General features: G+C 37.3%; 1 protein-coding gene across 3 annotated transcripts; it reads left to right on the top strand.

Moving 5' to 3' along the window:
- Positions 1 to 71286: 71286 nt before the first annotated feature.
- Hecw2 (HECT, C2 and WW domain containing E3 ubiquitin protein ligase 2) lies at positions 71287 to 283730 on the top strand. Of its 3 annotated transcripts, none has more exons than XM_026408846.2 (28): positions 71287 to 71578; positions 139342 to 139449; positions 147296 to 147390; positions 159080 to 159155; positions 163444 to 163613; positions 166492 to 166634; positions 170805 to 170905; positions 171348 to 172706; positions 173783 to 173878; positions 183418 to 183568; positions 184227 to 184330; positions 184791 to 184915; positions 194718 to 194903; positions 208541 to 208675; positions 212111 to 212213; positions 214151 to 214247; positions 227953 to 228036; positions 231103 to 231212; positions 240488 to 240608; positions 242063 to 242176; positions 251218 to 251370; positions 253045 to 253143; positions 256936 to 257065; positions 258035 to 258181; positions 258934 to 259048; positions 261744 to 261829; positions 262787 to 262899; positions 277117 to 283730. In XM_026408846.2, exons 1-28 carry the CDS (start codon positions 71287 to 71289, stop codon positions 277226 to 277228), a joined length of 4725 nt encoding a protein of 1574 aa, XP_026264631.2. In that variant the 3' UTR covers positions 277229 to 283730. The 3 variants fall into 3 exon arrangements, with proteins under 3 accessions (XP_026264631.2, XP_026264632.2, XP_077659191.1); XM_026408847.2 differs by lacking the exon at positions 71287 to 71578 and adding an exon at positions 127462 to 127794; XM_077803065.1 differs by lacking the exons at positions 71287 to 71578; positions 139342 to 139449; positions 147296 to 147390; positions 163444 to 163613 and having other exon boundaries at positions 159132 to 159155.
- The last annotated feature ends 4628 nt before the right edge of the window (positions 283731 to 288358 follow it).

Raw genomic sequence — 288358 nt, 5'->3', positions numbered from 1 at the left:
TGATTACTTTTTTGGTGACTTGGTATACTTACTGTTTTTGAACTTTTAAGTTTACTATGAAGGTACAGCATACTATCTTAAAAAAAATAGACATTTAAAAAAAGAAGTGGTCAGTACCCAATACTCAGGCATCCCTATTTTATTCTTCGAAAAATAATTGGATTGAGAATTTAGATACCCAGAGATTCATTAGTTTAAAAAAAAAAGGTCGGGGGGGTTGGGGGAGCTGCAATTGTGGCTCAGTGGTAGAGTGCTTACCTAGCATGTGTGAGGCACTGAGTTTGATCCTCAGCAGCACATAAAAATAAAGATATTGTGTACCTACAACCAAAAAATTAAAAAAAAAGGATTTCCTTTAATGTTTACTCAGTGGCAAAGATATCTGAATTTCTAAATTTCTGTTTATTATATGTCATCTAATTCTGATCTTATTGGAAACATTCAGGCAGATTCATTTGAAGTAACTTCACTGTGCTCATTTAATCATTCATCCTTATTTTTTCCCCTTGTAACTTTACAGAAGGGTTTTTTCTTTTTTTCTTTTTTTTTGAGTCAAGATCTTATTTTAGTTACATTGTTGCTCTTCAGCTTCACAAACTTGAGAAGTCTTTGTTGTTTTTGTCAATAAAATTAATCTGCTGAATTTTTTAAATAAAACTTTTGTTGAAGTCACAATTTCTCTACCAACTTCAAAGGTGTGTAACGCAAGATCAAAGATGACAAGAGCAGTAACAGGAGTGACAACTCTTACTTGCTGCTACTGATGTTCATCTCTTTTGAGTAGACTTTTCTCCCCCCAATTTTTCTTTTAAATTCAAGATAGAGAACACTTTGATAATAAAAAAATGACATTAATCTTGAATCTTTTGGCATCTTTTCCATTGAATCAGAATTGCTTTCTCATAGCTTATATTAGAAAGATGTCCAATACACTAAAGCAAACCAGAAAAACAAAATGTCCTGGGAAGTTGCAGCAGTCTCAAACTTTTGGATTTCATACATCCACTTGTGTATCTGACATCTCAAGCTTCCAAAAGCATCTTAGTTCTCTTGCATTAGCACCTGAGATAAAAAATACATTTTATCTGCGTTCCTTCCCCTACTACTTCTTTTGTCCCCAGTCCTTTGGCCTCTAAGGATGAATTGGTAGAGTTTAATACTAATTTCATTTTGATAATCTAGTCTGACATTTTATGGACTATGTAATTTTTTTCCTATTTAGTTTTTTATAAGTTGCTTGTAGGCTTGGGCATTCCGATGGCACTGGACATTCCCCAGTGGTTTGTGGAGTAACTTTCACTTGACATTTTTAGTAAGGGGCAGAGATCATAACTGCATTTAGTGGTCCTGCATCATGGGAAGCAATGGTCTGGGAAGGTGGTCCATCCTATGTCTTGCCTGTTTGGTAACAAAGGGACACTCAACCTTGCTGATCATGGTAGACCCTTTGGATCCTGAACATTCTGTGATGATCTGCAAGTTTTGTACTAAGTTATATACTTTGAAACATAAATGTTTGCTTCATTCTCTTTACTTTGAAACATTTTTGACAATGCTAAATAGTTTTTCTTGAGAGATTACATATTTTTATTTTAAGCATTAATTGTATACTACTTTCAAATAAGGTTTTATTTTAGGCTTGAAATATTAAAATTTCACTTAGATTTGGAGCTATATCCCACCTATTTCAGAAAAAAAATTTTCACAAAGATCTCTCTTAGTTCTGTTAATATCATATTGACCTCTTGGGAGAGGCTAATCTGGAATCATCATGTATTTATTTCTTATAATTATTACCTTTGCTTTAAAAGTCAATCATTTAATTTTTTGTTTGTTTCATTTGGTTTTAGTTGTAGGCTTTTCAGAGTTTAAATAGAATATTTTCCAAGGAGGGTCCACCCTGAAAGGCAAATGAAGTGTGCCAGGTCATGGACACCTCTGTCATTTTTTGGTTTGGGCATCTCCCTTAGTGTAGGGCTGCTAACGTTCTCTTGCTTTGCCATGGTTGGAGTGGAGAGTGGTGTGGACAAAAGAGCTCCTGTGTGGAAATCACACATCTTTGGCTTTGAAATTTGTGTTTGCCCTGGTTGTGTAAACCTGTTGGAGTCTCTTGGCCACCTGCTCCTCAATTATCACATTCGCCTTGGCTCCCTGGATCCTCTCTCTTTGTAGTATTCTCTGCTGATGATTCTTAGATACAATAATGGAGTATCATCCAGGAACAGAAGAAAGCAGGAGCTAATGCACACCAGTTTACCTTTTCCTGTGCCAGGTCCCCATGTTACCTGGGTACATGTCTTCATTAACAAGACCCAGTCCCCAAAGCTGGGGACCAAATGGATGAGCCATCCTAGACTTAAAATAGCCATGGCAAAGGAGTATGTGAGAGGTATGTTTGGGACAGGCTTTGAGGTTGGCCCCCTAACACTCTGGAATATTTTATTAATGGTTTAGAGGAAAGGATTGAATTTGGGATATGTTAACCTTGTGGGACTTTCATTACAGCATGGATCCCTGATGTGGGTACTTTTGATCTTTTTTCTGGTCACTCATTAGTCTCTGTTGAATTTAACTGTGTTCTTCCAACACACCACTGAATTATCACAGTGTCTTTGAGAATAAATAGCTTTGAGACCTTAAAAGAAAAGTAGTACTTTGTTCCAGAAAATGATAGCTTTGTTATGATAGGGTGATTATATCTCCCTCTTTCAGTTCTTGGAAAAACTTCTCACAGCTTCTAGCATAGCCTAAAAACAAAGCACCATTTAAAGAAGTATGTTCAGTATTCCTATCTAAAGCCCTACCTATTTACAGCCTCGTGCTGTCCTCCGGGTAATGAAGCAAACCAATGCCAGGGACTCATCACTTCTGTGAATTCCATGTTTCTTGAGATTATCTCCCTGTATTAGTATACCAAAAAAACTTTTTAAAAATTAGAATAAAATATAACTAACTCTTAAATTCCTAAACCTCTTAAGTTTATTTTACTTAATATACAAGTTTGGATACAATGTAGTCTGTAATATTTTACCCTTTAGTTTTTAACCTAATTCTGTATGTATGAATTTTCATGCATTGAATTTTTTTTAAAGAGAGAGAGAGAGAGAGAGAGAGAGAGAGAGAGAGAGAGAGAGAGAATTTTAATATTTATTTTTTAGTTATCGGCGGGCACAACATCTTTGTATGTGGTGCTGAGGATCGAACCCGGGCCGCACGCATGCCAGGTGAGCGTGCTACCGCTTGAGCCACATCCCCAGCCCTCATGCATTGAATTTTTAAGCTTCTGTTTATTGAATGATTACTTTGTGTTGGCACTGAGTTTTTGTATTATACCCAATTATCATCTTATTTGATTTAATTTCTATAGTAGTCTATATAAGGTTAGATACCATTTTGACCTTAAAAGTCTTGGTTATTGTATAAAAATAGGAAAATTCTGAAAAAAAAAAAAGAAAAAGAAAATAAAAACTTTCGGAATACAATCATTTAGAGACAATATTTCAGAGCATTAATTTTACTCATTTCCCCAGGGTTTTACAGAGACAGGTAGGTTTAATGTGGACAGCAAATGAATGGGAGGGGAGTATTCTCTGTGGCAAAATTACGATCTTTTTGTGTATGTCATTTTGAAATGTACCTTTTATTGTTTGAAAATGTGTGGTGGAATAAACATTCTTCTCATGCCATTAAATAATCTTCTACCACATTATTTTAATAACGTCTCCTGCTTATTTTAAAGAGAATAAGCCTCAGTCATTCAGTTAGCCAATTCAGAAAGATAAGGAAGAAATAGCGTGTCACTATTTTGTGTCTACGCTTTGAAATTTTTTCCTTCTATTCTTGATCGGCTTTAAAGGAGCTCTTTACATGGAGGTGGAGATATTTAAAAGGATTATAAGCTGACAAGCTTTAACTTCGTAGTTTTTAGTATAAGTGAGGAAGTATTTTGTTGTTTTGAATATAAGAAAGATTTAATCCTGTTTCTTATATAATGTGCTCTAGAGGAATGGGATTATAAGAGATCCATGGAGAAGCTGATTTGTATGCACGTAGGTCTGTTGCTCAATGTGATAATAACTCTGTTGAAAACTTCCCAATCTCAGAATATGCGCATATAATTCCTCCTTTTGAAAAGGAAAAAAAAACATTAAATGGGGTTTCAGAAACTTCAGTCTTTGAAGCTATCTCAATTGTTAATTTGTAGTTCTAAGACTATGACTTATTATAATTCAAAACTAAAATTTGTTCATGTCTCCTAGCCAGTTAATGGAAGAATAAAAAATGTCCCACAAGACCTGAGGACTCCTGTTAGGGGTGGTGCACTCAGGGCAAATGTTACTGATACTGTGCTTTTGGGAATACACCCTGGTAAATGCATTGATCTGATAGACTGTTATTTTTCATGTGGAAATTTTATCTCATAGCAATATCAAAATGTTTGAGCTGCATTTAGGATCAGTGCTACATTTTTGAGATGATTAAACTCATCAAGTCTTTGGCCTCCATGTGTGTCAAAGCAAATTCTCTGACAGCATTGCTTGGTGTGGGATTATACAGTTTTCTGGAGACCCTTCTTCTGGGGTGATGTCCCAGTGGGCCAGCTTTCTTCTCTGGAGAGAGGTATGGTTCCACATCAGGGTTAAGGTCTTGATATCAGTGCATAGGAAAATTAGTAAGAAAGGTCTGGATAGGGTTAAATTTTTCCAGAAATAAATAGGGGGCCTTTCTTGATGCTGACCTAGTATTATCACCCAGAGATAGATGACTTAGTTATAATTACCCATCTGATGTGACACCACTTCAGCAATAATAGCAATTTATTTATCCTTATTTGAGGATTTAATGCCAGCCTTGCTTTCCTAATGTTAGTGAGTAGAGGTGAAGCTGCTTAAATTTCTTTGTATTTATATTTGGAATCACACAGATGAGAAGTGGACACCACAGATTTCTATTCTTGTGTAATAGGATGATGGGTCCTAGTCTTTGTTACCAGGTTAAAATATTCTATTCATTAAGTCTCTCTAAAAATAGAGCAGAGTTTGCAATAATAATCAAGGGTGCTTCGTCTTGTGTGTCCTCTTCCCATTTCTGTCCCTTCCAGGGCTGCCACCCATCCTGGGGGCTCGAGATGATGCTCACTGTTGCCACTTGTTTTATTTTTCCTGCTAGGAACACTCAGGTGTGTAATGCTGGCAGATGCTTGAGCCTGAGGGTTTTCTAGAATCATGGTTTTTCTCTGAGGCTGCTGCAGGGGTTTCATCTGCAGCATATGACTATGTGAAGCTTGGCCACCCGCACTGCACTGTGACCTCATGAGAAGCTCTCTCTACCTGCTCAGCACCACTGGCCAACATTAAAGTGAGGAAGTAAGCACACAGCTCAACGGGGAGGCTCTGGAAAGGCAGATGATGCCGTTCACTCTGCACACAACAATGTCAGGATCCCATGTGAGGCTCCTGCTGGAACTTCCAGGGCCGCTTCTCACTTCTTGAGCTGCTCTTTGTCCTTTTGTGAAGTGTCTCTCCTCTCTGTATCTCCCACCGTCACCCCACTTTCTCTCTCTCAACAAAAGACCATAGGCACTAAGGTCTGGGCTGGTGTTTGCCCTCAAAAAAAGATGAATTACCACGGGGATGGCAGAACTCCATGGGGTCACAATCTCCATGTAGAATATCACCAGGTCCTTTAGAAAATCCATAAGAACTGCATGTTGGCCATGCTCTTTCTGTGTGATGTGGATGGGGAGATTTTATTTTCCGTTGGTAAGAGATGGAAATAGTGTGGTGTGATGGAAGACAGCTCATTCTGAATTACTCCTTCCGTGTTTGAGAGTTTCTTCTTTTTACCCCTTTTACTAATTTTTGGACTTTTTCTTTCATTTTCCTAGTTATCTTTCTCCCTCACAGTTTTGGTCACTTTTTTTCTTCTTAAAATTCATTTTTAATTTTTTAATTAACTAGTTTTTTAAACGTTGATTTTTATGATGATGAGTCATCTCCTTACTTTCCTTATTATCATCTCCCTGGACAGTTTCTGCCCATTGGCTTTCCCAGACACATCTTTCTTAGTCCCCTTGTTACGTGTTGATGTTTGCTCTGGTCTTAAGTGTTGAAAATTTATCACCAGTGTGACAGTGTGAAGAGGTGGGGCCCTTGGAGATGGAACACATATAACTGGATTATTGTCATATAAAAGAGCTGGAGGGACTGACTTGGGCCCCCTTTCTCTTTTATTCTTTTGTCTTTTGCTGGGTGAAGACACAGCTATAGAGTGTCATCTTAGAAGCAGAGAGATATAAGACCCTCACCAGACACCAATTTTGCCATCACTTTAATCTTGGACTTTGAGCCTCCGTGACTGTGAGAAATGAAATATTTTTTTAAATTAACAATCCAGTCTTGATATTTTGTTATAAAAGAACAGATGGACTAAGATGGTGTTCTGCCCTCTTCTGTCCTTGACCTCATCCTTTTCTCCTCCTGGTTTCAACTCTGTGTTGTGCTCCCATTTCAGTTTTTCTTATACCACACCTCTCTTACACTCAACATGCCCCAGGTGAAGCTCATCATTTTCTCTTTTTCAATTGCTATGTCTCTTGTGATCTTGCTCTTTAAAAAATGGGGAGTTGTTCTGGACTCTTCCTCCTCTCAGTGACTACACACTATCACTTGGCTTTTCCTCCTTAATAACAGATGATTGTCTTCTATCCCCAACCTCCATGCTGAATTGAACCCCACTGCCCCACTTATAACTTAGAATCCTGAGATAGAACTTCTGATACTTTCTGCTCTTGCCACCCACCCAAAGTACAGCCAGAGGACTGCTTATCACATTGAGTATATAACTTTCATACTTGAATCCCTCAATTGCTCCTATAGTTTTCAAGATGAAATTGGAGCTCTGGAACGTACATTTAAAGCCCTTTAGACTTGGTTTCTTGTGTGTTTCATCAGTCTCCTAGGTTGCTATTTTGCTACCCACTTCCCCTCATCCCACAGTCTCTACATATGCACATGTACACACACAGGTGCTCACACGTAGATGCAGAAATGCATACGTACATGTGAGCACACACACACACATGCTCTCACTCCATTGCCAATGTACCCTGTATACTTTCCTAAATATACCATACTTTCTTATTTCCTTGTTTCTGATTGCTTTTCCTTTACTTTTCCACCTGGCTATCTTCCCTTAAAACTCAGAATAGGCATTGTTTCTTTTGGGAAAAAATTACCCAATATTCTGAGTTTGATTCTCTTTATTTTGTGCATCCGTACTTCCATCACTATGGCCACAGCCCCTTTATAACATCTGTCATTCTGCCTTGTAGTGATTTTCGTACTTGTTTGTTCCGTATCTCCACTGACTTTAAATTCATCGAGGGAATAGTCCTCCTCATTCATTCAACAAATATTTGAGTGCCTACTATGTTCCTGACCTTGAACTAGTTACTATAACGTAATGGGTAGTGACTGGCAAATAGTCGAATATCAGTGAATGTTTTGCAAATTACAGTCTGGAAAAAGATTCTCATCCTCAGAAGTAAAAATGATCTGGACAAATATATCAAACTCATAGCAGTGTTAATCTTTTGAGCTCATAGCAGGGATTACTATTTTATTTATACTTTTCCTGTTTATCTTTCATGTTTATAGTAATCATGTTACTTTCATAATTAGGCAAAAAAACCTTTAAAATGATAAAACGAATTGTAAGGGAAAATGGTCATCAATTATATATTTTTAAATGATAAAACAAGCAGATTACAAAACAATACATACAGAAAGAATTCAGTTTTGTTTTACAGATATTAAAAAAGAGGACCTTAGAAAGAAATTAACCCTTGCCTATATGGACAAATGATTATTGATAAAAGTGCCAAAGCCATCAATGGAGAAAAGAATAGTCTTCAAAAAATGGCAATAAGGCTGGATATCTAGTGTTTGAGAAAACTAGGTATCCATATGCAAAAGAATGAAGTTGGACCCATAAATACCGCATCATATGCAAAAATTGCAAAATGTGTTAAAGATTTAAATATGAGACCTGAAACATAAGACATAGGGAAAGCTTTGTGACATTGATTTCTTGGATATGACATCAAATGCATAGACAACACGAGCAAAAATAGACAGATGGGACTTAAAACTTTAAAATCTTTTAAATTTTTTTTTTTTAACATCAAGCTTGAAACCTTCTATGCAGCAAGGGAAGCAATACAGTAAAAAGGCAGCCAAGGGTCTGGGGTTGTGGCTCAGTGGTAGAGCGCTCACCTAGCATGTGCAAGGCCCTGGGTCCAATGCTCAGCACCACATAAAAATAAATAAAATAAGGGTATAGTTTTTTTTTTTTTTTTAAAAAAAAAAACGCAGCCTATGGAATGGGAGAAAGTATTTACAAACCATGTATCTGATAAAGGTTTAATATCCAGACTATAAAACAAACTTGTAACTGAACAACATACAATTTGATTAAAAATGAACAAAGGGCATGAATGGACATTTGTCCAAAGAATATACATAAATGGCCAAAAAGCATATGAAAGGATGCTCAATATCACCAATCATCAGGGAAAAGCAAATCAAAACCACAGTGAGGTATCACCTTCTGCTTATTAGGATGGCCACTATTAAAAACAAAACAAAACAATTACAGCAACCCAGAAAACAGCAAATGCTGATGAGGATGTGAGAAATTGGAACACTTTTGCACTGTTGGTGAGAATGTAAAATGGTGCAGCTATGGAAAATGCTATGAGTATTTCTCAAAAAAATAAAAATAAATTACCAAATGATCCAACAATCCTACTTCAGGGTATATATACATCCAGTAGAATGGAAAACAGAATCTAAAAGGGGTATTTGCACACCCATGTTCATTGCAGTATTAGTTTCAATAGCCAAGAGGTAGAAGCAACCTAAATGTCCACTGATTGACAAATGGATAAAGAAAATGTTGCATTTACACATAATAGAATAGTATGTAGCATTAAGAAGAAGTAAATCCTTTCACATTTTATAACAAATGAGCCTTGTGAATATTATGCTAAGTTTAATAAGTGAATCACAAAAAGATAAATATGCAATGATTCCTTTTCCATGAGGAATTTAATACAGTCAAACTCTTAGAAAATAGAATGGTGTTACCAGGGACTAGGGGATCAATGGGTATAGAGTTTCAGTTTTACAAAATGAAAAAGTATTAGAGATCTGTCATACACAATATACTTAGGGTTAATGCTCCTTTACAAAACACTTAAATTGGTAAAGATGGTAAATTTTATGTTATATGTTTTTAAAATCACAATAAAAGGGGTTCTTAGGTAATGTTCTTCAAATTTAGAGTAATAATTGACTAGAGTTGTTCTAAGAAAGACTCATCAAGTCTAGGAACACCCCGTTCTCTAAGGATCCAAATACTTGGGGTTCCTTCACTTCTCCTCCATGGACAGACACACCTGCACTAATCCAAGGAGGAACCACAAGAGATCAAGGACTGATCACCCCTCTTGAGGAGAAAAAGAATGTGGGGCTTTAGGCATATAAATGCCCATATGAGAGAATCCAGTTCTAATACTCACTCTCCTGTGGAACTGGATGGACTGAGAGTTCTGAGCCAGACCCAAGTAGAAGGTGTGTTTTGTTGTATAGCCTTCTGATACAATGCTGCCTGCCTATTCAGGAGGCTGTAAGTAGTGGGCTGAATCTCCTGTCTTTCATTACAAAGAGCTTTGTCCTGGGGTTGCAAACTGATGGATAATTCCTGGTTTGGTTGCTCTTCATGGAATTCGTACATCATTATACTCTTTGCACCATATTTTTGAGCCAAACAGCCATTCTCTGAATCCTGCTTACCAGGCTGGCTACCTGCTTATGTCTTGCCGAAACGTGCCATCTGTTATCATTCATACTACATAAAGTTTAGGATTGCTGACATGAAGAAAATGTGGCCTGATTCATAGAGAATGTCTGTCTTCTTCCTCTTTTGTGGCCTGGTATATAGTGTAGACAGGACTCAGAGTTGACCTGAATGCAGCTACACAAGAATGGCTCTGTGACTTCAGTGGTAGGTCAAGTTCTTGGTCCTTCTTGCCCCCTCCCAGTCAAAGATTACTAGAAATTATTTATAAACCTGTGGTTTGTCCTGGAGTTTAGGCCATTCCAAAATCTGACACCATGCAGTTAGCATAAGTAGTAGTCTTGATGGCTTTCTAGTGGTGTGGTGTACAATTGTGCTACTCTCTTAAGAATCCTCAGTAATTAGACAAGGACAGCTTTCCACAAACTGAACTGATCTCTTCTTCCAGAATTTTCCTATCTGCTTCTCTTATTTCCTGCTTTAAACCTGTGATTCTCAGGCTGCACTGTGCACTAAACCACCTTAGAATCTTTAAAACCCCACAGATACCCAGGTTCAATCCTGAACAACCCGTTTTAATGGGTCCGAAGTGAGTCCATCTTCTGTTCCTCAAGCCCCTGCCTTGGAATTCTTAGGTGCAGCCAGTATGAGAACCACTGCTTTTTGCACCTGTTGTGCTTCATGCCCACTAGAAGGAATGACTTACTCTTCTTTGAACTCGAACACTGAACCTGCCATAGCCCCCAACAAATAGCAAATAGCTACCACTTCAAAATCTGCATATTAGTGACTAAAAGTGGCTGTTAGGGAAATGCAAGGGCCCAGATGCCATTACAAAATTTATAATGCAATTGGCATTCTTGCTGGAATCATTGTAACATGTGCAGGTGTGCTACTGAGAGAGAACATGCTGAACAGTAAGATCCATAATCCTCAGTCTTTACCCATTTCAGCATCTGTGCTTTCGATGACTTCATGAACTATTGGATGCAAACAAGCTGATTTATTAAATTTGGCGGGGGGTAGGGCACTGAGGATTGAACTCAGTGGCCACTGAGCTACATCCCCAGCCCTATTTTGTATTTATTTAGAGACAGGGTCTCACTGAGTTGCTTAGTGCCTGACTTTTGCTGAGACAATCCTCCCACCACAGACTCCTGAGCCGCTGGGATTATATACATGTACCACTGGGTTAGGCTCAAACAATTTGATTTATAAGGAAAGATTTAAGTAACTAATAGTATTAATAATAATAATGATAGCTACATTTGTTGAGTGCTGTTTGCTACATTGTTTAAAAGCATTGTATACTTTCATATGTGCAATATTTAAAAGGTACTTTATACCAATTATCTCATTTAATCCCCACAAAAACCCAGTATTAGATACTGTTACCTTCATTTTACAAATGAGATGCTGTCATACACTCTCATATATGTATGTATATATATATATATTTATATACATATATATACTTATATATGTATATAAATATATTCATATATATATTAATATATTTGTATTTATTTTATTCATATATATTTATTCATTTTATTTATGTTTATATATATATATACACATATATATATATATATTTGTATATACACTCACATATTCCTTCCTGCGTATAATCAGTTAAAATAGCCATAAATCATTTAAAGGAGCAGAAAAAGGTATTTAATTTTTTTAAAATAAATTTTTTTAGTTGTAGATGGATATGATACCTTTATTTTTTTGTTTTTATATGGTGCTGAAGATTGAACTTAGTGTCTCGTGCATGCTAAGAAACACTGCACCATTGAGCCACATCCCCAAACCCCTTAATTCTTCAATGTGATAATATTGATGATATTAACACATTCATCCAAAAGACCATGAGATAAATGAAAACATTTTTTTTATATGATCTAGAGTTAGATGTTGAAATTCATATTCTGGCTTTGAATTTAGCTTAGTAAACTTTTAGCAAGTGTTTTAACCCCTCTAAGCTCAGTTTCCTCATTAGCAAAATAGAGACAACAATGTCTAGTCATTGGTTTGTTGAAAGCACAAAATATGATTACATTGGTAAAACTTTTTGAACAATGAATGGCATATAACATCAGCTGATTTATTGTTGTTATTAAATGCTGTGTCTCATCCCCAGGTGCTTATTTATCTTTAGCAACTGAACACATTATTTTAATTTATAGTTTTTCTTCCAACAATCTCTCTGTTGTGCCTGACATTGGGCTCCCATCTATTGACTGTTGAGCTCTAGGGTGGCAGCTTGCTTTACCCAAGAATCACAGAGCAATATGGCTGGATGGGGAAGGGTACAATGTCATGTCAGATGATGGTGATCAGAAACTATCAAGTAGGTTAAAAAAAAAGGGAAGGTTTTTGAAATGTTGGGTTTTGCACATATTCTTTGGAAAACAAACCAGTTTATCAAGAATAACAGGCCTAAAACCTCATTTTTGCTTCAGAGAAAAAGTTATCCTTTGAAGCTAATTTTTTTTAGCTTCTTTTTCATCCACCCCTAAGTACCCATTGATTTCAGAAGAGTAAATTGTAGCATTCTATCATTTCTGCTAATAGGTGATTATGTTAGGGTTTGTAACTGAAGAGCTTTTTGTAATGAACTCTTGATTTGCATATCAGGCCTGTTTTATGGAGCTAGCTGGATGCTGAATTGACCTGAAGCCTTATAAATGTAATGAACATTTATTTAGCATTTCCTAACTGGCAGATCCTCTGCTTCAGTACCTTGCATGTTATTTCATTCAAACTTTAGAAAGACTCAGTGATAAGAGTGTAGTTTTCAACATTTGACCAAGGAGAAAGGTGAGCCTCAACAAGGTTAAAGGGTTTGTCTAGAGCCACACAGTCCATATTTGCAGAGCTGGGACTCAAATTAGGGCTGTCTGTCCTCAGATCACATGCTTTTAACCATTATAACAGACTGCAATTCAACATATATTCATGTATTAAAAGTTTGAAAATGGAAAATAAAATTGTAAACTGGTTATGTCTCTTCCTTTGTAAATAAACTAGTATGATTTTTATAATGCTAAAGTAGAAAATCATCTATTATTGTCAAAAGACTTTGATCTTTTAACTAAGATAGCCTTGAAGGTGTTTTTAATTGCTAAATTATGTGAATTATATGAATATGAGATCTAGTGGATACACAAGATTGTAATTTGCATTATAATAAGATGGTCAGAATATTTCCTTTCAAACTACCTCACTCACCCTGAAATCAGTTTTCTGATCACATCTCAGTGAAAAGCAGTACCTTGGATCCACTACTACCAGCTGCATGAGACATTATCTGTGAATTGAAGATTCTTTTACTTACATCCCAGGTTTGTTGAGAAGATCCAGTAGTTAGTAGAAACTAACTACTACTAGTTAGTAGAAACGAACTTCTCGTAGAATACTTGGGTGTGCCCGACATGTCATTCACATTCCCTGAATGTTGGTTTATAGAACAAGGAGACAGACTGTATGAAGGGAGGAGTAATTCTAAGAGCAGGCCTTCAAGAGATGTCACATTGGCTGCAGTCTGAAGACCCCTTCACGTATAGAAGCGTTAACTTGAAAATGCTAGATAAAGGAGCTGTTGCTTAGTTTGATTTCCTTGTAATGTGCTCAGATGTAATAGGGGAGCAAATAGTCTTATCTCTTATTTTTAAAATAATATTTTCTTCTGATTTAAGATAATTGTTGTAATAAAGTATGATACAGTAATATGTTAACCTAGAATCCCACCACTGGTCTGATATTTATTTAGCCAGGCCTTTTTAAAGAAAGGTATGTCCTCTATATCAATATAAATGTACCTATAGATAGAATAGTCATTGGGCATTAAGTCAAAGTATGCACCTTCCCCAAATCCCTTGACTCAGTCATAAAAGAAGATATTAGAAGATTCTATGTGTGTAACATGGGACAGAGTGTTTAGTGCACATAAAAGAGAACCACAGAGGTAGCCAGAAGCAAAAAAAACAAAAAAACAAAACAAACAAAAAACAAAGGGAAAGTAGCTGCCTTGGCATGCAAACCATCCTGCTTTAGAGAGAGCTCAAAATCAAGGTGAATTCTAGAATGTTCCAGTTCACCTTCAGGATTTACTCATTTTATTTTACTATCAAGATTTAATAACTTTCAAATATTTTGACAGATTTATTGTGTGCAACTTCATCTTAAGTAAAGATTATATTCTAAAATGAGGTCATAAGTGAAAGTCACATCTGAAATAGATGCTATGTAGTTAAAAACTGTGTGGTCATTGTAATACTGCTTTGGACAATTTTGTGCTTGAAACTTAATTATAGAATTTAACAATTTCCTCTATCATTAAGTATTTTTAGTGAGTATTTAGTATCCTCTCTTTGGAATGTGCCATAAGTTCTTTAACAAGGGTCTTGGGAGTTAAGGTTGCCTCCATATTTTGGTGTTATAAATCCTGTCATGAATATAAGAGTACTCAATTTGTTACACACATCTTTGAGGGAAATTCCTACTCATGGAATTAGAGGTCAGAAAAGTAATATTTTGAGGTGAATAATTTGGCTTGAATTACTAGATTGCCTTCAGAAATGTACTGTGTTCCCTTACTTTGATCATTATTGATATTTTAAAAGTAATTAAATCATTGTTTTCATGACATTAAGTTTGGGGTTGGTTTATAATGTAATTAAATAACTTAATATCCCCGTCCCCCTGAGTCTACAATGAATACAATGCAGGGCTTACTGGAGAAATAAAAGGAATAAGGAAATTCAAGGCTATTGAGTTTCAGGACTGAGAGGATATTAACGAGGGCCTTAACATGATTTTTATGACCTGGGCATTCTGGTAATGTGTTTACTGACACGACACTCCCTGGGACCTGGAAATGTGTAATTAACACTAGATGGCCACAGGTCCAAGTGGTTAAGCCTACTTCCTAAAAGAAGGAAATAACACAACCTTACAGTAGATTTAGAGTATGGAGAACAACTGGAGCTTTCTTTCAGGTATTGCTTGGATTGATCTAAATTGTGTGTGTTTGGTGCTGTTCAGTGGCCTCATTGCTATCAAAGCCTGTGAGTTTCTAGGTGGGAGACTGAAATGGTGGGTAGTGACTGGGATGAAGACTGGTCGTTCATTGTGCAAGATGGAAGCTCTAGGATACAGTCTTAGAGACTGAGGTTTACGTTCCTTCTTATACGGCTTCTTTCTTTCCTGTTTTCCACTCTTTTCTTTCAAAATGGTTGCATGATTTATCAGGTATTGTTCATGGTTCATTAGACTTGATATCTATTAATTTTTTTCCTTCATTTGCTACACATACGTGACTAACATGTGAAAATCATGATGAAAAATGAAGTACAGTGAGATTCATGAAGCAATGATGGTGTTCCAGTGTCTTTAGTATTTCTTTTTTCTTTTTATTATTTTTTGGGGGGTCCTGGGGATTGAATTCAGGGGCACTCTACCATTGAGTTATATCCCCAGCACTATTTTGTATTTTATTTAGAGATGGGTTCTCACTGAGTTGTTTCGTGCCTCTTTAGTATTTCTAATGCCCATCCTAGTGCCTGGCCCAGAGTAGGTATATGTTCTGGGCTGAATGGTGTCCTCCCCAAATTCATATGTTGAAGTCCTAAGCCCCAAAACCTCAGAATGGGCTGTATTTGGAGAGAGGTCTAAAAGAATTGAGTTACAAAGTTCACTAAGGTGGACACATACATACACAGAGGGATGAATGGGAAGGGAGAAGATGGCCATCTGCAAACCAAGGTGAGAAGCCTCAAAAGAAACCAACCCTGCTGATACCTGTCTTGTAGCCTTTAGAAATGTAAGAAGATGTATTTCTGTTGTTCAAGCCACCTAGTCTGTGGGACTTTGCTGAGGTGCCCTGAGCAAATTAAAATGGTTTGCTGTGAACATTTGTTGAATTAATGATTATTTTTTGAATTCCTTTGCTGAATTTTGAAAAAAAAATTACCACTTTCTGAATGGCTTTAATTGGGTTGTGACATTTCTTAGTGAAAATTTTCAATATGGCAAGGCAGTCATCTTGCTTATTCTAGAAAGGTATAGATAAACCTTGCCAATAGGGATTCAATGAAGAAACTGAGGGATAAAGAGACAGCTCTTCACTGAAGGCCTTATATCAGCCTTAGCTTGGTAAACTCTTTGCTTCAATGACCTTTCCTTCGGTTCAAGTCCAACATACATTCCATTGATTTGTTTGTGCTTTCTTTTTTCTTCCCTGACTTTCTTCTGGCTATTAGCCTGCTTTTATTTGAGAATTCTCTTAAGATTTGCATCTTCAATTTAAAAGGATTAAATTTATTCTGAAAGGTATTGCCCATTAGGTAATTTAAAAAAAATACATTAATGTAAATGTGAAATAAGCACCCACCTAAGGGAAATGATAGGCATTTCAATTAACACTATGAAAACATTAATTTCTTTTCCTGACTTTACAAGAAGTTTTTTCTGTCTCCATTTCCTAAAGGAGTGATATGAGAGCACTCTGTGTATTATGAGGTGTTCAGTGCGTTCTGCTCATTTTTTCAAATGACCTTAACCCCTCACTTGGCTGTCCTCTGCCCTGCACACCATTTCTATGTTAAGAATTTGTCTCATTTTGTTCCAGTCACTGGTGGACTTACCTGTAGGCTCCTTGATGATGAGAATGGCACTCTGTTGGAATTTCAGCTCACCCTTGACTCTGCCCAGTACCTCCCATGTTCAGTAGCTTTCTGTGTACTTAAATGAGTGAAGGAGATGTTTGGGAGATGTGCAAATACTTTGGGTCATGAAGGTGAGTCTCTGTGTAAATTGCTTCATAAGCACTCTATATAGTAGCCAAGTTGTCTGAAATAGTTTAGAAGTGTTAGATCATTATAGACGCTATATTAGATTTTCTCCAGTAAAAATAGAACCAATTGGATATATATTTATAGATTAGATTTTTCATAAGGTATTGATTCACAGGATTGCAGAAGCTGAGAAGTCTTGTCTTCTGCCATTTATATCCTGTAAAACCAGGGAAACCTGTGGTTTTACACAAGACAGTAGACCTTAGAACATGGTGAGGGTTGGTGAGGGCAGGAGAAGCCGAAGCCCCAGCTTAATGAGACTGAGAGATAGAATTTACCCTTCTTCCACCTTTGTTCTATTTGAGCCCTCAACAGACTGCATCATGCCCACTCACATTGGTAGGGGGGATTATCTTGATTCAGTCCACTGATTCAAATGCCAATCTTTTCCAGAAAAAAAAAATCACAGATATTTTCCAAAATAAGGCTTTACCAACTATTTTATCCCAATCAAGTTGACAAAGTAAAATTATCCATAACAGATATATTTGTATGTTAAAATGAGGTTCATTTAACTGAGAAAGTTTAAATAACCAGTGTAAAGACACATTGTAAACTTACTCTGAGATTTATGAATAGGGTGTAAGGTAATTATGCTGTACTTGCGGCTAAGTATTTTAAAAATGAAATGAAATTATCTCAGTGCTCATAAGATTATCTCTTTTATTCTATAATAACAGGCATCCTTGCTCTCACAATAATATGAAAATATTTAGTATGAGTCAAAAAACGACACTTATTATAAACTGCTTACTTACAGCTTGCTCTGGCAATGTCTTAAAAAGACAATAATACAAACCTCTCTCTTTAATAGGCTGACCTTGACTGATAATTAGATATCTTTAATACTCCCATCAGATCCTCAGCTTAATTATAGGAGACCTAATATATATATATACACACACACACAACATCTGTGATAATGCCAGAGGCAAGATGCCACAGTTGTGAGACATTCTAACACACATATAGGATATTTACAGATACTAAATTTGAAGTACTAGAACAAAGGAGAAGTGAATATTGTCTTCATAGGTGAGGAAGTTGATGCTCATGGAGACGGTGACATGCTCAAGTGCACATAGCTAGCAGCTGGTGGACTAGGAGCCTGAACTTGTTTTCTTGTTTTTAGTGCCCTGACCTTTCCACCAGCCTTACCTTTCTAAAATAAATAACTTATTTATAAGAAGAATAGTTCCTGAATTGAATCCCTGAGTGGAATTATATATATAGTCACTGCATTAATGTTAGTCATGGATTAGATTAATGCAGTGATTACATACCCAATTCCATTAACATTAGGAGCTAACACCAGTAGCTTCTAAATTATCAAGATAGGCTTTAACCTAGATGAAATAACAAAGTGCATAATAATGAGATTTTAATTCATTTTATATTAAAATAAATTGATTTGAAAATTATAAACAAATCTCCCAACCTATGAAACCTTCTCCACTCCTCCCTCCTTCAAATATTGCTGTATAACCAGGATGGTGAACAAGATAGCTTAGTTCACATGGTTGTCCTGTGTTTTACCTTAACCCTGAACTAACAAAAGCCACCCCCAAAAATCTTCCTTCTTAAACTTCAAGGTGGAGTTGAATGGAATAAATTATTATTGTTTTTATTTAAAGGGAGTATGTTGCTATTGCTATTATTTAAATGCTTAGATTTCAAAGCTCTTAGAAATGATTTTTACCAGGTTGGGGATGTGGTTCAGTGACAGAGCATTTGCCTAGCAAGCATGTGCAAGGCCCTGGGTTCAGTCCCGAGTACTATAAGAAAAAAGAAAATGGTCTGTAACTTACAGAAGTATATGGCATAAAAAGGAAAATTGAAGTCCATGAAATGTTTTGACTTTTAGTATTTTAATGAATTGTATGGTGGGTATGAGGGACAAGTGGAATTGGATGTTTGTTTCAATTTTCAAGTCCTTATGGAGGATGTGGGTCTGAGTTGTGGATAAGTATTATGGTAGCAGGGAGATGGCATAAGTGCTCTGGAGTCTGACTTCCCATATTGAAATCCCAACACTGCCCCATACTAACTGTTCAACATTTAAGTTACTTAAACTCACTGGGTTTCAGTTTTCTTGTCTACAAAATGGTAAAAATCATTCGTGATACCACTCATGGATTGTGAAGGTGGAAGGCAGGGAGAATAATTCAGAGTGCCCTATAGCTATCATGATGTACAATGTTGAGATAGAATTGTTGTATGGCAGATAATTTAGGGAAGCTGATAACAGCCAGCTTCTGGTTATCAGGTTGTGGTGACAATAACTCAATTCCCAGGAAGACAACTGATGACTTGTTTTGGGCTTTTGGAATATTGGACAGAATCAGACCTACCTGGGTGCATACCTTGCCATTTACCTAAGCTTCAGTTTCTTTGTAGGTCATTGTGAGACCTAAACAAGACCCTTCAGTTCAACAAATAAATATTGAGAGTCTACTGTGCACATTGATTGGTTTCAATACTTTCTGCCCTAGAGGAGTTTGAGTAAATATCACTGCTTCAGGACAAAGTACGTAAAAAGCCAGCATGGTGCTTAACAAATAGTAGTTCTTCAATAGATACTAATTATCATCTTTTCTTCAGGGTCTTTCTTTATCCAGGGATCTTTATAAGACCAGATTAGTGCTGTGTTTGCCGTGTATCTATCAGGGCAGGGGTTGGAAAACTTCTTCTGTAAAGGGCTAAATAGTAAATACGGTCGGCTTTGCTGGTCATATTGTCTCTTTTGCAATTACTTAGCTCTGCTGTTGCAGGGAGAAAGCAGCAGTAGACAATACAAAAATGGGTACATAGGACTGCATTTCACTAAAATTTTTATTTACAACAACAGGCAGCTAGGAGATAACTGAGTTGAGCTGACCCTTTCCAGGTTGAATTATAGTGGGTAGGCCTATGAGGAATCTGGATTTTGACCACTGACCTGAATGTGCTTTATTCACAGTATGTCAACTCATAAAAAACAATGCCTGGCGCTGGGGTGGTGGCATGCCTAGCTTGTGGGAGGCCTAGGGTTCGATTCTCAGCACTGCATATAATAAAATAAAGGTCCATTAACAACTAAAAAAATATTAAAAACAAAAAATACTGCCTGGAGGAGGAAGGAATTTTATTTTTAAAAAATTCATATGTATAAGCCTTCCTGAAATGGGGTAAACCTGGGTGTGTGAGAGATGAGACAGGCAGAGTGGTGGGGTCCTACAGGGGGGTGATATAGAGTCTAATATGCTGGGAAGCTTTGTAGGAGAGTTGTAAGAAAGGGGGTGAAGTGGTAAGAGCAGATAGGATAGCTATAAATGCCAACCACATTAAAGAAGTTGACATGAAGGTAGGTGAAAGAAAGAGGAAGGGTTTTTCTAAGTAGAAATGGTAAAATGGATCAAAATGGCAACCCAGACATTTGACTGAATGTTACAGATTCATGGGTGTTGGGTTCACAAAGGATTTTAGAGGTTGGATAGTTTAGTCCTATTTTAGTGATAAGGTTATTGAGGCTCAGAGAGTGGCAGTGGTTTGAGTGAATTTCAACCTCCCTTAGTGGAGAGCTGGCTCTCCAGATTTCCTCTCCATTGTACATTTCAGCTACAGGATCTTAGGGCTTGAAGGACTGAGATGATGATTTTCTGCATCTCCAGTGCTACTTTCCTAAATTGCAGTTAACCTCCCTGTCCCATTTCCAGGGTAGTGTTTCTATAGCCAGTGAGGAGGCATGACAGCAGTTTTAGCCTGATTATCTTTTGAGACCACCCTTTCGGCTTTGATATGGTTGGGGCTGACATTTGCTGGGACTTCTAACAAACACTTGTCTTTATATGCTATGGCAATTAGCATGGAGTTTCTAGGACAGGTAGAAGCCCAGGCTCCAAACAGGTCTCACTTGTCAGCATGCTGAGCTGAAGTCCTGCTTATGTGCAGGCTGTACTTTTGTGATATTTATCTACAGATGTGGATTTCAATCTTTTTCAGTTTTCTGAAAACTCTTCTGCCTCTAGATGCATTTTTATAGCCCTGACTGTCATCCACGACGTGGTTTAAAGTGGGTCATCCTTCAACACAAATGGCTAATGACTCAATTTTACAGTTAAATTTCAGAGAATAGAATTGAAGAAAGGAAAGGAATTGAAGGAGTGCTCTGGCTTGGCTAAGGGTATCTCATCTAACATGTTACAGTCTCTAAAGCCTGTACAGAGTATTGTCTGTAGCAGAATTCTTAACGAAATGAATGAATTTGGCAGATATTGAATTGGCTCATGTACAAACACCAACTATGCTAGAATAAAAGATCATATTTAGCCTTTAAGAATGTGCTGGACCTTATGCTAATAGATTATGAATATCAACATCACTATTGTTATTTAACTAGATGTTAGATAATAATAACCTGTGGCTCTTGTACATACAATTTAAATGTCTGTTTGGCAACTCAAATTTGTGTTATAATAATATTAGAATTTATAGTAGCATTAGTCCTTTGAGTATCCAATTTAATAGTCTTGAAACATTTTGAATAATTATTACTGTGAAAATAGTGTCAGGAACTCTAAGTCCACTGCCTTAGGATGGTATCTGATGGTTTTCTCTCTTCTATTTAAAATCATGCCTTTTAAGCTAAAAGGGTCTTTAGAGATTTTATAATTCAGCCTCTTGACATTTCAGATTAAGAAGTTGGGGCCTGGAGAGGTTAGGTCATTTAGCTGGAATCTTACATTGGTAATTAGTAGTAGAACTGTAAGAAACCACCCAGGTCTTTTCTTAAGAAGTCAGGAGTAATCAGGATTTCTGGGTTGAAAGGAACAGGTTTTAAGAATAGTGTCACTTTCTCTACACTAGTTTGCCCAAGTCTGTCTTTGTATTTTCTCCAGATCCTGACATTAAGCCAGCCTTACTTGCTGTTCCTAATCATTATTTTTTTTGTAAGAATTAAATGTGCAGAGCACCAAGTAGGTGGCCTTGGAGGAATCAAAAAAGTGCAAGGAAGTCTCTGGTCTTAAGAATTTTCCAAGTGCTCCACCTTCTCTCTCCTGAAAGGGAGAAAGGGTCAGGATTCCAGCAGAAGACTTGCAAGGTGCTTCTGTAGCCTGCAGGCCAGGATCAGTAGGAGACAGTGAATCCTACTTGAATTTTTGTTGAATCCCAGAACCCACAGCACAAACTTGGAGTAGAAGAAGCAGAAGCATAGACTTGCTGTTCCTTGGAGTTGGGGAGTGCCTGGATCCTTCAGGGGTGAATTAAGAAGTGACTGTATGAATCAAAGAGATTTTATTCAAAAAGGCTTAGCCAAAGCCAGGCATGGTGGCTGTTATGGTTTAGATGTGCTGTCCCCCAAAAGCCAATGTGTGAGACAACACAAGAAGGTTTGGAGGAGAAATGATTAGGTTATACTCTTAACCTAATCACTCAATTAATCCCCCATTATGGATCAACATCTGCTTATCAGAGGAAACATTTGGCTTTTGGTTTTTTTGGGTTTGGCTTATTTCACTTAGCATGATATTCTCCAGCTCTATCCATTTACCGGCAAATGCCATGATTTCATTCATCTTTATCCATTGTGGATATGTACCACATTTTCTTTATCCATTCATCTGTTGAAGGGCACCTAGGTTGGTTCCATAGCTTAGCTATGGTGAATTAGGCTGCTATAAACATTGCTGTGGCTGCATCACTGTAGTATGCTGATTTTAAGTCCCTTTATTATAAACTGAGGAGTGTGATAACTGCGTCAAATGGTAGTTCCACTCCAAATTTTCTAAGGAATCTCCATACTGCTTTCCAGAGTTGTTGCACTAGCCATGTATGGGTGTACCTTTTCCCCCACATCCTTGCTAACACTTATTATTGCTTGTATTCTTGATAATTGCCATTCTAACTGGAGTGAGATGGAATCTTAGAGTAGTTTTGATTTGCACTTGCAATGGACTTCTTAATCTGTCCGAAAAAAAGTCTAGGCAGCATAGGATTCAGGTGGTGGCATGGATATTGCTGGTGGGTTTTAGCAAAATTTATTGTGATAATCAGGAGCAGAATGCAGAGTAGAAAGATTAGAAAAACTTGAACTTGAAAGACAGAAGTAAAACTGGGGTTAAGGAAGCTGTAGTTGTTAAAGACATTACTGCCACTAAAGAAATGCTAAAGACTGTGCTCAGAGACAATAGGAAAGATGGCTTGAGGGCATCTCAGGAGCTGGCAAGGCCACACTCATCTCTGGCTTGAGGGAGTAAAAGTGAAAATTCTGCCTTTCCTATCAAAGGTAGCAGGATACAACATACATTAGTATGGCAGTATGTAAAAAATGGATGTGTAACCGATGTGATTCTGCAATATGTATATGGGGTAAAAATGGGAGTTCATAATCCGTTTGAATCAAATGTATGAAATATGTCAAGAGCTTTGTAATGTTTTGAACAACTAATAATAAAAAAAAGACAAAAAAAAGTGAAAATTCTCTTGAGAAGAGACCAGTAAAGGAGTATAGGAAGTTTTTGTCAATGTCCTCTGCCACCCAGACACTCAGAAGGAGATGCTGCACCCAAGGGTCCCTAGAGGCTTGGCAGGATGCTGGAGTTAAGGGATTATGGAAGCTTCCCCGGAGATTTCAAAGGAAGGCTTTGGAAGGCAGGCAAAGTGCATCATGGTGGGAGTCCTTGCAGGCACTCCCTGAAAAGTCAAGGTGTAAAGATTTGAGGAGAAATCTGAAGCTGCAATGGAGACTCCCAAGATTAAGAACAAATGGCAGTAATGTGGGACATTGTCCTAGGAAAGCTTCAGGAATTGAGCAGAGACAAGCCAACAGAGAGTCACTTGGGCTGCAACCAATAAGGCCATGGGGATGGAGCTTTGGAGAGAGCATCACGATGCCATGTGCCCCAGATGCCAGACATGGAGCTACAAGACTTGTTTTCCCAGCTGGATTTTGGTCTTGCTTTTGTCTTATCCCTTCTTTCTATACCCATAATTTTGTGAATGGAAATGTTTGTTCTGTACCTTTATATATTCGATAATTGTAAATTACTTTTAATTTTATAGGAGCGCACAATTTGAGACTGCCTTGAGCCTCAGAGAAGACTTTGGACTTGGACTTTGAGCAATCTTGGAACTGCTGAGACTAAGGGACTCTCAGGAATGGACTAAATGTGTTTGGCATTGTCAGATGAGTGTGAGTTTTGCGGGGCCAGAGGCAGAATGTTATAGTTTGGACATGAGGTATCCCTCAAAAGCTCATGTGTGAGACAATGCAAGAAGGTTTAGAGGAGAAATGATTGGGTTACAGCCTTAACCTAATCACTGAATTAAGCCCTTTAACTGAGTGGTGACTGGAGGCAGATGGGGTGTGGCTGGAGGAAGTGTTCATTGCTGGCGTGGCTATGGGGCATATATTTGCATCTGGCACAAGGAGTCTCTCTCTGCTTCTTGATCACCATGTGAACTGCTTCCCTCTGCCACACTCCTCTACCATGATGTTTGACATCACCTTGAGCCCCAAGGAATGGAACATGCCTTCCATGGACTAAGACCTCTGAAATTGTGATCCCTAAATAAACCTTTCCTCCTTTACAGTTGTTCCGGTTGGGTCCTTTCATCACAGCAGCAAAAAAGCTGACTAAAACAGTGGCACATACCTGTAATCTCAGAGAATAGGGAGGCTGAGGTAGGAGGATTACAAATTCCAGGCCTGCCTTGGGAACTTAGTGAGGCCCTCAATTAATTAGCAGGTAATTTGGCAAGCCCTTGTCTCAAAATAAATAAATAAATAAATAAATAAATAAATAAATAAATAAATAAATAAATAATTTTAAAAGGAGGGAGGCTGGGGATGTAGCTCAGTGGTGAGTACCCCTGGGCCCAGTCCCCAGTACCAAAAAAAAAAAAAAAGAAAGAAAAAGAAAGAAATATAGCTTAGCCTAGGAGATGAATCTTTTTTTTGGTATTCCTTGATTCTTGGGATATACTACTCTTCAAGTCCATAGGGTAATATAGGACAGGAACAGGGATTTGTGAATTTGGTAGCTGGTCGAATGGTAGCAGCATAGAGTGATTATTTGAGCAAGGATTGAGGATGTGAGTGGTGAGTTCCTAATAAGCGCTGTCTTGCAGGCTTCACGGTGTGTTAGGCAGCCTTGGAACCAGGCTGGCATTTCATGCAGATTCTGTGCAGGGTCAGGGATAGAACCTAAGGCCTCATGCATGCTGGGCAAGCATTCTAACACTGCACTACATCTCCAGCCCCTTAAATTCTAAAGGAAAAGCTAAGTCTTGGTCACATAAAAGTGTGTGGTATATGGAAGAGATAAGAGTGACCTGGTTAACCATGAGTTGACCATGCTGAATGAGATCGCTACAAGGCTTTAAGCAGTTCCTCATCAGCTTACTAGTGACAGACATTGAATAGGTGCTTACTGGGAGCCAGACACTTTCTCATGTCACCTCTCATCATCTTCTGATAATTTAATGAAGTTCCAAATATTATATAATAATAATAATAAATATTATTATTTCCCACTTTAGAGAAAGAACATGCAATCATTAGAGCCTATCCCAGTTTTTGGTACCTAGTTGCACAAGATATTTGGAATCATACGATATGATCCCAAAGCTCATATTCTTTATCCTTATGCAAGGTACATGCCTAGCTTGGGCTCCACACCTCGGGCCTGGGCATTTTCAGTCCAGTAGCTGGTGGCAGGGGGAGCCCTATGCCTGTGGATGCTGCACACTTAGACCAAGTCATGGACAAGGTCCTTTGGTGCCTAAGAAGGGCTGTACTGTCTTGGTGAGTATTCTTGTGCTCTGGAGAGTGTGATATTAAAAAGCAAACAAAAAAGCACCATGACTAGGTAAGAGAAAGATCAGGGAAGAAGGGGGGAAATTTTTATACAATGTTTCCTCCCCCTCTGCAGAAAATACCAAGACCCACAGATGTCTGAAACCACAGAGTATACCAATCTTATGTTTTTCCTGTTCATCCAGAACAAGGAGGAATACTCAGCCTTTCACTGAAAGAAAGCACTATACAGCCTCTCTCTGGAATATTGGAATTGTCAGATTGCTACTCTTGTTCTTTGGTGTCATTATAAGTAAAAAGAAGAGTTCTGAACAAAAGCACAGAACCCTGGAGGTTGATCTGGTAGCTGAGATAGCTCCTAAGACACTATGGGGTGGATAGCGTGTGTAGCTTGTAAATACAGTGCCGCAAAAAGAGGTGATTCACACCCTGGGCAGGATGGAGTGGGACAGTGTGAGATTTCATCACACTATTTAGAACAGCCTGAAGTTTAAGTTTTATGAATTGTTTATTTCTGGAATTTTCCATTTAATAGTTTTGGACCACGACTGACCATAGGTAACTAACACTTCAGAAAGCAAAACTGTGGGTCAAGGGGATGGCTATTGTACCTTTAATGGCACTTTCCCCCACTGGTTGAACAAGGAACCCCATGTTTTTATTTTGTATCAAGTTCTGCAGAGCCCTGAGGAGAAGGCATAGAGAGGGAAGGAAATTGCCACTGTGCAGAGGGCTTTCTCCACAGGGAGGGAAATGTGGTCAGTTTACTTGGATTCTTATAGGAACAAAGACTGCTTCAGCTGTCTCAGCTCAGGTTCTGTCCATGTTGTAAAGTCATCCAAATCCTATTTTCTTTGATTTCAGGGTTCACCACAATAATCTTCAGATTATGATTTGTCTTTCTTGTAGTTTAGCTATGGGAGAGAGAATGTGGTGATCAGGTGAACTTTGTTTTCTAATTCCTACTGTAGTTTTTTTTTTTTTTAAAGTCATCTAGCTAATTGGTATTTTGATTTTTCTGTATGCTTGTTTTATGAAATGCCAACTTTGAAAACACACCCTGCTTGGAATGCCACAAATCGCTTTTCCGAGCTTGCAAAGCCTGAGGCCGAAAACCATGGTCAGTTAATCCCAGAGTGAGTAGCACCCTGTAGGTCTCCCTGGAGATGATCTGCTGCTGGTTTCTGTCATAGGAAAGAAGGGAGCTGAAACTCCAAACCTTGGTTCTTGTGTTCTAATGAAAGAAAATTTAAAGTAAGACACCAAAAGTCATGCAAGAGAACTTAAGTGAAAGTAAAGTAAAAGCAAAGTGAGGCTCCAGCAGGGCGCTCTCTCTCTCTCTCTCTCTCTCTCTCTCTCTCTCTCTCTCTCTCTCTCTCTCATCTCTGAGAAGAGAATGACAAAGGAAACAACATTTTGATGTTTACCTTCTATACTCTTTGCCATCAGATGTTTAACTCCCCCTTCATGTTGAGCAGTAGTTTTTGACCTTAGTTGGTCCTCTCTGGAACTATCATGGTGACCATTCTATTTAGGGGGCTTCATCTACAAGTCAATCTCATGTTAATGTGGGCCTGGGGTCAATAGTTGGTCAGAAGTTACCTTAGTGTGCCTGCAATACTAAAGGAATCTTCCTTCCCAGACAAATGGAGACACTCATAGCTATAGTTCCTTACTTCACATCAACCTCAGTGGACCCTGTCAAGAGTTAGTCCCATTAATCCTTTTCTCTTGACATGATTTCCAAATAGCTCCTTTGCTTTTGTTTATTTTATTTATTTATTTATTTATTTTACAAATTAACTACTACCCTTTGTTTTCTTGTGTACTCTAAACATAGTTTAAAAAAGGACCCTAAAGTAATTTAACACAAAGAACACTTTGTGATCTTATGATGCAAGTCGAATTTCACTGCTCATTGCTAGCTACTACCTAACAGTTTCCACAAGGACTGAGTCCCCAGCATTGCAGTGTGGTGGGGCACATCTGTGCTTACTTTTCCAGAGTATTTATGCTCTGGGCACAAAGAGCAACTGTGAAGCTCACTTGGACCTAGAATAGAGCAAGGCTAACCACATCTCTTTTGGCTGCACCTAATAAGCCTGTGACTTCTAAATAGGATGGAATTAATGTGCATTCGAGAGGGTCGGGGAAGCCAAGCTAAAATTATGATATTCTTCCTAATTTTAGAATGAGAAACAAGTTTGTGGTCTTTAAAAGATGTTTTAAAAAACATTTGCTGCCAAACACCTGCTTTAACATATGCCATGAGTACTTAGGTAATCCTGAAAGCCGAGATGGGTTTTCACCGAAGAGTTTAATTATGAATCCAAAACCTTCTTGAAACTTGGTAATGAAAGCTTTTCAGTGTCTACTGACTACAAGGGATAAAGTAGTGACTGGAGAGACTGCAAAGGGCTAAAATTAAATCCTTATTTCCTCCCAAAGAAAATATTTATTCCCAAATTCCTGTCCAAACTATTCTTGAGGACAACTGCTTTGTAAGTTCAGGCACATATGTTTATAAATGTACACATAGAAATGTACAGTGACCCAGTGGAGCTAAGCATGGAGGAAAATGTAAGGGTCAGACATTCTGCTTAGGTAGCCAAAAGAAATAGAAACATCGTTAAGGGTAGGACTCTGTGGTCTGTGATGGCTCTCAAATCAAACTGGCTTAAGCAGGAAGAGAATATGTTTAACTCATGTCATTGAAAACTCCAAGGATAGTGCTCGGTTTCATGTGGCAGGGTGCAGGCCTCAGACAGTGTGTTGAGGTGGGGGTCTCTCACTTTTTATCTGTGTCCTGAAGCTGGTCAGCTTTCCATTCTCCCGGTTCAGTTCTTTCCTCAGCCCCTTAAGAAAAGCTAAGGGCCAAATTGTGACTCAGACTAAGCACTGTGGTCTTGTCTTTTAGGATGCACACCCCAAAACCCCTCACTGTGACTGGGGAGGGGATGTGCTGCCTTCCTGAGGCTCAGAGCCTCTGCTCTACCCTTGAGGCCTCACTCAGTTCTAATGGACTGAGCCCAGGCAGAAATCAGGCCTGTCTGCATGGCAAAGAACTCCAACAGGACATTTTTTCCTTATGGTGGATAAGTTAGTATAAAAATAAGTAACAGGATAAGAAAGTATAGAGTACTTGGGAGAAGGCAAATAAAATAAGAATAAATCTTATGTTTGGGAAGTTGGAAAAGCTATGTGAGAGGAACTCACCAAACCAATGTGATTTGACTAGAAATATAGAAAGAAAGCCATTTTCAGGCAGACATCTCTGTACTTAAGTGAGATAGAGAAAGCATGTGGCTGAGATAGGGACCTGGTTGGGGAAGAATATATAGATTGGAGAACAGATATTTTTGGAGGGGTGGTGGGTGTGATGAGAAAAGGCATTAAGGGTCGTGCTATCAGAGGTCTCAAGTGCCAGGTCAAGGTATTTAATTTAGCAGGCAGTAAGGAGTTCTTGAAATAATTCAAAGCGTGGGTGATGCACCAATAGAGCTGCAGTTAAGACAGACCAGCAGCAGCTGGAGGACATGCTGAAGCCGGGAGACCAGTTAAGAGTTCTTCATACAAGTGGAGTCAGTGGCTCATGCCTATAATCTCAGTGACTTGGGAGGTTGAGGCAGGAGGATTGCAAGTTCAAGGCCAGCCTCTGTAATTTAGCAAGACCCAGTCTTAAAATCAAAAACAAAAGAGAGTGGGGATGTAGCTCAGTGGTAAAATCCTCAGTACAAAACAAAACTTCTTCAGGTCAGAGGATGCTACAGGGACTGGAAAGGCAGAGCAAGATGGAAAGAAAATACAGCATGGGGCTTGAAGGAAGAGAGTCAAACAAATCACAGCTTTTGAGTCTAGGTTTTAGTTATAGGAATAAGGAAGTCTAGAAGGTCGCTGTGGAGGAGAGGAGTGAGATCCCAAGTTTGTCCTGGGAAATACTGACTGCCGTGTAACTTGGTGTACTGTTCTTGGTTAAACACTGGATGGAGACTCAACCGTGGAACAGCTTTGGTTCAGTGACCCAGTGATTCGCAGTCGAGGCAATCTAGGAAATGCTTTGGGGTAATTTTGATTGTGACTGGAAGGGGCTGCTGGAATTTAGTGGAAATTGCCCTGTACTCCTGGTGACTGCCTGACAAGAAAGGGCTGTTTCATCCAAATGTCAGTAGTACTTTCTGTCCAGAAGATTGAGCATTCCTCAGGACCTTGGCAAAGAACAGACATTCTTGTTGGCAAGCACAAATTCTTAGTCCTTATTATGTTTATAATGAGTGATGAGCATGGCAAGAACTATTGGTAATTTGGGGATTTTTAGATAAGAAATTTCCTTTTGGGAGAAAGGGTAAAGGCATTTGGCTGAGATAGAGCTAGAAGTTATGAGAAACTCCCGTGTTCTTTTCTTTTTCTCTTTTTGGTACTAGGAATTGAACCCAGGGGTGTTTTCCCACTGAGTTACATCCCTAGCCCTATTATTTATTTTTTAATATTTTAAGGCAGGGTCTTGCCAAGTTGCCAAGGCTGGTCTCCAACTTGCAATCCTCTTGCCGTAGCCTCTCAAGTTGCTGGGACTTACAGGTGTGTGCCACTGTGACTGGCTTCACTTTCTTACCTGCCACCTTGATGTGCTCACAGTGGTCAGACTTACAGTTTTTTTTTATCCATTACCAGGAAAAGGAGGGGGTGATTTTGTACCTGAGGAGTCATATCCTGGTCATATGAGCTCATGCTCTACTACACTGTTCCCAGTTCTTGTTATGTATCCCTCTCTTTGGTCCTGACCTTAGCTGTGTTTCTTTTCACTAAGTGGGGTTTTAGTGGGTGCTGCTTGACCCCTTCTCCCTCTTGAGATGAAATTCCATAATTAAGTTTGTTGGAAAGTGGCCCCTCTTCTGTATCCCGCAGTGCAGAGGTTGTCTGTGCCCTAGCCTTGGTTGCCACCTGCGTTTACAGATTCTGTGAATGTGTTTCCATTTGGGGAGACAGAACAGTGTGGAATTTCCCATGAAACTGAGAAAGTGGAAACCAAGGCAGCTCTTTTGTGTCTTGATCTGCCCTGTTCTCAGTTGCAGGACTGGATTTCTTCTCCTGGTAGGAGTTGTGCTTTTCTGATACTGATCTTTATGAAAAAAAATTACAGGGTGCAAGTAAAAAGGAACTATTGGGAGTCAAAAAATGAATAGTGATAAGAACAATTCCTCCTCCACATACCTTCTTTTTATCTATTTGTGTTGCTGAGTATAAGCAACAGAATATTCAAACATGCTTTAAAGAACTATATAGTCAAACAGTAGTGACTCCACGGCTCTTGGGTTTGTTTTTTTTTTTTTTTTTTTTTTAAGATGAGCTCTTGATGTGTAACTCGGGTTGGTCTTGAACTCCTGGGCTCAAGTGTTTCTTTCACTTCTGCTTCCCAAGTGCAGCCTCCTGAGAAAAAACTAAAGCTGCCTTTTACATTACTGAACACTGGGAAAGTAATGACATTCGTACCAGGCAGCCAGGGGATGTGTCTGTGAAAATGTGTTTGTCATCACAAAAACTATGATGAATTAGTCAAACAGGGACTTGGGTGGCATGTTTTGTTCCTCTCCATTCTCCCTGACTAAATCCTGCTGGTCTTCAGGGTCTAGGACATGTCCCCCTCTTGGCCAGAAGCCACTTCTAATGATGGGGATGCGCTGATTTCTCCTTTTGAATTTCCTGTTGCTTTGGTGCCAGCGTCTAAAGTGTCACTGGAGACTTGTTTCATTAGAGGGACCTGTGTCCTCTATGGGGTGCTGGGCTCCTGGAAGATAGGGTGGTCCTTGTACAGCCCACCCTTCAAGCCCTCAGGTATGCAATGGGAGCTTAGGATGCTCCTATCAGATTTCATTTCAAAGAAGTATGGGTAGTCACTCATAGTTTTGGACAACAAGCATTTGAAAAGAACTAAAGGGAAATAAATTAGTAGCACAGGCTTTGTGTTAAATTATGCCACTATTGAAAATGAAATCACCTGTGACATTTGAAGGGATTTTGAGGGTAAATGCTGTCTGTATTCCATTTGGCATTTTTCTCCTCAAACACTTGGAAGCTGAGAACTGCTTGGAAAAAGTGTTTTCTTCATTCAAAAGGATAAAAAATTTTCCTAATTTCTTATTTTCCATTTAATACCATGGCCCATTAATTTCTACCTTTAACAAAGAAACTCAGATTGGGCTTAATTTTTTTTTTAATAGCAATTTGATGAATCGAGTAGATGAAAAGTCTTCTTAGACAACTGTTGGAAAAATATTTATTACATTCTTCCACACATCAATTATGGCTAATTTCTATTTTGCACATATTAATTTTAGCTTTTACTTTTAATGAGTTGAGGATATAATATTATTTCTATGTAGATTTTTTGGCTTTTCTTTCAGGGGGAAAAAAAGCTCAATCTTTTACAGTTCAGAACTCCAATCACTGTTCTATGTGTTCCAAATTTTTCAGTTCTTTGTTCTCTGGGTTTATCAGTAACCAAATTAGATAATATATAGAATATAAAACCAGCAAGAGCACTGGATGAAATGTAAATTAACTACCGTGTTTTAGGAGTTTAATGTTTTGTAGATTGAAATAAAATGTGCTTGATGGTTGTTAACTGAATTTTTTTTAAAAAAATCATATTTTTTTATTTGTTTGATGTTGTTTTTATTTAATTTTATTTTTATATGGTGCTGAGGATTGAAACCATTGCCTCACACATGCTAGGCAAGTGCTCTACCACTGAGCAATAACTGCAGCCTGTTAACTGAATTTTTTCATTATGGCCTTGTGAAAAGGATTAAAAATATAACACCCAGTTTGCTAAGGAGGAAGGGGAACAGGTACCTTCATACACTGATGGAGAGACTTTGGAAATATGACCTTAGAAAACACTCTTCTTGTATGTATGTCCTATGTTTATGTTATATGTGTTTCCCTAAGTGATAGCTTTTTATACATTGCATTTACAAGATGTTTCACATATAACAGAAATGAGGCAGTGAACTGTTGAACCACCATTTGTCATTGAATAATATAATATCCCCCCTTTTTTTTAGAGGTAACTTGGTGCCAAACACTGTTTTTAACATATATCTTCCTGTTTATCTGTCCCAACAGCTTACTTACTGTTGTTGTCAATTGCCCATTTTTTTATTTGTTTGTTTTTGATGAGGAAACTGAGTAAACAGAGAAATTGTACAACTTGCTCAAGTGATGGAGTCAGAATTAGAACCCATGTCATTTGACTCTAGGGTCATTCACTATAGCACACAGGAATTGCTTGTGTCAGAGAAACACATGGAGAAGTCCTGTGCTGGACACACGTGCTGAGGGATGGAGACTGAGGAAATACCTGAGCAGATTTATAGATAATAAGAGTCCTGAGGTGGTCTGTGGGCTGCTGAGTGGTCTTCATAGCAGGTGCCTAGCTCACCCTCTAAGACTCCTTCCTCCTATGTTTGGGTGGGTGTACAATCCAGCCTGGGCCCATCAGAGATTCCTTCCCGTCTCAGACTATAATGATGGGTTGGCAGATTGACCACAAGAGGTCAATTAGAGCTGATGAGTTTTCACCAGAAAATTTATTGCAATTCTTATGTAAGAGATGCCTTTTCACTGGACTTAAAGCTGGGAAGGTGTGAGCTGGCAGCTAGCTGCTGGTGGATGTGTTGCTCCTACTACAGTGAGAGCTGCTAGGAAATGGGGACCATGCAGAGCAAAGCAGAAGTGAGAAGTGAAGAAAAAGAGATCCAGTTCTGATGAGACCTCTAGATTCAGCTGTGTCTGAAAATGTGCAATCCACCCTTAGATATTTTTTGAGCCTCTTTTCTTTTTCCCTTCCTGCCCTCTCATTCTCCTCCCCTTCCCCCTCTCCTTTGGCTTTCTCTCCTTTTCTCCTCTTCCCCTTTCTTCCCATCCCATTATTTGCATCTGAAAGAATTCTAGCACAAAAAGTGAACAGATTTCAGGAACTGTCCAGCCTAGACAGTGGCTAGTCTCTGCCTCTGTCCTGAAGGAGGAACTGTACAATTGCATCAAGGGACACAGAGCCAGGTGGATGGGGGCAGTGATGTTCAGGATACTCCTGAGCATCTCAGAGAAAATCACTGACAAGGGTTTGGACACGAATGGTCTCTGGGAAGAGGAGCCATGGGTCCATGGACCAAGCCATTGTTGTGCACCAGAGAAACATGTAAGCCCCTTATGTGGTAAGACCCTTATCCCTGGACCCAAAGGGTTGAGGATAGGGTGTGGGACAGACCATGTTTTCTATATTAAACATATTCTAACTAATAAGCCTCTACTTTAGGCGTCTGGATGTTAGGGTAATTAATTTACTTTGTCTAATGTGCTTGAGGGAAGAAATTAGAAACCCTAGCAAACGCTTTCATGCAAAACTTCCTATGTTGGGATGATCTTTTACATTCTATACTGCATACGCTTTGTAGGAATCAATTCTAAAAAAAAAGGAGACATCAATGGAGATAGGATGAGAACTGTTGTCATTATCAGATATAAAATGGCAGCTAGTGCCTTTTGTAGATGTGAGAGCTGCCTTAAACAAATTACAAAGTAGATGTCTGTATTAATTGCTACTACGGGACCTTTAGAGAAATTTTCTTAGCTGGTATCCAAATGAATGTGAAGGATCTTTTGAGATGTCTTTCTTTTGCCTGGTATGAAAATATTAACTTCCCTTAATTTCTGCTTTAATGAGATTCGTAGTATCTACCCACCTCTATTTCTGCTTCTGTCAAAATGCAGGCCTTTATGATAGCTGGTGATGTGCACTTTCTTACTTTGTCTGCCCATTGTTAAATAGATAAGTGGTATGTGTTGAATAGTCATTTCATTTTTGCTGAAAGCTATATTTAAGTGCTTATTTTCACCAGTGGTATATTTATAATACCTTATGAAACATTTAGTAAATAAAACTATATACTTTTTATTATAAATGTAATTGGTGGTAACTAAGATCAATAACCTAAAGGCTGCATTTTATATTTCTCTTGTTTTGTTTTTGCTGTGCTGGGGATCAAACCCAGGGCTTCACGCATGCTAGGCAAGTGCTGTATCATTGAGATACACCCCACCCCCAGCACAGAAAGCTGTATTTTAAAATACAGCTTCTTTGAAGAGTTATTTATAGTAAGATGATACTGTGTGATTTCATATTCTTTTATTGGAGGATTACACTGTAATCGAAAGGGTTTGTGAAACAGATTTTCTTTTCTGGCTCCTGAGGTTGGTTTTGGAAAAATTCTAGCTGCATTGTATTAGGCAAAGTCCCACACCCTCACCCACATTTTCTGGTGATGTGCCATTTTCTAAATATGTTCTCCCTGTTCCAAAAAGAATATCAATAGCTGGAAGCAGTTGCAGAATGTTAATTTAGCACTTGTGTTGAAGAGTGGCACTCGGTTTCCTAGATTGTGCCCTGTTCCCGCACGAGTTGTTCAAATGACTTATTTTTTTTCTTTTCCTTTCCTTTTCTATCAAAAACAACAAAAAACATTGACATTAATAAAACCAGACCTGGTGCTGCACTGGTTGGCATTTATATCAACTTTTGTCTTGAAGTAAAATTCTGTAGAAAGTTGGCAGAGACAGGCTGTTTTTAGACTGCAGTTTTAGTCATCTGGTTCAAGATATTTTTCTCTAATAAATTCTCTCTTAAAAATCCAGTCCTCTAAAATCTCTGTCACCTCCAAGGCCTGGGTATAGGTTAATTGGATAGGTGGTTTGTAAAGTCAGTTAATGGTCATCTTGAGCAGTGGTTTCTGAACTCCTTTGATCTAGCATATTGATCATTAAAAGCTGATTTATAATGGGTCAAAGACCTAGGAATTAGATCAGAAACAATTGTAAATGCTAGAAGAAAATGTTGGGCCAACACTTAAGCCTATAGGCACAGTCAATGACTTCTTCAATAGGACCCCTAAAGCTCAGGAAATAATTTCAAAAATTAATACATGGAATGATATCAAATTAAAAAACTTCTGCACAGCAAAGGAAATAAGAATGTGAAGAGAGAATATAAGGAATGGGAGAAAAATCTTTGCTAGCTACTCTTCTGACAGAGAATTAATATCTGGAATAAAGAACTCAAAAAACTTACCACCATAAAAACAAATAACCCAGCTGACAAATGGGCAAATGAACTAAACAGACACTTCTCAAAAGAAGAAATACAAATGACCAACAAATATATGGGAAAAAAAATGTTCAGCATCTTTTGTAATTAGGGAATCAAAACTACACTGAAATTTCATCTCCAGTTAGAATGGCAGTCATCAAGAATACCAAGAGCAAGGAATGCAGGAGAGGATGTGGAGGAAAAGGAACACTTTTTCAGTGTTAGTGGGATTGTAAATTAGTACAACCACTATGGAAATCAGTATGGAGGTTCCTTAGAAAAACAAAACAAACTAGGAATGGAAGCATATAGTCCATCAACCTCATCCCTTGATCTCTATCCAAAAGATCTAAAATAAGCATTCTATAGGGATATGGCCACATCAATGTTTGTAGCAGCACAATTCACAATAACCAAGTTATGGAACCATCCTAGATGCTCATCAACAGATGAAGGGTTAAAGAAAATGTGGTGTATATACCTGATGGACTTTTACTCAATTATAAAGAAAAATGGAATTATGGCATTTTCTGGTAAATGGATACAATCAGTGAGAATCATGCTAAGTGAAGTAAGCCAAACCCCCCAAAATCAAGGGTCAAATGATCTCTCTCATATGCAGAAGGTAGACCAAAATAAGGGGAAAAGAGAGAAGGAGATGGGGATCCCATGAAAATAGAAGAGAGATCAGTGGAGTAAATAAAGGAAGGGGACTGAGGGGCAGAAAGGGAGGATAGGAAAAAGGAAGGAATGGTGGAATGAAAGTGACCAACCCATCCTATGTGCACATATGAATATACCACGGTGAGTTTCATCTGTGTGTGTATCTATAATGCAGTGATTTCAAAAAGAAACTATAATTAAATAGAAGAATACCTGTATAACACAGGAAAGAGCAGGGGAAGGGAGGAGGCAGGGAAGTACTGAGGACTGACCTGGAACAAATTAAATTCTATGCTTGTATAATGGTATCAAGAAGAACTCTGATATTATGTAAAATTATAATGCCCTAGTTAAAAAAAAACTAGGAATGGAACCACCTATGACCCACCTCAGTATCTATCCTAAAGAATTAAAGTCAATGATACATACATACTCATGTTTATAGCAACACAATTCACAGTAACCAAATTATGGAACCAGCCTGGGTTCATGAGTGGATATAGAAAATGTGATACACACACACACAACACACACACACACACACACAATGGAGTTTTATTCAGTAATGGAAAAAAATGAAATTGTGTCATTTGCTGGTAAATGGATGGAAATGGAGAAAATCATGCTGAGTAAAATAAGCAAACTCAGAAAGTCAAGGGTTAAATGTTTTCTCTCATATGTGCCAGTTAGAGAGAGAAAAGGAACAAAAAGAAAGTATTGGTAGGGATCTCATGAAAATAGAAGGGAGATAGTGGGTTGGAAGGAAGGAAGGAACCAGGGGAGGGAGATAGGACAGAGAGAGGGGAGGTACTGGGGAACGAAATAGACCAAATTATATTGTTATATTGTGTGCTTGTAGAAATATGTAACAACAAATCCTATTGTCATGTATAATTATAGTACACCAATCAAAAGAAAAATAAAGAACTGTAGCAGTACCAAAAAAAGTTAATTTATAAATGGCATATACCTACTGTTGTGCATGTATATATTTTATAAATTAAATCACATATTTGTGTTTGTTATGTACATCATACAACAGGGCTAAAGATGTACCTCAGTGGTAGAGCACTTCCCAACATGTGCAAGGCCTTGGGTTGGATTTTCAGCACCACCAAAAAAAAAAAAAAAAAAGGAAGAAAGGTAATAGATTATTAAATCTAGCAAGTAAAAGATTTTATGAAAACAAAACAAAGAAACCATGTAAGTTCCAATATTTTCTTCCTTTAGTCTAATGCACTCTAGAGGGCATTGATTTAGAAAGCAAAAGATCATTCAGTGCACCCAAATGGTTCCTTTTGAGCTAGAATACTAATACCAATTTGTTATTTTTGAAAGATGTAATTGTTAGTACACTTTAGAATGAATATGAGTTGAAGATAACTTCTGGTCCCATCAATTGCTATTAATTATCTACTAAAGGAAGGTGGTTACCAATTTACCAGGACAAGGTCTTAAAATTTTATTATGAAATATTTAAGGCATGTAAAAAGTATAAAATATAATATGGCACATAATCATGTCTTTATTTCCCCTTGTCTTTGCAAAGAATTGTTGCTTTTTCTACAAGCATACACTCTAGTGCAAGTAAGGTATCATTAGCTTGCTAAAAGACATTTTGCAACATAAAGGCTGAACAGGTACATGTAGGAATGAACAACTCCGGCTTTTTGTCATTCTCTTCACACCTGCAGGCTTGGTTTAGTCAACTGTATGCATTTATATAGCCCTTCCCTTTTGCTTCCTTTGCTCCCATTCCAGTTCCCTTCTTACAGATTTTTGCTTCTCTCTAGTTTTTGTGAAGAAAGATTTTATGCCTTCACACACCTAGAAAATCTGTAACTCTGGAAGTGGAGCAATTAACCAGCAATGAATGAATGGACTGTCTGAGAAACCCACATAAATATAGTTATATCATACCAGACAAAGGTAAACATAAACATACATTGGAGAAAAGATAGCCTCTTCGACAAACGTAAAAACCAATGTAATAAAATGAAATTAGACCCCTCTTTCTCACCCTGCCCAAAACTCAATGCTAAGTGGATCAGGGACCTAGGCATTAGACCAGATATGCTGTGCTTACTAGAAGAAAATGTAGGCCCAAATCTTCATCATGTTGGCTTAGGAAACAAATTCCTCAGCAAGACTCCTAAAGCGCAAGAAGTAAAATCAAGAATTGATAAATGGGATTGTATCAGACTAAAAAGCTTCTTTACAGTAAAGGGGAAAAATCAAGAACATGAAGAGAGAGAATCTTTGGAATGGAGAAAATCTTTGCCACCTGCACCTCAGAGAGAGCCTTAATCTCCAGGATAAATAAAACTCAACCCCCCCCCCCAATAAACAAAAAACAAATAACAAATAACCCAATCAATAAATGGGCTAAGGAGCTGAATTGGCACTTCACAGAAGAAATATGATGGTCAACAAATATATGAAAAAATGTTCAATATCATCAGCCATTAGAGAAGTGCAAATTAAAACTATACTGAGGTTTCATCTCACTCCAGTCAGAATGGCAATTATCAAGAATACAAGCAAAAATAAATGTTGGCAAGGATGTTGGGGGAAAAGGTACACCTAGACATGGCTGGTGGAACTGCAAATCAGTGCAACCATTATGGAAAGCAGTATGCAGATTCCTCAGAAAACTTGGAATGGAACCACCATTTGACCCACTTATCCCACTCTTTGGCATATACCCAAAGGACTTAAAATCAGCATATTATAGTGATGCGCCCACATCAATGTTCATAGCAGTTCAATTCACAATAGCTAAGCTATGGAACCAACCAAGGTTGGATGAATGGATAAGGAAAATGTGGTACATATCCACAATGGAATATTACTCGGCCATAAAGAATAATGAAATTATGGCATTTGCCAGTAAATGGATGGAACTGGAGACCATCATGCTAAGTGAAATAAGCCATTTCCCAAAACCCAAAGGCCAAATGTTTTATCTGACATGTGGATGCTGACTCACAATTGACTCGTGATTGGGGGGTGGGACAGGAGTGAAAGTTCATCTGATTGTACTGGGGAAAATGAGGGGAAGGAAAGGGGGATAGGAATGGGAAAGACAGTAGAACGATTCAGACATAACTTTCCTATGTTCATGCATGAGTACATGACCACTGTAACTCCATATCATGTACAACCACAGGAACGGGAAGTTATCCTCCAAGTATGTATGATATGTTAGAATACATTCTTCTGTCATGTATAAATAAAAAGAATAAATAATGAAAAAGTGGACTAGAACAATTCTGCTTCAAGTGACATCATCATTCCTTGATGGTTTGCTAGAAATGCAGATTCTTGAGTTCCACACCAATCCTACCAAATCAGAGGCTAATTTTAATAAGTGAAATTTTGCAGCCCAAATCAGAAGCCTTGTCAAGGTTGACCTGTCTCACAATTGGCTCCTACTACTCCATTTTTCTTTGAAAATACCTGAAGCCTGGTGGTGGTTGGGTGTTGACAACCTGTATATACCTCATATCAGTGAAAGATTCAGTGTAGTTAATTAATCCGAACATTCTTTAAAGAAACAACTGTAATAATTTAGAGGTTACTAGTGTTTTTGGATATTGATGGTTTTTAGATTTTGTTTATGCTTTTGATATTTGCTAGTATATAAAAACATTTAGCAAGAGATGAAAAATTTTGTAACATGGACATTTTAGGTCAGACTTGAATTAGAGGCAAATCTAAGGAAGCATAAAATTTATTTCGTAAAAAGAGGACTACGGAGGTGGGATGAAGACAGCATGGGGATTTTGCTCAGAAATGGGGAAAAAAATTCTTCCCTTTCTTGTTTTTATGTTGTAATAATTTGTATAAATAAAAAGAACAAATAACCAAAAAGTGGACTAGAGCAATTCTGCTTCAAGTGACATCATCATTCCTTGATGGTTTGCTAGGAATGCAGATTCTGAGTCTGTCAAGACCCAGAGTTACTATTTTACTATAACTTTTCAAGTTTAACCTGGAAAGTGAATTACCATTTCTAACAATTGAACAACTTTCTGTTGAACACCATGGTGGCCATATAGCAAGCTGGGGTTATACATACACATGGCAGGCATTTCCTGCATGTAGGGTCCTTAGAGCGTAAGAAGGAGTCACATGCTGAAGCTCAAATTGGAATGATCGTAAGTGCAATGATCAAAGTATTGGACGTGAGCCCCATATTCTTCCTGTCTCATGAATTGCTGTGAGGTTTAAATGTGATCTGCAGAAGGTCCAGAGGAAGCTCTCCACGAATAGGAGCAACTCCTCCTCCCCTTCTGCCTCCTCTCTCTCCATCTCTCCCAGGTAGTGTGATCACACAGTCTGTAGCGGCTAGGAGTACTACTGTGGAGACCAGTAGTTGTAGAATATGTATCAATATGCATAAAGATTAAGAGGAAATGATTTTCTATAAGAAGAGATATTTGAGGTTTCCATTCTAGTGAATGGCTTCAAGCATGTTTTAAAGCATGTATATGGACAGTTTTTCTAAAGGTTGAAGTTGAGGATTGCCTTCATTTATTGCAATGATTTATAGTTTGCTGAAAACAAAGGCTAGGCTGAAGTTGACCCTAAACTTTTTTTTTTTAATGCTAGCAGGAGGCTCAGAGTCACTAAGTGACATGCCAGCTTTCTTGGAACCAGTGTAAGTTATAGTTTAGGAAGTCTGAAAACAAAGGGGTTTCAGGTTATCAGAGATCAGAAAGGAGTTAAACGTCAAAAAAACAAGGAGTTGAGCAAAATTTGAAAGAATATTTCTAAAATATTTCCTTATCACTCTTTTCATAGAACTTCGGTAGCTCCGTTGGACTATCAGGCTCTGCGGGAGACCCCATTCTGGCCCAAAGTTCATTTTCAGCTCATCTTATTCTTTTATCTATTTTTCTATCTATTCTTTTAGCAGTTCTGTATCTTTCACTCTTTCCAGCTGACTGGTATCATAACCACCAATTATTATCTGCTTCAAATCCTACTTCTCCAAACTTTCCAAATGATGGGATTCCTGCTGTCCATTCATCTTGCCAGGGGGTGGTATTGAATGCACCTACTGCTTATTTCCCATGTCTTGTCCCTCTGAATACTCTGGAAGTTCCCCTACAATTGGAAATCTTGTAATTTTTACAAAGTTTTACTGTTTCTTACAAGTAATAATTTCTTAACATACAAGGTAACCCAGACTAGCTAACCTTGGACTATCTAAACCCAAGAACAGAATAGATTTGAAGATGGAAATATTTGGAGAAAAGTCACACAAGTATAAATACTTTAATCATGGCTTGTTTAAGTTGGCAATTTTTGGTCTCTGAAGGTTGGGAAGAGATGGCTCCTGAGCTGTTGATAGAGCCAGCTTAAAGGGATTCCCTCTTAAAGAGAGTCCCCCACTTTTGAACATATTACCCAATATCACAAACTAAATATTAATAGATTTTGATAACATGATTTCCCTCACAATCAACCTCATGGGTAGGGTGGGGAGGGTCATTTGTACTTGATCACTGGATTCTTCTGGTATATGGGTGTAGAGAAAAGAATTAGTAGCCATTAGCTTGGCTATCCATTTTTTTTTTTTAAATTCTTTTAAGATACTATGTTAGAGAGTCAATTAAGAGATTTTGGTATTGTATCTGTACAAAGATTTGTATATATATTTGGGTAACCTGTTAAAGTAATTTTTGGAAGTATTGCACAGACCCAGATTGTTTAATAAATATTGGCCAAATGATTGATCTAAAGAAAGAGCCAAAGAAAAAAGAATAGTTCCATTGTATTTCCAGTGGAATTGAGCAAGGCCAAAGTGATATAGAGTAATAAACTGCAAAACTTCCTTTTCATAAATGTCTTTTTGGACCAGTGGTCAACCAGAATGGCCAGGCGTTTACCTGAGCCCATGTTGTCTAGGCACATGGTTATTTTTTAATTCATTCTTCATACTTTGAAGGACTAAGGACACTGAATCCAGCATGATTTTAATTATTTGAACTTTATTTCCCAATTTAAGCTATTGCTTCACAGATCAATCTAGATAAGAAAGTTAAAGCCATGTCTGTTGCCTTTAATAAACACTGCTGAATTTGGAAGAAGACTACATTAGCCAAAATCATATTTTTAAAACTTGAGGTTCTAAAAAGCAATAGCAAACAGCCCCTTAGCATTTCCCAAAATATTCCAATCCATCTGCTTAAAAAAATTATCGCCAAATTCTTTAATTTGTTAGTAAGAAATAAAACATGCTTACTCTAAAGCCGTGCTTGGGTTGTTCCTTTTCCACTGAAGGGTTCATTAAACTACCTATCCGATTATAGATGACTACTTGCATCTCCTTTAAGCTAATGCTTTACAAGCATGTGATCTTATCCTATTTGGAGATTTGTCATCCTTTTTCCTAACAAGTGCATAAACAAAAATGATCACGGCAGTGACCTTTTGCCTCCCCTGAATTCTTACATGTTTTAGTGTGACCAGTGAGATAACGATGGACTATGTTTTTACCTGTTGTTTGCAAAATCCTAGGAATTATACTTCAGGTTATCCTTGGACTTTTTCTCTTTCTTGGTTGTTTTGCTATGGAAAGAGGATTGAATGTCTGAGCTTAGTCACCCAAAACCTGTCATCTGATATCTTGAAAAGAAATAGGGCCTGCTTTCATTTTGGTGGAGTCTTCATGCTTAGTAAAAGGGAACAAAACAAAAATACTGATGGGATTTGGATTGTGATTCTGACGCCCAGCATTGTCATGGGGTCCGGGTCCTATGCTAATTTTTTGCCTTCTATCTAAGATGCAGTTCTTCAGATGGGAGTTCTGGTGGGTGTTCAAGGCCTAAGGCAGGGGTTGAGATGAGGCAGCAGCACCTGGTGCTGAAGTAGCAGCACGTACTTTGTTAGGTTAATGTTTCACTTTGAAAGATCCAAATCGAAATTGGAAGCAGTAGAGATGATAATGCCCCCCCAAAGTGGGTGGCAGTTTTAATGTATCCTTCTTCAAAAGTATTGGAAAAGAGCTTTGGAAAAGCTTCAACATGGATGTGAAAGTAAAATAAAAGGACCTGACTCTTCATAGATGGAGGAAGGAGGATGGGGAGGGAGCTCAAAATAGTATAAACTCCTGGATCCTTTATGTGAAGCTTTCAGCTCGTTTAGGTTTTTATTTCCTGGGTCCATATGAAGCCCTGATAATGAACATTGCTGGTTGGTTTCAGGTGCCCCTTTGGATCTTCAGAGGAAGGAGCGTCACTGGGCAGGCTACTGGCTCGCCTTATCAATATAAAGGAAGTCTCGGGGCGAAGAGAGAGCACTATGGCAAGGAACTATTTTGTCTAATAGAATTCAAAGAACAAAGGGATCAGGCGGTTCATTTAATTATCTTGGAAGTGGTTTCACTTTGTAATATAAAATAGAATATTATATAAGCACTTTTAAAACAATGATGAAAAAATTAGCCCTCTCTCTGCCATTACTACAGTTTTAGTCATAATGCAGACTGATGCCAGGCTCCATTATTAGTATTCTGAAGAAACCCAGCCGCCCCGTAGTTTTCAACTTTCATTTCGATTAAAATTTCCCCTTTGCAGGTGTAATTTTTATTTTCTTTTATTGCAGGGTGGGGGGTGGGGGTGGCTGGCGTGCCGCCCGAGTCAGAATGATGAATCTTCTTTGGGTCCTGGATCCCAAATATTCCAGGCACTAACACGTCTCTTCTTTTTTCAGACAGCTCATCCCTCACTCAGTAGCTCATGCTCACAAGTACAATTGGTAGCAAAAATGCCTGTAACTACTGCTACTTTTTCTTTCTAATCTCATGGGATAGAGGTGAGACACCCTTTTTACTCCCACATGACTGCTGGTGCTATTACTGGTGACCATGAGGGAAGACAGCGCTGGGATCTGGAAGTTTGTCCATGCCCTGTGACTAATTGCTACTTGTTATAGAACTTAGGAGTCCAACTAATATGAGGACTCAGAAGTCCTGGAATCATAGAATAGCAGAATTTGCAGCTTCTTTTTCTTAGCCTTTCTAATGCATGTGAAATAGTATTTTAGTGTGGTTTCAATAGTTCCCTGTACTCAAGGTTTTAATATTACCGTTTTCTTTGGGGCATTTTTCTCCTGTGTTGGAGTCTCCCTAGAGCAGGGGAGAGCAGTAGGAGAGAGCTGGTTTCCCTTGTCTGGAGCTCATGTCTGTGTGTTTGCTTTTAGGGCACTCCCTTAAGCCTCCTCCTTCTGTTTTATTTTCTAATCCTTGTTGTTGAGATGAAAGAGTGCAGTTGTTTTGACCTGATTTATTTCCAGTGTTACTCAGAAATATTAAGTGTGATGAAAAATCCTTTTATTTATTATCTATTTTGGCAGGGAGGGTGTTTTGGTTGGGTTCAGAAATTTATAAATTTATCATTTACTAAAAAAATTCAAACCCATTTGTGTGTAAGTTAAGTAGCCTTAAAGGAAGAACTATTGGTAGAATGATAAGAAGCCTCTTTTGTTTTTTTCTGGGAAGGAATGATAGTATTAAGTTTTAAGATTTTATTTGGTTGAGACCTGATTAAAAAATAACTAGGAATTGACCATCTGGAAAGTACTATTAATGGATCCAGAGATGTCTTTGCATCTTGATCACATAATAGAGTTTGCACTGAGGAAAGATACGATAGGGTGCACAGAAACCAGTCTATGAAAACGTCTGATATCCTTAATTGTATTTTTATTTGGGCAAATTTATTTTGCACATAATTTTCAATTAATATTTTCCTCTTTGGTTTTATCCTCTCCACATATTTTTCTAAATTTGTTTTATATAATAGACTGCTTTTCAACATGATTTCAATTCTAAATATAACCATTTCATCAAGAATAATAATCCAGGTTTTATTGTTATAATTTTTTCCCTTTAATATGATTCAATTAAATGTTACAAAAAAGGAAGCGTTTTTACCTTTGCCTAAATGTCTTTATAAATATATATAAGGGTACAGAAAAGATCTGCTAGGATGATCACCTACTGATTATATTTGGGACTTTTCCAGGTTTGGGTTACTATAAATAAAGTTTCTAGAGAACACTCATATATAAAGTTTTTTTTTCTTTCTTTTCTTTTTTTTTTTAAGCTGAATTCTCATTATTTTGCCCAGGCTGGCCTTAAACGCCTGGGCACCAGTGATTCTTCTGCCTCTGCCTCCCAAGTAGTGGGACAGGCACATGGTAGCACACCTAACTTGAATATAAGTATTTATATGGATGTGAGTTTTTATTTTTTTTGAATACATAATTGGGAATAGAATAGTTAAATGGCATGGTATGCTTAAAAATTTTTTTCCCCAGAATGTTTGCACCATTTTATATTCTGATTAGCCATGTGTGAGAATTCCAGTTGTTTATGTCTTACATAATTGTCTGCCATTCTAATGGATATGAAGTAGTATTTTAGTGTGGTTTTAGTAGTTCCCTGTGCTCTTGGTATTAGTATTGGGATTTTCTTTGGTTTCATCTCCTTATAATTCTTCTGACATATGTTTCTCTTTCTCTGTTGCTTGCCTCCTCCTTTCTTTTCTTCCTTTTTTCTGTTGGTGCATTTATCTATGTTGTCATTTTGTTATTACTCATCTTTAAAGGAGGGCCATTTTATCTCTGCCACCTGTTCCCTCAAGTCTATAAACTGGGCAGGAGATGGAGGAGGGAGTTGGGCCAACATTAGCATTAGTTCAGGTATTTTGCCTCAGAATACTTTCCTGTCTTATTCATTCGACTGGACTGTGTGGTTGTGGCAAGTCCATTTAGGAATCTCTAGATGAGTATGATCAGGGGTAGGCCTGAGGCCTGGTGGCATTCTAGGAAGCCCTTGAAATGACAGGCCTGCGGTGTCATTATTTGGTGTGTATCCATTGCCACACCCTCACTCCAAGAAGGAGAGTATCCGCAGCTTTGGTTCTGCTTCTTCTGCTCTGGAGCAAGGGAGGGCCCGAGGGATGGGCCTGTGGACCCTGACTGGACATGCCTTCCAGGTCTTTCTCTTACATTTTGGAGATTAGTGGGTCCCTGTGTTTTGTTGTATAATTATTCAATTTAGTTCAATGTTTATTTTATTTGAAGTAATTTCTTATGATTTGTAGATGAGGTGGTCTTTTAATTAGATCGAATATTGAATCCTCCCTCTTTTGAGTTCTTTCAAACACTTGTGAGTGGTTCCTGCTTCCTAATGGGTCAAGGCTGCCTCCTCTTCTTGCTGGCAGATTTTCCTCCTCTGGCCTCACTGTACTTCTACAACTTAGTTTTTCTTCAGATCCCAATCTAGTCCTTTATTCTCTAATACTCTAAGCTGGACTTTCCCCCTTGAACTGTTTTCTTTTTGTGCTAAAGCCTCCTTGGGTTTCTAAACCCACTCCTATGTTCCTCCCAGCCCAGAACATCTCTTGTCTTGCCCAGATGTCTTCTCTAGCTGTAAGACTCAGCTCAACTCAGTGTTATTATCTCAGGGATGCCTTCCCTGTCTAATCTGAACAGAATTGGCCCTCTTTTTCTCTGAACTCCTCCATTACCATGTGCAGAATAACATTTACTTATTTGCAATGTTAGACTGTTTTTTTTTTTCCCCAAAATGTTCTCTCCCCAACTGGACTGTAAGTAATCAGAGAACATGGACTAAATTATTCCTTTGTCTGTATACTCTGCAGTGCCTAACACAGTACTAGACATATCGTGAATGCTGAATAAGCAGCTAGTAGTTAATTAGTCATCTGCATATATGGTTATTAGGTCAGTTGGTTTACAAAACTTGTCAATTTTATCATCTGGTTTTAGTTTCCCATCTGGGGCTTTTGAGAGTTTTATATGAGGTGCCTCAATTGACATTACCCAGAAATGCCAAGTCACAGATTTTCATCCCAAGAGCAGAGATATGTGTGCATGCGTGTAAATTAACAGTTAAAGCCAGATATTCCAAGCATTGTAAAACCTTTTCATTGTAAGAGCCTGGGCAATTCAGGCATAGTATATAAGGCCCTGTGGAAGGAATGGGAAAGAGAAGTAGTTCCTAGTTTGTTGGACCATGTTGGCTTGTAAGAATTGTGGCTACTGTCCCTGCTGATTTTTTGTTTGGATCAAATACGACAATGTTTAAAGATAAACACCTTGGAATAAGATAACACCCTAAAGATATGCCAGCTTGGCATATTTTGTCATATTTCTTACGTAGAGAAAGCTTCTGTATTTTGGCCTTTCTAGGTTTCATGGTAACAGTGGAGTTGAGTGTTCTGTAATGGAAAAGAGAACAGAAGTGGGAGACATGATCATATTGATTTGCAAATGAATCATCAACACAAAATTTGTAGAGCTGGATGGAGTTATCTTGAAGATCATACAGCCCACTTCATTTTTATAGGTGAGAAAATCAAGGACCAGTGTGATTTGGCAACCTATATATGGTCACAGTCAGTAGAAGTGTCAGGAGTGGAGCAATGCTGTGAACAGGTTGAGATAATTTCTAGTATTTCTGGATTTTCTGACGTATTTTTTAGAAAGTACCATTCTATAGGTAAATATCTGAGAAACCTACACATTCTTAAAAAGTACAATTTTTTAAAAAGAAAATCTTTCCAAAGATTTCACATGATAATATGTTGAACAACTCTGTAAGATAATTTTGTACCCGAATATAGTGGAGATATAAAATACCATTGTGTGGGGCATGTAATTAAGAAATCTAAGTCCTGATTCTAGGACCATTGCTTACAAGGTGCTTGACCTTGGAAAAAGTCATCCAGCACTGAGATAGTGAGGCAGTGGTGTCATTCATAAACTAATGGACTAGGCTAGATTCTATCTGAGGGCTCTTTTCATCCTCAAATTCTGTGAAAAAGTGAAGCAATAGGAAGACGTTGAGACATAACATGATAAAACCTATATGACATCAGAGCAGAGACTGACGTATCTAATGTCTCTCTGAAGCATGTCTGCAGCTCAACATTTATCTTAATTTTATGCCATCCACTCAGTAAGCACTAATGGAGCTTTTTCAGATATTTTCTATTTTTTTTAGGCTTACTTTAGATATCCTTTCGGTACTTAGAACTTGATATAGGAATAGGAAGCCTATTATTTGGAAATCTTTTGGCTCTTCAAGTGAATAGTTCATACATATAGCAGACATTTGGTGTATTAAAGAACAAAGAAAACTGGATTGCTTGAATTTGTAGCATCTTTTATTGAAAATCTCTATAAGTGCTCTGAGGGCTAATTTTATCGAATTAGTGTGTTTATCCAATACATTTCCATCATTTGACATTCTGGACATTCTGTAGAGGAGTAATTCCAGTTTCTTAGCCACGCTCACCCTTATTCAAGGAAAGTGTCCCACAAGGGCAATACATAGGAAGACCATCTGGTCAATCTGGTCATTCTTGAGTGTCATTGTTCCTTGTCCCCTATCACCATGGTGGTATATGGTTACTCTTATTTGCTGACTGCAGTGACCTCTCAATAATCTTTAGCCAGCCCAAGTCTAAACTGTGTCTGCGGAGCCTGACACCTGAAGTTTTCCCCACCTTTCTTCATCGGACAAATGGTCAGTCATGACTCCCACAGTGCCATTTGCATTCTCTTCATTGAAAGGGTGTTTGAAAGACTGTGTGGCAAAGGCAGTGGGAGCCAGTGGTGTGGTAATATTTTCCTTGCTGGGATAAAGTAAATTGGTGGATCTGTCTTAGGATCTGTCTCATTTTAAGTGGTCAGTAAATATGTTCTTATTCTGATTTATAGTTTTGCCTTTAGATTTATAACCTCAGGCAGTCATGCATTTTGTGATGGTTAGGGAAAGATCTTTGAGAATATTTGATTTATTATAGAGTTTTAATATAATTTTTTAACTAAAAACAATATTTAAATATTTTGTGACTTCACTATCCCTCATTTTGAGAATTAGCAATTAGGGGCCTGATTTGTACTAACGACTTTCATATGCAGAAATAATTCATATTCCTTCTCAGGGCTTGGGATCATAGGGATCATTTTGAGAAATGGAGTCTTTCTTCTGAAATTTATATGCTATTTTAGGATGAAAATATAGGGAATCAAAAGTACTAGACCAAAGTATATCCTTTAAAGTTGAAAGGCTCAATAGTTTGGTTTCAAATGGTGGTCTAATTTTTTTTTCTTTTTTTGAGAGAGAGAGAGAGGGAATTTTTTAATATTTATTTTTTAGTTTTCGGCGGACACAACATCTTTGTTTGTGGTGCTGAGGATCGAACCCTGGCCAAATGAGTGCCAGGCGAGCGCACTACCTCTTGAGCCACATCCCCAGCCCTTTTTTCCCTCTTACTTATGATACATTTACTTAAGAATAATTGATTTTGGGTCATTGGACAAAATATACTATTCTTTTTACCTGGCAAATTGGTAGTATAATACTTTAAAATTTTACCCTTTGTATTCCCAGTATGAAAAAAGATTGTTTAAATTAAAATATTGAGGTAATTTTCCCCCAAAGAGAACACCACAATTTGGAAACAATACAGGATTTGTATTTAAAGGATACATTATATAAAAAAAAATAGAAGTTGTCTATACTATCACATTATGTAATTTGAAATTTGAAATATTTAAAATGCTTTTATAAAGTCATAAATGCTTTTATAAAGTCATAAATGAGATAATGATGATTTATAACTACTACTAGTGTTACTCTCTTTTGTTTTAGAAGTTCTAATCCATGAACTTATCTTAGAAAAATAAGTCAGAAAAACAATTACTTGTGATTAAGAAATAGGCCTAGGAAATGAAAATGGCTAATAAAAATTGAGTAAAAGGATTGTTATATTGTGTATATGTGTAAATATGTAACAGTAAATCCCACTATTATGTATAAATATAAAGCACCAATAAAATATGGAAAAATATAAATAATAGGGTCTGCAATCCCAGAAAGAATCAAATAAATGTAAATTAAACCAAAAGAAAGGAAATTTGTTTTTACCTTTCAGGCGAACACCATCTAATGCAATAAAAGTACTTATTTATTGAGTGTTTACTGTGTCAGGTATTTTACTGACTCATTTAATTCTCATAATTACCCTTTCAGGTAGATGCAATGATACAAATCCTGTTTTATAGAAATCTGCAGAAAACTTTGAATGTCCTTCCAGAGGTTACAGAATCAGTTCAGGCTTCTAGCACTAGAAACTACTACTTTATCAATGGCCCCTAAAGAAGGAAAACATTCAGCATTGAGGCAGGTATCAGGAAGAATATAGCCCCCTCTTCTGTACTGCTGAGGTGGGGAATGCTACTGTGCCTCTTTTCTAAAAAAAAAAAAAACAGTCTAGGAAAACTGGTCAATAGCTTAGGATCCTGCAGTTCCAAGTCTAAGAACTTATCCTAAGGAAATAATCAGGCACACGTGCGATAATGAAAGTATGAGGATGTGTTTGCAGCACAATTTGTAGCAATGATCTAAATAACCATATCTTTAGGGAATCGTTTAAATTGTGCTGTACCATATAATGTAAAGTTAATGGCTATGAAAAAGAATGATACACTTCTTTGTTTATTAACATGAATGCTTGTATTGCATTTGTGTGAAAAGCAGGCTACAAAAACAGTTTTGCTCTGTAGTATGATCTCATCTTATCTATACATCTAAATAGCTACGTGTGTATTTATAGACCAAAATGCTGTGGGCTGTCATCTCTGGGTGCTAGCCTTATGGGTGATATTTAGATTCTTCTTTATCTTTTCTCTTCTATTTTTGAAATTTCATAGTGGGTGTGTGTTATTTTTATACCAGGGAAAACACCCTATAAATGTATTTCTTTCCCTGTCCCCCAATTCTTATTTTGTGATAAAATCAAATTGGCAAATTTTAACTTGGCTTCATGCTTTCTGAATATGAAGCAATCTTATATGCACTTTTTCATGAAACTTTGAGTTATAATTTTGTTTTTAAAGCTTTAGCTTCCAAGAGTGCTCCATAAACCTAGGTATGCTGTAATCTGGTAGGGCACATGAGCTTTAGATCAGCTCTAAACTGCAGTCCCCATCCTAGTTGACCTGAGCATCTTGATTAAAACATGACTTGTCTGCAATATAATTTATATAAAAATAGGATTCAGGGCTGGGGATGTGGCTCAAGCCATAGCGCGCTCGCCTGGCATGCGTGTGGCCCGGGTTCGATCCTCAGCACCACATACCAACAAAGATGTTGTGTCCGCCTAGAACTAGAAAATAAATATTAAAAATTCTCTCTCTCTCTCTCTCCTCTCTCACTCTCTCTTTAAAAAAAATAGGATTCAAATTAATGTAAGTTAGCACTAAACCTTAAAGCAGATAATATTTGAAGTTGCATTTAAAATCCACAAATGTCATTAAAATCAGAAATCTTTTGTCAGTCAGTCAGAATGTTTCTCTCAGGATCATCTACGTGGGTCCTGATGAGAATACTCCCCCCCACTCCTGGGCAACATGGTGACAAAACAACTTCAAAAATGTGAAACCTAGACCTGACTGTGGGGAAAAGCTTGATATAAAACTTCCTACAGCCTGTTCTCCAGGGCACATCTCACCTGGGGATTGAAGTACTTTAGTCGGTTCCTTTTGCATTCAGACCCTTGCTTCAAGCTAGTTTAGGTCAGCTGCATTCTTTTAAAGTCTTCTTTAGAAGTAATCAATTGTCTGACAGATTTTAGCATCACCCTTAATCCAGAACCCCAAATCCTAGGTGATAAGAGATCTTTCAACTAAACAAAGGTTGTTTTTTTTCAAGAGCAATGATTTCCTCCTTCTATGTGAGTGGATTAACTTGCTTACATGGTCTATAAAGTCAGCATAAAGACACTGACTTGCCTAAATGCATAATGTAAAATAGACCTCATTATAAAAAGTAAATCTCCCCAAAATATGCTAGTTTTGCTGGAGGCCACAATTTTATCACAGATTCTCCCTGGTCCTTGTGAATGGGCTTAGTCTTATTTTATTTATTTATTATTATATCATGCTGAGGCTCAAACCCAGTGCCTCACACATACTAGGCAAGTGCTTCACCATGGAGCTACAATCCCAATATCTATTCTTACTTTTTTTTCCATTTATTTATTTTCGCAGTACTGAGGATTGAACCTAGGGCCTTACACATGCTAGGAAAGCACTCTAACAGTGATTTATACCTGCAGCCCTCATTTGTTTTTATTTCCTAGTCCTGGAATTGACTTGCTAAAATCAGGATTATCTCACAGGGCAGTAACCGCCTGATAAACCATGTTCTGAAAGTAAATGAAGCTAATTTATAGGTCCCTGTGTTTTCCTTAGAGCTTTGGTATCTGACACTCATTTGGACAAAGCCCAGAATTGTTTTCTGAGGAAGATCTTGCCGGGGAATGCTCCCACCACTAATCTGCATGCAGAGAGGAGTAGCCTTTTGAATGAGCACACATGCTGGTCTGTTTCCTTCATGTTCATAAAAGGACGAAATCTTAGTCACATGTCAAATATTCAAGATTAGATTTCTGAGGACATTATCTTGAACTTTCTGCTCTAAAATTCTTATAAGAAACTCATTGTAAGAAATTATATTCACAGGGCTGGGGATGTGGCTCAAGTGGTAGCACGCTCGCCTGGCAAGCGCGGGGCGCTGGGTTTGATCCTCAGCACCACATAAAAATGAAATAAAGATGTTGTGTCCACCGAGAACTTAAAAAATAAATATTGAAAAATTCTCTCTCTCTCTCTCTCTCTCTCAAAAAAAAAAATAGAAAGAAAAAAAATTATATTCACAAAAAGTTGCTTAAAAAAGTGCAAAGTCTAGCTAATCTAGAGGTTGAGATAGGAAGATCCCAAGTTTAAGGCCAACCTGGGCAACATGGTGACAAAACTTCAAAAATGTGAAACCTAGACTTGACTGTGGGGAAAAGCCATATGTGGCCATTATTGTGTATGTAAGTCCTGGAATTGGTGCTATTGGAGTAAAGCCAATGAGATACCACAAAAATGGTAACACAATAATGCTACTTAATATACATGTAAGAACGTATGAATGAATGTACTTCATACATCATGAAGACTAAGAGGAGAACATTTTTTTCAGGTCTCCTTACCAGGACATTGTTTGTGTTTGTCTTGTGGATATGTGGGATAGGCCTGGGACTCTAGTAACTGTTGTTGGGATGTCAGAAACTAAGAGACAAGTTGGTGACCTGTATCTAGTGTCTGAGCACAAGTGAAAGGCCTGAGTTCTGAGTATAAATTTCGCTTGTGGCTTTCTTATTTTTCCTGGCAGTCCTCCTTGGCATTTTTCATTTTGTTGAATATAATACTGGACTTTTCCATGCATCTTTTTAACAAATAAATAAAATCTGAGGAATTTAAATTTTCACTAAGTTTAAATAATTATGTCTCTTTACATTTTATGGGCAATAGAATTTTTAAATTTTCAGGAAGATTGAAGTCTTTCTATTAACTTCTTGGTGCTTTTTAAATTAGTTGAGCAAATTTGGATATACCTAAGGAGATAGAATCAGTTATTTGGTCTTTCTTGGAGCTTTATATAGATATTACCTAATGAATTCTTAGGTCAGCAGTTTGCAAGTTTCAGCTTTCATCAGCATCAGCTGGGGAACATGTTAAAAATATGATGTTTGGGCTCTGCTCCATGGGTGGGTTATGATTAGTGGGTTTGGATTGGAATCTAGACAATAGTAATTTAACATGTTCTGTGTTGTCATATTCCTCTTCCATTTTCCTTCTTCCTCACCCTAATCTCCTAGGGTGGGGAACAATGCTGTCCATACCTTGTCCCCACAGTTTTTTTCTTCTATCTTTCTTCCTCTGTCCCTCTCTGGCTAATTTCCATGTATTATAGGTCAGTCAAATTCTTCCCTTCTTATTTCACCCCTTATCTCAGTTTTGTGTATGAGGCTTTTGGACTTATCTAGTGTATTATAAAAAAATTCTTTAAGACTGTGACACAAACATAACCCAAACCTTCCCTGTGCAAAGAGAGCCAAGTGTTGGAAGAGCCCAGGGTGGGCCTTGTCCCAGGTACACTGGGTTTGGGTTGAGGCTGGAGGGGTGCTCACAGCATCTCTCGGGTCTTCAGCCTGGCTGTTTCCCAAGGCCTTCATACCTCTGGATGGCAGGGAGGGGAACACTTTCCTCTTACAGGAGAAGAGGAGTGCTAAAACTTATGATTCCACCTCTCTTCTTAATCCCAGTCACCCATGCTTTATGACAGAAGGACTCGCCATTCCAGAGGGTAGGTTCTGGTCTTACGCTGCAATCCTTTAAATGAAAACATGGATTAATGAGGTAATGGTTAAATGCATAGTTTTCAGAATTTTTCCCCTCATTGCAAACAGTTAAATCTTGTTTGCAACTTAATGAGATTTTAACTTGTTTGGAATGACTATTAAGATCATGATATTTTTTCTAATTTTAATAGTGCAGCTTTCTAAGCAAAAGCAAATATTTAATTTCATTTATAAGCTCAATGGATTTTTTCCTTTGAATGCATTTTGATTTATTAATAATTAAAATGCAAGTTCTTATATTACATTGAATTTGGGAGCAGGAACCCAATTTCTGTACATTTAATGATTTAAAATATAATTTAATTCATTGAAACAAATGGAATCTTTTCAGCCTCTTTAAAAAGAAGTTACCAATTTTCCTCATAGTCATATAGCTTTGTCTGAAATATAATCCAATTAAAATACTTTTATCATTACTCTGCAAGGATTTTCTATTCTATATTTATCATTCATTTGACTTCAAAACTTGCTTCATCCATGTGTTCTCATTTGTTCCACATTCAATTAACAGTTACAGATTTCTGCTGCTGCAGTAGGCACTGGACTAAACTGGTGGGAAGTGGGAGAGGTGGAGATTGACCACGTTGCTTTGTATAAGAACATATTACCTGTAGTTCTGTAGTCAGCTGGAGAACAATTAAGATACCTGAGGGTTAGTTGTGTGCATCAGAATATTGGGGTAGGAGGAAGCTTTAGGCAGGAAGCACCAGTTTCCTGTTCTTCTTGGCCAAATCTTTAGGCTAAGGGGCCATCACTGTTTTCCTTTAACCCATACTGAAGTGCCACGGAAACCTACATGGAAGACCTTCACTTATCAGGTCACTGCAGGATTTCTCTGCATAAAGTCGTAAAAGAAAACTTCTGAGATGTCCTAAATTTAATGACAAGAGCTGGAGGATGGGGAGAGGAAGAGATAAAGGAAGTTAATCAGTTAACAGCTGAGGGTGAAACCAAGAAAAATAGTGTTTTTTTTTTTTTTTTGTGGGTGTGTGTTTCTGAAGGTATGTTGAATCCTTGACTGAATCCCATCATAGCCTACTACCCCAGGGTCACTGCACCCTGGTTACATGTAAACTTTCTGAAATGTCCACCCCCAACCCATTTAGAAGCAACCATTACTTTTCCTGTGAACCACCCTTCTATTCCAGAGCTCTTCCTGTTTTCCATAATTGCACCTCTCTTATCTATAGCCAATGTGGATTCCATATAAACAATTCGTTTTCCTTCCCCAAATTTTCATGGTAGAATAAATGCCCTAAACTCTGCTCCAGCAGACATTTTCTAGCTCCTATCTAACCCTTATGCTGGTAGTTGCAGGAATTTGATCCAAGGATTAAACATTGGGCTACATGTAGGCCAGCTCAATAAACCCATTTATTTCAGAAAATTTTTGGTCGAGAGAGTTTTGCTTTAACAAAGTGTTCATGTACTTGGCATACTTGACTCAAAGAGTCATTATTCTTATTAAAAATGGGTAGATAAAAAGGAAAGGGCAGGGAGAAGATGATTTTTATGGAGTGCTTCTGGAAGGACTCCCATCTACAAAGCCTGCGCTGGGTCCCTTTTTTATGCTTGCTCATCAATCAGTCGCCAGGTCTATCAAGATTGTCTTGAGGGCGGGAAATTGCTATTATGGGCTTATAAAGTTGATTTCAGATAAATCTATGACTCACAACAAGTAGATAAATATTACTGTCTATGTCTGCAAAACTCCAAGTAGGTAGACCAAAAATGGAAATGAGAAAGTGTGGAAATGCAACAGAGCAAATCAGGAGTTTAGGAACTTTATGTTGGCTGTGGGAAGCTCCTTGACTCCTATATTTAAGATACTGACTTTAAAAACCTCTTAATAGTTGATTATGCTTTATCTCCAAAGTTTGGGAAACTAGGTTAAACCAAGGTGACATGATGTTATAATTTACATGTGTCCCCCAAAGTCATGTATTGGAAACTTAATCCCAATTGTTGGTGGTATGGGGAGATGCGGCCTTTGGGAGGTAATTAGGATTAAATCATATCATGAGGATGGGACCCCAATGATGACATTAGTGATTTTGTAATAAGAGGAAGAGAGATCTGAGCTAGCACACTTGCTCTATCTCATCATGTGAATCTCTCTGCCATGTTATTATTATGTAGCAAGAAGGCCCTCCCTAGCAGCCAGGCACATGCTGGCACCTTGCTTTTGGATTTCCCTGTTTCTAGAACCATGAGTCAAATAAATGACTATTTTTAAAAAATTAATTTCCAAGTCTCGGGTATTTTGTTATAGCAACAGAAAACAGACTAAGACATATACGATGTATATGTATATATTGGTAACCTAATCAAATCCTGGGACCTATGGAAGCCACAAGAAGCCCTGGCATCTAGGAAACACAGTGAAATTTAATGACCTAAAAACTGGTCTCAGCTAAGGCCCACTAGCTTCATCTGGAAATCAAATCTAAGCTCAGTAGCACCATGTGGAGATAACATGGAGGTAGAAGATACCAGAAAAGAAAACCTCTCAAAGAGAATACATTTACATTGGGAAGCCAAATTTTATAAGTAAATAGGGGGGAAAGGGTTTGATTTTGACAAACTAAAAATTCAAACGATTGTTTAACAAAATTTAGATTATAATCATAAATGACCGACATTCCTCAAAAAAAGAAAAAACCAACAAATAAATGAGCTCACACTTCATCTCAAAGCCCTAGAAAAGGAAGAGCAAAACAACAGCAAATGTAGCAGAAGGCAAGAAATAATTAAAATCAGAACGGAAATCAATGAAATTGAAACAAAAGAAACTATTGAAAAAATTAACAAAACTAAAAGTTGGTTCTTCGAAAAAATAAATAAGATCGACAGACCTTTAGCCATGCTAACGAAGAGAAGAAGAGAGAAAACTCAAATTACTAACATACGGGATGAAAAAGGCAATATCACAACAGATGCTACAGAAATACAGAAGACAATTAGAAATTATTTTGAAAACCTATATTCCAATAAAATAGAAGATAGTGAAGACATCGATAAATTTCTTAAGTCATATGATTTGCCCAGACTGAGTCAGGAGGATACACACAATTTGAACAGACCAATATCAATGGATGAAATTGAAGAAGCCATCAAAAGACTACCAACCAAGAAAAGCCCAGGACCAGATGGGTATACAGCGGAGTTTTACAAAACCTTTAAAGAAGAATTAATACCAATACTTTTCAAGTTATTTCAGGAAATAGAAAAAGAGGGAGCTCTTCCAAATTCATTCTATGAGGCCAACATCACCCTGATTCTGAAACCAGACAGACACCTCAAAGAAAGAAAACTACAGACCAATATCTCTAATGAACCTAGATGCAAAAATCCTCAATAAAATTCTGGAAAATCGAATACAAAAACACATCAAAAAAATTGTGCACCATGATCAAGTAGGATTCATCCCTGGGATGCAAGGATGGTTCAATATACGTAAATCAATAAATATTATTCACCACATCAATAGACTTAAAGATAAGAACCATATGATCGTCTCGATAGACGCAGAGAAAGCATTCGACAAAGTACAGCACCCCTTTATGTTCAAAACATTAGAAAAACTAGGGATAACAGGAACTTACCTTGACATTGTAAAAGCTATCTATGCTAAGCCTCAGGCTAGCATCATTCTGAATGGACAAAAGTTAAAGGCATTCCCTCTAAAATCTGGAACAAGACAGGGATGCCCTCTATCACCACTTCTATTCAATATAGTTCTCGAAACACTGGCCAGAGCAATTAGACAGACAAAGGAAATTAAAGGCATAACAATAGGAAAAGAAGAACTTAAATTATCACTATTTGCAGATGACATGATTCTATACCTAGAAGACCCAAAAGGATCTACAAAGAAACTATTAGAACTAATAAATGAATTCAGCAAAGTGGCAGGATATAAAATCAACACGCACAAATCAAAGGCATTTCTGTATATCAGCGACAAAACTTCTGAAACGGAAATGAGGAAAAACACTCCATTCACAATATCCTCAAAAAAAATAAAATACTTGGGAATCAACCTAACAAAAGAGGTGAAAGATTTATACAATGAAAACTACAGAACCCTAAAGAGAGAAGTAGAAGAAGACCTTAGAAGATGGAAAAATATACCCTGTTCATGGATAGGCCGAACTAACATTATCAAAATGGCGATATTACCAAAAGTTCTCTATAGGTTTAATGCAATGCCAATCAAAATCCCAAAGGCATTTCTTGAAGAAATAGATAAAGCAATCATGAAATTCATATGGAAAAATAAAAGACCCAGAATAGCAAAAACAATTCTAAGCAGGAAGTGTGAATCAGGCGGTATAGCGATACCAGATTTCAAACTATATTACAGAGCAATAGTGACCAAAACAGCATGGTACTGGTACCAAAACAGGCGGGTGGACCAATGGTATAGAATAGAGGACACAGAGACTAATCCACAAAGTTACAACTATCTTATATTTGATAAAGGGGCTAAAAGCATGCAATGGAGGAAGGATAGCATCTTCAACAAATGGTGTTGGGAAAACTGGAAATCCATATGCAACAAAATGAAACTGAATCCCTTTCTCTCGCCATGCACAAAAGTTAACTCAAAATGGATCAAGGACCTTGATATCAAATCAGAGACTCTTTGCCTGACAGAAGAAAAAGTTGGCTATGATTTACATATTGTGGGGTCGGGCTCCAAATTCCTTAATAGGACACCCATAGCACAAGAGTTAATAACAAGAATCAACAAATGGGACTTACTCAAACTAAAAAGTTTTTTCTCAGCAAGAGAAATAATAAGAGAGGTAAATAGGGAGCCTACATCCTGGGAACAAATTTTTACTCCTCACACTTCAGATAGAGCCCTAATATCCAGAGTATACAAAGAACTCAAAAAATTAGACAATAAGATAGCAAATAACTCAATCAACAAATGGGCCAAGGACCTGAACAGACACTTCTCAGAGGAGGATATACAATCAATCAACAAGTACATGAAAAAATGCTCACCATCTCTAGCAGTCAGAGAAATGCAAATCAAAACCACCCTAAGATACCATCTCACTCCAGTAAGATTGGCAGCCACTATGAAGTCAAACAACAACAAGTGCTGGTGAGGATGTGGAGAAAAGGGTACTCTTGTACATTGCTGGTGGGACTGCAAATTGGTGCGGCCAATTTGGAAAGCAGTTTGGAGATTCCTGGGAAAGCTGGGAATGGAACCACCATTTGACCCTGCTATTGCCCTTCTCGGACTATTCCCTGAAGACCTTAAAAGAGCATGCTACAGGGATGCTGCCACATCGATGTTCATAGCAGCACAATTCACAATAGCTAGACTGTGGAACCAACCCAGATGCCCTTCAATAGATGAATGGATAAAAAAAATGTGGCATCTATACACAATGGAGTACTCTGCAGCAATAAAAAATGACAAAATCATAGAATTTGCAGGGAAATGGATGGCACTAGAGCAGATTATGCTTAGTGAAGCTAGTCAATCCCTAAAAAACAAATACCAAATGTCTTCTTTGATATAATGAGAGCAACTATGAACAGAGCAGTGAGGAAGAGCAGGAAGAAAAGATTAACATTAAACAGAGACATGAGATGGGAGGGAAAGGGAGAGAAAAGGGAAATTGCATGGAAATGAAGGGAGACCCTCATTGCTATACAATATTACATATAAGAGGTTGTGAGGGGAATGGGAAAATTAACAAGGAGAGAAATGAATTACAATAGATGGGGTAGAGAGAGAAGATGGGAGGGGAGGGGAGGGGGGATAGTTGGGGATAGGAAAAGTAGCAGAATACAACAATTACTAATTGGGCATTATGTAAAATTGTGGATGTGTAACCGAAGTGATTCTGCAATCTGCATTTGGGGTAAAATTGGGAGTTCATAACCCACTTCAATCTAATGTATGAAATATGATATGTCATGAGCTTTGTAATGTTGTGAACAACCAATAAAAAAATAATTAAAAAAAGAAAGAATGACAAAGAAGAAAGAGAAAGCCTAGTGACTTCGAAATGACTCTAAACAAAAAAAATCATAAATGACCGAATTATTAGAAGAAACAAACAACAAGTGAAGTGTAGAAATTTTTGGAGAGTTGAAGGAGTTAATTGTTTTCAAGGAAATTGTATGATAACACAATAGGATATTTGGCTTTATCATCACAATCATAAAGAAAGTCACATTTCAAAAACAACCCCAGGGCTCTATTGACCTTCTCATTGCTTCATTTCAGTCCTATGGTATTCAAATTATTGTTATTTTCTTCCTCCTTTGGTTGTCAATTATTCTGACTTTGCCAGGTCCTTGTTTCTTGGGGTTTTTGCCCGTGATTTAAGTTCTTATTATTGACTTTTATAATTTCTGAATCTTTTAGCAGTTGATGCAGTTTCTCTTTGCAATCAATTTATTGTTGGGACATTTGACAGAGATGTGACTGGCAAGGAAGGACTCTGTTATTGTGTGGGAGAAAGGTTAAATGGGAATTAACTTTAAATTTTCAGTTTGTTATTTCGTGATATTCTTTGGTTTTGTCTTTAGCCCCCTAATATAGTGGAACTGGCAATGAATACTTTGGTAAAAAGGACTTTTTAAATAAAGAAAAAATAAAAAACTATACTGTTATGTTGGTAGTCAGTAAGCAGGATCATAATTCTGAAAAGAACCATTTCTTCATCGGCTTGATGATTCATGTTTGTTTGTTTGTTTATTTATTTTTAGTTCTTCCAGACGTCCTCTGTCCTCTTTGTCATTGGGAATCTCATGAACTGGGAATTTATTAATCATTAATTAACAGCATTCATTCTTTTTCTAGTCTAGTAACTTCCTTGAGAATGGGCTCTGGTTGTTGTATTTCTGGAGTAGGACAATGCATCACATGTTTTCGGCATTGGGTAACTATTATTTATATTAACAGTTAGGCAGGTATGGCTCTCAGATTTTGTGACATACATGTGACTTCTTTCCCTCATGTGATCATTCCTTATTGTTTGATTCCAGGGCTGTCCCTCCCTGCCCTGCTTAATATACCTTTTGTTAACCTCTGTCATAATGGCAAGCATACGTTGGGAATCTCAGACTTTGAATTTTAACCTGTATGTTTCTAACCTGTACTCAAAAATCACTCCACTCCACTAGTGAAATCAATAATGAATCTTACCATTGTGTCAAATCATCTGTAAAGTTAAAAACAAAATTCATGACTTAATTGAATGGAACAGTGTTCTAGTCATTCTAATGAGGAAACCATGTAAGTAGTAGCTGTCTTAGGGGTGATGTCTGTCATTTCCACTTCTTCATGAAGCATACTATTCCAGGGGGGAGAGACAGTAAACAAACGAATATGTTGTGCTGTCCATTAGAATATGAAAAGTACTATGGAGGAAAAATAAAACGGACAAAGGGGGTTGGTAGGGTTGAAGCAATTAGAATTTTCCATAGGGTGGTCAGAGAAGGTCCCACTGAGAGGGTGCCATATAGTGAAATCCTGAAATAACACAGCGAACCATGTGGATTCTGAAGAGATGAGCAGAGGGAATGGCACATGCAAAAAACTCTGAGGTAGATTGTGGCTAGAGCAATCTGGGAGCAGCAAAGGAGATCAGAGAAGACTTGGGGCCAGATCATGTGGGGCTTTGAAGACCATTGTGAGGATGTGAGGATTTGGGTTTTTTTTTTTTTTTTTTGAGTGAGATGGGAGGGCAATGGAGGATTTTGGATAGAGAACAGTGGTCTGACTTACGTTTGAACAGGATCACTGTCCATGCTTTGTTGAGACTAGAGAGCAAGAAATACAATATGGAAGTAGGAAGGAGGCAATTGTTTATTCAGAGAAAATGACAGTGGCTTGGACCAGACTGAAGGCAGAGAAAGCTAATTTCTGCCTTTTGTCACTTTTTAGTTGGATTCCTTCTTTGGCATGCCATATGTTCCTGGCTTCTTCATGTTTCTTTAGGTCTAGCTCAAGTTCTCTCAGTAGGCTTTTCTTAGCTACTCCAGCCCCTGCTGATCATTCTCTGCAATTAACTTTTGCTGACTTTTGCACTTTGACCTTGTAGTATCAAGGGCAATTTCTTTCCATGTAACTTGATTTTTATTTCTTTCTTTCTTTTATTTCTTTCTCTGGTGCCTTTTCAAAACACAGTAGGTACTTTATTAAAAAAAAAATCTTTGTCAAAAGGCAAATGTGACTAATGCTAAGAGAAAGTGAGCATTTATTCACCCTCTCGAATTGGTTCTTTTGCACTATTTTCCAGTAGAAATCAGCCCCATCCACTCACTCATTTGAAAAACACTATTTGCAGAGGATATAATATGTAAGAGGAATATGTAATAGTAATTTGTCCTCCAAGAGCTTATCTTCTGGCAAGAGAAGACATGATGATTCATAATGAGACTATAACTCATTGGGAAGTACAGGTGAGATGAATGATATAAGAGGGCTACTGGTGACCTAGAAGTAAGAATGTTAAATTCTGACTGAATGTTCTTCAACGCCTAGTTCCTTAGGTCTTAGAGTTGGAGTAGGAGAAAGAATGGCCTGGCTAATGCTCAGTGTGCTAAGTATTTTCAAGGGCAGCAGAAGAGAGAAGCTTGCATGGAGACAATTTGTATGGTACCACTGGAAAATCCCCATTCTGCTCTCTCTTCCAGCCCCAGAGCCACGACTCAAATGTGTGTCATCTTCACCCTTACCTGGACTATTCAACAGCTTGCTAACTCCAGGGAGCAGCTGAATCAGGTCCTGCCTGTGAGAATCCTGCCCTGCTTACCCTACCTGAATTTGGTCCCTGCCTCACTCCTTTGTTTACATACATCATGGTCCTTTAATTGTGTTATTTCCTAGTTTTCGAAGATTGTCATTGAAAAAGTGCTGTCGGGAGGGAGTAGATGGATTGACTGGGGTAAAAATTAGGGTCAGAACAACCTGTTGAGATAATCTAGGTCTGAAGTGATGCAAGTTTAATTAGTCTATTGTGGCCATGGGAATGTAAAGAGAGAATTACATTTTAAAAAATGTGTTCTCTACACTTTAGAATACATGATAGAATTACTAGTGTTTAAAGCTGTGACCTCTAGTATTTTATGGAATAAACAATTGCATTTAAATACAGTTGTTCTTTCCTAGTAGTTTTTAACAAGCAGTAACTAGGAGCTTATTTTTGTGGGAACAATAAGCATTTAATATCTTTCAAAAGGGCTGAGTTTAAGATGAATTGATTTTGCTTCTCCCACACAAACCACCAGTATTTTTTAATAAACAAGCAGACCACGAGAAATTGTAGATATTAAGCAAATTCTCTTGTGTCCTTCCTTCCTTCCTCCCTCTCTTCCTCCCTTTTATATAGCACAAAACTCCATGTGTATTTACTGAAAAGTAGGTTTGAATTTTTAAAAGGTAATGAAAGTGTGTGACATTTTGGCTTTCATTTTCCTAATCTAGCATGACATTTAAAAATATTTCTTGAAGTCTTCTCTTCTTAATTTAATGTCATATTAATGGTATAGATTAATGCTAAAAATGACACCTATGTTATTTGATATCATCTCAGTATGGGTAGTGACAGTCTATCCTTAACCATTGAGGTCAAGGAGATAGAGATGCTGCCTTTCTTCTTCCCATCCTGGTGTCCTCTCTTCTCCTGTTACATATTTAAGACATGTAATTTTGGAGTTGGCGTTTTGTAGATTTTTTTTATTTTTTTATTTTAATTTTTGTTCAGTATTAATTTTCTATTCATCTAAACAGCTGACTTCCTCCCTTTTTACTAGCTTTCTTCACTTTGAGGAATCTCTTTTCTCCAGCTACCTGGATCCCTTCTCCTCTTACCCACAGGTCCTTGGATTCAGTCTCCCAGGAGTCTGTCCTAGGCAATGAGGGAGAGGATAAATGTGTAGGTGGATTGATGCTGGGGGCTCCTGTGACCCAAGAGCTGCTTTGGCTCATTTTTTCCGTACTTATTTTCATTCTGTAAGTGACCCAATATCCTTCTAGTAAATTCCCTTTCTTTAGTTTATCAGGGGAGTTTTTTCTTTTTTTTTTTTTTAATATAAACTAATAATTCCTGAAGGATAACTATTTGTTTCGATGAATAATTTGAATCATCCTTTCATATCAAAGGTGTGTTTTTAATAACTTTTCTGGTTATATACATATAATTTGTTGAAAATTTCAAAAAAGGAGTATCAGGAGAAAAAAATATTTTCAGTTTCCTCATCTAAGACTACTGAAAAAGTGTTCTCTTAAGACAATTTAATTCTATTGTGTATATAACAGTATTTGTTGATACTTAACATATGTTCTGGTGAAGAAGTTCCCGTGTCACATGTTAAGAAATATAATATACTTCACATGGCTTCATGATAACGACAGTGTACCTATGCACCTATGCCATAATCTAGCTGTTCTTCCATGGTTTGAAAGTTATTTTTTTTTTTGACATATTGTCTGTTTGAAATAATGTTGTGATGAACATTGCTGCTTTTTGCTCTGGAAGCAAATCACTGGCTCTGAGGGCAAGAGCATATCCAAGACTCCAGAGAGTTTTGTAAAATTGTCCTCTCAACACTATATGAGTTCCCATTTCTTGCATTTTCACTTGCATCCAATTATTTTTTGATTTTTATTTATTTATTTATTTTTGCATTCCATTATTATTTAAAGTTTTAAGGCACAAAAATTATGTCTTATTTTTGTTTTGTTTTTGGTATACAGTTATTGATGTGCATTTTTTCTTTTGTGAATAATTTATTGCTGTCCACAAAAATGTTGAATTGAATTAAAAACCTTATTAAATTAAAAAAGCTGAAGAGTTAAATTGAATACTAATTATTTTCCTAGTTACTATAATTTGTATATTCAGTGATTTCATGCTAAATCAACATCCTAAAAGCATTGTGAAACTTAGTCTTTAAAATTAACAGTTTTTGGAATTTAAGATTATTTGTCTATATCCCTTTTCCAAGTGTTTTTTTTAAATTTTTTTTTTAGTTGTAGATGGACACAATATCTTTATTTTTATTTATTTATTTATTTATTTATTTTTAATGTTTTGCTGAGGATCGAACCCAGTGCCTTCTATATGTGAGGCAAGAAAAACCTCAGCCCACGTGGTTTGTTTTTATGTTGCGGATCAAAATATATTATTTGGTAAAACTATGAGGAGAATAGGCTTTTCCTTACTGGTGGCAGCTTGGAGGATCTCTCTATTTATAGATCTTTTTCTATGTAAGAAGAGGAAGGGAGGGGCTGACAGCCACCCAGGTCTCTGTCAATTCTCATTCTGGTGGCAGATTGTATAGAAGAAATTTTTCTGGTCTTCTCAGTCATTTTACTAGCATACTTTTGCCAGTTAATCCAAGCAGTTGGATGGGACTATCTACGACAAACACTTAAGTGTAAATGCTTTCTCTTAATAGACACCAGGGAATGCCCTTGGGGAGGGTCTTTCATGGAGAATTTGGTGATAACTTTCCTTATCTCAGATGCCAACTGGTCTTGCTGGAGACAGGTCTGTGTGTGTGTGTGTGTGTGTGTGTGTGTGTGTGTGTGTGTGTTAGAGTAATTAAGCATTTTTCTTTAACTTCTTTTAGTTCTTTTTTAAATATATGTAAAAGTAGAGTCAATTGTGACGTTTATATCAGGGAGTATATCGTATTCTAACTAGGATCTCAGTCTTGTGGATGTACATGATATAGAGATTCATTGTGGTATATTCATGTATGTACATAGGAAAGTTATGTCTGATTTTCCTATTCCTAGCCTCCCTCCCAAGATTCTCACATCTCTGCTATGGCAAGTAAATTATGTTTTCTTTAGTGTCTCTGTAAATATAATTTCCCCCACTTTGTTCATCTCATTTATATTGAAAAAAGCACTTTGAGTTTGAGCAGGTGTGTGTGTGTGTGTGTGTGTGTGTGTGTGTGTGTGTGTATGTATGTGTGTATTCTAAATTATATTTGAGGGGAATTCAAAGGGTTAAAAGAGATGGTAGTTACTATTATTAGTATTATTTATTCATCTGGTCTGGCATGCATTTCTTGGTCTACAAAAATGCTGACATTGTTTTTTAGTCTTGTCCTTCAGGTGAGGTTTAGTAAATTGACATTCTCCTCCAGATTCTTTAGCAAACATATTTTAAATAAAAACACTTGCTTAGAGTATTTGTCATCTGCTCCTACCTGTGTCTTCTGAACAAAACCTGCTGGTTTTAGAAATGAAGTTGTACACTGTGGCATTTTACAATTTGCTTAGTAATTAAATCTCTCTTGACCTCGGGAAGAAAAGTGATTTTGTTTTTGGTTTTGTTTAAGCAGATGACAAATACTGTTATCAGAGAGAGCACATAGTGCAAACCTAATCATAATTAGAAGAACAAGGTTTTGGGGGGCTATTTTGTTTAAAAGCAGTTCGACATCATGTTAAATAGCATCCATTGAGAATGGGAGAGAGAACCACAGCGAAGATTTACTGTGGAAGGGCTGGATTATCTAAGGAACTTTGAAGGACCAGTTTTAGTTTATTTAATAGAGTATACACTAGTCAGTTTCTGTTACCATCATCTTTACTTCTAAAGCAGTTCAGAAGACACGGGTAATTTTCTGAAGAAAAACTGGCTTTATTATTGCAGAAGGCATAGGTATGAAACCAAAGAGCAAATCAAGCATTCATAGGTTTCGTTAGGAGAAAATGTACAGCTGCTCTTTTCCTGTTTGAGTAGCACTGATTTTCACATAGGAGAGCACTGCATTGAATTAAGGTCCCTGTAAACTACAATGTTAACTATAAAATTTAGAGTGCTTTGATTTTTTCCCTCACTTTTACATAACTTTGCAGATTACTTTTCGCATGGAGTTTGATCTTATTTACTGTGGAAACATGAACTCTAAAAAATTACATTTTCTATAAGGGAAAAAAGTTTCCAAAGTAGTTTTGATAAAAGTCCCTCCTGGTCATCTATTCATTCTAATGGTGTATTTCTTTTCAGGTTGACACAACTTATATAAAAGTAAAACATCTGAAAGAAGTTTTTAAACCATGAACTGCACCTTTTAGGGACACATTGGCATATTTTAATCAACTTTAAGGTTTCTATTGAATATTCTATTTGAATACTTGTTTATCCCTGATTCTATATGAATTAGCTGTGTGGTCCTACCCTCTGATGAGTCTTCAAGACATATTTACTTGGATCAATTACATGAACTTAAAACTCTCCACAAATTGTTCTTCAGTTCTGTTGATGTTTCTGGGATTCTCTTATCACCTAGATTGAAAATCCAAAAATTAATCCTAATTTCTCTCTCACTTTCATCCTTTATATCCAATCTGTCACCAAGTCTTTGGTTTCTTTATTTGAATGATTCTTGATGGATATGGTTTCTTCCTGTCACTAAAATCCATTCTTCTTGAGCTACAGCTGAAGGGGCTGTGAAACCTAACATAGTTGATTTCTGGGCTTTGGAGGCAGGGGCCTTGGAGAGTAGGAGCAGCAAGGAAAGAATATACTGTATTCCCTCTCAAGTACAGGGTCATCTGGCCCTAGGGAGGACTTGTAGTGATTTTAATATATAACATTGGTCTTTGGCATTTGTTTTCTGTTACCTGTCTTCCACATCCAAGGGTCCCTCTTTCCAGCCTCTTAGAGCTACCCCAAACGAAATAATGTATTAATTCAACAATTACATCATTTGCCTACTAAAATGACAGTAGTTATTTTTTACTGGACACTTTCACCCATGGTACTTCTAGTCCTTAAAACAATTTGACATGATACGTTCAGGTCACCTCCATGTAGTAGATGAATATATTGAGTCAGGGTGGAATTTAAGTGTGTACCACTATTGATTTGTGGACACAGGACTTGCAAATAACCTGGGTTCTCTCTATATTTTGTATATGGAGATTGTCTGACTGGGTTATTTATACATATAAATAACATATGTGTAAATCATTTAGAATAAGTGCCATGTGAGTGTTAAAGAAGCATACAGGTAGCCCCTGTCTTTTTACCCCTTCATCTCATTGGCCCTGACACACACAAGCCTCACAACAGCATGGTTTTTGCTTTTGAAGACTACAAGATTGAAAGTAGAAGGAAAGAAGCTGTAAGAGACCATGAGAGTTTCTGGGACAGTTCAATCCTCCTGCCCTTCAGTGTTTATCTAAAAAACCCTTCCCCTCAGATGAGTGCTTTTTTTCTAACAGGATTATACAGTTCCTTCAGTGAGAGATTTGGCTAAAGAAGCATCTTTATGCTGAAATGCAAAAACAGAATCCTCTGAAGGATTCAGGGCTTCTCGATTATTCACACACCATTGACAGCTAGTTCAATGATTATTTTCTTCTTAGTCACACTGAGGGGCTTCCTGATGGCAGTGAGTTCAAAGGGAATCAGCCATTTTGAAAGCCGGGGGCATGTCCATCATTTGGATCTGTCTGCATAGTGTAGAAGCCACCAGCCGCATGTGGTTAAAATAAGCTATCAACCATCAGAGTGAATTACTAATAGAGACCTAACCAAAATCTAGAAATTGAGCTTTGAACTTATTCTCTTATCCACTATGCTGAAGGTCATTTTAAAAGAACACTTTGGCTGTACATGTATGTGTTTTTCACTTTTTTCTAGAGCAGAATAATTGTCTATAGTTCATTTATCGTGGTTTTGAGGTATCAAGGTGCTGGCCTATTTCTTTCTCTCAGGAAAGTAGTCTAGTTATGTACAGCCTGCATTTTTTATTAGACTGCAATGTGTGAGCAGTTAATTATTTATAGTTCTTGCTGAAGCTGATGTGGTACTTGACTCACTGAGTTTATAAAGAAATAATGGCTTGCTGGAATACGCTAAAATGAAAGTAGATTAGAAGTTGACCTGTATTTTAAGGCTTCACAGGTTGGAGATTGTCTAACAGTTATGGTATGTTGTCAGAATTTCCAAGACTATATAAGAAAAGAGAAGTGTAACTTTATGAAGAGGGATACTGGATTTAGTACCATTAAACTGGGTAAATTGGCCTGTCCGTTCATTTTTATTTCCTTTTTACATAGGATAGCTTGCCTACCAATCCAAGTTATTTTTAATTCATGAGAGAGTACTAAAAGTATGAAGTCAACTTGATGTCAGAATTGTTCAAATAAATAGATTTGCAAGTATAGTCATCCTATCAATGGAAATAGATCCTCTTCACCTACAGTGTTTCTAAAATGGGTGGGGAAATGGGTCACATAGGGAAACCTGCTGTCCCTTTTCCTCTTCTTAGCCTCAGTATCCAAGATTGTTAGTTGTAATGTAAATATTGCACCCAAAGGCTAACTGTTAAATGGGAGCTCCTGCTGATTCCCAAGACTCAATTAGGTTTCGCTTTAAATGAAGTAAAAATACATCAAAGATGTCAACACGTACTAAGGATACTGAATAAATGTTAGTCCACAAATGCATTAGTGGATTACATGGTTCTAAAAGGGATAGAGAAAAGAGAACCATATGCCTTCTATGTAAAGCCAGTAGGCTTTGGGTGACATGGTGTGAGTCCATTGACATATAGGGAAAGCACTGGGAGCCAGAATTTTGAATGTGCTGGATGAAAGTACATGTCTTGGACAGTGACAACAAGAGGTATCTAAGTCCCAACAAGAATGCCTAACAGGGAGATCTCTGTTCCTTTAGAGGGAGGCCAAATGGGAACCAATGGAAACAGCTTATCATATTCAGGTGGTGGAAATGTATAACCCAGTCAAAGAATCAAGATAGCAAGAGGCAGCCTGGAAAAGGAGACTCGAGATATAAGTTAAGGCCATGGAATGTCTAGGAGAAAGATGCTCACCATTCCATCATTTGTTCATTTAACAGATGTTTTTCAGCACCTACTGTGTGCCAAGCATCATAGTGTGCACATACATACACAAATAAATTGCTCCTTTCCTGAAGTTTACATTCTTGTTGGGGGAAGGAGATAATAGTCAACTAAGTCAGTTACATGATGCATTGGGTCATAATAATTGCTACTGAGAAAAATCGAGAGGGTTAAGTCTGGGGTGTTATAGGTTTAAATATCATGCTTCTGTGTTTAAGTGAAGAGGTGGCATCTGAGCAAGCTCCTAAAAACAATTTCAGTGGGTTACACTCATGCTAAGGAAACTGAGCAAGTGCACTTGTACTCAGTGGTATGTCAACTGTATTTAGCATGTGTCAGAAATTTCTGTCTTGCTGTTTTAAAATTTAATTGCAGCAGAAAATAAATAACGTGCGTGTGGGAGCTGGAAAATGAGAACAGGATGCCATTCTGCAGGTGGAGTGTTCTAGAAAGGATAGACCTAAAAGACGTGGTAAAGAAATCCCTTCCTCCTTAACTGCTGGGAGGAAGCTGTGCTAAATGAAATCCAGGGCCACAGGTGTGTGGTAGCCTTTGCTGCCATGTGACCTCAGTCTATGAAAGTTATTTCTGACATCATCAGTCGACAGTAGAATAATAGGTTTTATTTTGACAGCAGAAGATTATTCTATGCTCAGATTTTAGTAAATATTCTTCAAGGCTTTTATGTCTGGGAAGCTTAAACCTAATTCTTTACATGGTAGCACTAATGTTTTATGCTTGTCTATTGCAGCTTTGTAGGGAGCCAACCTCAGAGAGACAGACGGGATGGCTAGCTCAGCCCGGGAGCATCTGCTTTTTGTGCGGCGTCGAAATCCCCAGATGCGGTACACACTGAGCCCAGAGAACCTGCAGAGCCTTGCTGCGCAGAGCTCCATGCCGGAGAACATGACCCTACAACGAGCCAATAGCGACACGGACCTGGTGACTTCCGAGAGCCGCTCCAGCTTGACTGCCAGCATGTACGAGTACACACTGGGGCAAGCCCAGAACCTCATTATCTTCTGGGACATTAAAGAGGAGGTGGACCCCAGCGATTGGATTGGACTTTATCATATAGGTGAGTACAAGGAAATGGACATGTGTGTGGTTCTGAGCATGGGTTTTTTTTCCTCGGTCATTATACCATTCTGTATTTTCTCCTGGAAGAAAATTCACACACACAAATAGACACAGCACATTCTGGGAACATTCCTTCTTCAGGAGGAGAGTCAATAGTACTTTTGCTTATGTAAATTTTGTGGTTACATTTCTACCAAATTAAATGCCAGAACCTGCAGATGTTATAGAATTTTCCTTTTAAAACTTCCCATTGCCCTTGATCAGTAAGTAGTCCTAGTAAAGAGGTGATTATTAATATTTATTAACACTTTTAAACTGACAGATGCCTACATTTAGATAACTGATATGAAAAATGTCTTGCATTTTCTAAAGGTTGGATTTCATTAAGAACAATCTGTGGTCTAAGGTGTCTATGTATTTCAAAATTCCTTGAATGTATCTCAGATCAATTAGGTGAAAAAAGTATCCTGATGAATGACTGAGAAATAAATAGCTGCTGTTTGTTTTAATAATAGCAGTCACAGCTCTGTGTAGCTAATTTGTACCTGTTATTCATAGATGAATGACTGATGAATGAAGCATCCCAGTAAGCAAAAAGTCTGCTTTGTTTGGAAGCAAAAATCAAAACCTCCTAACTAACCAGAAAGAAAATCTAAATTCAACCCAATAATAAAATAAAATCTATATTCCTCAAAGTTGGAGAACTTGTTCTATGAATGAAGGAAATTCATTTCAAAGTTAACATCAGATCATTTATTAGAAAGAGATTGTTGCTTTTAGTGTAAATTATAAGCCAGTCATCTTTCCTTTATTTTCTTAAAAAAATTCTTTTTTAGCTGTAGATAGACACAATACCCTTATTTTAACTATTTTTATGTGGTGCTGAGGATCCAACCCAGTGCCTCACACATACTGGGTGAGCACTCCATCACTGAGCCACAACCCTGGCCCCTCCTTTTTCTTTTAATAAATATATTAGGGGGAAAAACTGTTTCTTACACATATCTAAGTTCTTCTCAGACAGGGACAATTTTGCCCCCTAGAGGACATTGGCAGTATCCAGAGACATTTTTGGTTGCCACAGCCGGGTGGGGGTATGCAAGACCCCAGGTGCTGCTAAACATCCTTTAATGTACAGGAGAGTCCCTTACAACAAAGATTTATCTGGCCTCAAATATCAGTAGAGCCACTGTTGAGAAACTCTGGTTTGATGAAAAATAACCTTGCTAAAAAGTTTTTAAAATGTTATATGCACCAAAATTTGTTTTTCTGAATTGAGAATTTTTATGTTGGTTAAAATAAAAAAAGGGTTTATATTTACTTATATAACTCTTAGTGATTAACCATGCTGAATAATATGAATTCTAAATGGTAAAAAAATTGATGAATTATCAGTTTTTTTCTCTTTTGACAATAAGAAAGGGGGAAAAAATCTTCACTGTTCAGTATTTTCCACAGTTGCATTTAACAATATATCCAAAGTGAGGAAGATACATGATTTAAAAATTATATTTGTATTATTATGGTCACAAAAAGTTTACAGTTCTTATGGGATTTTGAAGTAATTCCTTTAGTTTTGATGTCATTGTACTCTTTGGGCTTCATAAAACTTATTTTTTCACGTAGTTTTTTGTTTGCTTTTTAAAAATTTTTCCCATTTTATATTTTATGACATGAAAATTTTAATATAAGACTACAAATAGTGTTGTATTTTTAAAAATACATTATATATATTTCTTTGGGAAATAGTCAATTTTAACTTTTCTTTCATAATTTCTTGTCTGTGTTAATAACCTTATCTGTAAATGCTAGAATCAATTAAGATATTGGCTCACATTACTTCATATTTTTTCCTGTGTCTTCCTTTTAATTCCCCACCCAACTTGTTGTATTTTCCTGTCTGAATTAATCAGGGAGGAGCTAAGGCATCCAAAGTACAATTTGTCTTATCTCTAAGTAACCATGGCCACAAAATCTTAGAGTTCTTGTATTTTACTTCCCAGAGGAAGACATATAGGTCAGGGTTGTAAGTCTCAAATTAACCCAAAGATATAGACAAGAAAGCAGAATTAAGAAATAAATCTCTGGGTTGGGATGTAGCTCAGTGGCAAAGCATCTGCCTTGCATTCGCAAAGCCCTGGGTTCAACCCCCAGTTCCAAAAAAGGCAAAAAAAAAAAAAAAAAAAAAGGAAATCTCCAATTACTAACTCTTCCTCAGTTTATTTCAAGAGACTTCTGCATTTCACATAAATCATCACTATATGTGCCCCTATATGTAACATGTCCCTGCCCTTGGCTATATTCAAGATTTTCTCTTTATCTCCATTTTCAGTACTTTGAAGATATATTTAGGCATGGTTTTCTTTTTATTTACCTTGGTTGGATTTCTCTGAGCTTATTATAAATTAATGCTTTTGTTGAATTTTGGGAACATTTGGTCATTATTTCTTCAATTTTTTTCTATCCATTTTCACATTTCTGAGACTACAGTTATAACTATATTCCATCATTTTATGTTTTTCTACAAGGACCGATGAGGCTCTACTTCATTATCCTTCAATTAATTTTTGCTTTGATATTCAAATTTCATAATTTCTGATAATCTCTCTTTAAGTTTGTTTTTCCTTTTTCATCTTCATTCTGTTATCAGTCTCATGGGTTTTTAAATTTTAGTTAATTAGCTTTTCATTTGTAGAATTTACATTTTTTGTATAGTTTTTATTTCTTTTACATGCTAAATCATCCAGTTCATATTTTTGTTCAGTTCTTTGAATTCAATTGGATATAGCTGCTTTAAAGTCTCTGTTTTCTAAATTTCAAAATCTGGGCCATCTCAGGGTCAGATTCTGTTGATATTTCCCCCATTTTTGTCTTTGTTTGCACTTCTGTCTCTAATTTTACACTGGACAGCTATCTTTAATTTTTCACTGTGTTGTAAAAATTCTGAGTCCTGTGGAATAATATTATTAGTAGGCAGATTTATTTCCTTGTGCTTGAGTAGGTGTGTGTTTACACCTTGTTGGGATGCATCTGTGGAAAGTCTAGTGTAGTTTCCCAGCATTTCCAGCTTGGTGGAAGGCAGCCTCCAAATTTGTTGTACCCTATGGATTTTGTTAGGTCTTGATTTGGGGCTTTGTTAAGACAGGTTTAGAATAAGCCTTACCAAGACTTTCTACAAAGCCTCAGTAGTTTCTTTTTGAGTGTGTGCAGTCCACACCATAGCCAAAGATCTATAGGGGATCCCCATGTAGACTTTTTGAAATTTACCTCTTCATAACTCTTTCCTTTCTAGTATTGAGGCCTGGAGATTCTAGTCTCTTTAGTTGACTCAAACTCTGATCTCTGCCTCCACACTTTGAAGAATTGCCATGGACTCTAGCTACCTGAAATGCACTCAGGAAATTGTCTGCTGGCTGAGATATGGGTGATCAGGAAGTCACCTCATCCGTTTCTCTTTTCTTGTGGATTGCAGTCTTACGCCACCAGATATCCAGTTCCTGGTATTTGGGGGATTACATTGGGAAGGCTGATTTGTTGCTGATCACTTCCTTATGACTTGAAGCAAAAGTTCTTTCCATAGTTTTGATTTAAATGAAAAGAGTTAAGAGATCCCACTTCATTCTCCTATCTAGCTATTTCTGGAGAACTCTGATTGTTTGAGTTCTCTATGTTTGTCAGTTCTTCTCACCATATTTTCTTAAATACTTAAATCCCTAGCCAGGAGAGTGAGGAGCTGGCATCCCAGATGTCTCAAGGGTCTAGGACTGACACAGAGACCAGCATTTGCAGATAAAAGTAGTATGTTGGTAGTCTCAGGTGCATGATGTTCTTGAGTAAGCCATTGGTCTTAACAGATCTTTTACAATGAATGGCTTTTAAAGGTGCAGGTCCTTGTATAACTTTAAATATAACTTGTTTCTGTAATTATAGGGTCAGAGTAGTGTATAAAAGAAAGACTTATTAATCTGGGTCCTCAACTGAGTGAATGCATATCTGCCCTTAATAGAGATATCCATGTTCTTCCTGGAGCTAGAATGGATGGATGGGCTCTTTTAACAACTGGATTGGAGAGATAGCCTTATTTCAATTGGAACTTCATCATCCCTTGTGGAGAGGAATGTGGCAGAACTGTGGTCTCTAACTGACAGCCATTTCCTGTTCTTATCTCCCTGCAATCAGAACTTTGATTTCAGGGTAGCCCCCACCCCCAGGCTCAGAAAAGGTCTAAATCTGAATGGTAATCCAGCTAGGAGTGGACATGTGACGTAGTCCTGAGTCCAGTGAGATATAAGGGGAAGGCACTGGCCCAACTTCTCTTCCCAATGGAAATCCCGAGCTTTGTGAAGGGTTTTTTAAAGTTCTGCTTCTCTTGTACTTGGGACTGTAATGAAAATATATGCTGTCCTGTGTTGCTGCATCCATCTAGCAACAACAAGGTATCAGTATGGAGGATATAAAGCTGAGGATGGTATGTTAATCAGCTTTTCATTGCTGTGACCAAAATACTTGACAAGGACAACTTAGAGGAGGAAAAGTTTATTTTGGCTTATGGTTTCAGAGGTTTAGTCCATGGTGGGCTGACTCCATTGCTCTGGGTCTAAGGTAAGGCAGAACATCATGTCAGAAGGGCATGGCAGAGGAGTGCTACTCTGATCATATCAGTTTGGAAACAGTGAGAGAAGGGGCCTTAGAGAAGATGAACCCTTCCAGGGCACGTCCCCAATGACCACCTCCTCTAGCCATGCTCACTTGCTTAGAGTTACTACCCAGTTAGTCCATTCAAACTGGAGTGGTCTGATTAGGTTATTACCCAGTTAGTCCATTCAAACTGAGATGGTCTGATTTGGCTACAGCTTTCATAATGTAATCATTTCATGTCCTACATTAACACAGGAGCTTTTGGGGAACACCTCACATCCAAACAATAACAGAGGGTAGAGCAGCAAGATAGAGCTTAGACTGGAACTCTGATGTTCATGTTATATATGTAAGAAATATTCCTCTCATTGTTTCAGTCACTGTTAGGAAGACTTTATGTACCATTATTTATTCCCAACTGAGTCTCTAGCACAGCCAGACAAAGGAAAGGATGACAACTGCTTCTAAAGGCAGAATGTGTGGGCTGCCGCTTCTGTAGTTCCTCGTTCATGGAGAGCGCTTGGGGCTGTCTTAATACAGGTCAAACCCACTAGATTGTTTTGTTAAAAGAAGTAGTGGGGGAAAAAAAAAAGGAAAACAATAACCCCAAGCCATGTGGAAATTTTCAGAGGTTTAACAGGACCAACAATGTGATGGGAAGGCTCTTTGAGTGAGTGACTCATAACTTAAAAAATATTCAAAACATTTGTTTGGGTGCTATTAGATAGAATCTAGTGAGGTGGCACATTTGGAGAGGGGGTGAAAGAAAAGAAGAGACCCAAGGTGAGGATGGAAAAAGATTTTGGGGGTCCAGATTCAATCATACGATTTAGGGTTTATATGGCTAAATAGGTATATGCGTGATAAATCCCCCCTTTTTTTTCTTTTTGTGAAATGGGGTCTCACTGTGTTGCTCAGGTTGTCCTTGAACTCCTGTGCTCCAGCGATCCTCCCACCTCAGCCTCCTGAACAGTACCAACAAGCCTCACTCCATAACAGATTCTTTCTAGAGCTCTGTGACATACACGTGCTGAGAATCTAGGTTTCATAACAATAGCATGTATGTCAGAAATAGCTTCAGATTTCTGTACCTCTTGGTAGGAAGCAGCCTCTCCCCTTGAGTTGTGTCCTGAGAAGCTAGACTGTCTCCTAGCAACTTCTGGGTTTATTTATGGAACAGAGATATGGTCTCTATAGAAATAAGTCCCAAAGGAAAAGCAATTTAGTGGGACACTGAGCTGGTGAGGCATGGCTCATTGGCACAGTGTGCATTTTGATTGTTTCTCTTGGCTTACGTTCTCTTCTAAAGTGTGACTTTTGTTTTTGTTGGTCTAATTGTTAATAATGTTTTGCATTGTATAACTCAATCCAGATGACCTTCAGCCCTACAAATCTAGAGGGCAAACATATCCACCTGAATCAGAACAATAAGCATTTTAGTCATTAAGTAAGTATTTATAATATGGAAATACAAAGAAAAAACAGTGAAAATATGAAAGTACCATTTGCCGAAACTTTGAGTGTGAACGCAGCTCTCAAAACATATGCTGATTATGTTCTCCCTCTGGTAAGATACAAGTCCCGAGATTTCTAGAGATGATCATGTTGTAGGTGTTTTTCAGAAATCACTAGGTTTATAATTTATTGCTGGTCTCTGAAATTAGAATTGACCCTTTACAAATTTAACAGAGCTACTCATTACCTCCTCCTACACTCACTAAATAAAAAGACCTAAATACATACCTCATGCAAAACATGCAGCGTACCTAACACAAATAGTTTTTCATGAAAAATCAAATGGAACAGTTTAAAGAGGAAACAGAACATATTCAATTCATTTCAGGTTCACTAGCTGGTTCCCCTTAACCTTTGGTTGTGTGCTCATTTTATCTGTCTATTCAAAAAGAAAAATAATCACTTCAAAAGGCTTAATTTGCCACTCTTCATTTGCAGGCAACTTCAGGTACCCAACAGAACTAGGAAAATGGGTATTATAAACATTCCAGAGTATCTATGTGTTGTAGTGCTATCCATAGTGCTGGTCTGAAGATTGTTATTGATCTGAATTAGAAAAGATGCTTTCTCCCATTTGTAAATCAATGTACCACTTCCTTCATTGACAAACTTGCTGTGGGGGGAAAAATCTGATCTACGTAATGAAGTGATTGATATTGGTATTTCATATTCTGGCTCAAGCTTCTTATATTGTTATGAACCAAAAACAAGTCATTACCAGCATTTGTCTGGACTGCACTTAATGTATATCTCTTTGTGACTGTGCATTGATTATATCTTCAGAGATGAATGGTACATGGCTCTATTTTGAATGTTGGCCTTTTAAAATACCATGGCTAATATATTAGGACACTCTTCATATTTCTTTGCATTTGGATGGCAAAATGAAAAAGATTATATATTTTATAGCTTTAAGACCCTAAAGTGTAAGCTGATATTCTATAAATAAAAATGTTCAGAGTGGTGAGATTCTAAAGTTTCTTGTGGGCAATTAAGACTGAAATTTAGGTGTTCTGTGTCCCAAGTTTCATTTTTTCCCGGTGCTTGTAAATATAGTACAGTGTTTCTCAACACTTAGTTATTTGCTTACAACCTTCTTGAGTTTTGCAAATTTGGATTATCAGTTGCATTGATAATATTTTTTTAAATTATCTGATCAACAAAGTACCTGTATATGGCCAGGTGAAGTGGTGCATGCCTATAATCCCAGCAATTTAGAAGCCTGAGGCAGGAGGATCAGTTCGAGGCCAGTGTTAGCAACTTAGTGGTAAAGCAGCCCAGGGTTCAATCCCCAGTATACTATTGATACTATTACTAGTGTCAATTCCCAGTATCAAAAAGAGAATAGAAAAGAGTAGAATGAATCAGACATAACTTTCCTATGTTCATATGTGAATACATAAGCAGTGAAAGTTTATGTCACGTACAACCACAAGAATGGGATCCTAATTAGAATAAGTTGTACTCCATGTATGCATAATATGTCAAAATACACTCCACTGTCATGTATATACACTGTCATGTATATTGAACAAATAAAAAATTATTTTTATTTGTTCTTTTATGACAATAAAATAATTAAAATTAATAATTTTAAAAGCACCTGTATATAGACACTTCTTTTTTTTAAGAGAGAGAGAGAGAGAGAGAGAGAGAGAGAGAGAGAGAGAGAGAGAGAATTTTAATATTTATTTTTTTTGTTATCGGCGGACACAACATCTTTGTTTGTATGTGGTGCTGAGGATCAACCCGGGCCGCACACATGCCAGGCGAGCGCGCTACCACTTGAGCCACATCCCCAGCCCAATATAGACACTTCTTAAAAGGAAACATATAAGCAGCCAACATGTATATGAATAAGTGCTTAACATCACTAATTATTAGGAAGTACAAATCAAAATGATAGTGAGGTATTATCTCACACTTGTTAGGATGGCTTTTATCAAAAAAGATAAAAAATGATAATGAGGTCAGGGACCAATGGGAACACTGTTTTGATTGGAATGTAAATTAATACAGTCATTATGGAAAACAGTATGTAGAGTCCTCAACAAATTAAAAATATAGCTAACATATGATCTAGAAATTCTACTTCTGGGCATATACCCACAGGAAGTGAAATCCATATGTTGAAAAAATGTATGCATTTCCATGTTCATTGCAGCATTATTCACAATTGCAAAGAAATGGAAACAACCTAAGTGCCCATCAACTGATGGATAAAGAAAATAAGATATGTATACATAATGGAATACTGTTGAGCCATAAAAAGGCATCAAAGTTTGTCATCCATAGCAACATCAATGAACTGGAGGGCATTATATTAAATGATATGAACCATTTTTACATACCCTGACCTTGTTCTAAGCAGGCGTGTTAGGGAAAGGTTTGCTACATTATGTATTTTTCTTTCTGATGTGCAATGGCTGTGAAGAAATGACTTTTGTCAATGAACTGCACAGAACCATCAGAAGCAGCATACTTGGAGAAGATGTGGAGTTGTCAGTGGTTTATAGCACCAGCTCTACAATCAGATAGATTTGTAAACTCAGTGAGTGAAGGCTAAATGACTTTGAGCAAATTATGTAACCTTTTAATTCCTCATATTCTTCTCCAATTAAAAAAATGACTAGAAAAAGGAGTAATATCATGTAGATTATATGAGACACTGTGTCTAAAACTCTCAGAAAGGTGCCTAGATTCATTCTAAGCTCCTGTTGATTGTAAACTATCATTATTTTGGCTACTATTACTGTTTGTAATATAAAAGCATTTTACTCGTGTCTGAAGCTGCAGTACAGACTTACCCGCTGAATGAATCCACAAGAGGGGATTTTCAGATTAAAGTAACACACTGGACCATTTCTGCTTACAGAAAACAAAATCTGCTTTTTTGAAATAGAGCTCTGGAAATTATATAAGCACTTAAAATATGAATGCTAAACAATAAGGTATATTGATTTCAGTATTATATAGGCTTTAAATCAACATGCTTTCCAGGGTGATGGGAAAGCTTCTATTAATCTGAAATTCAATTAAATGGAACACAGAATTAATCTGCTAGGTATTCATTTCCAGAATAACTATCAAATGCAGTTTAATGCCCATTTTTAATCTCTTTTGAAACTTTCACATGAATATTTGTGGAGAAAAATTGTTTCATTTCATAACTTTAAATTCATAATATGCTCTTAGAAAATAAGAGCTTTGAATATGAGATTACTTTTTGGAAGAACTTAACTCTAAATTTCTTTGCTACCTTGTTGTATTAGTCAAGATATATAAGATTATATTACTCTAATAATCTAACCCTGCATCCTCAGTTACTCAATATAAAAGATTATTTATTGGTGTTGCTATATGCTTAATGTGGTTTGGCAGGGACCTTGAATCCTGTTGTCACTTGGGAATGCAGGCTTACCACCTTCTTTATTTTTGTCATATTGGCTTATAAAACCTTAACCATCTTGTCATTATGCTACCTGGAACACATGGTCTCCTTTAGCAGGTGTCAGGAGAAGAGAGAGCTGGAGACTCCTATACCAACTCGTAGATGCCTTGGCACTTAGGTGATATGTTTTGGTTCTGCTCAGAGTCCACCATTCAGCATTGTTATCATGTTCTGCCTAACTGCAAGGAGACAGGGAAATGTGGAGGAGTCCTTGGTTATTCAGCCAAGTACTCAGTATTTCTACCATATATATACCTTGCTAACGATGTATTTGATCCTTTGGTCAGTTTCAAAGTCTAAGACATCCTTGCATGGTCACTGCAAGGAGAGATGATCCTGGGGTTGGAAAATTTCCATACTTTGGTACATACTTTGCAAAGGTGTTCAGAGATTGAGTGGACATGCCTAGGCCAGTACCAAGGACAGTACCAGAGTAGAGAATAGTAGTTAGGGGAATCTGAATTCACAGCATCATATTGGTGTCATGAATCTTCTTTTTAATATACTTGTTGAATATTTGGTTCAAAAAAGTACCCTGTGTTCAGAATGATTATGAGAGACTTCCATAGACATCTGATAGGTTTTTAAAAATGGCATAGGTCAATGTTCTCGCATCCAAAGAAGCTTTAATCTATTTTTTTCCTTTAACACATCGAATGCAAGCCTTATTGAAACAAGCATTCTTCTATTAAGATAATTTTTACTTTCTACCCAGTTATTTTAGAAACATTACCTGAGTTTTTTTCTCCCATGCTGATTTGTACCATTTCTCCAGAAAGAAGGCTTTTATAGTCATAATTAGTAAATGTTAAATAATATTTGTAAATATTTTATGATAGAGTTAAAATAGCATTGGCATGAGGTTTAGAAATTCTTTGTTCTGATAAGATTCATTACTAATCCACAAAATAATTGTTTACCAGACATACTAATTTTATAGTGTGTTATAATTAGCTTCTCATATTTTCCTAAGGACCAAATAGTAGACATACCAATAAAGAGGTATATTTATAATGCTATTTTTTTGTCCTTGTATCTTTTTTAAAGTCTATTTTATCTGATGTTATCAATTTCTATGTCCATTTTCTTCAGTTAGTTTTTGCTTGGTGTATCTTTTCCCACTGATTTACTTTCAGTCATTCTTTGACATGCTTCAGATTTATCTACTGTAAATCAGCTAAAGCTTATGATCTTTAATCCAAAGTGAGTGAGCATCTTTTTTTGGTACACTTAATGTTTTAAAATTTTTTGTTATTTTTTTACATACTTGGGCTTATTTCTATATCTTATTTATTTTCTGTGTATCATGCTTTATCATAGTTATTTTTCCCTATTTTTATGCCTTCCATTGAAATGATGGGTTTTCTTTACTCCCTGTCACCACATTCTTCCTCTGTTTTCTTGGAAGTTAAGCATTCTATATAATTCCATTAGTGGTCATTCTTTAAACTTTGGGCATGAGTAATTGAGTTAACAAAGGCTATCATTAATCATTTTCTCTAAATGCCTCAAACTGTTCAAGAATCTTTTCATTCCAATAATTTTTCTCCCCGTATTCTTTGTTATTATTGACAACATCTAATTCCATCCTGTTTTAAATATCTTCTTCCATATTGGTTATTACTGTTGTGTTTTTTCATAGATAAGGATTGTCCTAGTTATATACTCTGGGTGACAAACCTCCATGAAACAATGACTTAAGAAGTAAAGTAAATAAAAAATTTCAAGATTAAAAAAACCCTCAAAACAAAAGTCAACTTACCTGAATCAGCATCAGTAACATACAATGAGTTGGGTTTTCTTACAAAACAGTACACACACCAGAAGTTGCAAGACATGAATTGGCGTGAACATACTTTATATACAAAGATATGAAAAACTGTGCTCTATATGTATAATAAAAATTGTAATGCATCCGCTGTCATGTATTTAAAAAAAATAAAATCAATTAAAAAATAAAATAAAATAAATGGAAGCACGTAGGAAGAGTCTAAAATTTAACTCCAAATCCTTGTTGATTTACTGAACTAAAGAATATCTTTTTTTTTCTCTAGTTAAGGTGGGTTATGAGAAAAGGTATGTAATAGGTCCAGAATCGTCTCTTCATTTTGTACCACCTATTTTTATTATTGTTTTTAAAGTCAAGACTTTAAACCTACTTTATGTTAGCAATCCTTCAGTTATAGTAGAACTGTGATAACTATCCAAGACATTATATTTATTTCCGTCCATTGTTTCCACAATCTGGCTGACCTTATTGTTGAATTGTTGAATAAATATGGTCTCACTTCACAATAGTGTACCCTTCTCATGGACTTCAGAGGGACTATAGAGAGCAGCTCAGAGTTTTCAGTCTTTTTTTTAAGTTGTGGCGATCAGAGTGTTTAACTCAGATGTAATAGTGACCTTAAGGGATTCTTCAAGACTTTGTAATTATATCTTTTGTGTTTATTTAAATTGTGAATTATAAAACTCCCAATGTTTGCTCATTGAGAGAGCCTGATTTTTCTCTTGCTACATCAAAATTTATAAAACAACAAATACTATAAGTGGTCACCTTTTCTCATTCTCTATGTTGTTCTGTCACCAGAACAACATAAATGCCTTGAACTGAGTGTACAAAGAGCTTGAACTGGGTAGAACCCACTGGATCCACCAACCTCTCAGCACTGAGTGGCTAAGAGACTGGTTTGGTCGTAGCAGAGTGCACACCTGGATTCAACTAGAGGCTCTGCCACATTCTGGGCCTCATTTCTTCATGTACAAAATGAGAATAATACCAGCTTCTTAAAATTGCAAGGAAGATAAGACAAGATGACATCTATAATTGTGTGTTCACGGCAACTGCTACAGAGGAGGTAGCCACCACCCACACCCCAGAAAATATTTGTTGAGATCCACTGGGCAGTAGGATAGAAACATGAATTAGCCCGGTTTAATAGGGTGAGACACAGGCAGGAATGAACTGTGGTAATCACAACGCAGTGTGTGCAGAACAATATTGAAAACCACAGGAGCGTAGAGAAGGAGCGTTTAATGCCTGAGATGAGTTCAGAGATGGGAAGGGTAGAGAATGGACTTCTTCACTGAGAAGATGATATTTGGATTTAGCATGAAATATGGAGTGTGTGTGTGTGTGTGTATGTATGTGTGTGTGTGTTTTCACGTAAAAACAGTTTATTCTAGGAGGTGGGAATTTCATCTGCGTATGCTAGTTCTGTCTCCTAATGGAGCTGCATAAAACTTTTCCTGAGGACCATACTTCCTGTCCTGCCCACTTCTTCATGGCCAATGTCTGTTTTTTGATAGGATATCTTTAGGTTCTGTATGTTCTTTTAGATAGGACTCAGAAGTCACTTGTGATGCACTCCCTAACCCTCCCAACAATCTGTGAATTTTCTTGCTCCCCAGGAATTCTTTCCTCTTGGCTTCAGTGCTGATCGTGCTGTGTTGTGATTTGTCTTTTTCTGTGTTGGTTTCTTCCATTGAGCTCTTAACTATGTCCTGTCTACATGCTGAGCACCTTCCCCTGCTCTCTGGGCTGTGTTATCCATGCAGACTAATTGATTTTGCTAAAGAGTGGGTTTTAGGCTAAGGAAATTATGATGTAAAAATACTTTTGATTGAAGTGTCATTCCAAAATTTATTCCCTATTATGTAGATTTTCTGCTATCTTTTTTTTTTTTTTGCACAGGATAGATATTTTTGATATTTATTTATTTATTTATTCATTTGTTCAACTATTTTAGGAGTTTCCTATATACCAGGTATCTGAAAAAATTTTTGAAATATTCTCTATATTTAAGATCATAGCAATGGACTGTCATTCTAGTTTTATCACATAACTAATTGTTATGTGATATACTGGCCTTTTACCTCCTGTTTCCATACATTTGGAATCTGTCTTTAATATTGAAAACAGTGGGTATTTATTTATTTATTTATTTAAAAATATTTTTAGTTGTAGATGGACACAATACCTTTATTGTATTTATTTATTTTTAAGTGGTGCTGAGGAACCCAGTGCCTCACACGTGTGAGACAAGCATTCTACCACTGAGCCATAATCCTGGAACAACAGTGGATATTTAAATAGTAATAAGTTTTTCTTGAACTTAGTGTGAATACTGCCTTATAGTCTATTTTTTTTTGGTTCTTTATCATTCTCTTTTAAGCATTTTTTGATGTTTTTCTGAAAGTTGTGTCTTGTTTGGCATGAAGAATATTTGTGGTGTTTTGACTGTTCTGAAGTATATACCTGAATTACACAATACAGCTATTATACTTCTAGTACAAGCAAGTGCTATTATGAAATTACTGATGGATCAAGAAATGATCATCCTTTCACTCTGCAAAAATAACTACTTCTTTTTTGGGGATTGTAATTATGGCACTGAGCTACAATATTAGAAGCAAATATATTATGGAATGACTCATCCGGGGGGGGAAAAAACCTTCCAAATTTCCAACTGGGAATTTACATTGACTAGTGGAATTCTAAATATTTATTATATGTCTTTGCAAGGCACTCAAATATATTTCTTTCTATTTAAGTGTAAGTCTGTGGCATAGTTTTGATATGATAAAACATTCCATGTGAAAAGGAAAGCCTTAAGAATCCAGTGAACATCTGGAGAAGGTTAAATTGTCAGTTTGGGGATCTGTGACAACCTTTTCTTCTCTCTGCACTTTACTGCCCAAACCTGTCACTTCTGAGACATTTCAAGGAGGTAAACAAGGTGAATGGTGCTGTGCACATGACCTACTGCAACTGCTGATTTGAGCAAGGTTACAGGTCAGTGTATGAATTTTTTTGGTTCATCATGTGATTCATTTGCCTGAATAGGGTGTTATAAAACTAATAACATTGGCTCAGTGGTTGAGCACTTGCCTCACATGCATGAGACACTGAGTTCCATCCACATAAAAATAAATAAATAAAACAAAGGTAAAAAAAAAACCTAACAACATTTCTTATTAAAAAAATAGTATTATTACTTTTAAGATGCTTTCTGACTGCATCAGTACTCAAGCTGTAATATTATCTTAGTATTTATTATGTGATGGCATTTTTTGGAATCTTCAGACTTCAGGATTTGTCATTCTAAATAAGTTTCATTCAACAGCTGGACATGGTGGTGCATACCTATGATCCCGGAGATTCAGGAGGCTGAGGCAGGAGGAAGAGCACAAATTTGAGGCCAGGCTCAGCAATTTAACAAGACCCTGTCTAAATAAGAGAGGTGGAGATGGGAGGGAGGGAGAGAGAGGAAAAAAGAAAGAAATCACACTATTAATACAAAGTATATAAGTATAAAATAACAAGACTATAGAAGTTTCATTCAAATGCAAATAAGCTGTATTATTTAAGAAATTTGAATGCTGATAGTTCTTTGTTATCATTTGGAATCATTAAAATTCTGTATAGTACTCATCTGTTGAAGTTTACTTTAAAACTTAATAGTTACAGAGATTTTAGGTTAAGAAAAAAAATTAGCAGTTGTTTACTAGTCTTATTTTGCAAATGAGAAGCTGAGGGCCTAGATGGGTTAAGTAATAAGGCAAGCATTATTGTTCACTAAAATAGTGGCAAAATATGCTGACCTGTAACTAGCAATTTCCTTCACAATGAAATTGCTCCTAGGGGCTGGGGATGTGGCTCAAGTGGTAGCATGCTCACTGTTGTGTCCGCCGAAAGCTAAAAAGTAAATATTAAAAAATATTCTCTCTCTCTCTCAATCCCCCCCCCTCTCTCTCTTAAAAAAAAAAAAAAGAAAGAAATTGCTCCTTAAAGGGAGATAGTTTGCTCAAGTCACTTCTTGGAGGTGATTTTTTTGTCAAAGCAAAACTTTGCCTTGAACACCCCTTGGGAAGACAGCAAGACTTACACCAAACCCAGCAGTCAGACTTTCTTCCCACATTGCAACAGACGCTGCCTGCCTTAGCTGGAGTGCCAGAGAAGAAGTTGGGTTGGGTTCAGGATCTGTTTTTTATAAAAAGTAACAACAACAAGAGAACCTAAACCCTATCTTTAAAAAGCTAAACCGAAACTAGTGGGGTGCTTGGGAGAACTGCATATTTCATGTTCCCTCTCAGAGTGTGCACTCCAGATTTGGAATGGTTCCCATGCAGCCTAGGTTCTTCTTTCCCAATCTCTCTTCTCATTTCCTGTGAGTTTGCATGGTTACGCTGAAATATGTTAAATGGGCATTTGCTGGGCTTCCCCTGACCATCATTTCATATTGAAGATTTCAGTAGAGCAAGAGGATTCAGATATTTTAATTGATACTCATAGAGAATTAATTTATAAATATTTAAAATTAGTTTTTAGAGCACCATCTAAAATCCCCCCCCCAATACTTATTGTCAGTGAAAGAGGGTTATTTTTTTAAATTGCTATTTTTTTCAGGTACCTTTTGTTACCAAATACACAGAAATACTTTGTTTTCTCTCTCTCTCTCTTTGTTTCTTTGCTCTGCATTTCTTTTTCTTTATTATTTTTATTAGTTCTAATCAGTCATAAATGACAGTAGAAAGCTCTTCAATTCATCGTACACAAATGGAGCAGAAATTTTTGCTTCTTTGGTTGTGCATGAAGTCGAGTCACACCATTTGTGCAACCATACATGTACTTAGGGTGATGATGTCCATCTCATTCCACCATCTTTCCTACCCGCTTGCCCCCATCCCCGCTCCACCCCATCCAAAGTTCCTCCATTCATCCATTGCCCCCCCCCATTATGGATTAGCATCTGCTTATCAGAGAAAACATTTGGCCCCTGGTTTTTTGGGATTGGCTTATTTCACTTAGCATGACATTCTCCAACTTCGTCTATTTACCTGTAAAAGCCAAAATTTTATTGTTTTTTAATGCTGATTGATATTCCATTGTATATATATATATATACCACAGTTTCTTTATCCATTCATCTATTGAAGGGCATCTAGGTTGGCTCTACATTTTAGCAATTGTGAATTGTGCTGCTATAAACATTGAAGTGGCTGCATCACTGTAGTATGCTGTTTTTAAGTCCTCTGGGTGTAGACAGAGGAGTGGGATAACTGGGTCAAATGGTGGTTCCATTCCCAATTTTTCAAGGAATCTCCATACAGCTTTGAATATTGGTTGCATCAATTTGCAGTCCCACCAGCAATGTACTGTTTCCCACCAATCCTTGCCGACACTTCTCACTGCTTGTATTCTTGATAATTGTCATTCTGACTGTGGTGAGATGAAATCTTAGAGTAGTTTTAATTTACGTTCCTCTAATTACTAGAGATGTTGAACTGTCTCTTATGTTCCTTTTTTTATGCAATGCCCCTTCCTTGGGCTTTTAAATGCACAGGGCTGAGTTCCTGTTTATATAAGCTCTAGGCAGAGGAAAGACTGAGATGATCTAATAGATTATATATAGTAAACAAACTTCTTTCCATAAAAATTTAAACCTATTCATCTTTTTCTCAACTATAACTAATGTGATTTATTGTTTTCTAAAGGTGGAGCTCTTATTTATTAGAGGTTATAGGTAGAACCCCCCTGTCCATGCTGTTTACCAAAACTGAGAATAACTCTGGAAATTCAGATACTAGGTCTTTTGCACCTTTTCACCCTCTTCCGAATCCCTGGCCTTTGATGCTATTCACTTCCCTCTCCTTTTGAGGCTGATTTCTTTGCTGGCTGTGATGTGACTTGGCTCCCCAGTTTTTTGATCATTATTTTTCTCTTTGATGAAACTTTTTCTTTTTCCTTCTTCATTAAATATTTAGACTTTAGTGTGGTTTTTCTTCTTTTTCATACCACTCTCCTTGTGTGATTTCTTTCACTCCCTGTCTTCAGCCAGTGTAAGCAGGTGGTCTCATTCTCACCAGGACTGGCTGGGACCATCTCTTTCTAGTTCACAAATGCCAATTCTGCACTTGGTGCACCTAGAGCACGGCCCTGCATTCCATACCTTCATGTTGGTAGCAGGAAGTCAGCTGTGATGGGAGTGACAAACACTTCAAATCAGGGCTTTCACCTGCCCCCCTGGAGAACCAGGCATCAGTGTCTAGTCCCAGACTCTGGGACTGAATAACATGCCACCCAAGTTCTTTCTGATTTCCTTTTATTTTTAAAGTTGGAAATGGTATCTTTTGGTCTCTTAGTATTGAAAATCTTGCAAAAGTTTTGATTCTGAGTCCACTTTTAACCTGTACAACCAATCTGCTACTAAGTGATGTAAATTTTAAGTAAATAGTCTTTTCCAGCACTGTTAACTCTTTTGAGTCAACAAATTTCTTTGTTTACATGCTTACTGTTAGCTTCCTATGTAATCTCCTCGGGCTAACATCCTCCTGTCCAATTCATGATCCCTGTCACATCTTCCTTACATAATCCTTAAACAACCTTATGGGGTAGTATATCATCAGGTCGGATATGTCAGTGTGAAATTATCCACTAAGCCAATGAGGGCTCACCTGGAGATAGGGATGGCATTAAAGCTATAGAAGCTGTATTGCTGAGACTGGGGCAGGAGGTGGATGCTGTGTATTGTGACAGATGTCTACTTAAGATAGTTATTAGTCTCCCCATTTTATTGCTGAATAAATAGACCCAGAATTCAGTTAACTTCTCCAAGCTTTCCAGTTAGGACAATGGAGTAGAACATTTCCCTGAATTTGAAGCATGTACCCTGTCAATCATCCTTTAGCATAAACTTCCAAACTTATATTGTAGAGGATGTGGTCAAGTGCTCATACTCTGAAGAGGATTAGACCTGTGTTTAAGTTGGTGTTTTGCCACTTGCTTCCTGTGTTGATGCTGGATAGCAATATCAAACTTGAAGGGGGGAAGTATCGTTAGTAGGATTTTTCTGCATATGTATAATGTGTTTGGAATAGGACTTGGTTTAATAAGATGCTACTTGATTTACAATTGGATTATGTCCTGATACATCTATGATGAGTTGAAAACATTGTAAATAAAAAATGCATTGACTATACCTAGCCTATTGAAAACATCATAGTTTAACCTAGCCTCCCTTAAATGTGCTCATAACACTTCTAACAGATGATTTTTTATTATAAAGAACTGAATATTTTATGTAATTTACTGAATACTACACTAAAAGTGAAAAGGTCAATAGTTATATGTGTATGCTTTTGCATTATTATAAAGTCAAAAAATCAAGTTGAACTATTGTAAGTTGACTATCTGTAAAAGAAATCTTACCTCTGATGATGATGATGATAAAGAAGAAGAAACTGTATATTGTTCAAGACAGAGAAATTTCTCTGTTTCTATGTACTGTACAGTGGCTCATTTACTTTTGGAGAAATTGTTGAGTTAAAAAGAAGTGAACAGTTTATGTAGGAAAGTATGATGGTGGAAATTGTATTTTGAGGACTAATAGCATCATTAATGTGCAAGAATATCAAAATGGAATTGTCCTGGGTCAATTTCAGCTGAGGTCCCAAGGTGTAGGATAACAACCACTTGTACATTCCAAAATGAGAGGCTTGATGGCCCAGGCAAGACTTAGGATGAAGATGGACCACATCATTCCCATGGTTCTGACCTGGCCACCAGGTGAGAGAGTAGTTGTTGATTTGATGGAGGATTTCCTTGAGGTCAGTGTCAGTGTTCTGGAGAATCTGTTTTCTTTGTCAAATATATGCATACTGGAGAGAAGCAAGGGATGTCAAGTGAGGGGCCATCAAGGGAATTGCTCCAAGAGCTTCATAAACGTCCTCTTTATCTGAGACACAATAGACTAGTGTCTGACCCATACCTGTGGACTCCAAAAGTAAGAGACTGTGGTTGGAATCTGGAGTAAGGAAGGCTGCACCGACAGTGATCTACAGTGCTTGTGTTGCAGGAAGAACGCATGTTAGTTGAAGACCATTCATGTGGGGTCCACCCACAACAGGGTTATGTGGGGTCATCACTCCAGCAACCAGAGGGCACCTGGAAGAGCTGATGTCACTGAAGGGCAGGATGGGAGACTTAGGACAAATGAGACAGAGTGTCTCCCAGAGACTAGTGTCCGGCACAGAGGAGTGTCAGGGCTAAGGAGACTGCAGGTGTGAATCTTCAGAAATGGGGTCTCTCTCCGCTACTCAGAGAATGTCTGGCTGCAAACTGTGGCAGAACCTCAACAGGAGCTTCTTTTCTTTGCCTCTCACCTCTCTTCCTTCCACCCTGCTGCTACCCTGAGGATCAGAAACTGACAGGAGGTAGAGAATAAGCCATTCTCCCTTTTTCTCCAAAAGCTTTCTGCCTGAAGCTAGCATGAGCTAAGAGAGAGATGATTTTAGCTGAAGCTCAAGGTTTTTGACCATTGCACCAAACTAGACATTTTCTTTATAGACATGAATATTTTTGCGTGAGCAGAGCTCTTTCATTATCTCAGAATGATCAGAAAAGTCAAGGGGTCTGGTGTTTTATCCAATGATAAGTAAAGAACCTGTTCCATAGAGCACTTTAGAATAAGCAGCAGGGCAAGGGAAGAAAATAGTTTTAAGTGGTATCTGAAAACTCCCGATCATTCAGTATAATAGATCACTAAATATCCAGGTATAAAATTCATGTTGGAAAATATGAGGTTGGACGTTGTCTTTGGCGTTTGAAGTAGAGAAGATCCTAATATGTGTTGAGATTTGTTTGGCTTACTTTTTCAAACTGGAAATTGAGATATTACAGGGCATGGATTCAGAAGTGAAAAGTTGAGCTGAATGTTGGTGGGTAAATTTGGATGTGAATGGTACTGTTGGGGAAAATGTGGACTTTCTCTGGTCTGTTGCTTCTAAGTCAAGCTGGCCGACAGCCCTGCTCAAGTCCCCCAGAGAGAACCACTTTTGAAAAAAAATTTTTTTCATGTGGCATCAGGCTCTGAACTATTGTGGAAAACCAAAGCATTTTACTCAAGTGCAGCAATGAAAAGAAAATCAGGGACTATCTTCTTGGTGCTTTTTGATGACTTTTCATTAGCAGAAGATAACTGAGCATGGAGGGGACCTGCAGAGAAGTGATCATCAATAACAAACAGCAAGGGTAGGACCTGCCTTAGTCCTTGAGGCTTGAAGTGCTGGTTGATGGAAATCAGGTCACCTATCCCTAAGAATGACGTCAAGCATTCCTATAGAGACCAAACACTGAGACAGGCCAAGAGAAGGGAAGACAGGCTGAGCGGCCTGGGTCACTGTGGTAAACCTCAAAGAATGAAGGGAACGAATGCTTCAAATTAGAGAGTGGGAAAAAAGGCAGGGGTAAAAGGTTATGGGTTTTAGTCTTCCCTTCAATTTATCCATGATAATATTTTTATAATGCTTTTATTTTTGGAGAAAGCTTTCAATAATATTATTTCATGTCATTTTTATGACATCCATCCACTGTGCCACCTGATGGTGGAAACAAGAGGAGGAAATTAAATAGGTGAAGTTGCTTATCCAAGGTCAGACAGATGGGGACAGAATTTAGACCAAACTGGTTTTAGAGTTTTTGAATTTGGAGGGCTCTCTCTAGCGTACCGACATTTAGCATTACCAACTGCTTTATTAAAGCAGATGAAAGGGTTTCATATGATTCACAAACAATATTTTAAAATTTGTTAGTAATGTGTTCATTTTTAAAGATTTTTAAATGCTTTATTTTTAAGATTGCCTTCTATTTTTGGCAAGGATACTGGTTTCAATTAATGAACTAAAAAAAACCTTGTCTAAGTGAAAAGAGTAAAAATTAAAAGGTGTCAAATAAATAATGGTCCTGAAGTGTGGCAATCATTGGGGAAGGTAAACTGCACTGCTCCAAGATTTACTGGTCAAAGCATGGCACTTAGAATATGATTATATCCTCTAAATGTTGTTCTTCATATGTCACGTGGCTGTCTTGACCTCAGCTGGATTATAAACTGTGGACAAGGACCATGTCTGAGATACTCCAAATGTAATAGGTTGAATGGTCTCTCCCTCAAAATTTATGAATTGAAGTCCTAACTCCAGTTCAGTACCTCCATATGGGGCTTTAATTGGAGATAGGGTCTTTATAGAGATAGTCAAAAGGAAATCATTAGGATGGGTCTTAATCCAATATGGTGGGTGTCTCTATGAAAAGAGAAACCCCATGTACACATGAAGAGAGTCCACTGTAAGCCACAAAGAGAGGCCCCAAACAGATTCTCTCTCAAGTTCTTAGAAGAAAGTAACCCCACCAACCCCTTGATGTTGGATTTCCAGGCTACAGATCTATAAAACCATAGATACCCAGAATATGGGACTTCGTTTACGGCAGCAACCCATCAACGAACTCATCAGGTTTTTGCTTAAATCCCTTTAATAATTCTCAGACTGAGTACTGTGATCTTCTTCCAGTGTAATTTTGATCAGAGTCACTCCAAGATTCAAATTTAAAATGCCTCCTTGTGGGCTGTAAGACCTTCACTGGCTGCCCCTTCTTTCTTCTCTACTTGAGCTATGTTTCCCCCACCCCTGCACCATCTGCTCTAGTGTCTCTTTTTAGGAACTCTGGCCTAGATGTCTCAACTTTTGTCACCCTGAATCATGTGGAGAGTCATTCCCCTTTTCCACAGGCCTTTTTTTTTTTTAATTGAACCATGATGGCTTTTTAAAACTTCTGCTTTGTGGGATTTATTTTTTTCTTCTGATAAAAAAAATACATATATTGTTACCTATGGAAGTGGTAGCACCCATTGAAAAGGAAGGGCACTGTTTGAACTCCCCGCAGAGCCTGGCCCTTAATTAAAAGATCCTCCCGCTGAGCTGTTGCCTGGTGTGGCATTTGGAAGTCAGAATCTATGTCTGTCTGGGTGGGCCATGTTCTCTCAGCACACGGTGTTGGGTGTATTAGCTGCCAACGGTACACCGTGGACTCCTGTCTGCTGACTGGCCATATCTTGATCATGTTTAGATTGCCAGTATCTGGTGTCCAGTACAAACCCAATAAACATTTGTAGAATGCATGAGTATTTTAAAAGGAGAGCTGAGATTCCCAGTCCTCTGGGCTTAAGTTCCTTTTGATATAGGATTGAATTCTGTGGTATTATGCACCTAGAACATTCTCCTAGCCTTTAGGTTCAGAATCTTGTTAAGTTGGAGAATGCTTTTCTAAGACTTTGTGGATTCTGTTTTAAATGGGTTCGGTACCAATCTGATCAGACACATCAGGCTGACCTCAATAATTTCCTCTTTTTGCCATAATCTCTTATAGATCTAGTTTGTGAGCTAAATTAGATACATATAATCATTTTCTAGAATTCATTCTGTTTAAATCATTTTGCCTATTTTTCCGTTCTGCTCTCCACGACTGCCTGTTTTCTTTTTAAATCTGGCTGCCAACACCTTGACAAATAGATCCTGCTGGGTGATGATTTTCACTTCTCCTGATTACCATGTTCACATGTACTGTTGCCATTTACTAATGAAATACTTCAGCCCCAAATGTGTTACCTTTTTCCTCTGAAGAACAACAGGATGGAGCAAGGGTAGCCACACACCTGAGTCCAGCAGTGAGAAGACATGGAGGAGCCAGAGCCGCTTTTTTTCCCATGGTCAGACCTTGGCTATCCGTGCTGTCCTGCTACACGTGGGATAGATCCTGGCTTGTTGGAGAGGCTATTCAGAAGAGTTCTTTGCTGCTCTTCGAGAAACATTTAACTAAAAGTTATTTGTTGCCCCTACAGCAATCTCAGGTTGATGAACCCCAAACCACCAAACCAGGGAACTGACTTTAGCAAATCTCTTATAATTACTGTGCCAGGTTTTATGGGTGATACACAAATCCCTTCCTTCCAATCTTACTGGGTATTGTGCTCACAATGATGGCTCAGGATGAAGGCGGGAACTTCTTTTTAAATCTTCTTCTTGCAGCATGGCCTTTTTCATTCTTTCCTTCATATCCAGAGGGCTCCTGTGGGACCTACCACTGCAATAGTCAGAGAGCAGTGCAGAGATTTGCTCCCAGATTTCATGGCCAATTAGTGGAAATATCAGAACTCAGGTTTCTACGTTTATGAATCTTCTCTTTGTTCTCTGTTGGTGCTGCACTATCTGTTTCCCCCAGTCTTTCTAGCCAAGTACTGTGTTTGATAGTGTTTTGATTAACTGACTATTTTTAAAACCAAACCAAACAAAAATCTTGGTTTGTATGTTCATATATTTCCATGGTATAAATACTTCTAAGATGGCCAATTGTAAGTTAGCAACTTCTAATAATCAGTTGGAAAAATTCTCGAGTTAACAATAGGCCCCAGCACACCACTGACTATGCTGTTTTTTTCTCCCTACCTATTCTTTTATGGAAATATTGGTAGCATATCAGTGACCAATGCCTTGTGAAATAGGTCCCTGGTGGGGATAAGAGATAAAATGGTATGAATCAGAGAAGGCTTATTTTATTGATTAATTCAGTTCAGATGAGTCCAGCCTCCCTGAATTCTGATCTCTCTATAAGACTTGTAGTTTCCTTGAGTTAACAGTGGTAGCAAATGATGGATTCTAAGGGAAGGTATTTTGTTTGATTCTAAAACATTTTGTAATTGCTTTGTTGTGGTATTTATTCCTATTTATGAATAGGCCTCCTATGCATAAATATTTTGCCTGTATTCTGAATCTTGAGAGAAAATCCAGTGGAAGGTGTAGGACATTTCCCATGCATCCATTTGTCCATCTATCTGCCCGTCCATCCATCCATCCATTTGCTTATTCATTTATTTATATTTGATATTATTCTGGTCCAAAATCTATTTATGGCACTCTTCCATCCAGCTATTCTGGTTTTAGAGACTGGAGTAGATAAGATACTGGGAGAATAGAGAACAACAGATTGAAAAGTTGGGAAGGACCCTTAGGATGATCATTGCTCTTCTGCTATAGATGATGACACTGAGAAATGGATGGATCTGCACATGATCACACAGCTGTTGGAGTCATTGCTGGGATTGTCACCTGTTATTCTTGACACTCCATTTAGTGTACTTTCCATGCCACCATTATGACTAATTGTTTTTCTCCTCACATTCACATTCAGAGCATGGGAAAAAATACGGCATGTTACTAGACTGTGACTTCAGATTGAATAAACCTTAGAGTCTCTATGCTCTTTAAAGGTAAGAGAGAATTGGAGCATTGATGTGGGGGACTGCGTAGTACTCTCATAGCCTCCTGCATCATGAGGCATGCAGGTTGACTCAAGGTGCTAGGTGATGTGAAATGTGGGGCTTTTCAAAAAGAATCATTAAGACAGGGTACATTGGTGCATGCCTGTCATCCCAGCTGCTCAGGAGGCTGAGATAGGAGGATCTCAAGTTCAAAGTCAGCCTCAGCCAAAGCGAGGCACTAAGCAACTCAGTGAGACCCTGTCTCTGAATAAAATACAAAATAGGGCTGGGGATGTGGTTTAGTGTTTGAGTGCCCCTGAGTTCAATCTCTGGCAACCGCCTCCCACCAAAAAAAAAAAAAAAAAAAATCATTAGGGATTTTTTATATTCAGAGTGAAGTCTTTGGTTTTAAGATAGAACAGCTCATCTGTTTTGCATTGTGAGGAAGACTTGGCTCTGATGTGAGTATTTGGTTAAATTCAATAAGAATTTAAGCACCTCCAGTGCACCAGGCAGTGAGCTAGGCATTGGGATCATGCAGATAACTAAATCAGCAACTTGATTTTATAGGAACATATAATCTATGGGAGAAGAGACATGCAAACAAGTAACTTCAGCAGACTGTAGCACACACAGAGCACAGGATGGAAGGAAGGGCTCAGTTGATACATAGTTTTCATTTGTTAAGGTAAGGTGGCTAGGAAGGACATTGGGCAAAGAATCCAGCCATTTAGGTTTTAGTTTCAGTATTGCTCCTGCCTGATGATGCAACCTGGTGTGAATCATCCAGCATCTCTTTCTCTATTTTGAGGAAAGGCAGTATCATGAAAACCATTAAAAAGGTTATTGGGAGAATTAAACAGATGTCTGTAAAAATGTTTTCAAAGTATTACCTGTTATAAATGAAAATGTTATTTTTAATTTTTGTGTGTGTCTGAAAGCTCATATTTTTTGACTAAGCTTTACCTAAATTTATTATCAAATATTTATTGAGCACCTACTTGGCTCTAGACATACTCTGGATGCTGAGATACAGCAGTGAATAGATCAAAGAGGCTTCCTACTTATGGGGCTTACATTTTAAAGGGGAAAGACAGGAAATAAACAAGTAAACAACAACAAAAAAATCAGATAGTGTTCTGGGTAGAATGCATATAACAATAACAGGGTCATGTGATAGCAATGATTGGGTAGTCTTTGGATTTGGGGTTAAGAAAAACTTCTCTGAAATGTGATGTTTAGGCTGAGTGGACCAGAAGGCATAAGCTTTGCAAACATCAGAGATAGGAGCGTCTTAGGCAGAGGGAATGGTTCTAGCATAGGTCTACACCGGAGCAACCTTGGCAGGTTTTAGGAACAGAAAGAGGGCCAGAGTGGCTGAAGCTTACTGGGCATAAAGGTGAAATAGGACAACATGATGTCAGAGAAATAGGCAGGGTTCTGGTTACAGAGAACTTTGTGAGCCAGCATAAAGAATTTGGGTGTTATTCCAAGTACAGTGGAGACCAGTGAAAAGTTTCAAACGAGAGTAATAAGGTTTGACCTTTCAGAAGATCATTCTGGTTGCTTTTGGAGAAGAGATTATAGGTCATACTGTCAACAGTGCAGATCAGAGGGAAGATGGGTTTATACTGGGCTAACAGCAGAAGAGTTGATTGAAGTAGCATGTGTATAGGATATTATGGATGATGGTATCAGCAGAGATTCCTCATGGCTCAGTTATGAGTTTCTGTGGGAAATAGAAGAATCAGGAATGGTTCCTTGATTTTTAGCCAGAGTAATTCAGTACTCTGAAACGAAAGTAATTATGGGGAATGAGAAGGAAGAGGAGAGTCAGTCAAGAATTATTTTGGCCATGCCAAATTTGACATGCCTATTGACCTGGTAGATATGCCAAGTGGGAGGAAGTGGGGTCCATGAATCTAGAGTCTGGGAATTATTGGCAAATAGATGTCGCTGGAGGAGTTTTCCCTGAGAGAGTGTGTCCAAAGAGGAAAGAATCTAGCATGGAGGCTGAATGGAGGGGGGAGTCACAGAAGTCTAAGAAAGAGTAGTTAGGGAAGACAACTATGAGAATGAGAAGTTATGTAGTTATGAGGAGAAAGTAGAGGATAATCAAGTAGGATAGAGGTTCAGTCATATGAGAATAGAGAAGTTACCAAGGGAATCTAGCCATTTAGGTTTTAGTTTCATTATTGCTTCTGCCTGATGATGCAACCTGGTGTGAATCATCAAGCATCTCCACAAGTTTGGTGGAGACAGGAGTTGGAATGAAATGGGTTGGGGAGAAAACAGGAAAGGAGGAAGTAGCTACTTTGGCTGCAGATAATTCTCTCAAGTTTGCTGTGCAGGGAGATTAAAGCAAGGAGTAGTGGCTGGAGGAGCATTTATTCAGAATAAAGTGAAAGTATCTTTACAAGTGAGTACTGGATATGATCTAGTAGACATCATCTAAGTGACAGTGATGATGCAGGAAAGGGGATCATCATTGCAGGGTATAAATCCTTGAGAAGGTGATAACTGACGGAATTTAGAGAACAAGTCAGGGACTTGAACCTCCACCGTAACAGAGACATTTCATCCAGAATATCAAAAGGGAATATAGAGAAGATATACCTAGAGGCAGATGAGTGATAGATTAATCTGTTTGCTTCTGTTTTTAATGCACTTGGAGGCAATGACGAGGTCGTGGAAACAGTCAAATGTTTGACCTAGCTGTCTAGGGAAAACTAGAGCAATGTAGCAAGGTTGCCTGACAATGTTGAGATTGGTCATCATGAGTCTGAAATACTCAATACAAGCGTTCTTGTGCTTGGTTTTGTTTCATTTTTCTACAAGCTGGATTTCAGATATGGTCTAAATAGTAGCTAATTTAATCACTGTTAGGCTTTGCTGTGGGAATACAGAGGGAGCAGAAAATGGAGTTACAGGCATTACCAAGAAGATGATTACAAGAATGAATCAAGGAATCCAGCAAGATTAGGAGAAAATTAATGACTTGGGGTGATTGATAAGAGAAAAAGTGGATTGGAGGACTTGGGATGCACAGGTTTCTAGAGTAGGATTACTGGAGCCAGATGACCAGGTGTTTGAATATAGAAATGTGCTGAAAGAAAGAAAACAATTTCTAACATGATAGAATGAAAATCACAGGAGTGAAAAATCCCTTCAGGGTTAATGTGAATATTTGGGGGGTTTTGACATAGTTAAAAAAAATTAAAAAGTGTCATCAATTCTCAACTTATAGACCTTTGGCTAGGATTGGCATTAGAAGACTGAGCCTGGACGTTCAGGATAGTATTATTGGGTATTGGGAAATAAGAACATCATTTTCTTTTACCAAAAGATCTAGAAAGAGATTTGTAGAATCTCTTTATTCTTACATAATCTTAGCAGATATGGAACAAAGAAGCATAACTAATGCTTTGGACAAGTAAGTAAATGTCCATGGGGAGGGCCATGAAGAGAACTGTGCTTTTTAGCTACTAAGTTCACAGAATGGGACTCCAGTCCTGGCTCCACTTCCTTGTTTCTCCTCACCTACCCACAGGGATGAAGAAGATCCAGAGTATCTGATGTGAATCCAAGTTGCTACAGACACTCCGATTACAAGAAAGCTCTTTACTGATGGATTCAAAAGGATGACTTTCCCTTGGAACTTAATTGCATGTAGGAAAAACCCAATATAAGATGGCTAGCCAACTGTTTTAGTCAATTTTTTTTTTCTGCTGTGACCAGAGGGCCTGACAAGAATAATTAGAGGAGGAAAAGTTTATTTTGGGGCTCATGGTTTCAGAGGTTTCAGTCCATAGATGGCCTAACTCCATTCTTTGGGACTCTGGGTGAGGCTAAATATCATGGTAGAAGAGTGTGGTAGAGGGAAGTGGCTCAAGATGTCACACCAGAAAGGAGAAGGAGAGAGAGAGAAAGAGAAAGAAGGGAGGAAAGGAGGGAGGGAGGGAGGGGAAAAGAGAGAGAGAGAGAGACAAAGAGACAAAATATATACCCCCAAAGGCCCACCCCCAATGATCTATGTCTTCTAGCCACACCCTACCTGCTTTCATTTACCACTCAGTTAATCCCTATGGGGGTATTAATTCACTGATTGGGTTAAGGCTCTCATAACCCAATCATTTAATCTCTAAACCTTCTTGCATTGTCTCACACATGAGCTTTTGGGGGTTACCTAATCAAACTACAGCACCAACCACAGCCAATAAGTGGTTCCACTGTATATTACTAGAGTTGGTCTTAGATGGATATGAGGCCTTAAACACGCTGTGGATGCTCTAGAGGCCAGCAATGTGATGTTGAAGTAGGACAACATGCCTAATATATAACCTGTGTAAAAGTCTGAAAAGTGTCTTGTTTAGAATAATTAAGTTACATAATTAAGCTGGGAGACAAACATGTTATTTTTTTTCTTCAAAAGATCTGAGGCCCTATTACATTTTGTCATTCTTCTTTCCTGTGTACTTCCTCAAGCTGACAGGTCTTAGAGCTATGGTTATCTTATCTGCTCTGAAGAGAATGAATTTTCCAGAATGTTTTGGTTCATTTCCTTGAGAGCTTTTAAGCTTTAGACTTTTTTTTTTTTTTTCTGACAAGAGATAGCCATAAAACTTTAGGGAAGTGACTCAGTGTCCTAAAATAAATCATGGAAGTTGCTGAGAGCTTTGTAATCAAGTCACATTTTGCAGAAATGAGCTGCATAGTATAAATGTCTTTTTATAAAGACATTTAAAAATTATGGCATCTTGAAGAGCTGAAGGTTTGAACTTAACGAATCTCTTTCATATGAGGAGATGAATTTTTAATGACAGTATACCTTTCCCTGGAAGTGTTTTTTTTTTTTTTTTTGTTCCCAGATGCTTTGACCCAGGGCCTCATGTACGCTGGGCAAGCTCTCTACCACTGAGCTACAACGCCAGCTCCCTAGAAGTCTTTTTAATAGTCTTTATGCATATCCAGAAATACAGAGACATTTTATGTGAAATACAGAGACATTTAATGATTTGTTCCTGTATTGATATGATTATGGTTCTTCACACATATCTAGTAAATACTTTCTTATACTTCATGAACATCAAAGTATCAAAACACAGCATTTAATTGCCATTGTGGTGGCCTGTGAGTATTCAGTACTTCTTAGCACTTTCTTTGCTTGAAGCTCTGTTCAGCCCAGCACAGTTAAAATTGGTCATCAATGGTGAGAGCCATAGAAGAATTAAAAACCCCAAAGTAAGGAAGTGCACTTGTTCATTACTTCTAACTTCATTTGGTTTGAAAATATTTACTTTACTTCCAAGTATGTATTTGACCTCCTAAATTAAATTGTTGGCTGTAGAAATTTTTTTTGTTCTCATGCAGTTTGTTTTTGGGGAGTTTCAGGATTATTGTCAAAAGTATACTGTGGTAATTTATATTAGGTGCCAAAAAAATATATCATTAAAGATGCTGCTTTATTTCCTCTGGAAAAAAAGTGATTCCATGAATGAAAGAGAAACATAATGGAGCATAGTATCTCTCAGTAAACTGAATACATGATGAAAAAGTAGTGAGAGTAATCTGTGGGGTGGAGATCACCATGCACAATGTTTTCAGCTGAAAGTCTTTCACTTGGATTCCTATGTTGGACAAGTAGTTCCAAAGTTTCTTTGACTATGAATAAAAAATATACCATTTTTCAAACAATCCTCCCAAAATGCTAAACTTCAGGTCTGTTAAGGGGCTAGCAACTACATGAGCTGCATGGGTATTGAATTTCTGAGCAACGGTTGCCATCTTTTTCCTTTAGTAACCGAGTTTATTATGACAAGCTTCTCTTCTTTTGATGCCTGGTTATTGCTGTTACTCTCTCCATTTGATGGTCCTATAAACAGTAGCCATCCCTTGAGTCTGTGTTTAAATTTTTCTGGGGAATTTTGTTTTCCTTTGAGAGCATATTGGTAAAGAGAGTATTCTCATTAATAAAGCCTTTTCTCTAGGATTACAGATGGAAGCTCTTTAAATGTTCATAGTTCATTTCAAAACATCTGTGAATATATTTTCACATCTGTGTGTGTGTACTGTTACCTGGCCTGGTATTTTGAAATATTTGATAAGAGGAGTGCCTGATCTATGAATTTAGGGATAGTTTTAAAAGAAGTATTTTATTTATAATTTGGTGCCAGAGTATTTTTTGTAAAATGCCTAATAATACAAGTTGTTTTCCTTTCTCTATTAAAGGAAAAAAGTATAAATGACAGATTATATATAATATACCTACACACACCCATACTTTTAAACAAAAAATGTATCACGCTGTACATATTCTTTAAATTGCTTTTTTTTTTTACTTTGCAATATGTCTTGGCCATCTCTCAATATTCATTGTTTTAAATTTCTTTAAAGTACTCCCTAATATGATTATACCATAACTTATTTAACCATTACCCTATTAATAGTCTTTTGGGTTGGTTCCAAAAGTTGGTATTACTAATATAGTAGTCCTAGCCCTACTATCCACAGTTTTGATGTTGGAGTCTGAAAATAGGGAATTCCCCAAATTGACAATTCTTAAATTTTAAATTGCTCACTTTTCTGAGTGACATGATAAAATCTCATGCCATACTGTCCTGTTCTGCCCGGTCCGGCAGTGACTCATTCATTTGTGTAGTGTGTACACAGTGTATGTGTATTGCGCATCTGTTACTCATGCAGCAGCCCTTTGGGTTATCACCTTGACTGCTGCAAATCACAGTGCTTGTGTTCAGGTGGCCCTAATTTTTTTTCTTTAACAGTCAGAATTTTTATTTCTTTTGTTGTTGTTGTTCTTTCTAGTTATGCATGACAGTAGAACATATTTTGACATATCATACAACATGGAGTATAATTTCCCATTCTTGTGGTTGTACATGATGTGGAGTTACACTGGTTGTATATTTATACATGAACCTAAGGAAGTTATGTCTGATTCATTCTACTGTCGTTCCCATTCCCATCCCTTCTCCCTCTCCCTTACTAACTGTCCAATCAGGTGAACTTCCACTCACTCCCAGCACATTGTGAGTCAGCATTCACCTATCAGAGATAACAGAGTAGGCCTTATTTTACTTAATGGTGGCTGCAAAGTAAAAGAGTAGCCAGGCTGGCCATTCATGTGGGCAGTTATGCTAAAGAGAAGCTATAAAACCTTCCTTTAAGTCAAAACGTACAATAAGGTATTGAGGGAGAGAGAGCAAGAGCACACACTCACACAGCTTTTATTATAGCATATTGTTAAGATTGTTCTATTTTATTATTAGTTAATGTTGTCAAGCTTTTACTGTACTTAATTTATAAATTATACTTCATAATTTTGTATTTATATGTAGGAAAAAACAGTATATACAAGGTTCAGTACAGTTGGTCGTCTCTAATATGCACCGGGGGTCTTGGAACATAGCCCCCCCAAATAAGGGGGGGACCCACTATTGTGTTGCAATTATATTCCTACACTTATATTTTTGAGTATTTGTTTCAGTATCCCCCGCTCCCCAAAAAAAGTTATTTCTTAACTTGGAACGGCTAAGGCAGAGAGTGTGAACATTTAATTTGAGGGTTATTACTAAATATCCCTCCAGAAGCATCAATTCACTAAAGCCCATTATTAGGCATGAAATGAAATAATTTAGAAATTTTTCAAATGATAGGAATTACAAGTCTGCTGAAAGATGAAGACAAGTATCACAAATGAATTTGTGTAACTAGGTTTTATGGCAAAGGCAATTAAAAATTCATATTTTAAAGTAGATACTATATATAAGAAATAGAAATTACTTTAGACTTTGTATTTTGCATTTGGTGAGAATGTAGGTTAGTGGCTCAGAGAGAGGACAAGAAAGAGTCACCACCAGATCTTGAAAACAAAGGAGTGGAGTTGAGTGAAAGATATCTTTAAAGGAAGATGCTGTTTGGAACAAGATGATATTTAGTAAAGTTTTCATGATTTTTAATTAAACCAACTGACTGGGATTCAGTCCAAGAAGGTCTTTGTGTTAGGACAATGCAGATCTTTAGGCTCTGGAATAACAAAATTTCCTGTGCATATTTGGTTTTTTAAAAATAACCTCTTTGAAACCACATTTTCAAGTTTCAAGTATCCCGTGCTTCTGAACTATTTCTAGGCTATCCTGTTTCAGTCACAGGGCTTGATTTTAATACAATGCACAGCCTTATCTTTTCACTCAGGGGTAAAAATGCTATATCTTTTCCAGAGGTATGCAGGCATTAGTCATATACTCTACTCTCCTTCCCCCAACAAGAAAATCCTTCCTCTGTCTGTCCCATTTCCTTGCTGATGTATATAACAGGAGTGATGCAATTGCTCTGTAATGTGGGCAGTTATAATTAGGCTATCTCTTTGGAAAGGTCTCAAAACTCACAGAGTGAAGTTTACAGAGATACCAAATACTATTTACTGTGTGATTAGAAAAAATGCTGAAATTTAAGAGATTTGTTTCTTAGATCTATGAAGATGCTCTTGCAAAACTGGCCTGAGGAAAGGAGCAAGTTCATTTCTAAGAAGACATATTCTCCATGCTTCCAGATTCCAGCATATTTTATTTTAGGGGTACCCAGTTATTAATTAATTGAGCAAAGGGTTCAATTATATATCATATAATTATTGACTACCTACCATTTAGGACTTTCTCCTAGAATTTGTTGGAATCCAGAGGACACTGGCTGATGCTGAAAACTGATCTTGGCAGCATCTAGTGCAATATTCTCCTGCCTAGAAAATGTCAGTAGGCATGGCAGTAAAAAGCTAATGAACAGTTCATTAAAATGTATGAATATTTGCTAGTAATTTGACATTTTCTCGTAAAGCGTGTGAGTCCAAACACTTATCATTCCTACTTTGAAGACTTGGTTAGAAAGAACAAAAACATTGATGTCTAATTAGGCTTGAATTTGAATTCCATCATTGCCACTACTAGCTGCTTGAACTTGGGCAAGTTATGTATATTTACAATTTTGTCTTTTGTTACAAGGACACGGTAACACCCATGGGACTGGAGAAAGAAATGAACAGTGTTTGTAAAAATGTCTTGAGCCATATTTAACTTGGAGGAAGATCTTGATTGATAGTCATTATTCTCATAGGTGCAATTCATTTCCATTTGGGGGGAATCCTTCAAATAGTGCTTCTCAGAGTTTTCTACCAAGAGTATTCTTACTGCAGAAGATAGTAGATAAATAATAATGGTCTAAGAAAGTTTTCTCCAAATTAGTCTGTTACCAGGGTGAAATTATTTGGTGTCTTGTTTTAATTTAACCTCTTGATAATATATGTATTTTTAAATTTTGTTTATTTTTTAGCTGTGGTTGGACACAATACCTCAATACCTTTATTTCACTTATTTTTATTTTTATGTGGTGCTGAGGATCGAACCTAGGGCTTCACACATGCAAGGCAAGCGCTCTACCACTGAGCCATAACCCCAGCCCCAGTATGTTTTTTTTTTTTAATGTAGGAAGGCTGTTTTGAAATTATCAAATACTTAATTTTACTTGGTGTCTCCCCTCCTTCAAACCTTTGGGAAAAAAAATAGTCTCCCAAAATACACACCACTTTTCTAATGGAGTTAAGTCTGGAGGACACCATACCAATGTGTGCTTCTGGATTATACATACCCCCACTTCAGATAACCGCAGCCTGAAGAAACTCTAGAACTATTAAGGCTTGCATGTAGTTGGCATTTTCAGATTAAGAATAGATTTGGGGGGTCAAAATCATGCAATAACATTGGATTGTAAATACATGTTGGTTTGTAAACCATAGTTTCATCTCTCTTTTTAGATTTTTGCTCATCTATTATATTGTAAATACATGTTGGTTTGCAAACCATAGTTTCATCTCTCTTTTTAGATTTTTGCTCATCTATTATATCATTTTTGAGCTCCTCTATCTATATAATAGCGTGAACCTTTTACTTTCTGGCGGGGGGGTTACAAGATTTGGGGATACAAGGTATCCAGAGATTCGTAGATGCATAATGGTGTATGACTGGGTGAGAAATGAGCTGCTATAGATAGTAAAGGATATGTTTAAGAGGGAAAGGTGCCACCTTAGACTGAAAGTAGAATTACTTTTGTAGGGATTTCACATACGTTAAATATAGAGAACTTGATTAGAGCTTGAGTCACATTTTATTAGTTGAAAAAGAAGGCATAATAGGATATGTCTTTTTTTCCCTTCTTCACAGCTGTTACTAAGTCATGCCATGCCCAGAAACACCCAATTTATTCAAACCCATGGCAATATCTCTTGCTTTTACAAAGACCTATAGTGATTAGGAAAAGTGATAGAAAGTTTTCCCTGGATGAAGTTGTTAAACTGTCACTTCATCACTAACTTTCCTTAGTGGCTGTACCGTTTTACATTCCTATGGGCAATGCACAAGTATTTCAGTATCTCCAAATCCTCACCATTACTGTTTTTTTTTTCTCCTTCCTTCCCTCTCCCCCTCCTCTTTTCCTCCCTCTCTACCTCCTTCTCTTTCTTACCATTCTAGTAAGTGTGAAGTGATATCTCATTGTGATTTTTTAAAATATTTTTTTTTAGTTGTAGATAAACATACAGCATGTTTATTTATTTTTATATGGTATTGAGGATTGAACCCAGGGCCTTACACATGCGAGGCAGGCACTTTACCACTGAGCTACAGCCCCAGCCCCGTCATCGTGATTTTGATTTGCATGTTTCTAACGATTAGCAATGTTGAACATCTCTTTCTTAAAAAAATATATATATTTTAGTTGTAGTTGGACACAATATCCTTATTTTATTTATTTATTTTTTTTTATGCCATGCTAGGCAAGCGCTCTACTGCTGAGCCACAACCCCAGCCCTGTTGAACATCTTTTCATGTATTTATTGGTTACTTGTGTATCTTTTTTTGAAGAAATATCTATTCAAATCCTTTGCTCATTTTTCAACCAGGTTATTTGTTTTGTTGTTGAGTTGTGGGGGTTCTTTATATATTATATCAATCCCTTATTACATATGTTTTGCCTTTAAATGGTGGGAATATTTGTGTCCCCTAAAATTCATGTATTGAAATTCTAACTCCCAAAGGAGATGGGGCCTTTGGAAAGTGAGTAGGTCATGAGGACAGAACCTTCTTGAGTGGGATTAGGAACATTATAAAAGAGCACCCAGAGAGCTGCAGGGCTCCTTCCACCACATGAGGACACAATGAGAAGCCACTGTCCTTGAGAAAGCAGGCCCTCACTAGATGTTGAATCTGCTGCCACCATGGTCTTGGACTTCCCAGCCTCCAGAGCGTGAGAAGTACATGTTTGTTATTTATAAGCCACCATTCATGATATGTTATAGCAGCTTGAGTAGACTGAGATAAGGTCTAGCTGCATTTTTTTTTTTTTTTTTTTTTTTTGCAGGTAGACATCCAGTGTTCCCAGCAGTACTTGTTCAAAAGTTATTCTTTCCCATCGAATGGCACACATTTTCAAAAATACTATTTTCAAGCCCATTTTTATTTATCTCTATGGTATTGTGGTATATTGGGCTTTGGAATCATACAAACCTGGGTTTACATCCAGCTCTTCTGCTAACTAACTATATGGCCTGGAATACGTTAATTACCTTTCTCATGCATACATGATACATCTTTCCAGCTCCAGTATCTACCTCTAGATGGTCTAAATAAGGTGGTGGTGTTTACTGTCTTGCTGAAATATGACATGGCCCCCAAGTTCAGAAAAGGAGATGAAGTATTTTATTCTAAAATTGAGCACTCAGCAGGTTTTAGTTTCCCTTTATCTAATTGATTCACCTTATATCTTAGGTAATGAGAGAAATACAAAACAAATTCTGCTTTATCTTCACTTGTTATCTGTAATATTTTATGGGGTTATTTTCTAGGTGTGTAAAAGGTTTTGTAGGCAGAGAGTGAAGTTTTCATGTTTTTCTTTTCTCCATTTATTTATTAACTTGTTTTAGTGTTGATTTGCATTGTTTTCGTATTTCTTTAATGTGAGTCAGTAATGTTTCTGAAGCACAGTGGTGGTGTTTGGCATTTTTTTATTTTATATTTTTTTAAGGGAAATGACTCAGACTTTTCCATTAACCTCTCCTACTTCTAATATTTGTGGAGTATTATTTTGATGTTTTAGACAATGAAATACACATTGCTAACTAAACACTAACAAACACATCTTCTTTTCCTAAGTCTTTGCCTTAGACATATACTATTACAAAAATGAGGGTTTTTTTTTCCTTACACTTCTGTGCATAGCATTTTAATTCATGAGCATAAAACTTTAAATCAGTGTGATCCTTAGAGATCACACTGTCCTGACACAGAAAATAAGTTTCATCTTAACATGCATATCTGAAACACCTAGAGTGCTGTGTTTAGAATGTCAGAAGCTTCATTCTGGAAAGAGTTGTATAATCAGGAAATGTTTGGAATAGGCAAGAGGTAGAGAAAAGTATACTCAGTTTTGTTCACAAATAAAAACATTACTGCCTGGTGAAATCTTAACCTACTGTTCTCCAAGTATCTTGTTCTTTATGATGACAGGCTTTGTAGAGAAGTGTATTTGTTTCCAGATCCATGAATGTATGGGCCCCCGCAGGCATTAAGGATGGGGGTGTTGCCTTAGCAAAAACAAGCAGGTTGTAGATGGTGTTACCTCCCCCAGGAAGCTACAAGCACAGTACTTTCTCTGCCACATAAGGAATTAGTGATGTGTAATTTCTGTTTTCCAGATGAAAAGAATAAGACACAGAATAGGCCAGTAATCTACCCAAGGTCTTGTGGTGTATTCAGTCCTCCATTTTGTGACTTTGCTTTTTAGTTTCAGAGGCAATCAGGCAGGTGGCTGCTGTTGAGTCATGATATGTGGTAATTTGGACAAATCCATGAAATGCTGGCAAGAATGTAAAATTAATTCCACTCCTAGGTCTGTATCCAAAGGACTTAAAAGCAGCACACTACAGCAATACAGCCACCTCAATGTTTAGAGCAGCTCAATTCACAATAGCTAAACTGTGGAAGCAGTCTAGATGTCCTTCAATAGATAAATGGATAAAGAAACTGTGGTATAATATATACACAGTGGAATATTACTCATCTTTAAAGAAGAATGAAATTATGGCATTTACAGGTAAATGGACAGAGTTGGAGAATATTATGCTAAGCTATATAAGCCAATCCCCCCAAACGAAAGGCCAAATGTTTTCTTTAATAAGTGGCTACTGATCCATAATGGGTGGGGGTGAGGGAAGAATGGAGGAACTTTGGATGGAGCAGAAGGGTGTGGGAGGGGAGGGGGGAGGGAGAGTATGTGGAGGGGGGGAAGATGGTAGAATGAGATGGACATTATTACCCCTGTGTAAGGATATGATTGCAGGAATGGTGTGACTCTACATCATGTACAACCAGAGAAATGAAAAGTTGTGCTCCATTTGTGTAAAAAAAATAAAATTAAATTAATAATAAAAAAATAAAGTTAATAATTCCCTTTGAGAATTAAGATGACATATTGATCTTTCCAAGTAGCCTTGGGGAACTCAAAAGATTCTTGGGTCCTTAAATCAGAAGGGAGCTGGTAAGAGGTGTGAACTCCACAGACCAGTGGCCTGGATCCAAATTTAAAGTTGGCCCTTTTTTTTTCTTCTGACTTTGGGCATGCTACTTTTTCAAGCCCTGAGGTTCAAAGTACTTGAGTAGTTCATAAGTAGATATTGTAATAGGATCTACTTCATGGAGTTATAGGAAAAATTATAAGAGATAATGAATATAATATCTGAGTATAATTTTAGCAGTTCATGTAACATGTGACAACAAGAAAATATTGAATAAATGTTATTTATTATTGTTCCAAGCCCTGACTATAAGAGACCTAAAGTTTTGAAACATCTAAAAAGATCATGAAAGACCAGAAAGGATCCTCGAGAGCTATATAAGCATGGCATGAACCATGTAGTCCTTGGAAGAGTCTAGCCTAGTCACTGTCCAGAAGCAAGATGTGATGATCCAAGTGTGAGGTCTGTTTGATTCATGCAAGAGGTGCATGAATCAGATGGTATTAACCAGAAACCTTTAAGCATCTGAACTTATTCCCTTACTTCTGATTTCTTGCTGCCCAGCAAACTTGTGAGGATAAATTGTTTTGTCTGTAGTTTTCCAAGAAGGCCAGTAGATGCAAGATTAGGCACTTTTCCAGTCAACATATTCTACATTTATGATTCTGATCAGGGCTGGGAGCCTGATAAAATCAAGACTCTTAGGGAGACAGGAGGCAGATGCAGAACAGCAGGGAATTCATCAAGTCACAGTCTCTCCAGCTACATTCCCCAGGCTGTTTGTTGGTGTTCTGCTATAGAGAGTTCCCTGGCCAAATCATGCACAGATTTTCATGAATGAAATATTCTTCACTTAGTGATGTGCGATAGCTGTGCCTTATGGAGTGAGAAGGCTTCTGGAGCTTTTATATTTGCTAATGCATGTTGTGGGCCTCTAAGAAGGCATGGAATATTCACCATGTCCTACTCTTATTTGACCAGGACTCTCTTCTTAATAACTTCTCAGAGCATGACTGATTCTCAAAATGTACTTTAAAAAATGCTGCACTAAGGAAATGTCTCTCTGTAGGACTTCTTGGTAGCACATTCTTTTGCTGGCAAAAGACAGTTTTGCAATATAACAGTTACTTTTGTGCATGAAATTTTCTTCACTTAGTGGTGTGTGGTGGGTGTGCCTAATGGACAGAGAAACTAGATGTGGGTGAAAATTTTGTCCTGCATGTTCCATAAAATGACTAAACCACACAGATTGTACTTCGACCACAATTTATTATTTACAGTATGTTTATGCCTCAAATTCTGGGAATTTAATAGCTTTCCTCTTGCTTGTAAAGGTTATCCTGTAGAGAGGCTTATATTTTTTTTCAGGTTTTCAAAGAATTTTTCTCATAGTGGCAGTTGCATACTCCTAATGGCTGGTTTTCTGCCATCAAAATAACTTACACAATAATGAAAAGGCAGCTCTGTGGGCCAGTGATTCCTGTATCTGAGAAGTAAACACACCTAGGAATCCTAATATTTTGATTTCTGTAAAATTGCAAAACTTGTACCTAACTGCCCCAATATTTTGCTACAAAAAATCACTTGCTTCTTTGTTTTTCTAGATTTCCATTCTTATATGTTGCAAAAATATACATATGATTAGATACTATATAAATGACATGGAAAAAAAATAGTTGTATGTTGAAGGCCCACAGGTAACTCCAGGGTAGCATAATGTAACAGTGTGTAACACACACATACTCCCTGAATTCTGGCTCTGCTATTAACTAGCTGGGAAGCCATGGGCATATTATATAATCATCCCACGCCATGGGAATACTAATAACATTCAACTTATGGATTATTGTTAATATTAAATGAATTGATACCTATAAAGGACTTTAAACAACACATGGCAGAGTAAGCACTGTATGAAATGTCAAATCTATGCTTAAAAATGAAAAAAATACAAATTAGTGTTCAAAAATGAATTTTTTTGTATAATTATGAGAAAATTATATTTTAAGAATTGTTTGTTAATAACTCAGGGCTCATAAAACTTATTTAGCTTATTTGAATGAATGACAGCTTTGAATTTGATAAAACTTACTTATTTCTGCTACTTTATTCAATGAAATAAGATCTTTGCCAAATGATCGTCTCAAAGTAATAGCAAGGAAGAAGAATGCTCTACATTGGTTTGTTATCACACTGCCCAGACCCCAGGGGTCTCTTCCCTACTATTGATTTCATACTGATAATAGGGCCATAAGATTCTAATCACTGGAGATAACTATATCTACATCTATATCTGTATCTATATCTATACATATATTATAAATGTAAATGTAGATATTTTCTTATAGATGTGATTTTGTGTTTTAGTTCACAAAAAACAGATTTTTTTCTCAAAAATCTAGATTTCCGTTCTTATATGTTGCAAAAATATACATATGATTAGATACTATATAAATATCAAGAAAAAATATAGTTGTATGTTGTGGGCCTTTAAGGCACAGAATATTCACCATGTCCTTGGGGTTTTTTTTTGTTATTATTATTCTAATACAATAATTTAGACTGGGTAATGTATAAACAACACACATTGATTGTTCACAGTTCTGGGGGCTGGGAAGTCCAAGATCAAGGCTCCAGCAGATTTAATGCCTGGTGAAGGCCCATTCCTCATACATAGCACTTTCTATGTGTCCTCATGTAGCAGAAGAACGGAAGGGCAAAAAGGGATGAGCAGGCTTCCTCTTTTATAAGGATCCTAATCCTGTGAGTGTGAGCTCCACCCTCATGGCCAATTCACCTCCTACAGACTCACCTCTTGTTTTCTGGCAGATTGGTGGCTGGGTGGTGGGGGCACAAACATTCAAACCATAGCATTCCACAAAGTATTTAAACATATTTTTATAAATTGAGATTATCAGTTTTAGCATGTGTTCTGATAATATTTCTGTCTATTTTAATTGTCAGAGCTCATGAAAAAAGATGAGGTAGGTTTAGTACATAAAAGATGTGTTTGTATCAAGAAAGAGCCCCAAAGATCTGACAGTAGATTTCACAGAGAAATAGGAGAGTAATTGAGTCATTGGCCAGCACCATTCATTAATATGATGATGAACTCAAAATAACCTTTGCTGCTAGCAGTCTGTGTTAGTCTCTTTACAAGCATGATTTATTTTCAGCAAGTCAACCTCGTCAATCACAGTAAATGAGTGTTTTTCAAATTTTCTTTTCTTTTTTGTTTGTATTGAATGCATACATTTTCTTGTTTTATAAATTTGTTTAGTACTATTGATATTTTATTATATAATTTCATATACTTGATGATATATTAAAATAACTTATCAACATTGGGGATCATGACAGAGAATTTTCCCCCTTTATATAAGAAACTTATTTATTGTTCATATTCAAAAATTGCTGCTTAGGAAGGAGATGTTCTCTGTCCTGAGGACTTCATTTTGCTTGAAAAGAGACCCAGAGTACAGAAAGCCAAGATTTTCCCCACCTTGTCCTGATTTGTAGTGCTGGGGTGCCCAGCTTTTTGACTCAGAAAAATAAAAAAAACATGCATAGTTGTTACTGTACAAGGATAGTTCAGACGGGTGGTCTGTTCTTGTACTGTTCTTAATGTCCCTGCCCCTTTGAGCACCTTGCTGCTTCTCAAATATGTCTCGAGAGCCCTGGGACTTTGCTTCAGTTGTTTCCTGTGCCTAGAATGTAAGATCACTCCCAGACCTCCCTCAAATCATGGCTCAAGTATCCACTTCTGAATGAGGCCCTGCTTTCCTGTTCTGGAGACCCTGTCCAGCTCTACAAACACTCATCACCTTCAAGTCCACGACATGATTCACATTATTGTGTTCAGTGTTCGTGATCTGTTTTTCCCTTCCATCTCCTGCTAGAGTGTAAGTGTCAGGAGGACAGGCGGTTCATGTAACCCACGGATGTAGAATTGTTTCTGGCACAAAATAGGTACTCAATAAGTAAATGCTGAATAATTTTGTCATTCTACTTTCTCCTTAGTTCAATTATTCATGAAGTTTTATAACCTAAGTTTCTCCTTTCCAAACAGTTTTGGGATAAGGAACGGAGGTGGCATCTTTGTATATATACTAGTGAGAATTTCAGGAACACACAGCTCAGCACTGTTCAACACATTTCACATTAAATGAAACATATTTAATAGATTCTTATAGATAGGTTTCCAATCAGGGTAGTTTCCTTTGGATTAACTTGAAATAAGTAATTAAGAAAGCAAAACAAAATTCATCTACTATCACAGTTATTTTAATGCAGGTGAGTTATTTCAAGACAGTGTTTTGCATTTGGATTGCATGAACTAGCCTAAATCAGAGCAAGGTAGGCGAAAATTTCCTTGGGTGGTCTCTTCAACAACCTTGTTTTAAATACTTTATTTATTTATTTAAAAAAATTTTTTTAGTTGTAGTTGGTACAATGTCTTTATTTATTTATTTATTTTTATGTGGTGCTGAGGATCGAACCCAGTACCTCACACATGTAAGGCGAGTGCTCTACTACTGAGCTATAGTCCCAGCCCATCAAATACTTTAATAAGTATCTTCAGTCCCCATGCACACAAGAGAATTTTAATTTCCAGAGAAGTTAAAGGACAGGCTCGAGATCATAAAAGAACCCTCTAAGACCTGCAACCAAGGTCTTTAGAGCCCTATTGAGGTAAGTGGAGCTCTCTTTTAGAGAGGGTTATGGTATTAGATTATGGGGCTGTAAAAGCAGAGGATAGGCTAGTAACCCATGATCCCAGGAAGAAGTTTGGCAGAGTACAAGATATTTCTTTACTCAGATGACATTGAAAATTTTTCTTTAATATTCCCATTTTCAGTGATTTATTGAATATTTTTCATTAGGTAACTAGGGCTTTATATTCTGATTAAATAAATGAGCTGGTGTTTGTAAGGCAGAGAAGGCTTCTACAGTCTTAATTAGATTACATTGTGATTTATTGCATATGGGATACAGAAGAGAAATCATCAGACAGGTGACTCAGGAGATTTACTGTTAGTGTCAATGAAGTTACTGAGAAATACAGAGAAGAGTAAAATAGATTGTAAAATAGTAAGTAATTAGAACAAGTGATAAATATGTTATAAAATGTGCAAAATAAATTAACTCACAAACAACTCTTTACAGTTCTGTTATTTTATTTGCTTCCTTGTCATCCCTCCCTCTCCCTCGGTGTAGCTGTTGCTTATTGTTGTTCTCTTGGGCTGTGAGAACTGGGACCAAACCTTAATCATTGTGTTTCCACAAGATCCAGCACACATTGGCCCATGCAGAGGGCTAATGTATGTACATTAAGCGAAGGAACAGGCTTAACCAGCAGTCCTGAACGATATCATTTTAAACATTCAGACCTTTACTTAGGAGATCCAGATTTAACTTCTCTTTGGTTTTGCACAGATAGAAATATTAAGAACTACAACGTCTGAAACCTGAACAAGAAGATAAGAAGCCAGTTGCTTTGAATGAATTACTTCATCCAGCTCAATGACTTGTTGAGGTTGTACAATTCCCAGCCCCATTTTCTACAAAAGGAATACAAGACACAGAAATGTTAAACTTTTGGCCCAAAGTCACACAAGGAATAGAAACAGGATTTAAATAAAGGGAATACATTTAACTACTAAATTGCTTAATCTTTTTTTTTTCTTTTGGTACCAGGGATTGAAGCCAGGGGCATTTAACCACTGAGGTACAGCCACAGCCCTTTTTTTCTTTTTAATTTTGAGACAGAGTCACTGTCACTAAGTTGCTTAGGGTCTTGCTAAATTGCTGAGGTTTCTTTAAACTTGGTATGTTCCTGCCTCAGCCTCTTGAGTGTCTAGGATTACAGGCATGTATCACCATGCCTGGCTTGTTTAGCCTTTTTTTTGATGAAATAAATGAGAATATAATTTTCATGTTGACTTATTGGAGATTTGAAGTACACGATATCTATACACAGTGTGTAAGTTCACAATTGAATGATTTTATTTTCTTGATTGAAATATTCACCTTCCATTTTAACCCCTTGACCAGTGTCAACTTAGTTTCCAGTGCCAACTTTTGGACTGTCACTAAGGTCACTGAGGACCTTGTCTTTGATAAAAGCAGTAGGGCTTCATCTTCTTTAATCATAGCAGTATTTCATACAGTTGATCTGACTTATTCCTTCTTGAGAAGGTATATTCTTTGGCTTTCAAAGGACTACTCTCTCCTAGCTGCTGCCTGTAATTATTTCTACCTTGTTTTACTTCTTCTACTGTAAGTCCTGGTGTTCTCTATGCTCCCCTCCTGGACTGTTTGTTCTCATTTTGCCCTTGGCCCTCTCTACAAGGTCATTCCATTCCCATAGGTTTAAAGCTTTAACCCTTGTTCTTTTCCTAAGTGCCACTATTAGCTGTTGACTTGACATCTTTACCTTTAGGGCCTTAGCATCCTCCCACTCATTGTAGCTGAGCTGAACTTGATCATATCCTCTGTGATCAGTCCATCTTTTCTTTTTTCTAACGATGCTGGTTGTAATTGCCCAAATCAGAAATATAAGGCTTATTCTGATTTTTTTTCTTCATCACTCCCAACTAGTTGGTCAGCTCACCTCTTCAGCTTATCTATTTTTAGCCCCTCTGCTACTGCTTTCATTTAGATCCTCATCATCTTTTGGCCGACTCCAGGCCTCTCTTCTGACTGATGTTCCTGCTGCCAACTTCTTCCTACTGCAGTTCATCCTCTATACTGCCACTGGAGTCATGGGACTTATAAAAATATAGTTTTATCCCTGATCATGAAAATTAAGCTCAATGAAAAGCATGGAATATGCAGAAAATTAAAAGGATGAAATAAAAATTACTTATAATCTTGCTACCATCTGTAGTATAATTCTTACTAATATTGAAGTCAATTACTTTCTAAAGTTCAGTGTGATTATGTCAGTAACCTTGGTTTTCCCCCCACCCCCGTGTGTGTGTGTGTGTGTGTGTGTGTGTGTGTACACAAATGCACACAGAGTCTGCCTGCAGTTTCATAGAATTCAGGGTTCTCAAAAGGATCTAAGATTCTGAGGTAAAGGCCTTATTCAAAGTTAGAAAGCAAGTTTGCTCCCAGAAAGAAAAAGAGAATATTGTGATTTATCTTTTTGATACTAGCTTCTAAAGACTTTTGTTTTGTTTAATAGTATGTCTAATTTTATTTTAAATTAATTAATGAACCAATGTCAGCTATACTCTGCATTAGATGGTCCACTCCTAACAGTTTAGGAAAATTCATGCCTTTGTATCACACCGAACCTCCAAATCACAGTCCAAGAGAGATTTACATGGGGATGGTGCTTCTTCAGTGACCTTTCCAACCTCAGCTGCTCTGGCTTCTGGGAAACTCTTGCCCTCCTGGTAGGAGGTAAGTGTCTGCTTCCTGACTTCCCAGAACTTCTTTTCTGCTTTTATTTATTATGATATCAGGAACATTTTTTGGCTATTAATAGACTATAAACCTGCTTCTTTATAATCTCTGACACTATGAGAGACCAGTGTCAATCTTGAGGGAGTCATTGTTGACTTTATGTTTTGTGAGAATTTTATATGGACAGTGATTTTGCTTTCTTTTGCTATACCAATTTACAACTTTACTAATAATGAAGGCACTGAAGCATTATGAAATGAAGATGAGACCTTTATGAAAACTGCTGTCATAGGTCACTCATGGTCAGTAGGGCATGCTGTACTTAATTGTTCTTCCAGTAGGAGGGATAACCTTGTGCTGAAGTGACCCTTAAAAGTGACATGGTAGCAGAACGGGGTTATCAGTGAAGTGTGTGTCTATACAAAGTGTCTCAGTAGAGGAGTTTTGATTTCTGAGTGTCATGTTTTAAGCAACTGTGCTTATTGTAAATGGAAGCTGGTAGAACTGAAAAGTCCAGTAGAAAAATCTCCTAATCTTCAAGGAATGACTTGAAGGAGATGCACTTATGGAATGATCAGGGTACAGAGCTCCAAAAGTCTCTAAAAAGCAATGAGAATACTTATGAAAATTGTCAAAATCCCCCTTTCTAGAACTCTGGAAATCAACTGAAGGTCTTCAAGTACATAAGGTAACAATATCTGGATCAAGAAACATTTGGGGGTTACTCAGTGGTAAAATGCTTGCCTATCATGCACAAGGCCCGAGCTTCAACCCCCAGTATTACAAAAACAAAACAAAAAGAAATAACATTTCCAGTGTTCCAGAGGTTCATCTTGTCTCCTTCCTTACCTAGTCACACCGCTTCTGAAAGGCAACTGTTGTCCCAACAAACACACCACAGATGAGCTATGCCTCTTTTATTGTTTCCAATGAGGAATAGCACATATTTAGGGAAGTGCTTAAGGTGCCTTACTTTTAAGTGTACAATGTGATAAAATTTTACATATGCGCGCATCCATCTAACTACCACTCAGATCAAGGTTTAGAACATTCTCAGCACCCTGAAAATCCTTCAGTTTCTGTCTTCCACTTAGAGTTTTCCTATGAGTTGGCTTCCTAAAGCCACAGACTAGTTTTGCCTGTTTGGGAACTCTAAAAATGGAAAAAGTAATTATGTGGAGTGAATCACTTTTGTCTATCTGATTTCACTATCTTTGTTCTTTTTTATTTTTTCCTGGATGACACTGACAACCATATCAGGTATCCTATAGATTGTTCTGCATTTTGGATTTGTCTTTTAGTGGTAGTGTCTTTTAACCTGCTTCACTGTCCTCCATTTGTCTTGTAAATTGGAGGTGAACACAAAGGTCTTGAATAGGATGGGGTCATCCCCCCCGACTCCCCGCGCGCTCCAAAGGTGCTGTGTACTTCACATTTGTATTCCATTAAAAAATAGGAGGGCTGGGATGTGATTAAGTGGTAGAGCACTTGCTTAGCTATGCACGAGACTCTGGGTTTGATCCACAGTGTTGGGAAAAACAAAACAAAAATAAGATCAAACAAATCCTTATGAGATAGATACTTAATGTCCTCATTATAAAGTCATCAATTTTTTTAATCTAATAATTTTAAATGTCACTTATTAGGTGTTAAAATTGTGAATTTTCTAATTCTTGGATTTTTTTCTATGTGTATTTCCTGGAATTCTTGTGAAGAAAGCACTTTTCATTATCTGTGCCTTCCTAGTTCCTCTGAAGTACAATTCATACCAGAAAGGAAAGGCGAATGCTTAATTCTTTAATTCTTTTTTGATATTTATTTTTTTAGTTGGACACAATATTTTTATTTATTTATTTTTATGTGGTGCTGGGGATCGAATCCAGGGCCTCGCATGTGCTAGGCGAGCGCTCTACCGCTGAGCCATAACCCCAGCCCAATTCTTTAATTCTTATTGACAGAGTTCAGAGAACACAGGCCTTGGTTTCCTGCTTATTGCCAATTTTGACTAGAGAAGTCTGCCTTTTTTTTTTTTTGATTAGTGGCTATATTTATTTTGACATCATTATGAATTCATGTTTTAAAAAAATATTTCATGTGTTTTGATGAGTTGAAAGGTTTTTGGGGACCAATGGAAAAAACTATAAAAGAAAATATTTTAAGAATAGTTTCATGTTTTATCTTCAATATCTCCACTTTGATCACTCATTCTTTCTGTATATAAACATTTATGGTGGTGGACTTTTTGTCATTTCCATGTTCTTTCATAAATAAAAGCAAATTGTGTGTGTGTGGGGGGGTCACAGTATCTGTGCTATTTTAGCTTCAGGCAAAGGGTGTAAGTGACTTGGCCAGTGATGACAGGAAGATGACCTGGCAGGGTTGGGAGTTTAACTCAGCAGTCTGACTTTTGAACTTGGATTCTTAATCAACCCTGCTGTGATTTTGGCTGTCCCATTGACCCACAGCCTAAAGAAAGGCAAAAGAGGAGGCAGTGGTAACTTTGCTACTCAGAGTAGTAAGTGCAGGGAAGTGATCTGAACAGAGAATGAGCAAAAGAAGCTACTTTTAAAAGAATTGCAAAATTGCTTCTTCGTGAGAACGCATCAAACTTGTGCCAAGAAAAAATACACTTCTTGGTTTTCTTTCCTTTTTTCTTTATTGCATTTTGCTTTTTGTTTGAGCCAAATTTTCTACTTTTAATTTTAGTGTGTTTGTTTTCAATAGCCGTTAGAGAGTCCCTTGAGATAGCCTGAATTCTTTTGGTGCTTGTGTTTGATTTAAATTGATGTCATAATTTCATTTCAGATGGGTCTCTTTGGGTTGATGACTATTGAGTACCTGGAAGTTTTGAATACAATTTTAAACAATTACAGACTGAAACCAGTTCTCATGTGATGTCTGTTTTGTCCCCTAGAGATGTCTTGATGATGGATGATACTTGTGTTTTTCAGAATCTTAAAACAGGGTTGTTGATAATATGTAGTTAGCTACAAGGTCATTTTTTTGGAAACTATTTGATGAATGAAAACTCCGTTTGAAGGAGCACTTCATAAATCTACAGTATAAGGATGATTTTCAAAAGTCAAAATAGTTGATGATTAAAGATAAATTTACAAAGGAAACACAAAGACAGGAGAAAGACACAAACCCTCATGTTTTTCGTTTTTTTTTTTTTCTGTTTTACTGTTCTGAATTTCTCTGTTGTGATGCTAAGCCATGTTGAATAAGTAATGTAAGTTCACTGGAGGCCACTTGGAAAATATGGAAGACTGCAAGGAATTTAAATTTTCTTGCCAAGCGGTAATTACTGTAAACGTTTTGGCATATCCGTTTTGCAATTTGTGTGTGTAACGTGTTTTAAAACTCAGTCCGTTCATATTGTGCATATAGTTCTGCAGTATGTGTACCACTTAGTGTACCATGAACATTTTCCATGTTGGTCAAAAATTATTTTGGAGCATCATGTGACAGCTACATAATATCCTCTGGCTTTCTATAATTTATCTTTTCTTTAATTTTTGGACACTTACTTAGTGCTTCTAATCATTATGAATCATGACACAATCACCACTGACTTTGGCACTTATTTCTTGAGCATGTATCTTATTTTGCTTATTAAGCCATGGAAAATAATATTTTTTTCATGTGTAAAGGAATCATTACTTTTCTTGGCACTCCATTTTCCCCCATGTACTCTTATCCTTTACTGAAGGAAGTTTTTAAATTTAAAAACAATGGGTGTTTTTTATTAACATTTGATTGAGATGTATATATATAAACTCTGAAACAGGTTAGAATGTAAAATTACAAATCCTGATGAGAGCAGTTTATAATGGAAATGCTTACAGACTCGTAAATATGGCTTGGTAGGAAAGGGCGGGAGTGAATCCAGTTGTTACAGTTTGTTCCAGGAAAGGCATCTTGGATGAACGCCATCTACTTTTACAAAGATTCCTATGATCTTAGTTTTATCTGCTGCACTTAACCTTTTGCAAAGTGATTGCTGAAACAAACGTATGTAATACCCTAACAGAAATTAGCATAATTCTTTTAGTTAATTGAAAACTGGCAGTTCTGTTTTCCCTAAATATGTTACTTGAATTTTAATGAAAGTACTCAGCATGGTTTAATCAGGTCAGATAACCTAGATAGGGTGACTCCAGGGGTCAATTCATCTAACCAATTGCCTTTCTGGTGGACTAATCTACTTATTGTATTTGTCACAATGAGAAAATTCTAGAAGCTTCTCCAGATTTTATTTGTATGGTTTATAATCTTCTCCAGATTTTATTTATATGGTTTATAATCTTTTCTTCCTGAGACTTTACTGAAAAGGAATATATGCTCGGCAACTGACACTGTTCCTTGCCTTATATAGCTTTATAAGTCCTCTCCAAACTCTACTGGCTGTACGTTGTTATTATCCCCATTTTACTGATGAGGAAACTGAAGTTTAGGAAGGTCAGTCATTTGCCTAAAGTCACAAAATAAGTGTCCATTTTGGTGGCAGAACTAGTGCTCTCCAGACAAGCTCTCAGAGCATTCTTAGTCATATAATTACTGGTTACAGGAGAAGATATCTTAAATTGGATTTTAAACAAATGTTAAGAAAGTGTAATGAACAAATTTAGTGTGTGATTTAACTTTCAACTTATAAGCATCGCAGAACTGATTTGGATACTTAAAAGTTGACTTTATTCTTTTTTTTTTTTTTTTGAAAGGAGACACAGTTATGTAAGGGGAAAATCCCTCATTTTCCTTCTTCCTGGTCAGAGCTCTTGGCAACCACTAGCATGTGGTTGCTATTATTGCGACTTCACCTATTGTAAGTTCAGATTTAAACTCCCAGGTTCTCCATCCACACCTTTTATAAACACCATGTTTAACTTGGAAGGGAGAAAAGTTATTCTTGGCAACACTCATATAGCAAAAATGGAAACTGTGGAGGACTCCAAGGGATGTATTGACCGGAAGCAGGAACTGTAAAGAATATGTCTAGCTTTTAATGTTAATACTGTTTAGAATGCAGACGTTCAGCAATGGAAACAGTTACTCTTCAAAGTTTGTTAAGAGAGAGAAAAACTGCAAAATGAGATCTGTGTCCTATATATTGTTAACTGAAATAATGTAGTGATACTTTGTGCTTCTATTACTATTGTCATTTTCAAATGTCAAGAAAACCATTAGACAGCTAATAAGGATTTGACACTAAGATGGCCAAATCAGCTAAAAGATCTACTTTGTTTAAAAAAAAAAAATTTTTAAACAAGGGATTGACCAGTGGTACTTAACCACTGAACATCACCAGCCCTTTTTATTTTTTAGTTTGAGACAGGGTCTTGCTAAGTTGCTTAGCATCTTGCTAAGTTGCTGAGGCTGGCTTCTCACTTGTGATCATCCTCCCTCAAGTGTCCTGAGTTGTTGGGATTACAGATGTGTACTACCACATACAGTTATGAAAATATCTGCTTTTGAGAACAGCTTGAAATTGTAATTTGATGTCAGCAAAGATATAGATAGGATGTAGATATGCTGCTATCAGGACTCTTTGAAAATTGAAGTAAATACATTCATAACAAGTGGGATTATTGCTTTGCGCTATTGAAAACAGACTTTTTGGAAATGTTACTAAAACATTATTCTTAAAGGTGGTACAAGCTGAAAAAAAATGGTGGGTTAACAAAAACAGAGTTCAGTTCATGGCTGACAGATTCAGAATGAATTGTATAAGTTAAGAATATTTCTCTAGATGTTAATTCCATAAATCCCTTCTGTTCCATAACCTTTTGAGATGATATCACAAAAAGAAACTTTAGTATCAAAATCCTGGGCCAGGAGACTGACTGGGCTGACCCAGGATGGCCGTATTCTTCTACCTGGGTTCATTCATGCTCCTCAGACTTTGTATGATCATTCAAATCCATCATGGACATTAATCTTTTCCAAAATAGGATAAATATAAACTAGTAGAAAAGTGAAATATAAATAGGATCTACAAAATGTGAGCTTTCAATTTTATTATTAGATGAAAGAGACAAAGTCACTGACAAATTTCCATAAATATTTCTAAAGACTTACATTCAATTTCTGTACCTACCTCATTAACAGACAATTTATTAAGCAGTGTTCACCCATGGCCCATATCTTAGGAGGACTGTAGACTTAAATATAGACTAAAACTTTTGTTCTCATGTTGGTGTGCCCCTCTGCCTTCATTTTTCCTGTACTTATTTGTCTTCCTACTATGCTCTTTTTTTTCTTCTTCTTTTAAAAGTGGGTTGAACATAATCATGAGAATTGTTAGGTAGGGGTCACTGTGTGGGAAGAAAGATGCATGTCTCTTTTTAGTTTTCAAATAAAATGAATGTATAAAATCAAATATGACATTCATATACACATGTCCATGAATATGTGGTCTATTAGATTTTGAGGCTTTAGACTATTGTCTCCTAAAGTGTGGTTCAAGAACCACTTTTTTTTTTTTTTAACTTTTTGTTTGTTCTTTTTAGTTAGACACGACAGTGTCAGGGACCACTTGTAACAGAATGGGCTGGGATAATTATTGGATTTAGACTTCTGAGGCCTATCCTGTACCTATTGAATTAGAATTTCTGTGGTCTACTCTATGGAGTGTGAATTTTGAACATGAAATTCAAGTGATTTAATACACAATAAAATTTGAGAATTATTCTTTCAGGGGTTATATTATAAAAGAGCACATCTGATCCCTCCAGGCTTCTTATTGCTTCCTATGATCCCTCCTTCTCAATGTAATCCTGTCATGATGCCATCTGCCATGAGGGAGCCCTCAACAGAGCCAGCACAATGCTCTTGAACCTCCAAACTGTGAGCTAAATAAACCTCTATAAAGAACCCAGACTCAGCTTTATTGTTATAGTAACAGGAAACACACTAATGCATTTGTCTTCAGATTGATATGGAGTTAGTTCAAAGTTCATCATTGAGGAGAAATATAACACTCTTGGATGTTAGTTAATGCAAAATTCAATAAGAAAAAAATTACATTCTAAGAACTTCAAGAAATATGGCAATCCAATAAATCAGACACATTATAGCTGGATCTTTAATTCTGTAGTAGAAATAATGGAAAGAAAACCAACAAGGTGTATTATTATTTGTGTATACCTTTCAGTTTTTGGCATATTACATCTATTTGTATTTATTAATCTATAAAACAGAAAAATGAGGCTCATTGATTTTTGTTTATGAAATCATGGATCACAATCCTGACATTTTAGCCTGAGTGGACACTGACAAAGGGAAGTCCTCATCTACCTAAGATGATAAAATCAGTCCTTTGGGGATTTTCCTTTCTTCCAAAGCATATTGGTAATTTCCTAGATAAAACTGCAAATTCCTAAAAAAATGATATGCCCATAATTACTTTTACTGAACTGAGCACCACATCGTATTGCTGTTGTGGAATTGTGCAAGCTCCTATAAAACTCCCCTCTGCACCTTTCAGCCTTGCCTGTGTGCAAACTACTGGAAGTCTCCGGAGCTGAGTCTCTTCCTCTTGGGATTAATAATCCCTCTCAGAACTGCTGGGAGATTTCAGCAACTGAGTGATTCCGAAATACCAAGTGCAGCATTTTGCCAATTGGTGAATGGCAGTTAGTCATTGTTGGAGGAAGCTGTATAGCAGTGGCCAACGTGTGGGTAAGCTTGTTGCTGTAGATTTGAAATACAGCTAGTTTCTAGTTATGTGGTCTTGTGTGAGGAAGCCATTCAATCTTACGGTCTCCAAATTTTCTGAATTTGTGAGATGGGGACTGTAATGACTATTCCAGAAGGTTGTGTCAAAGATCAAATGAGGGAGTGTGTATAAACACTTACAGTGCCTGGCATTTGCCAAATTCCTAATAGATCACATACAGTAGCCATTATTATTTTTATTGACTTTGATTGCTTACTACTTTCTAAGCTAAAATTTTTTAAAAAGCACATATTTCAAATATGTTTATCTACTTGGGTTTAGGGTATGTCCTTGATTTTTTTTTTTTAGTAGCTATCTCACTTTTGCATATATTTTCCCCAAAGCTCTCTGATTTATACACCAACTGCTATGTATTTCCATTGGAAGATTTTGGGAATCTGAAAACAGAATGATGATGAGAAGAGCATTAATCTGGCTGCTTTTTGAGCACAAGGTCAGAAGAAGAAGCTTCTAATGAAAATTGCAACAGATAGGCAGACACATGCTGTGAGGCTTCAATAATGTATGCAGTGATGTCAGACTCAGAGGCATGCAAGATGCATAAACACAGAAGAGATTTATACTGGCTTTTAAGGAAAAGGGTTGTTCCTTCCTGATGCTGTAACCCTGATTCTAGTTTGTGTTTTTGGTGCCAGCATGAAGGTAGATGGAGGAGACACTATTGACTATTTCCCATTGTTAAGTCCTTTTGTAATCTAGAGTCTTTGCTCATCCTTACTTAATTTCAATAGCTATTCTCTGCGCTTTGGGGAATAAGCTACTTTAGTTAAGTGATGTCTTTAATTTTCTATGATTAATCCAGTCAGCAGCCCCAAATCACATTTCCCTCCACAGCCATCCTTGTTAGATCAATGATTTTGAATGATAAGAACTGTGATAATCAGATGGATATTCAGAAGGTGGTATGAAGGAGCCAGGAAAAAGGAAATACTTACTTACATTCCATTATTGCTAAGAGGTTCTTTACCTGCATGTACATTAATGCTTACAATTTCTGGAGTGGGTTCTCCTGCAGCAGCCTCTTCTCTGTTCCCTTTCTGTGCTCTGACCTCATTGATCTTCCTTCAGTCTCTGAAAGTGCCGTGCTACTTCTCACTGCAGAGCCTCTGCTGAGCACTTCTACCTGGAACTACCTCTGGCTCCTCTCCTCTCCTTTCCAGAATAATTCCTGGTCATCCTTCAGATGGTAGTTGTTCATGCACTGATTCCTCGAATGGGCTTTCGGTTGCTGGCATTTTCAGGAATGTTATTTGAGGGGTTTGGGTATCATTCAGATCTGACTTCAAATCCTGGCTGTTGTCACTCTTCTCCATGAGCCTCAGTTTCCTCATCTGTAATATGGATCCAATCACAGTGTTGACCTCATTCTTAGAGCATAGTGGTGCTCATTAGAGACTATTTTTAAAGGTCTACTCTGTGTCCCTGGCACATAGAAGGCATTCTGTACATACTTGTTATTATTGTTATTTGCTAAGACACATCGTAAAGTCATGATGATTTGTCCTAAGAGAGAGCCAAGTTTATAGTTAAGAAGAGGTTTGTACAGGCCTCTTCCAATTTCAGACTCAGTCCGGAGCTCTGTGGCTCTCTCAGTTTCAGGGCAAATTCTGGATTAAGGGAACAGGACAGAGAAAAATGAAGCCATCAGATGTATTGTGAAGCTTAAAACCAGCCTGCCTCACTTTACAACAAATGCACCAGGCAATTGAGGACATTTGGTCTTGCTTTCCTGGAGGTTTGCTGGAAAAAGATGGTCTTGTAGGCTTTGATTGCATTCAGCTAGCCCTTAATGGCAGTGGCTCACACAGGTGAGCTAACGGCATCAAGAGGCTGCCTTGCCATTAAAGACCAGTGGATCTGAACTGGGGATTCCCACACCCCAACTCTTTCCAGTGAAAGACAAGAGCACTAGCTAGATTGATGATTGTGTCCATTTTTGCACTTTTGAAAATGAGGTCTGCAAATAACTTCTGGATCAATAACCACATTTTAGGGTTTTCATTAAAGCTGTGTAATGTTTGAAAGGGTTTTAATCTCTTTTACAATTTGAAATCATAAATTCACAAAGTCCACTCTGGATTGATGAGGCGACTCCAAGCCTGTTTTAATAACCTAAAGGAAGACAAGAGGTGATTAATGGAAACGATACATTGGAGCTCCCACATACATAGTGACTGCTCTGTTCTGAGTAAATCAGACAGCAGCTCCCCTCTGTGAGAGCAATGAGCTTGTTTGACATCAGCCTACTGTGTGTGAGTGTGTGTGTGTACACATAACTCATTCTTTGGAATTCTCCCATGGAAAAGCAAAGGAAGGAAGCTGAGGGAGGATGGGGCGATTGCATCCTGTACCCTTTATAGGGGTGTGGCCACTGCTGCCTTTGCCGAAGGGACACAATACGATGTGTTTTTTCACTTAGGATGTCTGAACAGTGATAAGTCTTGATGAGAGGCAGCAGGGGCTCTTGGTGTTGTTCTTAGCTGGACAGGAGTCTCCTGGTGGAGGTCTGCTCCAGTCCACCTAGTATTCCATTTCTAGAATATTGGGAAGAGGAGGAGACGCAGGAGCATCAGTGAGGTGGACCCACCAGACTCAGAGCCACCTTACACTCTAGGCTGGTTGTGACTTCAGCTCTGGCTGCTGTTATGAATGAAACTGCCGAGTACCAAGGCCAGGCACAGGGTTTTAAGGAGAGTGCAACATGTGTCTTCCTGCTGCTCCCCAAACCTGGTTCAAGGTGATGGATTCTTCCCTGGCAAAGGCAGAGGGGAATTTTTGGGGATTGTATGAGGTAAGATACTGGAAAGTTCTGTGGAATGAATTTGACCCTCCTCGGATTTCCTTATCTAAACTTTTGGATTTGTAGTCATGTCTGCCTTTTACTTTGAAAAGTTCCTAAATATGGTCCTCTTCTTGCTTGGTAAGGGACAGTTATTAACAAACTGTATGGTATGTTTAATCACATTTAGTCACTTGAAAACTCAATATAGAGAGAGCTACTGGGATTAAAGTTTATGAAGCTTTACAAATAAATATGCGGTCCCCCTACTGTGAATTTCTAGTCCCACTGGCTTTAAAGGAATTACTTTACTGGGATGTTCAGTACAGGTTCTATCTACAAGAATGCTTTTGAAAATGGCATTAGATTGAGTCTAAATAGATTTCATGGCAGGTTATCTACCCCTGCAAAAATTGTTTTTATATGATGAAATTTAAAACTGTGCTTTTAGGGAATGAGTTGTTAAAACATTTATTTTTAAGGTAAAATATCTATGGGCAAGTATTCCTGGACCTTTATGTTCTAGAAACTGTTGTTGTAAACTACAGTCTTACAATAAAACTTTAACTTGAGCATAAGACCGTAGTCTTTAGATATTTTCTTGTGGTAACTGTAAGAAACTGACCAAGTTTCTAAAATTTAGAAGCAGAATTTCAGTTCTATCCTAATCTCTTATACAATAGTTTTATGCCATGAAGAATTTTATTTTGGCAATAAAATGCCAATCAGTAGCTCTCATGGAGGAGGTGGGTGTTATTTTTGTTACCTTATAGGAACAGTTGGCATTTAGTGTCTGGGAACAAGGAATGCTGATGTTCCTGGAGTACACTGGATAGGCCCTCACTGAGAATTATGTGCTAGAATTTCAGTAGTGCCCTTGTTAGACTCAGGTTAGTGAAAAGTAAGCTAATGATTTAGCAGAAATTCAGATGAGCTGTTTAATTTCTGGAAAGTTTATTTTCTGATTAAGCAGTTTGGGGAAGGGGCCTACAAGAAACAGCTACTTCTGCAAAATTATTCTTTAAAATCAGTAGCAATGAATGTTTCAGAAATATTGCCCCCAGGTACTTCTAATTAATATTTTCAGACTGAATTTAGATTAGCTCCAACAAGTATTTGGTTCAGTTCAATGAAAGGAACTTCCTTCTTTGAATATAGTTATTACGGTTTCTGATCCGTACTGTACAAGCTTATTAAGATTAAAGGAATAATTTACCCCTAACTAATGGATGCTTTTGTGATGAACGTTGTGTTTTATATTGATTATTTAATTCTCAGATCTTTCAGCACTAGGTGCCATGTAAAAGTAACATCTTGAAGGATCTAAAGTTTGCTTGTAAATGTCACTTGGTACTAAAAGGGTTTATCTAGAGGAAAGGGACGGGTGTTGGGGGGGAAGAGAGGGACAGGGGAAGTAACTGGGAACAATATGGATCAAATTATATTGTTATATCATGTGCATGTATGAATGTGTAATAATGAATCTCACCAGTATGTATAATTTTAGTGTACCAATAAAAATATGGAAAAAATAAAAGGAATAACCTTTGAGTGACAGCTTAGTGCATATATGATTGTTTTTAATAATTAGAGGAAAAAAGTAGAATACATGATTAAAATGCTATTATCATTCCTTGCAACTTTTTATATACATGGTTCTGAGACAGATTCTCAAGGTAAATGCTGTACTGAAAATCCTGGTTTCATCTTGTGAGGAAATGAGGGTGCCTTCATTTGGGTCTCTCTCAAGACAGATTTTTAAGCTTTGAGTGACTTCCTTTTAGGAACTGGACAGTATTGAGCTACTGTGTGTGAGCTACTGTGCTGTGTATTTAGTGGCACAGTTTGTAATTACTGTATGGTAGGGAATTTCACCTTGGCCCTGGTCTTTTGGCAGCCGTTGATTAAGAAAGCAGCATTTCAAGAGACATAAATGAATATACTTTTGTTTTAACTTATATATATTTATGAGAACTTAGAATAAAGAAAATTTTAAAAGTAAAAACTAATGAAATGAGGTTGAAGAATTGTGCTTTGAAGCATGAAAATAAAAACATATCTCCCTTCCAAAGAAGGAAGACACAGGTTTAAAAATTATAAGAACTTGAACATTTAGCTCCTATGATGTCAGGTTCACATGGGATGCTCATGTACTTCTCACAGCATTCTGAGCCAGGTGCTTTTATCTGTTTATAGATTAAAGAAATGGGATCTATGGGGCTGGGGTTGTGGCTCAGTGGAAGAGTACTTGTCTGGCATGTGTGAGGCACTGGGTTCTATTCTCAGCACCACATATAAATAAATAAAGGTCCATCAACAACTCATAAAAATTAAAAAAAAAAAAGAAATGGGATCTCTCTCTCTCTCTCTCTCTCTCTCTCTCTATATATATATATATATATATATATATATATATATTTATTTTTAAGGCTTTCCCAAGGTTATAAATTAAGTGAATGGGATTTAAACTTATAATTGTTGTCATCTCACAGCTAACACCTGGCAATAGCAGTATTAAGTATCATGTTACTCTCATTGTATCTCTGCTGTGTGATATGTACCTAAAAACAGAAAACCTACTTCTCTTGGCAAATAGAGACTATGTGGAGTCAGTGCCATTGATACACTAAAAATGTTGCATTAAGAGTTTTACTGAGCTACTAAATGATGGGTAATTGGAGCTTTATATTTTGGCTAATTAAAGATGAGTGTGAAGAAAGTGGGATTTGAGGAGTTGTTTGCATGAGAAGAGGGAGGGGAAGAACATGGTGGATGTAGAGAGTGAAATTACAGGATGGTGGTTTGATGTGGAGGGGGTGAGAGGTGGATGAGTCACCTAGGGTTGCTGAACCCAAGAGTCAGAGATTGGTTCATGGCCTTTTTCTCTAAGAGTGGAAATTTATATCTGCTATAGCTTTAACTACACAGGAAGGATGGTGATGGGAGGAGGGTCATGTTCAGGTTATGACTCTGGTGCTTGCCTGGGCATGAAGCATCAGGAACTGTATTCTTGCTGCTCTAAAGTCTACTCTGTACACAGCAGAAGATTTTTTTTTAAATGCAAATTGTGTCACTTCCTTGCTTTAAGTCCTCCAGTAATTCAGTGATCCTTAAAGTGGAATCTAAACCCTTCACTGGGGTCTGGGTAGATGACTTCGTGTAGTTTTGTGGAACATGGTGTCTGGAGCGAGAGCCTGGGTTCACTCTGCACAGACTAGCTTCGTAACCTTGGACACATTTCTTAACGTGTCTGTGCTTTAGTTTCCTCATCATTAAAAATCAGATATTAGTTTCTACTTCAAAGCGTTGTTAAAGGTTTAAATGAGTTAATGTAGGTAAAATGCTAGAGTAGTGTCTAGCACATAGGTTGTTCTTGAGAGAGTTTATTATTATTTTTACTACTGTTATAATTATTACTACTACAGTTGTCTGCAAACTGGCTCCTGCTAACTCTGATCTCCTCCCACTCTCTGCCTTCTTCTTGCTACTCTAACTGCATCACTTTGATGTTCTTTAGAACAAGGTTGGCTGGCTCCTGCTTCAGGGTAGGGTCTTTGCATTTTTTTGTTTGTTTACTTCATTTTTTGCAGTGCTGGGGATTGAGCCCAGATTTTGTACAAGCTAGAAAAGCACTCTACCTGAGTTACTTACGCCTTCAGCCCTGCATCTTGTGTTTATGTGTTTTCCTTCTAATCTCCTTTCAATAATTACTATTTTACTTCAGCCTTTGGGGTTTGAAATGTTCTTTCTATTTTTAGCCTATTATCACTTCGGTCCAAATTATAACCTGTAGGAAAAAAAATCATTTGTTCCACTGTTTATCATGGAATTTCTTCAGTAGAAAGAAGCCTTGTTCTGCCTCCATCAGTTCTGCTACACAGATTAGGAATGAGGCATTTTATTGTCATCATCAGAGAATATTCTAGTAGAGCCTAATATTGAATCATGTGCTAAGATGTTTACCAAGCTACTGAATGCCAGTCACACTTGACCCTTTAGTTGAGCTTACGTGTACACTCTTGTTATGTAAGTGTGACTGCTGGAAGGAAATAGCTCTGTACAGTATGATGGGAAAATGATGTACTGATAGCAACATGTGCTCGAGAAAGAACTGGAAATTTTTAAGTCTCAAATTTTTACAAAGAACACCTAGTTCCTTCTGATATTTTTATTTTATTAATCATAAAATTGGATACAGCCAATTGCAAATAACTTGTTTTCACTATGAGATTTATTATAAGTGTCTGCAATAAGCAAATTAAATATAGTTTTCTTGATTGATAGGAGGAAGGTATTAGTCATTTTTCCATCTGAAGTATTATCAAAGAGTGAGTTCTCATAAATCCTCTATAAGAAATTGTTCAGTTGTGAAAAACAAATAAAACTTAAGTTAGAAATGCTGTGTAGGTTCTTGTCAAGAAGGAGCTTGTTTAAAACGTGTCAAAGGCCTTTACCTGAAACTAGGCCTGTGATCTTAGGTAAGGTTCTACATCTTTTAGTGCACTGATGTGTGCAATTGTAAGTTTATTAAGGAAAGTTGGATGTCAGCTCAGTAGTACACTTGAATTAAGTGTGAATGTTAATTAGAAATTCTTGCTCTAAAGTTTGAGTTTAAACTTATTGAGAAGTCTAATAAGGCTTCCATGGAATTTTGAATATTGTTCTTGTCTTCTCTCTGAACAAGATGGAGATCTTTTTAAAAATCCTTTATGCATTCGTTGGTGAGGATTTTATTTCTCTTTTGTATTTTTAATAATAGAATACTAATATTTGGTTTTTATCATATAATCAAAAGAATATATCAAGACACCTTGCATTCAACCAGATCTGAGGACCATGTGCCAGATACCGTGCAGAATACTTGAGATCCATCAGTGGATGGAATAGACAAGAATTCTTGAGTTCTTGGATTTACATTCTAGACAGATAATATGTGTATAAGTAGATTAAGGATGTAAGTATGTGTAAGTAGATGTAAGTATGTTAGAAGGTGATAGGGTTATGTAAATAGAGTAAGAGAGTCCAGGAGTGCTAGAGGATGAGTTGCAGTTTTAAATGGGACAATCCAAACCTCATTGCAGTTTTAAATGCCATCCAAGTGGACCTCGTTGAAAAGGTGATTTATGAGGAAAAAGAAAATTAAAGGGAGGAATTGAGCCATCAGTGTGTCTAAGGGAAGGTTCTAGACAAATGAATCAGCCAGAGCAAAAGCCCTAAGGCAGAATCCTGACCACACTCTTGAGGACGTCTAAGAGGCCAGTGTGGTCAAAGTGGAGTGAGGTGGGAGGAAAGATGAAGTCAGGGCCATAATTGGAAGGGATGGGCAGCCATGTTCTGTAGCACACTAGACAGTTTACTATGAAAGAAATAGGGAGCCACTGAGCAGAGCAGAGACATGTTTCAACATTACCTGGGTTTGAAAGTGATTTAAAAAAATTTTTTTATTTGTAAGTAATTTCTGAACTGTCTATTATCTGCTATTCTGGGCCCTACTAAAACTCTTGGGAGGTATTTGCTGAAGTTAGTCCAAGTGTTTTTTTTCTCACTGGTGTACCAGCAATTTCCACCCTAGTTTAAATGAGTGTTTAATCCAATAGTTTATGATCAGGTTTCCACATATGACAGAAAACACGATACTTATTTTTCTGAGTCTGGCTTATTTCACTTAACATGATGATCTCTGGTTCCATCCTTTTTCCAGTAAATGACATGATTATGATTTTTTTTTATTCTTTATAACTGAATAATACTCCCATTGTGTATATATATATATACCACATTTTCTTTGTCCACTTATCCATTGACAGGCTGCTTCCATACTTAACTCTTATGAATAGTTTCTTGGGTTTGCAGGTATCTCTATAATATGCTGAATTTGATCCTTTCGAATATATGCCCAGGAGTGATATAGCTAGGTCCTATGGTAGTTCTATTTTTAGTGTTTTTAGGAACCTTGGTACTGTTTTCTTTAGGCTGTACTAATTTACATTCCTACCAATTGTATGAGAATAGGATCAGGTATTTGTATAGGAAATTGCTGAGCAGAACCTACTTCCCCTGCTCAGTGTGTCTGAAGGGGTCAGTGTCTGGCCCCTCAGGGGAATGGTTAGTAACTGGCTATACATCACCCATCATGGATCTAATGAAGCATTTCACATTCTCTGGGTACTCCCCCTCCCTTGTGAATCGCCTCCTATAGAGATAGCATTAAAACATCTCTTCCAAACCTAAATTGTTGAACAGTGTTGAATTCAGCAGGTGAGTTCTGCTCCTTACGATCCTGTTGTCAGTGTTCTCTTCTGTGAGAAGCATGATCCTCCTTAGGTAGCATTGGACAGTCCTTTGAATGTACAAATTTCCCCAAAGCCAAAGCTTGAAGACTTGTTATTAGCTCTTCTTAGCCTCTGTTCCTTTTTTTTTTTTTTTTTTTTTTTGCCTTCTAATATGCTGGTGTCCTTTTCTTCCATCTTTGGCACATTTTTTTTTTTTTACAGAAAATCTTCATTCTGGTGTCTATAAGAAAACAGCCATGCAAACACCTCCAAAGCCACACTTTCCAGTGAGTGTGATCCCAGTGGTGGCCTGGTATGACTGTAATCTCTGAGCTGTCTTATGTGCTCTTCTTTCCATCCAGAGGGCTTCAATGTAAGGAACCTGGAATCTAGGAAGGCTGGCATAAAAAGGCGTGATCAATTTGCAAATTCACAATGGAGTTTGTTAGTAAATTCTCATAACACTTAATAAAATTGATGCTCAGTTTGTCATATTCAGTGGTGAAGCATCCCCCCTCTAGTGTAGTCAGATCTCAAAGTCACTGTGGAAGTTTTCCTCTCAACATGAAGGGGTGTTCCAGAAACCTGCCTAGCACATGCTGGTCAGTTTGCTCTGTAACAGTTTTACAGTCCCTGTGAATGTGCCATCTTTGCCCAGTTCTAAAATGATTATTTTTATTTAAATTGTAGCTTAATATTACTTTCCAACTCTCCAATCTCAGGGAGGTTGTCTAATTCCCCAGTGAAGCCAGAATTGAGTCAGGCCCCTTTATGATCAATGTCAAAGCATAGTTATGTTCAATTCAAAAGGCAATTCAGTATTCAAGAAGTGACCGAAAGTCAACTGAGATGAAAATTGAAAATCAACTGAGCCTTTTTTTCTTCTTGAAAAATCATACAACAGATATAGAATTATTTTAAAGCAAAAAAAAAAAAAGAAAGAAAGAAAAGAAAAATTGTAAGTATTGTTTTTCATTTCTCTGGCGTAATCGGTCACAGAATATCTTACAAAATTTCTCACGTCTGTTTTTGACCCCTCTGGGTTGACTGGTAGGAAAGTAAGGGCTTTGAAAAGGGTTTTTGTTTATTTGTTTCTGTTTTATCTCCAGTATTATATAGAGGTCTTGTGGCTATTCATTTGGCAGAGAAACAATTCCAAACCCAAAATGTTTGGATATGTTTGATATGTCTGGTCATGTTTCCTGTATATCCCCTTATTGGCATAAAAGCCTAGTTACAGGATATTTTCCGGAAAACCAATGCACAGGAAAAATTAGTCATTTAAAAATAATTCTGATACTCATTTCTGTGTTTGAAATATTATAGGGAAAGAAGAGTTTGAAAACTGTTAAAACTATGTTTACATTATTTTAGCATTTTGCAGCATTTTTTAAAAGAATTAATTTAGTTGAAAAAGAATTACTCTCTAGGGTCACACTGTAGGTTAATATAACTAACCCAACTGTTCCAAGAAAAAAAAGGATACTGTCCTGGGACCCAGGCAATAATAGTAACTTTTGCCACAAAATTCAGCTTAAAATATAGCCACTTATTTGTTGCTTCTGATGACTAGTCATGGAACCAAAAATATGAATCCTGGTGCAGATATATGGTGTGTGTGTGTGTGTGTGTGTGTGTGTGTGTAGGAAATGAATGGGAGAACTGAATGACTGGCTTAGACTTGTAGATCTCCCAAAGGGTATCTCCAGATGCATCTTCCAAAGATACTGTACACTTAACAGACCCAGAGCCATATTAATCAACATAGTCACAGGAAGCATCAATCATTCCTCTCTGTCTTCCTTTAACAAAGTATGCACACCTCTACCTGGCATTTTGTTATATCTATATCTATGTGTCAGTCTTCTCCCACTGTTCTGTCAACTCCCATGGCAGAAAATAGGTGTTCTTAATCTTCACAGTAGGAAATCCACATCTGTTTCACTATCATTTCTCTCATTTGTTAGCTTGTTCATTCATTCATTCATTCATTCATTCAACAGGCAGTTATTGACTTATACTGTGATTGCTTGATTTCCTTAGATATAACCACAGAATAGAGTTTTTTGATACGTGGTCCTTATAGTACTTGTATCAAAATTAACAAGTTAGAGTCTTGCTAAACTCAGATTTCTGGGCCTAGACTGAAACCTGCTGAATGCGGATCTCTAGAGGAGTAGCACAGGAATTAACATTTAAAAGAAATGCCAGGAATCCATTGTGTATCATGGAGTTGGGCAGTCATTGACCAGGAAGATAAATTAGCTAAAGGGAAGGTAGCCAATGATGATTTGTGAAGATGTTGATAAATCTACTTAGATAGATAAATTTTCCCCCAATGGACCTTTATTTTATTTATTTATATGTGGGCTGAGAATCAAACCCAGTGCCTTACACATGCTAGGCAGGCGCTCTACCACTGAGCCACCACTCCAGCCCCCTTAGATAGAAATTTTATTTAAGACCCCTAGGTGTTCCTCCTTTAAAAAAAATATATGGTTTAAGGCATAGGAGCCTGTTTCTCATCTAATTAATAAGTTCTGGGGAAATTCCCTGAGCCCCTAAATAGTTAACAAAAAAGTTGTGTAAGGGTAATCTTATATCTTACACCTTTATCTCCTGGGTACACACTTTGTTTCTTTCTTAGAAATGCAGACTTAACATAAATATTTTTAGTATCAGTCACAGGATTAATTGGAGTAATGCCACAGAGTAGTTAAAACAAAAAGCCTAAATGAAATTGCTTTGGAAAAGTATCATGGTTTGCTAAAATAAGGCAAGTGTAAAGGTTATCAGAAGTTTTCTTCATCATGTTCCCACAGTATTCACAAACATATAGGTATGAAAATTTTATTAGAAGGATTTTAGAGCTCTCTGGGTGTGTTTTTAGAGAAAGAGTGCAACCAATCAGACTTAGAGGTGAATACCGGACTTTACCCACATTAACAGATGCCCAAGTCCCTATATAAAATGTGCGGTGTTTGCATGTCACCTATGCACAACCTTTTTAAAACTCTTACTCACCTCTAGATTACTTATAATGCCTACTACATTGTGAATATTATGTACCTAGTTATCAGACTGTATTGCTTAGTGAATAATGAGAAAGAAAATAAAAGTCTATACACATTCAGATGTCTAAATATTTTCCATCTGCAGTTGGTAGGACCCATGGATGTGTCACCCATGTTTATGGAGGGCCAACTCTAAGGAAGACATATGAGATATTAAGGGACATGCTTTGTATAAATCCTGCCAAATACAATAAGATTTCGAGAAGGCATTTATGTGTATGTCTTAAACATCTTCAACATTCCTTTTATTGTAATTTTGTTCCAGCTAGGAAATTACTCAGGTATTTTGAATATTTGCCCTTGTATTATAGACTCTATTGTAACTGATAAACAGTTACAGTAACTGACAAACAGATACTTTAATCCTAGTGGGAAGGGAACTAGGAGTGAAAAGGGAAAGGGGCAAAGAAGGTAATGCTCAAAGAAGACAAAACCATGAAGCCGATGTGTTTCTAGTGAAGCAGAGGTCCCTCTAGAGGGACAGGTTAAAGATTAAGGTGAGTGAAGATGACTGATGGAGGGAATTGTGTCAAAGGCAATTTGGGGAATAGAAAAAAAAAAACCTGGGCAAGAGATAAGAAATACAGATGAGTAAGGAACAAATGGTAGTAGGGAGACCAAAAGCTACGAGAGGTCAGGCCAAATGTCCTCCATCAAGTGGGTGCTTTAGGATGTACCACAGCCTGCTGCAAGTTTGAGGGTAATTAGGCAGGAGTCAGATTTGGAATAGTTATTAAGAGAAATGAGGAAGGAACGTGGCCAGTTATAGATGGAATGATGGGTAATTGGTTTTAGAGGCCAATGATATTTCTTTAATATTTCAGAATCTTTACCCAAGTGATTGGAAGAAACAGATTGATAATTTCTTCTACATTACACTTGTAGGGGACTTAGAATTCTTTCCTTGGTGTAACATTTTATACTCAGTTATTCTTTGGGGTAGAGACATTTTTAAAAAAACACAATCACCTAATATAGGTGTTAAGTGAGGTAAAAGAAGAACAATTCATACACAATCTAAGAAAACATACTTTGTCCTCAAAAATCTGTGAAAAAAAGATCTGAGCAGAGAAATGTTATCACTGTAAATGTATTCTCAGGCTAGACTAACTGACTGCAACTTAAATAACGGAGTTAACCTACCAAGAGGAAGAAGTTGTAACCTGAAGTAGCAGTTCAGATTGATCTTCTTGAAACAAAGCAAAGGAAGGAGTCATACTAGGCACACTTTTGCATGGCATGCCCACGGTGGCCAGGGTTCTGCTAGCTAGCAGTCCTATGAGTGATAGTAACAGCTGAGGTTGTTCTACTCATATGCAAATAATTAAAACTCATTGTTCTTAACTGTTTTATTTCTAGTGACTTTATATTTGCAATTAAGATTAGCAGCCACTTGATGGAAAAAGTGTTTATATTTGTCAAGAATAATGAATTTTTGGAAACATAACTCATCAAAGTGAAATGTATATAGATTAACTAGAATATTAATCTTCATGGTTATTTTCTACTTGATAAGCATTGTGCTTGGCAGGGAATAACCCTGAAGCTTCCTTCTGCATGAAGGCTGAAGGATGATCTCTTGCTGTGGCACTTGGATTTGTTTTTTTAATCATACCCATAAGCTGTGCTCTATGTCAGCTCATCCTAATTCTAACCTGTGTCTCATCATATATGGAACTTTTGTGTTCTGGATGAACCTGAATACTCATGCTACATCATAGACAATTGATTTTAAGGGTTCAGCCTCTCTTTCCTCAACTCATTAATTTAATCAAATGGGCTCTAAACCAAGTAGGGCAACTGAAGTCCGAGCTTTATGGTTTATCCTAATATGCTTGAGCTGGTAGATAAATTGAACACTGAACTCTAGACTTGTTTCTTGGGGAAGTGTCTGGGAAGGAAAGAAGCATCACATCATTCATTCTCCCTAATTCCCTCTGTGAGACTAAGCAGGGATATCCAGGTAACATTGAACTTGGCCAAGCCCCCAAATGCCATCTTCTTTCCAACCTCTCACCCTGATCCCTTGTCCCAATAAATGCGACTATAGAAATTCAGAATAATAATATGCTGGAAGGTAGTCATTAAGAATAGTGTTCATTAATATTCCCTTTTATTTTTTTTTTCTATTTATTTTAGAGCATGAATTAGTCTTGGAGCTAAGAAAAGACAGGTTATAATTAAATTAAAAGTGTTTTTAAAATTTTTTCCAGATGAGAATTCTCCAGCCAACTTCTGGGATTCTAAAAACAGGGGTGTGACTGGAACACAAAAAGGACAAATTGTGTGGAGAATTGAGCCTGGGCCCTACTTCATGGAACGTAAGTAACTGAGTGTGAAACACAAGTTTAGTATTGAGTATTGCATAAATGTATGCATAGGTCTATAGAATCTTTACTGAATTTTAAAAAATATTTTTGGTTCTTATTTATATATTTCTGTCATAAAGCTCCACAGCGAAAAATACACGGTTTTTCAGAACATGCTCATTAGAGAATGTTCACATATTTTGAAATAAAAAAGGATTAGGCATTTGTACATATACAAACACACACAAATATGTGAATATAAATATATACAATACATGTATATTTATGTGCCTTATGGAATATATGGTATATAAATTATGTGTTATTTTAATACTTTACAAATTTATATATATCCTTGTATCTACATTTATAATTAATGTTTAAGTATATTAATTCTGGATACAGAAAGGATAATTAGGATTTTTTGTCAATTTAGGAATTTTATTTGTTTTTAGAATACTTCATTATTATTTTTGCCAGCAGCAGAATAATCTGGATTCTGGTCTTTTCAAAGTGTTGATAAGATAGTCTGGGGGGCACTGCGATTGAGGAAATCACTAATGCAGCTAACATGGAATCAGAAAGAGGCTGCAGATAATGTAACCATTGCCCAATTAATATCTCTCCCTTTTTATTTTGGGTAAAATAGAGGTAGTTTATATTTGCCACTAGTGTTACTAAGAACATCCTAAATATTCTATAAAAATTTATAAAATAGAAAGAATGAATAATAGATGATTTACTAGTTGGCCTAGATTTAACATCTATGTCTAGAGAATTTACTTTTCTTTAATGTACGAAAAATGGGCTTTTTAAATTTTTTTCTGAGTTATAGAGCCCTGTGTAAGAATTAAGATTTCTCTATGCAAGATATTTAATATACAATAAGATATTTAATATACAACAGAGTAATTAAGGATAGAACTTATTAAGCCTTAAAATATAAGGTATAATTTGATTAAATGGAAATTTGTTGCAAGTATGTCTTTATTGATGCATCTAAATATAATATAAAAGTTATTTTAAAAGTTTAATGTCTAGGGGCTAAGATTGTGGCTCAGTAGCAAAGCGCTTGTCTTGCATGTGTCAGGCACTGGGTTCAATCCTCAGCACCACATGGAGGTGAATAAATAAAAAATGAAGGTATTGTGTTCATCTACAACTGAAAAAATATTTTTAAGAAAGTTTAATATCTATTACTTTGAATTGGTATTAAAGGTAAAAGATAATTTCTTCAATCATCCTTGCTGGTTGGTCAGCATTTCAGAACTTTCTCTAAGCCTGCTTCTGCCCCTTAAGGAATGTCTTCATAGTCCAATGTTCTGGCTAGCTTTCTCTTAAAATGGAGTGTATTTTTTAAGGGAGACTGTTCAAGACATAAGAAGAGGAGGTGGGGAGTAGGTGGGTGGGAGAGCAGATATGCAAACCATAATCCCAGCTAGTTGAAGAGTGTCTAGGAAAGTATGGGAACATTGGATAAGGTTGTTTCTGGGAGTTGGAGTTATGGATGATTTGTTATTCTTGTCTATTTCTACTTTACTTTCCAACATTGGCTTAATTGGCGCTACTAAGTGGTAAGGAAAATAAGTCAGAATGTGGGAAAAATGGAACAGGAAATAGCTGGTTTTACTTGTAATGTGATTCCTTCTTTGAAAGGATTCCAGGGTTTAAGAGGCTGATTAAGTGAGAAATATTACCAGCTGATTGCCAGGAGAAAGGCAAAACCACCTTTCTGTTTGCTTCAAAATGCTGAAGACTGCATGCCATGATTGCCTGCCGATAGAGGCGGCAGATTTATATTGCAGAGCCCAGGAACACCTTGGACAAAGCCAGTGTTACACACTGCTGTAATTTGGAACATTATGTGAAGAAAAAAAAAATCTATTTACGGAGTATTCCACTTGCTGTGATTGATTTTTTTCTCTCCCAAAATGTTAGCGATTCATAATGTCCTGGCTGATTAAGCTATACCAAACAGAAAACAAAACAAATATAAATTTATTATATAGTAAATACTATAAACATTAAGTATAGTAAATATTTGTCTTGGCAAATGTTTTTTGTACATCTCATTCTGTTATTTAATAGAAATGGGCTTGATGTTGAAGCTAGGAATTATGAATGAAAAGAAGAGTAGGGTTCCCCTGCCTATTTTGTTTTCTCTTCTAATTTAGCATTCCATACCTCCATTCTTCACACATAAAATTAGAAGCATTGAATAGCAGATTATAAGCCTGGAAATATTCAGTAATATTTTGAAGGACTGAGAAAGATAGTTTAAGTCTAAGATAGTGAGTAGGAATTTCAGAAAGATTCTGCATTCAAATAACCCTATCTTCATAGGATCAAAATGAGTTTTCCCTGACATACCCCTTTATCTTTACAGTGGAAAAAAATCATGGAGTGTTTTTACCCATGCTTAGCAGTAAAGTCTGTGTCTTTTAGATGTCAGTTTTTAAACTTAAATTCTGGAAAGAGGAATCCTAAGGGAGCTTCATAGCATAATGAAATTTTGGAGCTGATGGTGTGGAACTTAAAAAAAAGAGGGGGGAGGAGAGATGTTCACACAGCTTCTAGAATTGTAGATATTGTCAGCCTCTGACCTTCAAAACTTATGGTATTTTAAAACTTTTACTTTCATCTTCAGAAATAAAATTAGTTATCTTTAGCTCATTGGAAGTCCAAGAAAAGTAAAGCCCTCTGAAAATTGATCTGTCCAGATTCCTGAACAAGCTTGGATTTGAGCTGTTTAGAGTACTTCTCAATGTCAGATGACTCTGGTTTGTTTAATCAACCCCCACAGGAGGTAGGTGGCCCAGGCTATATTATTAGGTTATTATTAGGCCCTACTTAAGTGAATTAAGGAAAAATTCCAGTTTAATTTTGGGGAGACGACCATCCTAAGCATTAGAGAGGGGAGTTGGCTTCCTCCAAAGAGTGTCAAATAATCCTCCAGTGAGCTTATCCTCACAGCAACTGAATGGATCATCTGTGCAGTACGCTTTCTTGAGTTTGGAAGTTTAAGAAGTTTCAAAAGTTGTCTTGGCAAGTCAAATGGTCTCTATTATCTCGTGTATTCTTTCATAAACTGTGGCCATTCATTCAATCATACCTGCTTTTGATCTTGCCCTCTTTCTTCTCTTCATCCATCCATTATCTCTTCATCCATCATGAAATATTTATTGAGTGCCAACTTTATGCCAGACACTATTATAGCTATTCAGTAATCCTGGATCGATGAGCAAGTTTAGAAGTAGTAAACTTGATTTACATTACTTGGTGATTATTAAGGATAAAAACACATCAGTGGTATTTGTAGAAGCTGTATAGTGTTTTCCCACATTTATTTGCATCAGCCTTGAGAAATGAATATAGGGTTAGCAGCAGGAGAAATCCAAACAGCTAATGTGAGGCTCTCATCTCTGAGTGGCAGCATTCATGTTGGCATCGTTTCAAAATAGACTTGTCACAGAATGGCTTTTTTTGGGAGAGAGGGTGTGACCTCAGCCTCTTGTTTTTACTTTCATTGCCCCGACTCTAAATGCCACCATCTCTGAGTCCTTTCCCACTCATGTCAGAGGGCCTTCTTGCCCCTTGGATTAAGATTTGGTGCTTTTCATTCTCCATCCTCATATTTAATATTTTGGGATAGTTAGTTCTCAATCCTATAGATTTCTGCCACATCTGCAATGATTTTCCTGACTTTAGCCAAGGAAATCCTCTCCATTTCAGGCTGGGCTGCAGGTGTCCTTATTAAAAAGAAGACAAGTTACAGAAACACAATAATGACAAGTGCACATGTCACCAGGAATGTGGGCAAATTTCCTCAAAAGTGTGAATTAAGATGTGTTTACTTTCTCTCAGATTGTGGCTCCTGAATAAAAGGGCTCTGAATAGGAACTATAATCTTAAGCATTTCATAAAACCATCCAGGACAGTGATTAAAATCATGTTTTAGAATAAATTGCAATTAGCCTGATTTTTAAGATTATTTTAGTAAAACAGAGAGGATTGAAGGAAGAAGGGTGTTTACATCCCATCTGTCTTTATGGTTCAACTTTATGGTCAGCTTTTAGAAACTTGGGGCAAATCCAGACTTTCTAAATAAGGATGAGCTGCCTAAGCAAGCCTAAGGCTACGGACCCAATTCCAGTCTTTGAGGCAAAACAATTTTGTGAAGGGAGTGAGTGACCTGTAGACCATGTTTTTGGAGAGGGCTTGAGATGTAATCATGTATAAATGCCTCTGGTTAATGTAACTGAGTTGGATTGTTTTTTTAAAAAAGATTTTTTTGAAGAGGTAATATATAAGAAGAGTATAATATTAAAAAGATATAATAAGTGAAAGTAAATTTCTTCCCAGTTTTGTGTCCTAGTAACTAGTTTTCCCACCCAAAGGCAACTAGTTACTAGTTTCATGCTATTTATCTGGAAATACTTTATTTATATATAAGACCAGAAATACAGTCTTCATTTAAACAGGATGGTGGCTTTAAAATGCAATATCAGAATCACGGTTTCAGAAACCCTTTACTTCAGAGCACATTTAACACTGTCCACAGTCCTTTCTTCCTCCCTATCCTCCCCTTCACTCCCCATACCTGCTCTGCCTGCTCTGGTGGGGATGGGGTTGTTGTGCTTTTGCCCTGGGGATGTTTTATTTGTACTTATGAAAAGGGGCATTTAAATTGAGGGTACCGTATATTTATTTTAGTAACACTATTGCTAAAATATCCTGAAGTTTACTGAAAGAAGCCAGACTATATTTCCATGATTCATGATTGTGTTCAGCTTTCAGAAGGTACCTAAGAGGTGAAGATGTCACTTGGACCACAATCTCTTAGACAAGTCACCGGCAAGTTCTGATAGGCCAATACGGAAAGATTCACCCATCTCCTGGCTTGCTGCCCTCTGAGGCAACATGCTTTTCCTGAGTGGATTCTTTGGAAAAATTACTGGTTTTTAATAGCTTTTTGGATTTTTCCACCTGTAATTTGAGGCCAGTAGGAGGTGATGTTGCCTGCTGCATCAAGCTGTAGGGAAACCATTTAGGAGGATGGGATCACTCATTGCTCCTTGGTCCATGTCTACCATCTCCCCTGCTTGTGGACATGCTGGCCCTTTGGACACTGGGTTCCTCCCTAACTGGATGCTCAGTCACTGTGCCTGAATTCACTTCTATTTGCCCTTGAATGTATTTCTCTGGAATAGCTTTTTTTTTTTTTTTTATTTTCCTCTTGCAGTTAAAGGTTGTTGCTGGAAGCCTGGATACCAACTTCTCTTTTTCACCCTTTTACATAGTTACCTTTTCTCCTAACTAACATGTTCAAATACATTAATCAAAATGTCACTCTCTCCCTTACTCAGAGGGGAAGTCGGTTAGGTAACCATTTAAAAAGTTTTTGAGTGATCTCCTAAAATACTAAGTAATATTTGAAGATAAAAAGTCCCACTCAATATGGAACATTCCTATGCACTAAGGGGCAGAGAGCCTCACCCATGTCCTGCTGAGAGAGCCTGCTGGCTTCTATCAGGAGCAGACAACTGGTTCTGTCCAGAACTGTGGTGATCAACCTGTGTGTGTGGCTTTGACATGATGATCTGTGGAAATTCCTCAGCTTTGCACTTCTGTAACACCACTCTGCAGGGTTTTGGTGATCATATTCATAAAATCTACTTTTGTACAATTCGTAAGAAGTTTTATCTTGTAGTTCCGTGTATTCTGAATTGTGTGTGTTGGAGATTTTTTGTTACACTAAGAAATAAAATAATGCCCCACATAGATCAGTTAGCAAAACTTGTCCTGGTCATCAATATCGTCTAAGAGAAGTAAGCAATTGATTTTCCTTGGTCTCAGAGTCTATTGCCTAGCTGACTATTAAAACCTTAGAAAAAGAGCAGATAGCATCCTCTAACCTGAGAGAGAGTTAGGAGAAGATATATTATAAAAATGCACTTCTCTCTATTAAAAAATGTCATGTTCACGCACTAACCATCTATTTGATTTATGAGGTGCTGCTGCAGGCAGATTCAGAGGCTGCAGGTTCTCTGGCATTTAGAGTGTGATACTAATGAGCTCGTACCCACAGAATCCAATTGCGCATATCACACACTCTATGGAGCTTTGTGCTGCTTTGACAGTCTTTGTGCATGTGGCTTCACTTCGTCCTCATAGAACATGTGCTGTTGGATCATGGAAGAAAGCCAGTGGAGAGTGAGGTCTGCTCAGCTTCATGCAGTTATGAACTGTCCCCATAATCAAGATCTTGTGTTCGTGTTCAGGAAAGTCATTTGAAGGAATGTTCTCTGGAGGCAAAATCACAGTGAAGCTAGAATTCTTGCTGTTCCTCCCACTCAGCATGATCACCGCTGCCTCCCTGCTCTCTCCTGGCTCTCTGATCTTACTTTTCTCCTTCCTGGGACCTCTTTGTTCCATGACACCTTCTGACTCCACCATGGCCTCCTAATCTCCCAGGTCTCTGTTTTCTTCCTCCTGCTGCTCTTTGTCTGCTGTGTTTTGTCATGCCCAGAACTGTCATCCCAGCTGCTGCACTGTAGACACCTGCTGGATTTGTCTGGCACAGTGCTGGGCATATATTTTGGTGGGGACATAGTAAAACATCTTCTGGTTGATGATGCTAACTGAATTATGAATTAGTTATTGGATTGTGGTTAATGTACTTAATAGATTGAATATTTTACCTCATGATGGAACTTTTCTTATTATTTTATCTTTTTCTTAAACAAGCTAACCAGTCCTTTTGGGTACTGTCTGGAAAGTCAGTGAAAATTAACTTCCTAGAGAAAATATGGAGAGTAGCTCCACTTTCATGATCTTGGTAATTCATTTGAAAAAGGGATTCCTTGCTATTGCTCAGGACTCTCTCTGGGGCCTGGCCACTGGCATCATTGCCAATATGGAATGACACCTTGGGAAAAATGTATCTGGCCATGGCACTTCCGAGACTCATATGCTGTGTATGTTGAGAAATTCTGGTGATTGTAGGTTTTATATTTAACACATTTTGTCTTCTTGCTCATTGATATTGTAATTACTTTCCAAAGACCATAATTGGTATTTGTAATGATTTTTGTCAAGCTTAAATTAACAGAATGCCATGAAGTGTATGTGTGTATATGTACATACACACACACACACACACACACACAAGCATATACACATATGTACATATGCCTACGTGTGCGTATGTATATATGTATGTATGTAGTTCTCAAATTTGATCTCTAATGTCAGCACTCAAATCATTTGGAAAATTAAAATAATACAGATTCCCATAGACTCTACTGTGGTATACTTTTGTACTTTTTTTTTTACTTTTTTCTTTATTTCTATTGACAGTGACAGTCTGTCTGTATTGTAGAGGTTAGAACCTTGGGCAGATTGGGTTTTAGTCCCCACTGTCATTTCTTGTTTGACCTACAGCAAACCCCAATTCCTCATCTCTAACACATTGACAGGAATTTCTGCCTCCCAAGCATGACTTGATGGTTAAATAATAGCATGAACATGAGACATAACACTGTTTGGCAAATTGTGGAGTCTCTTCATAAATGTAGCTAGTTTTATTCTTATCTCCACGCTGTTTGGGTATATGGTTTTCATGCGTCATTTTTCTGATATGTTTGAGCTATTCTTCAGATGTTTCAGAAGAGCATACAACATCAAGCAGGGATTGGTATAATCTGGTATAACCTGTTATCTCTGATTGGAAAAGAAGGGATTGTTCACAGAGTCAAGAGTGACATTGCCTGAGAGGAGAATGATGGGTTTCCTCAGTGGATTCCTACATGACTTCTTTCATTGTTTAAATTACTGTCCCTTCCCCTTTACTTTTCAGCGGAGATAAAAATCTGTTTTAAATACTACCATGGCATTAGTGGAGCCCTGCGAGCCACGACCCCCTGCATCACCGTGAAGAACCCAGCTGTGATGGTGAGTGCCCCTCTCCACCAGCTTCCTTGTGAGGTGCATGCAGGGATACGATTTCTATTTTTGCCTCTGCACCCCTGACAGGGTTACTATGAACCAGGAAAAAGGAAATGCATAACAGCGTGGGCACTGTTTTAGAAAAGGAAATAGCTTACAAGGTTGGCATACCTGAATCTGTAATATAAATCAGTGGGAAAACATGCCGTGTAGTGGCAGCTCTGCAGGGAATCCTCTCACAAGACACAGTGGCCAGTGTCCCCATCACAAAAAGGTTTTAAACTTGGTTTGGGTGGCTGACTGGTAGGAAATGTTGGTATTGCATCTTAGGTGAATTTAATTTACATGAATTCAGGGAGTAAAAGAGAAAAATGTAACCATTTAAAGAGTGGGTGATTTTACCTGCCAACCCAAAGATCCAAGTGCTGGATTTCATTCAATGCTGAGTTGGGGTGTAGTGCCTAAAGATACTGTTTATATTTTTTTAGGAAAATGTGGCCACTTGTTAGAAGCCAACTTCTTTATCAGGTCCTCAACTGAAGAAACAGATAATCTAATTTACTTTTGGAGGAAACTGGTTGTGTTGGACATTTAAAAGAAACTTGTCTGTTCTTGGAATGAAACTTTCCTAACAACTTCGTGATTTTTTTCATTCAATACACCAACTTTAAAACTCTAGCATTCTTGTAATGAATGGGTCCATTGTATATGATGATTGGATTATGGTTTGAGGTGACTTTTAGGGCCCAAGATATGTAAAACCTTGCCGTTTTTATTAGTCATTAATAAAAACCAGGTCATGAATATAACAAAAAATGTTGACTTTTGTACTGTAGGATCTGTGTGTGTGTGTGTCCATGAGTATATACATATAGATGGTTGCACTTTTGGAAATAGACAAGTGACCAGGTGGAGTTCCTGTAATTCAGAAAGCAATCTCTGAAGATGGCATTCTGAAATCTTCCAGACCTGCCATGCACTGTCTTAGGTAGTGTCTGTGCCTCTGAATTGAGTAGTCTTTTCTTTTTATTTATATCCACTGGGTGCCTGCTAAGTGCCAGGTACTAGGGATGAAATGATAAGAACAACACAGCTGTGGCTCTTATTGGTCTGGTGAAGGGCAGCAATATCAATCAAATTACATTGTATTTCTTTGAGTGATACTTCTTTAAGGAGAATCATATTAGTAGGAAGTCTTCTCTGAAGAAGATGTGATGAGAGACAATCTGAAGGGTGAATGGAAGTTATTTAGGATGAAGAGCATTTCAGGCTGAGGGGACAGTGTGTGAAAATACTTCAACACTCAGAGGATGGGGGATTGGAAAAGGAAAGAAAGTGGTGGAATGAAACAAAAATAATTTTTCTATGTACTTATATTAATACACCATAGTGAATCCCACCATCATGTATATCTGTAAGAATGGGGTGCTAACTAGAATAAGATATATTCCATGCTTATATAATTATATCAGAATGAATTTTATTATCATTATAACTGAAAAGATCCAACAAAAAAATAACACAATAGAAAATGAATAAATAAATAAATAAGACCATCTTTGAGTCCCCATTGTAGAAAACCTAGTGTAGAATATAAAAGAATAACCCACATTACTATTTAAGACTGCAAAGGTCCAAAAGAATAGCAATTGTTGACTAACAGAATCTGCCATGTCGAAGAGTAAGCTCTGGAATGAACTTTGCTCCAGTTAATATTCTAAAAAGAGAAGGTACAAAACTAGAAGAGTGGGCAGGTTATAATAAAACCTTTGACTATTTATTGCTTATGAAATTAGACAATAACTACTAATGCTAATAAACATTTTCTGGAGTCAGAGTGGGAGTTTATAGCTGACTGAACATTGATTTCATTCCATCGATTTTGCATTTAGATCACTTTGTTAAAGCCTAAGGATAGTTTGGAGATAATTAATTTGCTGCAAACAGATTTTAGAGCACTTTAAGAGCTTCGTAGATGCAGCACTGGCAATCATAAAGGAATATTTTGGTTCAAAGACAGACTAAGAATTGTTGGTCAATAGATTTCTGACTAAGCTTGAAACACTTGGGTCTGTATCCAGAATTTAAGTGTTGTCTCATAGAGAAACATCATTTGGGGAATCAATGGTGTGCTTCTATAGCAGCATGATGGTCCCCTAAGTATATGATGTGTATTCATTATTGTGACTGATTAACAACATTGATATTCAAAAAACTTACCTTGTATGATTATACCATGTCCAGATGCAAAGGCTAGACCTGGAAGAAATAACTCCCTAGGGATGGAAATGTGCTACCATCCTAATCATATGGTCTCTTTTTTCACATGTCCTTTTGCAATGAATCAGGATTAAAAAAAAAATTGTCTTCACTGTCATTTGTATTTTGAAGCTATTGGTTTTGAGAATACTCATTGGTATGTGTTTCAGTCACTTGGAACAGGAAATCCTTTGGATGAAGGGGTAGATTAAGGCCACCATCACTCACTACCACATATTGTCTCAACACTTGGTTGACAGAGTGGCTTCTGGTTTTCCTGGAATGAATCTGTGTAATGAGTTTATTTTAAAACCTCTCTAAACGCCGAGCACAAATGTGTTTATTACCACTAATGTCCCTGTATTAATGGTAATGTTTGGTCTTTCCTGGCTTTCTTAGAATGAATAATGAAATTGAATTCTTTGAGTATTATTTCAGTTGAGCATTTTAAAATCCAAGAGAGGTCAGGTGGGACACTATTTTTCTACGAATTCTTTGAGAATTGTTTCAGAGTAGTGTATTGCCAGCTGGTGAATTACTTTTTAAAATTAGAATTAAAGGACTTTTTCTTTTGTTCCTATTAGCTTTTTATAATATTTAGTTCGTTTTAAATGAAGATAGGCTATGAATCTTTTCTAGTAACTCACTTAGCACGAATACCTATAGCAGATAGAGGTGTCATGTTCCTGGAGTGACACATTTGACTGAACAGTGTGGTCCATTTGAAGTGAGGCCCTGGTTTTTCAGGTCTGCCTGCACCCAGGCATAGAACAAGGGGAAGGTTGCTTCATATCTTGTCTTTCGGGTGGTCTGCACTACTTCCCAGCAGTCTAGAGTCATGAGTCATGATAGCAGGATGCAATAGTCAGAGTGGTCAGTTGTCTGGCTAGCTTACTCTGCTTCTGCCCCAGTTAACCTGGGAATGATGACTCAAATGGACAAAAAAAATTTAAGAAACCACACATATTTGCTGAGCACCAAATCTATGATCATCAAGGATTTGGTTCTATAGACAAAATGAAATAAAGATACCTGGATGGTACCCTGGTATGTTGCAGATGACATGTGAAACAACCAGGAAGTAATTAAGAATCACACAAAATAGTCTTAATTAGTGTATAGGAATTACAGAGAAGACAGTAGAAATTTGTATTTTGAAATTTGACATATATTTGGAATTTCTTTTGGAATTTCTCAACTTTGCTTGGATTAGTGCAGGTTTTTAATCTGATGATGTCTGATTTCTTTAAAGGAATATGGGACATTCAGCAAAAATAAGACAAAGCGTTAAAACCAGCCCGGGACAGTAGTTAAAATGGTAAAAGCAGATTTTAATCAGGAACTAAAGAGACCTTAAGAACTGACACAATTACAAATATAACAAACGAAAGTGAGGGGAGCAGAGTGGGGGACGTGAGGTCTGTGGATGAAAAGTTACTAAACAGGTAAATAAAAGATAAATAAAGGATAGGGTGATTCTTGCTAAACCGAATAACAAAATTCTTACTGAAGGCAGACCAGGGTGGTCAGATATCGCCTGGCAAGGGGAGGATGAAGAATTTGGTCTGATATTAAAAGTGATCAGATATGGAGAATGGGGATTCTCTGTATACTGAAAGCATCATTAAAAAAAAAAAAAACAACTCAGCTCTACAAATGGAAATGGGAGCCCAAGATCAGAGCCAGTTTAAGCAGAGGGCTCAAGGGAGCTTGATTAAAGTTTGGTCAAGAAAAGAATCTTGGTCAGAGGGTTTAATCCAAACTTCAGAATTAAAGTGTAATTTCCGAGAGGGATCCATCATGGCGGCCGGCGAGGAAGCAGCGATTCCAACGTCTCCACTTTAACGGGATAAGAAAGACCCACCTGAACAGATGCAGCCTACCTACGGAGGAACTTCTAGCATAATTCCCTTAAGAGGAGAGCAGCCGTGAACTGGTAGGTTTATTGGAAGCGACAGTTCGTCCCAGAGAAGTGGATCTTGGACAGCCTCTCGGGCACAGAGGTATAGTCCCCCAGCCATCAGCCGCTCGGCAAGCGGCTCCCCCGGGAGGCCTAGAGCTCGCTCTGGGAACAGCCACTTCACCTGCCCGGTTCCTAATCACGCGGCCACAGTTAACCGGCTCCACAGGTGGCCCAGCGGCGGGTGCAGAAGTCGAGCCCTGAGGCCAGCGGCCACTTTTGCAAGCGGCTGACACCTGAGTGGTTTGGCCCGCCCCGCCAGAAATGGCAGTCAGCCTCCGCCATCAGGGCTTCCCTGGGAGGCACAGAGCTCTCTCTGGGAGCAGCAACCTCACCTGCCTGGCTCCTAACCACGCGGCCGGTTCCTAGCCACGCGACCACAGCTACCTGGCTCCATGGGTGGCCCCGCGGGGGGTGCAGAAGTCGAGTCCTGAAACCAGTGGCCTCTTTTTCAAGCGGCTGACACCCGAGCGGTTTAGCCCGCCCCACCCGAACCGGCAGTCAGCCTCCGCCATCAGGGCTCCCCTGGGAGGCCTAGAGCTCGCTCTGGGAGCAGCCACTTCACCTGCCTGAGTCCTAACCACGTGGCCACAGCTACCTGGCTCCACAGGTGGCCCCACGGAGGGTGCAGAAGTCGAGTCCTGAGGCCAGCGGCCACTTTTGCAAGTGGCTGACACCCGAGCGGTTTGGCCAGCCCCACCCGAACCGGCAGTCAGCCTCCGCCATCAGGGCTCCCCTGGGAGGCACAACCTCATTTGGTGTAGGGGCTGTGCAGAGCTGCCATCTGAGCAAGCAGGGCAGGCAGACCTGCGGCCCACTGGAAAGACAGGCCAGGTACCTTGCCAGCGTGGTGGACACGCAACACCGAGGCAGTCGCATCACACTGGTTGGAGTGGGGGTGGAGCAGAGTCGCCGCCCGGGTCCGGAGGGGGCTCAGCGACCCGTTGGAGAGGTAGTCAGGTACCCCCATTGGGAGTGGGGGCTGTGCAGAACTGCGACCCACAGGCCTAGAGGCCTGCCAGCGCAGTAGACACGTCACACCAATTGAGTGGGGACCCAGCAGAGCCGCCACCCACATCCAGACCAGGACCAACGACCCCAGGGCGTGGTAGTTACGTCACCACAATTGGAGTGGGGGCAGAGCAGAGCCGCCACCCGTGACCGCAGGGGGGGCAGACCTGCGACCGATTAGCGGGGTAGACAGATCACCCTAATTAGAGGAGGAGCAGAGCCACTACCCGCCCTGCAAGGGAGACTTCCCAACTATACAAGAGCAATATAAATAAATAGGGGGTAAAAATCAAAAACACAACAGTTGCACCAAGCAGAAAGAAACGCGAGCAGTATGAAAAGACAAGGAAAGAAAGGACCACAAGCAATGCAGGTCAACTCAACTTTAGAAGAGGTAATAGCTGCAACAGATGGAATGTCAGATAAAGAGTTGAGGATATATATGCTTCAGATGATCTGGAGTCTCAAGGAAGACATGAGACAGCAAAATCAGACAATGAAAGATCACATCGACAAACAAATCCAGGAAGTAAAAGATCAATTTCACAGGGAGATAGAGGTAATAAAAAACAAACAAATAGAAATCCTAGAAATGCAGGAAACAGTAAACCAACTTAAAAACTCAGTTGAGAATACTACCAGCAGAGTAGATCACTTAGAAGAGAGAACATCAGACAATGAAGACAAAGTATTTCAACTGGAAAAGAACATAGACAGCTCAGCAAGACTGCTAAGAAACCATGAGCAGAACATCCAAGAATTATGGGACAATATCAAAAGACCAAATTTAAGAGTCATTGGGATACAGGAAGGCACAGAGCTCCATACCAAAGGAATAAACAGTCTATTCAGTGAAATAATACGAGAAAACTTCCCAGACTTGAAGAATGAGACAGAATCCCAAATCCTAGAAGCCTACAGGACGCCAAATGTGCAAAATCATAAGAGATCCACACCTAGACACATTATAATGAAGATGTCCAACATACAGAATAAGGAGAGAATTTTAAAAGCTGCAAGAGAAAGAAAGCAGATTACATTTAGGGGTAAACCAATCAGGATAACATCTGATCTCTCAACACAGACTCTGAAAGCTAGAAGATCCTGGAATAACATATTTCAAACTCTGAAAGAAAATGGGTTCCAACCAAGAATCGTGTATCCGGCGAAATTAAGCTTCAGGATAGAAGATGAAATTAAAACCTTCCACGATAAACAAAAGTTAAAAGAATTCACAGCTAGAAAACCATCTCTTCAAAAAATCCTTGGCAAAACATTACAGGAAGAGGAAATGGAAAATAACATTGAAAACCAACAATGGGAGGTAGGACAGTAAAGGGGGGAAAGTAGTCAAAGTGGATAATAAATCAGGTTTAGGAACATCAATAAACAAATATGGCTAGAAGAAGAAACCAGATCTCAATAATAACCCTAAATGTTAATGGCTTAAATTCACCAATCAAGAGACACAGGCTAGTAGAATGGATCACAAAACAAGACCCAACAATATGCTGCCTACAGGAGACGCATCTGATAGGAAAAGATATTCATAGACTGAAGGTGCAAGGTTGGGAAAAATCATACCACTCATATGGACTGCGGAAACAAGCAGGAGTGGCCATACTCATATCTAATAAAATAGATTTCAAGACAAAGTTAATCAAAAGGGATAAAGAAGGACACTTCATACTGCTCAAGGGAACCATACACCAACAAGACATAACAATCATAAATATATATGCCCCAAATAATGGTGCAGCTTTGTTCATCAAGCAAACTCTTCTCAAGTTCAAGAGTCTAATAGACCACCATACAATAATCATGGGAGACTTCAACACACCTCTCTCACCACTGGACAGATTTTCCAAACAAAAGTTAAATAAGGAAACTATAGAACTCAATAACACAATTAACAACCTAGACCTAATTGACATATATAGACTATACCACCCAACATCAAGTAGTTACACTTTTTTCTCAGCAGCTCATGGAACCTTCTCAAAAATAGACCATATATTATGTCACAGGGCAACTCTTAGACAATATAAAGGGGTAGAGATAATACCATGCATCTTATCTGACCACAATGGAATGAAACTGAAAATCAATGATAAAGGAAGGAAGGAAAAATCAAGCATCACTTGGAGAATGAACAATAGGTTGCTGAATGATCAATGGGTTTTAGAAGACATCAAGGATGAAATTAAAAACTTCCTAGAGTTAAATGAAAACACAGACACAACATATCGGAATCTATGGGACACATTGAAAGCAGTTCTAAGAGGAAAATTCATTGCTTGGAGTTCATTCCTCAAAAAAAGAAAAAACCAACAAATAAATGATCTCATACTTCATCTCAAAATCCTAGAAAAAGAAGAGCAAAACCACAGCAAAAGAAGTAGAAGGCAAGAAATAATTAAAATCAGAGCTGAAATTAATGAAATTGAAACAAAAGAAACAATTGAAAAAATTGACAAAACTAAAATTTGGTTTGTTGAAAAAATAAATAAAATTGACAGACCCTTAGCCATGCTAACGAAGAGAAGAAGAGAGAGAACCCAAATTACTAGCATACGGGATGAAAAAGGCAATATCACAACAGACACTTCAGAAATACAGAAGATAATCAGAAATTATTTTGAATCATTATACTCCAATAAAATAGAAGATAGTGAAGGCATAGATAATTTTCTTAAGTCATATAATCTGCCCAGATTGAGTCAGGAGGATATAGACAACCTAAACAGACCAATAACAACAGAGGAAATAGAAGAAACCATCAAAAGACTACCAACTAAGAAAAGCCCAGGACCGGATGGGTATACAGCAGAGTTTTACAAAACCTTTAAAGAGGAACTAACACCAATACTTTTCAAGCTATTTCAGGAAATAGAAAAAGAGGGAGAACTTCCAAATTCATTCTACGAGGCCAACATCACCCTGATTCCGAAACCAGACAAAGACACTTCAAAGAAAGAAAACTACAGACCAATATCTCTAATGAACATTGACGCAAAAATCCTCAATAAAATTCTGGCCAATCGGATTCAAATACATATCAAAAAAATTATACACCATGATCAAGTAGGATTCATCCCTGGGATGCAAGGCTGGTTCAATATACGGAAATCAATAAATGTTATTCACCACATCAATAGACTTAAAAATAAGAACCATATGATCATCTCAATTGATGCAGAAAAAGCATTCGACAAAGTACAGCATCCCTTTATGTTCAAAACTCTAGAAAAATTAGGGATAACTGGATCATACCTCAACATTGTAAAAGCAATCTATGATAAGCCACAGGCCAGCATCATTCTGAATGGAGAAAAATTGAAGGCATTCCCTCTAAGATCTGGTACAAGACAGGGATACCCCCTCTCACCACTTCTGTTCAACATAGTCCTCGAAACACTGGCCAGAGCAATTAGACAAACGAAAGAAATTAAAGGCATAAAAATAGGAAAAGAAGAACTTAAATTATCACTATTTGCAGATGATATGATTTTATACCTAGCAGACCCAAAAGGGTCTACAAAGAAGCTATTAGAGCTAATAAATGAATTCAGCAAAGTGGCAGGATATAAGATCAACACGCATAAATCAAAGGCATTCCTGTATATCAGCAACAAATCCTCTGAAAAGGAAATGAGGACAACTACTCCATTCACAATATCCAAAAAATAAAAATACTTGGGAATCAATCTAACAAAAGAGGTGAAAGATTTATACAATGAAAATTACAGAACCCTAAAGAAAGATATAGAAGAAGACCTGAGAAGATGGAAAAATATACCCTGCTCATGGATAGGCAGAACTAACATCATCAAAATGGCGATATTACCAAAAGTTCTCTATAAGTTCAATGCAATGCCAATCAAAATCCCAACAGCATTTCTTGTAGAAATAGATAAAAGAATCATGAAATTCATATGGAATAATAAAAGACCCAGAATAGCAAAAACAATACTAAGCAGGAAGTGTGAATCAGGTGGTATAGCGATACCAGACTTCAAACTATACTACAGAGCAATAGTAACAAAAACAGCATGGTACTGGTACCAAAACAGGCAGGTGGACCAATGGTACAGAATAGAGGACACAGTAACCAATCCACAAAACTACAACTATCTTATATTTGATAAAGGGGCTAAAAGCATGCAATGGAGGAAGGATAGCATCTTCAACAAATGGTGCTGGGAAAACTGGAAATCCATTTGCATCAAAATGAATCTGAATCCCTATCTCTCGCCATGCACAAAAGTTAACTCAAAATGGATCAAGGAGCTTGATATTAAATCAGAGACACGGTATCTGATAGAAGAAAAAGTTGGTTATGATCTACATGCTGTGGGATCGGGCTCCAAATTCCTCAATAGGACACCCATAGCGCAAGAGTTAACAACTAGAATCAACAAATGGGACTTACTCAAACTAAAAAGTTTTTTCTCAGCAAAAGATACAATAAGAGAGATAAACAGGGAGCCTACATCCTGGGAACAAATCTTTACTCCACACACTTCAGATAGAGCCCTAATAACCAGAATATACAAAGAACTCAAAAAATTAGACAATAAGATAGCAAATAACACAATCAATAAATGGGCCAAGGACCTGAACAGACACTTCTCAGAGGAGGACATACAATCAATCAATAAATACTTGAAAAAATGCTCACCATCGCTAGCAGTCAGAGAAATGCAAATCAAAACCACCCTAAGATACCATCTCACTCCGGTAAGACTGGCAGCCATTAGGAAGTCAAACAACAATAAGTGCTGGAGAGGATGCAGGGTAAAGGGCACTCTTGTTCATTGCTGGTGGGACTGCAAACTGGTGCAGCCAATTTGGAAAGCAGTATGCAGATTTCTTGGAAAGCTGGGAATGGAACCACCATTTGACCCAGCTATTCCCCTTCTCGGTCTATTCCCTAAAGACCTAATAAGAGCATGCTACAGGGACACTGCTACATCGATGTTCATAGCAGCTCAATTCACGATAGCAAGACTGTGGAATCAGCCTAGATGCCCTTCAATAGATGAATGGATAAAAAAAATGTGGCATTTATACACTATGGAGTATTACTCTGCATTAAAAAATGACAAAATCATAGAATTTGGAGGGAAATGGATGGCATTAGAGCAGATTATGCTAAGTGAAGCTAGTCAATCTTTAAGAAACAAATACCAAATGACTCCTTTGATATAAGGGGAGTAAACAAGGACAGGGTAGGGACAAAGAGCTTGAGAAGAAGATTTACATTAAACAGGTATGAGAGGTGGGAGGGAAAGGAAGTGAGAAGGGGAATCGCATGGAAATGGAAGGCGATCCCCAGGGTTATACAAAATGACATATAAGAGGAAAGGAGGGGTAAGACAAGATAATACAAATGGAAGAAATGATTTACAGTAGAAGGGGTAGAGAGAGAAAAGGGGAGGGGAGGGGAGGGGAGCGGGGATAATAGAAAATAGGACAGACAGCAGAATACATCAGACACTAGAAAGGCAATATGTCAATCAATGGAAGGGTAACTGATGTGATTCAGCAATCTGTATACGGGGTAAAATTGGGAGTTCATAACCCACTTGAACCAAACCGTGTAATATGATGTATTAAGAACTATGTAATATTTTGAAAGACCAATAATAAAAAAATTTTAAAAAAAATAAAGTGTAATTTCCACTCTCCAATGATTCAGAATATATTCTGCCTTCAATTCTGTCTCTTCCAGTGTTATGTACTTCTTTATCAGAGTATCATGAAGGTCTTCCAGTATACCAGAATTGTGCATAAATTGAGAAAGGCCTAAATTTGAAATGGGGTCTATAAATGATTGGTTTCATGTGAAATATAATTTACTTGGAAGATTTTAGGAAAAAATATATCAGTACAATAGTACCACAAGTTCCTATTATTGTTCTTTATAACAGCATTGCCATGTACTTACAGCACAATAGAATAGAAGCTTAGAAAGGAGGTAGGACACCCCTGTGGAAACTCACATATTTTTCAAGAGAGGATGACTGTACGTGTGGATGAGTCTGATATAAATCAACTATTTAGTTTCTTCTAGGTTTTTATAAGTCTGAAGGAATTTGATGTTTAGTGTTTAACTTAAGGAAGTGTTAAATAATAATGTTGTTAGTAAGTGTAAGTGCATTTACTTCATGTCAACTATATTCTCATTAAAGGAGAAAAGGATATAAGATAGGCTGATTCATATTCATAAAGGATTTCAAAACTCGTTATTTGAATTTGGGGGTAAGATCAAATTTGAATATGAACCTTTATTTTGCTTCAAGAATCTATATTTCTTTGTTCCAAGATTTGGAAATTTACAGATAAGCTGCAATGTGTTTTGATACAAAAATCATTGTATTTGCAAACATATGCAGTTCCTGGGGAAGATAAGGTAGCATAATACCTGTGTTGACACTTCAAATACTTTTTTTTTCTCCTCAGATGGGGGCAGAGGGCATGGAAGGAGGTGCTTCAGGAAATCTGCATTCTCGGAAGCTGGTCAGCTTTACCTTGTCAGGTAAGAATGTCTTTAATTGTGGCATCTAGTTTGAAAGTGTCTGATTTCAAGGTAGGGATAGTTCAAAGGTAGGGATAGTTCCTTCTTTCTGCACAATCCCATAAATAACATGTGAATTTATTGTTTTGGAATTTTTTGGTCATACTTTTAGGAATTCAAGTATACCTTTTTCCCTGATGAAATTACATCATTAATATAAATTCATAAATTATTTCTTCTACAAAGTTTTCTGATGATTAAAGGACTATATGTGTACTTACTAAAACTGTAACACAACGTGCTAATTCCACTGAGGAGTTTTGATTATTTTGAACAATTATGCTTACTTCACTTAGAGAAAGTAAAATTTTAAAGACTTGGTATACTTTTTTTTTTAAAAAAAAAAGTCAAGGTATACTTCTTTCTGTGCAGGAATATACATAAAAATTGGAAAGTGAATAAAACAAGCTTTTGTTTGTTTTCTTGTTAGTTAAATATTCTGGCTGCTTGTGTGTTTCTCATACAGTTGATGTACTGCTCTTCTCTCTGAGCCATGAATTTGGACCCTTTTTCAGTCTGTGCCTTTGGTTCAGCTGAAGCCAGTGATTTAAAAAAAAAAAAGAATAATCTAAATTTAGTACCAAAGGGATTATTTTTTGCCAAAACATCAGTTTATACAAACTGAAAAATTTTGCATGAAGAATGTACATATCTATCTATGTATGTACTGCAATGTAGAAAAGGTGAGTTGTATTTCATGCATAGGTCATTGTCAGAGAAGTTTGAAAGCCACTGATTAAAAAAAAAAATGAACTGGGAGCTAAAGTCAAGGATATGCCAAGATCAGTATTTGAATTGGACTTCTAAAACAGATGACTGTATGACAACAAAGTCTAACTGATGTCTGTCACAGTAAGATGTTTTGTTTCATTGCTCTGTGATGTAGTGCTTCTGAAATTTAAATTAGACCCACTTTTCCTGACTGCAGAAAAAATGTTGTGAGTGAAAACAGACGTTCTCAAAAGTGAGATCTTAAAATCAGACTCTTCCACAAGGCACAATTGTCACAAATGACTGAAGCATGCACATCTGTTCATTGCTGGTTCATGTCCCTCCCAGCAGCTACATTTGCTTTTTCATAGTCCTTCCCCCCTCCTTTGAGGCTGTTGCATGTGAAAACCTTTTTTGCTTTGGTTCTCTGGTGAATATCACAAGTTTATACTTCAAATATAATGTAATACAACATGCTAATTGAACTGGCAGGTTATGGTCCAAATCTGGCCACTAATTATAGTTTTCTTTTCTTTCTTTCTTTTTCTTTTTCTTTTTTTTTTTTTTACTGAAAATTGAACCCAGGGGCTCTTTATTATTGCACTATATACCCAGTCCTTTTTGGTTTTAATTTTTCCATTTTGTGACAGAGCCTTGCTAAGTTGCTGAGGCTGGACTTGAACTTGTGATCCTCCTGCCTCAGCCTATTAAATAATTTTGTTTGGAACCCGTAGGATTTAAACAACATCTAGGTTTTTAGAAGGACAGCTAAAATCCTGTTGTACTACTCTCCTACCCCTATCTCCTGTTTTCTGAAAACATCTTGGTTGTTTAGAACTTTGTAGTCCTGAGAGGCTGCAGGTACTGAAATTCCTTGTTATAGTAGTGAACAATTATCTAACCCCAATAGCTCAGAAACTTTAAAGTTCAAACATACCATGGTTTCTTTTGTACAACATGAAATTTCGCTCTATACCCAATGGGTTTCTTAGTTTACAGTTATTGCCTCATGCTTTCAATTGATACCATTCTAAATATAACACTCACATAGTGATTTTAACTCCGGAGGGCATGCTATTAACTCACCGTGGGAGAATGACCATCTGGAAGGTTAAAATTCTTAGAGCATTTCCTGAAAAGTAGAAAAATAAATTTCAGGGCACAGCCAAATGCTTCTTTTAATACTTCTTCTAGCATCCCACCTCTCTTCACATGGAGGCTGGTTACCTAACATCTGTTTTTGTTTCCAACCATAGAGTCAGACATTTGCAGATACACAGAAGTGGCTAAAAATCATAGGAGATGAAAGCAATTCCATAAGGTTAATTCTAGAAGCTTAATCTGGTTGTAACATATCGACTGTGGATGCTAATTTTTATCTGAGAGCATTGAAGCACTGTACAATGGTTGCCTACAAATATTCTACTCTTGAGTATCTAAGGATAAGTAGGAATACAAATAATTGAACTCTACAACTAAAATAAAAATTGTGCTTGAATTAATATTTTAAATCTCTTCCAAATAAGGCTGTAACTAGGGTATTTAACATGTCATACCTTTGTGACTTTAAGTCCTTCTTTGGCCTATCATGTGGTGTGGATATGGACAATAAAACATACACAAGAAAAAAGCAAGAAGCAAGAGCACAAGTGAAATGGATAAAGGGAACTAAATTATCAGATTAAAAATGATTGGAAGTGTATTTATTAATGAAGATGTGTGTGTACTATGTCTTGTTTCTCATTGTGGAAGATTTTAATATCAGGGTTATCTAACAGTGACATCTTTCATCCCAGTGACTTAATCTTCTGGTGAAATGCTTCTCGTTTGAAGGAACACTTTTTGCAAATGGCTTAGCTCTGCCAGACTTTGCAGCAGCCACTTCTGTCCACATTCCTCTTCATTTATTGCAAAGAAATTCCTTGTCTGGAAGTAGATTTTAATGTCTAAAGTATATCATTCTGCCTCTGAGTCCAAGGCAAGCCTACTCAAAGGCAAGAAAATAAATGTGTAAATTGCATTTCCCTTTCAAAGCGACTTTATGCTAAATAAAATCAAGTGAAAACGTGTGGCACTATTAAACTGACAGTACAGTGCAAACGCTGCATTTCATAGTGACTGCTTAGTTTATGAAGCATCAGCAATAGGGTCTGTGAGGACAATGAGATTACAGCAGCTTTTCTGAGTGTCTGTCTAGTCCTTTCTTTGTCTCTTCCCTTTCTTGCTGGTTGTCAGGCTAAAGGTTGTATTATATTTCATGCAGTGTCATTAACACAAGGTCCTTTGGTTGAATACTTCAGTATTTGCTGACGTATTAAGCTTCCTCCCTCTCCTGCCAGTTATGTGTCACTGGGCAGTCCTCACCTGCTTTCTTCACATATGTCCAGGCCATGAGTTCTTGTGAGCCATTGGAAGCCCTCTCCAGTTTGACCTGGAGGATTCTATGGTCAACCAGCCCCAGGCCAATTCTCTTCTCCTAAGAAAGACCTTCTAGTTTCAGAAATGGATTTCCATGAGATGACCCTGGAGACCCTTTGAAAAGCCCAAGGTTTTGATGCTGTCTGAACCAGAGTGTTTAGGACCTCCTCAGACTGATTCACATGAAGTTACTTACATTCTTTTCTTCCAGAAGTTTTCATGATTGCTTAGCTCACAGACCTACATTAATCCACTGATAATCTCAGAACTGGGGAACCAGGAGGGCCATCTTTTGTTCCTGTCATTTTTATATCTCTTAGCCTGACTATTTTTTTTTTTTTTGAGTATCAGTTTCCTCACTAAACAGACTTTAGCTAGGACATTTATGCACATGACAATTTGTGAAACTAAGGTGAGTTCTAGGACATTCATCAAATATTTAGATTACAGACTATAGAAAAAAATATCTGTAGAATTATTTAAAATAGCAGGCAAGACCCACATCTATGAATCATTTCTGGTCCACTCTTTCCACCTAATGTTCTTCACACTTATGAAACATATACAGCATTTTAAACATGGCAACCATGAATGTGTACTCTGAAGCTTCTGCTCTAATTAAACTTAATTCAAACTCATTTCCATATGTATGTAAAAGATTCATTTTTTTCATGGAGGAAGTTGCTGTCCAATAAACTATTTACTAAGGATTTTTCTCAAGACACTGTCTAAAACTCTGGTTGCCAAATTACTACTCTGGGAAAGGTGGTAAAGATGCACCTGCTGGCATCTAAAGGTTTCCAGGATAGGGAGCGCAGGGGTGTGAGGTGGTGGTAAAGGTTTGGCTTCAGTTTTACAACCTGTGAGGAAAAACCATCTTTGAAATTGCAGCCACAACCCACTTGTCCTCATCTGTCCAAGCAATTATAGCGTGAATAAATTTTGTTGTTGTTTTACTGAATTGTTGTGTTTAGAACCTCTTGTGTGATTAAGAGTGAATTATCTTTGAGCTGTTGTTCTAATCAGGATATGTGGATCCTTCCTTCTGCCTTTTTCCATCCCTCCCTCTTCCCTCCTCCTCCTTCTTTGTCTCTCCCTCCTTCTCTCTCTTTCTTTAAAGATCTTAGGGCAGTTGGGCTAAAGAAAGGGATGTTCTTCAATCCTGACCCTTATCTTAAGATGTCCATTCAGCCAGGGAAGAAGAGCAGTTTCCCCACCTGTGCTCACCATGGGCAGGAGAGAAGGTCTACTATCATCAGTAACACCACTAATCCTATTTGGCACCGAGAGGTAAGATGACCCTTAGGGGTCTTCTACTTGACAGAATGTCAGCCAGGTTCATTGTTTACCTTCTGAGCTCTATGCACCTTGAACTACTCATGGGTGTGGGCAATATGGCTAAGATGTGTGGGCAATATGGCTAAGATGTTAGGGAAAGAGGGTACAATTAGACTGAATTTTTCTATCTCATTAAAGTTGGGTCCAAGAAAGTTGAGGTATTTACTTCAGGGACACAATTTAAGGGTCTGCCAAAAGATTCAGTAATCAAAATAAATATCTTAATGAAATAAATATGTCTATATTTATTTTATTTTATTTTTATGCAGTACTGAGGATTCAACCAAGAGGGGCTCTACCACTGAGCTACAATCCTACCCCTTTGTTAATTTTTTTATTTTGCAACAGTGTCTTGCTAAGTTACTGAGGCAGGCCTTGAACTTTCAATATTCCTGCCTCAGCCTCGTGAGTCATTGGGATTACAGGCACATGACACCATGCCTGACTTAATAAATTATTATTTTTTTTACAAAATTAAAATCAATGCCAGAAATTTGCCATGAACAAAATTCCAAAATTTTAAATAAGATCAGGATCAGTAATTATTACTTTGAAGAACCTGAGTAAAAGTTTTATTTAAAATTTTGATATTTTTGTCCTAAAATGAATTCTTTTCAAATTGAAGGAACTTTTCTGTGGGCTTTGGCAAATCTTTTGTGGATTTCTAGATTTTTGTTGCATGAGCCATTCTAAGAGTTGTCACCCTGAGTGACGGCAGATTGTGTTGATGGTATTTTAGACTTCCTCACAGCGACAGTATGCTACCCGTCATCCCACTGCCCATATCAAGCAAAGGATTTTCTTATTAGAAATCCCGAGAGTCAGAGAATGAACAAAAAGACACCATGTGGTTACTTACAGCTTGAACAAGGCATAAACTCTTCCACCATTTCTCAGGGATCCAGCAATATGTTCTAACAATATTGTAGAGGTATTTAATTGGAGAGAGATAATGCAGTAGATCTAAAACCAATTTGAGAAGACGTGTGACACGCTCTTTGATCCTTGTCAATACAGCAAAATGTGTCTCCTGGGCAGTTGCTCTGGTTATCTGAACAGGCAAACATCACTTGCATTCTTATACATGGTTTTAAAAAATACACATAGGATCTCTTAATAAGAAATAATACTTAGAGGCATACCCCTTAATCTAACATATTTCAAAGCCTAGAAGACAGAATTAATCTCAATATAATCTCTAGAAGACACATAGTGAATATGGTATTGTAATAAGCAATAACTTTATTTCTAACATTTTGTATTTGCAAGTTTTCTTGAGCAGTCATCAGTGCAAGCTTGGTAGGGGAGGCTATGGAATGAGATAATCATCTCTCTGTTTTGGATTAAGTAACCAAAGCTTGCTGGGTGTGGTGGTGCCTGCCTGAAATCACAGCAGTTTGGGAGGCTGAGGCAGGGGGATTCAGAGTTCAAAGTCAGCCTCAGCAAAAATGAACAGCTACTCAGTGAGACCCTGTCTCTAAAGAAAATACAAAATAGAGCTGGGGATGTGCTCAGTGGTTGAGTGCCCCTGAGTTCAACCCCTGGTACTAAAAATAAATAATCAAGCAAGCAATCAAATAAACCAAAGGTTAAAGTGTTTATGTGACTAACTACTCAAGAGGCAGAAGTGGGGCTTGCGTTCAGCTTTCTCATTCTAAGTAAGTGCTTTTTTTCCATAAAGCAGATGCCAAATTGCCTGGCCCTTGGAGAACTTTCATTGTTATGACTAAATAAATGTTGTGGTGCCTAAGCACCAAGCTGGTTGGCACTATTCACATCACTGCAGTTTTGTGGATTCCGTCAGGGAAAGAGTGACATTATTTTGGTTAGTTTTCTGGCCCTATCTTTTATTTATTCTGACATCAGCTTTAAAAAGGAAATTTTATTTTTTATTAATTTATTTATATTAACTAGGTATATGTGTCAGCAGAATGCATTTTGATTCATTGTACACAATTGCAGTGTAACTTTTCATTTCTCTGATTGTACACAATATAGCATCACACCATATGGGTAGTCATACATGTACCAAGGGTAATGATGTCCATCTCATTCCACCATCTTTCCTACCCCCCACCCTCCCTCTCCTTTGCCCCATCAAAGTTTCTCCATTTTCCCCATGCCTCCTCCCTCCCATCTTAATGATAAAATGAGTAAAGCTTTTTATATTTATTTTATATACTTATCAACTCCAATTTAGATTTCCCCAATGACATTCTTAAATAAAAACGAAGCCTATCTTAACTTCTTGCTTTTGTTTTCTGTCCCAGAAAAAATGACCTCATGAATAATGACAAGAAACAAATGTTTGTTCATATTTGTTGCAGTTGCAACCATTGTAGACCTAATTATGTTTTCAAACTGAGGTAGGCGGAATCCTTATATGAGGAACCTAAAGATGGGAAAGGCCAACTGTATGAAGGCATAAATTATGTAAATAAAATGCATCTGTTTAAAGAAAAAAAATGACCCCATGTGTCTTTTAAACTTGGATAATAATTCCATTTAAAAACTGTTTTAATACTTTTTAGGGATATCACAGTACTCTATAGATGTTCCTACTGTAACCACTAAATGAAAGAATATTATAAACTATGTTTTGCAACTTCAAAAATCCTATGAGATTAGGAGTTTAAATGGCTATTAATAAAATATTTCAGTTCATTCTAATCCAGCACATATCAAAATACAGGATTCACAATAGCCATAGATTTTTCTAGTAATATGGACCCTGTGTATCATTACAATTTAAGAGAGATCATTTCATACACTGTAAAGTGTTATATTTGTCCTTGTTTTGAACCAACATGTTCCCTGCTTTTGCTTTCAGAAATATTCCTTTTTTGCACTTCTAACTGATGTCCTGGAAATTGAAATTAAAGACAAGTTTGCCAAGAGCCGTCCTATTATCAAACGTTTCCTGGGGAAACTAACCATTCCAGTCCAGAGGCTGCTGGAGCGACAAGCCATTGGGTAATCAGCTCTGACTTCTAGGGATCTTGCTGAGATAAGTTTGTACAGAAATGACTTGGTAGCCCTAGGACTTTTCTTACTGACAAGAAGTGATAACATAATTCTTTTAAAAATAAAAGTGGCCTTATACTTATTAAAAGTATACGGGGTCAATAGCACTTCATTATAATTATGTATCTTTTTTTCTTGGCATCTATATCTTTTTCAAGATGTACGTACCATTTGTATTTCAGAATCATATTTCAGTGTTCGATTGTGTTTTTAATGTATTGAAATCTGTCTATAAAACTCTCCCTAGAGCAGAATTTAGTGTCAGAGGATACTTACTTTATCCTAATTAAGCCCATCTGGAGAAGCTATTATTTCTGAAAAATAAAAGCAACCTTGTTTGTGGCCTTTCAAAACAAGACCTAGATAAGGAGGTATAATAGTAAGCTCCTAGACATATGCATTCATTCAGGCATCAACAGAATCTTAACATGTGATCCATGCTTTTCTTTGTATGAGTTTTTAGTAAGTTGTGAGTAAAGAAATCATAGCATGTTTCCATTCTATATTATATTGAACATGGTTTTACATGGTAAGTACCAGCAGACTCTAACACATGTGTTCTGAGATGGCACTAAGAGGCATCTGGTTGTGTACCTCTTTTACTGTAGGAGAACATTTTGAACATATGGTGGTGGTGGTTATGGTAGCAGCAGAAGTAACAGTAGTAATTTGGAGTCACAACAATCACCTAAGATGCTGGGAGTCCACTGTATGTCAGGGGTTAAGTATATCACACTCATTTGCTCATGTAATCTCAACAGCAATGAGAGGTAGATAATGTAATAATAATAATTTCAGAGAAGACTCCTAGGCTAATAAGCAGATGGTGGAGCTGAGATTTGAGTTCGGATCCATCTGCTATAGAAAGAACCTGGTGTCTCTGAAACGTCTCAAGGACTGGCTATAATGTAATATTACTGTTACCTATGGAGAGTTGATATTTCATATTCACTCTGCTATTAATCAACTCTTTGATTTTGGCAAATCACAATTTTCTTGGTCTTTAATTTTCTCATCTGAAAATTAAAACATTTGGACCACATAATCTCTAAGGCCCCTTCAAAGCCCAAAACTCAGAGATTCTAATGGAGTCTAATCCTCCTGATGGTCAGAGGCAGTGGATTTTGTGGTTGAGCCGTCCATAGCAAGTCGGAAGATTATATGAAGTTCTAACAACCTGACTTACCTGATGAAAGCTGAGAAATCTCAATTGTTTTTAAGAATAACATTTAGAGCTTCTAGTAGATATATTTTGGAAAGCTTTTAAAATTATTTTTAGCATTTATAAAAAGTGAAAGATTATAGAGAGTGAGAATTGAGTACAGTGAATATAACATATTTATCATTTAATTTATATAATTATAATCATGTAATTTACATAATATATATGACACTCGGTGGTGTCAATTTATGTATGCCAGCAATAACAAATAAGGAAAAATAAAATCTCATGACTGAAAATGTTATTCACTTTCTGGCTTTTGATTTATTCTTTTAAGGAATTGAACATCCAGAGAATTACCAGCCCTGGATTCTATGTGTACTAGAAGCAAGTCCAACATGGATTAATAAAATATCAGAATCATGGATTATTTCTAAGTAGATTAAAATCACTGCAATGATACTACATATTAGCATATTAGCTGTTACATATAAATCTATATTCTGATGTGATTATTGTTTTCCATCAAATAATTGATAACCTCTTGAAAAATGCTGTATTTGATTGGTTAGGCATTTGGTAGCATGCTGTTCTTTGAAATTGTTGAACTTTTACAGGGTGCAGTTGTAGAGGATGAGCTAGAACTCCTTACTAATAACCTATTTCAAGAATATTTGTTTGAACATCAAATTTTCCAGAGCATGACTTCTGTTCCTTCCAAAAGGCACGTCATGCTCCTATGCTTTGTCAATTCCTCTGATTATGTTAGTAAGAGACTGTCTTAGTGAGAATGTTTTTGCACTCATTTTTTCATAATAATGTATAACACATTCTTTTATAATTATATATGACAGTGAGAAACAGAATGAATCAGGGTGAGCAAGACCAGCACAGCTGCTGAATCCCTGGACAGGCACTCAGTGAATGGGGAAACTCTGGGCTCAGAATCTACAGTGAATAGGGAGGGTTCCCTGTACTTACAAGTTGAATAGTTGAGTATCTTGTCAGTTAAAATTCATTTTCCAAGTAAAAAGTCTCACTTGTTAATTAGTTTAATTCATATATATATATATATACACACACACACACACACATATGTTATTATATATACATAATTATATATTACGTGCCTACTAAATGTCAAGCACTGTGTTGGGCATTGGAGAGGAGATAGTGAGCAAAACAGGTAGATATAGCCTTTCCTTACAGTTCTTACAAATATTTATTTCCTAAATAAAACTCATCAGTTTTATAAATCTTCATCATTAACACTAACACTTTGCTTTTATTGATTGAGGAGGAGGAGGAGAGGAGGATTGATTTATTTTTAACCCAGAAATGATGATTTTATTATTAAAGGACTGAGTCTCCAAAGAGATGGGTGAACAACAAAGTTGAGAGCAGGTCCAACTCATGCATTAATGGACAAATATCAAGCATTTCTGTGTGTTGGGCACTGTCTAAATATTGGGACAATAGTGGTGAAGAAAAGAAAAAGACATCCCTGTCATTATGCAGATAATAGTCATCATATAATGTTATTTGGACACTCTAAATGGCTTTGAACATACCTGTAGTGTCTAATAGTTGCAGACCCCTTTGCATTACTTTACAGAAGAATTTTTGTTTAAATAGAAAAAGCATTGATATTATTCAAATCAAGGTGGCCCACAAGGCAATATGTCATTATGATGCGTGCTACTGAAACCGGTCTGGAATCACTGAGATGTATGTAAAAATGAGGTGCAGTGACTGCCAAGGAGGGGCTTCTGTGTCAGATGAATCTGTGTCTATTCCCAGGTCTGGCACTTAATAGTTGACAGGCTGCATCTTAGGTTCCCTCCTCTAGAAAACAGGGTTACCATTACCTCTGGTTTGCTAGGAGAATGAAAAGAAATAATGCACATAAAGCCCTCAGCAGAGTAATACAGGGCACACAGTAAGACATCTGTATGGGAAATGAAACATCAAAGCATCAATCAAGAAAGTGAAATTATCACAATGTCATCTCTAGGCAAGAAAAAGAACTCTCTAAGAAAGTCTTGCTTTGAGACCAGAATAATTTATAAGAACTGAACTGGGATTTTAACTTAATATGTGTTCTTTTAAACAGACAATGCCTATTAGGAGTGTACTGAGGAAATAGAGGAGAACATAGAAATTATGCAGAGTTATGCCAAATAGCTGACTGAATACTCTAAACTGTCCAGTAATGCAGATGTTAGGCAGAGGCATGATGTTCTCCTTCTTAAATAGCCATTAGAGGGCAGTGTGAGAACAGAGATGGTATGATTTGATACTATCCCATTGATTATTTTTTAATGAAGAAAAAAAAATCTAATTCAGAATAAGAGTTGCTTGCACTCAAGCAAATTAAGTAATTGCATTTGACTTCAAAAAATAGACATGGTCTTGAAATAGACAGAGAATTTCATCCTTGAGGAAAGTGGCTAACCAAGCCTGGCAGCAAGGCTGGGCAGAAACTGGGCAGACCCAGTTGTGAATCCCTCCAGCACCATGTGGGGGACATGACCCCTCTGGCCCCATAGTGACACATTCTCCAACCATCCCATCAGCATGGCTCACAAGGTGCCTTGAGAATCAGTGATCTGCCAGGCTCCCTCACAGTGAGGGACAGCAGGTCCACCCCTACCTTTGCAGGTGAGGAAGGAGAGGTGAGTAGTCCATCTAATCATACCAGCTGGGTCTGCTGCCTGTGTATGGCCCTTTCCTGTGTTTCCATGATGCTCTCTCCTAATAATTTTCTTTTCAACAAGTTTTCCTTTTATCCCTGGCTTTATAAGTGTCCACATGGGCTATAATGTGCCTTGTATTTTCTTTACTTATGAGTCTGAAATTTTCAAGGAAAATATGTGGGATTTGGGGGTGCCTGTGGGAATAATGTGAAGGCTGACACCTGTGTCGTAAGGATGTGAGAACCATTTCTCCTCCTGCAGGGATCAGATGCTCAGCTACAACCTTGGCAGAAGGCTCCCAGCTGATCATGTGAGCGGGTACCTGCAGTTTAAAGTGGAAGTCACATCTTCTGTCCATGAAGGTGAGGTGCCTGTACACATCCATAAACACTTGCTAAATCTTGCTTTCTGGGCAGTTGGCATTTGAACAGAATTGAGTTTGTGTTCTGTTCTGAAAATAAAATAGCTTTCAAATAATCATTTGAAATATGATAATCACTTGCTGAGATTTTCAAAGCAGAGAGGAAAGTCTGTTTATCACAAAATGTCTCTTAGAATTTCACCTGCATTTTGAAACTAAGCAGCAGAATTCCTGCAGAAGTTAGCATATACATAACTCACGTGTCAAACTCGCTACCTGCTGTGTCGTCGGGGAGTGTTGAAACTCAGCAAGTTGGTAATACCACCAAATGGCTTTAGTGGGATGACCAAATTCTTTGAACCAATTGGTCACGAGACAAAAGATCATGAAAAGTTCATTTGCTATTTCTAGTTCATCTTTACAAATGCTGCTTTCTCATCCAGATGCGTCTCCAGAAGCTGTTGGCACAATCCTTGGAGTCAGTACTGTGAACGGAGATCTAGGAAGCCCGTCTGATGACGAGGACATGCCAGGGAGCCATCATGACAGCCCTGTTTGTGCTAATGGACCAGTGTCTGAGGAAAGCACTGCTGAGGGGACACCCAAGCATTCTTTCAGGACTAGTTCTACTCTGGAAATAGACACAGAGGATTTAACCTCTACTTCTTCAAGGACCTCACCTCCCAGAGGCCGTCAGGATTCACTCAATGATTATTTAGATGCTATTGAACACAATGGCCCTTCCAGGCCAGGAGCAGCAACCTCCTCTGAGAGGGCCATGGGAGCCTCTCCAAAACTAAGGAGTAGTTTTCCCACTGACACAAGACTCAATGCAATGCTTCATATTGATTCTGATGAAGAAGACCATGAGTTCCAGCAAGACCTGGGTTACCCATCTTCCTTGGAAGAAGAAGGTGGTTTGATCATGTTTAGCAGGGCATCGAGAACTGATGATGGCAGCCTGACATCTCAGACAAAGCCAGAGGATGACCACCCAGTTGAAAACGAGGAAACCTCTCTGCACGAAGCAGCTTCCTTTGAGGATAAGCCAGAGAACCTTCCCGAGCTTGCAGATGGCTCCTTGCCCTCAGGCCCAGCCCCAGAGGAAAGCGAAACTGGCCCAGAGTCTCAACCCAGTGCTGACCAGGGCAGCACTGAGTTGTGTGGCTCTCAAGAGGTTGATCAGCCTACAAGTGGGGCGGACACGGGGACTTCTGACACATCAGGAGGGAGCCGAAGAGCCATCAGTGAGACCGAGTCCCTGGATCAGGGGTCTGAGCCGTCCCAGGTGTCCTCCGAAACAGAACCCAGCGACCCTGCCAGGACAGAGAGCGTGAGTGAAGCCAGCACCAGGCCTGAGGGAGAGAGTGACCTGGAAGGTGCTGACAGCTCCTGCAACGAGAGTGTGACCACACAGCTGTCCTCAGTGGACACTCGGTGCTCCTCCATGGAGAGTGCACGGTTTCCCGAAACCCCAGCCTTTTCTTCTCAGGAAGAGGAAGATGGGGCCTGTGCAGCAGAGCCCCCCAGCAGTGGCCCTGCTGAAGGGTCTCAAGATCCCATATGCACTCCAGGTTCTTTACCTGTGGTACAGGTGCCCAGTGGGGAGGAGGAAGGGCCAGCGACAGATTCAGCCACATTACCTGACCAGGAGGAGCTTGGGGAGGTCTGGCAGCGGAGAGGGAGCCTAGAGGGAGCTGCTGCTGCTGCCCCTGAAAGCCAGCCCCAGGAAGAAGGTGATGCTGGGGATGCCCAAGGCGCTTGTGAAGGGGCCATTGCCCAGGAGGAAGGCGCTACTGGAGGTAGGATGCAGGAGACTCAGTGCTTGGAGAGAAGTTGTGTTGTTTTTCCCCTCAATGCAAATTATATTGCAGTTGCATATGACCTGAATTCCTCGCTGTGGGGTTCTGGAGTTAGCAAAAGGAATGAGAAGGGAAAGAGGGGGAAGATCAAAAATAGAACCAGAAAGAGCTGGAAACAGGGAACAAATGTATGGGCATTTGTTAGGCCTCAGTTCTAAATCAGTATTTATTATTATTATTATTTAATACATCTTCTGTGGCTAAAATAAGAGACCTGGCAAACAAGAGGTTTCAAACTTAAATAATGAATTTCTAATGGGTCCTGATACAAAACCAAATGGACTGGCAGTTTCGACCTAGTATAATCTACAGAGGTTATTAAGAAAACCTAAGTCACACCCCCTTCATAAAACCTCAGAGCAGCAGGTTAGTATGTGCTTTGCATCAGTTTTTGTTTTTGTTTTTTGTCCTGCATAGCATAAGAGATGTCAATCAAGTTAGGTGATACATTCTGACACTTGAAGCACAAGCCAGTGTCTGAAGACGCAAATTTAGACATAAAATTTGCATTGAATCTCAGTGAATGTGGCTCTCTAGAATGATTCTTTTATAATGTTTTAATACAGATGCATTAAAAAGTTAAAGGGTAATTATTTCATATGCCAAAATAAGATAGACTGAAATTGGCATGGTTTTCTTATTCTATAATTAATTTTTCTACCTAAATTATTTCTTCTTTTTCCTCTTTCTCCTGTTTTATTTTTGCTTCTTTCATTATCTTGTGGCCTTTTTGTACCCTAAAGCATTAGTGCATGTGCAGAGCAGAGGCCAGGTGAGTGAGGGAGGAGGAGGGGGACAAAGGGGGAGGAAATGTATGCAGAAGACATTGCTTTATAAATAAATTGCTATTTATTCTCTTTTTTCATTTCTTGATTCTCATATGGGAAATGAGACTACAGAAAACAGATACCAGCCCCAGGATTGATGTTAGATCTTTTGTTTTTTTTTTTAAATTAAGACTGTTTAACACTGAGAATGAAAGCAATACCAAGGTAACTTTGTACCTTTAATCCTAGGTTCTCAAGCCAATGGCCACCAGCCCTTGCGGTCACTACCTTCAGTGCGCCAGGATGTCAGCCGGTACCAGAGGGTGGATGAGGCTCTCCCACCAAGTGAGCAGCTGTTGACTAAAGGGCCCACCTTAATCACAGGGTGCAAGGGACACAAGCAGATCCGATCCATGGGTCCTAGGGAGGCAGGAGTCTTGGGGTTGCTCCTTGACAGGGTGATGTAGTCTGGAAAATGCTATGCCCTGACTCTCTTGGGCCTCACTCTGTTGAATGAAAAGACAGCTGGGGGAAAAGTAAACACTGCACTGCCTGTGGAGTAAATACTGTAATCATGGAACTGAGATCCAGAAATATTGGGCAATTGGGTGCATAATAGAATCTTTAAAAATTATGCCTAATAGCAGCATGAATTTTCATTCAGTTAGCAAATTGGTCCAGTTTCTTAGAAAAGCCTCATTCTGAGTAATATACTGCCTTTTTGTTTACTTCCATCTTTTTAAAATAATTAAGCATAAGATTCTGAAGTCTTCCCTTGGGGATATGAAGAGAAATGTTATTAATCTCAGAAATTAGCCTCCTGTTTTGGGGCCCATGACAGTTATCTGGGCATTTAAAAGATGTTTCATTTCTTTTACTTTCAGGAGACACTTAGCACTTAGAGGAGAGATGGTTGAGGATTAGTGGTGCTAGAAAATAGTTACACAGTCTGCATTCAAAGTGCCAGGCATAGTCTGGACAAAATTTAAACTCAATTTAAATTTCTAGAGTCCCTTAAAGTAGTGTTGTTCTGTGAAACCAATGCATTTTTGAGGAATAATTATACAGATCAGTAAATACTGTGTGTAAGAAAACATTAGAAAATGTACCCTTAGCTTTGTTGCTTTTCTCTTCTTATTCACCCTCTTCTCTGTTCACCCATCTTATGTGGGATCATGGCAAGAGCTTTGACTGTGTATTTTGAAAATGAGGGGTGTAAGAAGAGGAGGGCACAAATTTAAAGGGACAAAATACTGAATTCATTCTTAGTTTTGGAGAAGCTAACAAAAGAGATAAATAGTACTATCGTTTTTTTCAAAAATTGGCTTAATCCTTTTGAAATTCTGTTGTACCAGATCCTCCCCTTGTTTGTACATTTGGATCACTAAAACATATTATTCATAGAAAACCTATTTTTAAAATACATTTTTAAAAAATATATTTAAAAAAAATAGAATAAGGGGCTGGGATTGTGGCTCAGTGGTAGAGCGCTTGCCTGATATGTATGAGGCACTGGGTTTGATTCTCAGCACCACATATAAGTAAATGAATAAAATAAAGATTTATCAACAACTAAAAAATATTTTTAAAAATAGAACAAGAGATTAATTAATCATTTGTCATCTGAAGCAGGTGGAGGGACAAGGAATTAAAACTTCCTATAGTTTACTCTAGGAGAAAAGATCAGAGTCAGGAAAGAGGAATATTCCTGGGAGATATTTAGATATAATTGGAGCAAAATGAATTGAGAACGTGACGAATTATTCTGGGAGACCTTTGTTTGTATGTGTATGTAGATTAATAGTAACCAGAGCTTCTGGGGGCGGGATAAGGAGACAGCATTGCACAAGTTCATCCATTAGTGGCATCCCCCTAGTCACATCAATTGCTCCAATTTTTGTTGGACATAATTTTGTTCTTTAGTTTATATTCAGTGAGGATGAGGAGCTTCTTGCTGAAGTGGTGATCACCATTTATGATACCTCAGTTTTTTTTTAACACTGATAATTGCCTTACATAGATAAAATTCCTCTTGGTATTTCTTATTTGCAAACAATTGACAATTCATTTCAATAAGTTCATATGTTCTCAAGTGAGAGCAATTTAATGGTCCATTCTATTTCATGAGTGACAGATGAATAGGCAGACAAATCCCAAGACGTGTCCCCCTTGTTCAGTGGTTTTCAGTGGTGCCCCCTACTAGGGGGCACTTGGGGTCTGTGGATTGTCTTTCATCATAATAGTGTTTGCAAAGAGTTGCTGGATGTAGTGGCTGAGCCCTGAGATGCCAAACCTCCTGCAATGATGGGACAGTCTGACCCAACAAAGAACTGTCTTGCCCAGAATTCTAACAGTATGCCCACTGAGAAATATGCCTCAGCCCTGATTTATTTAGTACTCAATAAATGATGCTTTTTTAAATAAAATATAACCAGAATTTTTATATTTTAAAAACTCAGAACTGAAAATACCTTCCTCTAAAAATGAGATTAAGTACACACACAAACACACACACACACACACACACACATTGCAGGAGCAAGCAGTTTGAAAATTTGAGGATTTATGGATTTATACAATTGAGGTAGTTAGGTTACAAAGTAGGGTCTGAGTGTACCTGATGACTGTTGAGCTCCGTCCCCCATTCCCATGTGTGTCTCATCCTTCCTACAGTCTGTTTAATCCCTCGACTGCCCTCACTAGTTGTCTGTCCCCACCCGGCCACTCTGCCTTCCTTTTCTGGCTAGACACTCTATTGCCACCTCTGACCTTCCTTGTCCTACAACTGTGACATCTGCATTCCTCTGTGTCTTTTGCCTTCTGTAGCTCAGCTGAGGGGCATCTGGTTGGAGTGTGCAGATTGGTCCATCTCTTAAATGACCTCACTGAATTATTGTAAGGCTAACAGCTCTACTTTTTAAAAGAAGTATTTCTTATAGTAACTCAAATTTGTGTAGTACTATTTTACACTTCAATAAAGCACTTTCACATGCTTTCTTTTTTGTTGTTTGGATAATTTTGTGAAGTAGATCAAACTTATATATAGTTTATGGATTGATGCGTGGAAGTCAGCTAATCGGATTGCTTGATCTTATATATGAAGCTCAGATGAATTAAGGAATTTATTTAAGATCCCATGCTAGTCAAAGTTGAGGCAGTTTCAAACATTGCTTTTCCTGCAACAGGTAGTCTGATCTGAGATTGGAAGGGAAGGGGCTGTTGTATGGGTAGGTGAATGTAGATTCTGAAAGTCTGCATAGAAGCAAAGGAGTGGTATGTGATTTATTTGATACTAGTGACATCTCAAATCAGACAGCTTGGGAGTTTCACTAAAATTTCATTATGATTTCCTACTTTGAGGTCAGACCAAGGAAGCCTCTGCACATGCCCAGCTTCCTTCTCTTACAGGATGGGTTTAGGCAGCAGGAACCTCCCTGGGGAAGCCCCTCACCCGCCGCAAGAGCAGTCGCAGTGACTTTGTGAGCCAACATTGGGTCCTGACAGGTTTCCCCTGTTCAGTGTCTGTGTCAGCCTGTGTGACCTTTTTCTCTCTGTGCCAGTCACTGTCCATACCCTCAGGACAAACTACAGAAGCAGTGTGCTTTGGGCTTGGGTGGCCCTCAAACTTGATTTTTAGAAATTATTCCTCACTATTCTTGTTGTCGTTATTGTTATTTTAATATATTTTCACCTTAAAAATATTTGCTACAACATATAGTGAGGAAACTGTCCAGCAAACTTATGCTTCTCTCTGATGATTAAATGCCCCAATTAAGAAGATTCGGTGGTGGTCCTGACTTTGCCACTTCGGTCCTATAGCTGATCACGTCAGAGTAACACTTAGTTCCTGAGTTTCTATTCTTGAATTCTTTTTATCTAAAGCAGAGTTTTCTTGCTTGTTTGCTGCTTCTTCCAGTCTCATTCCTCCTATCTCAGGATTGGGGACAGATCTTAGACTTGGTATCAACTGCTCAGCTGTGGGAGTGATTTACCAGTTGATCCTCCAAATCTCCCTCCCACCTTAGGCCATGAGCATTCACTGTGACCTTGTGGGCCATGTACCTATAACCACTGGTCAAGAGATGTTCTCATGATTCATAGTAATAAGAAAGTCCAGGCCTTGGAGGAGGGCTGGCGCTGTCCATAGCCTTCCAAGGAGATAGTGTGGACCTGAATGTGAACTGAGCACAAATTTCAAGACGTGCAGCCCTTGTTCAGTGGTTTTCAGTGGTGCCGCCCAGTAGGGGACATCTGGGGTCTGTACCTTTCATCATAACAGTGTTTGTTATTATCAAACAACATTATCAGCATGACAATTTTGGGCTTTTTAGCATTAAGGGGAAAAAAAAAAAAGAGCCATCCCAGCCCCTCTGAAAAACTGTTTTCTTTTCCTCTTATTGACTCCAGTGTACTTATAACTGAACCCCCTGCTGTACTGGAGATGGTGTGGATTATTGTGTAAGTGTTTTTTCCCCAGAAGGATAGTTTTTCTAGGAATAGGAATGGATTCAGGATGAATGCTCTGTGTTAGTGAGCTCTGATAGGATCCCAGCATGGTTGCTGGATTATGTATAGGATGGGTGCAAATGTGTAGGCCTGGAAAAATAGAGGGAGACATTTACCACCTCTTTGTGATTGCATACTTTTGTGATTAAAGCATCCTTCAAAATGAAAGTCTGAAAGTAGACAGCAAATCCGAAAAGTGTAATTAATCCTTGAGTTTCAACTGTGTTTAGGGCCAGGGGTTCTTAATCTCTAGAGATTACAATTGAGTTTGGAGGAAAACAAATTGATGCTCTTAAACTAAAAAGCTACTTGCTTAAAAATTAAAGAATAAGGGACAAAATATTCAGCTACCTGAACTTTTAAAACTTTTTTCTTCAAATAAAATATAGCAGAAAACAGCACATTCAGCCTCCTGAATATTTTCCAACTGAACATACCTCTACAACCAAACAGCACATCATCAACGCCCTAGAAATCCTCTTTGGGCCCTCTGCCAGTCACTAACTCCCCCTGATGAGGAAGAGACCCACCATCCTGACTCCCCAATCATGTTTTGTTTTTTGCACTTTATACAAATGGAATCAGACTTACTTGAGTGTTAAAATAACAACAGCAAAGAAATCTTTTAAACACAACCATCTGTCATCTATCACAAAGTTTATATTTTTTCCTTCAAACTAATTTATTATGGCTGTACCATCTTGCCATTTTGGTGATGATACCATAGTTTTATAATTTTCTCATGGTGGACTTATAAATGTAACCATTCAGGATTGGGGTTTATTAAGTCAGTCCACTGTAACCAATTTAAGCTCCCACCCATAGTCCTTTCTCCCCCTTGATTGATACAGTTCATTGGCTTCCCCTGATATATATGGAGCTCATTCCCTTTGGCCATTGACCTTCCTTCCCCATCTGCCCATTTGCTGAGATAAATTTACATCTCATCTGATCACTAACCAGGCCGTCCAATGGAGACCAAAGTCCAGTTTGAGGGAGGGGGAAAGAGGATGATGACAAGAACAGAAGGATCAATAGTACAACCCTGCCCCTTCCCACACATGTTGATTCTGCCTCTTTGCCCTGCCTAGGGAATCAGTGCTATGGCAGTGGCCATGGAGAGAGTTTTTTCTTGGATTTCCTCTTACTGTCTTAACTATTTAGAGTGGAGTATTTATATTTAAGTTTCAGGATGTCAACGAGGCCACTTGTTCCTAGATTTTAATGTGGGGTACTTAAGCTGAAGTTTAGCTTCTTCTGAACCCACATCTCATGACCTCTGAGAAATCTAGCATTAGCTCCATGGGTTTGTTCAGTAAATTAGCTTCAATAATAAGTGCTTATTAACGTATGCCAGTGTTTCTCAAATTTTAGTGTTTCTAGTTTTTAGTTTTAGTTTAAAATTTTAGTTTTCTCAAAATTTAGTTTAGGAATCACTTGGAAAGGTTAAAAAGAAAAGTGAGTCCTCTATTCAGAGTCTGAATCAGAAGATTGTAGTGTGTCCTAGGAATCTCCACTTTTATTGATCCTCAGAGATTCTCATATGTTTTCCAAGTCCCCCTGTACCTTGAGAATAATTTCTCTAGATAATAAATTTCAAGTTCTATTATTGCCATGAATCTCTTTATGTAAATAAAATCTTATGTGGAATGCCAGTGTACACCCCAGTTCATATTGGGGCTTCTGTGGCTAAAGTAGAGTTGGCGAGTGGTTCCAGAGTCCCTCCACTCAACGTTCCAAAGATGCTAGACCTGTAAGGCTTAGTTAATTAGAGTTTAGTTTGGAAATTCTAACCTCTACAAAAGACATATGAGGTGATACTAAGATATTGCTGGGCCCTTATTGAACCTAATGTAAAAAAGTGTGCATCATTTGCTAGATTATAGCATTTTAGAACTGGAAAGGGCCTTAGATAATGTTTAAATCTGGACTCTAATTTTCAAAAACTGTGGTCTGTAGGGGCTGAGGTTGTGGCTTACTGGTAGAGTGCTTGCCTAGCATGTGTGAGGCACTGGGTTTGATCCTCAGCACCACATAAAAAATAAGTAAATAAATAAATAAAGATATTGTGTCCAACTATCTATCTATCTATCTATCTATCTATCTATCTATCTATAGACACACACACACACACACACACACATACACACACACACACACACACACACAAACTGTGGTCTGTAGAGTTGTAGTAACTTTTTGAAGTTCGTGTAGTATTATGTGTGACAAGACATGGTCAGAAACCAGGTTTTTTATCTCTCAATTTGGTGCATCATCCTAGTCCACCCACATTCACCAATAAAATGCTCTTGGTCTCACAGCACCCTGATTGTGTATTTTTACAGTGTACAATCAGGATAAGAAAGTGTTAAGATTCCTGTTGTCTTTCTTTACCTACCTGAGTTTAGCATGGTTTCTTTCAAAAAGCTTTGATTCTGTAAAATGACTTCTCGTGTGAAGAACATCCAGGCCCAGCAGAGCAGAGGGACTTTAACCCAGAGACCCAGGAGGGGAGGCTGGGAGCCCTGCCAGGGGCCTGCCAGTCCCTGGCCGGGTGTAAGGAAGTGGAGAGGACCAGCTGAGAGGGAGATACCTGGGAGGCACATCGTGGCTTAGAGCTCGGCTAGCCACACTCCATGCCCATCCCTGGCCCCTACCAGCTTCTTCCTCTGTGGAGTAGAGGCCAGAACATGAATTCCCTGAGGTTATTTGAGAATTAAAGAAAGTTTTATGATTATTATCCTCCTTATTATCTCTAAGGGACAAGTTGGAAAACACAGCATCTTTTCCTACTTAATAAAAAGAAAATAACATTTAAAAATACGTTGCTAGTTTTGAGAAGATGAGAAAGTTCTAGAGCTAAGTGGTGGGAACAGTTGCCTGGCAACAGAAATGCCCTCGAATTAAATGCTTAAAAATGGCTAAAATGTTAAATTACATATTATGTATATTTAACCACAATAAAAACATGCATATATAAAAAAGAAAGATGTATAAGATATTAGAGCAATTATACTCTTCAAAATAAGTGATAGGTACAACAGAGGCCTAACCCTTCCACAGGCACCTCTCTTGATTTGCCTGGATGGATGGGTATTGATCACTTGGGTGGGAACGAATATGCAGTTCATCAGTAAGCCAACAGCACAATAGTCTTTACACATCCAATGCCAAACACCCGCTTGGAGTCAGCAATATAGAATTTGTTTTTATGGAGACTTAAGTAGCAGCATCAATTTGAAGATATGATATTTGATAGGGATAGTCTTAACATATATTCAACATCCCATGTTCTTAGAAAGCAAATTTTGGTCCTATTATCTTATTCATCCTATTGCACATAGAAATATCTTTACTGAAAAACAAGTTAAAAGTTATCTCTGGCTTTTGTAGAAGGGGAATACAAGAAACATTTTTATAGCATTACACCATTTTAAATCATTTGTTCCTTTATTACATGCTACGTGCAAGGGAACAGTGGTGAATATATTTAGAGAACCTGTCCCCAAATCCCCTGTTTTGCTACCCTTATAGCTCTAAACAGGCTACATCCACATCTTGTTTGGTAAGTCCTGTTTAGTTACTTCCAAGAAAAAGTTCCATCTGTGAATTTTTTTTAACTTTCTTTTGTCAGGAAATGGAAAGTATGTAGCAATGTGTTTTCTTTTCTACCTTAACTGCCAAAAAATTTAGAGCCAGAATTTAGTAATAACCTTATCTAAGACACTTGGCAGCATTTCTTTCTGTTTCCTTTAGTTTGCTTCTGTTCTTTTTTTTTCCTTTAATTTCTAATTGATCTATTCTATGTTTTTAAAATTAGGAGCTACTCTAAACATTCTTGGTGAAGGAATGATCATTTGTTTTCATGTGAACTTGATTTGACATAGTGTGTGCTTGTATTATCCTGGCTGTAATGAGACAAAAATGAGATGAAAGTAATTCACTCTTGAAATCTATGAGATGGGAAGCATGCAAAGGGCTTTGGAGTGTGGTTCCTGGAGATGCTTTCATGTCCTTACATTTGTCAGGGAAGCACAGGCGATATATGAGGTCTTTTGGAAATGTCCTATTGATGGGATGGTAGCCATGCTCTAGATTTTCAGATATGAAGGGCAGGTTTGTTGGTAGTGTGTTACCTTGGAGCATCAGTGGCTTTGAGTTATTGTCATCTGGGTGGTGCTATTCATTGTTCCAATTTTTCTTTCTCTTGCCACTTGTCATAAATTACAGTGTGCTGAGATCAACAAAGATATCTTTCAACTCCCAGCTGAGGCAGTGATCCTCAGGGGCAGTCCTGTGCCGGCTGGTATCTCTCTTGCAGGTTTTCTCGACCCTAAGAACATTGTCACAATACTTGTTTTATGTACTTCTAGAGCAAATGATAAGTGAGGTGATCATGTGGAAAGTTTTGAGATAATTAGAGTTCTTAGGAGAAAGTGTGTATTAATTTAAAAATATATAAAAATAGAGAGAGCTTCCCTTGTTAAAGACTAGATTTCTGCTCTTTTCATGTTTCCTGTTTGAATTTCCCTTTCCAAATGCAATAAGTTCCAAACATTTGCCTTCTGAGAAGACATCTCATGCTCTGTGCATTTAAATGAGGGAACGGCCTCCTAGAGAGTCCCAGGGGTGGGATGTCTAGCTCTGAAGACTGGTCTGCTCTGTTTTTACTGAACATGTACTTATGTATTTTTGTTGGCAGAGACTAACACACTTAATGGGATTGCTTAACATACAATTAAATAATCTCTAAAAACTTGTATTTATTTGAGGTTGGAGGGAAGAAATTGTCCTTGCTCTAAAAATGTGTTCACCTTTGGGAAAGTGCAAATTGAAGTGTATAGATAATGATACTGTTTGATCACTGGGCTAGCATTCATTAGCTACTTTTCTTCTGAAGACTAAATTGACTACAGTTGTGTGTAAATTTGTACATGGAAGTTTCCAGTTTGAATTTTTTTTTAATCTAACCTAGGGGAAAAAAAATAGAGAAAAATCAGGTTTGGTTGAAAATAAACACCAATACCAATTTTGATGTGACAGTTGAGAATATTAGGATGCAAACATGTACTTTTAAAGTACTGATGTTCATATATGAAGGACAAGAGCTATGGGCAACTTTGAAAAGATTCTCTACATTTAGAGGTTCTTTAGGAGACTTGTATTATACACACAGGGTAGACTTAATAACCAGTAACAACAGTTTCTTAAGTGGACTGGGAAGAAATGCTGGATTACACAGTGAGGTATATGTCATTAGCCCCAAATTATACCATGTCAGAGAGAGAGAACTTGAATTTAATGAACCACATTAATGAACCACATTAGTGGCCCCAGCTCCTCCTCCTAATGCCTCTCGGTGCCTTGCTGCTGTTTAGACTGGGAGGCGCGCATTGACAGCCATGGCAGGATCTTCTACGTGGATCACGTAAACAGAACCACAACGTGGCAGCGGCCGACAGCTCCCCCAGCCCCACAGGTGCTGCAGAGATCTAACTCCATACAACAAATGGAGCAGCTCAACCGGCGGTGAGGATGCATGCTTTTGCTATTAACGTTCTGTCTTGTGGTTGGGTTTTATCTGGTGCAAAGTATAAGACACAGCTGTCTCTTTCATCGCAGTGTGTTCTGACATTAAAGTATAGCTACAACCTCTTTTAATTCATAGACTCCACTGGACTTTTTTTGATGGTTTAAAAAAAAAACCCACATATATGCACACATTGGAAATAAATAGTAATGACCCTTTTAGACAACCCATGGCTATTGTTTTTTTTATTAAATAGAACATATGTGTTTAGAATTTGAAGCCAAATACCTTTTCTAATCTCCAGAATCTTCCTTTGTGTTGCATCTTTGTTATCAACCTCTGTTTTTTCAATCAGCCATTTTTTTCAAGAACTAATTACAGTGAAACATAAAGCTATTCTTTCCTTTAGCAATATAGGAATTTAGTTTGCTTTGGTAAAGGGCCACAATTTTAAGTTTTATTAATAGGTTAGGGACATGTTTCACAAACAATAGATAGAAAAAAATCCAATGCCATGAAATTTACTTATACACTTGGATGGTCCAAAGGGTCAGGGAATGGGATCCTGGGGTAGTGAAAACTTTGAGGCTCGGGGGGAGCAGTTGGGTCCCACCTTTTAGAGGCTGCTGGAATGTAACTATAGACTCATGATCTTAGTTATCAGAGCATCCGCAGAACCATGACTAATGAGAGGCCTGAGGAAAATACCAGTGCTATTGACGGGGCCGGGGAGGAAGCCGACTTTCACCAAGCCAGTGCAGGTAAGAACCTTGGGTTTGTTGGATTTTATAGACTCATAAAAAGAATTTCCCAGGATATGAGCTTTTCTTTAGGAGAACTCTTGATCTTCAATAAAATCTGATAACCTAACTCAAAAAAAAAAATTACCACAAACCCATTCAAATCCTCTACCTTTTATAAGTACTATGAAAAGAATCACAAATAGAATATAAATTACCATCGTCTCTGAATCTGTGGGATAGTGGGAGAGGAATCTGATCATTTTGAAAGAGTCTAAGAATGCATTAAAGTGGATTCAATTTAGTTTTAGTGTAATTGAGAACAATTGGGTCTTATGTACGAATTTATATTAAGGAAAATAGAAGTGTTGGGGGGTTGAAGTAACAGCAGATGATAGAGGTATTGTTTGGTTCTTATGAAACCTAGACTGAAGTGAACAGAACAATTTCCTTGAAAGCCTTTGTGGTCTGTCCTGTCCAGATTTCCGCCGGGAGAATGTCCTGCCCCACTCTACCTCCAGATCCAGGCTCACGTTGCTGTTACAGTCTCCCCCTGTGAAGTTCCTCATCAGCCCAGAGTTCTTCACCGTGCTGCATTCTAACCCTGTGAGTAGCCAATCTGGAGGAAGGTGATGGGAAAACAACCGGTCAGAGAAACCTGTGCTTCACTTATGTAATGAGAGTAAGAATAACAGCCAGCGATCTGAGCACTTCACTGCATGTTTTAACCCACTTAGTCCAAAGTATCCTTGTCTTGCTGCTTTAACAAGACAAAACAGAAAGCCATGAAATCGAGTGGCTTAGGAACAATGACAATTTATCTTTCACAGTTCTGGAGGGTGGTCAGTGTAGGCTCTGTGTGCTGGCGGATTTGGTGTCAAGTGAGGGCTCATTTCCTGGTTCACAGACAGGACCTTCATGCTGCTTCCTCACAGTGTGGAAGGGTTGAAGGTCTCTTTTTGGGTTTCTTCACTAATTCCACTCATGAGGATTCCACCGTTATGCCCTTCACCTCTTAAGCCATCTCCCACTCCATCTCCTAAGACTATTATGTTGGTGATTAAGGTTCAACATATGGATTTTGGGGGACACAGACATAGACTGACCATACATACCAACAGTGGATTCCCTTTTATGTATGGACACTGAGCTAAGACCTAAGGGCACAAAGATCAGAGCAAGCATGGGCCCTGGGATCTCAGAATTGAAAGACTAAACCAGAAAGATCATTCCATAAGTTTCTCAAGGCTAAGGAAATGGCTTGCTGAAGACATTAGGTAGAGGAAGTATGTTGTAGTGGCATGTAGTGACCTAGGATGAGGGAAACGTTGTCCTTAGAAGCCCAGCTGGACATAACCCATTTATCATGGCATGAATTAGAAGGAGCCTGGGCAAGGAGGCGAGGAAATAGAGAGGAAGGGAATGAATGGCATGGCATCAGAGGAATCACAAGCAAACTTGGCAAGATTTGGGGGGGGGGATTATATAGATAGAATAGAACCTGAAGGTTTCCCTAAATATTAATAATACACATAAGTAATAAATAATACATAGTTAATAATAATAGGGAAAGTTAGAATGAGGGATTGCTTAGAGGAATGGAAGGAGAACATATCAGATTTAACAAATTATGTATCCTTGGAAAAACAGATGAGACAATGGGAAACGTAGAAGTTAGCATAGTCATAACACTAAGAGTTCTGAGTGAGGTCATTAGGATGTCCATATTTTTTTATATTAATATATTTCTGTCTTACTTCATTGGCTTTGCTTTATAAGTATAAGCATCTGCCTGGTTTTACTCATCATTATCTCTGGGTTTATAGGTTTTGCTTGGAACAAAGACGTTTTGGGTAGAGGGTGACAATGGCTAGCACACTGGCTGCCCTTGTATCATGTGAGAGGAGTTAGACTGGCCATACATACCTGCAGTTTTTGGATTCCCTTTTATGTGTGGGCGCTGAGCTGAGTCTTAAGGGCACAAAGATCAGAGCAGGCATGGGCTCTGGGATCTCAGACTTGAAAAAAACATCACAATGCCACGACCAGAGTTATGAGTGCAGTGATGGAAAGCTGTAGAAGACATGCTGGAGTGAGTGATTAACTCCGAGGGGAAAGCACACACAAGGAGCCATAGACAGGTTTGCATCTGAAATAGGTCTTAATGGCTGGACTTGAACTTGTCCTAGAATAAGATGGGCAAGAGCACTCTAGGTAGAAAGGAAAAGCACTTTATGGAACAAGACATTCAGGACACTGCAGGACTGTCTTGATAATTATTAATTACAGAAGCACAGAAATTGGATTAGCAGTTTAAAGCCAGTTTGGTGTTATTGATATGTTGAAAGCATAGGACACTGGAAAAGTCAGCCTTGAGGCTGGAAAGGTGAGCAGAAGCCAGAGCACATCAACCTAAACTCATGTACTCGTGTCTAGGAGGTAACACACTTTTTTACCAAGAAGAAAGGGCTAACATTTAGGGTTGTCACTCAACACAAAGTATCATGGTGTAGTGGGAAGAGTTTTGGACTTGGAGTCAGAGAGTAAGGCTTCCCTTTGTTCATTTGTGTTATCATTTCAGCCCACCTATATTTATTAAAAGTCTGTGATTTGGTATATTCTAGATTGTGGAGTTATAGTTGTAAATAAAATAGAGTGATAGATAACAGAGGAGTGAATAAAAAAGGATAATTAATATGACGCATCATAGCCTGAGGCAACTGGAGCGGTACACTGGAATAGAGCACTTGGGCAGAAACTGTTTGAGATGTGAGGAGGGCAATGGGGTATAGGAAGGGGACAGGCAGGCCTCCCCAGGGATCCCAGGAATATTCAAGCTGTCATAAAATGTCAAGAAGCTAGTTTGGTAAAGGCCTGTGAGCAGAACCTACTTTGCAAAAAAAGAGCTGTAGTTTGCAGGCAGGAAGGAGTTTGAGGGGCATATAATAATCTCAGATAACTGAGTGGGGATACAGAATATAAAGCTTACATGATCTGGCAAGGAATTTGGACTTTAATATAAATGGACTTCATTCTAAAATTGATTCCTCTATGTAGGTGATTTAGATTTCTAGAAAGTTCTAGCTACTTTGGGAGAATGGGTAATAAAGTGCAAACCTGGCTTTGGAAAGACAGGTGAAAAGGCTTTGTGAGGAGATGTAGAAGTGGCTTGGACCAGTGCAGTATCAGTATACATTGAGACAAGTAAATGAACATGTGATGTGTTTTGGATGGAGGGCTGACATTATGGTAATAGGCTGGAGTGTAGGGATAAGAAAGCATCACATAAAAATAAATAAATAAAACAAAGATATTGTGTCCAACTACAACTAAAACCTAAATATTAAAAAAAAAAGAAAGAAAAAGACTTTAGGAAGGAGCAACTGATTGTATGATAATATTCCAGGGATTGTTGATAAATGTTTGTTGATAAATATGTGTATATGTATATATGTATATACATTTCTCTTTTAAAAATATATACACACATATATCAACTATAAAATTTATCTATATAAAGGAAATATAGTGTACAGTTTATAAGTAAAAGTAAAATATGCATAAAATGCTTTTGTTGATTTTCCCCACTATTGTATCAGTAACCAACCTACAGTGGTAATGGTAATTGATTAATGGTTTAGTTCCAAGAGGGATACTTGTGTTTTCATTAATGAGTAGGACAACAGTGAAACAAAGAAAACAGGGAAATAGGGAAGTCATACTCTTGTTAATGAGGTCGGCACCTTCTTTGTTGAACCAGATAATAGTTTTTGAATACTGGACCTGTGTTTCTTCATTTTGTTCCTGTGAGATATTCACAATGTAACAGCATGATTTGAAGTTTAGTTTGCATTAGTAGCATTTTATTTTCTCCATCAATTTCTAAGTCAGAAAAAGGCAACCAATTTTTTTCTCTAAAGGATCAGAGAGTAAATATTTTAGGTGTTTGGACCAAGGACAATATGTAAACACAGGGACCTGGCTGTGTTCCAATGGTACTTTGTTTACAAACACAGTCAGGCTGATCTAAACAGCCTTCAAAACAATACATCACGCCCTGATTTGTATTTACCCTCTTCTGCACTGTGCATACGCCCACCAAGGCCAAACTCAAGGTGCTAATGACCTCACCAAGCACAGGTTCTGACTTCTCTATGTGGGCTGCTTTCTTTGGTACAAGTTCCTCATCACTTCAGTATTTCAATTAGAGGCTTGGAATAACAGTCGCCAGGCTGTGGTCTAAGACTGTGGTTAGTAAACTTGGAAGGCTTAAAAAAAATAAATAAACGCACATTCTTTGTTCCTTGGAGAATCTGGTTCAATAGGTCTGGAGTGGGTCCCAGGAGTCTGTATTCATTTACTTATGTAAGGTCCCTTAAGTAATTGAGATGCAATTAGGGGCTTATAATTTGGGATCTCCCAATGTTAAGACATTGCATCAAAGGACCCCATTGCCTACATCACAACTATACACCTTATAGACTTTTGACAGCTAAATCGTCTTAAAAGTGTGAAAATTCTAAGCACCTAACTGGTTTTCTTGCTCACTTTGTTTTCTTTTTGTTGTTATCTTTCATTTTTCTATATTTGAGCATGATTTTAAAATTTCTCTGGATAGCCCGTCATGATTTTAAAGTACTCTTTCTAAAGCATTTCAATTTTTTTCTTCTTTATACCCAAACTGCATTCATTATTGGCTAAAAAAAATGATCCATGCTGTACATCTATGCAAATGTGTAAGATTTAAATTCTGTTGGTTTAGAAGGCATATTTCCCTGACTTACATGCGGCAGAAATTAAAGCAGTTGGGTTTTTCTTGCTAAATGTCTCAAGGTAGCACTAATGGGATAAGATTATGTAGAAGTCATTACTTGTTGGAGTTCTTCTCTTTCTTAGATTAGTAGAGAATATTAGAAAACAACTCATTTGGTCTATCTTCATTTTTTTGTTTATGTTTTTAATTTTGCTTTTGCTTGAATTGCTTATGCTATATAATTCTTTATGTAGATTCCTTGTTTGTATTATTGAAATATTCAATATGCAAAATGAGTGTTTTAATTTAAAGGTTTGCCTAATTCTCTGTTTTTATGATTGGAAGATACCAGTTTGTGTTGCAAGATAGTCATAAGAAATAGATATTGTGTGGAAATAATTTACCTGATAATTCTCATTAAAAAGAACAAAAGTAAGTAGAAATATGTGTCATAACGCTAAAGGAAAACTTGATAAACAAAATTTTGATATTTTTCTTTGGTATGGGGGTTTGATTTCAGATATATTCTACTGCCCTCTGCTGGTTGTGATCAGATTTCCTCTAGAATTGTCTCACTCAAGTATTTCTTCTTAACTCAAGATTTAGTTGTTAGCGCCACGTCTTTCATAGTTGGTATGCCTGTGTTTATCTGACTATACATAAATGTACTTAATTATATGCAACTGAGTAATGTTTCCAACATACATGCCAAATAATTATTTCTTTGACTATTAATAAGCACTAAAAATACATGAATTCCAACATATAAATTCCTTGGCACTTAATGAAGAAAATTATTATTCTATAATTCACAAATATACTTTTACAGGTCAAGAATTACTATCATAGCAAAATAGATGAACCGATAGTTTATAGTTGTTTCTGTTAATAGAGTTAAATTTCCCTCCATTTTATTTTCTAACTAGATGAAAACAATGTAAAATTCTTTGTAATTTAAAATATTAGGAAAAAAGATTGTATAAGACAGAACTCTTCATTCCCCAACCAGTTTCTTCTAGAGATAATATTTCCTGATTTTGTTTGTAATAAATTTTGTTTATGGAATGTGTACAAGTGAATATGTGGATATGAGAGACATTTGCTGTAGATTCAGTGATGCCATTTTCCAATCCTAAATTCAAAATGCCTATTCTTTTTTTATTTTTATGTTTTGCAGTGCTGAGGATTGAACCCAGGGCTTTACATATGGTAGGCAGACACACTACCATTGAGCTACATCCCCAGCCCCACAATGCCGATTATTAAGAGAAACCTGCAAAAAAAGGAGGGTGGGCTAGGGATTATCATTTGCATTTGCATTGTGGTTGATGGATAAGAACTATTTATATATAATTTTTTTTTTGCTGCCAAATGATAAGAACATTCTCCTCAGCTCTTTTCATTATTTTCACTAAAACCTCAAACACTTAACCAAACAAGTTTCATTTAAGCTCCAAGTTTAATTTTAACCAAATTCCAGTAAAGAAATTCAATCAGTCATTGGCTCAACTATTGAGTGTCTTGCTAGGCAGACATGAAACAAAGAAGAGAGAGGCTGGGAAAGGGAGTTTTGAAACAGAGAAGAAATAACTAAAAAGGATAAGTTCACTCACTTCAAAAGAAAACAAAACATAATGTTTTCCAGAGATCTTTTAAAGGGGCTTTATCTGCTATTAAGGTTAGCCAACTCTCCTTCACTCCCTGTGATTCCTTTAGCAACCCCTCCCCAGGTAAAATCATTCTGTGCACTTGTGTCAGTTATGTTACAACAGAGCTGCCACTCACTCCTTCCTGATCTGCTTTTGTTTCAGGTAAAAACTCAGATCCATTTACTTCATCTTTTTCTTTAAGACAAACAAATCAACAAACAAATGCAGAAAAAGATCCTTACCGAGTTAGGACCATAAATCCCAGAGGGAGAATAAGATTGATTTCTTCTCTCTTGAACCACAGCTTTTCTGACATCAGCCTCCATGAAGACCAAACCCTTTCCATCCAGTCTCACCTGTGTAGTGTCTCTTCACTCACATTCTTAGTTCTGCTGGTTCTCTAGGGTGTTTCAGCATCTGCACCACCATTGTCTTCTCTTTTCCAGCTCTACTCTTTACCTCCTGTGAGCTCTTCCTCCCACATCCCTCTATAATTTCCCTCTCCATCCTTTTGAGTGATCAAGTCTATATCCTCAGGGTTTAGCACAGGGCTTAGCACATAGTTAATGAAAGGAAAGAAGACCCTGCTTAGTTAACAGAGAGTGCGATGCTAGCCCAAGATCTTGAAAGACTAAGAGAGAAAACAACTTTACTACCATCATTTATCTGTTATAAAACAGGTATGATATGTATAATCCCCTATATATTCTTCTAATTACTTGAACTCTGTATTTTATAGTGATTTTTACCTCTTCAAAGCATTTTCACATCCTTTGTTCTATTAAATTTGAATCTCACATGCCTCTGAAAAAAGCAAGGGAGTTATTATCCCATCTTATATTTGAGGCAGTTGAGGCAGACAAAAATTAAGTGGTTTTCCTTGTCTCTGTCCATAAGTGATAGAGGTCTGACCAGAGTCCTCATTGTAGTGCTGTACGAAATGGAGTATAAATATCCAGTAATAAAAGAATATTTATACCTCATTTTGAATTTTATCTGTATCTCTCTATTCAATTACATCTATACAATATTCATATAAATACATACACACTACAGTATATACCATACACATATGTATATACATTTATGTGTGTGTCTATATACACATGTGTGTATATGTGTGTGTGAGTATATATGCATACATACATGCATACATGTTAAAAAAATGGTTTCTTTGTAAAAATGTAGCAGTGTAGAGAGATGTTCCTGTTTGCCTTAAGTGTTTTGAATAAACCCTGACAGTCATGTGCATTTTATTCAGATTTGAAAAGACTGATTCTAAAAGTTGTTTGCTAGTTAATAATGAAAAATATTTTTTGCACTTAATTTACCTTGGTAGATGCTTTTTTCAAAGATCAGTCAACTCTGGCACTATGTTGCATGTCTCAGTGAGTGGAGGGGGAAGATGAAAGGATATGATTAATTAGAAGAAGAATCTTAAGATTCCTGTGCATAAAGAGCTACCCCACTGCCAGGAATTATTTCAACCCTGAGGCTAGGATGAGTACCTTAACCTAACTGCTTAGGATTCTGCTACTTTTCTTTAGCAGGTTGAGAAGCATTTGTAGTGCTCTAGATTAGGAATTGTGGTGTGGCCTTTTATTATAATGGGAGGAGGGAAAAGCTAAAGGGACCAAGAGGTACACCCATTTATAACAACAGGATAATCCTACAATGATTTGTCCCCAAAGAGACTTATTAGGAGTAAGATTCAAGAGCTTTTTTGTTGTTGTTGTTTGTTTGTTTGTTTGTTTTCCATTGCTGTTCAAACTCATTCTCAGGCCTCTATGTTTGCAATGGTTTATGTGAAAATGTATCAGGAACTCAGAGCCAAAAGTAGAAACCAGAGGCTGGCTGATTGTACTCAAATCTCTAAGCCAAGACCAGCCATAGAGTAAATTATTAGTTAGCTAAAGTTTGTCTCTGACAACCTCTAATTTGTATTAGTATCCTCTGTTTTCATGGTATCACTCTCCCATTCTCTCATGCTTCCTAATTGCTCAGAGGCCCTGCCTCTTTGTAGTACCCAGTGCTCTGAACCATGACTGCTCTCAGCCACCAAAACCTCCTCTTATTTAGACTCACAGATTGAAATATGACCCCAAAGTAGCTTATACTCAAGTATACTACCAAACTAAGATCTGAGGATGTTTCACTGCTGCCAGCTCTGTTTGCCCTTCCTTCCTTCTTTCCTTCTTTTCAGATGTTTTGATAGGCAAAAAACTATTTCAATACAAAGCAAAAAAGCATATAATCATGGTGAATTAATCAGAACACTTTAGATTATACTTCAGTAACAGCAACAATACATGTTGATGGCTTAAGCTTACAAAGATTTGTTTCTTACTCCAAATCAGATTTTTTTGGGGGGTTCTCCAATTCACATAGTCACTCAGGGACCCAGGGACCCAGGCTGGGGAGCAGCCACCATTTCTAACACTGTTACTTGCTGTGCTTGCAAGGACAAAGTGAAGAAAGCTCTGGAGGGACTCACGTGGGCAATAATGCCTTGAGCTGGACATGACACACCATTTTTTGTTTTTCATATTTGTTTTTTAGTAGGGGGATTGAACCCAGGGGTGCTTTACCACTGAGCCATATCCCCAGTCCTTTTTTTAAATTTTTTTATTTTGAGACAGGGTCTCACTAAGTTGCTGAGCCTGTCTTCAAACATGTAATCTTCCTGCCTCAGCCTCCCTGCTATCTGGGATTACAGGCATGTGCTACCATACCTAGCTAGACATGACACATCTTGAGGGACCCTGGAAAGACTGGAAAAATTTTACTGTCCTTATATCCATTTATTGTTTATCCCTAATAGCTAATGCAGTATTGGGCCCAGTAGAAAGTAAATGTTTATTAAATTGAACTGATTTCCAGGAACTCTGATTGGGGTTTGTTTTAAGCTATTTTAGGCTGAAAGAAATAATAGAACCTATGAAGTAAAGCTTGAAGGTCCCTAGACTGTCTAGCATCCTTGAATAGTAAGTATTAGGAATCCAAAGCCCTTTGAATCTACCTGAGAAGAATAGAATTTCAGGATGGATCATTCATAATCTAGTCACTTTTGTGGATATCATATTCTTGATGATTCAAGAAAAGAGCTCCCATATAGTTATTCTTTTTCTGCTGCTTAGCACATGATATTATGCAGTGAATATTTGTTTGATACCTGATATATAGTGTCATGGACTTAAAATCAATTTCTGGAGTCTTAAGCATCTTAAGAGATTAAGGCTATAGATTTTTTGACAAAACCATCAATTTTTTTTGCATGGTAGTATAGTAGAGTTTTATTAAATTTGCATTTCCATCATATAAATTCTACCATACATACATAGGGGAAAAGAGAGAGAAAAAAATAATAGATAAGCAGTCTAGGCAGTTCTAGTTATTACTCCATTCACTGAGTTGATGCCTCCAAGAAAATGTAAGATGAAAACTTCAGTCTATCCTAGTTGCAATTGAAGGTGACTTCGGTAAAAGCAATTCATCTCATTGCATGTGCTTCTAATGCTCAAATACATGGCAAAATTTTTTTCATACAACGTGGCCCCCCAAATGTATGCCAACTGAATCATCTGGCACCCACCCAAAAAGCCAATGCTCTGGTTTAATGCTGGAGGAAAAACAGTGTATGTGACAGCTCACTGTGAGGTGGCATATTTATCTCCAACATAGCACAATTTTGATTGTGTATATGTTTTGCTAAAACCATCTTTAGGACCTAATGTCCTGTGTAGAATGAGATGCTACAGTGTTCTTTTTCTTTAGAAAACTATTTACCAATAGTGGAGAGATACTTCTACCCATAGTCGTCTTCTATTATTTTGTTCAAGGTGCTTTTCTGTTTGCTGTTTTCATATGTAGGTCTGAAGTCCTGTTGAAGCCTGTGAACCTGTTTTATATACCTACTAGGAGATGTGGTATATACCCATGTGTAGTCATTGTGATGCTTTTACGTTCTACAAGCAGGTTAATGTTGGTTCTCCATCCTTTTCTCCAGAGTGCCTACCGCATGTTTACAAACAACACGTGTTTGAAGCACATGATCACCAAAGTCCGGAGGGACACCCACCACTTTGAACGCTACCAGCATAACCGGGACCTCGTGGGATTCCTCAACATGTTTGCGAACAAACAGCTGGAATTGCCGAGGGGCTGGGAGATGAAACATGATCATCAGGGCAAGGTAACATGAGGGGGCTGGGAGCAGACGAATGACTGTGGGTCACTTGTGACTTTGGCACTTGGCTCTGCCTTTTCAGTGAGGGCTGAAGGCCCTTTGTGGGGACAGACATTCCATCTCCTCTTCAGGTGAAACCTGCTCTGGCAGGCCATTTGTTCCTATAAGCCCTCACAACACTAGTCTGAAATCAAGTATGGTGCAGAGGTGTGAATTTGGTGGGGACAAAGTTCCCTGGCTATTCTTCTACCTGTCATTTCTGACCATTTTCTACTAATGAGATAAAGTGTTTCTTAGGCAACAACACTTTTCCTCCCTGTGTAGCTCCTGTTGTAGATATTTAAACAAAAAGTTTCGATATTGTTTGGAAAGGGCTACTAGGAGTCACTCAGCAAGTCACTGCTAAAGATACCATCTGGGCCTCAGCTCTGGCTCAGAATAGATTTTATTTGCACTCTGAACAACTCACTGATGCATTTATGATGAGAAATGCATGACTATCAGAGGCCAGAGTAACCACATCTGTACTTCCTTTGTAGACGGGTGAACCAGAAAGCCTGGTGATAATCAGGAAGTCGTTCTATGAGTAAGAGTGAGAAAGTTGGTGCTTGTTATAAGGTGATCTCAGCCAAGATTTTATTTTTATTTAACATTTGCTTAGCACTTATTATGAGCCATGAAATGTTTATATGTTTTGTACATAGAAGGTCCTATGTATAGTGAGTACTGCTTACTAACGCAGCAGTACTGTTAGTATTGCCACTTACAAATAAGTAGTCCCAGGCCCAGAATGGCTCTGTGACTTTCCTGGTGTCACTGAGACATGCAGAGGCTGAGCTGTGCTCAGACCCAGGCCGTTTGGTCCAAGGGGCTACACTCTTACCCATAATGTGCTCTCCAAAATTACGTAACCAACCTCAGCTTCCTTATCTATTAAAAGTCTTGGAATTTGTGACTTAAAGGATAGTGAGAATTAAAATGACATGATATTAAGAGTTCTTTTATATTTTTAATTACCCCCTTTTATCCCCTCTTCTACTCTAGCACTTTCACGCAGAAGTTTCTTAAAACAAGTTGATGAGTGATACTTGCAAGCAGTAGTTCCCTGGTTATTCAGCAAGCTTTGCTTTAGTCAAAATAAAAAGCTTCCGGGTTCCCTCTCTACTCCTCTTCCTCCTTCCTTCTAAGCCCTTACAAGAAGCAACTCCTGGGTTTGCTCCATTTGACCTCTCTTAATGTATGTGTTGTCTTAGGTTTTTTTGTATTACATGCTTGAAAAAATAGAGATTGTGTTTGCACTTTATCTGTCTTTTGGAAGAATATTTTTTGGTAATTACTTAAGGCCAAGGATTTAAATTGTTTAAACTGGATGAGATTTCATAGGATTTAAATACATACAATATGAAATACATACAGTATGTTATGTTTGGGAGATCCTTTCTCCCCTGAACCTTCTTGCATTGTCTCACATGTGAGCTTTTGGGGGACACCTCGCATCCAAACCATAACACAGGCACTCTACTAAGTACTTTCCCATGGATTATCTTATTATTTTACAGTGAAAAACATGTTTGAGTCACATAAAAAAAGAGAAAAAAGAAGTAAAACATTAATTAAATTAACCACTAATCAGAATGAGAACAGAACATCAAGTCTTGTTAGGTAAGACAATGATGAAGATGATGATGATGTGTATTTATTAAACTTATCCATGTGCCAGACTGTTTTAGTCAGCTTTTTCGATGCTGTGAATAAAATATCTGACCAGCACAATTTTAGGGGAGGAAAAGATTATTTGGGGGTCATAGTTTCAGAGGTCTTAGTCCATGGACAGCAGGCTCCATTCCTCGGGGCTCAAGTTGAGGCAGAGCATCATGGCAGAGTGTGTGGCAGAGGGAAGCAGCTCACATGGTGGTCAGAAAGCACCAGATATAAATATATATCCCAAAGTCACACCTCTAATTCCCACCTCCTCGCCACACCCTAACACTTCAGTTTCCACTCAGTTGATCCCTATCAAGTCATTAATTCACTGATTTGGTTAAGACTCTCACAACTCAATAGTTTCTCCCCTGAACATTGCATTGTCTCACATGTGAGCTTTTGGGGGATACCTCACATCCAAACCATAACACAGGCACTCTACTAAGTACTTTCCCATGGATTATTTTATTTATAGCTCATGGCAGTGTATGAGGTCGGTATTATTATCTACATTTTGCTGAGCTTTAGAGGTGTTAAATAGTGTATGTATTCACAAGGAAGTGAGAAACCCACTGTACTCTAATTCAAAGGAATTTTTTATGACATTTGCCAGTAAATGGATGGATCTGGAAAATATCATGCTAAGTGGAATAAGCCAATCCTCCAAAACCAAAGGTTGAATGATTTTGCTGATATGTGGAAGCTAAACTATAATAAAGGTGTGGAACAGAAAGAAGAGAAATTCAATAGATTAGACAAAGGGGAAAAAAAAGGAAGGAAGGGGGATAGGAATAGGAGCGAGTAGAATAAATCTAACATAATTTTCTTATGTATACATAAGAAAATACCTAAGTGAATCCCACCATTATGTCCACTCACAAAAATGGGGTCCTAATTAGAATAAGATATATCCTATGCTTATATAATTTAATCAAATTGTTCCTACTGTCATGTATAACAAAAAATAACCAATAAAAGAAAATTTAAAAAACAAATAAATAACAGATATTTGAACATCTCAAGGAAGAGAAATTCACCAGGACAAATTCTGGGATTACTAGTGTCCTTCAAAGTTGAGTCATACATATTGATCATGAGTAGATCATGGATAATTTCTAAATATCAGGAGGGCTCATGCTAGGGGCTCACAGTGTCAATGTAAAGAATGGCTTATTTACTTATCATTTACTGATGGCTTATTAGATGCCAAGATCTATGCTAAAGATATTATTTCATTTATTTCCACAGCAATTCTGTAAAATAGTTTTTACTACAGATGAAAATAAGGCTCAGAAAGTTTGAGTTAATTGCATGCGGTAAATTCTTGGATACAAACCCTGGTCTTTCTGTATTAATAGTTGCATAGGGTTGGGATGATATGGTGAGTGAATGCTCAAAGCTTTCCTGTACAAGGTCCATCTAGACCTCAGTGTCCACAAACTGTCTAATTTGGGAGGCATCATTTTAAATCCCAGGGTCTGACTTACCTTATCTGTACAAATAAATAGGGTGGTCATCTTTTCCTCTGATAGTTGGCCATTGCACATTTTCTTTGGAGAAAAAGGTCTACTCAAACACTTTGTTCATTGCTAAATTGGGTTATTTGGCTTTATTTTATCGAGTTCCAAAAGTTCTTTAGATGCTAGACCCTTATCAGACACATGGCTTACAGATATTTTCTCATGTTTCCTGGGTCATATTTTCACTGTCTTGATGATATTGTTGACAGCACAAAAGTTTTATCTTTGAGGTAGTCTATCTGTATTTTCTTTTGTTATTTGTGCTTTTGGTGTTATAGCTAAAAATACATGTAACTTAAGGCTACAAAGGTTTACTCTTCTATTTTATTCAAGAGTTTTATAGTTTTAGCTTCTCAATCCATTTCAAACTATAACCCATTTCTAGCAAATGTTTTTAATGGTGTGAGGGGTAGGGATCCAACTTCATTGTGAGGTGTGTGTGTGTGTGTGTGTGTGTGTGTGTGTGTGTGTGTGTATGTATCTAATTATCCCAGCATAATTTGTTGAAAAGACTCTTCTTTCCCAATGGAATATCATTAGTCATTAGAGAAATGCAAATGAAAGCCACAGTAAGTTAGTACCTGACACCCATACTTGAAAAAATGGAAAACAATAAATGTCGATGAGAATGTGGAGAAATTGAAGCCCTCATCTATTGCTTTGGAAACAGTTTGGGAGTTCCTCAAGGGTTTAACAAATAATTGCCCCATGATCTTACAATTCTACTTCTAGGTAAATACCCAAGGGAAATTAAACATACCTCTACATTAAAAACTTGTATATGGAATGCATAGCAGCATTTTCATAATAGCCAATAGTTGGAAGTAACCCAAATGTGCATCAATAGGTCAATAAAATGTGGAAAATTGATGCAGAGGAATACTACATAATAATACTACCAATGAATGATGTCTGATACATGCTATAATATAAATAAACTGAAAACATTTGCTAAATGAAAGAAACTAGTCAAAAGATCACCTATTATTCAATTTCTGTGAAATATCCAGAATAAGGAAATATAGAGACAAAAAGTAGATTAATAGTTGCATAGGGTTGGGATGATATGGTGAGTGAATGCCCATGGGTATAGGTTTCATTGTGGGGTTCAAAGATGTCCTAAAATTAGGAGTTGGAAATAGTTGCACAATCCTGTCTCTGTACTTTAAACAACATGATATATGTACTTTAAATGAGTGAATTGTATAGTATCTAAGTTAATGGTTAATAAAACTGTTTAAAAGCGAATAGTTTGAGAAGACCAAGATTGCCTTTTTAGCTCCCAGATTTTATAGATTTCTGCTACTTTCATCTCAAAGATTAGATGATATTAATATCAAATTTGCACTTGTCTCAGTGTGTTTTGATTGCTCTATCTAACAAGATACCTTAGAGTGTAGCTCATAAACAACAGAAGCGTATTTCTCACAGTTCTGTAGATTGAGAAGACTTCTTATTGCTGTCACCTTGGGAGTTAGGTTTCAACAGATGCATGGTGAGGGAGGGAGCACACAAATATTTATAATAGTAATGCTTTTCCTTCTGCTTTTAATTATGTTTGGAGAGGTCACTTGTTTAAAATTCCATAGTGGTATTCCTTTCAGCAGTATTTTTTCCCCATTAGTTATTTCCTTAATTATTTTAATTTTGTAATGTTGAGAATGAGAACTGAGCCAAGCTTAATTTCATACAGGGTTGACTTTATGAGACTGTGTTATCAACATCTGTATGTATCTGTGGGATCTAAGGCCCAGGATTTTCACTCAACATGCAGGACATTCATTTTGACTTAGTTCATTTTGAAATGAAAGAAAGTAGGTCAGTATGAAAAGAAAGTTTCTGCTTGCTTCTCATTGTAATAATTTTTAAACTTTTGAATATTCTCAGGAGTGTGAAAATCAAGGGTCATTTGGGATCTGAATAACTGTTGATATAGTTTTTTTATTATTTATGCAAGAAATATGCATCAATAGTATTAAATGGGACTGAATTAAATAATTTCTGATTCTTGGCTGAGTTTAATCATTAGTGTGTGCTCATGGGGATAATATATCTAGAAAAAAAATGTGCTTTAATAAGGAAAACCAAATGGTATTTAACCTAGGAATGGATTTCTTTTATGTTTTTTGTTAATTTGATGGGTTTGAGAAAATGATGCTGAAGTAGGTCAGGATTCTTGAATCCAACACTATAGGATATGACCTCGGTGAACCCCCATTTTTTTAGGAACCCTCTTTTTTGTGTGTGGGGTTGGGGGTTGAACTTAGGGCCTTCCACATCCTAAGCAATCACTGTCACTGAGCTACAGCCCCAGCCTTCACATTTTCTTTCCTATGCGGTTTAGGATCAGTTCTTTCCAGCTCCTAGAAATGTGATTGGCATCAAATTATAGAACAGTAGGTTTACAAATGGAAGTAAAACAATAATAATTAGTATGGTAGTGATCATGATTCATTCATTAATGAACTTATTAAATTTTAGAAGATAAAAGCTATGTGTTTGAAAGGCTTTAGAGGTTCATATTTAATTTGAGGTCAACAAGAATAAGGAATATAAAACATCTTCAAAATGAAAAGGAATATACAGCCCTCTGAGACTAAAGAGTAGGATGTGGGCTGCTCAATGGGTTGCTGCTACGCTACTCAACAAAATGTTGATTTGAGTAGGGATAGATGTAGGGTGAATAAAGAGTTTTGTCAATTGAGATTTCTGAAAATGATAAAAATTTGACAATGGTTGAATCCTTACTTTAGCAGAAAATGCCTGGACGATTTATAAAAGATACATGTTTACTTCTGCCTTAAACCTGAGTGCTCTTTTTTTTTTTTTTTAAACCATGAGTACTGTCTTTGTGGGGTCTGATAGATTTGTTCCCTTGCTGAATCAGTGACCTTTTGCTCTGATACTTGCTTGTCTTGTCATATTTGCTCATGAAAGTCGGATTTTAAAAATAGGGCTGGAGCTGTAGTTTAGTGGTAGAGCCCTTGCCTAGAACATCTGAGGCACTGGGTTCATTTCTCAGCACCACATGAAAAAAATAAAGATATTTTTGGGCTGGGGTTGTGGCTTAGCAGTAGAGCGCTCAACTCGCACGTGTGAGGCCCTGGGTGTGATCCTCAGCACCACATAAAAATAAATTAATTAATTAAAAGTATTGTATCCAACTATAACTAAAAAATAAATTTTAAAAAAGATATTTTATCCATCTATAACTAAAAAATAATTTATTAAAAAAATTCTCAAATGATAAGGTATGTTAACTTAGAACTGGAACCAAAATCAGATCTACACATTTGCACAGAATCATGCACTTCTATTTAAGGCCACTGGGCACTCTTCCCCTAGACATTGCTGGTTAACCATGGATACCTCACCTTTGGATTATTAGAGATTATGTACCATAGCATTGGTGCAGGTTATGCAGGGGTCCAGTGTAGAATGACTTGTTTCTGGCATGAGATACCTGGAAATTTTTCATAGTAGAGGTAGTATTTGAGCTGAGCTTTCCATGATGGGTAGGATGGTGATTAGAAGAGATTGTTGAAAAGAAAAGAAAAAAAAAATACGAATAGGGAGGGAAATCCAGAAGTAAAGGCACAGAGACAGGAAAGCACCAGGTGGGTATGTCTCATTCCTGTGATGAAATAACTGGTAAATCTCAAGAGACTCATATCAATGAAATGAAATCAGAGGCAGCTACATTGCAGAGGGTTGAGGATAACAGAGAGTGTTGCAAAAAGACATGAATAACAACAACAACAAAAGTGGGGTTTTATTTCTTTATTTAAGTTTCAGGAAAAGAACTCTATACTTTTCTGTTTCAAACGTTAAATATGAAGTGCCCCCACCCCCACTTTGCTTTGTACTCTCAAACAATATTAACACAGAGTATTTTCCCCAGATTATTCTACTTTGGCTTATATTCAAATTCTAGGAAACCTTGATCTTTATAAGCAATATGCCATAAACTTTATTTTTGAAGCAAAAGTGTAAAATGATAATTATATTTTTATTTAAAGTAAAATGTCTTTCCCATGATTTCCTGTGTTTTTTTGCCTTCAAAAATCACATGTTAAATCCAAGCTTTGTAATTCTGATTAGGAGTCTGAGTGTCCGCATGGTCCAAATAACCAACTTTGATGACCACAGCAAATAGCAATTTTGGTTCTGAGGACAGATTTTTTAACAGAATAGGTATTTGTGTTTTAGAAGTCACCATAGGCTGAGCCTACTTGGGGGCTCTTATTCTACCAGACCTAAATGGGCTGTGTGGCCTCAAAAGTTATCTGAGGTATGACCTAGGCCCTGGTTTTAATCCTACAGGAAACTGATGGCCTGTAATTTGCTGGGTCAAGTTCTATTTAGCTCAGTGAATTAAAGGCAACTTAATATTTAGAGGTCTCAAGTGAATTCCAAAAATCCTTTAGCAAGATAAGTGTCACATTTTGAAAAGAATATGTTTTTGTCTACTTAAGTACATTTGTTACTTTTGTGATACATATCTTTAATGGTTTTGAAACCATGAATACCTCTTTGTGGTAGTGACCTGGTTTAAATACCTTGTGTTATATAGCAATCTAGATGAAGATGGGATTAAATTCTAAATCTATAGATAGAACACTTTTTTTTTTAGGATCTCTTACCTATTTTTAAAGGGGTAAGGTGATGTCAGATCAAAAAATAAACCACAAATAAATATACATGGAGGGCAATGGCAAAAAAAAAAGTATTTTGGGGGGCTGTATAATGTTTCAAATGAGACAATAGAACAGATTTTGTGCTTGTGGGTATCTTACTGAGTAGATTGCCAGATTTATAGAATCTGAAAGGAATTGCCCAAAAATGGAGATGGACTTTGGTATTTATTTATTTATTTTAAACAGTGTCCCTAAGACCTGCATTGGATTTCTAAAAATATATATTATTTTCAAATTTTGTGGTAATGCCTTTTTACTCCACCTTATACATACTAATTTGGATTTTCAGTCTTCCATAATGACGTGCTGGTAAATGAGAAAGACAATCTGACTGTCTTTCTGTAACATAGATACAAGTGTGTTTTGTTTTATTTTGTTTACATGGTCTTTTAATATGTATTTCTGGTTTGGCAAAATATTAACTGGAAACAATTTCAAACCTCCTTAATTTAGATTGTTGAGCCTGAGGTTGGTGTTTCTTCACAAATACTGATGGCTTTTTCTTTTCTTAAAATAATAGAAGTTTAAAAAAAGAAGAAGAAGAAAGAATTGAGTAAAGAAAGAAATGTGTTTTGTTTGGCCTCACTAAAATACCACTTGGCTCCAAACACCCCATATTTCCTGATTCTGGCTATGCCCCGAAGCTGGAAAGGGTAGATGTTTTTTAAAATGAGATCTGAGTTTGTGTATTTGCATTCCTTTCAGTTTTTGAGTGCTTAGTCCTAGCTGTCCCAGCACTGTAAAGCTTGAGTGAATTTCTTTAATGAAACTTAACAGTAGGGAATCAATGTTATTCAAAATTTGCTTTGCTAGTGGCTAATATGAAAAGCATTCCCCCCCCACCCAGGTAATTTCTTTTGTCATATAGTTTGCATTTCCAACATACTATACAAACAGTTAATACATGACAGATACTTTCATAAGTAATCACAGGCTATTCAAAATTGTGACATAAAAGAGACCCAAATTGAAAAAAAAAAAGTAGTAGGTCAACTTCATTGCTAGCTTGAACTAGTTAGCATTTCCTGTGGGAAAGAGGTCCACTTTTCTGACATAATTGATAATGTCTGTCACAAATAGAGATGGCAAGCCTGAAATTTGCACAGGGACTTTTTCATGTTATCCTGTTCATTTTAAAGTAGAATACATTTTTCACAACTCAGTGGAGAGCTGAGCAATGAATCCCTTTTCGGTGGATATAGCAATGCACTAGGGAAACATGTCCAAGGTGGCACAGTGAGCCCAGAGAAGAGCCAAAGGCACCTGAAGGAGCTGCTTCTCAGCACTTTCTGTTAGGGCTCTAGCCCTGGGGTGCTGATAGAGGCTTAATCAACACCTTTTCCCCAGATGTATGGGTCTTCAAAAGCACCTGTAAACAAGATACACATTCCATTTGACTCTAAAACAGAACCCCTTGTGAGATACAAATAGCATGTAGTTCCCACCCCAGGCCATGCCTCCAACAAGTCTGTGGGAGAACCACATAGGGTATATGGGGTATGGTCTGCTGTCTTTGAAGGGTAGCAGCCTATTCAGTGTTGAAGCAGAGTAGGCCAAACATCATGACTGTTCTTGTCAGCCTGATTCAATACATACCTGAGTGCTTTTCTAAAGTCAAGTACCAGATGAAGGTATGAGGGGAGTAAGAAGAACACAATTAAACAAGAAAAATGCTAAGTAGAAAGCAGAACAGAAGAAAAAGAGAAGAGATAAGAAAAGAGGGTTGATGGGAATGAGGTATGCCTATTGGGCTTTGGAGTCAGACAGAAAGATAGCTTTGTATGTTTCCAGCTCCATATTTTGCTTAAATTGGGAACTGATACCCAGATAGATTAATGGTGAACCCTAATAAAATACAATTATTATCAAATAATGGAAATTCCTATTTATAATGGTGATTCCTGACTTTAACTTAGGAAGACTGTGTTTCCTCTACAGTGTGGAGACTTCAGGGAAGGATTTGACTTGGCTGTAGTGTGACAGAAGATTTATGAAAAATTTAACACTGAAGATTGTATTTGTGCACATAGAGAAGCTTAGAGGTAGGTAGTCCAGGATTCACTAGGTAGTTCATCAAGTTGCAAGAGCCGCCTGGCTCCTTCTAGCTTTTTTGCTTCACCAGGTTCATGTTTTCAGTGTGGCTACTGAAGCTCCAGCTCTTACACCTTTGTTTCAGGGAGCAGGATAAGATGAAGGACAGAAGGAAGGCTCAAATTGTGCCTTGCAAAGGGCTTCCCAGAAGTGCCTATGTTTCACATCTGCTTGGCCAGAGCTTATCTTGGCCACTCAACTATAAGGGACCACCTGAGTAGCATAGTTTTCACTGGTATTTCCCTCCCCCACCCCTCTCTCTCTCTCTCTCTCTCTCTCTCTCTCTCTCTCTCTCTCTCGCCTACATAAGGCCTGTAGAGAGAAAACACCTTGATCCTTAGGAAAATGTCATAGAGATGAACAATAATATCAGTGATGGTCGTGGTCACTCACATTTGAGGTGCCATGGCTCTGTGTTCAAAAATTTGGATGAACTCTCTCCTTTAGCCTTCCTTTTATATAGATGTGGTTATCTCCATTTATCAGAAAAGAAACTGAGTCTTAATAAATTTAAGTAGTCTTTCCAAGGGTCCATCACCTGTGAGAGGTAGAGCTATAACAATGAACCAGATGGGTCTTTTTCTAGATCTCAAGCATTTAACCATGACTTTGCCTCCCACTTCTCAAGTTTTCACCTGGTGGTTTATTCGTATCTGTAGTGGGATTTTAAAAAACCTTATGTCCCATTTATGTTCTTATGGTCTTTAGCTTCCTACTTTTTTCAACACACACACACACACACACACTTTATTTATTTCCCAAATTTTTAACTGTTTTTTTTTTTTTGTGTGTGTGTGTGTGTGTGCTTGTGTGGTTTCTAAATACTTGGTTAGTTAATTATGAGTTGTCTCTTCACATTTGGTCAGAAATCTGTGTATTAAAGTTTTGGGCAATTTGTTACTTTGTTACTTACTGAGCAACCTTCTTCTCCTAGGCCCACTCCTAAAAGTTATGGGGATCGCAGGGTAAAAAAAGAGTCCCTTCCCTCAAGGAATTTACAATATACTTCTTTAGAGAATGGATTTTAGACAAGCCTGTTAACATCCAATTAGGCTGACATACATGCAAATCACAATTGACCTAGATGTAGACACCCATGTGTCTATAATTACAAGAGCATCATTGTAGCTCTGGTGGCCACCCATCCCTTTAAAACATTCCTAAGAAATTACTAGAATAAATAGGCAATTCTGTTTAAACACTCTGTATTTCCCCTTAAACAACATGATTTATATTATTGTGTTAGTAAAAAAAAAGCTTGTTAATGTTAATTTACACAAGGAAGATGGGGACTGAATTGTAATGCCTGTTATTTAAAACTAGGCATTAACCATGTCCAATTGTTATAGTTTAATTCCAATTTTATGACATTTTAAATTGTGTCAAGAATAATGGACAAGTATAAAGTCTAAATCAGGTGCACATTGGAATGAAGTTTGGAGCCAGTGCCTATCAATACAAGTCTATTAGGATTTATGACTGGTATGCTTTTTACAAAATTTGAGAAAAAAGATGTTCACCTGATGATAGGTTAGGGAAGAGAAAGAAGGAGCATTGGGAGGCTGGTGATGAAATCTCACACAAAACTTCCAGTCCTTGTACCTGCAAATCAAATATTAAGAGAAGGAATCAAGAAAAAGTCTTATTATGCCCTTTTTCTTTTGCTTTTTTTTTCCTAGTGCATCTATCATTTTACTTGATCTAAAAGTTATTTTTTATAAAAAAATAATTTTTTATAACTTGGAACTACCAACAAATTACATACCCCCATTTCCTGGTTATGTACAACCAGAAACATTTTGTCCCATTAATGGGGAAGTGATTTTTAAAATAGGCATAAATATACCACTTATCTCTTACATTTGCCTAGATAGATTTATTCTTAGTCTTTCAAGTACTTTGTTAACTGAGCTCCATCAGTTTGAAAAGTCAGTTCTTTTTTGCCTAGGTCACTCGTCATACATCATGTGCCCAGACCTTTGATTTATAGATACTGAGTCTCCTGGCTTTACTAATAGTCCCTTTTATCTTTGGTGGTTTCATTCACTTTATCTGATCAATGTCTAATTGAACTTGAGATACTGGGTTTCATTATTATCTTGAGTGAACTTTACTTTGAAAACTTATAACATTTGACCTAATTATATGAAGTTGCACTTGTATAGACTTTTATAAACAAAATGCATAAACAAACAAAAATGCATTTCTACATTGTATTTGGTCCTTTCTGCAACACTGAGAAAATTGGCTTATGTTCATTTATGATTTCATGTTGTCAGTATGAAGTAAACATGATAGACAGACATGGTTTTCACCCTCCCAACCTGTTAGTGGGGAGAGATGTTTATTATGAATGAGGGAGACATGTTTTTATAAGAAATCTATAGCTCGGAGAACTGAAGCAACTTGCCCAGAGTCATGGTAAATATGTGATAAAGGTTTGGGTGTGTGATGGATGACTAAACTAGAAAGGTAAGCAGGAGGGAGATTCTTAGTCTTGAAAAACTGACCAAAGTGTTAGGATGAATAACCATTAGAGACTATGGATTAGGGTGTTGTTTTAGTCAGCTTTTTTGCTGCTGTAACTAAAATATCTGACGAGAACAATTGTAGAGGCATAAAAGTTTATTTGAGGGCTCACAGTTTCAGAGGTCTCAGTCTATGAACAGCAATCTCCATTCCTCAGAGATCAAGGTAAGGTAGACTATCATGGTGGAAGAGTGTGGCAGAGGAAAGTGACTCACATGACGATCAGGAAGCAGAGAGACACTAAGTTCGGGTCATGAAATATACAACCCAAAGGCACACCTCCAATGAGCTACCTCTTCCAGCCACACTGTACCCACCTTCAGTTACTACTCAGTTCATCCCCATTAGGGGATTAATTCACTGATTGGGTTACGTCTGTCATCATATAGTCATTTCTCCTCTAAACCTTCTTGCATTGTCTCACACATGTGCCTTTAGGTGACACCTCACATCTAAACCATAACAGGTGGTAATATAATCCATGGTTAGAAGGAATATTCTCCGAGTAAGATACCAGCTAAATGGATAAAGGTGGTGGAGATGTGGCCAACAGACAAACTTTTAATACTTATATGTATAAGATAAAGTCCTGAAATAATGGAGTGGTTCAGGAAGGGGATGGGGCAGACAAATAGAGGCCACTGCACTGGGGAAATGGAAGGGTCTCGGTGGCTGACTGCTTAGGAAAAGGAAAAGACAAAGATAAGAATCCAGTGATGCTGATGTTTCAGATCATAAGAACTTATAATGACCACATTTGGGAAGCACCTAATGAGCATCCATTAAAAGAACCCCAAAATGTCCCTTCTTGTGGCATCCTTCTAAGACCACATCTTTGATGACACTCTCTTTGGAGTGTTTTCTAAAACCAGTCACAATGTTCCCTCCTGCTCCCTTCTAGACCTAGTCTAAGTGTGGCTCTCTCTATTCTGCTCTATCCCAAGGGATGAGGAGCAGTTACCACAAAGATTAGAAATTATGAAAAACTGGACCCAAGATCCTTATTCAGAAGTGGACCTCTTCCTGAAGGTGTGATGGTCTAGGTCAGCTGAGACACGTATGTGGCATGTGTTCTCTATTGATTTGCTGGATTGTATCCTAGGCATTTTTTGTCGACCACAACTCCCGAACCACCACTTTCATTGATCCTCGGCTCCCGCTGCAGAGCAGTAGACCCACAAGTGCACTGGTTCACCGGCAACACTTGACCAGGCAACGCAGCCACAGTGCGGGTGAGGTGAGTCACATGCTGCAGGGACTGACCTGCTGGTTGATAGAAGCTACAGGGATGGGGTGGTTGGTGGAATTGGGATGGCTTTTTGTTATGTTTTTTGCTTTGCTTTGTTTTTCTAGTTTGATTTAAAAGGAGGATCATTTGGAGGATGAAAAGCTTTATAATGTTGACAGGCTTCTCTAGAAATATGCATAGCCTAAGATACAAATTTTAAAGGTAGGACATATGAGGAAAGACTGGAGATTTTTTTTATTAACTCAGAGAAAGGTGAGAGGGAATTAATGATGCACTAAAATGTTATTAGAAGATGATAATGAGCCTTTTTGCACACCCAAGGACATAAGAAGAAGTGAATGCAACTTTTAGTGGACTAAAACTTTATTCAATATAGGAAAGAATTTCCCAAGTGAGGTTTGCTGGATTACATTAAAATATTCATCCAAGACTATAGAGTTGAGGAATCCTCACTAGTATTCTTTAAGATTAGGATATATCCAATGGGCTTGATTTGTATACTAAATACCCAGAGAAAATTGGATGAACTAAAAATTACTGAAAGCTCTGTGGGCTACTTGCCAGTTTGTAGTGGCCCATGGTAACCACATGAGGGCCCTCCAATATCCTAACCCAAAACACAAATCCTTTCTTGATTTACCTTTTTCTTTAGCAGTTTAAACACAAGGAATGTTTCAGGTTAAGTTAGTTTGCTTCTCCTTAGAATAGGCTTATGCTTTGAGTGTTTATCATTCCTTAATGTACATTGTTTCTAACTATTCCCTCTACAAATAGAAATAAGATTCTTTTGCAGCATGCTTTTCATGTCTAAACACATATCACATTTTCAATATTATATTGTAAATCAAATATTGTTGTAGTCTTTCTTAAAAGAAAAAATTATGAATGCAATAAATAACTGGATTTGATTCATCAAAATTGAGCTCTTGGAATTTCCCCTCATGATTTAAATGCCTCCTGTAATGCATCCTGTGTTTGCTGGTTGTAAGTGCAGACACAGAAGAATTTTACGTGAGAAGCTCATATAAAAAAATGATACATAAATCTATTGCAGGATGAGGTATGCACAAAAATATTTATGTTTTATGAGTAGCTTATAAATCTCTTCCTCGCTGTCATATAAGCCATTAGTGATAAGCTGGAAGATACTGAGAGCATTCATTTTAAAAGCAAAACAGACCTCTCACCTTTGGACCTTGTGTGCAATGTGTAGCATAATTAGGACTCTGACTTATCACATGCTCCATGCACTTTAGCCATTACCTTATTGTGACTTCATAAGATGAAAGTGGAGGTTAGGTCAAATAAGACTCTTTTTATAAGGAAATATACTTGAGATTAATAGCCACATTTATATTTCCTTTCAACCCGTCTCCTCTGAACTTGAATTATTTTCATGGTCTAGTAGTAACCCATTGTGGGAGAGAGGCCCTGAGAGGTATGTTAAAATTTGAATGAAGATTTCTCTTCCTATTGATAGAAACTGAGCAGTAGACTAGAGATAGCACCATAAGGACTCCGCATTCAGCCAAAGTGTTGCTGAACCTTTGCTAAGAACGTGCTTTCTGGTGCAGTGGTTGGAAGCCTACACATCTTGAAGTGCTACCCATACTTAGCAGAGGAATTGCTTCCTGGCTTATAGTCTGATTTCAAGATGTGAGGTCTTGGAGAAGACCTTTGCTATCCAGGGAAATGAGACATAGGGCAATATGCTGACAGGAGGGAAACTGTATATATTGGTATATTGAAATGGTATGTTCTTTGACTGGTAGACAATATGTAGTTAATGATGGAATCCTCACAGAGTGACTGATTCTATTCCTCAGGGCTAATAACTCAGGAGAAGCATCATAAGAAAACTAGTTATACACATGAGTCTTTCCAGCCACTGTTCTGTACTGATTCAGCAAGTATCCCAATTCATAGAAATATTGGTATCTCTCCCATTCAACAGATTAATGCCAAACATGCTCTACAGTGCAGAAACATAGTGGTTGGCATCATGAGAAATACAAATAATTAACATTTGTTGTTTGTGTTCTTAATTAGGAGAGAAAATATAAAATCATAATACCAATGAATAAAAAAAAATCTTTATAAAGCTTTTTTTTTTAATAGTAGTAGTAGTTGGGAAAGAGAACTCTACTTTAATAACCTCTTTAGATAATTGTGGATATTTTTCATTTTGAAAATTTCTTTCCAGCTTTTTTGAGGTATAACTGATAAATAATATAATCTGTTAATAATGGTAACTGCTTTGGAAATCTACACTAAATCCTGTGGGAACTCAGAGTAGGCTGCATTTAACTTTAGCTTGAAGGGAAGGCTTCAACAAGGAGGGGCTGTTTGACCTATACTTTGAAGCATGAGTGAGAACATTCTTGAAGGATAAGCAAACAGTGGAGGGTGGAGAGGCTGTTTCTAGGGTGAGGACCTTCAGAAAAATCCTCAGCAAACATCAGGCCAATGCCATATGATAAAATGGTTGTGAAGGTTCCAGTGGATGGAAGTAGGAGCTCCATTTCAAATGTACTAGTTTATAAATCCGTTGTGTTGTTTTGCCTCTTGTTCTCTTATTCTTTTACACTACTGTTCTACTGATATCTCAAAAGACTTCTGTAATATGAGGGAAATGCCAGAGTTTTCTGGCAATAATCTGAATGGGTATTTTGGAGCATCTACTTGTATGTATGACTTTCTAAATCGGTAGCAGGTACAATAAATAATTCAGGTTAGGGCAATCCTATTTAGCTTCTCCACACCTGCCACTGTTAGCTCCTTCGTGTGGGAGGCTCAAACTTGAAAGAGCTGTTATGCCAGGTGCTCTAATAGGCATGTGAAATTGCTGCTAAGGAGATAATACACTAACTTGGAACCCCATAGGAAGAGTGCTGCCCTTGGTTTCCTCCTCTGCTGAGACAGGGAATTCCCTGGCCTGCTTTAGCCACAAGAAGGAATATCCTGGCACTGCCCCAATACACTTTGTATCACCCAGTTCTTCCCTTTGATTGTACTGTTGCAGTCTTGTGTTATTTCAATGCATAAGTTATTCCTGATCAACAAGTCTGCTATTTAGGTGCCATAGCCTCAGTAATTACAAGCATATTGAACTACTTCTGTTACACTTGGAAATATTCACTGCCTAAAAAATAACAAATACAATACAATAAAATAAAAAAATACTCACTGCCCCAGTTCCTTTCAAGGATGTGGGTACCTTAACTTTTCTCCCCTTCAGACACAAGAGCAGGGAGGGCTTTTGAGGACCCAGAGTCCCATGTCAGCTCCACTGCTGGCAACTGATCTGATTGGCTGGTACTTTGCCTTATTTGTTGTTAAATATTTTGAAAAACTTGGTTTGGGATGCTGATACAAAGTCCTCTAGCTCCTGATGCAGAACATAAATGATGCTTGCATTTGCAGGTAGGAGAAGATTCTCGGCACGCAGGACCACCAGTTCTCCCCAGACCGTCCAGTACATTCAATACAGTCAGTAGGCCACAGTACCAGGACATGGTTCCAGTGGGTATGTCACCCCTGTCCAGAAATCCCTCTGTGCTTTTGTGTCATTGTAGATGATGCATATTATGCTCACACTTCCCTGTTAGCCTGCTATTCTCTGCCCTGTATTCAGAAACTATTGCATTAAGAAATTTCTAACAAAATCCCAGAGACTTTAGTCGCAAATGGCTTGTGTCTTATAAAAGCCTATTGGATAAGATTTTTTAAAAATAGTACTCTACCTTTTCTAAGTAGAAGCCTTAGGTTGTTGAAGTTAAGAAAGAATAATTTATTAAGGTAATATGATTTGCAATCATAAACTAAGCATGTAAACAAGCATACACTTAGGGTATATTTAAAGCTTGAGACAGAATTTACATGGTGTGTGAATCTGTAGTCACCTCACAAAGTAATCAAGCAAAGGTAGCACGTTCTTAAGGTGTTTTTGTAGCATATAGAAGGCAGCAAGAACCTTCAAAATAGTAAACTAAAAATAAATGAATGTGAGCATATAGGCCTAAAAAACAACTTGAGTGTTAAAATGATGAAGTTGAAATAGATCTATGGTTTTCAAACCTGGTGCCCCTAAGGCAGGTAGAGTGGATAGACCAAGGGAAGGTCATATAGACTGTCTTTTCCAACATCTTAAATTAGAGCACTTCTCCATTGTCTGTATCTATTTTTAAATTTTTGCTTACAAAAAAACTACTATGTGGTGAAATGCAGTGTAATGACAATGACCCAAATATGTTTGATAACCACTGGATCACTGGATAAGAAGAAATCTAGGGTCAAGTCAGGCTGCATTTAATTGTGTCATTACTACTGTGATACTACATATCACACGTACTATTTTAAAATGATGTGAAAAAGTTATCTAGTTTCTAATCTTGGATGAAATATAAAAAATAATAAATTATAAAAATGGCTTTTAGTTCATATATAATGAAATATATATTTAGGGACAGTTTGAGTCAACACTGGGCTTCCATTTTAGCAGATAACATTTAAAAATTTTTATTCATACTCAACTAAAATATGTATGTATGGGCAGCATAATGTACCATAAAATTTCAGAGAGCAGATGTCTACAGAATTATACTTCTTTTGTTTAATCATTTTTTAGTTTTTTTTAAAGGCGTGTTTCTTGATCATATGTATAAACACAAAAGTGTTGACTTAGCCAGGAACTCTCATGTTTAAGAATCTACTCCCTTCTATGAATTTAAATATATTTATGCCTTTCCAACATCTTAAATTAGAGCAGTTCTCCATTGTCTGTTTCTATTAACAGAGTTATTAATCAATTTTAATTAATTGTTTTTAAATTTCTTTAGCCAGCCTTGATTTGGAACATAAATTTTTTAATCATGTTTTGTTCATAGGTGATGATGATTATTATATTGCAGCTGTTTGCATAGTTATTTTGGTAAAAAGCGATTTATAGCTTAATAGCATTCATTTCCATGCAGAATTTGGGAATGATTTGTCCTCTGTATTTTGATTATAGCTCTTTGCATCTTTTGTATTTGCGGAACTCTGGTTCTGCCCCTTTACCTCTCTGGATGGCTAATATTTAACTAGAAAATGATTTTCCATTTATGACTGTTGTCATTTCTGTGAGATTGATTTTGGTAAACTTAAAATGATCACTATCTAGAATCTTGGCGAACTAATCTTGTCATTTGATAATAAATATGGTTCATATTGAGTTTAATAAGAGTTGAAATGAGTTTAATAGGAATACTTAAGTAAGCCACACACATCAGATATAAGGCACGGTCACATAACAGGTTGGACACACACTGGATTGTCAGCTTCTGTGATGAAAGAGACAGTGTAACTCCAAACTGTGCATCTGAATGCCAGGAATATTAACTGTAAAAACTGCTTGTTTTTATATAAAACCACTGATACATTTTTTTAAAAAAAACTGTTGTCTTTTCTGATTTTTTTTTTCAGCTTATAATGACAAGATTGTTGCATTTCTGCGTCAACCCAACATCTTTGAAATTCTACAGGAGCGTCAACCTGATCTTACCAGGAATCACTCACTCAGGTAACCATAATCTTGGTATTTGTTTCAAGTTGCATAAGCCCCAATCGTTAAATTTTGGTAACACTCGGAAATTCACTCTGTCACTTATTACAAAGGCATCTTCTAGGTCATCAGCCCCAACTCACTGTAGTTCTGGCATCTATGAAGTGCAAAAGTTGAATGAGATTAACTAAGCAATCTAGAGGTCTCTTTAAAGAAAAAAACATGAAAAAGAAAGAAAAATTAACAGCCAAGAATCATCCTAGTTATGTATATTATAGAGAAAAAAACCAATAAGACACTAACCTTTTCTAGTGTAGCTAGAGTGAACAACATAATAGTTGATTGAATTGAGATTTGTAGAGTCTTAGGCTTGATATTCACATTTTTCCATAATAAAACCCAGTGGAACCCAAGAAAGGAGTCTGATTCTTTCTACTGCCCAGCATTCTCCCTGCATGAACCCTCTCTTCTAAATAGCTCCTTAGCGCTTTCAGCCTGGTTTGACTTTACTGAATTCAGGCTGTTCCTCTTCGCTGGCAAGCTTTTCTCTTCTCAGTCTGGCAGAAAAGATCTCCTTTTCAAAGCCCAGGACAAGTTCTCCTTCCTTGAAACATTTCAGCTCTGCTATGGAGTCTCGGTCTCATGATCTAGCCTAGTATTTCTCAGTCTCATTAGCGCTAGAAAAGGGGGAATTTAATATTACATAACCCAAGGCCCTACATTTGCATACATGAATTTGGTGATTTATCATGTAAGGTACTTCTTTTTTTTTTCTTCTTTGTACTGTTTTGGATATTTGATATCTGTGCTTTAGTTTGATTTTTGAAGTTTTTAAAACCTTATTTTCCAATTAGATTATAAGATCCTTGCAAAGAGGGATCTTATGAGACTCGTTATTTCTCCCTCTTACTACTCAGACATCTAGAATAGCACTTTGCATACTGTACTTGTTAATTCGAAAATAAATTATCAGCTGTTCTCGGTTTCTCCTGTCTTGTAAAGCTGTCATTACTTTTAAAGTTCTAAAGGCTACAACTACACAACTTTTCGAGTATGACATTACAAACGTTGCTTAGGTGGAGAATCCAGTTTTACATGATTAACATTAAACTGAAGATTTAGTCCTTTCCCCAACACGAGCACTCTGTTCTCAGTCACATAAAAGATATCAAAATTATACAAGTGTGGATTTGGTGTGTTTATCTATTATGAGATCCACAAAGTCATCCATGGTCTAGAGAATCTCAAGTAAGACCTTTTAGTTAATGAAATTGCAGAAATGAGCTCCTTGATGGTCTAGTTAAAGATCTTACTGATTCTGGACTTTAAATCAAAGCAAATAAACAAGCTAAATTCTTACTCTTTTGCTAGCCAAAAGATAAAACAAACACTATTTTCTCTAATCTCTACCGCAGTACATGTCCACAAAGGCTTGCTTATACACACACACACACACACACACACACACACACACACACACTTACACTCACACTCACACACTCACACAGATTTAGTTCATATCTGTTTCTCTGGAAATACCCCAATCCCCACATAAGAGAAAGAAAAGAAGGAAACTCAAGTTTTCCACTTTTTCTCTGCACCTCACATTAGCATTTAAAATAATTAATGTATCTTTCAATCTCCCTCTGGGAGAGGTTGGATGCTTCAATCTCTACCTGAACAGAGCATTGTCATTATTCTTTAATGACTTGACAGAACCTTAACAGACCCCAACAGAAGGGAGGCTCCAGACTCCAGATGGCAACTTCCCAGTTTTATTTTTTATTTTCTTTTTTACTTTTTTAGTCTTAAGTCTCTAATCTTCTGAAGATTGCTCAAGATTTTATAATGGAGTAACACTCAGGGTCCTCAGTTAAACATAATTTTCTCCTAACATAGATCTCACATGATAATCCCTTTCTAAGAAATTGTCTGATAGGCCTTGGAATATGTTTCTATCTATTTACATTTGTTAAATGTGATTATGGAAAGCATATGTAATCAGGACAAGTAGAAGGAAACAGGAATTTAAATCAATGAGCTAATGCCAGAGTGTGTGTCACAGTGTACTTTCATTTTCCAAAAAGTTTTGGTAGTTAAGCACTTTGCTTTATCATAATGACCTAAAGGGGAAGTTTGTATATGTGAGAGAACATTCTGTTTCATGTAGTTAAAAACTGCATTGTAAGGACCATTCCCATAAGTAGCAGGAATGGAACACAGCTGGACTTTAATCTCACATTTCAGTGATATTTTTAATAACAGATTGCATTAACTTTCTGCACTACAACAAAATGCCTGAGATAATTAACTTATAAAGAGAAGAGGTTTATTATTGTTCATGGTCCAGTCCATGATCAGGAGGACCTGTTGACTTCAGGCCTTTGGTGGACAAGCCAGATGGCAGAGTTGGGGAGTATAAATTGGAGTAAAACTGCTTACCTTCTGGCCAGGAGGCAAAAGAGAGAGTAAGGGGCCAGAGTTCCACAATCTCCTTCCGGTGCACAACCCCAGTGACCTAAGGACCTCCCATAAGGTACCTTTTTCTATAGGATCACAGTACCTCTCAACAGCCTCTTCCTGAAGACTAGCCCTTTAACACATAGTCCTTTGGTGGACATTCAAACTATAACATGGACTTATTTATGTGTGGAATAGAGCCACTGGGTAATCTGTGTCTCGCAGGTGATTATAGACCATCTGCTCATGCCTTAAGCAAGGATTACCAAAACCAACAGAGTTTTCTACACATTCTTCTTCCTCTGTGGCATATCCACTTAAAAGAAATAACCCTTCATATTCTGTCCACAAATTAATGAGGAAATAGAGGACAGCCTTGGAGACTGAAGTAGGTATGCCTCCTTATTTTGTATTTTTCTTCTTTTGTGTGTGATTCTTCCCAAACCAGAAAATAGCAAGCTGTTTGATAGTTTGCATTCATATATAGCTTCCTCTTCCTTGAGACTCCACTTGGGTATCTTTTCCTGTAGAATGGCTGATAGTTTCCGTGCAATAGAATATGGCTTTTATTTCAACTCTGTATTGAAATCACTCCTCTATCTGTCATGCAAATATGAATGATACCAAGTTGTTGTTCCTGTGTACCCCCTGGTTTTCATTTTTTTAATTTTGAAAGATATTTATTTCCTTAATTAGAAAAATCAGCATCCAAATTTGCTACCACCTCTGTCAAATGGGAAATGTCACCCTGGACTGTTATATCCTCTAGTTCTCACTGGAAGACAGTAATCATACCAGCATATTTGAATGCTATGTCATAAAAAACAAGAGTTAAAGTAAAAAGTTCCAGTACTGTATCCAAATAAAATATATTCATTTAAAAACTTTTAATAGGAGCTGGGTTGTGGCTCTATAGTAGATGCTTACCTAGCATGTGTGAGGCACTGGGTTGGATCTTTAGCACCAAATAAAAATAAACAAAAAATAAAGGCATTGTGTCCATTTACAACTAAAAATATTAAAAAAATTTTAAATAATGTTTTATAGGTGAATTTTATGAATACAAATTCAGTAAAATTTTTAATTTTGGTGTTTGTACAATATTCTGTTATGATAAAGGATCTAAATGTCATAACCCTGAGTTAAGAGTTGAGATATTCCCCTCTTAATGTGATTATTAAGACTAACCTCTAAATCTAATCCCTGCCTGTCTTGCTCTCCCCAGGAGTCAGTGTAATTATTTTGGGCACCAGGCTGATTCCTCTTTGAGCACTTCCTATAGAAATTCCCTTGCCATAAGAATGTGCTCTGTGCCGGGCATGATGGAGTACACCTATAATCCCAGCAGCTCTGGAAGCTGAGGCAAGAGGGTCACAAGTCCAGAGCCAGCCTCAGGAACTTAGTGAGATCCTAAGCAACTTAGTGAGACCCTGTCTCAAAATAAAAATAAAATGAAAAGGGATGGATATTGCTCAGTGGTTAAGTGCTGCTGAGTTCAGTCCCTGGTACAAAAAAAAAAAAAAAAAGAATGTGATCTGTGACACTTTTTTTCATTCTGGGTAAATCAGCCCATTTAAGATTTTAAATTTTAGTAAATCTGAAAATTGGAAGTCCAAAACGTCCTGAGCCAGAAAAGGCAAATGTATGTGTGTCTCTGGATTCCCTAGATTGGAACTAAACTCAGACTCTGGCCTCTAAGTTCACATCATCCTATTTTTAGAGCCCTGCATGTTTGAAAATTATTTTGAAATTATTAAACAATACAGAATCTTATGGAATTAAAAAGATAAGATTTTCAAAAGCTGATTTATACAAAACAAAGCCCAGTTTTCAAAATATCTAACCCATTTCTCAAGTAGAGATTTTATAGCAAGTGATTTTTTCTATATTTATGATCGGGCTAGAAATATTAATATCAGTTAAAATCTGAACTTTTTGTTCTAAGCAGCATGCATTTATCTCTGCTGGCCTGATGTGATTTCTTGTTGGGACCTGCTTAGCTCTGTCTTTGAGTCCTCCTCTAATTTGTTTACTGCTCGCTCGGATGTCTGGACCAACATGGCAATCTTCCGTTTTTATTGTACTAAAGTTAAATCTAGAATAGAACTGTTGTTTTCCTAAGTTGTAGACCATTTGCTTAGGCATAATTGTTAAATTTTTAAAATACCCAATTAAAATAACTTATAGAGACCACATAGTGATGACCATCATGAAATCTTGCTAGAAGTCTCTCACTGAAGACCAGACATCCTGGGTCTTAGAAAGTGGCAAGGAATTCATCTTAAGAGTTAAGATTTAGGGGTCAGACAGCCCTGGGTTGGAATTCTAGCTCTGTAGTTTGCTCATCATTCAAAGGTGACATTGAATGAGGCATTTAACAACCCCCTAAGTTGTTACCCTAAAATTGGGGCTGGGGATTTCTAACCTGCTATGTTCTTTTGAAGATTAAATGAGATAATTAATACTTGGTATTCAGTGGTATTCATAGCACTTGGTACTATGTAAGCACAGTAAGCATATAATAAATTGAAACTAATATATTAGTAATCTGCATTTCATTTTTTGATTGTATCACAAGGGCTTGATTTAAAGTAATTTGCCACTGAACTTTCTGTAATTCTCAAAACTACCAGCCTTGAGACTAAGCATACCTATAAATGGCACTATGTGTTTCTGTGCATATAACTGAAGTGCAGTCAGGATCTCCTTAGTCCTGTGATTAACTTCTGTGTAGGTGACTTTCTAGTTCTATTCTCACAGTTTCATATAGGGAATTTTTCTCTAGAATCTTTTACACATATACAATGAAACCAGTCTTGATTGCTCATGCGTAGAAGGCTAAGCAAGAATCAGAAGAAATTAAAATGAGGACCATGTAACATGTAATGAGGACCAAGTATCATGACAATATCATTAACATAACAGTTCAAAGCTGGCCAGAGTTCCAGTATGTGTATCCAAATAATGAAATGTTTTCATAAGCAGCTCATTTTCTTGTAGATCTAGTGAGAGGTTTGGGAATTTATTTCCTAAGACAGTAAGAAACAGATTCTTAGAACCAATTGTTTATTCTATGACTTCTGTAAAAAAGAAAAACTCTATCCATGTTTTATTTAAATGGATATACTAATTTATAGATGTGTCTAGGCTTTTGACATATGCATATTCTAATTTTTATATTTTCTATTCATGAAATCTCATGACTCTTAACTTTAACACAATTATACAATCACCTAAGATTTAAAAAAAAAGACACAAAGTAAGAATTCTATTAGTCAAAATAGAATTTTAGAGTATCACAACAAAATAGAATTTTTTAGAGTATCACAACCAGGTATTTATTAAATTGTGTCCCTATAAATGTGGTTTCTTTATTTAACCTTGAAAAATTCCACAAATTACAAAAATGTTCACCCACTAGATATTTCTCTAAAACATTGTGTTTTCTTGATAACAAATGATTCAATTAAGGATTTTCAAAATTGTTTTCTTAAATTAGGAATGACTCTGTTTCAGATATATCTCTTTCACTGTGGATTTTTGTTATATCCTGCTGCATTTATCAAGAAAATAGTTAAGTAAAATGTCTTCCTTAAGTAGCCCATCAGCCATGAACCATCTGTGAACAAAAGCAAAATATCAGTACTGAAACCTCAAAGCTTTTCCCAAATCCAAAAGAATATTATATCTATTTCTAAAATCAGAGAATAATTATCATTTTATAATAGCACAAATGGTTTCTAGTGAAATCTGTTGTTTACATAAATTAATCACCCAGCTATTAATGAATCAGGAGGTTTTTTTAAAATAAAATAAGCATCCCGTCTCTGTTAAAATGTATTTTTGTCTCTATCAGTGGATTTAAATAGTAAAGCAAATTATTTTCAGAAAAAAATTAACTTTGAATAACCAATGCTAAAATTAAAATTACCTTGTTTGATATTCAGTGTCCTGAATGCAAATATATCCCTTTGAATCATTTCCTTAGTGGGGAGAGAACATTTTACTGAAGACAATCTTGTGGGCCCTCGAGGCATCCTATCTGTCTGCTTTTTATAATTTATGATAGACATAGTGTAATGGTACCATCTACAGTTAAAATGTCTCAAAACATCTTGTGTTTTCTACCCTATCCATTGGTATATACTTACATTCTAAATAGTATGCCATGAAATCAGGGTCTACATCTTATTCATCTTTTTAATCCTTACAGGACTTCTTGTCTTACATTGCATAGAATGGATGTTTGATAAACATTTATTAAATCTGTCAATTTCATAAAACATTTATTTGGAACTTAATGATAGTACCTGAAATTTTATCTTAAGAGATAAGTAGCTACATTTCCATTAGTCCAATTAACATAAAGATTCATCTTTTTATTACAATAATTTGCCTATTTTTGTATATTCTAATGTGTCATTTAGATCTTAGAAAATAACAGCTTAGCAATTATTTTGATAATGGCTAGATTTTCTTAGCATATAGGATTATTATTGAGGCTTGAGATGAAATTTTGAATTATGTTCTCAACTTTTAAAATTACATTCGGATTTTGATTACAATTATATTTTATTTCTAAGTAATTTGTATTCAATAAAATATTTACAGTTATCCCTTTTTAAATTTCATATCTATATTATTTTTTCATATATTCAATCCTTTCATTTATTGCAATAAAACCTTTTTGTTCACTTCTCATAGGGAACTGGATTTTTCTCTTTAGGCTTTCCCAAAGTATTTTATATCTTTGTTTCTGTGGTGGTAGATTTTTTTTTATCTTCTAAATTATAACTGCCAAAATATGGGAAACTACTAGTTTTTCTGAAATTGGTACTTCTCATTATTTTCCCTCTGCCATAGCATTTTATATCAATTTCAGAAAATACAGCTATCCTTACCTCTCCCTTTTCATTCTGTTTAACTTGCTTGTCCATTCTGAGTGCTTCATAGTAAGCATTTTTGTGGGATTTTTTGTATATTTAAAAAGAATTACATGGAATTATAATATAGCTTCAATTCCTGAATATATTTTATTAAAATACTTGTTATAAAATACATAATAAAATATTATAATTCATAAGAAAATATAAACCACTAGTTATACGTCCTGTATATCCTAGATATTAATTCCTCAAAATAATAATAGGCTTAGGGTTTAAGCTGTTAAAATGCCTTAAGAATTCATAACTAGGTGCTTTTGTGCATAATAATGAATCTCTCTCTCCCTTTTTCCAGTACTAGAGATAAAATACAGAGGTAATCTATCACTGAGCTACAACCCCAGTCTTCAGAAAAAAAAATTTTTTTTTAAATTTTTGAGACAGGGTTTCCTTGTTTCCCAGGCTGGTCTAGAATTTGTGATCCTTCTGCCTCAGCTCCCAAGTAGCTGGGATTACAGACATGTGCTGCTGTACCAGGCATAACAAAACTTCTTTTATAAAGTTCAAAATTGTTTTGCTTCACAGTAGTTCCCCACTTAAGAGTGGATGCGTGTAATCACACGTATAACCATACCTTAGACACTTTTTTTTTTCATATAAATATACATAGCTATGGAAAAGTTTAATTTATAAATTAGGCACAGTAAGAAGTTAACAATAGCATCATAAAATAGAAAAATTATAAAAATATGCTATAATAAAAGTTATTTAAAATTTATGAATGTTTTATTTCTAGAATTTTCCATTTAATATTTTTGGACTAAAGAAAACAGAGATAATTAAAACTGCAGAAGGTGAAACCATAGCTAAGGGGAACAACTGTATATGGATTGCTTTATTGGTAGTCATAGTTTCCATCATCTTTTGAATTATGAGGAATGTAAATCCTTCATATGGATTATCTCTGTGCCTCTCATCGAATTGTTTCTTGTTTTATGGAGAGGCCAGTGTCTTATCTACTATATATCATAGAAGTACTCAATAAATATTTGTGGAATGAACTCCATAATTAGAATGGCTTTCCCATAACAAACAGAAAAAAGAGTGGGTCATCAGAAATCTAGCCTGTTTTCAATAGGTATTACTGTCAGTAGAGAAAAGAATAAACACTTAGGAAGCCTGCCTAATAATATATTCAATAATTAAAAATTTCTGAGAGCTTACAATATAATAGGCTCTATGCTAAATATTTTATTTGCATTCTATAATTATGCTTATTTTATAATAAAAAAGCAAGCAAAAAGAGTCAAGTAATTCTTAGTTCTTAGGCTGCAGATAATTTATATCAATTTATGATACATTTTGCTCATAAACACGTTGAGAATTCATTTCACTTCTGTGTCTCCATAAGAATCACATGACCATATGCACCTAAACCTCCAAATCTAACCTTTGTAATGGGAGGTAGAAAGAAGAGTTGACCTTTCTACTGCTTTGCTCCATCAGGGAAGTCAGACAACACCCTGTGACTCTAATAGGGAGTATGAACATCAGTGCTATCTTTCCTTTTGTGTCAGTATATCTTTGGGGAAGTCGAGGGTACTTCTCTAAAATTACCCTCAGGCAGTTTTAAAAGCATATGTACTGGTGACTGTGTTACTAAACTGTTTCTGCAGGAACCCAAGTGTGCAGAGTTTACAATCCAGAGAGTTTTGCGGTTTAGAGCTCTGCTGCTTCTAGTTGTTTTTAAACACGTGCTGTCCTTAACTTCACCAAGATGTTGGTTGGCTTCAGTGAGAATATTTTCTGTGGGAATTTTAGTCTTGAGACTTTGCTGTCCTCAAATGATCTTCTGCCAGAGTTGATCTTCTGGGGTGATCCTGTGCGCTAGAGGAAGTGGTTAGGAGGCCTAAACATTGTGATTCTGAGACAGCACTAACTAAGGAATTTTTCCTGAAGTTGTCACTACACAGCTTAGCACTTTGACCATCTAGTTGTGGGTTTTCCTACTAAGAGATCACCTTTTAAAAAATAAATAAATAAATAAATAGCCTCTTCACCTGTCTTCGCAATTTCCCCAGTGTATTCTGGTTTAGTAAATAATCTGACATCAGCTTTCTGATTCTTTTTTGTTTCCCTGCCACAGCAAAATATGATAGCAAGATTGTTTATTCCAAACACAAGTGGACTGTTAGAAGCCAGATATGTTATTTTGGCATATTTTGCTCCTGTGTCTAGTTTGTATCTTATGAAGAACTCATTGTGTGCATATCACAGTGCTAGGTATCTAGGGAGTACAAAGATGGAAGAGGAGGGGCTTTTGCTTTGAGAAATTCGAATTTCTAAAGGAACTTATTATAATCTTCATTATAAACCACTAAGAATGAATAGAATTTCTTCCTGCCACAGAGTCCCTAACTCTATATATTAACAAAATAAACTTGAATAAATAAATGTGTTAAAGTAATATTCAGACATCCCCCTAATCACTATCAGACATATTTTAGCAACATTTCTCAAACCAATTATTCAAATTTCAAACACTGAGTGGACTCAGAAATTCATAGCAGTCAATCTGTTATTTTTCCATCTAAAAGGAAGAGAAATGTTACAGAACTATCAATTAGACTTTCCCTAGTTTATTTTAAAAGAAATTTAAATGTGTACAAATGTAAATTATGGGAAAACTTCTTATGCTTATGGTTTCTATAGATTATAAACCTAAAGATAAATTAAATAAAAACTAAGAAAATTAGTAACGTTTGAACAAAAGAGTAATATAAGAAGATTTTTTTTTTTTTTTTTTGCCTTCCAGAAGCCAAATCACCAATGTTGAGACCATTGTCAGTGGAAAGACAATCTGTGTTTTTTGTGCTATTTGTGTTTGAATTGATTTTTCTGGTTTTACTTCTACTAGTCTTTCACGTGTATCCTTAGCATTATCACAATAATCATTTTTCCATCTTAATAAAAACATGTTTATATCTACTGATTGATTGCTTTATTAAGCCAATTTATTTAATTATATATCCTCAGATAAAATATTGAAGAAGAAAGATATCACTGAATGCACCCTAGGATGAGTGTATTCTACCACCCACAAGATTTCTATTTGCAAACTACTGTAAAGCTTTTGTTCTTAGAATAAGCCGAGACATCTTTGATGCATTATTTAGCATAAATGCATAACTTACTTTTAAAATCCATCTCTTCTATTTTCTCTCTAGCCCATGGCAACCTTGCATGACTTAGCTTCACTTGATCATTTTTTTGACGCAAATTAATGCTGCAAGAGAAAACTTTTGTCTTTGTAATTGGTAAGAAAATTGTGCACGAGCAACAAACTGGAGCTGTCATATTTAACAACAAGGCCCTGCTGACCTAAGAGCACAGCCAGTCCTGTTCACTAGTACTTTTAAAAGTTCATCTCAGATTGCTTGGCACCAGGTGCCTTGTAACTGCAGACCTGGGACTGCAGACATTCGTCATGAATGTCATTCTTATTATCTGAAATATGCTTCTGTCATTTTAGCTCATTTGAGCACCAAAGTGAAAATACAAAATTTAAAAATGATTGGAAAACTCCAGATCATGTCTACAGATTTCCAATAGACAAGGACACCAGTTTGAGAAACACTAGTCTAGAATATTAGACAAATATCTGATAACCAAGGAACAGTTCCTTTTTCTTTCTCAGAAAAGAGGTGACATTTCTGAGATGTCTGCTGACTTCTCTTTCTCCTTCAGCCTTGATCTGCTCTTGACCAGAGTTAACCAATATCTTGCTTCTACATAAAAGGACTATGTCGACTAGGCACAGGTGTAACGCCAAAACAGAGTTCCCTTAAGTGAACAGAACCATTGACATAATTTCACACAATACCAGAATTGACATTGACTTTCTCTCTTCTGCTGCACCATAAGCTCCTTGACAAGTGACTCTGTCCTACTCCCTTGGGATTCCCAGTGTGTGAGACCATGCCTGGCAAACAGGAGGTGCTCTGGCAAGGTTTGCTGTAAGAGCACATAAATATTCATAGAAGAAAGAACTCAGTACATCAGATGACATGTTCCCGTTTCTGCTCCTGGAAGCATATGACACATGGCTCATCATTATGGGTCAGATGAGTTGGCCTGGAGGAAACCAGTCTCTGCCTGTCTCTGGCATGTTCTTGCCTGAAGAATCAGACTAGTGATGAAATATTTCCCATTTGGCATACTTCCTCTGGTGCCTTCCCCCTTTCCTTTCCTCATCTTATCACCCCTATGACTCAGATGAGCTGTGCTGTTTTCTTATTCACAGGAAACTTATAGGCCACAGTCCAGAACATAGGCTCTTTATCATTCATCACTCGACCCGTTCATACAGTTCCAGTTAAGTCAGGACGAATGCTCATGCTCTTTGGTTTTTGGTTTTGTTCTATTTGCCTGACTTCATTGTGATGATAGGTCAAGCAGATAAACTATGTATTTGTTGGAGATAACTTTTGATTCTTCAAGATCAAAGCATATTGTTATTGACCCTTATACAAGTACTGCTTTGGTTAAGTAATTATTCATTTTTTTTCCAAGATAATTATTTTTCTAACTTAGCCTTTTTGAGTCAGTGTTTAGATTTCTTATCAGAAAACCATTCACCAGATAATGGGCATAGGTTTCCATCACATGCTCCAGACCACTTGAGGGAAAATGTCTTTCCTGATTCAAGACTTCATGCTAAAGTAATCTCAGCTGGGAGGCTGCACTTCTGGGCAGTTTTCTTTTCTTTTCTTTTTTTAACCAGGGATTAAACCCAGGGATGCTTAACCACTGAGCCATATCTGCAGCACTTTAAAAAACTTTCTCATTAAGTTGCTTAGGGTCTCACTAAATTGCTGAGGCTGGCTTTGAACTTGTAATCCTCCTGCCTCAGCCTCCTAAGGCACAGGGATTCCAGGGGCGTGCCACCGTGCCTGGCATGAGCAGTTATTTTATGCACCTCTCCATCATTCATTTCTTCAGTCTTTCCTTTAAAAAATGGTAGTTACTGGCAATAAAGGACAGAAAAGAAAATTTGGTAATACTAAAGATTAGATGTTTTGTATATTAACATTATGTAAAATGGATCTAGCCACAAGAAACGAAGAACTAAACTCTAGATCACACCTCTTAATCTGTGTAGCTAAGGGCAAATCAATTTTGATGTAATGGGAAATTCTTGTCTGAATAATTAAGCCTTGCTGTCCACTTATTGCCTTCAAGTCTCTAAGAGAATTTGGAACTTGTAAACCTAAAATGCATTGGAACTTTATGAAAATATCAAGTAGAAAAATAAGATGTTCTGTAGATAAAAACTAAATCTCAATAAATATTTATATCAGAGACTGACTTTTCATTTTGTAGTAATCAAAATAGATTGTCCTTAGTGCTCAGAGTAAAATTGCAGATTTTCTTGGCCTCTCTGTTCCAATCAAATGTGATAGTTTTAGTACCACAGTTTTTTGTTTTTATTTTTTCCCCTATCTTACAAAAATGAACATGGTATGCTTTGAAATAGCATTAGGTAAACAAAGTAAAGCAACTAGGAGAATTTTTAAAATTAAAATTGTGTTCTATATAAATACAATTTGTTATATATATACTTGTTATTTACAAGTTGAAAGTTTTAACATGAAGATAACTTATGAAACAAAAAAAACTGGTGCTGTCACATGTGTTCATAATAAAATAGTGCCTGAAATAACTCACACCATTGGGTTGGATATGTATAGGTATGTTACATGTTTGCCCATATACAAAAAAAAATCTGTTTCATCAACTGTAGTAACTAAGTGTTTCTGTTTTTCACTGATTCAAAAAAGCCATATGCATTTATAATGAAATTATAATGCATAGATACTATCTGCTTCCAGGTAGCAGTGAGCTCCTCACACTTAACTTTAGGTCTACCCTTAGAATAGATGAATGATCTTAACAATCCCTTTTTAGAATAGCAAGGGATGAATGTGAATACTTACTTATGGAAGAGCAGTAGACCAGCCTAAAACTATTGCTTAGATTTTTACTCACCATGGCCTTCACTCTCAGAGGGGACTGGTTTTAATGACTCCATAGTACTACTGTCTTCAGCAGTCCTTAGTCAACAAGATGTTCAAAGCAACAACATAATACCCTCCACAACCATGTTAGAACTAGGAGATGTTGATGTTCCCAGGGACCTCCATGGGATGTGTATTCCTAGGGGATTACAGAGTAACTGCCACATAATAGGAGCCAAAATGTGCTCTGGCAATTATTTTAAAAATGTGCTTTACACTGAGTTACATCCCTAAAGCCTACCACATGTATTCTGAGCTTGGGTTTTTTTTTTTTTTTTTTTTTTTTTTTTTCAATCTGAACAGGGAGAAGATCCAATTTATTCGAACTGAAGGGACTCCAGGATTGGTACGCCTTTCTAGTGATGCAGACCTTGTTATGTTGCTGAGGTATGTCACACGGTGAAGTAGACAGTTCCCTGATAGATACTAGGAAGCATTTTAGAAAATAATATACCAATATTGATAGCCTCAACATGTCTTCTTTATCTTAAAATAGACTTAAGGAAATACATTGAAGATTTATTTCAGATATTGCATTTGTTACCACAGAGATCTGTTTAATTTTGTTTTTACCCTCCTGGAAAAAGGATGTGGTATTTGAGAAGGGAAAAGACTATAGAGATGAATGAATACAATGTCCCTGTCAGAATGGAATAGAAGAGTAACCAAAGAAGCTACATACGGTTTACCTCCTCAGGGCAGGACAGAGGTCATCTTTATGTTTTCTTTTTTTTTTTTTTCTTAAAATGTGTTTTGTTTCCTTCTGCTGATTCAAGATATTACTTATTTACTTTGTGGTTTTATGAGTTTAGGTTTGGGAAATTGGATCATAAAGTTGAAATTTGGTCCCTGGCACTCACTGCCAACTTGAAAGCCCTTCATAAAGTCGACCCGTTGTGTTTTCTTTTGTGATGGTTAGATTGGCTTTGGTTTTTAAATTTTAGAGTGGTTCAGAGGGGAAACTGTCAAGTTTTCAAAAGACTTTCTCAGTTTTCATATTATCTCTCAAATATAGGCAAGCCAGAGTAAAATAAAGGTCTGTTCTACCTAGTGGTTGGGAAACCCACCACAGAGGCCTCTGAAGAATTTAAGGGAATGTCATGCTGAGCCACTGAGGCATTGTTTTATTTGTCCCTGAGTGCTAACAACCATTCATGTTTTTTATGATGATCTTGACTCTGGCCATTTCTAATTCTCCACTTGATGGTTGCTGTCTATGTTGCCATATTTCACACTGACTACTTGATTGTTGCCAAAAGCTTATCCCTTGTATTGTTGCCCAAAAGTTGTTTGTGTGGTTGAAGCATAACTCAAAAGGATGTCATCACTTTCCACAGCCACTTTTCTCCACTTGACCTTGAACAACATCTGCAAGGGAGGTGTCACTTCTCAGTTTAGGGATGGCCTGGCTCCTCTTCTGTGGTAAACTAAGCTAATTCTGAAAGCAGCATCTAGTGCTTACATGGTCAGGAAGACTACTGGCCTGTTAGCATCAGAGTGTGATCTTTCTTTCTTTCAGAGTTTGGTGACAAAATAGTTTTGTTACAGAATTCTGGCTAGAAAATGACTCTTTTGCTTCATTCTAGAAATCTAATTTTTTTCATTTAAACTAAGAATTCTGCTTTTGGAATTAGTAAGAACTATATTATAAAGCAAAAGTCATGAATATTCTTCAACTAACCTTAGTTAAATAATCTCTAGATGGTTTAAGTTTACATATTTTATTACCCTAGAGTTTCAAATATTTGTACTTTGTTCTTTGATAAATACTGTAATTTGCATGAATTTCTATGTATTATGTGGTTGAATTCAACAGTATCTGAAAACTCTTGTATAAAGGGCAAGGTCACATTGTCCCCTGTTTTAGGAAAATACACAGGTTCTCTGAAGGTAATGATTATTTAGAGTGGTATGAAAAATCTACCTCTATTTAGTAGTTCCATTATTGTTACATAAAAATGTTGTACTTCATTTGAGTGATCAAATGTATTTATTATTTTAATAATAGCATACATTGATACATGTGTTATACGTACCTGCTTGTAGTTTAATGATTATTAAAAATGTGGGTGTTTTGTTTTTATCCTCAGTTCTTTATTTTTTACACCACTTTGGTATTGGATTTGCTTCAATCAGTGACTATGGACTCAAGCAGAGTATTTATTGTGTACATAGTGGAAGATTTTATGTTGGTTTTTGTATTTTGTCTGTTTCTTAAGAAGGGAAATCACCCCAGTACAAATGTACTTGATTTTCAGTGAGCCGAAATGTAGAAATAATACAGCCCTATGACACTTTCAACTCAAAGTCAACCTGTGTAAAGTTACCATCTAACATGGCTATTATAAAACACAAGAATTTTTAAATGACCCATGGCATTTATTGTTGATTTATCAATTCTCTGTATCCTTTTAATAAGTCATGTAAAACTCATGCTTCTATCAGAACTCATACAGGAAATGATTGATTAATTTAGCCACATAAAATTGCAAAATTTATATAATAAAAGATACCACATATCAAGGGATAAAGAAAGGTAACAAACTGAAAGGATACTATTCACAGCACTAGAACAAAGAGATTAAGATCCTTACTACCTGTACTGCTAGGTAGATATCAGCACCATGATAGATGACGAATGCCCTTAGAATATTTTGAAAGAAGAAACCCAAAAGAAAAATGGAAAAAAGATATAAAAAGGCATTTCATAGAAATTGGAGCACGAATAAATTCATGGAAAAATTCTTATAATCCTAAAAATGCAATTTCAAATAATGAGATACCATATCACAATAGAAGATCGTAAAACTCGAAAACTCTGATAATACCAAATGAGACACAGGAACTCTCATTTTACCTGGGTTTGGTGGGATTGTGGTTTCTTCAATCTCTTTGGAGTGCACATGGATAATATTTGTACAGTTGAAAAGCCATATGTGTGTTTACTGAGAAACTACTTTTAGGTATATGCTACATTTACACTTAAGAAACTCTTTTATACATATTCAAGGTGACACATAGAGGATAAAAGCAGGCACTTGGAAAAAAGTAAATGTTTGTCCAAAGAGGTATAGAGAAATAAACTGATATGTTTATAGAATGGCCTGCTATATTGTAAACAAAAAGAACACATGAGATCCTTATGCATAGACATCAGAATTAGAACAATATTGTTGAATGAGAAAAAACAAATCAAGAATGCTATATACTTAGAGTTTATATAATTTCTAACAATTTAGGAGGCATGTTCATCTATACATTCCTCTATATAGATATGTTTCAGAATACAAAACTATGGAAGAATACCTATAAGTCATGGTGGTGGAGAACAAGGGACCTCTGAGGGATGGGCTGTGTGAAGGACAGACTCTCCTACTTTCCTACTCATTGTGCAAATGAGGCTTCCCCCACCTCTTTGACTAAAGAATGCATTTTGTTTCTTGTGTTCTTCAGCTTATTTGAAGAAGAGATAATGTCATATGTGCCTCCACATGCCTTACTCCACCCCAGCTACTGTCAGTCCCCACGTGGCTCCCCCGTGTCATCTCCTCAGAACTCACCAGGTGAGTCCACCTACTGCTCATGTGAATTCTCTGAGGAGTATGCCCCAAAGTCAGATATTCTCTCCTTCCTAAAGGACTAGTGTAGGCACAGGTACATGTTGTGTGGCATTTGTTGTCTCTTAAAAGTATCTTATTTCTGTGGGGATTCATTTTAGCAGAAAGATGATGAATAGGGGGATAAGTGTTAGTAGTACGACAGGCTTCCATAGAATTTACTCATTGTTATGTTATGTGGTGCCTTATACACCTTGGAAAATACTAAGGTACAAAATACTATGTTAGTTTTTTGTATTTATAAAGTGCCAGTGGGGAGACATTGGAAAATAAAGTCTCCATTCTCAAGAAATAATATTGAATTTAAATGATTCAGTGTCATGGACTTAGATATTCTCCCCCTTCAGTATTCATTAACTGTGTTAGATAGGAAAAAACAAAAAGAAAGCTGAATGGTCAGAAAGAGCATATTGATAGATAAATTCATATTTGTAAACTCAAACTCTTTTGAAAAAAGGATGTGAATGAAGGAGGGAAGGAGTAAATGAATGGATGAATGAATGGTAAAAAGTGAAACATAGCAAATGAGTCTTTTTTTTAAGGAATGTAGACATAATTCTGACAGAACATTGACTATATTTATCCTTATTATAGGCAATGAATTTTTCACACTTTAACAGCTATAAAATTTAAAACTGTTTCAATAGAAATTCAAATATCCAGAGTATCACTAAAAGCGCTGTACGTTTTTTTGATATATCACATGTGTTTTCACATATTGCTATGATAATGAAGCTGCAGCCTAACTGAATACTGCAAACAGGAAAAGGTCTATTAATTTGTTCACATAACACAGATTTATTGAGCATCCAACTATGATCCAAGCACTGAATTAAACCCTGGTGGTATACAGATGAATAATGCAGTCTGCCTTTGAAGGGTTCATGGAGGTGTAGTGAGTCAATAATGACTCTGAACTCTGTTGTTAGTCCTGTAATGAAGAGCTTGTATGGGAACGCAGATGTGGGAACAATTATTCCTTCAGTGTTGGGGGTGGGGTGTTTGGGGAAGGTGAGGATAACAGACATGAAGTCACCCTTAGATGCTGATGAATAGGAATCTGCCAAGTAGAACAAAGAAAGAACTTTCTAGTTAATGGGGAAACATAAGCTAAGGTGCAGACGCAGGAAAAGCATTGTTAGGGGCAAATTAATAGTTCCAAGTGAAGAGGAGGTCTGAAAACTCAGGTTGGTAAGGTAGAGTAGGCCCAGTTGGTCAGTGAAGCCTTATCTCAATGAGAAATCCATGAGAAACCTCTGAAAACTTATAAACAGAAGAATAACAATAATATAGATTCGTTTGGTGACAGTATGGAGAATAGATGAGAGACTGGAGCCCAAGATACCGTTTGGGGAGCTGTTACGTTAGCCTTGTGACACGGTGGATAAAAGGCTGGACTGGGGCATGGGGTGAAGACATGGGAATAAATGCAGGGGTTATGTTGGATGCAGAGACAAGGACTTTGAGTCCAAATAGGGAAGAGTCAAGGTAGAATCGAAGGTCCTTACTACCTACATTGCTAGGTAGATGTCAGCACCATTTACCAAGAAGGGGAAAAAGGTTGGACGGGAAGTGAGAAGTGAAATGAATTTGGTTTGGGATGTATTTTGTTGAGAAATCTTTGGGCCATCAGCTGCAAATACACAAAGACATCTGGAAAAAATAGTCATGGAGGGAAGTAGAGGTTGATCGCCAGGAATTGAGTGCACTGGTGGTCATTGAAGCCCAGAGTGCAGTTTAGAGGAAGTAGGGAGGAATGCCAGTGAAAAGAAGAGAAAATAGTTGATGGTGATAATGAGGAGCCTCAATATTTAAGTGACGGGCTGAGGAGAGTAAAAGAAGGTGAGCCAATGGATTTGGGCATAGAATGAGGAAAGTCTTTGGAGGGGAGTCAGTTTTCAAGGGGGTGCAGTTCACAGAGAAAAATGCTCCAAGGTTTCAAGAAGAATGAGGTCTGAGGAGAGACCATGAGATCTTAAAATTGTGAAGTTATAAACGATCTCTGCTAAATAAACTGGATTATGACCAGTTATAGAAGGATGCAGGATGTAAAGTAGAAGCCAGGAGTGTGGCATGCTCTTTTCACAAGGCAGAGGAGAAAGTGAAGAAAGGGTCTTTGGGGTAAGGTAGTTGAGCATGTACATGGAGCAGTCTCAGGGTGGGTGGAAGGAGAATGGTTTATTGAATGAGGCAAAAAGCAGCCATCACAACACAGGCCTTTGGGAAGGCAGGATGCAGAAAGGAAGAGCATGGGCCAACTCTGGGAGAGTTGGAAAAAACTGTTCAGATGACACCAGGTGAGAGGAAATATCCTTGACACTACAGGTAAGTTCAAAGATATAGGGGGAAAAAACTGATGGAATACACAGCCGACCTTAGTCATTTACCAGCTGTGTGACTTGAAGTAAATTCACCTCCTTCCCTGATCTTGAATATTTCTTTTTCTATAAGATGGACATAAGGATAGTCACTTTACCTCTGATGGTTATTTTTGGAAAAATGCCTTTCATGGTGCTGGAACTTAGCATACCTCCAAGAAATGTTAATTTATCCTTTTTTCTTTCTTTCTGGAAAGTTTCTTCCAAGAAGCATAGTTTGTCCATATATGAGTCATTCATAACTGGATCCATGTCTTATTGATTTGCAGAGCTGGCCGCTTAGGCATTTAGTCATTCAGGGAGGTCTTTTTTTAGTAAGAACCTATGCTAGGCTGGGCACAGTAGTACATACTCATAATTCTAGCTACTAGGAAGGCTAAAGCAGTGGGATCACAAGTTCAAGGCTAGCCTCAGCCATTTAGCAAGACCCTGTCTAAAAATAAAATTTAAAGGTGAAAAAAAAGTTGGGGGTGTGCTAGACCCTGGGAGGTTCAATCCTCAGTAATACACACACACACACACACACACACACACACACACACACACACACAAACAAACAAAAAACAACAAGAGAGATAGAGAAGAAAAGAAAAAACAAACAAATGAACCTTTGCTAAAGTTTCATCTGATGTTTCATGGTTAAAGAAATGAAGCCATGTAGATTATCACTCATGCCATCAAGGTTTTCCATTCTAGGCTCTTTCTGAGGCCCATCCTTCCTCAGAAAAAGGTAGATCACCAGATTCTCTTAGGAGCCCTACAAAGTATGCTCTTAAACACTGGCTGAACATTCTTTGATTTTGTGCGAATATTTAAAATGGTGACCCAGTTTACTTCTTCATTTAGCATCCAAATGCACATGGTTAATCCATGGTGGTCCTAAAATGCATTCTGGAAGCTTAGATTTAGAGTTAAATTTTCCAAAGACATGTGTAATCCAAATATATCTAAATTACTAGCAGCATTTGTGGTGGTTTTAATTTTCAGGAAGAATCATCTCCACATTTTTTGGCCTACTCTGTTTCAATAGGCCCTGTTTGATCTTGAGATTGGGATGTACTGCCTGATATCAGTGGAAGTAGCTGTAACTAATTCCACATGATAGAAGAGCAGGACTTGCTAGCCTCGTTTCCTTTGTGGAGGAATCTTCTGTTTCTTTAAGTCAAATAGCTTCTTCTACCAGTATTCCTGAAGGTTTTGTAAAATTAATATTTTAAAGTGGCCTGATCCTTTTTATCATAAGTGGAATTTTACCCCCTTAAGTGGTGTGAGAATAACATTGTGAAAATTATGACAACAATAAATTTTAATGATCTTCACTCAGAATGCCCAGGAACCTGGTAGTATTTACACATTTTTCCTCATTCCAAGCACATTTATGGGTCTTTTCACATACAGAAGAGAGAGGGGCTTTGGAAACTTTGACTCACTGCTTTCTGCAGCTGTTAGAGTGCTCACCTAAAATTTGTCAAAATTTTGGAATGTGAAGGTTCATTTTTCTAGGACCTTTATAATGCCAATCCCAACCTCTGCTCTGCCAGAAGGAAAAGATCTTTGCAAATACCATATGGTTTATTATGCCAAATAGGGGACCCAGAAGTTTATTTAAGTGAACATTTCTAGGAATTTAAATGCAGTAACACCTAATTTATCTAATATTGTTGGAGATGTGCTCCCTTATGTGAATTTTCCAGGTAATCAAAGCTATGACTTTACACGAGAGAATTTGTTTAACCCACTGTTTGCTGAAACTCTTCATAAGTACATTATATTTCTCCTTGCTTTCATATACACAGCTCATTGAGGAGATTTCATGGTTTGGGAGATCATTGTGCCTATTACGGTGCAGAGCTGTGGTCACTTGACTAGGACTCAACGGGAAGCTAGGACCTGCACAAGGTCACACCAAGAGGAAGTAAACAGACTCAGAGAGCCCTAGAGAGCAACTTGAGGGTCTTCACTGAAGGTTGTCTTGAGGGAATGGGCTGTAAAAGGGATTATTTCCTCCAACACATGGTGGGACTCTCATAAAATCTTCTTTTCCTCTTTCTCTCCCTGCAGATTCTTAGCATCTTACCAACTGCTTGTTCTATACCCTTCCCCCTTGCTTCCCCAGCTCTCTGTCTCTCCTCTCAGATATTGTCTTAAGCAATAGAGAGCATTTGATTTTTGGTAGTCTTCCATGTTCTCACCCCTATTAGGATGCCCGTCATTGTCATGCCTGTCAACATTCCCTTTATAAGTTGCTTCTTTGCCAAAGTCTGAAAAATCAGAGCATCAAATTGTTTTCAATGCATGGTACGTACACGTGCATCCACAAACTCAAAAAATGACCCGAGGGCCTTTTACTACTCTTAGAGAATAAAGCAAAAATGTGAGGGATTCAGCACTTGTTTTGTGCCAGCTAGTTCTGAGGTTTTGCTTTTTATTTATTTGTCTTATTATTTCCATCAGTTTCAGTGTTGAACTATGGTTCAGAAGGTGGAGGCTTCCAGAAATTATTATAATGCTCAATAGTTTGATTATACAAACAGGGAATTGTTGTTGTTGTTGTTTAAATCATATGAAGAGCTTCTTTCTTTCTTGTTTCTTTTTTCCTTTCTTTCTTTTCTTTTCTTTTTTTTTTTTTTTTTTTTGGTGGAAAATAAACCAAGAAAGAAGGGGATTTCCAAGTCATCCCAAAACAGAGGCCTAGAGCTGTTGTGGATTAGGCCAAGCTCCAAACCCTATCCAGTGTAGGGCAAGTGCTAGTCATCAAAGTCATCTGAGTTCCAAGTTGCACACCAGAATCAAAAAAAGACTGAGATTTCTCGGGAGTTGAATGCCAACCTTTTTCTAGTGTCGTTTAAAATGTTTTGTCAGGTAGAATTCTTTAATTTGCAATTTTCTAATAATAGTAATAATTTCTATAATAGTATAGAAATTTTCTAATAGTAATAGAAATCCTGTACCATTCTATGAAAGTTCTTTAGGTGTGCCTAGCAATTGACAAAGAAGAAAAAAAACCACTGATATCTATTACTGAAATATTTTCCTCCAAATGATTAGTATAATGCTGACCATACATGAAGTCAGTTCCTCATTTGATCACTTACTAGATGCAACATTGACCTTTGGTATCTGATTTCCTTTTGTAAGACTGGGAAGACCATACAGGCACCTCTCTGCGAGAACATCCTATCCTAGAACTTCACCGGAAGTTATGGTTCCCATACAATACTGTTAGCAGAAGCTTCCAGGAACATTTTTGGTTTTCAAAACAGAAGTAGCATTATTCCTCCCCTGGAATCTCTTGGCAGTTGCACCTGACTTGTAATTAAGAATTTGACAAAGACCAGAAGCATAGTTTACTGTAATTTTTAAATGCTGAAGCATATATAAGTGATTTTTTTTCATAATATACGTATTAGGAAAAGAATTTTTGCGTTGAATAATTTGTCTCCAGAGCCTCCATAATGAAATCGCTTTACCTAGCGTGTGAATGGAGTCAGAGCTAATTTTTATTATGTCTGTGCTGATAGTGATGGAATGCATTGTGGTATTTCCCACATCCTTTTAAGCATCTCAAATTATGCAGCCCTAGTGTATGTGCTGTTTCTTAAAGTAATCAACTCTGAAAGAATCATGTTTCTTTTGAGTCTTGAAAGATTTTCATTCAGTCCTTTGTCCTTCATTTTCCTCTTCTCTATTAATGATTGTCCTCTTAAAAGCTGATTCATTGTGGCTGTCTTCTGAGCTGTCTGGGTTACTCGTCTGCAGTTTCTTAGACTGGAGCACCAAGGATTTGTGCTTCATTGCCCTCCTCCCTCATCCACCCAGGAGGGCAGCATCGTGCTCATGGAGTTCATGTTCCTTTGTGGAGCAAATGATGTCTTTCATACATGCAGGAAGCATTCCCCCTGGGTTAACCCCTGGATGCTACCCACATGTTTTGCTGGTTACATTTGATCTTCCTGTAAAGAGAATCCTGGTTCTCAACCATGGTTGCACAGAGAAACCATCTGGAAAGCTGTGTACAACACTTATGCCTGGGTCCTACCCCCACAGATTCTGATGTAATGCATTTTGGGTGTGGCTTGAACTTCGGAATTTTTAAAAGCTTCCTAAGTGCTTCTAAAATGCAGTCAAGACTGAGATCTTGCTAGGAGTCTCTTCTGCTTCTTAGATCTTTTAAGGTCAAGTTTACTTTTTTTTCTTTTTGACATAACTCTTAGCTTTTGGAGTAAAAGATTCCTAATTGTACAAACAGATCTCCAGACAGATCACTGATCAGTAGTCAATTTTTTCAATATCCATTCCTAAAACCCCAACACATTTCCCCATGTGTTACCGTTTACCTCTATGCAGATAACAATGACAGTTTCTTATGCAGCAGACACTGCACAAAGTGTCACCTATACACTAACTCATGTAGTCCACTGATGTAGCCTTGGTCTCTCACTCACACTCCAGTACTATATTGTCAAGTACCTGTAGAGCACATCCACCTGACCAGCTGTCATCTCCAGCTCAGTATGTATAAGGCTTCACATGCTTCTCTCCACCAGCATCATTTCCCACAATGCTTTTAGCATCAAGCTGACCTGGCTCCAGTCCCAAACCCACTACTATCAGTGGCATATGACCTGGACAAGAAACTGCATCTTTGTTTTCCTTAGTTGCCAAGTGATAATGATGATAGTAATAATAATAACGGCCACTTCATAGACTTGGGAGGATTTCTCAAGATCTCTGTGTAAAGTGCATCATCCCTAATATAGCAGGCACTTAACAAATGATAGCTATTGTTATTGTTGAAAAGCGATGTTATCGGGGTTTCCCATTCCTCTTCCTTACTTTTCTACTGTTACCAATTCATATTTCACATTGTAAATGATCCTCTGAGTCACCACCCTCCTGACTAGTCCTTATCCCCTCAGGCCTTGGTTGCTGCAACAATTTCTAACTGGGTATCCACCCTCTAGTTTCCTTTCCTCTTTCCCACCCTTAATGGGTCCAACACACTCTGAAAATAATTTTGTTAATGAAACACCATTTGTATGTTATTCCCTTGCCGAAGAACCTATAAAGGCTATCCACTGTTCGCTTCACCATGCCAAACTCCTCTGCGAGGTTTTTAAAATTCCTCTCCTAATTCGACTCCAGCACTTCTGACTGGTTTAATTTCCCGTTCACTCTCTAGCACGCCCCCCTCCACTCCAGGCTAGTGGGTCTCTTCAGCATCTTCTGAATATGAAGCAACCATTTTTCCAGCTCTTGCTGACCTGTCCCAGTATAGAATAGAGATTCTCCTCCATTTTCAAGGTTTGGTTCAATGAAGCCTCCCTCCTTAGGTCTTTTTCATTTTAATCTCCACCTGTGCTCATTACTTTTCTGTGACATCACTGTAACTTTTCTATACCACTGATATCAAAAGCAAATACTAGGAGGTCAGGCAGCCAGTGTCATTGAGTAGCTGTGGCAGAGGGAAGAACACAGGCCTGGTTTAATAGAACAGCTGCTCCTGTCTCCCCCGGGAAATGCGAGCCTGTTGTTGTAATATTTCCCAAATAATTTTCAAGAGAAAAATATAGTTTTTTTTAAACTTGAAATCTCCTAAATTTTTAAATGTCGTTAATCAATTTTAAATCTTAAAAAAGAAAAAACAAGTGGGGCAAACAAAATAGATTTATAGGACTGGGGATATGGGGATAGTCTAAGGGCTATAGGTTTGTCACCTCTGCTTTATAATCTGTGTACCACCTAGTTTAGGATTTATGCTCTAATTATTTTCTATGTTTTAATTCTGTCTCCCCAACCAAGACAGTCATGCCAGAACCCTACCTTATTCATTTTTAGCATCCATGATTGAATCTAACACAGTATTAGCAATAAATAATAAACTAATAATAAATAACAGCTGATTCATTTGTTAAGGAAATTTTTCATGAACTTACATGGTGTGTGATGAACAAGACTTCACAATTTGTGTTTTCTGGTTTCTTTTATTGAGTTGGAAGTACTTGGTGGAAATATCCAGTGTTGTTTTCATGTCTCTGTGTCTGACTCCCCTGTTCCTCATCAGTTTAATATCCCAAGTTGTTGCTCAGTCACCTTTTGACACAAAGCCAGATTTTTCTGTGGAAAGAGGAAGAAACTGTGATGCTCTTATACTGAGCTACTGAATGATATAAGTATCTTTAAATATTCTGTAGATATTCACGGCACTTGGCGCATTCGGAATGCAATAAATATCACTATTATTTACTCTTTGTGCAGCCAGAAGACAAGTACCTTCTGCAATTAGGTTTGCATTGTTTTTATACTAAGACTACCTTACCCTGCAATAACAAATATACATAATTATATATCTGAAATCTTTCTTATTTTTATAGTGCATATGTGAACAAACCTTTTGTGGATTTGGGGGGTGAGGAATGATAGAAACTGACTATTCTTGCCTTATATGCCACATACTTTCACACAGTAGCTTCCTGTTGAATTGCCATGATATCATTTCAGCAGCAAGGAAAGATACTTCATCCTGAACAGTTAACCACTGGACATGAGTAACTCCGTTTGACTCATATTAGTTTGGAGTAAAAAGGGGAACATATTTGAGAAAAACATGGGCATCCTGTAACGATTCAAAGAGGATCTTTATTCTTAACCAAAAAGCCACAAAGATGTCACTTAAGACCCTGGTTAAGCTTTGCTATATCCTTCAACTTGGAGAGGAGGGGAAGCAGAAGCTGAAAGTATTACTGGTTTTATTTGTTAATGGGGGTGGTTTCTTCATGGTAATGTGATGAAGGTAAGGACAGTGCTCAACCCCAGCTTGTCCTCCTCTGTGGTGTCCTCTAGGTACTCAACGTGCCAATGCCCGCGCTCCAGCCCCTTACAAGAGAGATTTTGAAGCCAAACTAAGGAACTTTTACAGGAAGTTAGAGACTAAAGGATATGGACAAGGCCCAGGGAAATTAAAGTAAGTCAAAGTAATACAAACCACATGATTTATAGATGGTTTAAGGATGGGATGTAGTTGGGAATTTAGGAAATTGTGATTTGGGACAATGAGCCTATGTTTTAGTGGGCATGATTATTTTGGCATTTGTAAATTACAGTATCAGGTAAGATGTAGTTCTAGAGTTAACATACGATTAAGCTTAAGGTTTGAAATCCAGCAGGGAATGCACTACTGCTTTCCTTGTAAAAATAGAGACCAAATAAAAAGCTGATTAATTTTTTTTTCTCCCAAAGAGTACCTCTCTGTTGGCTTCCTGGATAGTCATTAGATGTTAAATTATTGCCGTGTCTTTCACAGCATGTTACTATTTTCTGAGCTGACTTGAATGTATGGTTAGCTCTATTTCATTCTCTGTGACAACTTTCATCTATAAGAGAATGGGTCATGAATGTTGTTTCTGCCTTTCTCACCCTCCCTTTCAGTGGGGCACTGAAACATCCTCATCATGTTGTCTGGCCTAGATTTGTTTTCATTCCTTACTTACCACTCTTCCCCTCCTCCCCATGTCCCCAATACAGCTTACTATGCTACTTGAGAGAGGGCAGAGGAGGGGGGTCACCCTTGAAACATCACTATGACCTGGGTGCCTGACCCCTCTGCATAGGAGGGCTCGTTGTCAATTTCACCTTCATCTCCCCATCCCCAACACCATCATTCTCTGAGCTGTAATGGTGTCGCACTTGACTTACAAAGTCTGGACCATCGGTTTCATGCACCCAGCCTCCCTGTCCTCTCTTGGTCCATTACCATTTACATGAAGGGCAAATGGATATCTGTGGCAGGACCACTTTAATATCATCATCACAAGTAAATTAATTGGCCATGAGCATCATCTACTTTTATCTACCCCTTAGGGAACCTCAATATTGGCTTAATTTAAAAATTAAATTAAGCACAATTGTAAACTCCTCCGCTTTGGAGGACACAGACTTTTTTCCCTTCTCCTGGTTCTCCGGAGAGAGTCTTCTCTCGGAGCACTTAGTAACTGAATTCCTTCTCTAGGTGCATTCAGGCTTAAAGCATTACCTCATAGGGTTGTTCTTCATTTAGTAAACAAAAATTTGTGTGTGTTTGTGTAGTGTGTGGGTGCACACGTGTGTGCATGTGTATTGTTGTATGATCATTTTTCTTCTGGATAAGTGATTGGCCACTCAGAAAAGACTCTCAGGATGTTTTTCAGACCAAAGGTGGGGCACTTTATTTACCCTCAAGTCTCTTATGTAATGTTTGTTAATGCTGCTAAGAAATAAGAACAAGTGTGTACTTTTAATGCAGACAGTGATGGTATTAAGCAACTTTACCTCTAGCCTAGTTAATTGTGGTAAATAGAAATTAAATAGCAGGTGCCAGGCTCTAGAAAGATAAGGAAGAGGAAATAATCTGTGTTTTCCCAATTGTCTCTTTACGGACAGGTTAATTATCCGAAGAGATCACTTGCTAGAAGATGCTTTTAATCAGATTATGGGCTACTCCAGAAAAGATCTACAGAGGAATAAGCTGTATGTCACCTTCGTCGGGGAGGAAGGGTGAGGAGAACAGAGAAGTGGCTGGGGAACACAGGCTGTGGCTGCAGGGCGGATGTTTCTCCATGTCGCTGTGGTTGCCTGAAACAGGAAATCCTTCTGGCAGGAAGTGCTGTTCTCATACACTTAAACATTTCAGCTTTTTTTTTTTTTAAGGCTTCCTCTGGTTTTTAAATCATTTGACATAGAAATTCTTGTCTTGCAGCTATGCTCATTTTTGAGAGCAGGAGACGAGTTTGGTTTCTTCTCTCTCCATCTCTCTTTCTCGCAAAGGGAAGAAAGTGAGACTTTGAGGGGAAAAAAGCAACAGTGAATTGCATTTTAACATCTAAGATCTTCTGTTCTGCCCTTGAGGGCTGGGTTCAATTTGCTTCACCTGTTAAATAAGTTCAGTTTCAGCATCACAAGTTAGAATTCCGCTTTTCTACCAGGTGGCTTCCACCGCAATCACTCTGGGGCCTTGGCTCTTCTTTCTCCACCCCCAGTTTTTCTCTTCCCTTGGGAGGGCAGCACACCTACAAATGTAACGACCTATCATAGACCAAGGTGTCCAGCTTCATGACTCTTGTATGAGTGTGCTCACCTAGACGAGAGTTAGGAAACTAAAGGGTGATGACTCCCACAGTGTCTGTTGCACCCAAATAGACACAACAGTTGTTCAGTTGTTCAGTTGTTGCAAGTCAGCTTGGATTGACAGCACTCATCCCTCTTTTCGCCCTTCTCCCCCACTCTGGGGCCCCTCTGTCTTTCCTCATTTGAGGTCTCAGCACCATCTTCAGTTCCCTGTAGACACTAGAGGGAATTTTAAAAATTCCACATAGTTGACTGAACTCTGATGTTGTTCTCTTTGTTTCTGTTTGATTTGGATCATTTTAAGGCTATCCCTCTCAGCCATGTCTGGGAATAAAGAAGATTTCCAAAAAACTTAACCTTGCAGTATGTGGTTATAAAATGGAGACTTCAAAGTACAAAATAACTTGCCTGTGCTCATAGAATGGAGGGAAGAGCAAAATCATGACTCAAACCCAGGCCTTTTGTCTTTCATCCAGTATGCTTGGAATTGCACTGGAATGTTAACAAAACCCCTGAACTCAGACCTGATTTTTTTTTCCTACTGCTGAAACTTTAACCATTCCAACTCGTGACTGATAACTGTCTCCCAGCTTTGACTAGAAGAAAGTAAAATGTGACAAAAGTTTCTGTAGAAGCTTGCCTGACAGTTGACTGAGCCTTTCATTGCTGACCTGCATAAATGACTTCAGGCTTGTGTTGGCTTAAAGATGCAGGTGCACCATTGAAAAGGAAGGCAAATGTTAGCCTCATCACAGGTATGCATGGGATTCCAAGTATTTCCTTACAGGACCAGTCTGGTTTGGATGAGAATATTTTCCTCCCCCAGAACTCCAACTGCCTTCTTTCATTGTGGGACCACATTTTTTTTATTTGTTTGTGTTTATTTATTTATTTATTTATTTATTGAGATGGTATCTTACTTTGTTGCCCAGGCTGCCCTTGAACTCCTAGACTCAAGCTATCCTTCTACCTCAGCCTCTCAAGGAGCTGGGCCTACCAGCATGCACCACTGTGCCTGGCTTGGACCACAGTTTGTTGAGATCTCAGAGGTACAGGGAAGAGTCTTTGGAAGCACTGATATTTAAGTTTAAATAGAATAGATGCTGATCTTGCTTGGTCATCCTCCAGCAGTCTCTCATGATCTAGACTGATGACGTTGGTTCCTAGGAGGAGGCCCAGGCTGAGTGGAGCTGGATTCCTCTGTGCTTGATTACCACTGGTGTCCACATGTTTCCTGCCTCCATCACCTGTCTCCTTCCTATGACTCCAGAGGGAAAACAAGGGAGAGGATGTTTTGAGGTGTGACCTCAGTTATCAGGAATGATCTCTAAATCTGCTTCCTATGCTAATAGGGCCTATTGAACCTGGATTTCTGGACTCCTGTCTTTATCATGTCAGTGTCACATATTTAGATTATTAGACATAAACTTTATTTGCTATTGAAGCACAGAGACTTCTGTTTTGAAAGACTAAAACAGTACTCCTGCTTAAAAATAGAGATCTCAAAACTACATAAAATGGAGTTCTTTGAACTTTGCCACCTTTCAAACACATTGATCCTATCACATTGAGGTATTATAACTTTTGGGGGGATAATAATTAATACCCAGAGTGAAAAGCTACCCAAATCTTTCCATTGAACGATAAAAATAGAAGTTTCCTGTTATTTCCCCCTCATCAATTTCAGTGCCCTTAAAACATATCATTTTGTAAATTCTTCACGTCTAGGTCTAGAAACGAGTATTTTAAAATGTAAACATCTTGTGCCTAGATCTTTGTTTCTAATATAATTCTTCAATATAAAGCACTAGGGTTCCTTAGAGATATTGTTAATTCTAGGACTGAGGCAGGAAGTATACAAGATGGACCCTGAAGAATCTTGTAGAGACTGCCAGAAAGTACAGAGGTTTTCAAAAAGATGATGGGGATATGCCAAAGGGACACAAGAGCCCACTGAGAGAGATCCCAAAGGCCAAACCTAGAATAATATAAGCGACAAAATAAATAAAACCTAAGGTGTAAAATAAATATCCATACTGATTAAATATGTGATGAAATATATAAATAATTGGAGGAGAATAGAAAAATCTATGTGAAATATTTCTTCATAATTCAGCATAACTCCCTACCCCTTAAGTATGAGTGGTACACAGAATTTTCTTCCAAATAGTACAGTTGGTGGAAAATGTATTAAAGAAGTAAGTTTATAGGAGAGAAACCTGGTAGACACTATCTCAGTGAGGTGATCAAGGTTAACATCAACAGTTCCAAGTCATGTTGATGGGTGACACCCTTCATGTGATGTGATAAGAGGGGCAGTTCTGTGATCTCTCTCCTCCAAACCCATAATCTCACACCAATCTTGGAAAAAACTCAGACAAAATCCAGTGGAGGGATACTGTGGGAGATACCTCACCAGTAATCTTGAAAATTGTCAACATTATCAATAATCAAAGGGATCTAAGAAAATACTACAGTCAAAATGATACTTAATTAATTCATGTAATGTTTTTGCTGGATGGGATCATGGAACAGGAAAAGGATATTAGGTAAAAGCTAAGGAAATCTGGATAAAGTATGGATTTTAGTTAATAATAATGTGTCGATATTGGCTCATTAATTATGGTACAATAGCTTAGCTGAAGCACAAAGAAAAAGAGGTTTACTTTTAAGAATAATGCATTTTCCTGCCCTCCAAAATGGTATGAATTAGCAGGTTCACAGAGAGACTTCATCTCTGCTTTAAGCTTTTTCTTTGCATAAGTCTGAAACATGATATATGGATCATTCCTGAAATAAGAGAGTCAGGAGCAATGATGAAAAAATTTAGTTAAAAATTTGTAGTATGGCTACAAATTCCACATTAGGTAAAATTAACTCCAGAACATTGGGGATGTCTGTCTTCAATTACAAAAATACAAAAATAACCTAGAGCCTATTAATGCAAAGACATTGGCTTACAACTATTATTTCTCACTAAAATAATTCTTCGTGTTATGCTTGGCTTTTTACAAACAATGTTTCTAAGCACAACCTTGTGATTAGTGATTTAATTTGGTAGAGCTGCAAGTTTTTTTCCTAGTCATTAAAATTTTACCCACTTCATTTGATTATCTTGCATTGCAAGGTGGGGAGTGGGGAGATCAGCAGTGGCAGAGTGACTGGAAACTGAGTCATCTTGGTCGAATGTGGCAGGAAATAGCATGCAGTGGTTGCCTGTTTCTATTAGGCTTTGGTCTCTCCAGAAGTTGCTTGTCTAGGGAGAGGAGCAACAAAATACTATATATTCTCGAGTCTTTTTTTTTTATTCTTATCAATTAAAATTCTTAGCAACTAAAGCTCTTGTGATATCCAAAGTTAGCTAGGTAGGCTATTGGGTACTGATAAGTCATCTAAGGCCACAAACTTCTGAGTACCCAAAACAGTAAAGAAATAATGGCCTGAATAAAGAGGATGTTTACACTGGGATTGTTCCACCTCTTTTTTTCTCCATGGCCAACTCTGTAAAAGGCACCTTTATTTAATAAAGAATGAGTTTCATTATGCATGAGGCACCATCTATATGAGATCAATCGTCTGTTTTGCAAAGCCACACTTAGTCTAGGGAGAGGTGTGCACATAGTTTTAGTTTAGGGGCTTGGGAACTTGTATTATCTTTCTGTTGCACTCTTTCTGTAACCTCTCCTGAGACAGGCAAATGAAAAACAACTAGGGAGGGCGAGACCTGACAGCTTTCCTCTCTCCCTGCTTATGAAATAACAATCAGTTCTCACACGTGACTGCCCAGGTCCTCTTCTAGAAGTCAGTCAAGCTCCATTAATTCCTTGGGGCTCATTAATTCCCCAGAAATCTGAAGAGCTTCAAGCTAAACTTAGGATGCTGCTTATTTTCTTCTGAAAGGAGGCCTTCCCAGGATCACCTATGTAACTCAAACCTCATAAAAGAAGGCTGCTCCTGTATCTTGGCCTTGGCTTGGTATCCACCAAGTGTACCTTTATTATATCAAAATTCCCCTAGCACCAGGCCTACATAATTCGCTAAGGGTTAATGCCTTGTTGCTATAAATATCTGTGGTGAATCAGAAGGTACATAGGCCTTGTTCTGCCTGAACCAACTTGTAGGAAATGATGTTGTCATTCCTGAGGCCATCATCCTCTTCCATTTTAGTCTATTTCTACTGGAACGTAACTGAATGTTCTCAGTCATTATTAGTTGAAAATAAAGAATGGGGGAATAAAATTCAGTATTTTAACAAACACAGAGTGCTGCTAACAACTGGGGTGGTGTGCCAGCCCAGTAACGTGACGATGTTTAAAATGCTTTATCAGCACTTGGGGCTTAAAACTACATGGCCACCCTAGAGACATCTGTGCTTATTCAGAAATGCCCTCAGATGCAGCTGTTGTGTGGCTACACACCCGCTGTGCAGTTTCTATATTTCTGTGCCAAGCCTTTAACTGTGGAACCAACCTAACTGGCAAAACAGGAATGTAACAAACGATCTCTGTGATATGAGTCATATTAACTATTTATATGGAAGAGGTTGCTAAGACATTACAGGAAGCGCATGTACTATGTACCCTGCTGTGACACGTTTTATTGGATTTGTTAGACTTATGCGTAAATTGTAATCTACAACTTGGGCTCAGATATGCAGTTCTAAATTTCAGACTGTAATCAAATCAAAGTTTAAAGCCTGTCTTGGCTTTAGAATGACCCCATCCATGCTTTTGGAGGTTAAAACAAACAAACACACACACACACACACACAAACAGATAAAATCCTGACCAGTTAAAGATACATTTCCTCCTAGATGAGCTATTAGCTTTTTTCTCTCTTGAGGGGAATATATATATATATATATATATATATATATATATATATATATAGAGAGAGAGAGAGAGAGAGAGAGAGAGAGAGAGAGATAGTAGTTTTACTTTTCAGTTTTACTCCTCAGGATCCCAGTCATTTGTCTTCAGCCTGATTCAGCTATTGTCATAAAAAAGGAACCAATCAGCAGGGTCTTTATTGTTTTAATAAACTTACCATGTTAGAAGCTATTGCACCGAGGACTTCCTAAGCACAATTCACTTGTGTGATTTTGGGCAATGTTTTATGACTGAGTGGCCTTTAAGGGATTGGCATTACTTATGCCTGTCACAATCCATGAACCACTAAACAGCAAACTAGTGCAAATTCATTCACTGTGCTAGATGTTAAATAACAATGTAAATAACAGATTTTCTTTAGAAAATTAGAGAGTTCCATGTTTCCAGTAACAATGTGTGTCAGGCAAGGGACTTGGGATACAAATATGAGTAAGATACAGTGCCTCCTCTCAGTATGGTTAAGGTATGGTAGTGTGTGTAGGGGAGGCAGACACGTAAATGGATTATTATAATGCACTCTGGTTAAATGCAGTATTATTTCACAATCAGAGATATAGCTCAGAAACAACCTGCATTTTTAAGCTGAAAGTTACAAACTTACTTTACTGTACCACTTGTCTCTGTAAAAACACTGGCCTGTTTAGAATCTGCCTTATTTTTCAGTTGTCTGTGATCCTCGTGTATGGTGGGCCTTGGTAGTGTCTGAAACCCCAACAGAGCAGTGACCCAAATAGACTGATGCTCTTTAAGCATCTCCTATCTAGTAGTTGAGGCCACTCCCTGAGATCCCGGGATGTTGGAGCCATTTTATATTTTCTTGAAAGATCATAACTCTAAAGAAGAGGATTTATATATAATAAACTAGATATTTTAATAAAGTGGCCTTTTCCCTCCTCCTTTCTTCTTTTTGTAACAGCAGTTGGCAACTTTTTTTTTTTCTTTGTAAAAAGCCAGGTAGGAAATACTAGGCTTGCCCACCAAACATTTTCTGTGGCACCTACCCAACTCCACCATTGTGGTGCCATAGTCTACACATAAACTGCACAGTTGTGTTCCAATAAAACCTTATTTACAAAACCAGGGGGTGGGGCAGATTTGGCCTGCAGGCCACAGTTTTTGAACCCCTGCTCTATACACAATATTGTTTTCAGTCTTGACAAACATTTAAATTTTCCAGAAGGACAAGCTCTCAGAGTAACAGATATTAAATTGGGGGTCAGGACACCTGTTTGAAGGTCTGTGGCTTCTGTTTGATGCAAGTCCATGATTTCTTCCAGTCTCCATCTTCTCTGTGAAATGAGGGGTTTGGACAAAATAAATTCTACAGTGTCTTTAGCCATTGGCATTCTCTTTATGGAAAGATGTAGGAAACAGAGACTCACAAAGTAAAATGTAACGCTGTTCTCTACTGGTCTGTGTCTAGTACAGATAGAACTATTCACAGACAGGACGGGAAGGCCCAGATTAAAACAGCAGAGACAAAAGATTTGGAGTCTTAAACTGATTGACTGGCTCATTGTGGCTCAAAAAGTAAAGTGGCTGTCCCAAAAGGCAAGCTAATTTTGATCTGCATTAGTGGAGAAAAGCATCCAAGACTTTCCAAACCCTTTTCTGAGCTCTGTGATGATAAAACCTCACCTCCAGTGTTGTGCTCAGTCTCAGATGGCCATGGCCCCTGTGTTGACAGAAGGGTGAAGGACGTGGACATGCTCGGGGGTAGGGAAGGAGCAGGAGAGAGCAGAAGTGTGAGATAGAGACATAAGTAAGGGCAGAAAGTGACTTTTTGAAAGAGTTTCTCTTTGAGATCTAGATTAGTACCTAGAATGTAATTGGAAAATGTATTTGTTGAAAGAAAGATGGAGTAATAAAGAACATTGAAAAGGAAGAAGTGCTCTACTTGTTCTTGGTGGCATCAGAAGCCAGAAGTAGGACAGAGAGAGGAAGCCACAAGCAGGTTGCATAAGATTGGCTGTACTTCCCTGCACCCAGGGGACAGCCAGAGTGCTGCTTTGGGAGTCCCCAGGGCAACCAACATTAGTCCCCCAATCCTGGGGCCACTGTTAACAGCATTATATTCAGTTACTCCCAGGGGCAGGCCCACTGTGTCCCCATTGGCCCCGAGAGTCTGCTCTATTGGCACTTTTCTGCACGCACAGGATTTTAGTCAGTGCTGTGTGGGTGTGAGCACATTGACGTCACTGGTGGTATGTGAACAGATTTTAACTGCTGCAAAGATCAACAGTTTTTATTTAACATTTCTGTATTTCTTTTAATGTATATTAGGAATAGAGCTAGCATAGTGAAACCTTATAAATAGTATGTAAGTGAAGCCTACATTGAAAATCAAAATGGAAATTAAAGCAAAATGTGAAATAACATATTCAAATAAGACAAAAATTGAGAAAGTAGTAGGCAAATAGTTGGAGTCTGTACTGTGTAAATTCTGTTAGATTCTCAACTAAGACAGGTAAGAGCCATTTTTATTCTGCTTACTGGTCTCCCAACTCCCTCTTCTGCCAATAATATGATCCTTTTCTCTATCACATAATCTCATGAGTAGATTAGACTCAGATGATTTCTTTTTTATAAAAAAAAAAAGGAAAGAAGAAAAAAGCAATATGTCCACAGAATAGAGAAAATCAAGTTAAGGGGAAAAAGTCACCCATAATCCTACCACCCCAACTTCTCAGTTGCTTTTACTCCCTCTCTGCCTTCCTTCCTGTCTTTGAATCTATGTGTGTGCTTTTTATCATAGGTAGATGCAATTATATCATTCAGCTCAAATTTACCAGATCAAATTGCTTTCTTGCAAACTCCCCTCTACTGCATTTTTTGCTCTCAGCATTATTGGCCACTTGTCATTCCTCAAACTCAACATAATCTTTTCTTCTACTTCATATTGACCCTGATGTCTGTGTCAGTACAGTGGAATTTACAGTGTAGTTCAGGTGCTAAAGTTAGACCCTCTTCAAATGCCTTCTTAGGGAGGTTTATGCAGCCTCATGTTTTCTTTAATTTTCTGTGATGTTTTATAATTCAAAGTTTTCCTTTGCATCCTATTCCTTCTTTTTTTTTCTTTTGCTGTGATATCCCAAGGGAGCCTTGTATTTGTAACATTCCCTGATTCACAAAAGTCTTTTTCTTCCCTCATTCAAAAATGTCCCAGAAATTCCATGAGGACTCAGTGTCCCATGAATGGATGCCATGTCCCATAAATGGATTCCCTCTGGCTTTACCCTGTGTAAATAGTTTCCACACTTCACTCCCTTTCCCCATAGCCTTTCCTCAGACGTTTTTAAATGCCTATACATATTTATTAAAATCATTATTGTATATTTTATGCATCATCTGATAGGTTGATGCCTTCATTTTAGATATATTTCACATAAGTGTCCATTTACTATTTTGGGTCCAAGACATGGTGAGATTAGGAATTTGTTCAATTTACTTTGGACAGCCCTGGTATGTAAACAATTCATCTTATAATGAACATTCTGTAGAAAGTTGAGATCAGGAGAAGATATGCCTAATATCTAGAAAAAAATAAAAGCTGATTATTCTTTTTGTGGATTCTTTTACAGGCTGGATTACAGTGGGCCTTCCAGAGAGTTTTTCTTCCTGGTATCCAGAGAACTCTTTAACCCCTATTATGGCTTATTTGAATATTCAGCCAATGATACATACACAGTACAAATAAGTCCCATGTCTGCTTTTGTAGACAATCATCATGAATGGTAAGTAGCTGTTGTTGTTGTTATTGTTGTTATTTTTCTGTAAGTTTTCTTCAGTTGATTTTCTGTGATGTTATTTTTTTGAAATATAAGTCCACATTCTTTTAACATCTTTCCCCTTAAACAAAAATTATATCAGTTAAATACCTCATTTGACTCTTATTTTTGTTGTCAAATTTAAATATACAAGCCATCTCTAAGCTCGGAATAGATTGTGTTACATAAGATGAATTTTAAGTGAGTTGGACAGAATTCAAAAGCTTTACCCCATCAGAAAAAAGTTACAGATGTTTTTAGGTTCCCAGAAAAAAAAAAATCCCTAGATACCTCTCTGCACCTTTGGGTGTCTTTGAACTCTGAACTGGGTCGGGGTGAAAAGGAGGTCCTGAGCAGGAGGGCAGGCTGTGTCTCTGGTAGCTCTTGGGGAAGTGGCTGACACTGGTAGGCTGGGTGCTGGGACAGCTGGAGCTCCATTCACCCTATGAACCACTTGAAGTTTATGACAGGGATTGCCACTTTCTTAATTTCTCACACAAAATCATCAAGGAAAACCGATTTAGTATTCCCATCTGGAGGCATTTATTCTGAAAATCTCTAATTGCACTTTCCAAATGTCCTTGCATCTTTTTTAAAATCCCTGCATTTGTAGACTTTAAATATTTGCATAACTCCTACTAACTTGTTCCTGTTCATTTTTACTGATAGTAACAAAAAAAAAATACCAAAAAACGAAGAACATGAGTAGGATTCATGGGGAGAACTTCTTTGAGTCATGAGATTAATATCAGTGGGTGGAGGGCTTTTTAAATAGAAGTCCTCCTAACTGGCTCTTGGAGTTGTGTTAACATAAGTGGAAATACAGAGAAGCAAAGCTGCTGGGCACTCACCTCAAATGATGGCCTGAAACTAAAATTACAAATTGATATAATGAATCCCAGTCTGGATTTATACTTTTAGAAGGCAACAGACTTTCAAGGAGCTAAAAACTTGATACTCTTGATAAACAAAACAAGTGTACATCTGGATCAGCCAAGGAGTTATACCACATATGTCATAAAGTTTCCAAGTTGATTCAGAATAGAAGTGAGCTTTGAAATTTTTGGAGAACAGAATGTCCCAAGAGGAAACTCCCCCAAATGTCCATATGCATAATTCTTGAAGAGTGGTTTTTATCTTTGGGAATGGGGTTTGAGAAAAAAAAACAGTGATGGGAACTTTCTCAGTCTGAAACTGGGCTTTTCCTCAAAGGAGAATTGCAACTGACTTTGTATTAGACAATCCGACTAATAGTCACACGTGTGAACTAGAAGGGGACATTTTCTCTACTCTCCCTTGTCCGATCCACATCTCTTAGAAATGGTTTGGAGAAATTTCACTAAAATGCTAATGGGGGATTCATGTTGTCAGATGTGGGATCTACAATGTGACATTACTGACACAGGGTAAAGGTGGAGCCTCATCTCTCAGTATCAGTGAGACACATTTCTTCAACACGTAGAAATGAATTATTGGCTAATGGAGACAATCCAAGGTGCACACAAATTCTCATGAACTTAGTAGGCAATTAATCTTGGACAAACTTAAATGGTTGGAATGAGAACACATTCTATAAAGCAAACAGAACCATTTAAAAGCTGTTCCATGTTGTGTAAGCTATCTCATGTTTTTCCTTGGTAGGTTCCGGTTCAGCGGTAGGATCCTCGGTCTTGCACTAATACACCAGTATTTGTTGGATGCCTTCTTCACACGGCCCTTTTATAAGGCTCTTCTCAGAATGTAAGTATATTTTTTATTGCTTTTGTAATTAGCATGTAAAATACAGTGTTTATTGAAGAATCTTCTGTCAGGCTCCTTAAATATCTGTTCAGTATTGCATATCTGCTGTTATTAAATTGGCTTTTATTTTGGAAACTAATACAATTTCAAATACAGTTACTGTGTTTTCCCTTCTTCTGACCTTTCATTCCTGTCTAGCGACCAAAGTCTTAGTTTTGTTATACTCTTAATTTATTCTCATTTGTTGCAACCCCACATGTTTCTTCAAAATGATTGTACTTCAAACACAGCCCTGGAATTCTTGTGGTATAATGCTGATTATTAATAAAATAGTTGTGGGTTCTTCTTGGTGAGTCACAGCCCCCTGTCCTTTATGAGATGCATTTTATGTTTTTCTTCATGCAGACTTTCAACTGCTTACTCTCAGTCAAATTTTCATTCTCCTTTGTTTTGCTTTGGTTTTATTTTGGGTGTGGTTGTTAAGGGGAGACAGCACCATGTTTTTCTTGAGATCTCTCTATGTACAAAACAGCAATTTATGATGGCAGATGAAAACTAAGCATTCATAGAACTTTTCTTCATTGTTATCACGATGATAGATTGCAATTGTTATAAAATGTAGGGCAAACCCCATTCCTGTATTATAGTCGGTATGTAGTCATTTCCAAGGCTGAACAGAGGGCAACTGCCTATGGGGTGGTAGCTCAGATTTGCCGTGGGAAGGCACCAAATCATGGCTTGGTTCTGTCCATCTCATTCCCTTGCTGAAACTATGGACCTGCTTTCTGTAAAATAGAAGCCTAGACCTCAAATGAATGCAAATAAAATGTTTCTTATGCACCCTTGGTCAGTAGGGAGGTCAGTAGGAGGGCTTTTCCTGCCTCCCAAGTCGTTGTGATACCTGGCTTTCTGCCTCCCTTTCAACATCTTCACAGCTGTTACTGAGCCAAGGGACTGTTTCCTCCTCCCTAGTCCCAGCAGATGCATGTCACATCTTCCCCTTTCACTGCCTTACCTCTCCTCTTCTCATTTCCGTTTCCTGTAAAGGCATACCACTGTTCACACATGCCCCAGATTCACACCCTCAACACACTTTAGTCTGGGTTCTTTCCCACCAGTAACATGTGGAGATTTTTAAAGAAAATCTGCAAGGACTTTTTAGCTCTACTTGATTGGACCGTTCTGCTGCTTCAAATACCATTGAACACCTGCCCAGACCCCATTTATGCTTGGGTCTCTACTCCCCTGGCATCTGTGACACTGTGGTCTCCCAGTTCTTGTCCTACCTTTCTGTCTCCTTTGTCGGCCTCTCCTCTCACTTGCCCTGAGATCTCCATGTTCCTGAAGCTCTCATCCTTGGCCAGTGCTTTGTTGGCTTGAAGGCCAGCATAGGGAAATTTCAAGACTTGTCTCACGTCCTGGGGATTCCCTCAGACTTGATCTCTCTTGAGTGGCAAGCTCACGTGGTCAACTTGTGAATGTCTCTGCTTGGATGTCTCACAGGGACCTCACAATCAACATGGTCAGAGCCAAACTCACCATTTCCCTGATCTAAAAATATACCTTCCCCCATGTGTCCAGTTGCAGTTAATTATGTTCCTATTCTTGGCAACTAGTCAGAAATCAAGAACGATCCTTAAACAGGGATGGCAAACGCAGAGTACATTTTTCTACTCTTTCCCATATCTGATCTTATTCCCAAGGAAGAGTTTACAAGTCATTTATGATACTTTTCCCCACTGAGCTCATGTGGCCTTGGAAATCTTTTCAAGTTTATTGCACTCAAGACTCTTTTAATTCATCAGAGTTGGCTTGTGACACGAGTTCATTTGCCACCCCATTTTAGACCTCTTCCATACAAATCCATTTACGGATTTCTGCATGTTCACTTCCTAAATAATTCTCAAATTTATCACATTACTCTCTGATGGTCTGCCCTAATTAGAACTTTTGTCTTATTTGGGCCAGATGACGGAAGTGGTCTCCATCCCATTTTAAATAATCATCTACATTGTGGCTCCCAGAGGAGATTTATAACTCACCACTCCCATGTGACCATGTCATTCCTGTCTTCAACCCTTTTGGTAGTTCTGAATCACCGTACTCCTTCAAATGACACTTAGGACCTAATCCCAGCCACCTTTGCAGCCCCATACTCTGGATATGATGTACTATGGTTAGTGTGCTGGTGCTGGCCGTGTGCTGGGAGTGTTCTACACTTCATGCCTGTGTGTTTTGTTCATGTTTTATTCTTTTTACTCTTTATTTCCTTTTGAGTCATTTCATTTTTGTCTCTCTGGCTTTTAAACATCCCCAAAGATTGAATGTAGGCATCATCTGCTTTAAAAAGATTTACCTGAATATTCAAGTCAAAGCAAATGCTGTGCCACTCCTGTTTGCTCTGACAGCTCCCCATACCTACCTCATCCATTTTAAAGAGTGCTTGAATCTACCCTGTATTGCCAGTAATCACCTTATGTTAACTTACCTACTGTGTACCTGTCTCCCTAGTGAGACCACTCACTCCTGAGACCAGCAACATCAAGCCCATCCAGTAGCTAATAAATTTTTAGAATGAACCAAACAAAATAACCCTTGAAATTGATCTGAAGGAGGGAAATTTCAAAATAACTATAAGGTATATAATAGTAACTCCACCTCACATAGATCCTGTCCCTGCAATAGAAAAGAAAAAAAAAAGAAAGAAAAAAGAAATATAGAAAGTCATTATAATTCTAGAGAGGTTCTTTGGCTATTTTCAGAGTCCCAAAAGAAGAATCATGAAGAAAAGAGAAATGTATGTGAACATGAGTCACAGAATCTATTCTTTTAAAAAAAATAATGAATGAAAATGGAAAATATTATGCTAAGTGAAATTAGCTAAACTCAGAAATCAAAGGTCTCTCTTATGGAAGCTAAAGTAAATAAAGGAAAGAGGAAGTAACGGATAGGATAATATAAAAAAACAGTCAAATATAAGCTAATAGATGAGCAAAAGGAAGTCTAGTGGAGGAAGGAGAATGAGAGAGGGGAGGGAGAAAAGGAGGAAAAAGGAGGTGGGGGAATCGTGAACTGAAATCAATTTCCATGCATGTATGAGTGTATCAGGATGAACTCAACTACTATGTATAACTGTAAAGCTCTAATTAAAAAAAACACAATGAAAAGCAAAGATACTCTGTGTGTGTGTATGTGTGTGTATAATAAGTTCAAAGTAGAAGAACAATATTTTAAGATAGTACAATATAATGAAAAGAATACTGAATCCAGCTGGACACAGTTGTGCACATCTGTAATCCCAGCCACTTGGGAGGCTGAAGCAGGAGGATAGCAAGTTGAAGACTAGCCTCAGCCTCAGCAACTTAGCAAGACCTTATCTCAAAATAAAAAGGACTTGGGGATGTAGTTCAGTGGTAAAGTGCCTTCGGATTCAATTCCCAGTATAATAACAACAAAAAGAATACTGGATCCAAATTGTTAACCCAAGTTCCAGTTGCAGATCTGGCATTAATTTTGGTTGAGTGTGTAAATGATAACCACTCTTTGTACCTTCAGTTCTATATATAAAAGCAGAGAAAGGCTAAGTGATTCCTATGGCCATTTATATATCCAGAATTCTTAAACTTATACCAAATTTCTGAGTTATTTCACCAATTTGGTTACTGAATTTGACTAAGAATATGCATATTACGTGTATCTTATTCTTGTTATTAATTCTTAGCTTCTTTTCTCATGACTCTGGATTTTTGCTAATAGCCATGCCTACATATTTGTTTCTGTTTGTCACCTTAGTCTGTGTGACCTGAGTGATCTAGAATATCTCGATGAAGAATTCCACCAGAGCTTACAGTGGATGAAAGACAATGATATTCATGACATCCTAGACCTCACGTTCACTGTGAATGAAGAAGTTTTTGGGCAGGTGTGTATGGGCACATCTCTGTGTGGGAACTGAAAGCGATTGGTGAAAAAATTTGATCAAACATGGCTAGGATCAAATGCTTATTTATTTGTGACTTACTGGTGATTTAAACCCAAGATTATACTCAGTTACCATAATTCAATTACAAAATTATTTTAATGCCAGTTGCAGATTAAGATGTTCTCATTTATAGATTATAATAAGCCTTTATGTTATAAGCCATCTTCCTTTTATTTCCAACTAAACTATCTACAAAAAAGGTTAGAATATGTCCTAAATAGAATATAGTTTTTAATAGTTTATGCTGTCCTAGAATTGAATATTCAATTATATAGCTGGAATATGTATTTAGTTCTCTTTCATATTTAAGAACTAAAATTGATTGTTTTGAAGCTTAGGAAATATAAACAATATCTTGTAGAAGTCTTGAAAACAGAGAACACATTGGTTTTATTTCAAAGTTGGTGGAAGGATAGGTTAAAAATTTTTTATCAAAGATTATGTATTCTTATTAGACACTAATATTTGGCTGTTTTTCTGAATTTCATGTGTTTTGGAAACTGAGTTCTCAACATTTACTTGAGTGCAAATCTGTTTCCCTAAATAAATCTATAGTTTAATATTGGTTCTCTAGGTACAGTTGATTCTAAGTCTTAGAGGAATTTGTGGAAATGGTTTCTGTCAAACATTCAAATAGCAAAGGATGAGTATCTGGAATCCATCTGGATTAAAAACTCACACTGTTAGTCAGGATTTAAAACTTAACCATTCACCCCTGTATTTTTTTTTAAACCACTGAGGCTTTCAAACATCAGCTCAATGTCTAGGGGTTACTGAGTGCCTCTATATGCATGTGCTTCATTCATAGGATGCACCAAAGTGCAAGGACAGGTAACCAGCTGTCTTTGCTAGGTGTTATAACATCAAGCATATTACTTTCTGGTCAGTTCTTTTGTTTTTTAATCTCAGATTACTGAACGAGAATTAAAGCCAGGGGGTGCCAATATCCCGGTCACAGAGAAGAACAAGAAGGAGTACATCGAGAGGATGGTGAAGTGGAGGATTGAGAGGGGTGTGGTACAACAAACAGAGAGCTTAGTGCGTGGCTTCTATGAGGTAAAGACAACCAGCAGTCATGGGGGTTTCCGGTCTGAGAGCAATGATGCCCTGGTCTGTCCTACTGTGCTTTAATTGGGTGAAACATTTCTATCTTCTCTTTTGCTGTATTTACTGTTGCTCTTTTAATTTTAAAAGTTCAATATTTTTCCTTTATATTTCAATAGCACACACACAAACGGTTAAGCACTTGTTACAAGAGATCATTAAACTGAATATTATGACCTGATTTCAAGTAGCGTTTGATGCTTTAATGACCACTAATAACATATAAGTCATGACTCTTACTCATGTTTAGATGCAGGTAATCAAATCTCATGTGAAAAGACTGTAAGTGAGGGTCAGAATGAGTTGTCACCTGTATTCCATGTGATTTTTTTTTTTCATTAGGAGCACTAGATCTTTTCCAAAAGAGGAAAATAAATTGGATCAATCAGTGATCAATTGTAAAACAAAAATTCTCCCATCCAAGGGCTAACTAGGCACAACCTACTTAGCTTTTGAGATCAGGCATGTTCAGGATGGTATAGTCATGGACAAAATAAAAATTTTAGTGGGGCCAATCTTAACCAGTTTTCTATTAAAAAATACCTTATACTTGTAGAGAACCTTATAGTATTTCAGATGCTCATACAGGGTGCACCCATAGTATCTCCCAAATTCCTTGTGCTCTCTTTTTCTGGGGAGGCTTAATGATAGCTGATATTTCTGCATGCTCCTAAGCCATGCCCTGTACTCTTTTTATTCCACAGGTGGTGGATGCCAGGCTGGTATCTGTTTTTGATGCAAGAGAACTGGAACTTGTCATCGCAGGCACAGCTGAAATAGACCTAAGTGATTGGAGAAATAACACAGAATATAGAGGAGGTAAAATTTGATTCATAGATGGATGGACTTTAAGTTTCAAATTAAAGGGAGGCATGGTCCAACTTGCTATTCTTAACACAAGACAGACAAAGCACTTGTACTCTAATCATAGGTTTGTTGAGACCTTGGGCAAGGTACATTCCCTTCTTTCCCTAGTTACTTCATCAGTCTAAAGGGGGAAGGCTTGTTTATGTACCATCAGAGGATGTCATAACTCTTTAATTGTTGGTGACTAAATGTGACCATAAGAACACTAATTAATTATTTTATGGTGTTAATGAAGCATCAGACAGGTAACATCCAGCTGGTCAAACTCCACCTATTCCATTTTCATTCTAAAACTTCTGGGGACACACCCCAAAGGGTCAGCATGTTTTTTTCTCCAGTTCATCCATTCCACACTTACCAATTGCAATGGTTGAAACACCTGATTGAAACAAGACAGATTCTCAAAATCCAACAAACTTATTGGCAAAACCATTCTAAATTCAAGCACTATGTTCAATGGAAAAGGTACTATTAAAAAATTAGTTTAGATTGGAAGCTTTAGAAGTAGATTTCTGCAGATCAGTACAAATTTTTAATTAGTTACTGGGACCAAAGCTATTGAAATTTGATTGTTAAATCTGGGACTCAAATGGTAATTCAGAGTTGTGTTCAATAAGTTCAGAGTTTTGTTCAATAATTTTAATCAAAGAAAGAATACATTTTCTGAAATATATTGTAGTGTTAGAAAGTTTTCAGAAACGCATCACAAATACCAGTGTTTTCTGGTTCAGAGTTTTTTTGTTGTTGTTGTTGTTGTTTGGTGGTAGTTTTTGTTGTTGTTGCTTTTAGCTCAAAATCTAAGAGGTTAGCAGTTGTTCTAAGCCCAGATAGTAAAAAATACAAGCTTTGCATCACTGTTAACTATTTAGCAGAGTAAGTTGAGAATTGAACAGATCTCTAGTTATCTGTAAGTTGAAACAGACATTTAAAACAACAACAGTTTTATGGTTGCTATAAAAAAAAATGCCTTAGTATTGCTAAATTGCTTTTGGTTTTGCCCACCCCTGGCTCTTCCAGCTCTTGCCTCTTCTGTGGCTGGCTTTGCTTGACTGTTTTCTCTGAAAGGCTGTATTAAATTGCATTTTCCATTGCTGCTGTTTCTGAATCTAATTGCTGGAATAAGTTTTTCAGTTGGCCCTACGTATGATCCGTATATGGCTTTGGCTGTTGTAACTTGCACTGTACCATAAATATTATTTACTCATTCCTTCATCCCAGGAGAATCTAATAGCAATGCAGTTAATCAAATCAACCATATTTTTATTCACACAGTATAAAGTTTTACTCACTATATCCAACTAATTAAGGAACTATTTATATGGTTATTATAAATCTTATCAAATGAGAACCTTAGGAGGGAGCAGGAAAAGGGCCCTCTACTCAGCTGCCACGCTTGCTAACCCAACTGGTTGGCACTGAATGAAAAAGCAGCTAAGCTGCCACTGGCCATATGTTCATATGGCAGCTGTTTGGAGAGAAATATGAGACACATTCACTCCTTCTCCTACCAAAAAAGGGTTAGTACAAATAGAAAAAGTGGAAGCGAAAAGGGCTGATTCATGAGGTCAAAAAACTTTAATGCTATAATGCACTTATTTTATAGATAGAACTACTGTTTGCTCAGTACCAAATAGTCCTTACCAAAGTAGACTGGATATGCAACCTATGTGTCACCATGCCAAATCCATTTTTATTGACTCTTTCTCTCTTGGATCTCTTTCTTCTCCAAATGGGATTATACATCACAAATGAAATGGCAAACCTTAAAATGAAAACATTCTGGTTAAAAGAGTATCTACTCACCTTCTTTTGGGGGACTGCTGACTCAGAATTTAAAGTAGCTTTTGTGCACATAATATGTAACTATCAATTAGTTTGAATCATTAATTATGCCTATCCTTGCCAGTGTTGTCTATAAACTGAATTATTTTTCACTGAATGATTTTGGAACCCATAACCACTGCCTTAACCTACCTGTGAGATGATAATTTGGATGTTTCATTAAATTCTACTAAAGTATGGAATAAAAGTAAAATTTAGTTGATGATTAATTAGGATTTATTTGTTGGAGGAATTAAAGGTTTCTTGTCTCTTTTGATTAATAAATTAAAATGAAAGTAATTTGGTTTTAAAATATATATAACTTTAAGAAGAGCTCATAGTTATGTATTTCTTTATACAAATGATTTAATTAACATGTTTTATCCTCTGCCAGAAGCCCTGTGAGGGTCTGTTTTCTTTGCCACTGTACCCTCCAAGCTTTGTACAGAGCATACCAAGTGGTATTTGAAAATTATTTCATATCTGAATGACCCAAAGAGTTAAGCAGTTCCAGTAACAGCAAGTATATTTTTCAGAAATGATACGCTAAAATAACTCATTTGTTGTTCTTCTTGCCACTCGTTTTCATTTAGTGACCACTAAATAAAAACAGAGACCTCTTGGTTTCATTTATGTTGTTTTTATTTAACTTTTGACACTCATATGATCACATTTACAGTGCTATTCCTTAGTCTTAAATTACAAACATCATTTAAAGAATCCAAGATGATGACCTAAGTCTGGGGTTTTGTTGTTGTCGTCATGTATCTTAGTGGGTTAAGGCAGAAGAGTCAAAGTAACATGGTGTTCATTATTGGTTTGATAGGTTACCATGACAATCATATTGTAATTCGGTGGTTCTGGGCTGCAGTGGAAAGATTCAACAATGAACAACGACTAAGGTTGTTACAGGTAAGATGCCATTAGGTAACATTTTTAGTGCAATGATATAATTATTGTTGGAAATACATATCGTTAGCAATTTCTAAGTATTTTCATGAATACACACTTTTATATAGAAACATGGGATATACCATTTCCACACCCCTCAGATTGCGTGGTTATGACTTCATCGCCATCAGAACATCCCCAGCCTCGTAAAGGCATTACATGAGAGTTGTAAGGAAGTGTCAGCTCTAGTCCCCAAATCCTAGGGACAACCTTTGCCTTAAAGACAGTTGGGTCCCTCCAGCAGGGTCCTCTGCAGCCAGTATACCTAGGAGCGGAAAGAGATTGTTCAATCCCGTAAGAAGGGATCCAGTTTGTCGATGAAGAGTCATTTCTTTTCCTTCATCTAACTTTCTACAAATTTGGAAAACAATAACATTCAAGAGCTCTGAGAAAATTGTTTTTGTAGTATTTATAGTTATCTAGGGCAATTGTTATTTGGTTGCAGCTTAAGAGTTATCAGACATGGGAAAGTCTCTTGGATGCTCAGGCAGAGCCTTACAAGTAGACTGGATCTTGGCTCCTTTGGACCAAGAATCTGAGCCTGAAGTCTGTAGACCCAGAAATCTATTTTTTAATTCACCTCAAATTTAGGGACCAATACTAAGTAGATTAAGTTAGTTGATATACCTACCATATTCATCTATAATGGAAATATGCCTGGTTTTAGCATCTCAGCTGGTTAGCTGCACAGGGCGCTTTATTTTCTGTAAACCCTCCACATCCCACTTTCCTTGATAATGCACAGTCCCTTCTTAGTGTTCTTCTCTGTCATGTTTATGTGTTGTGTTACTCTATGCCTATGAAGTTTGGTACTCCCACCTGCTCCTCCTTAGGAGCTCTGCCCATGAATGATGCAGTGTGTTTCTGGGCCACTTCTCACTGGCTTTACCTTTCCCTTCTATTTTCTTGGGTTGATAGTTTGTTACAGGCACATCCAGCATTCCCTATGAAGGATTCGCTTCTCTCCGAGGGAGTAACGGCCCAAGAAGATTCTGTGTGGAGAAATGGGGGAAAATCACGGCTCTTCCCAGGTAAAATAGAAAACAACATTTATTTTCTGCCACTACCAGGCTTTTGGAGAGACTTTGGATTATATAGGTCAGTAGGTAGATAGGTAGATGGATAGAGGAAAAGATATAGATAGATAAATCTATAAAGATATATTCCTTTCCTATCAATGTTGAGGGAGGAAAGAAAAAAAATCCCCCTGGTCATCCTAAAAATATATACATATATATCTGTATTTTAAAATACAATACACAACAAAAGCAGAGCTTTTGCTAGCATTACCAAAGCAACATTGATCATCATACCTGTGACCATTGTCTACAAGTTTTTGGAAGCTGTAGCTTTAAGTTCATGTTAAAAAGTACTTAGAATCCCTTTACTAAACATTATCATTGTAGTTGTTAAAGAATCTAAATCATGTGAATGTGCTTCATACCTCTGTTTACATTGTATGTATCTTAATTCCATGTGAATTCTCATTGCACTGGATTCTCATTCATAACAAGATCATACATTCCCTTGAACTAGAAAAATTTTGCTTTCCTAATCCTCCTAATAAAGGCAAGAGACTGATGAAGCAATATTTGTAAATAAAGAAGCATTTGAGCTTATAGGGAGATAGCTGGAGCAAAAGAAAAGGAGGGAGCAAATGAACACAAGAGGAGTGGAATTCCTTTTCCCAATCAACAGTAATACTATGGAGTTTTTTAAGTAAAAAGAATCTCAAATTGCTTTTCTCTCTCTCTCTCTCTCTCTCTCTCTCTCTCTCTCTCTCAGCGCCCTCCCCCCTCTCCTAATTTTACTAATAAGAAAACTTAAATCTGGAGAGATTTAATGAAACTAGGTTCCCCAAAATATCATCTTAAATTTAAGTAGAGGTAACTTTAAGAAACCTGTTATATTAGTAATATAAGGTGATAATAGATACTCAAAGATATCATTGTAAGTTTAAATACAACCAACTTTAAGAGATCTAGCAAGTTTTCTTCTTAGCAATTGCAAGACATTTCAGAGTGCATACTTAGCATCAACAGAAGAAAAAAAAGCAGGGAGAGAACACTGAAAATACAAACCCAGAGAGAGAGGTGAATGGTGCAAACTCAGGGAGCCTCCTTAGCCACCTTCTATGTATCACAATCTGTGAAAGGTGGTGCTGAATCAGATACCTAATTATTATTGGACACTTAATGTACCAAATTTGGGAGACTATAATTTCATTGTTTTTTTTTTTTAGCCAATCACTCATCAAAAATAATTTAATGAGTTAACATCAGATTATTTATTTTTCTTACACAAAATAAGGACAAGGGAACTTCACTATTTCACCAGTTGAGAATGGCTGTTCTCCCTCCAATCCAGGTTTCTCTTGGAGGACCAGATGTGTCAGCTTGGTTTGATTAACTCCATGTTGTTGTCACCGCCCCCCCCCCCCAATATTGTCTCTGTTGAAAAACTGGCTTCACAAAGAAGGTGGCAGCAGGAAATTTTCAGAATCCAAAGCTTAAATATAAGTCTTGGGCAGTGTGGGGTTATTTTCTGGCTCTAGGGGGGATCATCTGGTGTCCGAGGCCTAGGGACAGAGGCAAAGTCCCCAGCCACCCATCTAGGAGATGTCACTCTCAATAGCATCTGGTGTCCTGACCTGTGCCCACCCAGGATGATGGTGGGTAAGGAGCAGCAGGTCACAGGGGCCCCCTGACCCTCTGGGAGACAGAGCTCTCCCTGTGCAGACCCCAGGGCTGAGGGTGAGCGGCCAGGGGAGAATCAACGACTGTCCCTGCCTGTGGTCCCTGAGGTCCTGGGGCAAGGATGCAGGAGGCAGCCAGTGTCACAAGACGTCCCTGTCCTCAGCCAGGCCAGGTACCTGGCTGAGCGAGGAGAAAGACGGAGTCCCTCCTCAGGGCCTGGCCCCTGCGCCTGGTCTCACTTCCTCCCTGGCACCGCCTGGAAGGGGAGGAAGTGACACCCAAGGGAAGGCTGGGAAGTGAGGCTACCATCATCAAGTTCAGGGTGCGACAGCTCAGTCTGCCGCCCAACAGGCCCCATGCTCTGCTCCTCTTCATGGACCACATCCCTTTTGAGAGTCACGCCCTTCCCTTTATAGGCACAAGGACCCAGAAGTTCCAGAGACATGTCCATGTTTAGGCCCCCGGATCTAGAAGTGCCTCAGACCCATGTTTAGGCCTCCGGATCCAGAAGTGCCTCAGGTGCACGTCCATGTTTAGGCTCTAGGACCGGAAGTTCCTCAGACATCCATGTTTAGGCCCCTGGATCCGGAAGTGCCTCAGACATCCATGTTTAGTCCCGTGGATCCAGAAGTTCCTCAGGTGCACGTCCATGTTTAGGCTCTAGGACCGGAAGTTCCTAGGGGGCCATGTTTAGGCCTACAGATTCAGAGGTTCCTCAGGTGCACGTCCATGTTTAGGCCCCTGGATCCCTGTAATTTCATTGTTTAAAGAAATTTATTTTATTTATGCTTGAGTAATGGTGTTTTCCCTTTCAACACAAATTTGTGTCTCAAAGCAGACGACATGGACTGAGTAAAGCTTTTCATTCTTCTGAGAAACTTAAGAACTAGCATTGAAGAAATAGGAGAGGGCAGACTACTTGTGTCACTTTTCTGATAAAATCTATTTCTGTAAAGCCATTAAAGTATATGGAATAAACTTTAACAATAAGCAGATGGATCAGCCATTCATATTTAATGACTGGAATTTTCATTAAACCCGATGAACAGACAAAAGTAATTTGGTATAGCCTCCTTTTCCTCATCTACCTTGGAGATCTGTAATTCTGAGGTTTAACTGAAATTATTCCTATAAAACACTTAACTATTCTCTCTGGTCCTGTATAAGCATCCAGTTGGTAGAGGCTGCCATTGTGATTTGTGTCACTGCCATCTGTAATACATATTAGATGGTGGTATATTAGACAGAGCATTGAGATGGGAGTTAGAAGACTTGGGTTCTGGTCTCACCTCTACCAACAGCTAGCTCTGCAACCTTCGAGATCACTTGATCACTGGGCTTCGGGTTGCTTATTTATAAAAGTCAGGAGGGGGTAGCAATTTAGGTTTGGTTGAGTAAGAGGTAACAGCAAAGAGCTGCTAGAGGATCTTGGGTCATGCTGTATTCACTCCTCTACTTCCTCCTGGTACCTCCAGGAAGTTCATGTGCTGACTCATTTTAAATGGTGGTGTTCCTCAGCATCATTGCATACACACAGTTGGGCAATAGGTGCTGTCATTTCTTCCTCTCTTCATATAAATCTAAGGCAGCTCTACATTCTTAGTTCTATCTAGATTATAAAATAGCACAAATGAAGATGGATTTATTCATCTCTGTAAAGTAGGAATGACAATTCCATGTTTAAAGAGTGTTTGGGATGATGGATAGTATATTTTCTTTGTTCTTTTTGAACATTTATCATGAATCTCTGAAAGTTGCCACTACTCTGTTATGAAGTGCTCCACCAAAAAAAAAAAAAATACATTTGGGGAAAAATATAAAAAGAAGAACTTTAATGTGTAACAGTATTGTTTCATCAGAAGCAGTTTCTTTACTTACATTGTCATCACCCTCTATGAAATGTAAAGTATTAAAGAGGTTGTTTTAGGTTACCAGGTCCATTTCTCCCACCCTCAGAACAGATACACTCAAACCATTTTCCTGCTTTTTCCTGATACATTTAAATTGTAGAACTGAAGAATCAGTCTGAATCAACCTTGTCAACCCCAGTGTACTTCTTTCTATTAATGATTCTGTATTTAGCATTAAGATGTGACATTGTATATACACACTAATAGAAAATGCACAAGTGTCCTTCTTACTTAAAAAAAAAAAGAAAGAAAGAAAGAAAGAAAGAAAAAGTTTCCTCTAAGCAGTCTGGCAGAGTCTTGATCAGAAGTGGGAGGTTATAACCTGGAGAGTGAGAAGCGGCTCAAACCAGCATGATGAGGGAGAATATCTTGGTCTCTTCAGACATGAATGATTCAGAGCCTTTCATCCCTTCAAACCAGCAAATACGGATCTCATTCTTCTCTCCAATTCTAACACCCTCTTGGTGGTAGCAGTGGGTAGCACTGCTCGTGGAGTAAGCCAAGAAGTATAATAAAGCATTTATGGCTATATGGCTGTCTTTAAGACCTGTGCGAGTTGGATCCATGGCTCTTTTTAATCCCTTCTGCTGTAATAAAGTAACTAGAGACTCTGCTGCTAAATAGTGGTAGAGACACAGGTTTTCCATGGAGACTTACAAACTGAACACATGACTGCATTTCTGCTTTGGAGTTGGCTGTTAGTTTAGCTCTGTGTTTCCATTTCTGTAGAAGACTTCCTGCCCCATGATGCTCTGGTGGATTTTCTGAGAAAAGAGTAAATTCACTTAGTGGGAATTTCTTTTAAATAGTTTTTAAAAAATGGACTGAGTAAAGCTTTTCATTCTGCCAGTCTGGAAAATGCAGGGCAGCCCTCTCTCCCATCATGGTATAGACTTCCTGTGTTCATCCCTGAGGTTTTTTGCCAAGTGGGATGATGGGACAGAGGAGCTAGGGAGCCATAATCACTATGAAGGACAGGACTGATAGTTCTTGCTTAAGGGGAAATGCTAGTTTTGGAAAATGGTTGTGCCTGAAGATAAAGGAAATGCTGATCCAAATCAAGAAATTGAATGTAAGATTTAACTATCAAATAGGTGTCTCAGAGAAACAGTTTTTGCAGTGTAATTAAACTATAAAAGAAAATTATTTTCAAAGACGGAGAACTTTTTTACCTTAAAAAATCCCATTTTTATTCATAAAAACTTATTGCAAAAGTGATAGGAAAAAAACAATATATATATATATATATATATATATATATATATATATATAAAATATATTAAATGTAAATGTCTAAAAATGTTTAAATGTATACTTGTTTATATCAACCAAATGTCTACTACTCTGTTAACATTTTGAAGTTTATGTCTCCATTCAGATGCCCATGCATGTGCACACATGTACACAAACATTTTAAAACAAAACTACAAGGTACAGCATGATCTGTTAGTAATCTGCCTTTTGTTTGCTACAAGTCACTAATCATGTACATCTTTCTATGTCATTAAATATTGCACTACAATATCATCTGTAATTGGGCTTTTCCTTCTCTGGTACAGAAAAACATTTTCTGCTGTCAAAGTAAACTGTCAGCTAACAAATAAGAAAATAATTGAAATATAGTGCTACTTTTTTCAGTTTAAAAAAAAATGATAAGCCCTGGAAGAACCCGTTGGTGTCACCTCTTTGCTGTATTTGCTCTGAAGCTTTCCTCCTTGTTCTCCCCAGTTCCTGCCACCAGCTGATTAATGAGGTGGCTTTTGATTTTTGGAGGAAACTGTCAGAAGATTCTCATAAAACAGTTTGTTCCTTAGTTTAGTTTCTGGGCTCTCTTCAACTCCTTTCTCCTTTGCCTTCCCAATAATACTTACAATATTTGCTACCATTGAATCAGCATGTACTAACTAAAATATGCCAGAGATAACTCATAATAGTATCATATCAAAAAATCACTTAAATGTGCTTTATCTTTTGGATTGGACTTTACTTCGGAAGGTGGGTAAAGTTATAAAACTGATCATGTATAAAAAAATGAAGTGAAAAATTGAAGCTATTGAAATAATTTATGAATTTTAATGGACTGAAAGGAGGGTCACTTGCTGCTTGCAACAGAGAATAGCATAATCCGAGCCCAACTGACTAGTGGACCTTGAAACCTGCTTCATACATCATATTTTAAAGTGTGTATTTGTGGGTGACAGATATCACAACTGTTAAAGAATAATTATTACCCTCCCCTTGGCCTCAAGAACAAAAACTAGTTTGGGTTCATCTGTCCAGCATCCTAGTCTGCATCACAGTCACCTCTCCGGGGACCAGAGCAGCCTACTGGCTGAATGCCCTGCTTCATCCTGTGTGCCTTTCATAAATGAACCTGCACTCAGCAAGCACTGTGATCTGCTGTCTTTAGGTCACCTCCTCCTCTGCTTGTACCCTCCAGGGGCCTAGATTAAATCCGGATTCCTTCCAAGCACTTGCAGGTGGGGGACCTGGTCAAGCTGCTACTCTAACCTCAGCACATATAGTCTCTCACCCACAACAGCCACCAACCTCCTGGCTAGTCCTCAGTCTAGACCCAATTCTGTTTCAAGACTCTGGAACTTACTGCCCAGACTCTTTCCTGCTAGTTCTATCTCATCCCTAGGAAGACAGCATAGATGTAATTTCTGCAAAAGGCCCACCTCACTTTTTAACCCTGTGTGCCTGTCACTCTGTCACACTTTATTTTCTTCATAAAACTTACCCTAATTTGACTATCATGTTTAGTTATTAGTTTACTTGTTGATTATACCTCTCCTATTCTATAATATAACCCTGGGAAAACAAGGGCCTTATTTGAGTTGAACATGGCTTTGTCCTTACCACTGAACCTGGCACCTAACACTCAATGAATATTGTTTTCAGTGAATTGTTAAATTTGAGGGATGACTTTGGACTACTCCAGACAAGATATTTAAAAATCACTTTTATATTTATATAATCATCTGAATAGTTGAGGGCAGATACTAGTAATTATATTACAAAGTTTTAAAGACTAAGTGAGATAATACATGCAAAGTGCTTAAAATGAGGCCTAACATATCATTCAGTAAATTTAGCCATTATTACTGTTGCTCCTAATATCCATCATCCGGGGTTGGCATTGTATTTTACAATCTTTAGTTGTGTGAAAAATGTGCTATATCCACCCAAGATATTTACATTTTGTTTGGAATTCCAGGAGTTCCCGACTCTGGAAATGTTCTGCCTGTAAAAAATTATATGTAACATTCTTCCTCAGAGCCATCCATGGGTGAAGAAGTTATCTGCTCACTATAAATTTTTTGTTTTGGGGGCATTTTTTTGGTACTAGGAATTGAACCCAGGGGCACTTAACCACTGAGCCACATCCCCAGCCCTGTTTTATATTTTATTTAGAGACAGGGTCTGGCTGAGTTGCTTGGGGTCTGGCTGAGTTGCTGAGGCTGGCCTCGAACTCACAATCCTCCACTTTAGCCTCCCAAGTTGCTGGGATTACAGACATGTGCCACCGCGTCCAGCAAGAGGTTATCTGCTCAGAATGAATAGTTTGAAGAGTTTCTTCAGCAGGTTATCCACCTGTATAGGAATTTCCCTATAGGAGTATTCCATACTGCATTTACAAATTCAGGTGCATATTTACTAAGGTGGCCTAATGAGACATTGAAATAAGCAATAATATTATAATCAATCTAATTTCTCTAGTCAGCCAATAGAAATTTATACATGCTTATTATATGCAAAACCTTGTGGCCAATAGAAGTTGATCTCTGTTTATGTGGAGGGCCTTAAAACACAGGGAGGGGAGTACTAGATATTTACATGAACCATCATTATCCACAAAAATGATATGAAAAATGAGTAGCTTGAGTCCTAAGTACTGTTGAATTCCTTTCCAATAGTTCACACTGAATAACTTGTGAGGTCAAGGGTTGTGCTGTGCTGCCAGAGGTGACACAGGTATTTGTGATTGAGTCTGAATAGGAATTCCTCCTCTAAACCTTATGGTCTCTTAAGAATACACTAATGAGGGTATTAGAGAAATTATGACTATCTTAAAAATTTTTAATAAGTTTTACCTTTATTTGTGTTAACAAAGCTATGTAGGCTAACAGAACTGCCACTGGGCCACTTTAATTGAATCTTATTGCTCTGTGTGATTAGTAACTTTGGATTATTCATGCTGATTACAAGCTCTTGATTAATGATCTATCCTCTACCTATTTCCTATATTTCTCCTCATGCTTAATGGCTGCTCTGCTGTCCCACTTCAGCACACCCAGTCATTAACTCCCGTTCACCCATGAATTAAAGTGGAAAGGTCCTTGCATGAACACACCTGACTTGCAGATGTGGCCTTGCCTTCCCATCTGGCCACAGGTCCAACCTTGGCTCCTGTCACTTGCATTTCTCAGATTTCCTGGTGCTGCTTTCTCACACCCCAGGCAATCTGCTAAGAACATCCTTTTCCTTGTTGATCCAGAAAAGCTCTGTACACCTACAAATCCTTCAAGCCTTGGCATGGAGAGTCTTCTATAAAGCTTTCCCCAACTCTGTGGAGCAGACTTATAACTCATTGTATTATTGTTTGTATGCCGAGCCCTAATTGCCCACAGGAACCTTTTGGATTAAACAAAGGTGTCTCAGTCTTCTGAGGAATTGCAGCCCTAAACTAGGGCTCACAGTGTATCAGGCAGAGGCAAAGGAAGGCTAGATTTCAGTGCCACTTGCCCCAGGTAGATCCCCTAGTACAGAGCACAGGCTGCACAACCTTCAGGGCTCCCATTTGCTGTGTATTTACAGGCAGAGTATAAACTTCTTGAGGACAGAGATCAGACTTCTCATTCTCATCTACCAGGAGACAGATGAATGTTCAGCATATAGTATACACACAGTTAAGTGCTTGTTCAGTAAGTGAAGGAATAAATAAAATGTAATGCTAATTGAAAATTTAAATTTTATTCATCAAATCATTTTTCATGGGGATGACAAGCTTTCCCAGTATGGGATCTTCAAGGAGAAAAATAATGAGAGATTCTGAAATTGAAAGAACTTAGATTCTGCCTGACAACCTATTGGCTCCAAATTAGGGCACCCCAAAAGGCCAGAAAAGGAAGAGAAGGAGAAGAAAGACCAGGACCTTTGCAGATACTCAGAAGAAGCCCAGCTTTGCCTGCTGTAGTGTGTGACCATGACAAAAACTTCAGGCTCACCTGATCTCCTTAAGGAAGCCTGTGAACATACTTTCACATCAGTAAAATTTGGACTTGCCAGATCATTAGATTGGGAATATGCCTATTTTCAAAGAAATCTTGGCATTGGAAATTGATATATTTCAAGATTCCTTAGAATTCTCCAGAATGCTCTTAAGTATTTTTGGTTGATCAATTGCTTGATGAAGGAGTGCAAATAGGAGTAAGAAAAGTGAAATCTGAAGGGTTGCACAATACTGTCAATTAAGAAAATAAGGGAGTTAACACTCTCTAAGTTGTAATGCAGATAAAAAGAATTTATTTGATGCAAAGGCATTTTATTTCTAAGACTATCTACTAGATAACATAAGGTACATGATTTTCTCTTTCCTCTCATTTTAAAATCTTAAACACAGAAATCACTTCTGGAAGAATGAGAAATAAATGAATAAATACATTCACATAGAGGGAGCAGCACATTAATCAATTAGCTGACCTATGGAAATATAATTGTGATATTTTTGGCTTACTGGATTTGGATAACTGACTTTTCAATATACAGGACAAAAAGAAGTATAAATATATGACCTCCCTGTTAACATTTGGAGGACCAAAAATGAGATCTATTAAGTCAGACCAGATATATGGAGGGTTTTTACATACTGATATTTATGCCAGAAGATTTCCTGAAGATGTGTTTAGACCTGTTCTCCTTGAGTGGTCTTGGCTGGATAGATTTAAAAAAAAAAAACTAAATTCATTATAAACTTTAGTGTGACTGGCTTTGAAAGATTTGGAAAATGTTCTTTTACTGAGACTGAATAGCTGGACAGGCTTTTGTTGCCAATATCAACACAGTCCAAGGGCCCTCCTGTTATTTTCTACTAGAGTTTTCTTAGGACATGGAATGGGGTGGGGGTGGAGGGTGTGAAAAGCCTCAGAGGATTTTGCTTTGTTTTGCCTTTTTATTCCTTTCTTGGCTCATATAGCAACTTGATGGTAAATATTGGGCAATTCATTTAACCACACTCTTCGTCAATTTCCTCATTAGTAATACTGTCTTGTTTATAAGCAGTTTTGAAATTTTTGCAAGCACACAAAATGTTGGTATGAATGTCCAATGTAGATATCTTGTTTCTAATTTACTTGATGTCTCTCCAATAGTGGGGACAACCTATATCAGACTTGCTTAAAATAACTTTTAGAATGCAGATCCCCAGGCCCACCCCAAATCTTCTCAAGGGGTGTAACCAAAAGTCCCTGTTGTAAACAAAAGTCCCTGTTGTAAACAACTCATTGGCTGATTCCAAAGCACTCCAAAGTAGCTCTGTTTTCTGGTAGGCCTGAGATTGAACTAGATAGTTTGATCACTTAAAAATCCCCTGGTATCTCCCAAGATTTTTCTGGACTGACCCAATCTTGACCATTTTCCTCAGAGCTGCTGCATATTAAGATTGAGCCACTCATTTAAAAAATACCTGAAGCATATTTTGTGAATCCCTCTCCATATGTAACCAGGTAGGATGTTGAGGACTAGCAGCTCGTAGTCAGGCCTGGGATGAAATTATCACTCAAGCTTTCAAAAGTAAAAGAATGGAGCCAGTGTGCAGAAAATCACCTGCTTTCACTTTAATGTTGGACTTTCCCTAGAAGACCCAAAGTTGAGGTCTTATTCTTGATTTGGCCACTGATTCATCTTTGACCTCTGGAAAACCATTTAGTCTTTCATGCAGTTTCCCTCTCCACAGTATATGCTGTCTCCATCCATCCTCATGAAGCCTTTTCCAAAGGAGCTGTTTAGTTTTTTCAGAAGGAAAGTTGTGCTGTGGTAACTAGACGCTATGTGAGCAGATGTAATTTAAGAAGGAGTGATAACCTTAGATTATATAGCAATAATGGTGATTACATCTTATGACTAAAGAAGAGTGAAAAAGATTGATCAGCACTTCCCTTTGTATTGAGAATTGAAAAGAGTGCCCTAGCTCATGAATTTACTGGATAATGCACTATGGTACCTATAAAGAGATAACAGGAACTGCAAAGGAAATATGCAGAATTTCTGTTTCTTTGCTCAGACACCTAGAAGCATGTAAGGGCAGCTACTTACTACCAGCTTTGCCTCACCACCTGCCCTTTATAGACAATTCTACTGTTTCACATTATCATCACAGTTGCCACCTTTCTTAGATGTTTCATGACCTTGAAACTTGTTACTTGTTTTCTATTGCTGCAAAACAAATTATATCAACTTAGTGGCTTAAAACAACACACATCTTTCTATGGGGCAGGAGTCCAGGCACTGCTTAGCTGAGTTTTCTGTTCAGTGACACACATGGCTGAAGTCAAGGTGTTAGCTGAGCTATGCTCTCATCTGAAGGCTCAACTATGGAAAGATCTACTTTCAAGCTCCCTTAGGTTGTTTGCGGCATTCATTCCTTAAAGCTGTGAATTTCATGGCAACTCGCTTCTTCAAATCCAGTAATAGAGTCTCTCTTTATTTTCTAGCATGTGTACAAATCAGAAACAAATCCTAAGGCTTTAGAAGATGAATGCTTTTCACACCCATTAGGATGGCTATTATAAAAGTAAACTTTTTGTAAAAACCGAAATAAGTGTTGGCAAGGATGTGGAGAAATTGCAACCCATGTGCACTATTGGTGAGAATGTAAAATAGTATGGTCATTAAGGAAAATAGTATGGTGATTCCTGAAAATATTAAAAATAGAATTACCATATGATCCAGTAATTCTAATTCTGCATATACACCCCCCAAAACAAATTGAAAGCAGGAACTTAAACATATTTTTATATCCATGTTCATAGCAGCATTATTCACAATAGCCAAAAGGTAGAAGCAATTCATGTTCATCAATGGATTTATGGATAATGGGGTATGTGTATGTGTGTGTGTGTGTGTGTGTGTGTGTGTGTATGTATGTATGTATAATGAAATATTATTCAGCCTTAAAAAGGAAGGAAATTCTGACCCAAACTCTGAGATGAACCTTGAAAACATTATATTAAGTGAAATTAACCAGACACAATGGACAAATGTTTTAAGTACATAGAATAATGCAAATCATAGAGACAAAAAGTAGAATGGTAGGTTCCAGGGACCAGAGAAAGGGAGAAACGGGACTTATTGTTTAGAGGGTTTAGTGCTTCAGTTTTACAAGATGAAAAAGTTCTGTGATGCTTGATGATAGTGGTTGCCAAACAATGTAAATGCACTTAATGCCACAAAACTGCATTTAAAAATGCTTGCAATTGTAAATTTTATGTTTTTTTTTATATTTTGCCATAGTAAAAACATTAAAAAGAAAAGATGAAATGAACATAAAGATCACAAAACAGGCAGTTTAACAAGTAAGCAGACTTGGGGAAAGATACTCAATCTTTTGATAACTAAAGAGATAAAAATGAAAAAAATAACAATGATATACCATCTTTTAGCCTAATGGGATAATGAATGTGTACCTGTCACACATAGTCTGGCATATAATTCTGTTCCAAACATTTCACTTTTCTACTTCTTCTTCAGCTCCCTCTAGAACAGAGATTAAAGTCTTCACCTAATATTTTTATTCCAGTGTTTCACATGAGATAAGATTTTAAACTCCTGAGACTCTCTTTTACTATGTTCATTGAATTTTTAAAAATTAGGTTCTAATATAAGGATGTATAATACGAATTAAATTAATTGCAATTCTGAAATATTTATTGTATCAAAAAAAAAAAGGTGCTTGACTGCAACTATTAGATGATTTCCTCCAGTATATCTCAGAGTAGTGTCAGGAGCAATAAATTAGGTCAAACTATTTCAATGTTCTAAAATTGATATTCTTTAAAATATAACAGAGAGGGCCCCTTCACATTTCTATTTCTAGTAAGTTATGTGACCATACACCTGCTTTATTATCTCTTTATTGTTTCACGGTTTCTATGGGTCTTGTTATCTTTTGGCAATTTATTGGAGGCAGATTAAATCTTTTTGATAACAAAAAATGTAACTAAAAATATGTGTTATTAACTAGTCAAGAACTATGAATCAGGCACCTTGTAAAGCATTTTTCTATTATTTGACTTCAATACATCCTTTAGAGAGAAGTTATATTATTCCCTTTTGACCAGTGAGACAATTGAGGCTCAGAATGCTAATAACTCACTGCAAATCACACAACTGTGTACAAAGTTTAAATTAAATCCAAGTCTCTCCAACTCCCAAAGTTCTGATCTTCCCACTGTGCTACCCCACATCTAAGAATATTAATTACATTTGTTTTATAAGTAAAAAGTTAGAAGTAAAAATTTAAGCATAGTACCTTTCAGAAATAGCCTGTTAATAATCATAGATTCTAAAATTTTGTGTTGATTTAGGAGCATTTCTGAAGTCAAAATTGTTTTAGCTTCAGCTGAAAAGCTGTTGCACATTCAGAATCAAATGTTTCCTATTCCATGTCAAAAGTACAGATTTGCTTCCTGATAAGATGTACTATTTGGAGACTGTCTATTTTTTATTGTGATTCAGGTGCAAATAACAGGAAAACATTTTTTTTTTCCTATCTTGGCAAAGGGGAGTATTTCTAAAAAAGAATACTTAATGTAATGGTGATTTAAATGGCCATTTTTCTGCATTGTGAACCTGGGAGAAGACAGATTATGGTGCATGATTCAAAGAAGTAACAATGGTCTACTGACTTTAATAGAAAACTCCAGCCAAGGACTTTCCCAAACTCTGAGTTGTGAGGCTGATCTTCAGAGACATCTAGTTCTCTTCCCTGCCCAAGAAAGTGGGAAAAAAATGCCAAGTCTCAGATTCAGAGAAATATCCAGGCCAATGCCAGTGCTGAAAATGAATGACTTATATTCACGTCTTTGAAAAAGTCTAACACCAAAAGAGAATAATAAAAACCTAAACTAACCTTTGTAATTCTTACACAATCAACAAACAATAATAATATATATGTAATATAGTTTTTAAATGGTTGTGAAAATGGAAAAAATAATATACTACTTCCTTTAGGAAAACCAAATCTGATTTTTTTTTTTCTCTTTTGGCAGCGAGATTGAACCCAAGGGTAGTTAACCACTCAACGACATTCCCATCCTCTTTATATTCTTTTTCATTTTGAGACAGGATCTCACTAAGTTGCTTAGGGCCTCACTAAGTTGCTGAAGCTGGCTTTGAACTTGGGATTCTTAGGCTTCAGCTTTCCCAGCCACTTGGATTATAGATGTTTGGCATAATTCCCAGCTTAATTCTGACTTTTTAAAGTCAAACTATTTTCAAAGTTTTTCCCAAAAAAGTCTGAGAATTGCCAACAAACAAATCTGAATATGAAAAACATGCATGTGTACATGCACACACACTGATACACACCTTCATTTCCCTGAACTTGTTTTTAACCATGGACTGTTTCTTCTGTTTGCAGAGCTCATACTTGTTTTAACCGCCTGGATCTGCCCCCATACCCATCCTTTTCCATGCTTTATGAGAAGCTCCTGACAGCAGTTGAAGAGACCAGTACCTTTGGACTTGAGTGATCTGGAAGCATCTCTTTATGGACAGGCAATTTCAGAAGCTGGCTTCCAGCATGACTGAGCATTGGAAGTCTCCAGCTCAGGCTTCCATTAGAGTAAAGCTGAGTGCTGTTAGTTTCCGGGAACATGTGCTCTCTCACGTTTGAGGACTGGTGATGAGTCCTCTTGGAAGGATTTGGGTGAGCTTGATGCCCAGGGAACAACCCAATAGTCTTTCAATCAACAGTTCTTGACTGCCAAACCTTTTCCATTTGTTATGTTCCAAGACAAAGATGAACCTGTACATGATCAGCTCCATGGCAATTTCTAGGGACTCAGGAGAATCTTGAAACTTACCCTTGAACGTGGTTCAAGCCAAACTGGCAGCACTTGGCCCAATCTCCAAATTAGTGCAAGTTAAATAATATAATAAAACAAATATATTTCCTGAAAATACATTCATTTAAGCCCTAAGTTATAACAATATTCATTTCTTGCTTATGAGTGCCTGCATGGTGTGCACTATAGGTTTCAGCTTTCATGAGACACAAGTAAAAATGAAACCAAGTCAATAGGAGGTAACTTTAAAGATTCACAATAAGGTGGTTTGTGACAATGTATATGCAAGTGGTATGTATGTAATTACGGCTGAAGACAAACTGTTACTCAATGAATTACTAATGGACAGATTTTATGCTTTATAATGCATGAAAACAATTTAAAATAACTAGCAATTAATCACAGCATATCAGGAAAAATGTACACAGTGAGTTCTGTTTCTTTTTTATAGGTTCATTATATTTCTGTTCTTTAAGATGTATATAAGAACCTACCTATCATACTATATGTATCACCTTTCCATTTTCATGTTCCATGCTTACTCGGGCATCATGCTAGTATGTATCCTTTTAAGCACTCTCAAGGGAACAAAAGGGCCTTTTATTTTTATAAAGGTAAAAAAAAAAATCCCCAAAATAATTTGCACTGAATGTACCAAAGTTGAAGGGACATTACAATACGACTAACAGCAACTCCATCACTTGACAAGTATAATAGAAAGTAGCTTCTAAATCAAACTTCCTTCACAGTGCCATGTCAACCACTACAAGGACTGTGCATCTAAGTAATAATTTTTTAAGACTCACTATATGTGATAGTATGATATGCATTTATTTAAAATGCATTAGACTCTCTTCCATCCATCAAATACTTTCCAGGATGGCATTTAATACAGATATTTCGTATTTCTCCCACTGCTTGTTATTTGTACAGCATCATTAAACACTAAGCTCAGTTAGGGAGCCATCAGCAACATTGAAGACATCAGCTCTCTTTAGTAATAAGAATTTCATTTTTCCTCATCAGTGAAGATGCCACAAATTGAAACTCTCAGTACTATATTTCTAAGCTTGCATTTTCACGGATGCATAATTTTCTTATTAATATCAAGAAACAATTTTTCTATGATATCTCAAAAACTGCATGACATCACTAATCTTACTTCTGCTTAATTTTTTTAAAAAAGGGTATCCTTCATTTTGATTGCTTTTGGAATTATTCCACACCATTGTTTGTTCCTTGATTTATGGCCCTAACTAATCAGACGCACAATAGAGTAAGCTAAATTGAGGATGGTAACGGCATTGGATTAACATATAGTTTGCCAGCCTATGAGCTTACAGGCACTGTTGGAACATTTCTTTGAGATTCATATTTATAAGTAGCCATGGAATTCCTATTATGGGATGTTGGCGATCTTACATCTTATAGAGGTGATGTGCCCAGTTTTCAAAGGTGTTTTGTAAGAACTGATTGCTCTCCTGCCATTTGAACTGAGTATTCTATTGAGACCCGCAAGAACAGTGCCACTCATGTTGCATTTCTGCACTAAAGGCAGGTATTGCAGTGTGGGTAATGTTCTAGGAAAAATGTTACAGAAATCTGGAAATAACAAAGAAGATTTATATATGTACTATAATTGGGTGAGATAAAAAGGAAGGAGAAAAAATTTTAACTGGAAATATTAGTTTGTACTGATTGACCATGAATACAAGTATATATTTAATTTTGCAAACTGTTTTTACTCGTTTGTATTTTTTCATTATAAGGAAAAGTATATAACACACTAACACACTCTTTTTAATCACATTTTTGATGTCTCAGAGCTGGCATTCACTAAGCAGCTGATAGAGAAGGTTATATTTTTTAAAATACATTCATAGACCATATGAATTTTCATTTTAGTTTGAAACACTGTTATCATATGCCATATTACTAGGTAAAAGAGATTTGAAATAAAAATGTATCTCTTTCTAACAAATATATTTCTTTGTTGAGGCATCCAACTTCTCAAATAAGAGTTCTTTCCAATATATGCAGACATTTGTAATTAGCAGAATTGTCTAGTTGACACCATTCTCAGAATTGGAATTTATCAAAGATGTACTTAGCATATCAGAAAACCAGGACCGGGGATGTAGTTCAGTGGTAGAACTGAACACTGCTTGGCATGTGTAAGCCCCTGAGCTTAATCCCAGTGTCACAAAACAAACAAAAATGCATATCAGAAAACCATGATAACCTATTTATTCTTCTTCATTAGTAAAACAAAAAAACAGCCAATAATAACTCTATAAGATATTAAAATATGCTCCACATAATAAATTAGCCTTTAGTATACTCTACAATTAGAAATATCCATAAACATTTTCTTCTGGACTGTGAGCCCAGATATCTTGGCTTTTGGGTCTAGTTTTCTTTAAGAAATTCACAAGTGATGCTTGTTATACTCTTAAGAGACAGTTATGATACACCATATAAATAGGCAGAACATCTTTTAGGTAGGAGAACAGGTACACTCTTGCCTTTCTCTCTGTGTCAGTGCCTGTGTTTGATGATGGAGATACAAAATTCTAAATCTGCCCTTCAAAAGCTCACAGTCTAGCAGAGGAGATGCCTTGGTTCTCAAAAATATGTTCAATAAAAATTGTTAGGTTCTACAATCAAGGAATGAAGAGAGAACAGCTTATTCATCCAGGAAGATTCCATCACAGCTTCATATATGGGAGACTCAAATAAATCACAAAATACTGTTTCTGCTGATAACTAAGGACAAAAAAATACTGTGTCAATATTAGTGAAGTATTGAGGCCCAGAATGCATTTGCACAATGAGGATTTAAAGTGTATAATAAAGTGTGTAGGTGGGGAGCAGAACTGTGAAGGAGCAACTCCAGGATCTTCTAATTATCAAAGAAATGCCAAAATCAAGTCTGATAATTTCCCTTCATCTGTACTACAACATACCTTTGGTTTTTCAGTGTAAGGAATTCTAATCCCTGAACCCAAACTACTTATGGGATCAAAACATTTTTCTTGTGCACAAGATGAATGGATTGGGGTCAAAGAAGTACAGTCACAATTTTTTAGCATATGTTGTATATATACTTTAGTAGAAATTCTGTAATCTGGAAAAAACAATTAGACTAGAAATGAAATAAATCTTGCAAATTTAGGATATAGCTACAAGAGACATTCTGTTCATTTAAATTCAAGTCTCAAGGAAGTAAGATGGCTAAAATCTAGCCATCACCAGCACAACAATCAAAAATGGTAAAAATGCATTCAAAGGATGAGAAAGATAATGCTTTAGGGTTTCAAAGTGCCTTTAGGCACATGTCTCTTGATTCTCAGGTACTTTGTTGGATAGAAGTATCAAGTCCTACCTGGGTTGAGGTTGATTTTCATGGGTGACTTTTGAGATCAGTTCAGTACTTTATAGTCACAATTCTGTGTTTCATCTCAAGTGATGTAGAGACTAATGATTGTATTGGACATTCCACTTTCAGCCAGTTTTGTAAGATGCTTCATCCACCCAAACTCTCACTTTCTTAAACACACCTTAAAATGTGATACCTTCTGGAAAGTCCATGAAGAAATTAATATATTAATGGACAAAACTCCTCATAAATGCAATGTTTATTTTTCACTTCTTGTCATGAGAAATTTAAAACAGGCAAAATTTGATTGCTTTTGGTGTATTTCTACAGTCTAGTGATTTCATTTTATCAACCATCATTTGAAAGAAAGATCATGGGAAAAGTACTAATCAGAGTCCCTTAGTTTTAAATTTTTAATAAGAATGGATTGAGAAAGCCCTGGTAGCTGAATTGCAGTGGTGATGGAAGAAGGGACCACTCTCATCTCTCTTTTTCTCCCCATCTTCCTCACATTTGTCCAATAATTTTGTTTATGCTTTTGCACAAATTTTATGAGTCAGCCACTTCTAAGACAAACATCTTATAATGAAGAATCTAGAAGTCTGTCCAATTTAATCTTATTCAGGAAACTCCAGAGGCAGGGGAAATGATGCCATACCATCATTAAAAGGCATCAGGAACCCTGCATAATGTTTTTTTAAAGCCCATGCATATGAAGAATGTGACCTAATCCCTAGGCTGAGTCTGAGTTTCAGGCCCTCTTCTTTCATCTGCTTTCAAATTCATTTGATGAGTGACAACACTCTAGATCTTAGCCATCTTACTTCCATGAGACTTGAGTTTAAATTAATGAGAAAGTCACTTGTTTCTGTATTCTAACTTGGCAAAACTTATTTCCTTTCTAGTTCAGTTGTGTTTTCCAGATAAAGTTGTCTAGCATGGAAGCAAAGGAATGCCAGTGACATTGAAGCTTTCTGAATTGTGGCCTAAGGCCAACTGCTGCCCACTAAAAGGGAGATAAAAATAAAAGTGAAAAAGAGAAGCCCAGCAGTTTGCCAACCCCAAGAATGTAAGGCTAATTGTTGACCAACTCTTAAGATTCAGGACTGTTAACTGCATTCCAAGGGAGGCATAAAGGACAGAATGAATTCGTGAGCTGCCCATTATAGTAGCTGAGAAAACTAACAAGGGTGGAAAAATCATCTTAGAGCATGCTGGTGGGGGCAGGATCATACTACAGTTAGGTTTCTTTGAGAAGGAGAATGGTTTCCTGCCTAATTAAGGCACTGCTTAGGAATCTACCTGGTAGGAAATAACCTCATTTTATAACTTCAATAAGTTAACATTTTCTATATTGAAAAAAGGAATTTAGCCCCAAAACATTAATCATTGCTTAATCAGGAGGTTCAACTATTTTGCATTCAATTATGTTGTAGATTTTTTAAATTTAGGAGTTATTGTTACTACTATCAAACACTATATGAAATAAAAGAAAGATGCTTTTATTTCATTATGGTTAATTTATGGGATTTTTTTTCAGACATTCTTTGACATCAGAATAGGTTTGAGAACATTTTCATGGTACCCAGTGACAACTTAAATGTTCCCTGTTAATCTATCTAGAAAGCAAAATCATAAGTGAGTTTACTGAGTTGCAAATAAAGACCTAATCAGTGTTTCTAATTCAATAAGTTAATAAGACTAGACATACATTTGCTTAGGTTTTTATCTGCAAGGTACTTTATTTGGCTTTCATGATTCAATAGCCCAGCAGAATAGGATGGTCGAAGTTATATGGTTTCTTTGGAAAACAGGAGAATCACACTTGTGTTTGTGATTTTTATGTCTAGTAGCCTTCGGCAGGTGATATATTTCTATCCAACTTTCTTTTGAGATATTACACCCTGAGGAGTGTTGTTAGGCATGTTGTATGATTCAAACTGAATCAGCTATTACTGATGCAGGTAAGGAACCATCAGTAAACTTCTGGTTACTATCACCTTCTGTAAAAAAGGATGGATGATGTTCAAGAAATACCTTGGAAGGATTAACCAGGAAACACACAGGACTGAATGTTCTTTTAGGACCTTGATGCTCTAAAAGATGTAATTACAACCTATTTTTCTTTATACAATATTATAAGTAAAATTTGGGGCTGTTTAAATGTTGGAAAGTGCATAAGATTACATGTTTTTATAATAGGGATGCAGGCATTCCAAAATAAATGAATAAAATACATGCATCTCTCTTGCCTCTTACTGAAAGTATTAATCTAATTTTATAATAATGCTTACTTTTTAATATTAAGGCTCTGTAAAAAAACAAAAACATTTATTTCTAAAATTTCAGTAGAGCACAGGTGGTGTATTTTTTTAAGCCTTTTCATTTCCTTCACTAATCCCACCCATTATGTCCACTACACCATGCAACACAGTTCATAGAAATGTTTTTATTTTTTGTTGAGTTGATTTAAGCTTCATATTTATTCAATGTGACTTTTAATAGAGAATAATAATGGGAGATATTTGCTATTAGAATTAAGATTATACAGCTCTCATTTCATCTTACATTTAAATTTCTTTTCTTTTTTTCAAAGCAAATAAAACAGATTATTGACATCCTAGAAATGGTATGTGGGTGATATTATATGGAGCCTAAGACTCCAAATCCTGGACTAGTTGCTCATTTTCTGGGAAGTCTGTATTCTTATCCTCACCAGGACCCCTGACTCTTGTGTTGTATTTTTTATGATTATGAAATGCTTTAAGGTAAAGATATTTTAATGTGTACAATTTGTTTTATTTTCATACTGATCTCTATTTTTGTTTAAAACCATGTTACATCATGAAATCACTTAATCCAAAATAAATCTTCTTTTAAAAAATAGGTTATGACTTTTCTGTCATACTTTTGGGGAAGAAAAACTCAGGAGGGAGGAGAACAAAAGTAGGGAGAAAGGTCTCATGGTTTAATCTGAGGGTCACATATTCACAAGCCTATGGGTAGGTAACCAGGTAGGTATTTAATGAGTGGAATTGGCTGGGTATAAGCAACAGACTAATGGGGCTTACCTCAAGGGGCATTGAAATATTTCTCTCTAACAGATCTTAGTCACATGCAATTCAGGGGGTATTGAAAGGTGTTCTGCTTTATCAAGAAAAACCTAGAATATAATTTTTATATGATATTTCCAGTTTTTTAAAATATTGGGTGGATCAAACCAACCATGTCTCCTGGTTGAGTTTCCTTGGAGGTGACGCATTTGGAACCCTTGATTTAATAACACTGTCTTTTATACTTGATTATTGATAGTGTAAATAAATTGACCAAATAAGTAAAGTGTGACTAAGATGTGGCAGTTAACAGGAAAATATGGGCAAAGAACAAGGTGAATAAATACTAAAAGGGCAGTCAATCACTAAAAAATATATTCGAAAATGGTCTATTTCTTTCTGAAAACCAATTCATGATAATTCATGATTTAAGAGGATCATTGTTAAGATTTTATGGAACAGATATACCATTAAACTCATCATTTGACATTATATATTAGAAATCAAGTTCATGGTGCCTGAGAGCAGTTAAAGCGAAAGATCCAGTTTCTATAACCGACTAAAATTTGACATTAACATTGAAGCAAGATATTGCATTCATGACACTGACTTTCTGAGTTTTGTGTCATAATATTCCCCTCATGCTCTTTGACCTTAGTGTGCTTTTATTATGGCCAATTTATCTGCTTTATTATTTTCTTTTAATGTAAAACCCACTTAATTAGTGAATATGTAATAATGCCTAATTCCCATCATCCCAGGAAGTCTTGCATGCCGAATTGTTTTATCCTTAAACTCTTCATCATGGAATAAAGATTTCCTGTTCATGCTTTCCTCTTTGTCGAGAAAATAAATATTAGAATCATAAGAATAAATTGAAATAAGAGCATCTGATAAAGATTTAATGTTTGATACACACATGCTCCGTATATTTTCTTAGTCTGGTTATTTAAAAATCCTTGATTTGGTGGAACTTCCTGAGATATTTAGTCACTAGCTTTTCATATAGTAAGAAAAAGAAAAAGTAAGTTTCAAAAAAATCATCAGAAAAATGTGTATTTCTTTCACAGATCTTAGTCACATTACTAACATTTACTATAATGTTATAAACTACACACCTCTGGTTAAACAAAATACTTGAGTTGTATAATAATTCATATCTAGCTTGGTAGTCAGGTGACATTGGATAATGGACTCCAAGTCCAAATTCTTGAACTCTGTCATGACATTGTCCACATATTTCTCTACCTGCCCCACCCTCTACACCAAATTAAATTCCTAGCCTCAAAGCCAAGTTAAGACCTGCTTTTTATTGCTATGATGCTTTTGTCCCCAGTGTCTGATACAATCTTTTGGAATGGATTAAACCATATAAAGGACATCTTTTGCAGTATGTAGAATCAAGTCTAAAAAACCCAAATGCTTTAAAACAGAATGTGTGTCCCAAAAATTGATATGCTGAAACCTAATTTCCAAACGTGATAGTGTTTAGAGGTAGGGCCTTTAAGAGGTGATTAGATCATGAAGATGGAATCCACATAAATGGGGTTAGTCTACTTTTAAAAAGAGAACCCAGGGAGCTTCTTTACCCCTTCTGTCATGTGAGGGCACAGTAAAAAAAAATGGCCATCTATGAACAAGGAAGCCAGCCCTCACTGAATCTGCCAAGCCTTGATCTTTGGCTTTCCAGCCTACAGAACTATGAGAAAGAACTTTCTCTCGTTTATAGGTTGCCCTGTTTCTGATATTCAAATGGACTGAGACACCAGAGGCCAAGAGGTTTCCTATGTCTGTTTCTTCCTAAGCTCACACTCATAGTTTCATCCTCTAAGTCTTACTTCAAAGGAAATTCAAGTTACAGGAAGAGAAAAGCAGCCATTAACGAGAAAAATATTTTTTTTTTCCTAATACATAAGCAAGAGTTGATTCAGATTGTTCACTGCAGGTCTTCATAGGGTAGACCTGAATGAATAAAGTACAGGTCCTTCTGATGGGTCCAGAAAATAGAGAGCCCAAAACTAAGATGGTCAAACCTAATTATGCCTGGGAAGTGCCTCCTATCTTCCAGTCTGATGGCCTAAAATCCAAGAAAAATCTCAAGTGACAAAATCTCAAAAAGAGAACATATATGGGTATAGTTTTCTGAAACTGGCTAATCCAGAACTTTATTCCATATTTGGGATGGAGTGAGAAGTAATGGCGAGTAGCTGAGCTTTTCCTTTAAGAGCCAGCTCCTGATTCAATGGCTTCTCAGAACAGAACCAAACAAACAGACAAAAAAAAAAAAAAAAAATCAAGCCATTTTAAACTGTTGGTTAAGGAACTACCCATTAGTGCTAATTTACTATTACTGCAGTTTTAATTAGCAAACCATACCATCATTTCACATTATATTACCAGTGATGATAGAGGACCCTTCATCTTCAGATATTGAGCTGTAGCTTGAAATGAGCTCTTCCTATACAACATTACTTGTGTGTTTCATTTATTTTTAAGTAAATTCTTCACATATCAAACGTGGTTTCACTTTGAAAATAAGATCTTTTCCTGTTGAGCTGTAATGAAAACCGATTCTTTCTGTAAACCACCCTGCCCTAACCAGAATGAAAGGCATTTGATGATCCAGCAAGACACCACTTTGATTTTACCTGTTTCTTGGGGTGTACACACAAAAATCAAGGTCCATAAAATCAGAGTCTTTTCCTCACACAATACTACTGATGATTTGGAGCTAAAATGTTTGGGTTTGTTTTCTCTCATCTGCAATTAGCCTGTCTGTCATATCACTCATAACAATGTTTAAGAAGGAATGAAGATAACAGGCTGTCTGAATCTCTGGACCAAGCAGGAACGCCAACGGGTTGTGGCTGCTGTGCGTGTGTGCATATCTTTTCTAACCTGCCACACAGTTTAGGTGTGGTGGTGGTTGTCCGAGAACCCATTAGTAAATATTTCCCAGCTGACTTTGACGTGGCCTTAGCTAAGGCCCTTAATTAACACATGACATCATATTTCAAAAATTAGCCCTACTCCTTGGAGAAATGGCTGATTCTAGAAAGAAAAAAAAAAAAGAAAAAAATAGCATATGAACCTGGAGCATCTTGTAATGCTGCAAAGTAAGGAAGTGATAAGAAACAAAAAAACACCATAGAAGTCTGACAAAGGGATGTGGAAGCTTACTAAAAGAGCTCCAGGGGCCAAAGCTGGAACAATTTGAGCGACAAAATAGAGTAGTAGCAGATTATAACAGAAACTATAAAATAAATACCTATTAGTCCATGGGAATGAATAAGTAATTAAATAATTAAAGAGAGAAATCTCCTGTACAGAAAAATTCCAAATAATTTATGTAGATAATTGCTGTTGAGCTTTCTAAATGGGAGTAAAGGGAGAAAAGGAACTTCACTGACAGGTAATCAAGGTAATCAATAAATTCTATGGATAGTGTGTACTATTGACGATTTGATAAAAATGCCACTTTAGCACCTCTAAACCCTAAATCTCAATCTAACCATAAGAAAAACATCAAATTTCAATAGTGATGCATTCTTCAAAATGCTTAATCTATTAATTATCAAAATTGTCAAGATTATCAGAGCTAAGTCTGAAAAGGTTCTCAAACAAGAGAAGCCTAATGAGACATATCTATAACATCATCATCATAATAATGTGTCAAGATCAATTTATTAATTATAACTAATGTACCATACTGAAGTAAGATGTAAGTAGGGGAAAGTAGGTGTAAGGTAGATGAAACTATATACTATTGTCAAATTTTCTATAAATGTAAAACTACTTTTAACTATAAAGTATATTAAAAATAAATGGATGGGTTTAAGGATAAAAATTAGCACTAAATTAGAGCATGTAACAAAGCCCCTAAATCAATTCATTGGCAATTATTCACAGAGTAGCCAGAGGCTACTCTTCAACTATAATCAAATAGCAACTATAAAAATGAATTATAATTTGCCGAGCATGTGCAATTCCTTGGGGTCAATCCCTAGCACTGAAAAAAAATTGAGTATAAACAACTGCACAGACACTGAACAATGGGAAGAATGTTTGCTTTATAGGAAAGCAATGATTTCATTCTGAGTGATATACTGTGTTACAGATAAATAAGTTTGATATTGTGTATTAAAAGCAAATAGAAGTTGTTTTTTAAAAAGAAAATAGAATTAGAGATTATCAAAAACTACCACAGTGACAGGGTCCACCTAAAGCAATTAGGGAAGATCAGAGACTTGGAAACCAGATACAATGCCTACAAATTTTGGATGTTCAAAAAAAAATAAAGAAACAATCTCACACAAAAAAATCTCAACTCAATTCATCATGCAAAATGATGCTTTTAATTCTTAGAGTAATACCTCCATTTAT

Source organism: Urocitellus parryii, chromosome 1, assembly GCF_045843805.1.
Source record: "Urocitellus parryii isolate mUroPar1 chromosome 1, mUroPar1.hap1, whole genome shotgun sequence".
In the NCBI taxonomy this organism is placed as follows: Eukaryota; Metazoa; Chordata; class Mammalia; order Rodentia; family Sciuridae; genus Urocitellus; species Urocitellus parryii.
The sequence above is the reverse complement of the archived record's forward strand: the minus strand, read 5'-3'. Positions and strand labels throughout refer to the sequence as shown.

Coding starts and splice junctions, on each gene's coding strand:
- Hecw2 (XM_026408846.2), top strand. CDS start 71,287: ATGGCTAGCTCAGCCCGGGAGCATCTGCTTTTTGTGCGGCGTCGAAAT. Junction 184,916..194,717: donor CCGTGCTGCATTCTAACCCT/GTGAGTAGCCAA, acceptor CCTTTTCTCCAG/AGTGCCTACCGCATGTTTAC. Junction 228,037..231,102: donor GACCTTGTTATGTTGCTGAG/GTATGTCACACG, acceptor TGTGTTCTTCAG/CTTATTTGAAGAAGAGATAA.